The sequence below is a fragment of the Mustelus asterias genome, chromosome 5 (genome assembly GCF_964213995.1).
Source record: "Mustelus asterias chromosome 5, sMusAst1.hap1.1, whole genome shotgun sequence".
Lineage (NCBI taxonomy): Eukaryota > Metazoa > Chordata > Chondrichthyes > Carcharhiniformes > Triakidae > Mustelus > Mustelus asterias.
The window spans coordinates 77920052-78157180 of NC_135805.1; the positions used below are offsets into that span (position 1 = coordinate 77920052).

Genomic DNA, 237129 nt, shown 5'->3' on the forward strand with positions numbered 1-237129 from the left:
ACTCACTATCTGTCCTCACTTGGAACTGTATCACCATTCCTTCACCGGTACTGGGTCAAAATTCTGGAACTCTCCCCCCTGCACCACATTGACTCCAGAGGCTCAAGGCAGCTCACCACCATCTGCTCAGGGACATTTAGGAATGGTTAATAAATGCTGACCTTGCCTGCGATGCTCACATCTCATGAACAAATATATTTTAAAAAGCCTTCAATGTCAAGATTGAAATTATTAGTGCAGATTATTGCTTGTCTTGTTTTATTTTTGTCATAATTAATCTAGCTAAAATTGATATTGTCGTTTGGGGTGCCCACATGGTGTAGTTTCAAATACAAACGTTAATGCGGCACGGTGGTTCGCACTGCTGCCTCACAGCGCCACGGACCTGGGTTCGATTCCTGGCTTGGGTCAGTGTGTGTGGAGTTTGCATGTTCTCCCTGTGTCTGGGTTTACTCCCGGTGCTCCAGTTTCCTCCCACACTCCAAAGATGTGCGGTTAGGTTGATTGGCTATACTAAATTGGCCCTGGTGTCAGGGGATTAGCAGGGTAAACATGTGGGGTTATGGGAATAGAGTCTGGTGGAATTGTGGTCAGTGCAGACTTGATGGGCCCAATGGCCTCCTTCTGCACTGCAGGGATTCTATGGTTCTAATGCCTTATGGGGAATTAGAGGAGTCCCACCACCTACATGCTGGAAATGGTAGAGATACAGTTATGCAAATGTTACAAACAAGCCCTTTAATCAAAGTAATTGAACTGTTTATTAATGATCATGTTAAAAGTGAGCCAAAATAGGTTTTTTACGTGGAACCATCATCACTCTGTGCCAGCAGCATTTGGACCAGGGAAGTACTGCCTAGACTCATGAATGAAGTCATTTTTCAATTACTCAAGTTTAGGATTAAGTAAACAAGTCTGATGTTCATGAAGTGGTTTCTTTCAGGTGAGAAGTTAAACTGAGGCTTTGCTTGCTTGTCAGGCAGGTGTAAAAGATCCCTTGCATTACAAAGAGCAAAGAAGTTCTCTGCTGTGGTCAACAATTATCTCTCAACCAACATCAGTGAAATAGATCATCTGACTATTGATTTCACTATTGTTTGTGGGAGCTTACATTGCATAAATTGGTCATATTTCCTACATTAGAAGTGACTGCCTGTCAAAAGTACTTCATTAATTGTGAAGCACTTTGGGATGTCAAGATAATTACTACACAAATACAAGTTCTTTATTCCTTAAGAAATTCCCAACAATCCTCATAATTCCTGTGCATGCACAGGCCAGGTATGGGACGAATATATGCAATTTGACATTTTTCAGGTCAAGACATGCTGTGCCTGGAGGATAAAGGGTGGTGTGAAAACCCGATTCAGTGTAATAATCAAGTTTGTGTCGAAGGGAGAAGTCCCAAACGAGGGAGGGGGACAGGGAGAAGGTCCCAATCAAGTGAACCAGAGGCAGGGAGAATGAATCGCTGCCAATCGAGAAAAAGAGGAAGTCTCAAATTAAAGAACGAACTGTGGGGTGCAGACTTTAAATGAAGTGGGTTCAGAAATCCTGATAATCTAAAAGGGCTCAAAAGAAACCCTGATGATCCAAGACGGCAGCCGAAGATTGGTGACTCCATGCTGCGGTAAGTATTCCTGTAGAATAGTGGTGTACTGTTTGGCATGGCCGAGGATCTGAAATTTCGATTATAAATTGATGCTTGAGTGCACTCGTATGGCAAGACTGAAATCTGAGAGGTGGGCCATCGCTGAAGCAATCCAAGTTGGGGTGACTTTTGAAGAGAATACCAAGGTGAGACCTTTGAAGATGAAGGTCACAAACTCTCATGAGAAAGACAGTTTCAGTGAGATTAGTTGGCTCGCAATGTGACACACATCTGGGAGGCTGCTGAGAAATCCATAGAATTGAGTTTGTTCGTATTTGGCCATAATTCTGTGCTGTGGTGTATTCCATCAGTTTGCCTGTTAATTCATGTACCTCATTATCAGATAAATATTGTGAATAGTTTAATCTTTCTGAACTCGTAAAGTTTATTTTTGTTTGTTCAAAACATTTGGAATCTTGTGGCTTTTTCCACTTGGTAAATGTCTGAATCTTAAGATATTGTCTACTTTTGTCTACCTTAACCTGATCTCTTCCACAATCTGGAATCTGGTCAAAGACCATAACATCCCTTAATAAAGCAGTCTGATACATTGGATTACAACATGGTACATTTTTTTTTATTGATAAAAGCACATAAGGTAGTTATGGGCCATTCCATCTTCAGTGCTTCAGGTTTCCAACAAATACCTGCAGAATTTACCAAGTTCCCCAGACTACATACAAAAGTTGACCAATTAATACAAATTGGCCAAGGTTTAACTAGGCAAAGCAAATCGGTAAAACCGTAACAACCTAATATTAATAAAATATCTATTGAATATTAAAACTTAAATAGTTTGTTAGTCAAATTACTTCAATTGTATTTCATTTTTGCAGTCATTTTACAGGAACTGGATAAAATGATAAGATTTCATTGCTTACAGAATAGTAAATATCAATATAAATACAGGTTTAAAAATTAAAGATTGCTAGACAGTACTGATCAATGTTCATAAAGCATACATTTATTTTGCTCATATTAGAATGAAACAATTGCAATAAATGTTATAAATATTTGGAAGCCAATTCACAAATATTTCAGCTCATCCCATAATTACAGGAGGAGAAGCAAAAACTAAAATACACTAAGAAATCGGAGTGGTTTATGTTAGAGCTGCTATTTCACTCAAACATGTATTTAAAAAGTGGCCAGCATGCTCGCTGTTTAAAGACCAGCATTAGCACAATTTGGGACATAGTTCATCAATTACAATTTCAAGAACAGGATTGCTCTTTGAGAAAACAGGTGATAACTAAAGATTCAAACTCTGAAAAGTAGCTCACACAATTAAGATTGATCGTATTAAATATTAAATAGTATTAAAATAATACTTGGTTGTTGAAAAGGTTTAATTCACAAATTAAATCTTGTGTCATTTCAAAAGGATACACATTATTTTAGCTGAGTTCTTTTGACATTGAGGTTATTTCTTATACGATTCTAGTCAAAAGCACTAGACATTACAGTTTGAGAGCAAAATTATACAAATTAATTGCAATAAAACTTGCAGAATGAAACAGTAAAAGCTGTCTTCAGCTTAAACAAAACATTTATTTGTGTGGTGTTGAGAAAAGCAAAAGGCATCACTAACAGAAAGTTATATAATTTTGTATTTACTATTAGGATTAATTCATTGTGTGAATTACAATGTTCTAAATCAATAGGACAAAGTGGGTGATTCATTGCACATTACTGTAACAGTTCATTTTTCACTGAAGTAGCACTCAGAACCATTCTGACCATCAGTAAAGAACAGGAGAGCAACTGCAGCAAATAGTTGGCAGTTAACAACCTTTCTTCACTAGCATTACTTATATTATTCAATGGAAAGTTCATACAAGATTAAAAAGCAACCTTTAGTTAGGAATCAATACGCCATTTTTTTTCACATCACAGCATTAGAACTCTTGACATAAAATGCTTTCCAAACTGTGTTATTGTGTTACTGGTAGGGCAACACCAGTGGACACCTGGCTGGAGGGGTTGGCTGGAGAGGCACTGCTTGATGGTTGCACTTGAGGTGCTGGTTCCACTTTGCTTATGTGAGTCACAAATCGTAGTCGAAGTTTTAATGCAGGCCTCAGCGTACAGATTATTTTTTCCACCTAGAAATACAGAGCAAACATCTCAGAATAAGCTATTTGTGGTGATGTACGAGCTATTTGATTTCAAAATTAAAACAGTCACGTTAATCAGTTACCCAATTTTTTCATTAACGTATCACCTAATAACCACCACTACTTCTTGATGGTTGCTTCTCAAGACTCTTATGTGCAGTGCCACAAACACCACTCCTGCCCTTCCACCCCATGACCATTAACTAATGGTGGTTTTCAGACAAGTTGCTGCTGAGATGGTGAAGCACTCAGCTTATTGGTCTGTGTGCAACTCAAACAAGCAATGTAGGACAGACCTACATTGTTGGGAGTTAACATTTTCTTGAAATACGAGGCATCTCGGATTCCCTGAATTCTAGTGTGACTTCTATACATAGGACTACTACCAATTGCAGGAGAAAATAAATGAACACATGATCCATATTATCCATCTCACTGCCAAATTTCATAACCCTACACTGTTCTGTATAATAGTGGCATTTTCCCATCCAAAATCTGAGACGGCCCAAAGCTATTGGATTTGTGCACATTGATATATAACGTTGATAAATGCGAGGTTATACACTTGAGGAAATAATAACAAATGGGATTACTATCTCAATGGAAACAAATTAAAACATGCTACCGTGCAAAGGGACCTGGGGGTCCTTGTGCATGAGATGCAAAAGCCCAGTCTGCAGGTACAACAGGTGATCAAGAAGGCAAATGGGATGTTGGCCTATATCGCGAGGGGGATAGAATATAAAAGCAGTGATGTCTTGATGCACCTGTACAGGGCATTAGTGAGGCCGCAGCTGGAATACTGTGTGCAGTATTGGTCCCCTTATATGAGGAAGGATATATTGGCATTGGAGGGAGTGCAGAGAAGGTTCACCAGGTTGATACCGGAGATGAGGGGTTTGGATTATGAGGAGAGGCTGAGGAGATTGGGTTTGTACTCGTTGGAGTTTAGAAGGATGAGGGGGGATCTTATGGAGACTTATAAGATAATGCGGGGGCTGGATAGGGTGGAGGCGGAGAGATTCTTTCCACTTAGTCAGGAAGTTAAAACTAGAGGACACAGCCTCAAAATAAAGGGGGGTCGGTTTAAGACAGAGTTGAGGAGGAACTTCTTCTCCCAGAGGGTGGTGAATCTCTGGAATTCTCTGCCCACTGAGGTGGTGGAGGCTACCTCGCTGAATATGTTTAAAGCGCGGATGGATGGATTCCTGATCGGTAAGGGAATTAAGGGTTATGGGGATCAGGCGGGTAAGTGGTACTGATCCACGTCAGATCAGCCATGATCTTATTGAATGGCGGGGCAGGCTCGAGGGGCTAGATGGCCTACTCCTGCTCCTATTTCTTTCTTATGTTCTTATGATATCCATTATTCGTTGCTGCTTCCAAATTGGTGTCATCTGCAAATCATTTCTTCCTTCAAATCATTTATAAAGAATATGAACAGCAGTTCCAAAGCTTGTAGCAGCCCACTGGTAAATGGCTACCAACCTGCTAGTTGCTCACACACTATTTGTTGTATATCAATTCTGGAATTTAAAAGCATCAGTGACCAGGTAACCACTGGATTGTTGTAAAAACCCGCAAGGTCATTTTGGGATATAAATCAGCTGCCCTTATTCCCTTTGGTCTACAATTGCAGACTCTGACCAATATGAGACTTCACTACCCCTGAAAAGGCTCAGCAAGTGACCAGAACGATGGGAAGGTATCATCAACAGTGCTATCAAGCAGTACTTACCCGATAACATGCTCACTGATATTCAGTTTGGGTTGCACCAGGATCACACTGGTCCAGACCTCATTACAGTCTTGGACTAGACATGGACAAAAGAGCTGAATTCCAGAAGTGATACAAGTATGACTGTCTTTGACATCAAGGCAGCATTTGCCCAAGTGTGGCAACAAGGCGCCCCAGCAAAAATTAAGTCAAAGGGAATGGGGGGGGCGGGGGGTTGGAGGTAAAATTATCATAGAATCATAGAATCATAGAAACCCTACAGTGCAGAAGGAGGCCATTCGGCCCATCGAGTCTACACCGACCACAATCCCACCCAGGACCTACCCCCACATATTTTACCCACTAATCCCTCTAACCTACACATCCCAGGACTCTAAGGGGCAATTTTTAACCTGGCCAATCAACCTAACCCGCACATCTTTGGACTGTGGGAGGAAACCGGAGCACCCGGAGGAAACCCACGCAGACACGAGGAGAATGTGCAAACTCCACACAGACAGTGACCCGAGCCGGGAATCGAACCCAGGACCCTGGAGCTGTGAAGCAGCAGTGCTAACCACTGTGCTACCGTGCCGCATTATCTACTGGTTGGTGTCATACCAAGCACAAAGAAACATGGGCAGTATGATGGCTCAGTGGTTAGTACTGCTGCCTCAGCGCCAGGGACCCGGGTTCGATTCCCGGCTTGGGTCACTGTCTCTGCATTCTCCCCGTGTCTGCGTGGGTTTCCTCCAGGTACTCTGGTTTCCTCCTACAGACTGAAAGATATGCTGGTTAGATGCATTGGCCATGCATCTGAACAGGCACCGAAGTGTGGCAACTAGGGGGTTTTCACAATAATTTAAGCCTACTTATGACACTAATAAATAAACTTTAACTGGTTATAATTATTGGAAACCAATCATCTTAAACCCAGACATTACTGAACGGTACCTGAGGGCAGAGTTCTTGGTCCAACCATTTTCAACTATTTCAATGACTTTCCCTCTGTCTTAAGGTCAAAAATAGGAATGCTTATCGATGATTGCAGTGTTCAGTTCTATTTGCAACTCAATGAAGCAGTCCGTGATTAGGGTCCAGACAACATTAATGCTTGTGCTGGTAGGTGGCAAGTAACATTTGTGGCACACAATGCCAAGCAATGACCATTTCCAATAAGAGAGAATCTAGCCATCTCCCCATGACATTGTTGAATTCCCACCAACATCCTTGGTATCGCACTGATCAGACATATAAATATGGTGGCTACAAGAGCAGGTCAGAGGCTGGGAATCCTGTGGTAAATAACAACTCCTGACTCCTTAAAACCTGTCCATCATCAACAAGATGTGGAGATGCCGGCGTTGGACTGGGGTAAACACAGTAAGAAGTTTAACAACACCAGGTTAAAGTCCAACAGATTTATTTGGTAGCAAAAGCAAAAGTCCAACAGGTTTATTTGGTAGCAAAAGCAAAAGGTGTGGCTTTTGCTACCAAATAAACCTGTTGGACTTTAACCTGGTGTTGTTAAACTTCTTACATCATCAACAAGACAGGAGTGTGATGGAACACACTTCACTTGCCTGTATGAGTGTGGCTCCAACACACTCATGAAGTTTGACACATTCCCAGACGAAGCGGCCTGCTTGATCCACACCCCACTCACCACATTGAATATTCATTCCCTCCACCACTCAGGCACAGTGGTAGCAATGCGCATAATATACTAGAAACACTGCAGCAATCCCAATGGCTCCTTCAACAGTACTTTCCAAATCGCGACCACCTGGAAGGACAAAGGCTGGAACACTAGCACCTCGGGGAGGCAGTGGCATAGTGACATTGTCACTGCAGTAATAACCTAGAGGCCCAGGCTAATGCTCTGGGACATGGGCTCAAACCCTACCCTGACAGCCAGTGGAATTTAATTTTAATTTAAAGCTAGTCTCCGGAATGGTGACCATGAAATCACTGTTTATTGTAAAAACCCATGTGGTTCACTAATGTCTTTTGAGGAAGGAAATCTGTTGTCCTAAGCTGGTCTAGTGACCACAGACCCACAACAACATAGTGGACTCAAACACTCCAGCAAGCCATGTAGTATCAGCCACCACAGATAAGAAATAAATCGGACAGGCCACACAGCATTGACCTGGGTATTGGAAACAACAGCAGCAAACTTAGCCCTGTTGACGGGATGAAATCCTCCCTAACATCTCAGGACTTCTGCCAAAATTGGGAAATATATCCCTCAGACAACTCAAGCAAATGCCTGACAGCCTGTAGGATATGATTCCGTGAGTACATCTATGTCCCAGACACCACCAACACTGGGTATGTCCTGTCCCACTGGCAGCACAGTGGTGTTCAATCAGGTGGGATCTACCCTCCAAGTCCTCTACATTGACTCTGGACCCAATGAAGTCTTGTGGCATTAGGTCACAATATGGGCAAGGGAATCTCCTTCTGATTACCATCTAGCACGTGCCCTCTCCCCCTCATCTGATTATTCCATCGTCCTCCATGTTGAACACCACTTGGAAGAAGCACTGAGGATGTCAAGAACACAGAATATACCCTGAATGTGGTATTTCAATGTCCATCACTAAATGTAGCTCAGTAGCACCACTATTGACCAAGTCCTAAACGACATAAATGCTGCACTGGGTCTGTGGCAGGTGGTGAGAGAACCAAGAGGGAAAAACTTACTTGATCTCATTCACACCAATCTACCCGTTACAAATGACCACCATACAGTCCTTGCAGAGATGAGGTCCAATCTTCACACCGACAGTGCCCTGTAACATGCTGGGTAGTATAACACCATGCTAAGTGGAATAGCTTTTGAACAAATCTAGCATCTCACAACTGGGTATCCATGAGGGCAGCACAGTGGTTAGCACTACTGCCTCACAGAGCCAGGGACACGGGTTTAATTCCCGACTTGGGTCACTGCCTGTACAGAGCCTGCACATTCTCCCTGTGTATGCGTGGGTTTCTTCCAGGTACTCTGGTTTCCTCCACAATCTAAAAGACGTGCTGGTTAGGTGCATTGGCCATGCTAAATTCTCCCTCAGTGTACCCAAACAGGTGCTCGAGTGTGGTGACTAAGGGATTTTCACAATAACATTATTGCACTGTTAATGTAAGCCTACTTGTGACAATAATAAATAAACATTAAAATAAGGCGCTTGGGCCATCAGCAGCAGAATGGATTCAACCACAATCTGTAGCCTCATGGTTGGCATTTCTTTCACTTTGCCATTACCATCAAGCCAGGCGATCAACCTTGATTGAGAGAGGACTGCAGAAGGGTATGATAGGAGCAACACCAGGTACCTAAAACTGAGCTGCCAACCTGAGGAAACTACAACACAGAAATATTTGCATGCCAAAAAGCATAAGCAGCATGCAACAGATAGAGTTAAACAACTTTACAATCAATGGATCATATATAAGCTTTGCAGTTCTCCTGCCACATCCAGCCATGAATGATGGTGGACAATTAATCAATTCACTGGAGAAGGAGGCTCCTCAATTATCCCCATCCTCAATGATGGGGGAGCCCAGCACATCAGTGCAAAAGACAAGGCTGAAACATTTGCAACCATCTTCAGCCAAAAATGCCCGACTGGATGATCTATCTCCGCGTCCTCCTGAAGCCCCCAGCATCACAGATGTCAGTCTTCAGCCAATTTGATTCAATCCATGTAATAATTTGAAATGTCTGAAGACACCGGATACTGCAAAGGCTATGGGCCCTGACAGCACCCTGGTACTAAAGACGTGCTCTAGAACTTGCCGCGCCCCTAGCCAAGCTGCTCCAGCACTGGCATCTGCTCAGCAATTAGGAAAATTGCCCAGGTATGTCCTGTACACAAGCAGTAGGACAAATCAACCTGGCCAATTACCACTCTATCCGTCTATTCTTGATCATCAGCAAGTGATGGAGGCTGTTGACAGTGCTATCAAGTGGTACTGACTCAGCAATAATCTGCTCACTGATGCTCAACATGAGTTCTACCAGGGCCACTCAGCTCCTGACCTCATTACAACCTTGGTACAAACATGGAAAAACAGAGTTGACCTCGAGAGCTAAGGAGAAAGTTACTGGCCTTGACATTACGGCAGCATTTGACCACGTGCGGAATCAAGAAGCCCTAGCAAAACTGGAATCAGGGAGGAAAATTCTCCACTAGTTGGAGTCATTTCTAGCACAAAGGAAGATGGTTGTAGTGGTTAAAGGTCGATCACCACAGTCCTGGGTGGGACATTATTGCAGGAGCTCCTCAGGGTGGAGGCCTAGATCAATGGTTCCCAACCTTTTCAGTAACAAAGCACACTTCAAGAAACAAACAATTCCATGACACACCCACTTTTTTCAGTGGAATCAATTGCTCATAACCATCACATTTACTATGGTTATGGTCTTACTAGAGAGGATTGCAACATAGTGCATACAACAAGCTAAATAAGAATCAAATTCTCCTTAATAGAGTCCCCATCAACACACCTAACTTTGGCTCAATCTGTGAAACCCGCGAATGAATGAGAAAAAAAGTGCAAGTTTTCCTACATGCCACACACCATCCTGACTTGGAAATATATCTCCATTCCATCATTGCTACTGTTGATCCTGGAACTCACCATCTGCCAGCACTGTGGTTCTAATGTCACTACATTAATTGCAGTGGTTCAAGAAAGCAGCTCACTACCACCTTCTCAGTGGAAGTTAAGGCAAGACATCAGATTCCAGCCACGTAAACAACATCCAATGAATTAATTTAAAAAAAAATTAGCTCATGTTTTCAAGACCATTCCTTGTATTCACCTTTATGAATATATTAGCGTGGATAGAAGATTGTTGGCAGAAAACAGAGTTGGTGTAAATAAGTACTTTTCTGATTGGCAGGATGTGACAAGTAGAGTCCTGCAGGAGTCTATGCTGGAGCCTCAGCATTTTACAATTTATATTAATGACTTAGATGAAGGGAGCAAAGGCATGGTAGCTAAATCTTCAGATAGGTAGGAAAGTATATTATGAGGACATAAGGAGCTTGCAGAGGGATATGGATAGTTGAGTGAGTGGGCAAAAATCTGGCAGATGGAGTATAATGTGGGAAAGTTTTGGCAGGAAGAATAAAAAAGTATCTCTTAAATGGAGAACGGCTGCAGAGGAATCTAGGTGTTCTGGTGCACGAGTCACAAATAAGTCAGTATACAGGTACAGCAAGTAATCAAGGCGACTAATGGAAAAGATCAGCCATGATCTTATTGAATGGCGTAGTAGGCTCGAGGGGCCAGATGGCCTAGCCCTGCTCCTAGTTCTTATGTTCTTATGAATGCTATCCTTTATTATGAGGGAATTGAACATAAAAGGAAGGATGTCATGCTTCAGTTATACAGGGCATTGGTGAGACCACATCTTGAATACTGTGCACAGTTTTGGTCTCCTTATTAAAGGAAGAATGTAAATACATTGGAGGAGGTTTACTGGATTGATACCTGGAATGAGCAGGTTGACCACTCAGGAAATAGGGCTTGTTTCCACTGGAGTTTCGAAGAGTACGGGATAACTTGATCGAAGTATACAAGATTCTGAATGGTATTGACAAGGTGGATGTAGAAAGGATGTTTCCCTTTGTGGGTGAGCCCAGAACTAGGGGCACCATTTTTAGACAGGAGGAAAAATATTTGCTCAGAAGGTTGAGAGACTTTGGAACCCTGCCTCATAAGGTAGTGGAAGCAAGATCATTGAATCTTTTTAAGGCAGAGGTCGACAGAACCTTGTTAGGCAAGTAAATCAAAGGTTATCAGGATAGATGGGAATGTGCAATTCAAACCCCAGTACTTGGAGAAATAATAGTTAAACCCTTTGGCAATTATTCTACTGTCATGCAACACAATTATGCTTTAAAAGGTGCCTCTAACTCAAGGTAAACTGATAGTTCGGAACTGATGGAGGTGGTGATAAACGCCTGATAAATACCTAATTTTGGAGAAATGTCCCTGTGACTTCAGGTTGCCATAGAGATAAGAGTGGAGAAGGGAGAGAAAGTGAAATAGAAATGCATTGAGTTGTTGAATTGCACTTCACCCAGAAAAAGGAAATGCTGAGAAGCAGCCAGATAATTAGAAACTGGTCTCCATTCTGTAGGAAATGATGGGGAGCAGAGGTGTAACTTAATAGGGAAAACATCTTTACCAGAGCCAACTAAACTGCTCAAAGGAATCTCTGGAATTCTGGGCTGTTAAGATTGTCGTGACCCAAGGAATTCATTGAGGTGTGCCTTGCTTGTGACAATGGAATGGAACAGTTGGTAACGGACGCTGGGAAATTTTTGGCATGGTGAGGAATGATCGAGTATGGCTGGGAGGAGAGCATAAAATTAAAGAAATTCACCTTTTAAAAAAAAATCGATACACCATTTGCCTGACATCGGAATTAAGTTGATTTCAGGTTGTTACAGAGCTTTAAAATGTGAAATCTTGTCCTTAGCTTATTTCCATTGGTTCTCTAAGAAGTTATCTGTCGCTACAGGAATAGTCACTGCCTTTGGCTACTATTTCAACACTTTAAGTGGGTCTTTTCTTATTTCTGAAGAACACCTCATTGTTCTACTTTATGTTTCCAAAAATGTTTTCCTCACGACCCCTCTTTGCAGCCCTCAGCAATCCTTGACGTTCCTTAGAATACTTTAATGGATAGAATATCCTAATGGATAGAATATCCTAATGGATAGAATATCCTAATGGATAGAATATCCTAATGGATAGAATATCCTAATGGATAGAATATCCTAATGGATGGATCTCCCTATTCAATTATCAAGGATTGCATTGAACAGCATTTGGAAAGCAGTGGAATAATCAGACAAAGTCAGCATGGATTTATGAAATGGAAATTATGCTTGACAAATCTACTGGTATTTTTCAAGTTTGCAACGAGTAGAATTGACCAGGCAGAACCAGTGGATGTGGTTTATTTAGACTTTCAGAAGTTCTCACATAGCAGATTACTATGTAAAGTTAAAGCGCATGGGATTGCAGGTAATATCTTGAGATGGGTAAAAAGCTGATTAGCAGCCAGGAAGCAAAGAGTTGGAAGAAATGGGTCTTTCTGATTGGCAGGCAGTAGGCTGGTGTGGTACCACAGGGATCTGTTTACATTATATATTAATGATTTGGACGAGGGAACTAAATGTATTATCTCCAAATTTGTAGATGATACAAAGTTGGGTAGGTGAATGGTGAGGAGGATGCAGAGATGCTTCAACATGATTTGGACATGCTCAGTTAACGCAAATGGTATGTTGGTCTTCATAGCGAGAGGATTTGAGTTAGGAATAGGGATGTTTTACTGCAATTGTATAGGGCGTTGGTGAGGCCACACTGAGTATTGTGTGCGGTTTAGGTGTCCTAAGTGCAGCAAAGGTTTACCAGGCTGATTCCTGGCGTGGCAGGACCATCATATGATAAGCGAAGTCAGTTAGGATTATATTCAGTGGAATTTAGAAGAACGAGTGGGGCTTTTACAGAAAATTATAAAATTCTAACAGAATTAGGTAGGGTAGATTCAAAGAGAATGTTCCCAATGGCGGAGGAGTCCAGATCTAGGGGTCATCGTTTGAGGATAAGGGGTAAACCTTTGAAGACTGAGGTGAGGAGAAATTTCTTCACCCAGAGAGTGGTGAATGTATGGAACTCACTACCACAAAGTAGTTGATTTCAAGAAGGAATTACATATAGTTCTTGGAGCTAAAGGGATCAAGGGACATGGAGGGGAGGTGGAGATCAGGATATTGAATTTGATCATCAGCCTTGATCATAATGAATGGCAGAGCAGGTTCGAAGGGCCAAATGATCTACTCTGCTTCTAATTTCTATGTAAGTTTCTATGTATTCTTTTCTTGAAAATTTATTACACTGTACAGGTAGAGTGCCTTAGGAGCAAATGTGACAATTTTCAGACCTTATTGGTTTTTGGAGACAAGGTGATAATTGGCTTCAACTCATGTATATTGCAACACGCCTACTCCTTTATGCTTATCAGTTTCCCTTTGCCCTACTGTCTATTTTGCTACTTTTCGCTCTTAAGGTCATGTAAAACATAGTTGACATGGGTGGTCATAGGTGCTGTTTACCTGTCAACAACAGAGCAAACTGCCATAGAAACATAGAAGAAAGGAATAGGATGCGGCCATTTGGCCGTTCGAGCCCGCTACGCCATTTATTACGATCATGGCTGATCATTCAACTCATTAGCCTAATCCTGCTTTCTCCCCATAACCTTTGATCCCATTCGCCCCAAGTCCTATATCCAGTTGCCCCTTGAGTACATTCAATGTTTTGGCATCAACTACTTCCTGTGGTAATGAATTCCACAGGCTCACCACTCTTTGGGTGAAGAAATGTCTCCTCACCTCTGTCCTAAATGGTCTACCCTGAATCCTCAGACTGTGATCCCTGGTTCTGGACTCCCCCACCATCGGGAATATCCTCCCTGCATCTACCCTATCTAGTCCTGTTAGAATTTTATAAGTCTCTATGAGATCCCCCCTCATTTGTCTGAACTCCAGCCAAAACAATCCTAACCTAGTCAATCTCTCCTCATACATCAGTCCCGCCATCCCCGGAATCAGCTTGGTTAAACCTTCGATGCACCCCTTCGAGAGCAAGAACAACCTTCCTCAGAAAAGGAGACCAAAACTGCGCACAATACTCTAGGTGTGGCCTCACCAAGGCCCTGTATAATTGCAACAACACATCCCTGCTCCTGTACTCGAAACCTCTCGCAATGAAGGCCAACATGCCATTTGCCTTCTTTACTGCCTGCTGCACCTGCATGCTAACCTTCAGAGACTGGTACACAAGGACACCCAGGTCCCGCTGCACAATCCCCTCTCCCAATTTACAGCCATTATAGTATTTTCATTCACCAGTAATGTCTGCATGGGGCCACTAATGGTGATACCAATACCATGTTACGACTTGGGTATGGGTTGAGCCAAGTTGGTTAGGTCAAATAACATGAAGCCACGGGAAACGACAGGCGTGTAATACAGTATGGAAGAATTTGCTTTGTTCTGCATTCTATTACTGGCAGAATAGAAATCTTTTGGAGAGTGAATGCTTAAAAACTAAACTTGTAATTATGCACTTGTTTCCACAGGGTATTGTTGCATGGCTCGCTTAAAAATATGTCCAGTTTTCTGATATCACCAGGTTTTGGATGGCTGCATTTGAGGTATTGTACCTGTATGCCTTTTGTCTCTTGCCAGTGTGGTTTTCCTTTTATTCTGTTTATTTGATTGCTGACTTAGTTCAGGGATAAATAAATATGCATCTCAAAATTACCCTTTTGAATCTGTTTCATTTCTCATCTACACTTTTTCCTGCAATATCTATTTCCAGGCCTTTTTTCATATCCCTAAAAATCAGGTTTAAGCTTTTTAACTGGCTTTTGTTTTCTATCCTCATGTCTATCTTGAAAGTGAAGAGGAGAAACTATTAGCAGAGTTTTTTTTCTGTGGTGTTGTTCACATATGAAATGTGCCACCAGAAAAACTGCTGGAAGCAAAATACGTTATGACTCTAGAAGTATTTGAAAAACAACATTTAACCGGCTAATGGAAATGACATGTTAATGGGACTAACTAAATAGCACTGGGTAAACCAGAACAAGGGATTAAAGTCTTAAACTTAGGAGTGAAATCAGAAAGAATTTATTCACCAAAGGGTAGTAGAAATCTGGAACATTCTTCCAGAAGGTTGAGGATATTCCACAAATAGTTTTCAAGGCTGACGTCAATAGATTTTTATTAAGCAAGGGTATTATAGCTATGGAGAAATAGGAGCTTAAGTACAGATCAGTTGTGATCTAATTGAACAGTGGAACAGTGATGTTCTCCTGATCTTATTATTCTTTTGAAGTGTGGCAGAGGCACGATGAACTAAATTGGCTCTTTCTGTACTATAAAATTCAATGGTCAAATTACACTTAAATATCTGTTCTCTGTTGTTATCACAGCTTCTTAGCAATTTTATTTGGTTTCTTCTGAATGTTAAAAATTATCTACAGTTGTACTTTTTCAAGTCTTATTAAATTTGGGAACTTTGCCAAAACAACTTTTTTGTAAACATGGCTTTGACAAGCATCTATTTAGATAACTGCAACAAATCTCTAGAATTGAAGAGAATGTGACAAAACATTCCTTCTGTCTCCAATAAAAAAAATTAAAATTCCATGATCATATTCTAGAATGTACTGGAATTATAAAATCAATATTCAGTCAATTTTGTTTCTGTGGTACAATGGTAACAAAAAGTGAACAGAATGACACACCAATAAAATTGATGGTGACCTTTTTTAGACACAAATATCATTGCTGTTTAAGGTCTTCATAGTCCACTCACCTGATCCTTCACACTGTCTCCTGTAAACATGTACTTTACATGGTAAAGAAAATCACAAATAGGATCCATATAGCTCAGGTGCTTGCTGTTTTGGTCTATATTCTGTAACATCTCATAAAATGCAATGCCAATCTGCAAGAGATAGATATCAAAATTGATTAAATTTGATTAATCTCAGGGTCAATAAGTCATTGAAGGTTAACTTATAGATGCTGCAAGATAGCCTTCATCATAAGAACCTTTGAATACAGGAACAGCAAAGTCTTGTTTCAATTGTATAGAAGCTTGGTTAGCCCACACCTGGAGTACTGTGTACAGTTTCGATCCCCTTACCCAAGAAAGGATATTCTTGTCATAGAGGGAGCCCAACAAAGGTTTATCAGTCCTGTTCCTGGGATGTTGGGGCTGCCCTATAAACAGAAAACTGGGCCTGATTCTCTAGATTTTAAGGAATGAGAGATGATCTCACTGAAACTTTTAAAATACTTTAAGGGATGGATAGGGTAGATGCAGGTAAGATTTTCCCTGTTTGGGAAGTCTAGAACTAGGGGACACAATTTTCAAATAAGGTGGAAGCCACTTAGGACTGAGTTGAGAATTATTTTACTCAGAGCTGTGGATCTTTGGAATTCCCTACCCTAGAGGGCTGTGGAAACTCAGTCATACAGTATGTTTAAAATAGAGCTGGACAGATTTCTATATGCCAATGACAAAGGATGTGTGTGGGGAAAAGGCATTCAAGTGGATGATCAGCCATGATTGTTACATTGAATGATGGAACAGGTTCAATGGGCTGAATGGCCTACTCCTACCTGATGTTCCTATTCACATTCACTTTAATTAGTCAATACAGCAGTCAACCCTCTTTAAAAATCTGCTAACACTGGAACTATTCAACAGTTCTGATTACATCTATAAAGAGTGAACAGTCAGGGAAAATAGCGATGACATGAAAATATCAGGGAAAACCAATAAATTGGAATGTGTGCTGCTGGTTATATATTTTTTTTAACTACTGGAAAATAGAAGCTGCTTAAAGTTTAGCTGTGTTAGAATAAAGTTGGTATTCTTGCAAAATGTCCTGATGAGTGAAAGACAAAAAGTTTTGATGTCTCTTTTTTTCAGCAATACGAGCTTTGCTTAATTTAAGCAATCCCTGCAAAGACACTGTGCATCCAGCATGATTTGAGTTGTGTTTAATTAAGGTCCAAAAGGAGGAGATAAGGTGTGAGCATTGCCTTTACACTCTGAAAGGTAGAAAGGTAATTAAATTTGACTTCTGAAGAAGATAGTTCAGATAAGGGAAGATTAAAAGATTTAAAAACGTATATCAGAAGCATTCAACCTGTGCAAAGGTAGCTGTTTGAGACCTCAGCCAACACCATTAATAGCAGGCCGTGTCTATGAAGAAAGCCCCCTTTAAAAAAAACAGTTGGTTTGTTTTACTTCAAAAGCAACCCCAAAGAGATAGCTGTCTGGTGTTGTAACTGGATTATTTTAATGTTTTTACAAACCTTTAAGTTGTTGTGGAAGTTTGGGGTAGTGAAATAAAGGTGTTTGGAACTGAGTAAAATTAATGATACTATGTATACCCACTGTTTTAATTAAGTGTACCTCTAGCTGACTGGTGCTTATCCTGTTTAATAAACATTTATTTAATTTAAAATCATCTTAAAGCCTTTGGGACATCATTCACTGGATTTAAAATCTTTCCTCACATTATATCAAATTGCAAAATACAGTTGAGGGAAGTTGTTTCAAGTTTCCCTTCCTGGATTTGGAATAATACAGCATTTACCACTAGCCATGCTGCTAACAGAACAGGTTTTCATTTTGATGGCAAATTTCATATTCCTTTACTACCACTTTTGAGAAAAATGGTTATTAGAAACTAATTCATTTATGAATTAAAAACATCTGGGACTTTGGCTGTAAGGTTTGATCCTGAGAGTTTCACCATGTCAGGCAGTTACTTGAATAATCTGTGAGTTAACTCTTCCAAGTCTGACACAATCCCCGTAGGGCCAGGCGTGCTGTTACTGTTTCTAATGTCGATTCCACGTTTTCTGACTTTCCTGTAGCTGTTTAGTCCAACTGACTGGCTTGCTAGTCAGAGGATAGTTAAGAATCAAGCACATTGATTGGGAATTCTGAGATGAGTAACTCACCACCTGACTCCCCAAAGTCTGGAGTCCCATGTAGGCCAAACCAGGTAAGGGAGCTTTCCTTCCCCAAATGATGCAAGTGACCCAGGTGGGTTTTTGCAATAGTCGATAATAGTTTCATGGCACGGTTATTGAGACTAGCTTTCAATTTCAGATTTTTATTCATTCATTGAATTAATTAATTAATGATCCTCATGGTGGGATTAGAACTCATACCCCCAGGCCTGGGACTCTGAATTACTAGTCCAGTGACATTATCACCGTCTCCTAGTAACATATCTCATTTTCAAATCCAATACATGATGATATTTAATTCTGTAAGAGTTCCAACTGAGAAATAACAAACTAATTTTCTATAATTATGCTCAGTGGTTGGTTGCCGCAAACTGCAAATTAACATTTGAAATTCATACTAAAATTACATTTCAGTAAACAAAGCACTGACCTCAAGCATACATCGGGTCCTTTCTTGCTGGAACCGTTGCAGGAAAGGGCCAACAAGATGATATATGTACAACAATTGGAATTCGGTCTTCACCAAAGGCTTTAGCACTTCTGTGAGAAATCTGAGGAAGACAAAGCATTCATTTATTTTCACAATATGTTCCTATTTCTACCGTCTCACTCTTCTTTGAGCTCAAGCTATAAATTGTAAACAGTTGTGAACAGACTAAGGAAACAAATAAAACACTTCTTTCCATGATGTTAAATAACAATTCTTTGCTCAAATTACACACAAATTACACAGGGCAGCACGGTGGCACAGTGGTTAGCACTGCTGCCTCACAGGGACCCAGGTTCAATTCCAGCCTTGAGTCACTGTCTGTGTAGAGTTTGCACAATCTCCTTGTGTCTGCATGGGTTTCCTCCAGGTACTCCAGTTTCCTCCCATAGTCCAAAGATGTGCGGGTTAAGTCGATTGGCCATGCTAAATTGACCGTGTCAGGGGGATTAGCAGGCTAAATATGTGGGGTTACAGGAATAGGACCTGGATGGGATCAGTGGTCAGGGCAGACTTGATGGGCCGAATGGCCTCTTTCTGCACTGTAAGGATTCAATCAACTATACATAAATTTAAATACCACTGTATCGCCTTCAATGACCACTTTTGTGAAAAGGACTGAGGTTTCAGATCAATGCTGACATTCTATGGATTCTATGATTATTCATTTTAACACAATAATAATTTAGACAAGCCAACCCTGACCATCTCAAACCATGAGACAAGTTCTTAAAAATAAGAACTCAGTTCTGAAGAATCATATTCAAAAGTCTACTTCTCCCTCCACAGAAGCTGCCACAGACCTGAAACTTTTTCCAGCAAATTGTTTTATTTCAGATTTCCAGCATCCTCAATAATTTGCTTTTATTTTAGAGAATAGATCAATTTGCTTTATACATACATTTTCTGCAGCAAATAGATGCAGGTTTATATATTTTCAATTCATTTAATCACTCAAGAGCTCAGACAAACATTCCAACAAACATGCCCCCCCTGTGAAGAACTGCTGGAATTTTGTTGAAAATAATTAATGGAAGGCTTATTTCATTGAAACTATAAAACAAATTTGATCCTCCCATGATAGACATAAGAACATAAGAACTAGGAGTAGGCCATCTGGCCCTCGAGCCTGCTCCGCCATTCAATAAGATCATGGCTGATCTTTTCGTGGACTCAGCTCCACTTACCCGCCCGCTCACCATAACCCTTAATTCCTTTACTGTTCAAAAATTTATCTATCCTTGCCTTAAAAATATTCAATGAGGTAGCCTCAACTGCTTCACTGGGCAGGAATTTCCACAGATTCACAACCCTTTGTGCGAAGAAGTTCCTCCTCAATTCAGTCCTAAATTTTGAGGCCATGCCCCCTAGCTCTAGTTTCACCTGCCAGTGGAAACAACTTCCCTGCTTCTATCTAATCTATTCCCTTCATAATCTTATATGTTTCTATAAGATCTCCCCTCATTCTTCTGAATTCCAATGAGTATAGTCCCAGTCTACTCCATCTCTCCTCATAAGCCAACCCTCTGAACTCCGGAATCAACCTAGTGAATTTCCTCTGCACCCCTGCCAGTGCCAGTATATCCTTTCTCAAGTAAGGAGACCAAAACTGTGCACAGTACTCCAGGTGTGGCCTCACCAGCACCTTATCCAGCTGCAACATAACCTCGCTGTTTTTAAACTCCATCCCTCGAGCAATGAAGGACAAAATTCCATTTGCGTTCATAATTACCTGCTGTACCTGCAAACCAACTCCTTGTGATTCCTGCACAAGGACACCCAGGTCCCTCTGCACAGCAGCATGCTGCAATTTTTTACCACTTAAATAATAGTCCATTTTGCTGTTATTCCTACCAAAATGGGTGACCTCACATTTATCAACATTGTATTCCATCTGCCAGGCCCTCGCCCACTCATATCCCTTTGCAGACTTTCAGAATCCTCTGCACACTTTGCTCTGCCATTCATCTTAGTGTCATCTGCGAATTTTGACACACACTTAGTCCCCAATTCCAAATCATCTATGTAAATTGTAAATAATTGCAGTCCCAACACCGATTCCTGAGGCACACCACTAGTCACTGATCGCCAACCAGAAAAACACTCATTTACCCCCACTCTTTGCTTTCTGTTAGTTAACCAATCCTCTATCCATGCTAATACATTACCCGTAACACCGTGCACCTTTATCTTATGTAGCAGTCTTTGGTGCGGCACCTTGTCAAATGCCTTCTGGAAATCCAGATACACCACATCCACAGGTTCCCTATTGTCCACTGCACATGTAACGTTCTCAAAGAATTTCACTAAATTAGTCAAACATGATCTTCCCTTCATGAACCCATGCCTGTGTCTGACCAATGGGACAATTTACATCCAGATGTCTCGCTATTCCTTCCTTGATGATAGATTCAAGCATTTTCCCTACTACAGAAGTTAAGCTAACCGGCCTATAGTTTCCCACCTTTTGTCTACCTCCTTTGTTAAACAGTGGCGTCACATTTGCTGTTTTCCAATCTGCAGGAACCACCCCAGAGTCCAGCAAATTTTGGTAAATTACCACTAGTGCATTTGCTATTTCTCCCGCCACCTCTTTTAGTACCCTGGGAAGCATTCCATCAGGGTCAGGAGACTTGTCTACCTTTAGCCCCATTAACTTGCCCAACACTACCTCTTTAGTGATAATGATAGTTTCTAGGTCTTCACCTGTCATAGCCTTCCTGTCATCAATTTTTGGCATGTTATTTGTGTCTTCCACTATGAAGACCGACACAAAATACCTGTTCAATGCCTCAGCTGTTTTCTCATTTCCAGTTTTACATCCCCCTTCTCATCCTCTAAAGGACCAATGTTTACTTTAGCCACTCTTTTTCATTTTATATATTTGTAGAAACTTTTGCTATCTGTTTTTATATTCTGAGCTAGTTTACTCTTATAATCCATCTTACTTTTCTTTATAGCTTTCTTTGTGGCTTTCTGCTGACCTTTAAAGATTTCCCAATCCTCGAGGTTCGCACTAATCTTTGCCACTTTGTCTGCATTTTCTTTCAATTTGATCCCTCCTTTATTTCCTTAGATATCCATGGCTGATTATCTCTTTTTCTACAGTCCTTCCTTATCACTGGTGTATAAGTTTGCTGAGCACTGTGAAAGATCGCTTTGAAAGTCCTCCACTGTTCCTCAATTGTCCCACCATAAAGGTTTTGCTCCCAGTCTACCTTAGCCAATGCCTCCCTCATCCCTTTGTAGTCTCCTTTGTTTAAGCGCAAGACACTGGTATTGGATTTCACCTTCTCACGCTCCATCTGTATTTTAAATTCAACCATATTGTGATCGCTTCTTCCGAGAGGATCCCTAACTGCAAGATCATTAATTATTCCTGTCTCATTACACAGGATCAGATCTAGGATAGCTTGCTCCCCCGTAGGTTCCATTACACACTGTTCAAGGAAGCTATCGCGGATACATTCTATGAACTCCTCCTCAAGGCTGCCTTGACTGACCTGGCTTGACCAATTGATATGTAGATTAAAATCTCCCCATGATAATTGTTGTGTGTTTATTCAAACACGTGACCATTTCCTGCCTTTGTGTAAAAGAAATCATCTATATTATTGACAATGTTAAAATGAGCTTAGTTAGAAAATACTCAAACGTTCAATATTCAAAAATGATCTACATATATTAAAACTCTTAAAACCATACAAGATTTTACAACACTCAACTTGGAAAGAAAAAAAAAATGCTCTGCCCCATTCAGTTCAAATTCAATTGAATTCTCAGCAGAAATTATGTTCTAATCATGAAAATCACTGCGTCGGTTTTCGGTAGGAGATTCATGTGGGGATAATAGATGAATACTCCAGTTTATTCCAGGAGGTTGACGTGCTACTCTACAGTGAATTAAGCAAGTGCTACAGAGATTTCCTTGTCCCTGTCTCTCATTCTGAAGAACTGAGTGCTGCAATATCCTCTTTATATGTCAAACATCACTGTCACAATTTCTATTAGTAAACATCATTCTTCCTCATCGAATTCCCATCAATGCTGGTGCTTTAAAATCTCACTTCCAACACCATTCATTTTGTAGATGACCTCAAATTAAGCAACACTTTTATTTCTCATGAAAAATATCGTACCTCATCCACCATTTGATATTCAAACACTGATCCTCAACTTTCAATTAGCAACATGCCTGATGAAAAACAATTATCTTAACTTTACTCGGTGAAACAACAATAGTTTTGTCTCGGACAACATAACTCAATAACTAAATCAAAGCAAGTTCGTGATTCAGCAGCAACTTGTTCATATTCATCATGGATTGTTCATGTCCAAAAGTACTCTAATTTCCTCAGCCTTGTTTTCTGGGCTGGAGGTGTTAACCTATGTGACAGCCATGTTGTTATCCACCTTTAAGAATTACAACCACTTATTTGAAGACAGTAGCACTGTACTGCCAGCTTTGGTGATCATTGCCATTACATTTGTAATTGGATTCTTTTTAACCCTCACTATCCAACAGATTGCAATTATTTCACATTAAAAACTTTCTCCTGAAGCTTGTGACAAATTTCCCGACAGTTTACACTGATGCACTATGATTTATTACAAGAATAAAACAACTTCTACCCACTTTGCTGCACATATTTATATGACAATCTTCAAATATAGCATCATGTACCTAAACTGTTAATATCATATTAATAGACTACTGGCTGCTATTTAAGATCCAAATTTCATTCCCCATTGACACCTTTGTCAATACCTCTCCTTACACCTCTCAACCCCATGAAGTATTGCACCATGTCATTATTGAGCTCCAATCTAAACTCGCCTAACTCAATGCTTGATCATCCTAACACCATCCCAAGGTGACATCTCCATCTACTTCTCGAAGGTCACTTTCTCCAATGTCCTCATAACCCTCCTTTTCCCCACACCTTCTTTGATTCCACTGACAAGTTCCCTAATGCCAACTACATCACTCAAACAAGTCGGTCTGCAGTTGTCCAGTCTATTACATCATTCCTTAAAACTTAAGTCTCACTCCCTATCCTCAACCTCATCCAGGACAAACATGAAGTTAAATACAATCTGGCACCTCAATTGGAACATTTCACTGCTCAACAATGAACTCCTTCTCCCACACTGCATGTTCTACCAGTCCCTCCTTCAAACCACCACAAAAGTGGTCTGTCACTTATCTGATACTATCCTCCTACTTCACTTGTATTTTCTCTATACTTGAACATTTTACTATCTAGCAACCATCCCCTAATCTTGTAACCACTGTGGGTCACACTATATCCTGTCTACATTGCTCAATCATAAGCCTCAGTGCTTTGCACACAGTTTTCTATTCAGGCTGAATTCAGTCTAGATCCACAACACCTATACAACTTTGAAACCTTTATACCTAACCAGTGCCCTTGTGCAGTTGCCAATATGGTCCTCTTGCTGACTGATAGATATGTGGTCATAGGGGGACAAAATATGTCATACATATACCTTTTAAATTGTTGTGTCTTACTCCCAACAGAGACTTCCTCTCTGCTCCATTCAAACATGAAGCTTATAATGTCTGACCTTGCTTGTGACTGGCTTTGTCTACTGTTTTCTTAATGATCTGATTTATCTGTCACGTGGCAAAGATCAAATAAATTCAATGAGAGAGAGTGAATTCATTCACTTTAATTAGGTACAGAAACAGACTTTATATATTTAGAAGGAATTTTAAAGAAAGTTTCGACTAAAGATTGAACCTCACTTAGTCAACAATAGCCAGATGAATGGGTCAACAAAAAGATGGTTTGAAGTTTTAGCCGAAATTCTCTCTCTGAACAATAAGTTGGATCAACAAGAAAGGAAATAGCAAGGAATGCAGTGACTTAATCGGACTTCAGTTGTCGCACAGTGTTCTAGTTTTCATCATGTAAACTGGCCCGTTTAATTTCACAGTTGAATGCAGGAGATTGAATCACTTCCATCAGAGAATAGGATTAAGTGGTCAGGGATACATTATGAATACATTAAACTTTAGTCAGATTTGTTCTGTATTTTCCTTCAGCTCTCTTATCAAATGTGGCGAGTGAGGGATGACGCAGAATCATTGATGTATGAGCAAAAAACACAACACAGGACAACATTAGTCTACCCAGCATACAAATAACACTTTCTAGGAGGGAGGCACAAAATAAGAGTCTTCAAAGGGCAATGCCTTGTGTCCAAAAGCACGTGGTATAAAATTGCCTCAGTTACTCAGGCAGAGTGGTAAGCCTGTGGAATTCAGCACCACAGAAAGTAGTTGAGGCCAAAATATTGCCTGCTTTCAAGGAGTTAGGACAAAAGAGGTCAAAGGATATGGGGAGGAAGGTGGGAACAGGCTATTGAGTTGGATGATCAGACATGATCATAATGAATGGCGGAAAAGGCTTGAAGGGCCAAATGGCTTACTCTTGCTCCTATTTTCTATGTTGATTGCACAGCCCTCTCACCCCCCAGTAGATTTTTACATCGAGAATAAAGAATAATTCATCTGGTGAAAAATACTGAAATAAATGGCTTAATTTGCTCCTACAGAAAAACATCAGCATTGAAACGATTGAAAAGGCACAGAGGGAGGAGGATTTGCACTAATCAAAAGCTTTTAGTTTGACAGAAAAGCAGGAGTAAAAAGCAAACAGTACCATTCTGAACGGTATTTCTGCTAACTGAACTTGCAACTTGCTCCTTGTGGTTGGGAAGGATACAAGCCTTTGAAAGCTTAAATTATCATTTCCATTTTGAGATGAACCAATTTAGCGAAAATTACCACTTTAGAAAATAGCATGAGAAAGTTTCTGCTATGGCTTCAACAACAGTAATCAACCAGTTTTACATAGCTATGTGCACTTTGAGGGGAAACAAAGCATCACTTATAACAACTTTGGCACATACTCACTAAGTTTTGATGTACAATTAGTGTCTGACGCACACTCTGGATACCAACAAGAAACTCATTTTATTTAGACTATTATGACTTGTTAGAATGTTTCTGATCAATTTATGGTAACACTGCTGAGAGCTTGACACAAGAGAAAGATATAACCACATTATTCAACAAAACTAGTAGAACTCAAAAGTGCACAATGAATTATAGAGCTACAAGATATTCCCAATGCATGAATCAAGTCGAGAACATTGCATAAAGATAAATTAAGCAAATCAGTTTTACGATCAAGGCACTGGTGAAAAGAGTGTAAAAATTGAGACTTTATCATTCAAAACATTTAACTTAATTGGGAAAGTGCCAAGTACCACATAATTTGTCTGTATGTATTAAAGTATGTCAAGATTACTGATTTGCTAGTCATTGCTAAAGAACTCTTGAAACTTCTCTAGGACCAAGCTGATAATGGAGAAAGGATTCAGAAATATTTAGGGAACCATTCTGTTTCATGTTAACTCCCTTCACTGATTATCCTTTATTTTTGATGCCTTTATAATTTGCATCCTTGTCAGTCTTTGTTGTGGCACATGCAAAATTGTATGAATCTGCATAACTTGTCTCTTGAGCACACTGAAGAGTAATGCACTTTTGAATGACCCATTTCTGCATTTGTAAAAATAACTGCAATCAGTGATGTGCATTGTATAAAATAGCCGACTTCAAGCTGAATTAGCAAAAATATCTCTCCCAACCAACTTGTGACAAGTAAATAGGCCAATGAACCAAATAACGCATTAGGAGATAAAGACAAAATACTGTGGATGAACATAGAACATAGAACAGTACAGCACAGAACAGGCCCTTCGGCCCACGATGTTGTGCCGAGCTTTATCTGAAACCAAGATCAAGCTATCCCACTCCCTATCATCCTGGTGTGCTCCATGTGCCTATCCAATAACCGCTTAAATGTTCCTAAAGTGTCTGACTCCACTATCACTGCAGGCAGTCCATTCCACACCCCAACCACTCTCTGCGTAAAGAACCTACCTCTGATATCCTTCCTGTATCTCCCACCACGAACCCTATAGTTATGCCCCCTTGTAATAGCTGGAAAACAAAAACAGAAAATGCTGGAGGAACGCAGCAGGTCTGACAGCTTCTGTGGAGAGAGAATAGAGCCAACATTTCGAGTCTGGATGACCCTTCCTCTCTATTAGGGGACTTAAAATCATAGAAACCCTACAGTGCAGAAAGAGGCCATTTGGCCCATCGAGTCTGCACCGACCACAATCCCACCCAGGCCCTACCCCCATATCCCTACATATTTACCCACTAATCCCTCTAACCTATGCATCTCAGGACACTAAGGAGCAATTTTAGCATGGCCAATCAACCTAACCCGCACATCTTTGGACTGTGGGAGGAAACCGGAGCACCCGGAGGAAACCCACACAGACACGAGGAGAATGTGCAAACGCCACACAGACAGTGACCCAAGCCGGGAATTGAACCCAGGTCCCTGGAGCTGTGAAGCAGCAGTGCTGACCACTGCGCTACCGTGCCGATTTGTTTAACATCTTATCTGAAAGACAGCACCTCCAATCCCACAGTACTCTCCACTGGACTGTCAAGCTAGATTTTGTGCTCAGATGTTTAGAGAATTTTAACCCTCAACCTTCTGAATTGGACAAGAGTGTTACCAGCTGAGTCACAGCTGACACTGGTGTTGGAATGTTTCAACTCCGGTATCATTTGGTCAGCATACAGCCATCAGAAATGCTACAAGCCCACGATATTATCATAGCAAGGCAAGTCATATTTTACTAAAATAAACAGAATGATTTCTATTACATACTTGGGGATAAGGGAAAGTTGTCCAATGCTTGAATGGTGCCACACTGCATGCGCCAAGGCCAAAACATAGCTGCAGTACATCTCACAATATGACTGGTGGCAAGCTGTGAAATCAAATAGTTGGAATGGATATCCTACCCATTCGGTATCTGAGGTCAGCGTAGCACTGTTGATAACACTCACGATACGATCATTCAATACTATCCAGTAGGGTTCCTTTAAATAAACAATAAAAGAAAAATATATATATTTTTAGGAATTAAAGCATTATTATAAGCCATTTTTGAATTCAAATTTGGGTACAAAGCACACTTTCAATTAAACTGTGAACCAGTCTGCAATCTTGGTGTCATATTTGACCCCAAAGTGAGTTGCTGACCATGAGTCATCACTAAGCCCGCCTATTTCCACTTCACTGGCATCACTTGACTCCAGCCCATCCTGACTCAACTGCTGTGGAAATCCTCTTATACGTCATATGTTACTTCTAGACCTCTCTACTCGACTGCATCCTGGCCAGTTTTCTATGTTCTATTTTCCATACACTTGAAGTAATCTAAAACTCTGTCCTTACTCACACCAAGTCTTGTTCAACCTTCACCCCATGTCTGAAGAAGTGCGCTGGCTCCCAGTTAAAAGTAACACCTTGATTTTTAAATGTTCATCCTTCTTTTGAAATCCCTCCATGGCCTTGCCCTTCCTGATGCACAAAATCTCCTTCAACTCCACAACCCTCTAGTTTTGGTCTCAATTAACCCCAATCTTAAATTCTCAATTGCCAGCAGCCATGCCTACAGTTGCCTAGGAACCAAGTTTTCCTCTTTCCTCCTTTAAGACATTCCTTATAATCTAACTCTTTGACCGAGATTTTGGTCATCTGCTTAATTTGGCCTTATGGGGATCAGTGTTAATACTTGTTTTGTAACGTTCCTTATTTTATAACAGTAAAGGCACTGGATAATTACAAGTTATTTACTGCACCGTAAGGCATTCGCCTGCATGTTGGACAACTAATTTCAAAGTCAATTGCTACACTGTAGGACATTAATGATTTCACTAAGCTGAGCGATTGTGAGTGAATTTGTCCTACAATTCTTATTGCCATTCCATAATGAGTTTTTCAGCTGACTGGTGGAAGCAGTCAAGTAAAGCCACTGCTACGTTGACCTCATCTAGCACAAATGGGTATTGCAGACCAACAGTCTGTGCCTTCTTACACCTTGTCCTCTGATATTAGAATTGCAGTGATCTGCTGTACCAATATATCAGCCTAGCTTTTCCAATAGGTTACCTGCTTTACTCGTGTAAAATGGACAGCGAGGGAGCAAAGAGAGAAAATAACCAGAGTATTTTTCCAGATATCTGCCCACTTTATCCCCAACCCAGTTTCCAGTTATACCTGTGGTTAGGGAAGCATACATGCTACCTTTGGATAAGCAGATGTAAATGAGGTTGCAATAACATACTGTCATCAGACCCTCCACTGTCAAAGTCTCCAGGGGGTAGGAAGGAAAATGGAGTGGTTCCACAATCAGATCAGCCAGGATCTTACAAAGACACAGCATATGTATATTTTCTTGCCTATATTAGTTAGGCATCAAATGTTTCTGGATGCTTTACAAAAGCATCCGGGTTGCACGATGGCACAATAGTTAGCACTGCTGCCTCACAGCATCAGGGACTCGGGTTGGATTCCCGGCTTGGGTCACTGTCTGTGTGGAGTTTGCACTTTCTCCCCGTGTCTGTGTGGGTTTCCTCCGGGTGCTCCGGTTTCCTCCCACAGTCCAAAGATGTGGAGGTTAGGTGGATGGCCATGCTAAAATGCCCCTAAATTGACTACCCCCCACCCCTCAGGAGGACTAGTTAGGGTAAATGCATGGAGTTAGGGGGATAGGGCCTGGGTGGGATTGTAGTTGGTGCAGACTCGACGGGCCGAATGGCCTCCTTCTGCAATGTAGGGATTCTATGATTCTAAAAGGAGAAAAATGAATTAAAAACAGACCGGCAATTATAGTTGTGGGACAAACATTGAAAACACATGTTCCTTTACTCAATATCACAATGGCAACAGGAACGTACCCCACTCACTCAATATAAAGCATTTTGCAACTAGTAGAACCATATCATGAAACCCCTTTCACAGATGATGATAAAAGCACAATAATATGCAACTTATTATTTTGTATATGTTGTCAAAGGCTGTGACTCCCTGAAGTTTTTTTTAAATGCAAGAATTATTTTCAAGGAAACTCCACAGCATTTCATTGTTCTAGTAGTTTCTTCCCCCACCTCTGTTAAGGGTGTTTACATGAGGTTTAGAGAGGTTGGTGATTATACCTAATTTGCAGGATTTTTAAAAATCTTTCATGGCGTGTTGCTGGCTTAGAATCATAGAATCCTAAGGAGGCCGCCATTCGGCCCGTCGAGTCTGCACCAACCACAATCCCACCCAGGTCCTATCCCCATAACCTCATGCATTTACCCTAGCTAATCCCCCTGACATTAAGAGGCAATTTAGCACGGCCAATCCACCTAGCCGGCACATCTTTGGGACTGTGGTAAGAAACCGGAGCACCTGGAGGAAATCCACGCAGACACAGGGAGAATGTGCAAACTCTACACAGTCAGTGACCCGAGCCGGGAATTGAACCTGGGTCCCTGGCGCTGAGGAAGCAGTGCTAGCCACTGTGCTTGATCAATACTTTTCTTGCCCTCGAGAAGGTGGTGGTGAGCTGCCTCCTTGAACCACTGCAGCCCATGCGGCATAGGTACACCACAGTGCTGTTAGGGAGGAAGTTTCAGGATATTGACCCAGTGACAGAAGGAACGACAAGGGGAATCACAAGAATTATTCCAGGGATAAACAGTTGTAGCTATGAGGAGAGACTGAAGGGGTTCGGTATGTTTCCCTGTGTGAAAAGGCAGCTGACAGAAGACTTGATAGAGGTATTCAAGATCCTGAATGGTATGGACAGGGTAGTGAAAAACTGTTTCCCCCTCAAAAATACAAAAAAACTAGAGGGAATACATTCAAAATAATGGGCATAAGGAGTAGAAGTGACGTGAGGAAACATTTTTTCCACCCTGCACTGGAGTCTGCAACAAACTTGCTGAGAGAGTGGAAGCAGATTCGATTGAGCTATTCAAAAGGGAATTGGATTGCTATCTAAAATAAAATAATGTGCAAGGTTACGATGATAAGGCAGTGGATTGAGATTCGGCAGAATGCTCCGAGAGCCAGTGCAGACTTGATGGGCCAAATGACCTCCTTCTGCACTGCAAAGATACTGTAAAAAAATATTTAAATTGATTTTGTATTTCTTTGATTTACTATGTGGGGAAACTAGTTGAGAAAGGAACTATTCTGTATTCTCAAATATTAAAAATCTCTGTTAAGATTTGTTGTTTTTCACTACTTTTGACTTCTCCTGTTGCTGCTTTTTATTGAACACTTTCTCATCATTGCACTCCAACTAGGGCCATTAAGGCTTGTAGACTTTCATGTGTCCAGTGCACTCAACTGTTTAATCTCATGTGAAGCAAACCACATTGGCTAAAGATTGGCGAGAGACTTCAGGAGGAGGCCAAGATGATTCAATCACTTGGCATTTTTAGCTGAGGGCAACAACAAGCCAATGTCCGCACTATCATGTCACTTGAAAGCCAATGGCAAAGTTCTAACCCAGATAGACTGTGGAGCTTTGATAGAAACCTTTTTCTCTCCAAAGGATTTGACGAATCCTAAAGGGATTACAAATTAATCCTGAATTGAGACTCCACAATACAAATGCTCATTGGCTGTAGCAATTATTAGTATGTACTCAGAATTTCTTATAAAACTTACAGGTAATGCAGTTATTACAAGTCCAATTGCATTCATCCAGGCAGTAATGTTCTCTCTCGGTACTAATGGCTGACTGGAAGAAAAAAATATTCATACTGAAGCAAATGACAAAAACACCAGCAAAGAAACAAAATACTGTGGATGCCGAAAATCTGAAATATAAATATAAAATGCTGGAAATATTCAGCAGGTCCGGCAGCAAATGTGAAAGGAGAAACAGTTAATGCTTTGGGAAGTTGGCAAACATTACACTGTTTTTCAAGACTGGAGGGAGAGAGAAAACAGGCCAGTTGGCTGAAAATTAGCTGTTGGGAAAATGCTGGAATTTATCATGACGGAATTTATCATTGCGCTCAGAAAAGCATAGTTTGATTAGAACAAGTCAACATGGTTTTACAAAGCAAAATCCTGATTGACAAATTTATTAAAAGTTTTTATGGAGAATGTAACTGATAGGGTAGATAAAGGCTTACCAGTGGATGCAGTATACTTGGGAGTTCCAAAAGGTATTCAATAAGGTGCCACACAAAATAGACAAGATAGGGGATCATGGAGTGGGAGTAATTTTTTGCATGGATAAGAGAATTGGGTTCATGGATAGAAAGCAGAGTGGGCACAAACAGTGCTTTTCCAAGTTGGCAGGCAGTAAATATTGGAATCTGCCAAGATCAGTTCTGAGGCCACAGCTATTTACAATTTATATTGATGACCTGGATGAAGAGATAGAGAGTGACATATCGAAGTTTGCTGATTATACCAAGCTATGTGGAAAAGTAAGCTGTGGGAAGGACACCGAGGCTACAAAGAGATATAAACAGATTAAGTGAGTGGGAAACAAAATGGTAGATGGCATATAATGTAGTGTGAAGTTATTAACTTCGGTCATAAGAATAGAAAAGCAGAATTTTTTTTAAAGTGTGAAATTTATCAGTGTTAATGTTCAGAGAGACTCGAGTGCGCTCATACAAGGAACACAGTTAATATGTAGGTGCAGCAAGCAACTAGGAAGGCAAATTACATTCTGGTCTTTATTCCAAAAGGACTGGATTATAAGTATAAAGAAGTCCTGCTACAGTTGTACAGGGTTTTGGTGAGAACACATCTGGAATACTGTCTGCAGTTTTGGTCTCGACATTTAAGAAATGATATACTTGCATTGAAGGCACTACAATGAAAGCTCATTAAATATGCCCCTGGGATGAGGGGGTTGTCCTCTGATGAGAGGTCAAGCAAATTGGGAATATATCCTCTGGAGTTTAGAAGAATGAGGGGCAACTGATTAAAACCTGCAAGATTCTGAAGGGGCTTGATAGGTTGCACGCTGAGAGTTTGTTTCCCCTCGCTGGGGAATCTAAAACATGGGCACTGTCTCAGGGTAAAGGGCTTATCATTTAGGATTGAGATGAGTAGAAACTACTTCACTCAAAGGTCGTGAAACTTTGGAACTCTCCACCACTGTGGATGTTCCATTGTTGAGACTGGAATGGGCAGATTATTGGTGTCTCAAGTAATTAAGGATTATGGGGGGCAGACAGGAAAATGAATTTGAAGCCCAAGATCAGTCATGATCATACTGAATGGCAGAGTAGGCTCAAAGGGCCAAATGGTCTATACCGGATACTATTTCTTGTGTTCTTGTCAATAATCTTTCATCTGAACATTAGACCATGCAAGGTCATCTACCTGAAACATCAACACTTTCTCTTTCCACAGATGTTGGCAGACCTGCTGACAAAAACATCAGCCTGGTTTTAGAGATAATCTTCAAGATTTTCTTGTACACTAACAATGAGCAGCCCCCAAAGAATCATGAATACTAAAGTGTCTAGGTTAAGAACCCAAATAAATTTCACAGGAAATTAAGATTTTAAGCAAAGGTGTGTTTTGAAACGATCAACATAGCTCTACAGAAAGACAGAGTTTATCATCCTCTCACAAGGCTCGACAGGAACAATTTGATAGATGCAAAACTATGCAGCTTCTTTTGTATTGGAAGGTGTGGATGAAAGAAAGAGACGAAGGGGATTAATATAAAACCTGCTATAAAAGGTTACACTGGCATGAAGGCGTGTTCGTGATCTTTATAGTTAATAGTGCATAAGCAGTAAAGAAAATTACACTCCTAAATTTTCACACTTTATGGAATGGGCTTTTAGTTCTAATTGTCTGTATCACTAATCTAACAAGTTAACCCAGGAAGCCTGAAATTGATGTGATCATAGAAGTCAATCAAATCACATTTCAGCAAACTATAATTAATTTACATATTAAAACTAAACCTTTCTTTCCAAGACATTGTTGTCCAAGGTAAATAAAGTTAATTTCTAAATGAAGTTACCTCTTTAGTACGACATTAAGAAGTGCATTTCCTACTTCCTTTCCTGGAACAGACAAGGCCATAAGTTCCACACAGGTTACATGAAGGGCATGTGCTGCTGGGTTGGGAAATTCATTGAATCTCCAGTCACAGTTTGGAAATGGACCAGGTGATTTTCCTGCCATTGGTGGTGAACTGATTAAGGTAAATAGTAAGGTGAATGTGTAACAGTGAATAGAGTTTCTCACAGGTATAAACCAACATAAAAATGCAGACTATGCTCAACCATATCTTAACCATATGATTGAAAAAGTTCTGATGTACCAAATAATTAGATATTTAAAATAATTCTAATGACTAATATTTCTAAATCAAAAAAATAAATAAAACAAATGCTTCCTTGATCCATGCTCAACTGGAATTATTGCCTACAGAAAACCTCTTCCACAGCAAAATAAACTAAGTAACTGTCTTCATTCCTATTAATTAAATTGTCTTAATCTGCAGGTATAGTTGAAGCTGAACAAGGTGAAGAGAATGGTAATTGGAACAATTTAGATACTATACAACTGCATAAAGTACGAATAAAACACTAATCAGCTGGAACTACTAATGTCTATTTTAAACTTTTTGGATGCTTTTACTACACTTGGACACTTTCATTAAAAGCCTTTGCATGTAGCAAATGAATTACTTCACATCGGTATTTTAATGAAAACACAAGAATCATAAAAATCCTTTTAAGCTCTGGAAGAAATCTCAAGATTACATTTTAACAAGATTTCAATCTGATTTGTTTTTTGTAAAGGCAATATTCTGGTTGGGATTCATATATCCTCTGAAGATTTTTTTGTGGTATTCACTTATTACACAAGACAATCTAGCTGGCACAGAAGGATATTCTCCACTAATCGACCAATTAACTTGCAGTAGTATGTGTCATCAGGAACCCATGGATTGTCTTCTCGTGCATTCATGGCAGATTTCAGATAGGTTTCACTTAAACACCAGCCTTGTGGTCGGTTATCTTTTAGAGAGCCAATGACTGCATGAACAAGCTTGCGTTTAAGATTAGTGCGGTCTCGCAGATGTCTCTCATAGTAATGAAGCGTGTTGTACAGGTAGGTCACCGGCCGGTCTACAGTGGAGGCAAAAACGCATATTCCTCAGTCAACTGTGAAAAATATATCTGAGACGTTACACATTTTAGTTCATTTAGTGAAGACAAAGCCAGCAATTCTTTTCCCTCATATAAAAAAGAAATTCTCCCCACAATCAGATATGTGATAATATTTGTAGATATCATCAGTGCCATTCCGTAGCTGATTGTTCACCAAGTGTGTTCAGCAACTTGTTACATGGAGAGACTGAGAAATTGGGATTATTTGTCTCATAAGGGGAAATTTAATAAAGGTGTTCAAAATCAACAAGGAACTTTGAGAGAGTAAATAAAGAGAAACTGCTGTGAAAGAAGAGTGGGTAACTAGAGGACACAGATTTAAAGTGATTAGAAAAAGAACCAGAGACAAAAATCAGGAAAAAGATTTCACACAGCGAGTTGTGATCTGGAATGCACTATATTTACTGAGGAAACGGGTATGAAGTCTATGGAAATAGGGCAAACAGGTAGGGAGGTCATGGAACCTTTACAGATTAAAGGGGAGGAGGTGCTTGCTGTCTTGAGGCAAATCAGAGTGGATAAATCCTCAGGACCGGACAGGGTATTCCCACGGACCTTGAGGGAAGCTAGTGTTGAACTTGCAGGGACCCTGGCAGACATATTTAAAATGTCAGTATTCACGGGGGAGGTGCCGGATGATTGGAGGGTGGCTCATGTTGTTCAAAAAAGGTTCCAAAAGAAATCCGGGAAATTATGGGCCAGTAAGTTTGATGTCAGTGGTGGGCAAGTTATTGGAAGGTGTGAGAAGGGATAGGATCTACAAATATTTGGATAGACAGGGACTTATTAGGGAGAGTCAACATGGCTTTTTTGAGGAGGTTACCAGGAAAGTGGATGAAGGGAAGGCAGTGGATGTTGTCTACCTGGATTTCAGCAAGGCCTTTGACAAGGTCCCTCATGGGAGGTTAGTTAGGAAGGTTCAGTCGCTAGGTATACATGGGGAGGTAGACACTGGCTCAATGGAAGAAGCCAGAGTGTGGTTGTGGAGGATTGCTTCTCTGAGTGGAGGCCTGTGACTAGTGGTGTGCCGCAGGGATCGGTGTTGGGTCCATTGTTGTTTGTCATCTATATCAATGATCTGGATGACAATGTGTTAAATTGGATCAGCAAGTTTGCTGATGATACAAAGATTGGAGGTGTAGTGGACAGTGAGGAAGGTTTTCAAAGCTTGCAGAGGGATTTGGACCAACTAGAAAAATGGGCTGAAAAATGGCAAATGGAATTTAACGCAGACAAGTGTGAGATATTGCACTTTGGAAGGACAAACCAAAGTAGAACGTGCAGGGTAAATGGCAGGACTCTGAAGAGTGCAGTTGAACAGAGAGATCTGGGAATACAGGTACAGAATTCCCTAAAAGTGACGTCACAGGTGGATAGGGTCTTAAAGAGTGCCTTTGGTACATTGGCCTTTATAAATCAGAGTATCGAGTATAAAAGTTGGAGTGTTATGGTAAGGTTATATAAGGCATTGGTGAGGCCGAATTTAGAGTATAGTGTACAGTTTTGGTCACCTAGTTACAGGAAGGATGTAAATAAGGTTGAAAGAGTGCAGAGAAGGTTCACAAGTATGTTGCCGGGACTTGAGAAGCTGAGTTACAGAGAGAGATTGAATAGGTTGGGACTTTATTCCCTGGAGTGTAGAAGAATGAGGGGAGATTTGATAGAGGTGTATAAGATTTTGATGGGTATAGATAGAGTGAATGCAAACAGGTTTTTTCCACTGAGGCTAGGGGAGAAAAAAACCCAGAGGGCATGGGTTAAGGGTGAAAGGAGAAAAGTTTAAAGGGAATAATTAGGGGGGGCTTCTTCACGCAGAGAGTGGTGGGAATATGGAATGAGCTGCCGGATAAAGTGGTAAATGCTTTTAACATTTAAGCAAAACTTGGACAGGTTCATGGATGAGAGGGGTGTGGAGGGATATGGTCCAAGTGCAGGTCAGTGGGACTAGGCAAAAAATGGTTCGGCACAGACAAGAAGGGCCAAAAGGCCTGTTTGTGAGCTGTAATTTTCTATGGTTCTATAAACAGATTTAACAAAATCAAAAGGGAATTAGATATATGAGGATAAATTACAGGGCTATGGGGAAAGAGAAAGGGTGTTGGACTAAATGGATAGTTGTAAGAAAGAGCAAACACACACAACAATCAAAGGGTCTCCATTTGCAATGTATAATTCTTTGATTCTTTGATATAAAGAATCAGGGGGTCAATTTTCTTCACTGAGAAAACTTGAACATCAGAAGCCAGAACAGTACTTAAAATACTGCACTTCTTTAATTTCACTTTCTTTTAAATATCATAAAAGATAAAGTCTCTCACATATCCTGTTCATTTTGAGCACTGCTCCGAGTTGGAGATTGAAACAATTCACTCTGTGTTGGCAATTAAGCATATTCACCACTTCAGATAAATTTCTCAAATGTCCTTTTCACCTTTGCGGTTTCTATCTTTCTAAATCTCTATACTTGATGTAGGAATCTAAGGTCACTGCCCTCCCTCCCATAAAGCCTTAACATATCCACCAGCCGATCCTTCCCAAACTTGACTGTACTCCACTGAGTTGACGTGAAGCAGTTTGTTGCTTAGCAATCTTCTCTGGCTGCAGGTTCCAGCATGCATCCTTCAGTCTTCCAGTTTACCCAATTTCTTTTTGAAAGGTATTCTTGAATCTGCTTCCCCCACCCTTCCAAGCAGTGCATTCCAAATCATCAGTGAAGGTTTTTCCTCACGTTATCTCTGGGGGACAAATTTAACTCCTAAAACATGTAGGTTTGGACCATGTGGATAGTTAAAATCATATAAATCTCAAACTCAATCCAAATCCACCTACTTCTAGCTTTAATGGTGACAGTACAAGCAACCAACCAGGGGGTGACTCAGCTGGTAAAACCTTTTAAACAGAATACATGCTTTCATTTTAGAGAGATTGTTATTTTTCATCCATGAACATCAGTTTTCCCTGGCCTTGGGAAATCTGTAAGAGTTTTAACAACACCAGGTTAAAGTCCAACAGGTTTATTTGGTAGCAAATACCATGCGGTGTCGATGGCAGTCATGATGTGGAGATGCCGGCGTTGGACTGGGATGAACACAGTAAGAGTTTTAAAACTCTTACTGTGTTCACCCCAGCCCAACGCCGGCATCTCCACATCTTGGGAAATCTGACAGATAAAAGGAAGTGAGTTTGCGTGGATTCAAAAGGCAAGTGCCTTTACTGCATGGTTTGTAGGCCAGGGGAACAGCAATGCTTCCTCTCAGCTTAACAAGCTACCCAGTAAACCCACTTTATGATCTGTATGACCCCACATTCACAAACTGAGAGTTTCCTGTTCCAGCATGATCTCCACTTTCTTGCCCCTGCTTATTTATTTCTTTATTGGAAATTATTATTGTATCTACTTCTACTACTATTTTAGGCAGTGCATTCCAGATCACAACCACACTAACTATATCCCCCCCATTCCATGTTAAACAATCAACTTCTAACTTGGAGGTGCCATAAAAATATTGCTCCTGCAGTGTATTATTTCTCCATTCTGGACAAAACTTTGGGCGAAAAAGATTCTGCACCACTGGCCGTGTCTCATGCATATCAAGTGGCTCAACAAAGAAACACTGGCACCAGACTTGCAATTTTATTAGGTTGCCCTGTTGGTACTGAGAGGCTGGAAAATTCCATCGTACATTCATTGATAATAGGCTTAAAATACAAGTAATCTTGATGCAAAGAATAACATCAGTTCACCATCCACACACAAATCAAAACTGAAACTGAACTAGACAATTTTTTTCAAAAACTTAGTTATAGAAATAATATAAACCTGGTTAAATATTCTGAAATACTTGAAACCTACCATGAAACTTATATAGGCCTCCTAGGTGATCAAGAAGTGTTTCCAAAGACTTTGAAACTGGAAGCAATTCTAAAAATCTGTGGATCACAATATCAAATACTGGCAAAAATCGAAGACAGACATTTCCAAAATAAATGGGGAGATACTGAGGCTGAATCTGCACGGGGGGATTAACTTGTTCAGCCAGGCCCTCAAAATACAGCTTTTCAGGATATTTCTGAAAGAAAAAAAAACAGCAAATGGAGAGCCTTCAGGCAATAGATATTAAAATGGATTCCATTTCTACACAAGTTACTTGTAAATATTTTACACTTCTAATTCTCTTCTTTAATAGCAATTAGCAGCACAATTTTATTTTCAAGAGCACCAATTTATATTAAAAGGTTAAGGACATAAACTTTCAAACTAAGTTTTTTAGTGATTCGTTAAGCAGCTGCTATACAGAACACAATGCATTTGCAGACCACTTTTCCAGTCAAAAAGAGACAAATGAGGTCCTGTCCCTACAAAAACTCAGAATGACCCTCCCTTTCCCTAGTGGAGGTCTTCCACATCAGCCTTGTATGCCAAAGGTTTTTTCTCATGCTTTTCCAAATAGAGCTATATCTTCAATGTATAAGAAATACTGCATCTGCCCGATGGGTATACAGCTCGTTCTTCTGATTGCCATTTAGGACAATAAGCCTCACCAATAACTTTAAGAGAATTGCAATCTTAGTTTTGCGCAGTTATCTTAAAAATATTTTTACAATCACAGTCAGTGGCTACTTTATGTCTGGTTATGGCAACATTTCCATTGGTTAATTATATTTTCCCCTGTAAAATAAAGCAAAATCAGTAAAGGATCTTTAGTTGAATTAATGGATCTGAATGCTGATTGATATTAAAAATGAATTTGATCTAAACTGCTACAATTTGAAGTGCATAAATTCAAACCCAGGTTTTTCTGAGAGCTTTCGCATTTTGATACTTATACCATGCAGCATTTTGAATATGTTGTAAACACAAAATGTAGTTTGCTGTGTAATGAAGTTCTCAAATTTCAATGAATATAGTAGGACCCTACTATCTTGGAAATAGTATTCCAATGAACCTTTGAACACAACATTTAATGTAAAAAATTCAGCATTGTCTACATTTGCAAACTCTACAAACATGATTTTCTTACTATTATCAGAGATGGGATAGGAAAAGGAAGAGTAAAAGTAAGTGTTCGGTCAAAAAAATTGTTGAAAATAACTCAAGTTATTAAACCTTTGGAGCTCACTTCATATTGGTTGTAAGTGAGAATACAACTTGAAAACCAAGTCCAATATCTAGTATCACTGAACTGAAAACACAGTGGATGATTATTATACAAGCTGAAAACCTGATCTTCGGTCATGTCATAAAATAACATTAATTTTCCTCTTATTTAAACTCTGCTCAAATTATTTCAGAACAAGACAATTTAAATGAGGTTTTAGATCAAATTATGTGAAGTGTCAGTTATGACAGACCATTCCAAACTGGGAACCATCATTAGCTGAGCAACTGTACCTTCAATTGGTATGGTGCTAACAATAAACGTTTCTTGTAAGTGCTAAAATATTAATATAGTTCATGATATCTGCTCTGAAGTTTGCTCCACAGGCTATGTAGCGATCACTTTCAGTGAACATCAAACAGCTCGAAGATCAGCAGGAAATGTAAAAGCCGACTTAAAATATACATCCAATTAAATTGAAATTGATTTCAAAAAGTAATAGATGCAGGAAACCCAATATCTTATTTTAGTATCTAATTTAATTAGAATGAAGAAAATTACATTACTCGTGCTTGACTTGTATTACAATTAAACTGATACAGGGTTAAATGTTAAATTCATTAGGATCAGAACATAATTTGCCATTGACAGTGCTATCGAGTGACACATTCATCAATAATGTGCTCACCAATGTTCAACTTGGGTTCTGCCAGGACCACTCTGCTTCAGACCTCATCACAATCTTGGTCCCAACATGAGCAAAAGATTGGAATTCAAGAGATGAGGTGAAGAGTAACTGCCTTGGACATCAATGCAACATCAAGGGATGCCAGCAAAGTTAAAGTCAATGGGAATGGGAGCTGTGGAGACTCCATTCATAGGAATCATACCTAGTGCAAAAGGAAGATAGTTGTTGGGAGGCCGATCATCTCAGCCCAAAGACACCGATGCAGGAGATCCTTGGGGCATTGTCCTAGAAATATCCTCAGTTGCTTCATCAACTATCTTCCATTCATAATAAGATCAGAAGTGAAGGTGTTTGTTGATGATTGCTGTGTTTAGCTTCAGTTGTAACTATGCAGATAATGAAGCAATCTGATCCGCATGCAGCAAGACCTAGACAACATTTAGGCAACAATAGGAAGCAACATTCAGGATATGCAAGTGTCAGGCCATGACCATTTCCAACAAGTGAGACTCCAACCCACACCCCATGATATTCAAAGCATTACCATTGTTGAATCTTGCAACAACATCCTGGGGGGGGTCACAACTGACCAGAAAGTTAACTGGACCAGCCATATAAATACTGTGGCTACAAGAGCAGGTCAGAGGCTGCGAATTCTGCAGCGAGTAACTCACTTCTAGGGGGCGATTCTCCCAGCCCGCTCTGCTGCTGGGCTACTCAAGTGGAAGCTGGAGTGAAGCAAGGCCATGGATGCCTGGGCATCACCAGCTTGGCACTGCCAAAGGGGCAAAGTGACTGCCCACCAGGCATAAGGCAGTGCCAAGCGGGTGGGGCCAGAGGGGGGGGGGCGCGGTCCCGCTGCCACTCTGCAATCAGCAGTGACTGAGGGAGGGAGACCAGCGATCAGGGCTGGCCATTGGGGTTAGAGGGGCGACAACGGGACAACAGAGATTGGGACTGCCGGATCGAGGCTGGCCTGGAAACGTCTGGGAGGCCAGCGATCGGGCCGTGGGGGAATCGGAGGGGCAGCATTGCGGGATTGCAGGGCTGGCAGTGCAGGGCTACTGTGTATGCGCCGATCTCTGCTCTGACAGATCGGCACATGCACAGTGGCCTGCTCAGTGCTATGCTGTCGGCCTCTCCAGCGGGATTAGATCCCACTCCCAGCTTTTTAATGACATTCACGCTAGTGCACTGAGTGTGGGAGATTCATTTTGAAAATCCTGCTGAAAAAACCAGTGGGATTTACTCCAGTTTTTACACGAACTCGACACTTTGATTTTTTTGGGGAGAATACCCAAATAAAGGGGAGGAGGTGCTCGCCGTCTTGAGGCAAATCAGAGTGGATAAATCCCCAGGACCGGACAGGGTATTCCCACGGACCTTGAGGGAAGCTAGTGTTGAACTTGCAGGGGCCCTGGCAGACATATTTAAAATGTCAGTATTCACGGGGGAGGTGCCGGATGATTGGAGGGTGGCTCATGTTGTTCCGTTGTTTAAAAAAGGTTCCAAAAGAAATCCGGGAAATTATCGACCAGTAAGTTTGACGTCGGTGGTGGCCAAGTTATTGGAAGGTGTGATAAGGGATAGGATCTACAAATATTTGGATAGACAGGGACTTATTAGGGAGAGTCAACATGGCTTTGTGCGTGGTAGGTCATGTTTGACCAATCTATTGGAGTTTTTCGAGGAGGTTACCAGGAAAGTGGATGAAGGGAAGGCGGTGGATGTTGTCTACCTGGATTTCAGCAAGGCCTTTGACAATGCCCCTCATGGGAGGTTAGTTAGGAAGGTTCAGTCGCTAGGTATACATGGGGAGGTAGTAAATTGGATAAGACACTGGCTCAATGGAAGAAGCCAGAGAGTGGTTGTGGAGGATTGCTTCTCTGAGTGGAGGCCTGTGACTAGTGGTGTGCCGCAGGGATCGGTGTTGGGTCCATTATTGTTTGTCATCTATATCAATGATCTGGATGATAATGTGGTAAATTGGATCAGCAAGTTTGCTGATGATACAAAGATTGGAGGTGTAGTGGGCAGTGAGGAAGGTTTTCAAAGCTTGCAGAGGGATTTGGACCAACTAGAAAAATGGGCTGAAAAATGGCAAATGGAATTTAACGCAGACAAGTGTGAGATATTGCACTTTGGAAGGACAAACCAAAGAAGAACGTACAGGGTAAATGGTAGGACTCTGAAGAGTGCAGTTGAACAGAGGGATCTGGGAATACAGGTACAGAATTCCCTAAAAGTGACGTCACAGGTGGATAGGGTCGTAAAGAGTGCCTTTGGTACATTGGCCTTTATAAATCGGAGTATCGAGTATAAAAGTTGGAGTGTTATGGTAAGGTTATATAAGGCATTGGTGAGGCCGAATTTGGAGTATTGCGTACAGTTTTGGTCACCTAGTTACAGGAAGGATGTAAATAAGATTGAAAGAGTGCAGAGAAGGTTCACAAGGATGCTGCCGGGACTTGAGAAGCTGAGTTACAGAGAGAGATTGAATAGGTTGGGACTTTATTCCCTGGAGCGTAGAAGATTGAGGGGAGATTTGATAGAGGTGTATAAGATTTTGATGGGTATAGATAGAGTGAATGCAAGCAGGCTTTTTCCGCTGAGGCTAGGGGAGAAAAAAAACCAGAGGGCATGGGTTAAGGGTGAAAGGAGAAAAGTTTAAAGGGAATATTAGGGGGGGCTTCTTCACGCAGAGAGTGGTGGGAGTGTGGAATGAGCTGCCGGATAAAGTGGTAAATGGTCACTTTTAACATTTAAGAAAAACTTGGACGGGTTCATGGATGAGAGGGGTGTGGAGGGATATGGTCCAAGTGCAGGTCAGTGGGACTAGGCATAAAATGGTTCGGCACAGACAAGAAGGGCCAAAAGGCCTGTTTCTGAGCTGTAATTTTCTATGGTTCTATGATTCTAATACCACTTCTAATTCTCCAAAGTCTGTCAGCTTTCTACAGATTAGAAGTCGGGGTATGACGGAATGCTCCCTACTTACCTGGATGAGTGCAGCTCCAACAGCACAAATACATGGAAGAGTCATTTTGCTCCTCCTGACCCCATAAAAGTTACATTTGACACTTACCAGTTGGCTCTTCAGAGCAGCATTCATTGTGCATATTTATGGTTAGATGGCTATCAGGATACTATTAACTTAAAACATGAATTCACATAGAGGCAAGAGGCTACTGCTCGATTTATGTGGTTACTTTATCGGCACTATACACAGCGGCATTATAACGCCCACAAGGCTAGAGCAGCGCACAGAATTAATCGACTCATTTTTAACCTCTCGCCTGGTTGTGCTCAGAAATGATCCCTCTAATTTCCCATCGCTATGTGTGCAGCCATTTCTCGCATTGCACAGTCCCTTTGCATACATCTGGAAACCTCAGCTTGTACATAGTCTGCTTGATCCCTTCGCAGTGAATTTTGAACTGCTGTGTGGTCGCACATCCACGCAACCTAGAAGAAATATTGCTCAGCAAAGGAAATGAAAATCCACCCTGCCTCCAGATCATTGTAGTGGCTGCTCTTTATCTTTCAGTGCTATCCATTAAAAAACACTTCTCTTTCTTAGTTTACTTTTCTTTTTAATAAATAACTCTAATAATCAAGATTACAAAATACAAACGACTACAAAAAACTTAGCCAGGATAAACTGTGAAAAAAGATGGCTGAACACAAGTGTTCATTTTAAGGATTTCCATTTATTGCTCTAACTGGAGACCTAAACCAATGTTTAAAAAGAAATCAAGCTCCAAAGATTAGGTAACCTTGCCATCAAATACTTTTGATCACTAACTCATTTATACATGTTTTCCTCCAATTTGAAATTGTGTTATATATACCCCTGAAAAGTAAGATTTGGAAAATAGCACAAGACTGTTCAGATAGAGCTGCGCGGTTACAAGCTTTGAAAAACAGTTTGGTATTTTTAGAATCACATTGAATCCAACATGCAACCTGAGGCACTATCAGAATTTCATGATTATCAAGTTTGCTTTGAAACAATCTGGTTAGCTATAGCTACCTCACTGCACAATTCATCATCTGGCAAGCCTTTGCAAAGTAAAAGGTTAAATTTATGAAGAACGGTAAAAGTTAAGTTTTGTATAAAAATTATACATTTTATGCATCAGATATGGATGGAAAATGAGTACAGTCTTTAGAAAGAGGAACACAGGTCTGCTACTGATGTTTAAACTACATCAAATACATTTAATTTTATATCTGAAATAAAACACTGGAGACGACCATCGGCAGTCACTCACCTTGTGGTAGTTCATGTGTTTTGTATGCCAGTCATTCTGTAGCCAGTGCTCCGGGGAGTTTTCCTTCACAAAGTCACTCACTCGGTTCCTAAAATCATTTGGTTTTAACAGCAGTAGCTGAATAATGAAGTAACAGACTTGGGCCTCGTTTCCCTCATGACTTCGCAAGGCCTATATTTAAAAATAACATTCAAGCTTCTATTACAATAGAGCTTTTTGAAGGTCACTGCTAACAAGACAATCTATTTTTTTTCTGTACAATAGATAGAACTGATGATGGAAGGTAGGATAAACTTTGGGGAAATTTAATGGCTGATTACTTCTTGCCATCATTCTTCACCGTGCCCCACAGATTTAACAACTGCTGCCCAGCTTGTGGTAGCACTAATGATAAAACTGTCAGTATTTGCTGTCATTACTCACCGAGTCATAGAATCATGCAGGAGGTGACCATTCAACCCATCTCTCCAATGAGGGTATCCCACCCTCGCCCTATTCCCGTAACCCCATATATTTACCCCACTAATCCCCCAATCTACATATCTTAGGACACTGAGGGGCAATTTAGCATTGGCAATCAACCTAATCTGTACATCTTTGAACAGTGGGAGGAAACCGTAGCACCCAGAGGAAACCCATGCAGACATGGGGAAAATGTGCAAACTCCACACGGTCATCCAAGGCCGAAATTGAAAGCGATAGAAACTTTAGGAGTCCACAGATAGGTAGAATGACATGGAAATCTAGAAGTTGCTATAAGTGATTCTATCACAGAGGCTGTGCTGTTGAGATACCACCTCACCACAGTGCAATCCTTAAATAATCAGTGAATTGATGAAAACTTCCAATTTTATGCCGTTAGTCTTACTGCAGAAACCTGTGAAAACTTTTGCGAATGATACACAATTAGGTTTTTACACTGCATACTAACCTCAATTACTGCTTAAACACCTTTACTGATCCTGAAAAACTAATTTTACATTACGAGAAGTTCCAGATTTTTGAAATGTTTTAAAATTTGTTTATATTGCAGCTTTGATCTTAACTGATATTTATTTTATCTTAAAATTAAAAGTGAAGGGATTAGGTGATATTAACTTGCAGTTTGTGAGGATACTTGAATGTAATTGGCTGCTTACGCCGCTTGCTGGCATCCTGCAACTATAGATCCTCTTATCTTGGTATGTTAAACTGTTTTGGAAAAGGAGAAGCCCATACCACAATGACCTCAAGATCTTTGTGTTCAGCTTTTTTCGTGGTATTGAGGTTGCTTATCTGCTGACTGCAAAATCTAGGCTAACTATATTTTACTGCGAAGAGGAGGAGAGAATCAAGTAGAGCAGAACTCCACATACAATGTTAGAGAAATCCTCTCCATCAGTTACAATATCAGCACTGCAACCAAGTCCCTCGAAATCGGTCAAAACATATTTGTTAAAAGTTAGCTGTGCTGGTGGACAGGAAAACAATTCAGAACCACGAATTCCAACCCAGCTTAGCACAGATGTATTAATCCTTGTTGGACCTTATCTGGGAGGACTCAAAATGGGTATCAAAAATAGAAAGAAAATTCAGTGCTTACTTTGAGGGTCATTCAAGTCATAAAAACTGTTGAAATATTAAGGTATTACATACTAAATTCAAAAATACTCATTCATCCAGGTTACATTATTCTAGTGCCTCAGAAGCATTTGGGTCTGAAATATCAACTATGCTACATGACATATTTCCATAAATAAATTAAACAGAGAACAATAGTGAACTTCAATTACCAGGCATAATATCAATCTGTCCAAGGTGACGATGTTATATTTCCACACCATGTCATTAAGGATCTCTATGCATTTATTCAGCTGTTGTCCTCCAGCAGAGGTTGAAAACTCGTAGACCAGGAAGTCAGCAAATGTTCGAACGTGAGCTACCAAAGCTCTTGCTCCTATTCTTTCCAGTACTCTGCAGTCAAGAGAATAATAGATTTCTTTTCAAATGATAATTTTCAGAAAAATAATGAAACAGGATAATAGTTATATACAAATAACAAAACACACATTTGTGACTAGATACAAATTGACATTTTATAATGAGAATTTACTTTTTTGTTATAACAAATAAAAGTAAACAAATTTCCACAAATTTGGCACCATCTTAATGGCAAATTTACAACACAATACAGATTTAACTTTACATAGATTATAAAATGTAACAGAAATACCATCGAAATTTATTTTGAATCAGTTAAAAACTGACAATTGCCATAAACAAAATTGTATTACCATATTTTTTTAATACATTCATGGGACATGGGCATCGCTGGCTGGCCAGCATTTATTGCCCCTCCCTAGTTGCCCTTGAGAAGGTGGTGGTGAGCTGCCTTCTTGAATCGCTGCAGTCCATGTGCTGTGGGTTGACCCACAATGCCATTAGGGAGGGAATTCCAGGATTTTGACCCAGTGACTGCAAAGGAATGGTGATATATTTCCAAGTCAGGATGGTGGGTGGCTTGGAGGGGAACTTGCAAGTGGTGGTGTTCCCATGTATCTGCTGCCCTTGTCCTTCAAGATGGAAATGGTCGTGGGTTTGGAAGATGCTGTCTAAGGATCTTTGGTGAAATACTGCAGTGCATCTTGTAGATAGTACACACTGCTGCTACTGAGCATCAGTGATGGAGAGTGTGGATGTTTGTAGATGTGATGCGGGCTGCTTTGTCCTGAACGGTGTCAAGCTTAAGTGTTGTTGGAGCGGCACCCATCCAGGCAAGTGGGGAGTAATCCATCACACTGCTGACTTGTAGATGGTGGATAGGCTATGGGGAGTCAGGAGGTGAGTTACTCGTCGCAGTATTCCTAGCCTCTGATCTGCTTTTGTAACCAGTGTTAATGTGGTGAGTCCAGTTGAGTTTTTGGTCGATGGTAACCCCAAAAGTATGTTGACAGTGGGGATTCAGTGATGGTTACATCATTGAATGTCATGGGGCAGTGGTTAGAGTATCTCTTATTTGTGATGGTCATTGCCTGGCATTTGCATGGCACAAATGTTACTTGCCACTTGTCAGCCCAAGCCTGGATATTGTCCAGATCTTGTTGCATTTGAACATGGACTGCTTCCGTATCGGAGTCGTCGCAAATGTGCTGAACATTGTGCAATCATCGGCGAACATCCCCACTTCTGACCTCATGATGGAGGGAAGGTCGTTGATGAAGCAGCTGAAGATTGTTGAGCCTAGGACACTACCCTGACTCCTGCAGAGATGTCCTGGAGCCGAGATGATTGACCCTCCACAACCATCTTCCTATCTACCAGGTCTGACTCCATCCAGTGGCGGGCTTGCCCATTGATTCCAGTTTTGCTAGGGCTCCTTGATGCCACACTCGGTCGAATGCTGCCTTAATGTCAAGGGCTGTCACTCTCAACTCATCTCTGGAATTCAGCTCTTTCGTCCATATTTGAACCAAGGCTGTAATTAGGTCAGGAGCTGAGTGACCCTGGCAAAACCCAAACTGGGCGTCACTGAGCGGGTTATTGCTGAGCAGGTATTGTTTGATAGCACTGTTGATGACCCCTTCCATCACTTTACTGATGATCGAGAGTAGACTGATTGAGCGGTAATTGGGCGGGTTGGATTTGTCCTTTGTGTACAGGACATATCTGGGCAATTTTCCACATTATTGGGTAGATGCCAGTGTTGTAATTGTACTGGAAGAGCTTGGCTAGGGGAATGGCAAGTTCTGGAGCACAAGTCTTCAGTACTATTGGAATGTTATCAGGGCCCATTGCCTTTGCAGTATCCAGTGCCTCCAACCATTTCTTGGTATCACGTGGAATAAATGAATTTTAGTCTTCAAGTGGAGTGCGATTACAGAGTAGAGGAGAATAGGACATAATTCAGTCCTTAATTTTATCTTACCATGATCAATTTTTACACCCACATTTACATAAAGTTGCTTAGGTAAACTTGTCACACACACACCTTCTCCTTAGATTAGCTGCAGCATTTTTACTAACAGGAAGGTGCAATTCTGACTTGACGCGAGAATCATAGAATCCCTACAGTACAGGAGGCGGCCATTCGGCTCATCAAGCCTACACCAACAACAATCCCAACCAGGCCCTATCCCTGTAACCCCATGTATTTATCCTGCTAATCCCCTTGACACTAAGGGGCAATTCAGCATGTCCAATCAACCTAAGCTGCATATCTTTGGACCGTGGGAGGAAACCTGAACACCCGGAGGAAACCCACGCAGACATGGGGAGAAAAGGCCAGAATTGAACCTGGGTCCCTGGCGCTGTGACGTAACAGTGCTAACCATTGTGCCATTGTGCTGCCCATATGCAAGTCTTGTGTCCTTACTTGTTATGCTGGCTACATCCCCCCCCCCCCCGCCCCCCATGAACCTCATAAGCAGTTCCCACTTTTACTGCAACATGTTTTTTGCTCCTACCAACACTCAGTCACCTTACTTCACACAAAAGAAAATAGGTGACTGCCTGCCAAACTTTTAAACAACCGTTAGCAATCTCTCTGATTTAGGAAGTACCAGGCTTTAGCTTCTAAATGCAACAGTTGTCAGCAATAATGGAAGTAGTATGTACCCATTTAATAGTCGTGTGTTGATAGTAGAGTATGGTATTCACAACGTAAGTCAGTGACATCACATTACTGATCATATTAAAGTATAAAAAACATTTTCCACCCTCCTTCCTCTCACTTTGGATACGTCCCCTGAACTCAGTTTTTATACTTCCTTCCTTTTATCCTCCTCAACGCATTAATAGCAGAATGAACTGCTATTAATTCCCTGATCAATTCAATTCTATAATTGATAATTAAGACATCTGATATAGAACATAACAACACAAGAGCTAGGAGCAGGAGTAGGCCATCTGGCCCCTCAAGCTTGCTCCACCATTCAATAAGATCATGGCTGATCTTTTTGTGGCCTCAGCTCCACTTACCCGCCCGCTCACCATAACCCTTAATTCCTTTACTGTTCAGAAAAATCATCTATCCTTGCCTTAAAAACATTCAATGAGGTAGCCTCAACTGCTACACTGGGCAGGGAATTCCACAGATAAAGCATTCCTTGGTGCCTGACAGGCCAACGTCCATTCAATACTTCTCGACACTTCCAAATTCACATTAGAAAAAGCGTTATATGGAGAGCTCCAGAAATGATCCTATGCCTTACTCTACTGGAACTCCAATCTGCTGCAATACTGTACTAGATTTGCTTGTCACAGCACCAATTTCACCACTAATTATTTTAGATATCAATTTGCATTTTTTTAAAGTACAATAAAGTCCTTGTGCACAAAGAATTGTAAGGACCATATTCAAAGAGGAAACATTGTTGCATGAACACTTATAATTGGAGGTTTGTACGTGACCACCTTTCAAAATGGGAGGTGCAAGAATTCTTCACAAAAGGAAGCCCAAGAAACAATAGCCAGCATGACAATTACAATCTTAAATTCTGCACATCAAGATAGCTCAAAGTGTAACACTGGTAAAAGTCTTATGACCAAATCTGTTATTTCAATTAAGAGAACTGAACATGGCATAGAGGAAAAGGGAACTAAAGGAAAATGTTTTATCTAATTAAATAAATGAGATGGCAGCTAATCACACCCATGCTGTTATTTGGCAGATCTTAATCAGGACTGCTTTGCAGGATATAGTTCAAACATGCACACTGCCTCTAAATTTTTAATACACCTCCACTAATGTCACAGTAAGAAATCACTTAAGATGCTCACCTATAGCCAATCTGATTAATGTGATCTGTTTCTAGTAACATTTTCCACAGCAGACAGAGGAAGAGAGGAGGTGATCCCTGCATGGAGAAGTGAGTGATAATATCGTTCTCATTGGTCATGGACTTCCACTTTCTGTATTCTTCTTCGACATTTTTCTTTAAATTAAACCGACTTTCCTGAGGCACGTTGTTCTGTTTGAAAAAGGCCTAAGGTAGATAAAATATTTCAATTAATACAAGTGCAAAAAGGAATTAGGTTTTTATCTATTAAAACAATGAAAATAAAATTGCTTATCTAATTGCTTCAAAACTTTATCAAAGTACTCAATTCAGACCATGATATTTAGTTGAATTGTGTTAGATTTCAACTCACTCAGATTAAAAATCTCCTGCTAATGTTTCTCCTTATAATTTTTTTTTAATGGTTTTCCATCTTTCATTTTGTTTACTACTTAGAAAATACCCAGACTATTATCTCGAGTAGATTTGGAAATACTTAAAATGACTTGTTCTGTGGTAGTACACATTTTCTGGAGAACACTGATAATCTACATCCTGGCATACTTGCAGTAATATGTTGAAGAATTCTAAAGAATCACTGGTTTTAACCACCTATTTTACAACAGGATCAACTTAATATGGATTATAGAAATTAGGTCAGAGCATATTTCTTCATAAAAGAATCAAATGTAGCCAGGAATAAATTGCAGTAACAAACATGAAATAGATTACAAGTATTTACATACTGTCTTTAATGCAATAGAACATCCCACGGTGCTTAACTGTAGAGTCATAAAAAAAGGCAATATGAGGGCAGATGGTCAAAAGTTTGGTTACAGAGGTAGATCTTAAGGAGTGCCTTGAAGGAGGAAAGCAAAGTTGAGAATTGGAAAGATGTAGGGGTGGAATTCCAGAATCAAAATTGCAAACAACATTCACTGTGACAGCCTAATGTTGACAGGTTTTTGACTGCTTGACCCATAAGGAATTTTAGGTAAATTACATCAAGATGTTTGTCCAATTTGAATTCATTTACAAAGAGCTAAATCTGCAGAACACACAGACCTTTAGGAATGTTGATTAAATCCAGATGAACAAGCTGGAGAAGTAGTTTCCCACATAACACTGGAAAATCTCAGCACGTCTGGCAGCATCTGATTGACAAAGGGTCATTTGGACTCGAAACGTCAGCTCTTCTCTCTCCTTACTTCTCTCTCCTTACAAATGCTGCCAGACCTGCTGAGATTTTCCAACATTTTCTTTTTTGGTTTCAGATTCCTGTTTCCGCAGCAATTTGCTTTTATCCCATATAACACTACTTGAGACAATGCAGATTCATCTCGACATTCTAGCAAACATTCACTCAAAACATTTTAGAAAGTGCCCTATTCAGGCCTTTTCCAGAATATTCTGCTTTAAACTCAGATTTCAAACAATTTTTGCTTTTCTTCATTCACTGTATACAGAATTAACTTCATGCAGTTTGATTGACAATTCAATGGCCAATTCCCATATGTGGTGAGTTGGGGGAGGTTGAGAATTTTCTTTCCAGCTGCAGAAAACATCTGCAGAATCTGGAATGGAAGTCGGAATTAGAACTCCTGCCTTAAATTTAGTGCTGAATAGCATCAGAGAATTGTTACTCAGTAAAGTGAAATTAGTCTAAAGGCATAGTTTGGAATTTGTTACTTTTTTTGTTAAAAATAGATTCCATGCCAGTTCCACTGATATATCTTTTCTCTTTAGTCTACCCTTTCCCCAGCCCTGTCCCAGCCAGATTATCTTCCCCTACTTTAAACTTGTGCCACCTAAATATAAAGTTCTTGACTATCTGCATGCAATGCTGAGGGAAATCAACAATTAGTAAAACAATTCTTTTGTTGCCTCACAATTTCTCTTATCTCATTAATACTGTGCACGAATGTCTTCCTGAAAATAGATGAAACGTACATGGAGATTTGTACAAGACTGCAGTAGCTAGTTCACAAAAATTGAAAATTTGTTACACAAAAGCAAAATACTGTGGATGCTGGATACCCGAAATAAAAATCAAAAATGCTGTTTATACTCAGCAGATCAGGCAGTTTCTCAGTACACAGAAACAAAGTTAATGCTTAGGTCAATATCCTGATGGAAAGGTCACAGCCCTAAAAAGTTAACTCCATATCTCCTCCAACAGGTGCAGCCCGATCTGCTTAGTATTCCCAGCATTGATTTTATATCAGATCTCAATAAGTATGATTCAATATAACAAAGCTAAACTTCTGATCATAGATGTGAAGTCTGCTTATGGGAGAGAAACCCTTAAATGTTCATCTCAAGACAGTATCAAACTCAGACTTAAAACCTGCAGATTCTGACCATCAGCACGCCATTGTCCTTCAATGCCTTATCTCCTCTACCCAATTCCACAAGGCTGCCTTCTTTTGCTTTCAAACTTACTTATCCCATTTTTGTCAAAACATCCCAACCACGGCTTCTCTACGATCCCAGTGGCATCCACTATGGAATTTTCCCAAGGAATCTTCCTGGGCAACCACCCGTTCCTCATTTTCATGTTACCTCTTGATGATATCATCTGAAGATGTTTTGGTATTTACTGTAGTTGACAGTTAAATCTACCTGTTCTCTCTCAACTTCATTCACCATCTCTAAATTGTCACAGGCTGCTTATCCAAAATCCAGTCTTGGCTGAGTCTTAACTTCTTCCAGGTAAACACTGGTAAGGTCATAGCCATTATCTAGAGTCATTGCTAGAAACTTCATACCTTTCCCCCAATTTCATCACTTTTCCTGAGGCACCCTCAGGTTGAATCAGACAGGTTATAACCTTTGCATCCTACTCGGGTACAAAATTAGTTTCCAATTGTATATCCTCGCCATCACAACCAATTTGAATTCAGCCTTTGCACTTTTCTTAATCCATGCTTTACACTTGATTTACACTTTTGGCACCTCCAGACTTCAGTCCTTTTCTGACCTGCCCCATACCCTCCATAAACTGCAGTTGATCCAAAACTCTGCTGTTCATATCACCTTCTTGATCAAGTTCTATTTAATTAGTGCTTCTTTCCTGCCTTTATCCATCTCTGTTAATTCCCAGACCCCCCAAGCATTACAATTTTAAATTGCAATCTTCAAATAAATCTGCAATCTATCAAACTCTGCTCCGACTTTGACTTCCCTTTCTCTTTTCCGCATTGCTGGCTTTCAACTATATGGGTTTCACTCACTGAAATTTTCCCATTTAGTCTCACTTAGCCATAGTTAGAATCATTATGGTACAGGAGGCGGCCATTTGGACCATAGAGTCCATTGCTCTGTAGATCAAACTTGTAGGTCCCATTTTCTTGCTCTGTCCCTACAGTCCTATGGTTCTTTCCCTTAAATGTTCATTCAATATCCTTTTGAAATTAATAATCGTTTCGAAAACCCTCCATCTATTTCCTCCTCCAACCCCAATTCTTTTGACTAAGGCAGGGTCACTGTCACAGTTTGGGATTTTACCATAAAATACATGCATGCAACAGCATTTGATCGTAATATACATTTTCAATATTGACTAATTGTCTGAGGCAGTTTCAAGCTTGAGCTATCACGCCAGTAACAGCTGCAAATATGAACGGGCTGTTGTTAAAACAAGTTTATAAACAACAGTCCTTTAAATTAAAAATGCCTAGTTATTCAAGGGACATTTGGTATCGTATTATTGACAACTTTCTTTGATTCCTGCCAGGTTTTAGGGGGAGACACTTAAAAAGACATAAACTCGGAAAAGCACCGGGGAGGGTCCAAAGAGAACACAGGTATCGAAGACTGAGGGAGAGAAAAACTTCCATAATTTCAGCAGAACAGAGAACAGGGCAAATCTATCTTTCCACATTTTGCAACAAACCCCTCTAAGTGGGCTAGCCTAATGTATTGTCACTGGATTGCATTTGCTGGTGATGCAATGGTTGTTGACTTCCTGCATGCCTTCAAGGGGGAGTAGACTGGTTTAATGGAATGGCTGGTATTTTTCTCAGTAAGAAGTTTAACAACACCAGGTTAAAGTCCAACAGGTTTATTTGGTAGCAAAAGCCACACAAGCTTTCGAAGCTATGACTATGACTCTAAGCCCCTTCTTCAGGTGAGTGGGAATTCTGTTCACAAACAGAGCTTATAAAGACACAGACTCAATTTACATGAATAATGGTTGGAATGCGAATACTTACAACTAATCAAGTCTTTAAGAAACAAAACAATGGGAGTGGAGAGAGCATCAAGACAGGCTAAAAAGATGTGTATTGTCTCCAGATGAGACAGCCAGTGAAACTCTGCAGGTCCACGCAACTGTGGGAGTTACAAATAGTGTGACATGAACCCAATATCCCGGTTGAGGCCGTCCTCGTGTGTGCGGAACTTGGCTATCAGTTTCTGCTCAGCGACTCTGCGCTGTCGTGTGTCGCGAAGGCCGACATTGACCCTCCCCGGTGCTTTTCCGAGTTTATGTCTTTTTAAGTGTCTCCCCCTAAAACCTGGCAGGAATCAAAGAAAGTTGCCGACATGGTATTTTTCTGCCCACCCTTTTCATGTGTTCAATTCCTTATTTTCATAATGGTACACAACAAGATAAGCTGTTTGAGAATGGTCATAGACTCAGCGTTTTCCCGTGACTATCAAATAAAGCAGTTCATGAACCAAATTTCTCTAGTGTTAACTCAATTTGCCTTAAAGGAGTACATTAAAATCACTGCACGTTTTATTGTCACCCTTCTGAGTTCTGTTGCCATACCAGTGGATACAGGGCAGATGGTGTCATGTTCGTTAAAACACAGGCAACCAGGCTGCTTAAAAAACTGATTTCACTGAATCTTAGTAAATATGTATTGCATACCCAAAACTGTAACAGTTACCCCTCTCAAATTTTCCTTCCTTTGTTTGGTGCCACTTACCTCACACCTCAATGAGGCGCCTTAATACATTAAAACTTCATGATTATTGAAAGCTGTTATTCTTGTTAAAGTTGTACAGATGATTCAGAATAGCTCTGTTTCAGCAGAAAATTAATGAGGCTATAATTTAAAAGGACAAGAAAACTATGCAGCCAGAATATGCCATACAAATCAAGATGAACTTGTCAGATAAGAGGTCAGATATTTACTCATGTTTGACAACACAAAAACAAATAGTGCAACATTGAGGTCGTGCTTAAAAAAAGTATACAGAAAGTTCCAGGGCACGTCTTTGTTCGAGTCTGCCATATTTATTACTTTTTCCAATTCTTGGTATAATGTGAACTTCTTTGACAATACTGAACACACCTGATGATCAGACAGAATTGTGCAACTCATGAACAGATGACAAGAAGAACAAAACAATCCCATATTTGAATTGGTCTTGAAAGGAATGACATGATAGATCTTCGGACCTGACCAGTTTGAATTCATATGAAAATTCTCTGCTTTTACATGAATTTGTAGCTTGGCGCAGTAACGTGACAACTTAAAATGGTTTATCTGACTGTTTGTTGAAAGGATTTAAGTTTACTTTTTTTTGCAGCTGATAAGTTGTGGATTGGGCAAATACATATGTTGTTGGGTTTGAGATTCAAGTTTAAAGATTAGTTTTTCTCTAATGACTTTAGAGGAAAAATGCACACACATTAGCCTGGAGTCAAAATGCAGTCCAAGCAAATTGTTTTGATTTAGGTGGTTGGAGTTGACTGCTGAAGCTTTGGACTCTTCTGGAATCTCTATGTCCCTCCTCTGTCACTGCATGATTTAATTCAAAATAGGCTACCAACGATTAATTGGGAAAAGCAAATCTTTCTTTATATTAAAAGCCAAAAATAAAATAAATCTTGGCATTAACGAAAACGAGACAACTGACCAAGTTGATGCTCATTTTTTTTGCTTTTGATTTCCCTATGAGGAGGACTTTTGCTCAAAACTTACTGATAAAAATGCTAACATTTCAAAACCTTTGTACTGGAATAGGTGTCAATAATTTACTGACGATTAAAATAGATTTTTGTAATTTACTATTTTATTCTTGTTCCTGTATTAATTTCACATCTTATAAATGCAAATAATCATTTTTTAATCCGAGTCCTATGGTCTGACGATATAGTGTTCTATGCCAGTTTGGGGAGATCTGAACCAAACAGTGGCTTGGTCATATTATTTCTGGTACCCATGCCACCAGTAAAATGAAACATTACTCATTTTGCAGTAATACCTTAAATATCTAACACAAGTAATACAGGCTTGCATTCAGCAGTCGCTTTTGATAGGGAGCATGAGTGAGGACTGAGAAATTGCCAAATTGGAATCTACCCTGAAGGAATGTCACCAGAATTCAGTGAATTATATAGTCAGTGCACAACATAAGGTTGGTGAAATGACAGGTTGCAGAATAGGGCAATACAAAGTGGAAAGATACATGAATATTGGCCTAATATGGCTAGAGAGAGAGAAAAGAGTGTATTTAGATTAAGATTTAAGTTGCTGAAGGCCGTCACCTCATGTGCCTTTTATGTACAAGTGCTTTAATGTTCAACACCAGGTTAACTGAGAACTTAAACAAAACTTTTCTTACCTGTAATGGAGCTGGGAAACAGCTGAGTGTGTGAGAAGCCCAGTTGTGAGGGGTGAAAACCATGATAGTCTGTAGAATGTCTTTACACCAGGTACCTTGTATAGATTCTGAGCCTGTGAAAAAGTCTACATATTTTTTTAAAAGACAAGATAAACAATAGAGGATATTGCAAGTATAGCATCACAGGGTGCAGTAGTGCAGTGGCTATATCACGTAAGAAATTGGAAGAGTAGACCATATTGCCCCTTGAACCCATTTCGTCATTGAAAATGATCATAGTTGATCTCCTGCCTCAATTCTACTACTCATATCTCATGTTTTTCTGACAGATCAAAAATCTGTCTCTCAGTCTTAAATATACTCTACAATGAAACACTAACAACCTTTTGAGATATGCAATTCCAAAGATTCACAACCATCTCAGTTTGAATTGATCAACCCCTTATCCTGAGACTGTGCCCCTTGTTCTAGATTTCCCAGCCTGGGGAGGCAACTTTTCAGTGTCTATCCTGTCAAGTCCTTTCAGAATATTGCATGTTTCAATGGGCTCACCTCTCATTCTTTTAAATTCCAGAGAATATAAACTCTTATCATAGGCCAACCCTCTCACCACAGGAACTAATCTACTGAATCTTCGCTGCTCTGCCTCTAAATGAATATCCTTCCTTAAATATGAAAATTGCATAGCGTACTCCAGGTGTGGTCTTACCAAAACCCTATACAAATGTAGTAAAACTTTGTGTATTCCAATCCCCTTGCAATGAAAGTCAACATATCATTTACCTTCCTAATTGCTTGCTGTACCTTTAAACTGACTTGATGTTCCAAGTGCATACAAGTCTCTCTGGAAGTCAATAATTAGAAGTTAGTTGGTACTGAATTAGCAATCCAGAAGTCATGACTACTGTGTCACTGCAGTAGTTATGGGCACAAGTTCAAATTTGAATATTGTGAAATTGAATTCAATACATCTCACTTTGTGCATTTACACCAGCAAAAACAAACAACATAAAAGCTTCTGCCATGAAGATTGCCATAAAGCCTAACTAGTTCACTAATTATCCTGAGTGAACATTATCTGGCATCCCTATCCAATCTATACATTAGTCCATGCTCACACCAGGTGTCCAACTATTGATTCTCTCTGAAATGGTCCAATGAATTAGTATTTAATAAAACACTACCACTACAAACCAGTGTCAAGAAGGCCCACCATAATCTGAGGGCATCTAGCAATGAGCAAAAAAAGTACAATCTTGCCAATATTGCTCACGTCTCAAGAAAAAATGCAAAAATAATTCCTGAACCAAGGCGATACGCAAGTTGTTAATTGATATGAATACAGGATTCAAAATAAACACATTCTCAATACAATGCAGTTGTAACACAATTGAGTTTCAAATTAATACTTACCAGTTACATGTGTTGCTCTAGCTAGAGTTAGAATTAGAGCTCTGTTCAGTTCCTCAGACTCAGCAGAAAGAACTGTTTTGGGGTCATTGAGAAACCGTGTGAATTGGGGCTGGACCTCTGAACTGCCCAATGCTGTGATCAGTCGGAGAGCTGTGCTTTCAACACTAAATGGTCAAAGACAATCAAATTAGTAAAGTTTATGTTCAAGATTTTTCCAAAATTTAGTGATAGAATTATTGAAAAATCTAGTAGCAAAAATCATACCAGGGCAAAGGCCACATCAGAGATCTTAAATCTGTGTTGAGGTTTATGAACTATACTCACTGATCATCACAACCATCACTGTCTGTTGCACAAAACTAAGCCTGATGACCTTTGCTTCTAATTACACTGATAATTATAGCTAACACTATACCCATTTCACATGTATGGCTCTAATTCAATGAGATTTCTGAAGAACTGAGTTAATACAGGATTAATGGATGATTGACTGCTGCAGACAAGCAATTGCTGCATTAAGTTCATCCTGATGTACCAATCTAGCCATTTGTTTGCTCAACCTTGCCTCTGCAAATGCCTCCAATCCTGAATTAGTCAGCCTGGGTCAATGGAGGCCCCAGTTCATGTCAGGGGGTTCAAGCCAGACTTCAGTATTCAGGCATCAAATCTGATATTTCTTTGCAGTACTGCAGTTCTTTCCTGTGCATTGTCAGAAGTGCTGGTTTTCCAGATGAGGTGTTAAACAGAGTCCCTATCGACTGTTCAAGTAGATGTAAACAGCTTCCTGAAGCTATTTAAACAGTAAGGGCACTCTCCAGCTTTCTATCCAACATCTAACCATCTATCTAAATGTCTAAAAAAAAAATTAATAGGGCATTTGATGTTTGTGGAAACTTTCTTGAAATAAATTGGCTGCCATATTAACCACTTAACAACAAACATTACTGCCCAGAACATCTTGGTATATCTTTTATTATTTTATACTCCTCCCGATACCCCTTGTTTTTCCTTCTCTCTGTTCCATTATTGACGGTACAGCCTTTGGATGTTTTCATAATTTAAAAAACATTAAACACAAGTGCATATTGTTGTTGTAGAATAATGATCTGTGCAAGAGTAAGTAGTCAATGTGGAACAGACAGATTGCCAGCCTAGTCCACTTTAAGATACAAGACAACGCTATGAATAAATTTTCCCAATTATATTCAAGCATTCCCATTCAATATGGGACCCAGGAGACAAGCGAGCAAGTAAGATTTTATCCTGAGAAACTGGCACTTTGTTCAGAATATTTATAAACATTTTAAGAATTCGATAGCAGTGATCCCCATTTCTGGATTTTGCCTGTAAGGGTTAAAGGGGTTTTCAAAATTATGATATAATGATGAAAAGCTGTTTCCACTGATTGGTGAATCAGTTACAAGGGACCATAGACTCAGAACAATCGTAGAAGAAAGAAAGGCAAAGCTTCAAACAGTTACTTGAATTTAGAATATTTATCACAAATTTTTACTGAGGCATTTGGATGGCAATGGAATAAGTATTTGAAAGACAATGTTAAGAAATCTGGGAAAAGTCAATGATGTGGATTTCAGATAGCTCTAGAGAAGGAGGCAGCACTGTTAAGGTTTAATATCGGTGCTGTAACTTCCATTGCTCAAAGATAACTCCAGTCCAGTGAAGTCACGTTTCAGAACATTTCAAGATTGTCACCTGTTATCACACCACTGTTCCCATTTAAAGTCAAATGCATTGGAGTATGAGGCCAGTTTTATACGCCTACCACAGGTGAAGTTGGTTTTGATTGGTCTGTGGTACAGCTGCCAGCGAATGAAGATGACTTAACAGCTGTACTCGGTAGTGAGGCTGGATGTGATGCATGCGATAACTGAACATCTCCAGCAGAGTGTGTAGGATCCCCCAAGCATGCGACTTGAAAACATTTGGTAAAAGCTGGCCTAAAAAGAAATGAAACACTTAGTCTGTCTTGTGTACAAACATGAAATTTATGTTAGCTTTTTTCAGGATTGTATTTCAAAGGAGCTAAACCCTGCCCATAGTATCTAAGAAGCATTTTTCAAGGGTAGGGATGCTACTTTGGAAATTTCATCCTTTTCAATTACAAAAAGAACACTTAGCTAAAAGATGAGATCTAAAAATCTACTCCTAAGAACTGCACTATTTTACAATAGAGAAATGTAGTAAAACATAATTGCCAGCAAATATCAATTCTGGGACATAGAACAATATTTTGGGAATTTTATCAGTGTGAAGCATTTTCAGCGCATCTACAAGTGATCTTGGAAGGATAATCCCTATTCCACAAATCCAATTTTTTACATTTCTGTAAATCAATCGAACTTGAACTCCCCTATGAGTCAATTCTGCCAAACTAAATGAGAATTAAACACAATTTCCAGAAGTTCACTGTGTCATAGACAATATTTCAAATTGGGTTAAATCTTTCATCATTTTCCTTAGTCAGCAGTAAGCATTTAAACACAAGATCACATATAGATTTAATGTTGCCTTTCATCTGCCTTGAACAAAATAGTTCAACTTGACATCTGATGAGAAGCTAATAGCAGTGTGACATTTCCAGACTCCACACAATTGTGGTTCTGAAAAAAGGTTACCAACCTAAAACATTAACTCCATTTCTCTAGCCACAGATGTAGGCAAGACTTACTGGGAACTCATGGAAAGCTGTTCAGCTTTGCTCACCTGAACAAAACAGTATTTTCTGTTTTTATTTAAGAGTTTCCAGTGTCATGTTCCAATAGGTAATGACTAGGTAATTACAGGCTTGTCTTGAAAAAGACTGAGACATTGTAATCGTTTTTTTGCTTCATCTGCATCCAGTCTTTGTGCAAGTGACAATTGGGTGAATTGAGTGAGTGAGATGTTGCATTTTTTTTTTAAAACCTCCAACACACTATAGAATATTCTTCTCTTTGTCCGTCACATGCCTTCAGGTTATCTACAGGTGATGTCTACTTACATACCGTGATGTGGAGATGCTGACGTTGGACTGCGGTGGGCACACTAGGAAGTCTCACAATACCAGGTTAAAGTCTAACAGGTTTATTTGGAATCAACTGATGAAGGAGCAGCGCTCCTAAAGTGCATGATTCCAAATAAACCTTTTGGACTTTAATCTGGTGCTGTGAGACTTCTTACTGGACTTACATACCAGAACTGATAAGAGTTGTTCAGCTTTGCTCACCTGAGATCCAAGACAAAAGTGTACCAAGTCCTCATTAGAGTGCTCTATGTTAACAATGCTGTACTAACATGTCATACCAAAGAACCCTGCAGCTGCAAGTGGACAGACACTCTCTTGCCTGTAAAGAGTTTGGTTTGACCATCATGATGACAAGTGTCATGGCCCAACTCATTCCCAAGCTGATAGATGCCACTATAGTAATGTGACACTGGAGGCTGTTGACAGCTTTACATAACTAGGTTACACAATCACCAAACTGTCACTGAATGCTGATATTAACACATGCATAACAAAAGCTGCAGCTGCTATGAACAGACTGGTAGTGTGAAACAACAGCAACCCAGCTGAGAATACCAAATAGAGTCGACCAAGTCTGTGTCTTCAGCACACTCCTCTGTGGCAGTGAAACCTGAACAGTGAATGCTAGGCCGAATAGGTTCCACATTCGCTGGCTCAGATGCATCCTCAACCTTAGCTGGACAAGGTCACCAACTCAGAGGTCCTGAAATTAGCTAATTCGATCAGAATACACTCATTGCTCAGTCAACTACATCTGTGCTGGTTTGGTCACATTCATCAGAGGGATGATGACCATTTACCCAAAGACCTTGTCTACTGTGAATTGGTCACTGGGTCACAACCTCATGCATGTCTACTGCAAGGATACCTGCAGGGGATATATGAAGATGACGGTAATGACAAAGGCAACTGTGAGACAGTCGTTGACGGTTGCGACTTCTAGAGGCTGACTGTTTGGAAGGGCAATGGAAGAGGTGAGCAGAAATGAAAGGCCAGCTGACCGAGAGAAGGGCCCAGTGAAAAGAGAAGGTAGTGAATCGTGCATTTTCTCAGACCACTATCTTCCTCTGCAGCAAATGCAGCAGACACTGCCATGCCAGAGTCAGACTCCAGAGCCACACCAGGCTCAACACAGTTGACCAAGGCACAAATTGTATTTTGATACAGTAAACCGTCACCTGATGAGAAAGAAGGTTGCCAGTAGGCACAGAGAGAAGCAGAAAGGAGAACCAAATTTATTTCCACTGATTTGATATAGGAAACCACAGCAACAAAGTTACTGTGTGCCACCGATTCCCAGAATTTACTATTCACAAGGTCCAATTTAAATAAGCAAGGTTAATCAGTAATGTTCAGAAATTTGACAAGCACCCTACAAGTCTGGAGTATTCTTTCAGTTCTACTGTATCAAAATACAATTTTTAATTTTTCAACTCAATAACAATCTTTAGAAATATATCCTTCATAAATTAAACCTGACACAATGTTAAGTGGCATGGTGGAAAGTGCAGATGTTAGCATAAAATTACAAAGGGTTACAGTTAGACTAGGTGAATGGGTGAAATTGTGGGAGGTGGATTTCAATCTAAGCAAGTGTGAGGTTATTCATTTTGGAACGAAAAAGGATGGATCAGAGTACATTCTAGATGGTATGGTAGATAGTATGGTTAAATACAGTAATGTCCAAAGTGACTTAGGGATTCAGGTGCATAGATCTTTAAAATGCCACGAATAGAAAATAATCAAAAAGGCTGATGGAATAGAAGACTGGATTATAAGGATGCAGAGGTTATGCTGAAGTTATACAAAATCCTCGTTAGATCCCACTTAAGAGTACTGAGAACAGATCTGGGCATCCTGGAGAGAGTGCAGCGCAGGTTTACAAGAATGATATCCAGACTTCAGGGTTTAATTATGAGGAGGGATTATACAAATTAGACCCATTTTCTCTGGAATTTAGAAGGTTATGGGTGATCTGATCGAAGTCTTCAAGATACAAACAGGAAAAGACAGGGTAGATAAACCTTCACTGGTTGGAGATTCTAGAACTATGGAACAGAACCTAAAAAATAAGGCCAGACTGTTCAGGAGAGATGTTCGGAAGCACTTCTACACACAAAAGGTGGTAGAAGTTTGGAACACTCTTCCACAAGTGGCAGTTGATGCTAGATCAGTTGTTATCTTTAAATCCGAGATAGATTTTTTTGTTAAGCAAAGATATTAAGGGATACAGGCCAAAGGTATATTGAGTTGGGCTACAGATCAGCCATGATCTCATTGAACGGCAGAACAGGCTCGATGGGTTGAATGGCCAACTCCTGTTCCTGTAAAGGGAAAAGGAATAACATTGTGTGCTGATTTTTCACAGATCAATCCCAGTATCATACACTTACTGATAAAACCTTTAATTCCAAGGGATTCAATCTCCATATAAACTAAGAGACGACTGTAAGTTTCTACCAGAGCAGGAGCCAATGCTAGGCTTGATTTTGCATGGGCTAGTTTGATAACCCTTGTAGCTATACTGTGAATGAGGCTGAAACACAGAATATTTAAATCAGTAAGCGTTCAAGCAGTACAATATAAATACAATCTTAATATGCTTCAGTTATTGGCTATAGTCATATTGTTGCAATTTCAGAAAGTTTCAGCTTGTAAACTAAAAGCTAATTCTATTTATGTGGATGATATGGAAATAATGTGATTGTGACATTATTGCCAAAATATACAAGTAGTCTTATGAAAATCTAAAAGCTAAACCAATGACTTTTGAGCCAAAGGAACATATTTATTTATAGCATTCAGGGAACTAAACTGTGACTTCTGCACAAACTAAATTAATTCTTGATGGGACAAACATGGTACCCTACATAGTCCCTAAGCAGAACATTACTACAATGTATGCCAAGTAGTTATTTGTGTCTACCACTAATATTTATTTGGACCAAACATAATGCTATAAATCAGTAATCAAAAGATGCAAGTCTACTTTGAAAACTTTCTTCCTTTCATTTGAAGGTATTTTGTTATCTACTTGGCAAATAAGTAATGATAACGTTAGTAATAGTACAGATTCACAAAAACATTATTCTACCACAATAATTCAACATGATTAAATTCCAGTGCTACCTCATTTTGGCATGAACCGTTAGTGAATCTAACAAGTTCATTGGTAGTGGGGTAATAGATCCTGAAGCCGTGCAGTTTGTTCCAGGAAGAGATATCCTCAAGCTTCCATTCCCATAAATTGTTTCAACCAATACTCCCATAGGTAATGTAAAACATTCAGAATTAGTAGAATATGCATTACACAGCAAGGCAATCTTGTAATCGTTCATCTGTAGACTTTTATTTCTCAAACTTTGCTGTAAAAATCTGTATTGAAAATGATTAGAGAGCAAAGTTAATAATTCTGCTTCACTTATGAATAATGACGTCAATGTTTGTCTTTTACTTATATTGTGAGCTGTTTTTCAGAAGAAATTAGTCTTTTTGTCTTTCAGGAAATTACTTCCGCTATATGTATTTACTTTCACTACTCAAGTCTTACATTATGCAATGCACTTACTAGATATTTCTCTCCAGGAATAGTGATGAGAGAAGGGTTTTACTTTTTCAGAGCATATTGATATTTTATCTTTATTCACCTTTGCCTTTCAAAAAATTGATCTTTTAGGTTATGAAGGCTTAAGCATGGATGAATTGTATTGCTATACATGCAGCAATGTAAGTGCAAAAAACCCACTAATTTTAATTCTATTTTCTACTGATCATCACAAGCAGCAAAGCCAGAGAACCTCATCTGCCTGCAAAGTTAATTGCAGAAAGGCACATTTCCTGCCATTTTCTACCACACTAGTTTGAAAATCAGGGACATTATCCTGAGCTATTCACAAACATGTTGACTCTTAAACTTTACATTTATTTAACAGCTTACTCATGATGGAGTTTGAGAGAGTGAGGGATGGGTATCTGCAGTTTGGAGTTATCATTTTGTGCCTTCCTGTTGAGATGGATCCATATACAAGTCATAGCAAAAGCATGAGTAGACTGTGGTTTGCTAATGTCAGGTACAGGAATGCACTAAAAACAAAGAAAAATAAGCATATCAAAATCTGGAACACTCTTCCTTCAGCAATAAAATAATTGCAGCATAATGATTTGATGTATAAATCCTACTTCTTTCTCTGGGTACAGTAGGTCAAACAGCTTCATCACAGGGAGGAAATCAGCTAGTGCATTCTTTTGGATACTGCCAGAGATGAACTGCAATAAAACCCACATCAGATGGTCTCGCCCTTTTATTAGGCCTCGGCCTGCCAGCTACAAGACAAAGATAACAAAGTTACAAAAGATATGCTTAGCATTGCAGACAACAAATGAGTGGTGGAAAGGGGGATTTCAATGGCAATACTTCAAAAAAAAAGGAATAATGAGAGACACCACAGATTTCGTTATCCCAAGTGCCTGAAATGAGGATGGACAGAGCGAGGAAGTGAGCCAATTTTAGGTAGTTTTGTGGAAAAGAGGGTTTATAGGTTGCCATTAAGTGGCAGAACAAGAGCAATGATCATGCTGGAGGCAGCTGAACGACACAGAAATTACAGGTCACCCATCACAAATATGGCAGTGAATTTTTGCAGTATTTCTTCCATGTTTAAACATCCTTCCAACAATGGGATGCCCCAGAAATGCACTCAATACTTGAACTGTAGTCGATCCAATAAAATGCCACTTTTTAAAAAAATTCAGCACCCTGAGTATGAAACCGAGGAGCAATTTGTTTTTTTTCTTCCTTTCTCAACCTAACTACAAATCGTAAATATCTAGTTGTAGCCCCAGATCTCTGGTCTCCCCAGTGTTAATTAGTTTACCTTTTAGGGCAAGGGAACATATTCCCTCAATTATCATTTTCGTAATGTGTGTTTTTAAGTGATGTCCAATGTTGTCAAAAATTCCTTGCTCCTCATTATGGTGTGATTTCTTCAAAAGAAAAGTCAGATTACTCAAGCATACCTTGTTTTTTTACAAACCTAAGATCAACATCACCAATCAACCCATACTTTTCAATTTGTCGTGTAGCTTATAATCTCCATGGTTTTTTTCAACAGATATTAATTTTGCTAAATCCCAATCTTTTGCCACAATCAGTTTTCAAAGATTTTCAATAAAACTATAATGAGTATAACTAACTCTTTTCCAATCTCAATCAGTATTTTTATAAATAAGTGAAGACAGTAACTTTTGCAATTTAGGCAACTAATATTTTAATACATCCATTTTCATATTTATCTTAAATTGTGTCCTTCTACATACTACTTTGATACTCCTATTTTCATATTCCTTTATAAAGCTGGGGCAAATTACTTAAGAATCTTTGCCAGTCCATCACTCTCAAATATGAAGTGGTTTAAGTGTCTAAATAGCCACCTCGCTGTTTGATTATTTTTTCACTTATGTGCTCATAAAACAACCACACTGCTTTCATATTCTTTTATCTTTCAATATTTCCCATAGTTTCCCTTTGACAACTTTCATACTTCTCATTTGTTTCTTCTGCATGACCTCACTATATCTATTAACTCTACATTAAATAAACATTAACTATGTTTAAGCTTCATTTTTGTTGCAAATGTCATTTGAAATCTCATGGCCTTAATGTTGGAGTTAGAATATTTTAATCTTGTAAATGAAACATCCTGCAATTTGGATAGTAAATTGGTTGTTCTCCAGTCTAACACTTTTATATTAGGCTTCTGGTCCCTATTTTCCTACCATACACCAATCAAAAAGTCACTTAAATGCCATACTTTTATACTCAGAACTAGAGTAAACATTATCTTCCTGCTTGTTGGACGTGCAAAATATTGGTGCGATTTTAACTCATTCAAAATTAGTTTTCTTGCACAAGGTTAAAATCGGGCCCACCGATTAAAGGAGGGTGGATTTTAAGAAACCCTCTCCATTTTGATTACAAATGCTGGTCTTATCCTGGCCGAGAATTAGGCCCACAATTACAATAGTTATTTTCAAACCAGACTCTTAAGTTCTTTCTATTTTTTAGTGATTCATATCATACACTCAATACAATAATGGATTCCTTCGGTATCCAGCAGTGTATATGTTATAGAACCCCTGGAATTTCCTGCACCGTCTCTTCCAGGGACCTCTTTCTTTTTATAAACCAACTTTCATTAAAATACTCTTACTATATTATTAGTTCTTCTATTATTGTAGTTCCAGATACCATATTTAAATGCTATTTTCGGTTAATAGCTTCCATGCATCTCTTCTAGACTTGCAAATGACAAACTTCTAAACCAATTCCAAACTGTGCAGTTGAGTTTTGCTGCATTTATTAACCAGGTTCAGAATCTGTCTAGGTTATGTATTTTGGTATAATTTCCCACATGGATTTGAAATCCACTCATTTACAAATTGCAAGATACAAAATGTGTCAATTCAACTTATGCTGTCACTAGATATTCATGGCAGCAAAATCTGAGCACCAGTGCAGATCTGAAATTATATACATTTTTAACTTGGCATTTCCATATCCCAAACATACCTTCTGATGAAGTGATAACACCATGTGTGGGAAACTAGCAAATTGAAATAAGACAAAGAAAATGAGTTGACTCGAGAGGTGCTGCCACAATAACTGACTGGTGCCTCCATCATCAAACTTTTCTTCTGTCTCAGAGCGTTCCATAGCATAAACCACTAAATCCACAAGCTGGTCTTCCAAAACTGGACAGCGCTGTTTGTGCTGTAAAGTAGACACTTATTACAGAAATGAACATTCAATACAGAAGACTGATTACTTATGCAAAAGAAACTTGACAAAGCATGAAATGCTAACCTAAACACACTGCAATGAGATATTTCAGAAAGCACCTAATTTGCATGTAGCGTAAAAAAAAAGATGCCAAGCGCTGCAATGATTTCCCCTCTTCCCCAAATCTACAGATCCAGAAACTCTAAGTTTGTTTGTATTTTTTTTTAAGTCTCAACTTTGGTCAACAAGGAACATAACCACAAGTGTTCTGGTAAACAAATTAATGAAAGAAGATTTTTTCAAGTTTCTTAGAACCTACATTCTATTACTACCTACATATAAAATTAGCATGCTTTCCATTTGTGATCATGAAACTTAAAAAAATACACTGTATTTTCTTTGAAAGCATGCCTTATGAGCCCTAACAAAAGTACAGCTACTTTGAACACATCTGTTGAATCTACTTTAATATGCAGTGTAACTACTTTTCACAGGTCAACAACAGAACATTTGCTAAACAACTTCTCCATGACGGCAGTAAAACTCTTAGGTGCAAGAATTGCAACAATCACACATTCTGTAGCAGACAGCGACAGACACCACTGCATTCTCTACGTAAACCAGCATGCAGATCTACTTTATTCTCTAAATGGCATCAGTTGCTACCAAGCAGTCAGCATCTCGTTAGTCACAATACAACAGTAAGATTGTAAACATACCTGAGCAATGTTCAAGGTCTAGAGCATTGTAGGATGGGCAGGACAAGACAGGACAGAACAAAAATAAAGGAAGAAAAAAAGAAAGACATAACAGTGACTATGAGGCCAGCCTCAGGTTGCCCCGACAGGTCAAGCCCCACAAAAACCAAAAATGTACAAGTTCTAAAATTTGAGGCTGGCCTAATAGCTAAAGCAATGTAAATAAAACTCAAATCATGTATTTCTTTACATTAATTCTACAGTTTTTTTTCCCACAAGATGCTGCATTTACAATATTTTACCATTCCCATCCACAAGGCAATACAAACTAGATTTCAAAACTTTTTTCCAATTTCAAGTAGCTCAAAAATAAAATCCGTTATAAGTTAAACTAATGCTAACTTACAATCTGGCTATTTTTGCTGAACACTTGTTTGCTTATTTAGCCATAGCAACAGAAAAGAGAAAAAGAACAGTGCAAGCTATATTTAGGAGTCAAGTCCATAGTAAAATACAGTGAGATACAGTACCTGCTTGTTCAGACCTAGCATATTGCAGACCATATCCCTGGAGTACGGTTGTTCTAAAACATATCTCAACAGAGCAGTCTGTGGGTCAAAAAGATCCTAAGAGAAATAAAACAGATTTGATGTTCGCTTAATCTATTTTAAGAGGGAATTTAAAAACAAATGCTTATAACACCCCACACTAAAGAAATAATATTGCGATATTTAACTTGTTTGGAAAAACCCAGTCTTGTTAAGCAGTCTGTTGAAACAGTTGTACCCAAGTGAAAACACTGCTTTATTGGCAGCTTTTCTCTTAGAACTGCTTCCCAATTGGTCAATGTTTATTCACACAACATGCAGAGGTGTTTCTGTTAATATTTTAAAGGTCTGACTGATTGACATTTTTATAGGGCTGTAATAAAATCAGGCTTTTTTTAAGCTATGAATGAATGACTGGTTTTGTAAAGCTTTTTACACATGCCATTGTTACTATGATTCTGTACAAGTGTACACTGAATGAACAGGCATCGAAGTACCATAGGTTGGCATGGAGGATATATGGGGCCATTGAGAGCGGGTGGAGGGATATAGGTTAACATGCAAGATATATGTGCACAGCGCAGGGGAGGGCGGCTGGACGGATGGAGGGGACGGGGCTGGATGGAGGGGACGGGGACCAGACCAACTCGGCAGGCCTTTTAACTACCCGATGACAATCGGCAGTCCAAGGCTACCTTTGCACTACTTCCGGGGGTGGTAGGCCTGACTCCAGTTAGCATCCGCCTCCAGTAACAAAAATTACACCTTTGCAGGCAATTTCTCCTGAGGCAAGTGCACAAAGCTGGGAAATTTCCCCAATTCCCACCACCTGCCTCAAGGATGAAAATTCACTGTTGAAGTTTGCTAATAATGGTTTGCACTGAATTTACACAAACCTTTCCCTATCAATAACTTCCTTGGAGGGCCTATTAACAGAATACGATCTCATTGGTTTGAAATTGTACATAGCATTTAATTGTTAAATATTGCTCTCCTCACCAAACCACTACTAATTTTGGGAATTCTGTAATATCCTCACCTGATTTTTTAAGAACTGCAAAATCAACCAAATGCATTATATTAGACAGTAACTAGGCTGCAATCTATCCAGGAATTTAATGAATGTTCCGATTATAATCCTGTTAATGCATGTTTTAAAATTTGATGCAAAATTTACTAACTTTTTAAAAAAATGAACTGCTCATTTATGGATCACCCCAACATTCATCATTTCCAAAACACTAGCCTGCACACTTTCCATGTTGCGGTTTGGAGCACACAAACCAGACCAGAAAGCAGGATCCTTGCACCGTTTCAGATGAATATCTATGCTGAAACCATTTCAACTACAAATATCCATAATATACCCCTAAAGTCTCTTTATAAAGTACTTCCTAATTCTTCAAACCAATTTTCTAAGCAGGCTACTTGACAAAAGGCATGTACAAATCAATTTTCCACAATGCCGCCTGTGGTCAAACAACACTTACCAGGAGGAGCGAGATTGCAGGACAGATAATAATTCACCAAAGATCCTTAAGCAGCACCTTCCAAACCCACAACCACTTCCATCCAGAAGGACAATGACAACAGATACATAGGGACACCACCATCTGCAAGGTTCCCTCCAAGCCACTCACCATCCTGACTTGGAAATATATCGCTGTTCCTTTGCAGCGGTTGGGTCAAAATCCTGGAATTCCCTACTTAACGTCATTGTGGGTCAACCCACAACACGTGGACTGCAGTGTTTCAAGAAGGCTGCTCGCTATCACCTTTTCAAGGAAAGCTGGACAGGCAATAAATGCTGGCCAGCCAGCAACGCCCATGTCCCATGACTGAATTTTTAAAAAATTGGACAATGGCACCGGTTGCCATTTTAAAGTTATACAGTCTGCATATATTTTCATATAATTACTAGAGTTAAGTAACAAAATAGACTTTGATTTGGGAAATGGATAAGTGCAATTGGATGGTGCATGTAGGTTTCTCTCAATACAATCTGGATAGCTGAGAAATACAAAAATGATATGCAAATGCCAACACGACAATCAAAAGGGTGAAGTTTGCACATTCTTCCCCTGTTTGCATGGGTTTCCTCCAGGTGCTCCAATTTCCTTCCACAGTCCAAAGATGTGCAAGTTAGGTGGATTGACCATGCTAAATTGTCCCTTAGTGTAGATTAGCCTCAGGAAGATTAGCAGGGTAAATACATGGGGTTACAGGGATAGGATCTGGGTGGGATTGTTGTCAGTGCAGACTCGGTGGGTCCAATGGCTTCTTTCTGCACTGTCGGGATTCTAGGATTCTAAGCGACAGTGTAATTATTTACAGACATTTTCCACAATCAATGGGAGTGCATGTGTACACAAGAATTTTAATAAACTATAGATTTTTCTGATGTATTGATCCTAAATTATTTGTACATACATGTTGTGAAGATACAGTTAAGGTTTATTTAAATTTCTATTTCACATGAATACTACTTTGTTGCATCAGACAGGAAAAAATATATACTTTTTACACAAACTATGAGTAGCTCAGCCAAGACTCAGCCAACGCCTGAGACATTTCCAAAAAAATCACATTTGTAAAGTTGAGGTTAATATAAATATTGAAGTGCCACAACTTAGTAATAACTAAATGAGCTATTATACTACTTGGCCCAGTATTTACATAGATGAAAATACACGATCTTCATTACAGATTAATATACAATATACACTATACTTTTTTTGATAATAGTCATGAAAACGCTCGAAAAATTCAGTGTGTACATTCTATATTAAAGTAAGAAAATAAAACCAGTAAATCTCAGGGTATAAAAATCAGACTGCAGTGTTTCCTTGCATTAGCAAATAGGATATATATGCAGTCCTTCATTTGCATTTGTTTTAAATGGCATTAGTGGGTCTGGGACTGAATTCTCTGGGCCTGCTAGCCTTCCTTCCTTCCCCCCCCGCCCCCCCAGTAATCGGGGCTCCCACCCAGATGGTCAGGTTGCGGGGATGCGCATTGGCACCTTGGCAGTGCCAGCCTGGGCACCCTGATACTGTCCAACAGGTAAAGTGCCAATGCCCAGGGGGACACCCTCCAGGCAGAGCCTAATGGGGGGGCCCCATTGCCACTCTGCAGTTGGGATCAGTGGGGGAGGGAGGGAAGCGATCGAGCTGGCCAGCAATTGGGAGGCTAGCAGATAGGGGCCACTACGCATGTACCCATCTTGGCGCTCACAGGTCAGCGCATGCGCAGTGACCCACTCAGCGCTGTGCTGTTGGCCTCTTCAGTGGGAATAGGCTCTGCCCATTGAATTGTCAGCATGATTCACGTGAGTGCAGTCTGCAGTGCACTGAGCAAGAGATTCTTCTCTAAACTCCCACTGAAAAAACGAGCGTGATTTACTCCAGTTTTCAGACGAAGTCGAAGCTTAGAATTTCTGTTTTGGAGAATTGCCCCCTCTAACTTTAAAAATAAATCAATTTGTGATTTAGCCTTTAGAATCATTTTGCCATTGCCAATTTCTGATACGCAGTCATACTTGAAAAGCATTTTTGTTTTACCTTTTCTATGCCCAAAACAATTTCTATTCATCACTGCTTGTTAAAAATTACGTAGCATTAAGAGTTGAGTTCACAAATGATGGAAGCACAACATAAACTAATTCAGATGATTACTCTTTACTTGTGCAATACTCAATAACTTTTGTTTGTAGATGGCAGAACATTCCCCCACCTTCTTCAAAACAGGTGAAGAATTGTGTGAAGAATTCAGATTTATAATTAATGGAGATGTCCTAATGAAATTCAGAGAGAAGCATCTAGAAATCAGCAAGAATTTTTATTTAATTTAAAAATAAATTCAATTGAATACCTTTTCAAACCTTCTTCAATAAATTGTCACTTAAGTTAATGAATATCAAACTCATCATGCCTGAAACAAAACATGGTTCATTTAAATCAATGAAGGAAAATGCCCACTTCTATTTTCAAGACATGATACAAAGGGACAAGCCACTGCAAAATAGTCTATTTCATGGCTCCTTGAATCTTCAAATATGTTAGCAGGGATGTGAACTTGCAGGATGTTTGATAACAAACTGTCAGAGCTTGCCATTAATACCCCTCTGCATCTGACTGCAGCTACAGGATTTAGCTCAGCACAGATTAAAGTGGAAATCCTGAAATTGCAATCTGTTTCTCATTGCTTTATTGCAGGCTGCATTCTGCAGCTGCATATTCCTCCCACCTGCTACAGCTGGGAACCATCGAAATCAATTGATCTGGTGAGAATTTCCCCTCTCAGCTCTCTTATCATTTATTCCAGCTTCTACCTTGCCCCATGTGTTATGTCTCAATAATTATATATTTTTTAAACTTTTTTTTAAAAAAGTGATTTGACCATTAGTGCTTTTCATTTCTTCGCTTCCTAACTGAGAATTCTTCATTGTTTGGACAGCTTGGCGACATTACTGCAGCAAGATGCTGGGAATCACCATTAAGCTAGATTATAATCAGTTGCATGTCAAGTGGGGCAAACATTGCTTTGTCGCTCAGCTCAGCTGTCTCCAAGGCCAGCAGCAATTACCCTTATTTCATCAGTGACTGCAAAATCCAGGCCAAGGTTTTGAAGAAAACGAGTTAACTTTCTACCTGCCGAATCTTTAAAGATAGGAACGGGGAACTTGAATGCAGTCAGCCGCACAAATTTACCTTGTCATAAGGCAAGAGTCCTCTCAAAGGAAAACGAAGTGTTGTTGGATCCAGCTTCCAAGAATTACAGATTGCACCGGAATTATTCACCACTGGCAAAAGACTGCAGCGTCCTAGTCATCGAGTGTGCGGAAAAAGAAAAGCAAGCAAAAGTACGCAAGATCATCATTTATTCTCATGTTATCCTTAACCAAATAACGGATTTCTTAGTTTCTGAACAATAAAGGGACATATGGTCAAAATATGTGCATGTCCAAATCTCAAATTTAGCTACCAGTAACTTGCAATCTTAAACAAGACACCTGATCAATATTTTGTTGAAAAATGCTAATGGAATTCAACGTAAACCTAAAAAAGTCTATGTAGGTAATCAGTAAAAAGCAAAATGGTTATCTGATTTAGTAACAATACTCAACTACAATTCAGTAACATTGCACTTTTAACATAGAAAAAATATGCCACAGCATAGGTATTACAACAAAAGGATTCCATTTAGAAGCTTAGTGGAAAAGGTGTGCTTCAAGAGGAATGGGACGCAGCAAAGTCTTAAAGGAGGAAGGGGAGACCTTGGTAGGATGTTCCAGGGTGCAGGGTCTAGGCAGTGAAAGAACTGCCATGAAAGATAAGGTAATATGCAAGTGGGCAGCGTAATAGGAATGGAATGTTCAAAGCGTGGGGCTGAGAGGGGATGCTGGTGGGGGAGCAGGTTAGTTACAGAGATAGGGACTTGTAAATCCATCAAGGGATTTGAACAACAGTTAGAATTTTAAATTTGAGGCATTAGGAGATTGGAAGCATACATACAACAGTGATTAGGCTTAAAATGTACATCGCTGGCTGTAAAACATCTTGGGATGCCCTGAAGTTGTGAAAACCACAACATAAATGCATGTCTTTCTTTTATTTTTTAAAATAGGTCAGGCAGCACAAGTCATAGGTAAATGTGACTTACAAGAGGATAGGGAATAAGCTGTTGTTTTGGATAAATTGGAAGTTCTTGGGAGAACGGAGAATGGGAGGCTGACCAAAAGAGCTGTGAGACAGTCAAATCCAGGATGTGGATGTGTGTTTGAGTAGCAGATAAACTGAGGCAGAGGGCAGCAACAATGTTCCAGACCTGCCCACTAGACATATTTTGTGATGGACAGCTCTTAACTAAACAACTCTCTTAGTTCAGAGTTGATTAGAATACCAGGCCATCAAAATGGCGAGTGAATTTCTCCTATCAATTGTGGTTCAATATTTTCTCATCCACCTTGTTTCAACAGAAAACAAAGATTTTGGCCGAAGATCTCAATAGTGTTGTAGAAATTAGTGTCTAACTCTCTTAATTCAACCTTCTTCAATTCAAATACTGTAACTATGTCTTAAAAACCTCAAATTCCCATTTTGAAACATTATCTACAATGCTCAATTCAGATTATTTGGTTTTATTCATTATAACCAAGCCCATAATTCTCAGGTTGTCATTAACTTCATCTTCTCTGGTGGGGGTCTACACTCCTGACATCGTTATAGAATCCCTACAGTGCAGGTGGCCACTCAGCCTGCACCGGCTCTCTGAAAGAGCATCTTACTTAGGCCCCCCTCATCCCTGTAACCCCATGTATTTACTATGGCTAATCCACCTAACCAACACATCTTTGGACACTAAGGGGCAATTTAGCATGGCAAATTCACCAAACCTGCACATCTTTGGACTGTGGGAGGAAACTGGAGCACCTGGAGGAAACCCACACACACAGGAAGAGCATGCAACCTCTCAAGGCCTGAATCGAACCCAGGTCCCTGGCACTGAGAGGCATGACTTGCTCTTTTCTTTCTTCCCTGTTACTTCACCAGTTTGCCAGATTTTTGATGCTTCCCTTCCTTGCTGCTATTCTGCTGTGAAGTGCTTATCTATTCCTTGGGTCTCAGATAAATCTTTTAATCCTCTACTTTCTCTCAGCATTGCCTCATCTTCTGCCATTAACACTTCCGTAAATCACCACCTGTATTCCACCTAATCACATGCATTTCATTTTCCTTTCTCCTTATCCCTGGCTCCAATTCCCCTGATAAGCCAATCATTTGTAATAGCTCCCAGTTCTGACAAAACAACATCAACCGGAAATGGTAACTCTACCTTCTTTGCCACGGATGTTGCCTTTTTTCCTGAATTTTTCCTGCATTTTCTGTTTTAATTTTAAGATCGGTTGATGGATTAAAACCATAATATTTACTGTTAAGTGTCGACTAAGCTGCAGCATAGTTGCAATCATTTCAGATTTCCAGCATTTACTTTTTTAAGTGAATAGTTTTAGAAGGGTTTGTGAGGGCAGTTAACGGAAAATACCAGTATTTAAGACAGAACTGAATAAACATAGTAAAATTATTGAAGTATAGAGGGAGGCTGTTTAAAGTAAATATCTCTCACAGAGTCTGCACTGAAGAAATGGGCCATCTGTTCCCCTTTTGTGCTAAAGCTATGATTCATTCATTCCTATTCATCACTATTACTCAAATGATAACCGTCTCTATAAAAAGCTTTCTTGAGTCTCTATAACTGGAGCTAAAATTTACTGTGACTTTTTGTCAACGCTCAAATGCTTACCTTAAGTTATCTACAGAACACTTAAAAATACAATGCAGAAAGTGGACTATCACAAATATTTTAAATATACAGTAAAAATTCTGATGTAACCTGAAACATTGGCCCAGATTGTTGGGAGAGTGGATGTTTGATCCAAGATGTGCATCAGAAACCTGGGAAAGTTCCGATGTGCTGACCTCTGTGGAATTCCTCAGGAAGTTTGAACTTTCAGTGGGCATTTCCCTTGCTCCCTGGGATCCTCCACAGAAGTCTCTGAATCTAAAGTTAGAGCCAGAGACTTTGGACACTTCCGATTTACTTGTTTGGTAGTTGTCCAGGAACTATTCGACAGAACCCACCAGCTGACTTGACTAACCACCAACCTGACAACCCGACGACCACCCCCATCCCCTAATCTGACTAGCCCCTGACCAGATTTCCTGCCGCCCTGACCCAGATACTCTCCAGCCACCCTACTCATTTGCTAGCTCTCACACTGGATAGTTAAATTTACCATATAGCAGCTAGTGCCATAAAAATGGGAGCTCTCATCTTCCCCCAAGCCCGAGACTACTGGGCTGTGAAGGATCACTTTGAAGGACAAGGAACTCCGCATTTCTGGAGAAGTAAAAATGCAGAGCAACACAGAGTCATGGAAAAGTTTGAGCAGAGCGGCAGTCTGACAACGACTGCTGCTCCACAAGGATCCAGGCCATTAACTCAGTTTCCCTCTCAACAGATACTGAATGACCTAAGTATTTCTAGCATTATCTGTCTTAATTTCATATTTCCAGCACCTGCAGTATTTTGCTTTTATACAGGAAAGACTGTCAGTTTCAAAGTGACTAATTTAAATAATGAAGAATTCCAAACCCTCAATTCTGAGAACTAATCAAGCCCATCAGGCAGGAAGTGACATTCAGCCTTCATTGGTTTGAAACAGATGCCACAAACATTGTAAATAGCCATTTAAACTGCCAGTTGTTAGCCTAAGATCTAATTATTTCTTAGTTCAGAGAGAAAGGTTGCACGCTTACCACAGATAGAGTTTATTCGTGCAGTAGGTCTAAAGCTGTCCACAAAATCGGATGCCAGGTTGCCTAGTAACTGAAAGAAAAAAATCCCATAACAAGACAATTTTAAGTGAAATAGATAAATATATTTCATCCATTGAAATTTTCAAGAATTATGGTCAGTCCGTAAAAACAGACAAGCAGCCAGACAATTAGAAACAAAGCTTGTACAGAACATCTATACTTAGACAAAAGTAGAACAATGGAACTTGGTTTACAGATCTCATCTAGGTAATATGTCATTAACAACACCTGTAATATAGTGCACTAATTCAGGTTATTAAATTGGACCTTTAGAAAGAAGGTTCCAGCATATCAATGTCAATTTTTCATGGAACCTTGCATCATTCACTCCTCTCTTAGCAAGTACCACTGCAGGTATATCCCATTTCTGTGATCTAGATAGCCAGTTTAAGGACAGTTCACTGGGTGACATAGACAAAGCATGAATGAAGAGGAGATAGTGGTGACAGAGAGAAGGAACCTTACATTTTCAGAAAACAGGAATTCAGATTTCATAGGGCGAGCATTTTAAAGGATATTTTTCGAAAGAGATAAATTTAGATGGTACATTTTGGTGGAAGAATAGGGAAGTCAACTGTTTCTTGGAATAGTCAAATCTTGGTGGGATAGAGGTAGAAAGGGATCCTTGAGCACAAATATACCAATCATTAAAGTTGAGCCACAGGTTAGCAAGACCACAAAAAAGCAAACCAAGGACTTAATTTCATTTCCAGAAGGATAGAATTAGTCTTATTGCTAGAGAGATGGAATTGAAAAGCAAGGAAGTTATGCTAACCTGTATTGAACCTTGGTTAAACCATATTTGAATACTGTGCGCGGTTCGGGTCACCACATTCTAAAAAGGTATACTTAGAGGGTACAGAAAAGATTTAAAGGATGATGTCAGACATGCAAGGGTACACATATCAGGAAATGGTTGACATACTGGGTGTCTTCTCCCTTGTAAAAAGGTTGAAGGTGACCCAAAGTTATGAAAGGTTTTGGTAAAATAGACAGGGAGAATGTTTCCTCTTGTGGGGAAGAGCACAATGCATAATTAGAGGCCATTAATAAAATATAGTCACCAAGGAATCCAATTGGGAATTCAAAAGAAGCTTCTTTACTCAAAGACTGGTGAGAACATGGAACTCACGGAGTGGTTGAAGCAAATAGATACATATAAGGGGAGGTTAGACAAGCATACAAGAGAGAAGAGAATAGATGGTACAATTATATATTTAAATGAGGAACAATGGGTGGAGATTCAAGTGGAGCTTAAATAGGGCACAGACTAGTTATGCTGAAAGCTTTGTTTTTGTGTTACAACATCTCTCATTGACAAGGTTCATAAGTGTAGAACATAAAAGTTATCCTCAAGTTCCTTTTCAGGTGAAGAATAGTAACAATTTCTTACCCAATGAGACAATTTCCCTTCAGGATAAAGTTTTCTGATCTCTGTAACTGCAAAATATGCTGGCAACAAACAAGCATTCCTGTCCAAGATGTATGCCACAACCTGGAAAGTGTAAAGCAGGAAACGTTTATTTAGATTAAATTAATGTAACGCAAACAAAATCTTTCCTCAGCGTAACAGACAAATTACTGCTTAAAAGAAAATTAGTACATTGCATTAATTCTACACATTGGGAAAATTTGTTAGTCTTGCACTCCAAGCAAGAAACTCAATTCAAAGAAAACATAGATTGGATCATGGTGCTACAGCATTGTAGCCCTATTTCAGACCCATGCCTTCTTTAAGTCCAGCTCCCAATGAGCAGTGCGGTACTAATTTATATAGTGTTTTCCGGACGAATGGAAGTGAATATCATTTTGTACATAAAATTAATGATTACTACGTAAAACATCAAAGACACAATTTTCCTTCTTAAAAGGAAATAAAGTACCTGTGCAGGCTCAAGTAATTTTTAATATTTACTTCAAAGACTAGAAACACTTTACCAGGAACTTACATCTTTGGCTGTTTGCAATTGCTGTACAACAGCAGAACTGACTGTGTTAGGAATAGTTTGAATCTTCTCTAGAATTGCTTTCAGCAGGTCTCTTACACCCTAGAAGAAAGATTAAGTTATACTTTAAGGAACATTTGATTAATCTGTAGAGTGCACTAACCCATTGCTCCGATAAGCTCCACAATGACATCATTTAAAGTTCTAATACAACAGTTTTAAAACATTATAATTTATGTTGCTATCCAAGAAACTTAGGGGTGCTATGTCACCCATTCAAGAAAATACAATTAATCAACATATATTGGAATGGAAATTACCGTCAACAGCGAAGCAACAGCACTCGCCACTGATCTCTAAGAAAGCTGCCCACAAAGATTTAATCACTTCTCCAGTGTGCTTTTCCCCTTTCTCAATGGCAGCTTAAATCTAGTGCCAGTCAAGAAGATCGGCAACAGCTTTGACGTTTGGCCGCTTACCAGCTTACTATCACATTGAAATATCAACAAACAGAAAACCAGGAAGTTAAAAGCACTTAATATCCTTCAATTTTAAATTAAGTTGCAGATAGCAAAGTGATTACAATAGGATTAAGATAGAAGCTAAATAAGGAAAGGCTCAAGAAAAAACAAAGTGTAATTTTATTATGAAGAAACTTGACGTTCCACAAAAACGAAACGAGCTTTACAAGTGAAGCTTTTTAGCAGTAATGATGAAAATCAGAAAAATCCAGTTCACCTCATACAACTTTTTCTGGGGTTTTACAGCAAGATGAATAGAATATGGGTGAGGATTGTTGTTAAAATCATAGATTTCCTGTCGCTTTCAGTCTGCGGGCTCATCAAAAGTGCACCCTCTAGAGAAGTGTAGAATCACTGACAGCAACTTCTGAAGTTCCTTATTACTCCACATGTTTTAGTGCCGCAAGTGAGTAATGATGTTGAGTGCTGCTGGTTTGGTCGTCATGATCACCGTAAAAAATCTAGGCTACTACTACGCAATTAGACAAATTTGACAGTTACAAATTCTCCTGTTAATAGCACCAAGAGAAGTCAATCAATTCTTTGTACAATACCTTGTAGTCAACACCACCTATTATTTTTCGAACGAGTTTAAATGTTAGAGCCCAAAGCTGCATTCTCTCCCATTCCAGATTTTCAGAGTTAATTAAAGTTTCGCAGACCAGTCTAGTAAACAAACAGAAAAGTATTTTGGAATTTTATATTCAAAATGCCTCGAACTATAACTTTCACTTGGCAAGTTATATAACACAAATTTGAACTAATTAATAGGTCATAGGACTTGGAGATTTTGCTTGGGACAATGTTTGCTAAACGTTGAGCAGTGGAACCCACAGTGACTTCCCAAGAGTATTGGGGAACCCCAAGCATTCTCAACACCCTTTTTTTAAACCGCGAAATAGGTGCAAACACAAATAAAATGTGAACACGTCTTTTCTAGCTTTATCGATGCAAACATTAATCTAGCAATAGTTTATAAGTTCTCTGGTAAATTTAAATCTCACCCTTGGTCATTTTTAATACGAAGAATGATGGGAAGCGGATTCTTATACCGAACACACGCATCTTTCTTACACACACTCACCCCCCAGTCACACACACACATGTCCCACTCTCTCAAATTCACAAACAAATGCACGCACATCCTCACGCACGCACACAAAAGCATGTGTGCTGCCCATTGTCCACGTGTTGCCCTCTCACATGCCAACACCTCCATCGCCCCATGCCCTCATGTCTGCCATTGCACGTGTGCCCCCACACACGTTCCTCCTCACGCTCATGCCATCCCCAGCACCCATCCTTCCCCTCCCCACTGCATGTGTCCCAGTGTCCCTGCCCACACGTCCCCACCCTCGCGTGTTCAACTCACCCACCTGCGCGTGTCCCCCATCCGCCCAACCACCCGTCCCCCCCCCCCCACCCCACCCCGTACACCCTCCCTCATGCAGCCCCATTCCCCCTCACGCACACATGTCCTCTCCCCCCATTCCCCCGATGCCAATGGCCCATTTATTTTCTCCAATTGTTTTTAAATTTGGCACTTGGAACCAACATTTACTGGTCACGTGGCGGCCGCCAGCTTCAGGGAACCCCTGAAGATCCTTGAAAGGAGTGAAGAAAATGAAAGTGGAGATTGAAGACAGGGGAGCGTGTAATATATTCACATTGTGCAACACAGCAATGGAATTATGTAATTTCCTCTGTGGAAGTATATATTTTTCTATAATATTACAAAATTTGGTTCTTTCCTACACTGTAATCAATTATATTACAAAAACTTAACACTTGCTTTCTTCTTTCACTTATACCTGGGGGGCAGCAACCCGCTTTCAACTGCCATAGCCAAGCAGTCATACAAAAAGGAAATCCTCTTGGGGTTGTGCTGTCCATGGATGAAGCGAACAATCCACTGCACACACTGTTCATGGGATTCCTAATGTTCAAAAACATACATCAATAGGGCATTTGCAGAAACTTCTGAAATTTGAAACTGTAATTGGAAATATTCTTTAGGCAATCACTGATAAATAGATTCTAACCGGAGGAAGATTGGTCCAGAGCTGTCTGAAAGCTCCAAGGCAGCTAATCAGCTTGGTTTTCTCATCTTCAGCTGTGTCCATAAACATGCTGTGAAAGATATGTTTAAACAAAATAGTAATTAACTTCAAATGCTAGTAAAGTTAAAGGAACACAGAATCACAAAGTGGAGAAGATGCTATTGGTTCCTTTGTTCCATAGAACTTCCTGGTGTCATGCCGCTCATTGAATACTTCCTTGTCTGATTACGCCTTCCAAAGGTATCACCTCACACTTTTCAGGGTTAGGTTCCATCTGCCACTTACCTGCTGACATGACCATTGCGGCTATATCTTCCTGCAGCCCAAGACACTGAATCTCACTGTTGCACGCGCGCACGCACGTACACAGTCATCTATGTCATTTATATAAATAACAAATGATAGGGGACCCAGCACAAATCCCTGGACATTGGCTTCCAGTCACTAAGGCAGCCTTGTGTCATCACTCTCTGTCTCATAAAACTAACCCAATTTTGAATCCATCTCCTCAAATTACCTTGTATCCCATGTGCCTTTGCTTTCTTTACAAGTCTCCCGTGTGGGGCCTTGTCAAAGGCTTTGCTGAAATCCACATAGACTACATCACTGCACTACCCTCATCTACACACCTGGTCACCTTCTCAAAAAATTCAATCAAATTTGTCAGGCATGACTTCCCTCTGACAAAGCCATGCTGACTATCGCTGATTAAACCTTGCCTCTGCAAGTGGAGATAATTTAAATGTATTTATTACTGTCACAAGTAGGCTTACATTAACACTGCAATGAAGTTACTGTGAAAATCCCCTAGGCGCCACACTCCGACGCCTGTTCGAGTACACTGAAGGAGAATTTAGCATGGCCAATGCACCTAACCAGCATATCTTTAGGACTGTGGGAGGAATCCAGAGCACCCGGATGAAACCCACGTAGACACGGGGAGACATAGGCAAACTCCATACAGTGAATCAAGCCGGGAATCAAACCTGGGTCCCTGGTGCTGTGAGGCAGCAGTGCTAACCACTGTGCTGCCCCTAACTTTGTCAAAGTTAGTTACTGTAGACGCGTGAAAAGATTCTCGTCAAAATTTACTCCAAAGCTTTTCTATGCACATCAATATGCATGTGTTCCTAATCAGTATGTGTGTGTGATACAATCACTTTTTGCTACACATTGAATACCTCTTGAATCAATCAGCTTTTATCCTTCCACATTCCAAGACAGTGTCCAGTTCAGTCACTTCACAAGAGCAATGTTTTGATTTGAGCATGCTGTACTCATTTCTGTTGGGTATCAGTTGTGTCCCTTCCTGGTTCAGTCGAAATTCATTGAAAACAGATTGTAAAATGTGATGCAAGATGGTCTCTCTTCCAAATGACCTCAAGGACTCTAGTACAAGATTCAAAACTTTTCATACTGGGCCAATAGTTCAGTTGATTAAATACATCCATAAATAGAAGATTATCTATAATAACATCAACGCCTATTGGGTGACATCTCCATCAATTAAGTCATTCAAAGTAATATTGATTGAATTGCCAGTGGTTATCTCTGTAGTGGCACTTCTGTAGTGGCTGCTACTCCCTTTTATAGAGCTATTGAGATATTGCTCAAATGTAAATGCCAATGTTCGGGATAGGGATAGTGGAGAACTGAAACCTTTGTTCACTTACTGCATCTAATCAGTGTGGTTTTACTTGGAAATGAAGACGTGCACCTCTCTTAACCCCTGAGTGTAGTCAGTTTGCATCAACAGCATCATGCTTTTCGTGGGTTTAAGTAAAGATTTAAGGAAAAATAAAGAAGGGCAGCACGGTGGCACAATGATTAGCACTGCTGCCTCACAGTGCCAGGTACCCGAGTTCAATTCCAGCCTTGAGTGACTGTTTGGAGGTTTGTCCACTTTTAAGCCTGCTAACACATCCAATACCTCATCACTCCCTATGTCAATTTGCTCAAGAACCTCTCAGTCTCTTGCCCCAAGTTCCATACGTTCATCCTCATTCTCTTGGGTGAAGACAGATATGACATATTTATTCAACGCTCTACCGATGTCCTCTACTTCCACCCATAGATTGCCCCTTTGGTCCCTAATGGGTCTGGGTTATCCTCTTTCCATTGATAAACTTCTAGAATATCTTGGGATATTCTCTACTTTTACCAGCCAGAACTTTCTCATATCCCCCCTCTGCTCTCCAAATTACCTTAAGCTACATCCTGCACTTTCTATACTCTGCTAATTTGCTCCCCTTGTACCTGCTAACAGTCTCTTTTTTCCTTCTCATCATATCCTGAATATCTCTGGCTATCCATGGTTGTCTGACCTTGTTATTACTTCCCATCACCCTAGAGGAATCACACAAGGGTTGGCATCCAAAAATCTAAGCCAGTAAGAAAGTAGAGTAGCACAAGTCTTCACATCTAACAGCCCAAGTGCTAAACGTTGCAAAGAAGCAACTGCATTTTGCAATGCAAAAACAAACCTTTTGAACTCTGGGTTGTGGTTCTCCTCCCTAAACAAACATTTCAAACATTTCAACAACAAAAGCAGAGAAAAAAAAATTTAGGCAGTAACCAATATGCATGTGGCATGAAGAATGATTTTCCATTACATAGCATTTTTCATGATTACTGGGAGTCAAAGAACTTGACATCCAATGAAGTACAATGTGTCCAAGTTATTCATACTCCAAATATTAAGATTCCACCATTGGAATTCTGCATTTAAACTGCTTTATCGGATGTTTGAACACAAATAATAGTGCTACAGCTTAACATTGAAAACTTCCAGTCAGTGACCCAAGTATGAAACTCAATTGCAAGACTAACTACACACTGCAAATTAAATGATCACAAAAATAATCCAACATTTGATTGAGAGTTTCAGAGAGATGTTGATGAGGTAGAGCTGGATGGCATCATCGTACATCAGAAAGTTAACCTTATATCCCGTGGACAATATCGAAAAGGGACGTAACATGATGTGAGCAAAGTTTCACTCAGCGTCAGGATATTAATATGTTCACAAACAATAAAAGGCAGAGACCAAAACTGTGCACAATACTCCAGGTGTGGTCTCACCAAGGATCCATATAATTGCAGCAAGACTGCCTTATTCCTATACTCAAATCCTCTTGTGCCTTATTCCCATACTTAATAAAGGCTAACATACCATTTGGGGGAGGCCATAATGTAGTGTCACTGGAATAGTAATCCAGAGACCAAGGATAATGCTGTCCGGCCCTGGGTTTGAATCCCAACATGGCAGATGGTGAAATTTGAATTCAATTTTTAAAAATCTGGAATTAAAAGTCTCATGATGTCCATGAAACCATTGTCAATTGTTGTAAAAATCTATTTGGTTTACTAATGTCCTTTAGGGAAGGAAATCTACCATCGTTACCTGTTCTGGCTCACATGTGACTCCAGATCACAGCAGTGTTGCTAATTCTTAAATGGCTTCTGAAATGGTCTAACAAGCCACTAAATTCCAGGGCAATTAGGGATGGGCAATGAATGTTGGCTCAACCAGTGACACGCACAATTCCTGAATTTGTTTTAAGAATGCCTTCCTAACTGCTGGTTGTACTCACATTAATAAGGATATCCTTTGGATAGCAACACATCCCAATCTTTCCCCATTTAAAAAATACTCGGCATTTCTGTTTTTCATACCAAAGTGGATAACTTCACATTTTCCACATTACATTTAATCCGCCATCCTCTTGTCCACTCACTTATTCTGCCTAAATATCCTTGAAGCAGCTTTGCATCCTCCTTACACTCACATTCCCACCAAGCTTTCTGTCATCAGCAAATTTTGAAATATTCCATTTATAGATGGGGCCCCAAGCACTGATTCTTGACATACCCCACTAGCCACAGCCTGCCAACCTAAGAATAATCAGTTTATTGCTACTCTGTTTTACATCCGTTAACGAATCTTGAATCTATGCCAGTATATTGTTCCCAATTTCATGAGCGGCAATTTTGCTTATTAACCTTTGTGGGACCATATCAAAAGCCTTCTGAAAATCCAAATACACCACATTCACTGATTCTTTCTTACCTATTCTTTTAGTAACACACTCAAAAAACATGATTTCCCTTTCATAAATCCATGTTGATTCTGCCCAACATTTTTCTAAATGCCCGGTTATCACATCCTTCAGAATATATTTTTGCATTTTCTCTACTAATGGTATCAGGATAACAGATCTGTAGCTCCCCTTTTCTTTCTCCCTACTTCCTTAAAAAATGGGCTTACATTTGCTACCCCCAATCATTATTTTTTATTCAGTAAAGAATGTGGGCTTTGCTGACAATGCCAACATTTAGTGCCCACTACAAATTTTCCTTGGGAAGATGGTGAACTGCCTTCTGGAACCCACTGCAATCCATGTAGCGTAGGTACCCACACTGCTATTGGGAGGGAGTTCCAGGATTTTGACCTAGCGACAGTGAAGCAACAGCAATATATTTTCAAGTCATGGTGAAGAGTGGCACCGTCCCAGAATCTTAAAATTGTGAAAAATTTCCACGATTTCTACAGCCACCTCTTTCAACACCCTGGGATGTAAATCATCAGGTCCACAGGATTTATGAACTTTCAGTCCAATTCATTTCATAGCGGCACGATGGCACAGTGGTTAGCACTGCTGCCTCACAGCGCCAGGGACTGGGTTCGATTCCCAGCTTGGATCTGCGCAGAGTCTGCACATTGTCCCCGTGCCTGTGCGGGTTTCCTCTGGGTGCTCCGCTTTCCTCCCACAGTCAGAAAGACGTGCTGGTTAGGTGCACTAGCCATGCTAAATTTTTTTAAATCTTCCTCTTTGAAGAGGAAAGTATTTTAGTTTCTCTGCCAATCCTCCTTATTATCCATTATAAATTCTCCATTCTCTGCCAATAATAGGCCCACATTTGTCTTTAGATATATACAAAGGAAAAAGTTAGTAATGTTCCTCACTAGGTTAACTTTAATATTTTATTTTCTTTATCAATTTCTTGGTTCTCCTTTGCTGAATTTTAAAATGAAGGAAAAGGTTGAATCCATTTGTGTGGAAATTACAAATAGTGAGAAAAAGTCACCGATAGGCGTAATCTATAGGCCACCAAATAGTAATGCCATGGTGGGCGAGCAATGAACAAAGAAATAACTCATGCATGTAAAACCGGTGAGGCAATTATCATGGGGAATTTTAATCTACATGTCCATTGGTCAAACCAGGTTGGTCAAGGCAGCCCTGCGGAGGAGTTCATAGAATGTATTTGCGATAGGTTCCATTACATACTGTTCGATGAAACTACGAGGGGGCAAGTTATCCTAGATCTGGTTCTGTGTAATGAGACAGGAATAATTAATGATCTCATAGTTAGGAATCCTCTCGGAAGGAGCGATGTATAGTTGAATTTAAAATACAGAGAGTGTGAGAAGGTAAAACCCAATACCATTGTCTTGTGCTTAAACAAAGGAGACTACAATGGGATGAGGGAGGAGTTGGCTAAGGTAGACTAGGAGCAAAAACTTTATGGCGGGACAATTGAGGAACAGTAGAGGACCATCAAAGCGATTTTTCGCAGTGCTCAAAGTATATACCAGTGATAAGGAAGGACTGTAGAAAAAGGGATAATCAGCCATGGATATCTAAGGAAAGAAAATGCATATAAAGTAGTAAAGATTAGTGTGAAACTAGAGGATTGGGAAATCTTTAAAGGTCACCACAAAGCCACGAGAAAAGCTATAAAGAAAAGATAGGTGATGAGAGTAAATTAGTGCAGAATATAAAAACAGGTAGCAAAATCTTCTACAAATACATAAAACGAAAATGAGTGGCTAAGGTAAACATTGGTCCTTTAGAGGATGAGAAGGGGGATTTAATAACGGAAAATGAGGAAATGGTCAAGGCACTGAACAGGTATTTTGTGTTGGTCTTCACAGCGGAAGACACAAATAACATGCCAAAAATTGATGACAAGGCGGCTATGGCAGGTGAAGACCTAGAAACAATTATCACTAAAGTAGTAGTGTTGGCCAAGCTAATGGGACTAACGGTAGACAAGTCTCCTGGTCCTGATGTAATGCATCCCAAGGTACTAAAAGAGATGGCGGGGGGAAAACAGCAAATGCACTGGTGGTAACTTATCAAAATTCACTGGACTCTGAGACAGTTCTGGCAGATTGGAAAACAGCAAATGTGATGCCACTGTTTAAAGGAGGTAGACAAAGGCGGGTAACTATAGGCCGGTTAGCTTAACTTCTGTAGTGGGGAAGATGCTTGAATCTATCAAGGAAGAAATAGCGAGACATCTGGAAAGAAATTGTTCAGGGAAGACGCAGCATGGGTTCGTGAAAGGCAGGTCATGGTTAACTAATTTACTGGAATTGTTTGAGGACATTACAAGTGCAGTGGACAATGGGGAACCGGTGGATGTGGTGTATCTGGATTTCCACAAGGTATTTGACAAGGTGCCATACCAAAGACTGCATAAGATAAAGGTGCAGTGTTATGGGTAATATATTAGCATGGATAGAGGATTGGTTAACTAACAGAAAGCAAAGAGTGGAGGCAAACGGGTGATTTGATTTATTATCGTCACGTGTATTAACATAGTGAAAAGGATTGTTTCTTGCACACTATACAGACAAAACATACCATTCATAGAGAAGGAAACAAGAGAGTGCAGAATGTAGTGTTACAGTCATAGCTCGGGTCAACTGAAAGATCAACTTAATGCAAGGGAAGTCCATTCAAAAGTCTGATGGCAGTAGGGAAGAAGCTGTTCTTGAGTCGGTTGGTACGTGACCTCAGACTTTTGTATCTTTTTACCGAAGGAAGAAGGTGGAAGAGAGAATGTCCGAGATGCGTGGGGTCCTTAATTATGCTGGCTGCTTTGCCGAGGCAGCGGGAAGTATAGACAGAATCAATGGATGGGAGGCTGGTTTGCGTGACGGATTGGGCTACATTCACAGCCTTTTCTCGTTCCTTGCGGCCTTGGGCAGAGCAGGAGCCATACCAAGCTGTGATACAACCAGAAACAATACTTTCTATGGTGCATCTGTAAAAGTTGGTGAGAGTCGTAGCTGACATGCCAAATTTCCTTCGTCTTCTGAGGAAGTAGAGGCATTGGAGGACTTTCTTAACTATAGTGTCGGCATGGGGGGGGACCAGGACAGGTTGTTGGTGATCTGGACACCTAAAAACTTGAAACTCTCGACCCTTTCTATTTCGCCCCCGTTGATGTAGACAGGGGCATGTTATCCTTTACGCTTCCTGAAGTCAATGACAATCTCCTTTGTTTTGTTGACATTGAGGGAGAGATTATTGTTGCCGCACCAGTTTCTCTATCTCATTCCCGTACTCTGTCTTGTCATTGTTTGAGATCCGACCCACTACGGTGGTGTCGCCAGCAAATTTGAAAATCGAGTTGGAGGGGAATTTGGCCGCAGTCATAGGTGTACAAGGAGTATAGTAAGGGGCTGAGAATACAGCCTCGTGGGGCACTGGTGTTGAGGATGATTGTGGAGGAGGTGTTGTTACCTATCCTTACTGATTGTGGTCTGAGAGTTAGGAAGTTCAGGATCCAGTCGCAGAGGGAGGTGCCGAGGCCCAGGCCACGGAGTTTGGAGATGAGTTTCGTGGGAATAATAGTGTTGAAGGCTGAGCTGTAGTCAATAAATAGGAGTCTGACATAGGTGTCCTTGTTATCTAGGTGTTCCAGGATTGAGTGCAGGGCCAGGGAAATGCTGTGGACCTGTTGCGGCGGTAGGCAAACTATAGTGGATCCAGGTAGTCCGGAAGGCTGGAATTGATTCGTGCCATGACTAACCTTTCGAAGCACTTCATAATGATGGATGTCAGAGCCACCAGCCAATAGTCATTAAGGCACTCTACTTGGTTTTTCTTAGGTACCAAGATGATGGTCATCTTCTTGAAGCAGATAGGGACCTCAGATTGTTGTAAAGAGAGGTTGAAGATGTCTATGAATATCCCTGCCAGCTGACCCGTGCAGGATCTGAGTGCACGTCCAGGTACCCCATCCGGGCCAGTCGCTTTCCGTGGGTTGACCTTCAAGAAAGCTGCTCTGACATCTGCAATGGTGACCCCAGATCCAGGTTCATTCAGGGCTTCCAGGGTGGAGGGCATGCTCTTGCTGATCTCTTGCTCAAAACAGGCGTAGAATGCATTGAGTTCATCAGGGAGGGGTGCTTTGGAGCTGGCAATTTTAGATGCCTTCATCTTGTAGCCTGTTATGTCTTGCAGACGTTGCCATAGTCGACGGGGGTCGGTGTGGCTAGCCTGGGACTCTAGCTTGGTCTGGTACTGTCTTTTGACATCTTTGATGGATCTCCTTGGATCGTATCTGGCTTTCTTGTATAGGTCAGTGTCGCCTGACTTGAACGCCTCAGACCTGGACTTCAGCAAGCAGTGGATATCCCTGTTCATCCATGGTTTCCAGTTGGGAAACACGCGGATTTGCTTCTTTGGCACACAGTCTTCTACACGCTTACTAATAAAGTCAGTTACTGTAGTGGCGTACTCGTTCAGGCTGATCGCAGAGTTTTTAAATACTGACCAGTCCACTGACTCCAAGCAGCCCCGTAGGAGATCATCCGATTCCTCAGACCAACATTGCACGACTTTGCAGATGACACTAAGATGAGTGGTAGAGCAAAGTGTGCAGAGGACATTGAAAGTCTGCAAAGGGATATAGATAGTTTAAGTGAGTGGGCAAGGGTCTGGCAGATGGAGTACAAATGTTGGTAAATGTGAGGTCATCCATTTTGGTAGGAATAATAGCAAAATGGACTATTATTTAAATGGCAAAAAATTGCAGCATGCTGCTGTGCAGAGGGACCTGGGTGTCCTTGTGCATGAATCACAGAATGTTGGTTTGCAGGTGCAGCAGGTAATTAAGAAAGCAAATGGAATTTTGTTCTTCATTGCTGGAGAGATGGGGTTTAAAAACAGGGAGATTATGTTGCATCTGTATATGGTGCTGGTGAGACCACACCTGGAGTACTGTGTACAGTTCTGGTCTCCTTACTTGAGAAAGGATGTACTGGCACTGGAGGGAGTGCAGAGGAGATTCACTAGGTTGATTCCAGAGGAGCAGATTAAGGACCGAGTTGAGAATGAACTTCTTTATCCAAAGGGTTGTGAATGCTGTTGTTTATTGTGAGGGAAATTGATTACAAAAATAGAGAGGTTATGCTTCAGTTGTATAGGGTACTGGTGAGACCACACCTAGAGTATTGTGTACAGTATAAGTCTCCTTATTTAAGGAAAGATGTAAATGCTTTAGCAATTTGGGGAATTGGGCGGCACAGTAGCACAGTGGTTAGCACTGCTGCTTTACAGTGCCAGGGACCTGGGTTCGATTCCCAGGTTGGGATGATTCCATGACCAAGTACCCAAGAGAAAGCAGGGCCCAACAGAGGCTAAAAGAAGAAACAAGGAGATAGGAGCAATGGACTAAACTCCAAAGTAGCTGCCAAAGTGCTCACATGAATAAACAGAAAGGAAATTCAGGTTACATAAGGATGGCAGAAGTCAGTCAGCATTGCGTATCCAGAAATCAATATCCAGGTTCAGAGCTGATTACAGGTAGGGAATGGTTTGAAAAGGGCAAAGTATGGACACTCGTGAATGTTGTCTAAAGGAATCAAAGCCAAGGAAGAGTAGAGAGCCCACTAGATGCCAACAGAGGTTGATCCTGGAGTAAAATGAAGATCAACTGTGCTAAACACACCATTGTAGACATTACACAATTAAAACATGGAAGTATGCACTCACCCAGCAAAGGCTTCCTCGATTACTTCTGTTTTCTGCAAAATAAAATAGTGTAATAGCCAGGTGAAATCTGGATGAAAACAAGGAATGCTCAGGGAACAATAGGAGGACAGGAAAGATTGTTAAAGGGGAGTGATGGGGCAAGGGAAAGAAATAAAGCTTAAACAAAGGCTATTAATCTGTCAGTAAAATGTCATGAAAGGCGCATTCAGCCTCAAAGTATTTCTTTGTTAGTTGCAGAAGTACAAAAATATTTTCATACTATAATCCAAGGAAAAGATTGGTACTGAATCCTTGACAAATATTGAGTTGCTTTAACCTATTAACCTCCAAATTTTTCTAAGACAAAAAAACACCCAGTTGGAGGATAGCATAAATATTGTAGGCAAAGCATTGCTTTGCATCCATTGCACTGCATGCTTTCTGACATTTCTGTAGTTGTACTTCTGTTTGCTGCAGCCGTTTTGCACTCCTGAATATTCTTGGGTTGATAACTGGTCAAAATCAGTCTTCTCACAGTAAAATAGTATGAGACTGGTGTGGAACGACGGCCAGACCTGGTAAGAATGGCAAATTCCTTGCGTGAATGACTTTAGTGACCACAGTGAACTTGTTCAATATTTGGATATTTTTAAGGTATCAGCCAAGAAATTACCAGATCTCTTGAACTCAATTTCACAATTTGCGGGAGCAACACTCATGGTGCGTGGGAAGTCCAGAACTAGGGTCACAGTCTAAGAATAAGGGGTAAGCCATTCAGGACTGAGATGAGGAAGAACTTGTTTACTCAAGGTTGTGAGCCAGTGGAATTATCTACCAACACAGCCCCATGGTGCAGTTTACTTCCCCTCCCTCCACATTCACTATCCCTCCCCGGTGGCTCTCCTGCTTCCTCCTGCCTTGCTCCCCCCAGCCCATTGTCCCCTGCACCTTGCTCCCTCCGGCCCATTGTCCCCTGCACCTTGTTCCCCCCAGCACCTTGCTCCCCCCCACTGTCCCCTGCCCCTTGCTGCCCCCAGCCCATTGTCCCCTGCCCCTTGCTGCCCCCAGCCCATTGTCCCCTGCACCTTGCTCCCCCCGCCCATTGTCCCCTGCACCTTGCTCCCCCCGCCCATTGTCCCCTGCACCTTGCTCCCCCCGCCCATTGTCCCCTGCACCTTGCTCCCCCCCCATTGTCCCCTGCACCTTGCTTCCCCCCCCCATTGTCCCCTGCACCTTACTCCCCCCCCCCCCCATTGTCCCCTGCACCTTACTCCCCCCCCCCCATTGTCTCCTGCACCTTACTCCCCCCCCATTGTCTCCTGCACCTTACTCCCCCCCCATTGTCCCCTGCACCTTACTCCCCCCCCCATTGTCCCCTGCACCTTACTCCCCCCATTGTCCCCTGCACCTTACTCTCCCCCCCATTGTCCCCTGCACCTTACTCTCCCCCCCATTGTCCCCTGCACCTTACTCTCCCCCCCATTGTCCCCTGCACCTTACTCTCCCCCCCATTGTCCCCTGCACCTTACTCTCCCCCCCCATTGTCCCCTGCACCTTACTCCCCCCCCCCATTGTCCCCTGCACCTTACTCTCCCCCCCATTGTCCCCTGCACCTTACTCTCCCCCCACATTGTCCCCTGCACCTTACTCCCCCCCCCCCATTGTCCCCTGCACCTTACTCTCCCCCCCATTGTCCCCTGCACCTTACTCTCCCCCCCATTGTCCCCTGCACCTTACTCTCCCCCCCATTGTCCCCTGCACCTTACTCTCCCCCCCATTGTCCCCTGCACCTTACTCCCCCCCCCCCATTGTCCCCTGCACCTTACTCCCCCCCCCCATTGTCCCCTGCACCTTACTCCCCCCCATTGTCCCCTGCACCTTACTCTCCCCCCCATTGTCCCCTGCACCTTACTCTCCCCCCATTGTCCCCTGCACCTTGCTCCCCCCGCCCATTGTCCCCTGCACCTTACTCCCCCCCATTGTCCCCTGCACCTTACTCTCCCCCCATTGTCCCCTGCACCTTGCTCCCCCCGCCCATTGTCCCCTGCACCTTACTCCCCCCCATTGTCCCCTACACCTTACTCCCCCCCATTGTCCCCTGCACCTTACTCTCCCCCCATTGTCCCCTGCACCTTACTCTCCCCCCATTGTCCCCTGCACCTTGCTCCCCCCATTGTCCCCTGCACCTTGCTCCCCCCCATTGTCCCCTGCACCTTGCTCCCCCCCATTGTCCCCTGCACCTTGCCCTGCCCCCATTGTCCCCTGCACCTTGCTCCCCCCAATTGTCCCCTGCACCTTGCCCTGCCCCCATTGTCCCCTGCACCTTGCTCCCCCCCATTGTCCCCTGCACCTTGCCCTGCCCCCATGCTCCTGGCCCCTTCCTTTCTCCCCAACTTACCACCACCTCCTCGAAGATGCTCTGGAGTTGCGTCTCCATGGAAACCGCCATCTCGCGGCTCCGAGCTGCCCTCTCCCCTTCAATCCATGGGAGTCGCGAGCAGCTTCCGCTTCCGGTATGATTCGCTCCGTCTTCTCTCATCTTCCGCCGCGCCACCGTCCTCAGCACATTGGTTCCGGCCTGCTGGGACCCGCCATTGTCAAAGCCGCCGGCTCAAAGTTTACTCCCCACTCGGCGCTAAGTTTGAACCTGAATCGAAAAACCAACGCTCCAGAGGGAAACTGCGTCTTCAACGCTTGCGACGCACTCTGAACACTGCGCGAGGTTTTTACAGTCAGGCAGCAGCCAGTTAGGAGCAGTGAGCAGAGGGCTGCAGTTTGCTGATCGAATGGCGGAAAGCTGCTTCGTGGGAGCGGGAGTGAACTCCGAGTGCCGGCGCCCTCCAGCGGCACCTGGGACCCCGGAAAATCCAGACAAACCTGGAGTCAAACTGGAACTCACACCCTGGGCACAATCCATCCCAACTGGGTATCAGATCAGTATCAGGAGCCAAGGAGAACATTGAATCCACGTTCCTAAAGTTTATTTTTATTAGTGTCACAAGCTAACATTAACACTGCAATGAAGTTACTGTGAAATTCCCCTGTTCAGGTCAATGCACCTTACCAGCATGTCTTTCAGACTGTGGGAGGAAATCGGAGCACCCGGAGGAAACCTAGAGACACAGGGAGAATGTGCAAACTCCACACAGATAGTAACCCAAGCCGGGAATCGAACCTGGGTCTCTAACGCTGTGAAGCAGCAGTGCTAACCACTGTGCCACCATGCCGCCCATAGCCTTATTTAAGTATGCAAATTCATGTTTCATCTCATTTCGGTATTGTTCATGGATGGTATTTTTTATCATTATCATTCTTTCATGGGATATGGGCGTCACTGTGGTGCCAGCACTTATTACCACATCCCTAATTGCCCTTGAGAAGATGGTGGCGAGCTGCCTTCTTGAGCCGATGCGCTCCATGTGTAGACACATCCACAGTGCAAGGCTCCCCCATCATTGAGAATGGGGCTACCTGTGGATTCTCCTCAGTTATTTAATTGTCCACCACGATTCAAGACTGGATGTGGCAAGATTGCAGAGCTTGGATCTGATCCATTGGTCATGGATCACTTAGGCCGGTCTCTTCTGTTTTGCATGCAAGTGGTCCTGTGTCATAGCTTTACCAAGTTAACATTCCATTTTAGGAATGCCTGCTGCTGCTCCTACCATGCCCTCCTGCACTCTTCATTGAACCAGTGTTAATCCCTTGGTTTGATGGTAATTGTAGAGTGAAGGATTAGCTGTCCATGATGTTTAAGAACCTGCCATATAAACTCATTGAAAGAAATCAAGTCACAAAGGATACATTTTTTAAAACTCAAGAATTTGCAAAATGCCAGAAAAATGACTGCTACATGCTGAACCTAGAAAGCTGGTTGTAATTTGAAGTGAGGCTCTGAGCAAGCAGAAATGCAGGAAAGTTTGTAACTTGGGAGGTCAGAGATGAATGGAGAAATCGAAAGATGATTGTGTAAGATCAAGGTGATCTGTGCATTTCCAACTTATGGAATCCTTTCGGCCTTGTCTTTGTTTGGTAACCTGATTGCACATGCACCTGCTTGGGGTAAGGAGATTGGCAATCAATGGAGTTGACGTTGGTCGCGGGTGGGGTGGGGTGGGCATGGTTAAAGGCTTCCTTGAGTGGTTAGTGGGGGGATTCTCTAGGCATGTCTTGCTCCTGACCCACAAGGAGTGCTGAAACAGCCACTTTATCTTGGGAAGGCAAGAGCCTTCTCCACAAGGTATCCCAAGTCCTGAGGAATCTGTGCAACGACAGTAATTTTCAAATCAGGCTCCCAATTGCTGGCAATATGATAATTAGCATCCTGCCTCTCTACAACAGGATGCTTAGATATACTGAAAATCACTAGCATGTAAAAGGCAGCAGATTAATATGCAGTGGGTTGAAATTGTGTTCTGCACATTTCACTTTTAATTCCTCAGCAACAACCCTTTCCCACTTGTGGGTGGGGGGAGGGGGGGGGGGGGTGTTTAATATCAAGGCCAGTGTGTCTGAGAGAAAATGGCACACATGACAGAGCAAAGAGAATGATAGAAGCATCGTGAGACATTAGTCTACGTTTAAGAAATGTTTTTTTAAAAAATCATGTTCTCTGCAGCTATAAGCAGCTTTGGGTTTTTTCATTGTTGCTCGGCTGTTTGCTAGAAGTCCTTTTATGCTGCTCCGATGGTTTAAATGGGATTTTGTTTATTTTTACTCTGGGCCTCAGATACTTTCTGGGATCTTTTATGACCCTGCATTGTGCGGGGGAAGATTGATTGACAAATCAAAGTCAGGTGGCTCCTTCCTAGAAGGATCTAAGGACTCACTTTCAGTTTTAGTTTTAGAGTTGAAGCTGCCTGGTTGTCAAGTGGCAAGCAGTTTTTCTCCCTCTCTCTCCCTGGTATTATAGATTCTGCTGGCTAGCTGGGAGAAGGTCTCCTGGCCTTCCTGGAGTGCAAATTCTGCTGTTAGTGGTTGGCTTGCCTAAACTTGGGAGGCTGGTCTGTGTGTATATCAAGAGGGCTGCTGGAAGTTACAAGGCTGGGAAGTCAGGGTTTCAATTCTCCACCCAAAGGATCCGTGAGCATTCATATCTTTGGTGCTAAACCTGTGGCAAGGATTTTGTATCGAGAAGTTTGTTTGATTGGAACGTTTTGTATACTTGAATACAATATCTTTTTTTTGTAATTGATAAAAGTTATTGCTAATTTTCTTTCTATACATGTTTACTGTATTCTTAAATAAACTTTGTTTGATAAAAGCTCTCCAGCTGAATCATACCTGAAGTGAAGCATCTCATGCTCTCCCTAGTCAAATTCAAATTGCAAAATTTATGATCCAGGCGGACCTCAAATACTTGGGAGTTTCTGACCTGAATTATAACAATAGCTAGAGAACATGAGGGACTGACACAGAATGGTATAAGCAGGGATAATTTGGACACTAAACCACACATACACAGCACATAACCAATCCAGTTAAATTAGGTAGGGAACAGTCTTGCTTGAAAAAAAAAACAATCAATCTTTTCTGACATTGACTCTCTGTAAAATCCAGGTACAAGTGGGGGTTTTGGCCCAAGTGAGGGATTGGGGTGGTGCTGGGTCTATGCAGCCAATGAGAATAATCCGTCATGCTATGCTCTTTCCAAACCCCACTGTGCAGATGGATCTCAGTTTGCTCAATCTGGAGCTGGCCATTATGGTGGCAGCAGGGGCAGAGGAGGAGGACGAGGCGGCGGCTCAGGAGTGGCGGGCGTGGAGAGATCACCGCAAGAGCAGCCACCACCAGACCCTCAGGAAGGAGGGCAGGGGGCTGCCGTTGAGGATCAGGAGGTGGGTTAGCAGGCTCCTGAGAGGGTGCACAGAAGGCAGAGGGTGCCAAGGCCAAGCAAGAGGCCCCGCAATTCGTTCGAGGCCCTCTCGGAGGAGATGTGCCGTTGCCGGCTGCGCCTGTCCAAGACCACGGTGCGACACATTTGTGAGGTGCTCTCACACCTGGCACCTCGGGGGAGCGGCGGCCACCCACTCCCTGTGGACGTGAAGGTGACGGCTGCCCTCAATTTCTATGCCTCTGGGTCATTCCAGACTCCCAGTGGCGACCTGGTTGGGATCTCCCAGGCCTCCGTGCACAGATATGCGCGGCAGGTCACAGATGCCCTGTATGCCCGGGCAGGGCCGTTCATTAATTTCGATGTGGGCCGTGCACAGCAGGAGGCCGGGGCTCTCAGCTTCGCCTCCATCGCCGGGATTCCAAATGTGCAGGGCGCAGTGGATGGCGCACACATCGCCTTGCGGGCTCCACTTACAGGGCTGCGGCAATTTTTGAACCGGAAGAGATTCCGCTCCCCGAATGTCCAGATTGTCTGCGACCAACAACTGAAGATCATGCAAGTCGATGCACGCCACCCAGGGAGTGTCCATGACAGCTTTGGGGTCCAGCAGTCGGACATCCCTGGGCTCTTTGAAGACCAGCTACTGGGTTACAAGGGTTACCCGCTAAGGTCATGCCTGATGACGCATGTGCGGAGGCCCGAGACCGAGGCGGAGACCCGCTACAACGAGGCCCATGCAGCCACCCGGTCCGTCGTTGAGCGGTGCACCGGCCTGCTGAAGATGCGATTCTGCTGCTTGAACCGCTCTGGGGGGCCCTGCAGTATGACCCTGTCCGTGCTTCATGCATCATTATCATTTGCTGCGCTCTTCACAACATCGCCCAGCAGCGGGGAGACCAGCTGGAGCAGGAGGAGGATGAGGAGGAGGAGCAGTGAGGGGCGAGGTGGGCGTCCCACCATGTGAAGAGCCGGAGGAAAGACGGCGGGCGGCGATGGCAGGTGTCTGACAGGGAAGGGCAGCGAGGGACGCCTTGATTGCAGCCCGCTTCACCTTGCTGGTGCTGTGCAGTGAGAGGGGTGCGACCACCACACACCCACCATACCCCAGGAGCAAGTGCAGCCACTATTCCCCCTCCAAACCAACCTGGGCCTTCAAACCACCACATCACCCTTCCCCAGCCTCTCTCATCCCACCACCCTTTCTCCCAGAAACATCCGGCCCTTTTAATGTGCCTGGGCTGGCAATGGTTGCGAGTCTTGGTTGAAGGCTGGAGGATGATGGTGACTTGTTATTGTGCACACTGGGATCCTGCCCCTGGTGCAACTCAAGTCTGACTCCTACCTGTACTCAGAGTGCACGCTGCCAGCCTGGCCCACGTAGCTGTCAGGGTTGGGGACACATGTTTTTTGGCCAAGAGGGTTGGGGGGGGGGGTGCGGCGGTGGGGGGCATTTGCACCATGGGTCTGGTGGATGTTGGGGAAGGTAGGGCAGGCACTCTGAAACATGTGGCTGAGTCTGCAAGGCTCAACAGACAGCACCTCTATGTTTGGGAGTCGGGAACACTGAGCTGTGTGTGTGTGTGGGTGGGTGGGGTAGAGAAGCAGGGACACATTAGTCACAGCGTGACGTGCAATTAACAGTTTATTATGCTCTTAACATAAATGATTACCAAACACTGACTAATGCTGACGTTCACCCGTGCCCTCTAGTGAACTACAACTTTCTAACATTGTGCTGTCTACTGCTTCTTCTCGGTGCTACCCCAGGATGCACATCGGAGGTGGAGGTGTCCAGCTGTGATGCACGCCCCGTTGCCTGTGATGCCCTTGGCAGACGTCCCCTGGGTGGTCGAGACCTGGAGGGCCCCGGCTGACTTGCGGATGGCACCGTTTCCGTGCCACCCTATTCATCTCGCTGGCACTGAGATGTCCCAGTGTGAGGAAGTGGGGAATAGGAAGGTCTTGGGACATCCGGGATCTCCTGGGTGTAAGGCCCCGGCATAGGCTCAAACTCTTCCTCTTCCCTCGGGGTACCCAGAAGCCCCGGGGGCACTCCATGGGATGCCAGGGTAGCTGGACTGAGCTCCAGAAGCTCCAGCGTCACCATGCTCTGCCAGTCCTGGAGGCCGGGATGCATCTGCCCCATGATGTGTGAACCCTCAGCCCTGGCCCTCTGAAACTGGGCCAAGCTTCGGAGCCCCTCCGCTACAGCATTCTGTAAACAAGCCAGGCTCTGGAGCCCCTCAGCAGTAGCCCTCTGATACACCATCAATCAAGCAAAGACTAGTTTGTATGCAAGAACAAATAGGCTTTTATTAGCAAAAGACTTGGAGCACACCCATGCCGATGAACTGGCCCAGAGACTGAGGCAGGGGGTGGGGAGCGGAGAGACTGAGGCAGGGGGTGGGGAGCAGTCACCTTTATACCTGGACCGGGGGAGAGGAGTCCCGGGCAGGGCTGGCAGGGATGTGTCCAGGCATGTCACACACACACAGGCAATAAGCTAACAGTGGTCTACCACATCCTCTGAGCCTGAGCTAAGTTGTCGAGGCTCACAGCCACGGCCTGCTGTGTCTCCAGAATGCCAGCGAGATTCCCAGCCATGGCCAGCAGTGTCTCCCACATGCCCCCGACACTCATGGCCATTGAACACTGTGCCGCTGGATGCCGGAAACACACTCGCCCGTGGCCCGTAGTGTCTCCAGGATGGCTTGGACCCTGTCACCCATGAGGACAGACCCTTGAGCCAGACTTTCCACTGCGGTCACCATCCTTGCAGTGTTGGCCTGGGTCTCACGCTGTGTCAGCACCACCTCCTGCAACAGCACTGTTTGACTCCCCTAAACAGCCTTGCAGTCGCAGCATGGTTGCTGACAGCCCTTCCACAACTCCCCGCGTTTCCTGATGCATCTCCACCAGCCTTGGGTGGAACAAGCCCAGAGGCCCAGCAGCTGGTTTGGGGACAGCTGAATCCTGGCCTCCGGCAGACCTCCGCGTGCCCGAGCCCTCGGATGTGCCCGCCTCCACCCAATGTGCGTCAGCGCTGTGATGTGCTCACCACTTTGTGACCCAGAAGCCTCAACACTAAAGGTACCCACAGTGGTAATCGTCTCTGTGTTGGTGGGTTGTGTGGTACATGATGGTGACGTTTTAGTGGTGCTGCCGTCGGAGGATTCCTCAGTGCCTCCCTCCAAGGTGTCATCCAGGGGGTCGTGGGCAGTTTGCTCCAGAGCAGCAGGGGTGGCAGCAACACCCGAAGGGCCAGGTTCCTCTGGGTCCAATGCTGTAAAAAAGAACACACATTAGGGGGAAGGAGGCAAAACATTCCATGCAGCATCGCACTTCCTTCGAGGAGGACCTAAGTTGGGGGTGCGCTTCTGCTCACTTGCATGCTGGCGCCGACCTGGCTGTCGGTGACCATTCGGGATGGCCCATCATCCCCTGCCAGCCCCATGGCACGCTCCTCCATGCTGGTCAGCTGCCGCAGGTCAGGCACACCACCACCAGTCTGTGTCGTTTCCCGTGCATTCTGGATGTTCTTTCCCTGTGGGAACATAAGGTGGATAGCAAGCATTAACATATTGCAGTGCATGGTGCGCTATGCGTGCCTGTGTCTCGGGCGTTGAGGTGACAGTTTCGGGGAAAGCGGTCACCACTGAAGGGTGCTCGTTGAGGGGTGAGGGGAAGGGGTTAGATTCTGTTCATGGGGGAAGGGTCACTTGTTGCATACCCTTCAGGTGTCTAAGCAGGGTTGGAGATCCGTGCCAAGCATGTGCGGGGTTCCAAGTGGGATGCTCACTCACCCTTGCTGCTCGCAGAAGGATCGTACATTTTTTTGGGACACTGCCGGTCAGAGCGCAGTGTCAGGGTCCTGGCATTCACCGCTTCTGCCACCTCCTCCCACAATGCCGTGGCAGATGCACCCCTTGGGTTAGGGCCCTGGCCGGGGAATAGACGATCACATCTCTCCTCCACGGCATCGAGCAGGTGCTCCTGGTCGGCCTCTGAAAATCTGGGAGCAGGTTTCTGCGAGCCATCTTTGTGGCGTGACTGGCTGTGTGTCCATTCCTGCAGCTTATACACAGCTCTGGCTTATTAGGGGAGTGCAGGTGCAGTGAGTGTGGCCAGTCAGGGGCCCGTTGGCAACAAATCCTTTTGAGAGATTTTGAAGGCAGCATTCAGTTGAGTGTCATTCATCCCTCGGGGTGCTGATTGGCTGCCATTCAATAGGCTGCTGTGTCCCGGGGGAGTGGGTGGGCGGGGGGAGTGGGTGGGGGGGAGGTGCAATACTCAGGGCTCCTAATCGATTAGCTGCTGTGTCCACGGGGGGTGCAATACTCAAGGCTCCCATTCAAGAGAGGGAATGATCACAAGTTGGGGTTGTGCATGTCAGCACAATGCTGGTTCTCTGCAGGGCAGCAGTGAGGACAGTATGTTCAAGGGATGGAGGGATTGCATTCCCGCATTATCCAGATCCATGGGGGCATGAGGTGAACGGGCAGCCATCTCTGTGTATGATGGGGAGACGGGGGTGGGCAGCAATGAGGCCAGCGATGTTTGTGGGGGGGGGGGGGGGGGGGAGCGGTTGTGGGGGCCAGCGATAAGGCCAGCGATGTCTGTGTGAGGGGGTTGTGTGGGCCAACGATAAGGCCAGCGATGTCTGTGTGGGGAGGGGTAGCGAGCGGGTTGTGCAGGCTAGCAATGAGGCCAGCGATGTCTGTGTTGAGGGGGGGGGGGGGTTGTGCGGGCTAGCAATGAGGCTCGCAATGTGTATGGGGGGTTGTGGGGGTCAGCAATGTGTGTAGGGGGGATTGTGCGGGCCAGCGATAAGGCCAGCGATGTCTGTGTGGGCGGGGGAGGGGTGGGGGGGGGGGGGGGTGGGAGGTAGTGGGGGGGTTGTGAGGGCTAGCAATGAGGCCAAGGATGTGTGTAGGGGGGGTTGTGCGAGCTTGCGATGAGGCCAGCGATGTCTGTGGAGGTTGGATGGCAGTGATCTGGATGCTTTTCAGCAGTCTCCCAGCGATGTGCGCACTTGCACAAGTTCCCGCTCATCCCGCCGATTTCAGGCTGTTTGGTGCAAATAGTTTTTAATGAGATTTTCGATTGTGACCTCTGCAGTGCACAGAGTGAGGAGATTCGAGTGAGAAGCTGAACTGAGAAAACAGTCACATGTGGTTAGAATAAAGGGGAACTGGTGGATGTGTTGTATTCAATTTTCAGAAGGCATTCGATACATCAAAGTTCATTGCCGAAATAAAAGCTCATGGCATTGGGGTTAAAAATATTGGCATGGATAGAAGATTAGCTGGCTAACAGGGAGCAGAGGGTAGGCATAAATGATTTTTTTTTTACATTGGAAAGATGTAAGAAGTAGGGTGCCATAGGTATCAGTTCCTCAACTGTTTACAATTTATAGAAATGACTTGGATAACGGGCTGGTTGCCAAATTTGCTATGACATAAAGATAGGTGGGACGATAAGTTGTAAAGAGGACATAAGGAGGGTACAAAGGGATATAGATATTTTACGTAAGTGGGCCATGATCATGCTAATAGATTATAATGTGACAAAATGTGGAATTATCCATATTGGCAAGAAGAAATAAAGAGAAGCATATTATCTAAAAGGTGAGAGATTGCAGAGCTCTGAGATACAGAAGGTTAGTGTCTTGGTGCATGAATCACAAAAGGCTAGAATGCAGGATCAGCAAGTAATTTGGAAAGCTAAAATAATGTTACCATTTATTGTGGGAGGAGTTGAATACAAAAGTGGGGAGGTTCTGTTTAATTTCTACAGAACACTAGTGAAACCACATCTGGTTACTGTGTACAGTATCAGTCACCTTATTTAAGGAAGGATGTAAATGCATTGGAAGCAGTTCAGAGCAGGTTTACTAGGAATGGGTGGGTTGCCTTATGAAGGAAGGATGGACAGGTTAGGTTTCTATCCGCTGGAGTTTAAAAATGTAAGAGATGAATTAATTGAAACATAAGATCCTGAGGGGTCTTGGCAGGATGGATGCAGAGAGGCTGTTTCCTCGTGTGGACAAATCTAGAACTGAAGGGTCAATGTTCAAAAATAAGGGGTCATCCTTCTGCACTGTAGAGGTGGCACAGTGGCACAGTGGTTAGCACTGCTACCTCACAGTGCCAGGGATCCGGGTTCAATTCCGGCCTCAGGTCACTGTCTGTGTGGAGTTTGCACATTCTCCCCGTGTCTGCGTGTGTTTCCTCCGGGTGCTCCGGTTTCCTCCCACAATCTAAAGATGTGTAGGTTGATTGGCCATGCTAAATTGACCCTAGTGTCAGAGGATAGCAGGGGGTAAATATGTAGGGTTATGGGAATAGGGCCTGGGTGGGATTGTGGTTGGTGCAGACTTGATGGGCCAAGTTACCTCCTTCTGCACTGTAGCGATTCTATTTAAAACGGAGACGAGGTGAATTTTTTTTCTCTTTCATGAGTCTTTGGAACTCTCTTCCTGAAAAAGCAGTGGAAGCTGAGTCTGAATATTTTTAAGGTAGAGTTGGATAGATTCTTGGTCAGTAAGGGAATGATAAGTTATTGGGTGGAGGCGGGATACAGATTTGGGGTTACTATTGGATCAGCCAAGATCTTATTAAATGGCACAGAAGGCTCATAGGGCTGAATGGCCTATTCCTCCTCCTTGCTCCTATGTTTAATGACATGACATACTTGAGATACACTGGGGGTAATTTTGACTTCAGATGATGGTGCAAATAGGCAAAAGTGAATCAGCAGCTTGTCTTACAGTTCTCTCTACTTTTATTTCCATTTAAGCATTATGCAGTGAGAATGTTCAGTGACCTCATAAACTACAAGAATGTGCACACATATAAAATATGTGTGTGATTCTACATTGATTTCATAAAAAATAATGCTCCTCTAATTGTACACTCACTTCATTAAATATTTTTGCATGTGCACCTATTGATATATGGAACTCCCTTGCTAACAGCACAATGGGTGTACCTACACCAGGTGGAGTGCAGGTTCTAGAAGGCAGATCACCTTCTCAAGGGCAATTGGGGACGAGCAATAAATGCTGGCCAAACCAGCAACACCCACATTCTATGAAAGAGTAAAAGAAAATATATAATGATTTCAGAAATGCAAAATAGCCATTTTTTAAAAAAAGAAATAAATAATCCTCCTATTTGGCTAGATCTGGATCAACTCCAACGTTGCTAATTTTCAATTCCTTTGAAATGCCCTTCGAGTATTCTCTGGGAGCAAGGAGCCAACCTCATCAACTGAAACAATCTTTGTAACCATTGGTATGCCATGAAGTGATAATGTGGGTTGCTGACATGCACATATTTAATCATTGTATCAACTTGCAATAATGGAGCACCTCCCAAACTGATGTCACTGGACACAAAGAAAGATTTGAAAATGGGAGGTACCCCTGCAATTGAAAATGAATCATGAAGTCAGACAGATATTCTGCCCAGGTGATAGTTACTGATATTTTTAATACAGCTGCCATCTTAAATAGTAAATACCCAATTACATTGTGTAATTCTTCAAAAATTATGCCTCAGCAGTTTATTTGCCTTTGCTTTCAAAAAAAACTTAGAGTTTATTGCTATATGTATTAATTTATTACTATGTGTAATAATTTATCGCTAAATGAGATTACCTTAGAGATAATAATCTCAACCTCCGGACTATATAAAGTCATTTGAGAACTACATGGTATGCGTGTGTAAGGAATTAGTATGAGAGAGAGAACGCGCGTGTGAAGACTGTACATCCAGCTATCTTTCAGCAAGTTTTGAGAATTTGAGCGTCTGGCTCAGGATTCTCAAAAATGAGTTCATCACAGGATCGAATGATGAATTTTGAAGAGGAGACTTCAACAAAGGAAAGGAAAGAACTAAAAACATACAAAATACTATGTGTGGTAAGTGTAATGATTATCTAAAGGAACAAGTTGATGATTTCCCTTTCTCGGGTTTAAATGATTTTAATAGGTACAGAACAATCCAGACTACGAAGAGATTAGCCGATTCTGAAAAGAGTTTTCACTCCGATGTATTCATTTCTCTGAACAAACATTACCATTTCAAAAGAACAAGCTGCAAAAAACTATCTTGAAAAGATTGTACTTGCTTTTTCTCGTGATTAAACGTGAACAAATTTTTCTGAGCTATTTTAAATTGCTAATAACATTTTAATTAACACAGTAGCATCTGCGGTAACTTGATTAAAATTATAATTGACTTGATTTACAAACTTTGCTGAATGTCTATTGATGTGACAGTAGAACAGCTTCATACCAGTATTGACTGTAACCCGCCACAATCACAAGTAAATTTCTAGCATCTCATTCAGATAATTCCTTCAATTAGAATTAACAAGATTTGTGGGGTGAGAAATTAGGATTATCAACTATTTACAGGTTAATTCTGGCTGGTTCCATCGGGCTATTGCTACAATTCGACACGTATTTGGAATCTATCATTGTGGCAAGCTACATAGATTTACAGGGGGTGCTGTCTGATTACAGGGCTTCTGCAAAAATCAATTGCTCCCAAATATGGGTGCACTGAGTCATAGAGTCATAGAGGTTTACAGCATGGAAACAGGCCCTTTGGCCCAACTTGTCCATGCCGCCCTTCTTTTTTTTAAACCCCTAAGCTAGTCCCAATTGCCTGCATTTGGTCTATATCTCTCTATACCCATCTTACTCATGTAACCGTCTAAAAGCTTTTTAAAAGACAAAATTGTACCCACCTCTACTACTACCTCTGGCAGTTTGTTCCAGACACTCACCACCCTCTGTGTGAAAAAATTGCCCCTCTGGATCCTTTTGTATCTCTCCCCTCTCACCTTAAACTATGCTCTCTAGTTTTAGACTCCCCTACCTTTGGAAAAAGATATTGACTATCCAGCTGATCTATGCCCCTCATTATTTTATAGACCTCTATAAGTTCACCCCTCAGCCTTCTACGCTCCAGAGAAAAAAGTCCCAGTCTATCCAGCCTCTCCTTATAACTCAAACCATCAAGTCCCGGTAGCATCCTCGTAAATCTTTTCTGCACTCTTTCTAGTTTAATAATATCCTTTCTATAATAGGGTGACCAGAACTGTACACAGTATTCCAAGTGTGGCCTTACCAATGTCTTGTACAAAAAGAGGTCCCAACTCCTGTATTCAATGTTCTGACCAATGAAATCAAGCATGCCAAATGCCTTCTTCACCACTCTGTCCACCTGTGACTCCACTTTTAAGGAGCTATGAACCTGTACCCGTAAATCTCTTTGTTCTATAACACTCCCCAACGTCCTACCATTAACTGAATACGTCCTGCCCTGGTTCAATCTACCAAAATGCATCACCTCGCATTTATCCAAATTAAACTCCATCTGCCATTCATCAGCCCACTGGCCCAATTGATCAAGATCCCGTTGCAATCCAAGATAACCTTCTTCACTGTCCACTATGCCACCAATCTTGGTGGCATCTGCGAATTCACTGACCATGCCTCCTATATTCTCATCCAAATCATTAATATAAATGACAAATAACAGTGGACCCAGCACTGATCCCTGAGGCACACCGCTGGTCACAGGCCTCCAGTTTGAAAAACAACCCTCTACAACCACTCTCTGGCTTCTGTCATCAAGATGTGGAGATGCTGGCGTTGGACTGGGGTAAACACAGTAAGGAGTCTAACAACACCAGGTTAAAGTCCAACAGGTTTATTTGGTAGCAAACGCCACTAGCTTTCGGAGCGCTGCTCCTTCGTCAGGTGAGTGGGAGATCTCCCACTCACCTGACAAAGGAGCAGTGCTCCGAAAGCTAGTGGCGTTTGCTACCAAATAAACCTGTTGGACTTTAACCTGGTGTTGTTTGACTCCTTATTCTGTCATCAAGCCAATTTTGTATTCATTTAGCTACCTCTCCTTTGATCCTGTGAGATTTAACCTTATGCAACAACCTATCATGTGGTACCTTGTCAAAGGCCTTGCTAAAGTCCATCAATGGCACTGCCCTCATCTACCTTCTTGGTTACCCCTTCAAAAAACTCAATCAAATTTGTGAGACATGATTTTCCACTCACAAAGCCGTGCTGACTGTCCCTAATCAGTCTTTGCGGCTCTAAATGCCTGTAGATTCCGTCTCTCAAAATACCTTCCAACAACTTACCCACCACAAATGTGAGGCTCACTGGCCTGCAGTTCCCAGGCTTTTCCCGGCAGCCCTTTCTAAACAAAGGCACAACATTTGCCACTCTCCAATCTTCAGGCACCTCACCTGTGACTATCGATGATTCAAATATCTCTGCTAGGGGATCCGCAATTTCCTCCCTAGCTTCCCATAATGTCCTGGGATACACTTCATCAGATCCCGGGGATTTATCCACCTTGGTGCGCTTTAAGACTTCCAGCACCTCCTTTTCTGTAATATGTACACTCCTCAAGACATCACTATTTATTTCCCCAAGTTCCCTAACATCCATGCTTTTCTCAACAGTAAATACTGATGAGAAATATTCATTTAGGATCTCACCCATCTCTTGTGGATCCACACATAGATGACCTTGTTGATCCTTAAGAGGCCCTACTCTCTCCCTAGTTACTCTTTTGCCCTTTATGTATTTGTAGAAGCTCTTTGGATTCTCCCTTGCACACAGAGCAGGACAAGTTTTAAATGAGGGAAGGAGAATTTGTCACAAGAATGATTTCTGCCTAAGGTGTGCTGAGAGCAATTATCTTATCTGAAATTTAGTGAGGAGTAAGGTGTGAGACATCCGTGCTTAAGAAAAACATCCTCACTCATCTGGAATATTTTTGAGTTGCAACCTTCATTGGCAAGATCAGCATCTATTGACCTCAAGCAGGTAGTGGTATACTGGTTAAAACCAAGTGGTTTGCTAGTGTTTCAGGAGGCAATTAACAATAAACCACATTGGTGAGAGTCTCAAGTTACATATAGGCCAGACTAGGTGAGAGCAAGAGTTCCTCCTCTGATGGACAGTCCTTTAGAATAATATGATATTTTCACGATTGCTAATTTTGTAGACTAATACTGCAAATGTATTATTTGTATTTTTATTCCTGTAGCTGCCATGATAGGATTTGAACTGCTACCTCTAGGCCCTTACCTTCCCTCAATCACTGATAATTGTATCACTTGACCACAATACGAAAATAAAGGCTATTGCAAAATAAACATTTCAAACCAATTTATAAATTAAATCATGCTATATTGCACAAAAAGACAAACTAGATCACTCTTTTGCATTCCCTCTGTGTCGTCACTTATTTTATGACCCTATGATGTAGGCCATCAGGTCCAGGGGACTTGTCAGCTCTTAGTCCCATTAGTTTTCTCAATACTTCTTCTCCAGTGATAGTGATTGTTTTAAATTCCTCCCTATAAAATTGTCTTTTTTTTGGTTGGTTCCCAATGTATTGCTTAAAACCTGTCTTGAATACACTCTTTGAACTCATACTCCAGAAGACCTTTGCCAATTGTTTTGCCCTATTTGTATGAAGATTAAAATCACCCACATTTATTGCAGTACCTTTCTTACAAACCCCCATTATTTCTTTCCTTAGACTCTGTCCTACGGTGGAACTACTGTAAGAGGCCCTATAAATTTTCCCTTCCTATGGGAAAGTGGGGGGAAATTCAATGGGAGGCTCAAAATTCAGTTTCAGACTGGCATGAAATTACGGTGCAATCTTCCGATGCTTCCAATTCTCTGAGATGCAAGTGGAAAAACATGATGGTCTGGAACATGCCTGGACCCATGTTGTGTGCAAAAGCTGGTGCCTAGAGTGGCCTCTGGAGTTTGGGATGGTGTGTCAGTGATATTGGGCACTTCTTAAATATTACACCTGGATATGAGTGGGACGTCTGCCATCAAGCCTGCACCACCATGGAAGACATTGCAAATCCCCCAGATGCATAATTAATTACACCGGGGCTGGAAGATATGGCATGTTTTCCTGTCTTCCTTCACAGCAGGAAACACACACCTCCACCCCCGCCTCACCATGAGACTTAGTCCCGGATGGGTGAATTCTGCCCATTAACTCTGTTTCTCTCTCCATAGAAGGGCGGCATGACGGCACTGCTGCCTAACAGCACCAGGACCCGTGTTCAATTCCCGGCTTGGGTCACTGTCTGTGTGGATTTTGCACATTCTCCCTGTGTCTGCGTGGGTTTCCTCCGGGTGCTACAGTTTCCTCCCACAGTCCAAAGATGTGCAGGTTAGGTGGATTGGCCATGCTAAATTGTCTCTTAGTGTCAGGGGGACTAGCCCGGGTAAGGTAAATATGTGGGGTTACGGGGATAGGGCCTGGGTGGGATTGTGGTCAGTGCAGACCCGATGGGCCGAATGGCCTCCTCCTGCACTGTAGGATTCTAGGAGATGCTGCCAGACTTGAGTTTTCCCAACATTTCCTGTTGTTATTTCATCTTCTAACAAAGGCTGGCTATCATTACTAATATTTCTACCTTGATCTATGCTTTGTTATTCTCCCTTTAACCTTTTAAATCTTCCCTCAAAGGAAGCTTCTCTCCCACCAAACCCCTCTTCCCCTTGCCCCACGACTTAGTTTTTAAGCCCGAGAGCACATATTATGATCTTTCAATTATGCTATCTCTCTGTCAGGAATGCAAGACCATATTAGAGTTATTTATGATTATTTATTTGACCAAGTGTTTGAATCCAGTTTCCAAGTGTGAAGCTTGTTATCATATACTATACAGTAAGAAGTTTAACAACACCAGGTTAAAGTCCAACAGGTTTATTTGGTAGCAAAAGCCACACAAGCTTTCGAGGCTCTAAGCCCCTTCTTCAGGTGAGTGGGAATTCTGTTCACAAACAGAACTTATAAAGACACAGACTCAATTTACATGAATAATGGTTGGAATGCGAATACTTACAACTAATCCAGTCTTTAAGAAGCAAAACAATGGGAGTGGAGAGAGCATCAAGACAGGCTAAAAAGATGTGTATTGTCTCCAGACAAGACAGCCAGTGAAACTCTGCAGGTCCACGCAACTGTGGAAGTTACAAATAGTGTGACATGAACCCAATATCCCGGTTGAGGCCGTCCTTGTGTGTGCGGAACTTGGCTATCAGTTTCTGCTCAGCGACTCTGCGCTGTCGTGTGTCGCGAAGGCCGCCTTGGAGAACGCTTACCCGAATATCAGAGGCCGAATATACTATGACAGAACATATAAAACTTTTCCATGGAATAAATTATCTTAACATTTTCAGATGTGAGCTGTTCACCAAGCCGTTAAGCAAATTAAATCTTAATACCTGGTTTATGCCGTCATATCTCTTTTTAGGGTTTTAGTGTATGTTTGCACTGTATCTACAAACAGGGAAGGCAGTGGCACAGTAGTAATGCTCTGGAGACCCAGGTTCGCATCCCACCACAGCAGATGGTGAAATTTAAATTCAATAAATATCTGGAATCAAAAGTTTAATGATAACCGTGAAACCATTGTCGGTTGGTGTAAAAACCCATCTGGTTCATTAATGTCCTTTAGGGAAGGAAATCGGCTGTCCTTAGCTGGTCTGGCCAACATGTGACTCTTACCCACAGAAATATGGCTGATTCTCAAATGCCTTCTGAAATGGAGAGCAGTAAGGGATGGGCAATAAATATTGGTCCAACCAGGGATGCCCACATACTGTTTAAAATGAAAATGATCTGTTCAGTAATTTCAGCAGGTGGTAAGTACTAATAAAACTGGAACAATAGTTTAAATAAATTGATAGGAAAAAATGTAGATTTTCTTCACCTGTTAAACATCTTAGTCACAAGGAGAAAGAGTTCAACAAAGAAAACAGAATTGCATATTGTGACACCTGGGGATTGGGGAGTTGGTGTGAATTTCCATGGGGATTTTCAAGCCCATCCATCATAATGATAGCAGAAATCCAGGAAAAATGGTGTTGTCATTAATTTGTGGTTCCTGTGGCTCTTCTATTAAAGTTACAATAGGTAGGGGATCCACCATGGCAGTTTACTCCCCAATTCAAAGAGTTGTGTTACTAACTGCTATTAAAATATCTAATGTTGTTCACTCTGACAGTTATCCAACACTGCTGCAGCCAGAAAATTAATTCAGATGGCAGCACGTTGGCACAGTGGTTAGCACTGCTGCCTCACAGCGCCAGGGACCCATGTTCAATTCCGGCCTTGAGTCACTGTCTGTGTAGAGTTTGCACATTCTCCCCGTGTCTGTGTTGATTTCCTCCAGGTATCCCGATTTCCTTCCACACTCCAAAGATGTGCGGGTTAAGTTGATGGGCGATGCTAAATTGCTACTTAGCATCAAGGGGACCAGCAGGGTAAAGACATCGGGTTACAGGGATAGGGCCTAGGTGGAATTATTGTCGGTGCAGGATCGATGGGCCAAATGGCCTCCTTCCAGACTGTACGGATTCTATGATTTATCAGTGTCATGCCCAGTGAAGGCACGTTTTATTCATAACTTTAAGTACGGACTGCGTTCAGGATATAATTTTCTGAAATAGTCTTTTATTTAAAAAATGGACCTTGACCACATGGCTATGATGGCTACTGGAGATTAGATGACATAAACAATTTATGCTCAAGCTTCTGGAAAGTTCCTGATGGAATAATCATGGGTGGAGGCTTTGCCTATGGATGGACACACCCAGACAAAACAATCTGTGGAATTTGCATCTGCTATTTTTCACGGTTTACTCAATACTCAAAGGTCAATTGACTTCTAGACTTCATGAGGGCGACTCTCCCTTCCAAGATATTTCAGCAGAGCCGGATTAGCATGATCTGTGCTGGACATCCGGCCAAACGGGTCTCCCAGTGCCGGATTTCCGGCCGGGGGCAGGGGCGGAGTGGGGAGAGGGGGGGGTCAGGTTTGGGCCTGGGCATGCTTGGAGGGCCAGCGATCGGGTTGTCAGGGGGGAAGAGGACCGGCATTGTGGGGTCGCGGGGCTGACCAACAATCGAGCTGGCCAGCAATCGGGAGGCTGACAGGGGCCACTACGCATGTGCCAATCTCGGCACTGACAAATTGGCGCACACACAGTGGCTCAGCGCTATGCTGCCAGCCTCTCTAGCGGGGATAAGCTCTGCCCACAGATTTCTGACGTGATTTATGCTGGTGCACTCTGCAGTGCGCAAAGTGTGGGAGATTCTTCTCTGAACTCCCACTGAAAAAACAGCGTGATTTACTCCCGTTTTTACGCAAATTCAATACTTAGACTCCATGTCTCCAAGTTTGAAATTTTAAAAATAAGAGTGCAGAATACCAATTAACCACCAAGATAAAAGCAAAATAAAAGCTGGAATCTGAAAGAAAAACAGAAAATGCTGGAAAATCTCGGCAGATCTGACAGTTTCTTTGGAGAGAGAATAGAGCCAACGTTTGGAGTCCGGATGACCCTTCATGATGAAGGGTCATCCAGACTTGAAACATTGGCTTTATTCTCTCTCCACAGATGTTGTCAGACTTGCTGAGATTTTCCAGCATTTTCTGTTTTTGTACCAGTTAACCACTAGTAGATGTGAATGGTCATCATCTATCTCCCATTGTGTAGTAATGCTATTGGGCTTCCAAACCATTCTGGTTTGGAAATAACAGTTATGATCATGTGATCAAAGTTGTATTCAGAAATCAAATTTTATTATCCCCCGAACCAGAGAGAAACTAATCAGTCTGCAAAGAACACCCATTGCAATATAAGCCGAGGGCCCAGGCATTAACACCCATGCCTTTTTAAAACCTGGAGACTGCTACATCTTCCCAGCCTGTATCCTGTATATAGATTTGACCTGGTAAGAAAACCACAACTAACCAATTTTGTGATTTGCTGAAAAAGCAATTTCTTCGAGGGAATCCAGCAACAACTCTAACAAATGACCCCAGCTATTGAAACCACGGAGACTCATGAGGAGAAAACCGTCTTCTTCAACAGGCCCGCAATGACTGCTTTCTGTGTGTACGTGAGAGATCAAGGATTTAAACATCTGGGGTGAATGCATGAATAAGTAATTATCGAAGAATAGAATCCCTACAGTACAGAAGGAGATTTTTCAGCCCAAGGAGTCTGCACCAACTTTCTGACAGAGCATTCCACACAGGCCCTATCACTGTAGCCCCATGTATTCACCCGGCTAATCCCCCTAACCTAGACACCTTGGGACACAAAGGGACAATTTAGCCTAACCAACTAATCTGCACATCTTTAGACTGAGGGGGGAAACTAGAGCACCCAGAGGAAACCCATGCAAACACGGAAAACGTGCAAATTCCACACAAACAGTCACCCAAGGCTGGAATTGAACTCGGGGTCCCTGGCACTGTGAGGCAGCAGTGCTAACCATTGTGCCACTGTTCTGCCCTTCTTTATTTTTCCTTAAATTTTTATTTAAACCCACAAAAAGCATAATGCTGTTGACTCAAACTAACTGTACACTCAGGGGTTAAGAGAGGTGCACGTTTTCATTTCCAAATAAAACCACACTGATTAGATACAGTAAGTGAACAAAGGTTTCAGTTCTCCACTATCCCTATCCCGAACATTGGCATTTACATTTGAGCAATATCTCAATAGCTCTATAAAAGGGAGTAGCAGCCACTACAGAAGTGCCACTACAGAGATAACCACTGGCAATTCAATCAATATTACTTTGAATGACTTAATTGATGGAGATGTCACCCAACAGGCATTGATGTTATTATAGATAATCTTCTATTTATGGATGTATTTAATCAACTGAACTATTGGCCCAGTTTGAAAAGTTGTGAATCATGTACTAGAGTTCTTGAGGTCATTTGGAAGAGAGGCCATCTTGCATCACATTTTAAAATCTGTTTTCAATGAATTTCGACCAACTGAACCAGGAAGGGACACAACTGATACCCAACAGAAATGAGTACAGCATGCTCAAATCAAAACATGGCTCTTGTGAAGTGACTGAACTGGACACTGGGAATGTGGAAGGATAAAAGCTGATTGATTCAAGAGGTATTCAATGTGTAGCAAAAAGTGATTGTATCACATACACATACTGATTAGGAAAACATGCATATTAATGTGCACAGAAAATCTTTGGAGTAAACTTTGACGAGAATCTTTTCACGTGTCTACAGTAACTAACTTTGGCAAAGTTAGGGGAAGCACGCTGGCACAGTGGTTAGCACTGCTGCCTCACAGCACCAATTCCCGGTTTGGGTCACTGTCTGTGTGGAGTTTGCACATTCTCCCCGTGTCTGCGTGGGTTTCCTCCGGGTGCTCTGGATTCCTCCCACAGTCCAAAGATATGTGGGTTAGGTGGATTGGCCATTCTAAATTTTCCCTCAGTGTCCCCAAACAGGCGCGCTGGACTGTGGTGACCAGGGGATTTTCACAGTAACTTCATTGCAATGTTAATATAAGCCTATTTGTGACACTAATAAATAAACTTTAGAACAAAACAGCCATGGAAATCCGAGAAAATCTTGAAACTATTTCTCTTGGCTCTTTGACCAAAAATGAGTACAAGAATCCTAGAAGGAATTTAATCATCCTAATATCACAAGAGTGAAAACGAAAAGAAAAGGATTATTAGTGCTTTGAATCAATATGAAATCGCTGAACTTAAATCAACTTTTTTTGGCAACCGTGTGCTTTGTTTTATTTGAGATCTAAATAGGCTGTTCTCTGTAATTCTATTCTCCCAGTTGAGCTGTAGGATCCTCTTGATATGTTTGGCAAAACTGAGAAGTAAGGAGAAGTCATTCTTTCATAGACAGCATTTTAACCTGGCATTCACCTTGCATTGGGCAGCACAGTGGTTAGCACTGCTGCCTCACAGCTCCAGGGACCCATTTTCGATTCCCAGCTTGGGTCACTGTCGGTGTGGAGTTTGCACATTCTCCCAGTGTCTGGTAGGTTTTCTCCGGGTGCTCCGGTTTCCTCCCACAGTCCAAAGATATGTAGGTTAGGTGGATTGGCCATGCTAAACTTTCCCCTTAGTGTCAGGAGAACTAGCTAGGGTAAATGCATGGGGTTATAGGGTTAGGGCCTGGGTGGGTTGTGGTCGGTGTGGACTCGATGGGCCGAATGACCTCCTTCATTGTGGGATTCTATGATTCTATGAACTTGCTGGAAGTCCCGAGGAAATTAACAGTGGACCGGGACGGGGATTAAATTATAAATGATTTAAATTTAGCCTTGCATTCACCCAGAGTGAATCATTTATGGTAGATCACAGCTATCTTGTGTTGTAGTTTCCACTCCAGATCTTACATTGATCAAATGTTTCTCTTTGTACATAGATTTTGATCTAATTGCACAATTAGATTGTGAGCTGTACCACATTTTTCTCCAGATGCTACTTTTTCCTGATTAAAATGATATCCTGGAGCAATCTTTTTCAATTTAAGGCTAATGTTAATTCACAACCAATTAATTTAAAGAGTAATTGAGAACACAAGCCGCTTTACAATGAAGAAGTTGCCAAGTATTATGCAAGGTAATTGAAAGTGGCTGTGTTCCTGCTTAAGCATATGTTCCAGTTTAAAAATTGAGCTTTGTAACGCTTGTTTGAAGCTCAAACAAGCGTTACAAACGAGCTCAAAGCCTACAGTCTTTCGAGTGTGAACATTTGGCCTACTCCTGATTCTTGTTTCTATAGCTCTTGGGATTAAAGGGATCAAGGGATATGGGGGGAAGGGGGGATCAAGATATTGAATATGATGATACCCCCATGATCAAAATGAATGGCGGAGCAGGCTCAATGGGCCAAATGGGCTACTCCTGCTTCTCGCTACTATGAACGTAAAATGGCTGCATGCAGAGAGCTCCTCATGGCAGGTTACATGATTACAGCAAGCCAGATAGGACATGAGTGCATTTCAAAACACAAATAAAGTGCAAAATAGTTAACTATGGGCAGTAAGACTAAGACGTTTGACCTAATATTGGGTTCGGCCATTTTTCAAGCATTCCTGATAGTCACAGATTTTAGTTCTCTTTTATATGTAAATTAGAGTCCTAATTTAGGCCTGCCTTATTTGGATTCTGATGAGTAGAGTAGCATCTTTAGTAGTCACTGTGGCAGTCGTGTTCTCCTAGATCCTGCAGTACACACGCTAGCACTCGTCTGACAGCATCCCTGGGCAGTAAAACAGGGTTAATCTTTCACGCCAACCTCTCATCAGAACTGGTAGAATTTAACTCTCAAACTCTGGATGTAATTTTCTGGTTCCCACCAGCAGCAAGAAGCTTGGCGAGTGGGGGAGCTTGATTTGGAGCGAGACCAAAAGTTAATTTCCTGACTGCAGGATGAACTTTCGGACTTAAGTACTTGGGACTTTAAAGGCGGTTTAAAAACTGGGTCAAAGTTCCCGTCAAAGAATGTCAGAAAGCCCTTTTGAATGTATTAGCGTGTCAGGCATTCTCATTAGAATTAATTTCCCCCTCCAAATTGAGTTCCCTGCCAGTCAGAAATTACAATGTTCACATTTCTGACTTCTCCCACAACTTTGAAGAGGGTAGTTGCTCCTTAGCCTTCTCCAGGAGCTTTCACAAATGTCTTAATTTGGATTGGGTGCTGGTAAACCAAGCTGCATGAAGGTTGGACACGGGAGGCAAGACCACTGGGGAAAGGTGGTAGAGTGGAGTGGAGATAGGACACTAGAGGCAGCCCAAGAATGGGAGGCTAACCAGGGAATGAAGACATAGACTATCTGGGCAGATAGAGAGGCTATGAAGGTGCAGAGACATGGGATGGAGGGTGCAGAGACGTGGGACAGATGGAAAGGCCTTGTTTGTTGGATCTGGGGGTTGTCTGGTTGGGTGGAGGAGGGGTCGCCGAGCAAGGATGATGAGAGAGAAATGATCCTAAAGGGTGAGGTCCATGCTGTCTATGGGGGTCCTGGAGGTTGTTACTGAGGATACAGGGCAGTGGCAGGAACAGTCAGAGTGAGAGGGGGAAGTGGGATTTGGTAGGGTGTCAGTCCTAGGGTAATATTTGGACAGCTGAAGGTTTCATAGGGCAGGTCATGGAAACAAATGAAACAGGTGGCTCAGATAATGGCAGGATTTAGCTGGGCATGGGGTTGATAATGGGTATAAGGTCAAGGGGTGAGAAGGGAATTGGATGGTGATGGTTATAGGTGAACCTGACAACTGCAGACTGGAATCCTGGAGGAGTCTGTCTTACATTCAGCACAGACACACTCCTGCTTCTCCCTGGCTAGTTCAGTGGCCTCCTCCTTGAAAGGGGTGAGAACTTGACTGCTACCTCTGGTTTGGCCCATTCCCTCCTGTTGTCATGTTCTTGTCCTGGAGTAATCCAGGAGTTTTTATTGTCATCTCAATAAATGCATGAGGAGTTTAGGAACTTGTATACCTTTAACATCTCCTGAGCCTGCCCCAGTAAATGTTTAACAAGCAGGATGCCCTGTAACTGATAGAACATTGGGAACCAAATGAAGTGGCCGGCATGCATTCAATGCGCATATCTCATCCGCCTCTGAGTCCTGCAGTCCAAACACCAGTCCGACATGCCTGAGCGCTCACACACTTGCACAGTGGGAGGACGATAAGGACATGGGAACAGGAGTAAGTTATTCAGATGTCTTTATGCGTGTCATTTTGCCGTGAACAGACTGTGTCATTTACCCTGGCAGAGTGCAGCAGATTGTTCATCCTTTTTGTTCTGTGGACCCCAGGGATGCTAATGCTCACTGCAACCTCCATCCAGGCTGCTATGGGGCCAGGCAGTAGGGCCTCGTGCTGCAATCCCTCAGCAACAGCACTTCCTGCCTTTCCTGAACGGTCTGGAGGAGAACCTGGAGGGAGGTCATGCATTCTGTGACATTCTGGTCTCGACAGGCTCCTGGCCTGCAGCGAGTGAATTAGCTCTCCCGGTGCCCTCTAAATATGGTGCTCTTCAATCCCATGAATTAACTATGGGGATGACGACTTCCTGCCCACCACGAGATCCGGTGAGCTCCTTGCAGGTGAATATGTAATGAGTTGAACAGCATAAGTTTGAATGTGCTCAGCCATCCTGCAGCCACCTTCCCCTCCCCCCACCGCCACCGCGTCCCCTCCACCCCCAATGGAAATCACTCCCCCATCCAGACCCACCACTAAATATAGTATCCAGAACAGAAGATTCCAACCTCTGTATCAAAAAGAAGGATTCCTTAGATATTTATTGTTCAAAAGTTGGATAATGCCAATTGCAACAAGGTTAGAAATTATGAACAGATTTCAGATATTGCACATCACCCAACTGAGAGCTGCAGATAGATGTCAGTGCATCATGACTGAACAAATCTTTTAAACATAGAAATTGGACATTTTGAAAATTCTCCAGGATTGTAATCATTATTCCCAAGTATCCTTAGCTCAGGTACTATTAGTTGTAGTTGAGAATTTCCTGTACTTATCATGTGCTTTAGGCTTGCAGACACTATGTCGAAAGACATGAATTTACATCAGGTGTTGATTTCAGAAGAGGACTATAAGTGTACCACACCTATTTCATAAATATTCATTTTGCAAGATTTCTGGCATGGGTATCTTCGATGAGATAAGACGCTTTCATCTTTGAACCTAAGGTTGCAGCGTGCTGAATTCAGAAGTGTTATGGCTTAATTTGATACTTCATCATTATTACCTGTGTTATCTTGTTGAACTAATGTGGTGACAACGCTTTCTTGGCAGGTGCTGGCTGTTTGTTTTGTTGTTGTATCCCTTGGACTTGGACTTGGACTGGGCCTGAAACCTCAGCCGGCTCCTGTTGAAAGAACACGTGAGTTCTGATTCTTTACACAATTCACTAAAAAACTTTTGGCGGGCCGCTGCTTCGGCAACTGCAATTATTCAAAATTCCTCAATGAAGCAGTTCTGGCAACCGCTCCATTCAATTGCTGCAAAGGGAGCCAAACGGGCATTAGACCCTTCATTTACAAGGGAGTTAATGCTGCAGTCCCCTGTATATGGAGTACGATTATTTATGTCCTTCGGTACCTTGCATGTATGGCCATAATTCATTTATTAGCCTCGACAATGATTTCTTAGCCTAGACTGGCCCTCTAGTCCACCCGGTGCTGAGGGGGGCGGGGAAGGTGGAGGACTTTCTCGTGAACCTGTTCCTGGGCCTGGCCAAACTTGTTATAAACAGGTCCAGGCAGTGGGCGACCAAGGGAGTCGTCCCTCCTGACCTGACTGTCTGCCCCTTTACCATAGCTAAATTTGCAGCTGGGTGTACCTGGAGAGGGAGCATGCAGTGTCCGAGGGTACCATCAAGGCTTTCCATGCTTGTTGGGCATCGCAGGGACTGGGATGTATTATTGAGCCCTTCGATGTTTTAAGTTTCCTTTCGTTTTGTTTTCTGTTTCGGCTGGCTCCCTTCTTTTTGGGGGCTGCCCTTTTTAATTTGTCCCTCAGTTAATTTGATTTAGTTTATTTGTTTAGTCAAAAAGATTAACTAGCCCTCTAGTCAACTGCAGTGGTATCACAGGCCAAGCATCCTGTCCAACACCCACACTTCCAGCAGCAATAACTGGACAGCGGTCAGAAGCAAGAATCTCGATCATTGTTCTGATATATAACCTGTTGTGACATGAGGTGTATGTACCTTTAAGGAGTTGTATCTTAAATTTGTGTCACTCACTGCCACCTCAATAGGATCTAATGTATTTGTCTCATGACTTGAACTCAGTCTATAGTAGCAGATGGTAGGACTCAGACATATACATTTAGCCTTTTGTTAACATTATTTGCATGTAGTTTTATCTTCAAATAAAGAGGAACTCGTTATTGTTTCACTAATGTTTGTTGTGTGATTGGTACATTTACATCAAAGAGGAGAAGATAACAGATATGTAACCCTGGTTAATTAAGCCCACCCTTTGTGTCACACTGTCTGAGATTGGGAATTAAAGCTGGGAATTCCTGACCTGCATTGCTTATCACATCATTCATTGACTGGTGAATTGAACTTGTTTGTTTTTAGTATCATTTTATTCCATTTTTGATTATTATCTTTTATCTGTAGCTCTTTCCCAAGTCAGACAATTGGTGCAGGTCAAATGTTTCACTTTTGAAGATCATGATTAAGAATTTCACAATTGAAACTGGTTGTTAGTTTGCTCAGCTATGGCTGGTTGTTTATTTTAATATATGTGTACAAAATTAATTTAACTCATTGTTGCTCTGCTTGTTGTTCACTGATGATCAAGTTTCGCTGGTGGGGCTGAAAATGGGAGCCAACCTTGCTCTGGCAAGTGGTGACATTTTACCAACAGCAGCATACACCCACCCCCGCCTTCCCCAAAGCTGCCAGCCCAATCAGAGGGCTAGAGGCTCAGCAGCCTGGCTAATGGTGGCCAATGCTGAGGCCATAGCACAAAGGAGAGGGAGCTTCAATATGAAGGTACCTGCTTAGGCAGCTAAGGAAACTGGGGCTAGGCAACCAGGCCCTGCTGGTAAGGATTCCTAGCCCCTGACTTGCTTTTGTAGCCACAGTATTTATATAATGAATCTAGTTCACTTTCTGGTCAATAATGTGGGATTCAGCAATGGTAATGTCAAGGGATGATGGCTGGTGTGCTAACCTCCACAAAGTCCACTGATTGATCTCCCTGTGGGGCTCGTTGAGTATGAGTTCCCCTGATAACAGGCAGTGGCCTGCCCAGTTGGAACTTATTACCTGAGCCTTTTATAAGGCAGTCCCAGGAGTGGGCCTGCTGAACTGCAGTCCCAGGCAGGGACTAGTGTGTGTACAACATGGCAGTGGTTTTACTTTGCATTCTGTAATAAACCATGTTCCTGAGACATTACAGCTAGATTCTCTCTTGTTGGAGATTGTCATTGCCTGGCACTTGTCTGGCATGAGTATCACTTTTACTTGCCAACCCAAACCTTGATATTGTCCAGGCCATGTTGCATTAGAAAGGAATAATTTGATTAGGGATAGTCAGCACGGTTTTGTGAAGGGTAGGTCGTGCCTCACAAACCTTATTGAGTTCTTTGAGAAGGTGACCAAAGAGTTGGATAAGGGTAAAGCAGTTGATGTGGTGTATATGGATTTCAGTAAAGTGTTTGATAAGGTTCCCCACGTTAAGCTGTTGCAGAAGATATGGAGACATGGGATTGAGGGTGATTTAGCGATTTGGATCAGAAATTGGCTAGCTATAAGAAGACAGAGGATGGTGGTTGATGGGAAATGTTCATCCTGGAGTTTAGTTACTAGTGGTGTACCGCAAGGATCTGTTTTGGGGCCACTGCTGTTTGTCATTTTTATAAATGACCTGGATGAGGGCGTAGAAGGATGGGTTAGTAAATTTGCGGATGACACTAAAGTCGGTGGAGTTGTGGACAGTGCGGAAGGATGTTGCAGGTTACAGAGGGACATAGATAAGCTGCTGAGCTGGGCTGGGAGGTGGCAAATGGAGTTTAATGCGGGAAAGTCTGAGGTGATTCACTTTGGAAGGAGTAACAGGAATACAGAGTACTGGGCTAATGGTAAGATACTTGGTCGTGTGGATGAGCAGAGAGATCTCGGTGTCCATGTGCATAGATCCCTGAAAGTTGGCACCCAGGTTGATAGGGTTGTTAAGAAGGCATACGGTGTGTTAGCTTTTATTGGTAGAGGGATTGAGTTTCGGAGCCATGAGGTCATGTTGCAGCTGTACAAAACTCTGGTGCGGCCGCAGTTGGAGTATTGCATACAGTTCTGGTCGCCGCATTATAGGAAGGATGTGGAAGCATTGGAAAGGGTGCAGAGGAGATTTACCAGGATGTTGCCTGGTATGGTGGGAAGATCTTATGAGGAAAGGCTGAGGGACTTGAGGCTGTTTTCGTTAGAGAGAAGAAGGTTAAGAAGTGACTTAATAGGGGCATACAAGATGATCAGAGGATTAGATAAGGTGGACAGTGAAAGCCTTTTCCCTTGGATGGTGATGGCTAGCACAAGGGGACATAGCTTTAAATTGAGGGGTGATAGATATAGGACAGATGTCAGAGGTAGGTTCTTTACTCAGAGAGTAGTAAGGGCGTGGAATGCCCTGCCTGCAACAGTAGTGGACTCGCCAACATTAAGGGCATTTAAATGGTCATTGGATAAACATATGGATGATATTGGAATAGTATAGGTTAGATGGGCTTTAGATTGGTTTCACAGGTTGGCGCAACATCGAGGGCCGAAGGGCCTGTACTGCGCTGTTATGTTCTATGTTCATTTGGACATAGTCTGCTTCAGTACCTGAGGAGTCACAAATCATGCTGAACATTATTCAATGATTGGTGAACATCCCCACTTCTGACCTTATGATGGAGGAAGGTCATTGATGAAGCAGCTGAAGATAGTTGCTCCTAGGACACTACCCTGAGGAACTCCTGCAGTGATGTCTTGGAACTGGGCTCCAAAACCACAACCATCTTCCTTTGTGCTAGGTATGAACCCAAGCAGTGGAGTTTCTTTCCCCCCTGATTCCCTTTGACTCCAGTTTTGCTCGGGCTCCTTGATGCCACATTCAGTCAAATGCTGCCTTAATGTCAAGGGAAGCCAGTCTTACCTCACTTCTGGGCTGAACATGTAAACATCAGAACTCTAGCTGTAACCTTGTCCAAAACATTTTTACATTCCAAAAAGGATCATTGAAGCAAACAGCAGTGGGAACCTTGGCTTGTGGGAACCAACATACTGACTTCAGTTACATCAGTGGGGGGACCAACACCAGATGAACTGTACACTTACCAACTGAAAAATTAGTGGTTCCCTTTTTTTCAGCCTTTATGTAACTTTAGATCTGACAAGCTCAAATTCAGTTGAAAATTAACTCACTTCTTGACAAATAGAGTTAATCTAACACATCATAGTGCCCTCTATTATTATCTCAGATAGTGACCAATTAATGTTTCCAGTTAGCTGCAGAAACCAATGCTTTCTACCCTTCGATAAAGAAGTCAGGAACTGTCGTTGTGATGTTCTCTGTAATGAAACTGACAACTGTTGCTGGGATTTTACAGAAACCTGTCTTCAGCCAGGTACGTATCAGAAAGATTAATTTCACAAACATTTCAAATATCGTTTTTCCAAAACTGCTTCATCTTTCCCTCTTCTTCCACTGTCGTTATTCTTATTGAAAAAATATTATTTTGGGAGGTAAGAAACATGTTTAGAAGTTTCTGCTCTTTCGTGTAACTATTTCTGAACAATGGCTTGGGATATATTTTGATTTGTTAAAGGAAAATTATTTGAGGAAAAACTCATTATAAACCAGTGATAATTTAGAATCATAGGGCTGAATTTTAACTCCCAAAAATGGGTAAGCTGGTGTTGGGTCAGAGTTAAAATTAAAAACAAATTGAAACAGAAATCAACCCATCTCAAATCCACCCACTCCTCATTTTAACAGAGAGAGACAAGGGACAGGTAAGCAATCATTCATAGAAAGTGGGTTAGTCATTTGAATGGTGCCACTTGCCTTCATTTTAACATTAATTAACTCATGTTGGCTGGATTTCCCTGACCTTGAAAAACCTAGCAGCTAAGAGAATGTGAGATGCTCTGAATCCGTGGTAAGTACCTTTACAGAGCTGCATGTGGAACAGGAACAGCAGGAATGCTTCCCGCCAGACCAATCAAGCTACTCTGTAACACCATCCTCCGCTCACCATGATCTTTCTGTTCCTCACTCCCAACTACCATCGGTTTCCCCTAATATGGACATTTCAACCCCACCATGGCCAACAGCCCCCTGACCAACACCTGCACATCCAATAATCATTACCAAACCCCGCCCTGTGATCGGAAACCAGAACCTCAGTTATTGGGACTCCACCACGAGAGCTACCCGCCCTCCTTGACTGAGGCCTGTTGAAGCAGTCTTCCTGCCCAAAAGATTCCCGGTCCGTCAATCAGGCTGCCTGAGGGCAGGATACCAGTAGAAATTTTTAAAAGGAGATCTGAAGATTAAAACCACAGGGCATTTGGGATCTGAGTTTCCTGACCTCACATCAGATTTCCTGAACAGAACTTGCTCTGGACTAAAATCCAGACTATGCAATTAAAAATTAAACTATCGAGGAGACAATTCAAGTGCTAACTCTTCAAATAGATTTTTTGAGCTGGTTCAATTTTCCTACCATCCTTAGACATTAAAAAAAAACAACATCCCTTTTAAATGATTTTATAGGCTCTCCCTCAAAAGATCCTTGTGATAAAATATTATAGGTTTTGAAAGCAATGATTCTCAATGTATTCCCCCGGCACCAATTCACCAGTCGATGGGAGTAGTCTTTGACTGTTTGCTCTTCAAATATTTCACAACTTTGAAAACTTTTCATAAATGCCATTTAAACAGAACAAAGAACAGTACAGCACAGGGTCAGGCCCTTCGACCCTCCAAGCCTACGCCGATCATGTCGTCCTATCAAGACCAACCACTTATATCCCTCTATTCCCATTTGTTCATATGCCTATTGAGATAAGGCTTAAATGTGGCTAACGTAACTGCCTCAACCACCTCACTTGGCAGTGCATTCCAGGCCCCCACCACCTTCTGTGTAAAAAATCTTCCCCTGCACATCTCCACTGAACCTTTCCCCCCTTATCCTGAACTTTGCCCCCTTATAATTGTCATTTCTGCCCTGGGAAAAAGCTTCCAACTGTTCCGCCTATCTATACCTCTCATAATTTTATAAACTTCTTGTGGTGAACCATCGTTGGTTCCCACTGTGGGATTGTTCTAATGTTGTTGTTGGGCTAGGGTGGGATTGATACACCTGTGGTTGTAACTGTTGTGGCACATCCCAGTCGGGCTCCGCCTCCTGGGAGAGGTATAAGACCCCCTGCTCGGGCGGGACCTCTTCAGTCTGGGATAGTGTGTTAAAGTTCTGATAGTTCCATTGTTAGTTAATAAAAGCCTTCTTTTACCGAAGCTTTGTGCCTCGTGTCAAATTGATGCGCATCACTTCTATGAGGTCACCCCTCAGCCTTCGTCTTTCCAGGAGAACAATCCCAGTTTATTCAATCTCTCCTCATAGCTAATACCCTCCAAACCAGGCAAAATCCTGGTAAACCTTTTCTGTATACTCTCCAAAGCCTGCACATCCTTTTGGTATTCCAAATATGGCCTAATCAACGTTTTATACAACTGTAACATAATTTGCCAACTTTTATACTTGATGCTCCATCCAATGAAAGCTTTCTTTTCCATCTGTGGACCAGTACTCCCAGATCTCTCTGTGTGTCTATGCTCCTGATGGTTCTGCCATTTATTTTATAGCTCCCACCTAAATTGGATCTACCAAAATGCATCACCTCGCACTTGTCCGGATTAAATTCTATCTGCCATTTTCCGCCTAATTTTCCAGCTTACCTATATCCTGCTGTATTCTCTGGCAATCTTCATCACTACCTGCAACTCCGCCAATCGTAGTATCATCCGCAAACTTGCTAATCAGACCAGCTACGTTTTCTTCCAAGTCATTTATATATATTACAAACAGCAGAAGTCCTAGCTCTGATCCCTGTGGACCACCACTCGTTACAGACATCCATTCAGAAAAACACCCTCCCACTGCTACCCTCTGCCTTCTGTCGCCAAGCCAGTTGTGAATCCATCTAGCTAGTTCATTCCTGATCCCATGAGATTTAATCTTTTGCACCAGCCTGCCATGAGGGACCTTGTGAAATGCCTTACTGACGTCCATGTAGACAATATCCACAACCCTTCCCTCGTCAATCATTTTTGACACCTCCTCAAAAAACTCAATTAAATTAGTGAGACATGACCTCCCTCATACGAAACCATGCTGTCTGTCACTAACAAGACCATTCAGTTCCAAATGTGTATAGATCCTATTCCTAAGAATCTTCTCCAACAGTTTCACTATCACTTAACTAAATTGATTCACTTGATTAAATGTTTATGGTTTAAACTATGGTTTGCTAGAATCTTTGTTCTCCCATCTAGCAAAGTCAAGAAAATCATATGGTATATCCAGTAAAGCAGAATGCAAAGACTTGCCTCCTTTAGGATCCCTAAACTAACCACAATTATCCAGATTGTACATCCAGATTGTAAAAAGGAGTGAGTGTTTGTTTTACAGGTGTATTTGTCTTAAAGGAAGATAGGAAATTAAGCTTCTATTGCCTGATCCAGTGTCTTGGACAAAAGTTAAAGGGTGGGATTTTTGGGTCCTTCCCGCCGGAGCAATTTTACAGTCCCGCCAAAGTTGACCCTCGCTGCAGATTTCCTAGTGGCAGCATGGGCAGTCCATGCAAACTGCCATCAACTTCGGCAGGACAGAAAGATCCTGGCCAATAAGCGAGCCCCCTTTGCCACAGGAAAACCCACTGCTGGGGTGGAGAGGGGTGGGGATGGGTGGGGGAGTGGGGTGCTGAAAAATTCCAGCCACAGTCTCGGTTCCACTACTGTTGTCTGTCGGCTCCTGACCGATAACCCTTCCTCAAATGAAAACAGATTAACTAGTTGTTCATATTATTGTTGCCAATATGACCTCCCTATATGAAAAGTGTTTGACTATGAACCAAGTCACTGTATACACAATGATTTATTGTATGTTAAACACCTTAACATATTTCTCAGGTGTGGTACAATTTTAATTCAGAATGACAGGTACATGATACTCAATGTTTGCCATTCTAACTGTTTGCATTTTCTTCTGAGGAAGCGAGATTAACTGGATATTTTTGTAATTAAGCTAAGCTCTGGACATGCACGAAGTTCCGCTGTGGTGAGACGCGTTTAACCACGAGCCATTGTTCATGTTCTGATGATTGTTTGAAACGTGGTGATTGCTGCACTGATTACAAGACCGTTTGTAAAGGTAAAGAGTTTCAACTGCTCATGTTTTATCATCAGCCCAACCCTACGTGCTTAACTCGACAGTTACCTACATTAAGGGCCCTATTTTACCATTGCCTCGCATTTGCATGCATTTAAATTGAATTAATGAACTGCCTGCTCAACTTTATCAGCATTTCCCCCTTTATCACTGCGTTTGCCAATCCGGAACCGCGCCGTACTGGACCTGCTAAATAAAAGTCTGAAAACAACGCTCCAGCTTCTGAAGGGCGCGTTCAGTGTTTCCTACGGCCCTCTGACTCAGATCAGTGGTGGGGGGAGAAGGGAGGCGGGTCAGATCATTCTCTGGTTGGGGGGGGGGGGAGGAGGAGAGTGAGGCGGGTCAGATGTATCTTTGGGGGGGGGGGGGGGCGAGAGGGCCGACCGTGGTCTGGTGGCGGGGGGGGGGGGGCTGTTCATTGTCTGGTAGTGGGGGGGAGGGCAGATCGTTGTCTGGTGGTGGGGGGGACGGCTGATCATTGTCTGGTGGGGAGGGAGTAGGAGGCGGGTCAGATGTTCCACTGGAGGGGAGGGGGAGTAAGGCCAGACCATTCTTTGGCGGGGGGGGGGGGGTGAAGCCAGTTTGTTGTCGGGCGGGGGGGGGAGTGAGGCCAGATCGTTGTATGATGGGGGGAGGGGGGGGGTGAGGCCAGACCATTCTCGGGGGGGTGGGGGAGGGGAGTGAGGCCAGATTATTGTCTGGGGGCGGGAGGGAGGAGAGAGGCGGGTAAGATGTATCTCGGGGGGGGGGGGGGGGCGGAGAGGCCCAATCGTTCACTGGTGGGGGAGGGAACAGATGGATCTCTGTTGGGGGAGGGGGGGTTAGATGGATTTCTGGTGGGGGGCAGGGGGGACCGCTGCCACTCTGCGGGCGATCGGTGGGGAGGGGAGGTGGCAGGAGTGGCGATCGGTCTGGGTAGTGGGGGGGTGGATAAGGGGAACAGTGATGTGTGTGGGTAGTCGGGATGGTGGATAAGGGGGACAGTGATGTGTGTGGGTAGTGGGGGGGTTGATAAGGGGGACAGTAATGTGTGTGGGTAGTTGGGGGTGGATAAGGGGAACAGTGATGTGTGTGGGTAGTCGGGATGGTGGATAAGGGGGACAGCGATGTGTGTGGGTAGTGGGGGGGTGGATAAGGGGGACAGCGATGTGTGTGTGCACCCTCGCTCCCGATATTTGCTCCCGGGCCGCTTTCTCTGCTTTCTGCGGCCCGGGAGCGATCTGACACGGGTGCACTTTTTCAAATTTTTTTCACAGTTCAGAGCTCCAATCGTTTCGGCCGCGCTAAGCGCTAAGCCCCACCCACAGTGCGAATGGGACTGGAGATGGCTGAGAGCGTATGGGGGCGCCTGAAAGCAGATTTCTCAGTCGGATCTGCATTACGCCCAGATTCAGCACTTAGAATGAAAATGGTAAAATCAGGCCCTAAATATTTTCTGTGAGATGTGGCCTTATTTCCTCATCATATCTAGATTCAAATGTAACATTTCCTTTTTCCAGAGTTGTGGTACCAGCAAATACCACTGTGCTATCTGTAGACTCAACGGGGGCGATTTAACCATTTTTTTCCTAAGTGCTGGGCGGTCTTTAAACTGGGAGAGCTTCAGATCCGACTTTTGGGCATGTTTTTAGCGCTCCTCCCGCCATTCGCACTCTGCCTGCAAAAATATCGGCAAGTCTGTTGCCCACTGCAGAAGTCTGTGGGCGGGGCTTAACATGCCCAAAACCCTGCAGAGGGAGGTAGTGCGAATGTGCAGGCCTCTGATGATGCACATGCGCATTAGCAGTAGCAGGGGTCTGACAGAAAAGAGAGAGCTGTCAGGCCCCTGCTAGTGCAGGCTGCCTGAAGCAGCTCCTCCCCTGCAATCGCAGGGTCCCGCGGCCCGAGATATAGCCCCCGCAGACCTCCCCACCACCCAGATTGATTGCAGACCCGTTGCCCTCCCCCAACCAATTGCGGATCCACCGCCTTCCCCTGCCGAGTGGCAGCGAGCCCCCTCTCCCTCCTCCCCCACTGATCCCTGCAGAGTGACAGCAGGCCCTTCCCCCACACTGGCCCCACCCCTACTGGCCCCACTGCGACACTGCCTGGTGGGCATTGTCCAGGTGCCAGACTGGCATTGTCCAGGTGCCAGGGTGGCACTTCCAAAGGGACACCCCCCCCTTGCCCTTGGCCTCCCCGGGGAGCCTCAATGGCCTCCGGTTCCACCAGCAAGGCCAAGTCGACTGCTCTCCATTTATGGTATCGGTATTTTTGCCAACTGCCCTGATGAGAAGTTACGGCAGCATGTCTCTTTTTTTCAGCAATATATCTCATTAATTGAATGACAGAAGTTAGCTGGTTTTGTGGTGTAATTTGAGTTCAAACACAAATTGATGATTTATTTCTTCGTGTCAAGTATTTTTTTTTATTCATTCATGAGACTTGGGCGTCACTGGCTGGCCAGCATTTATTACCCATCCCTAGTTGCCCTTGGAGGGCAGTTGAGAGTCAACCACATTGCTGTGGCTCTGGAGTCACATGTAGGCCAGACCAGGCAAGGACGGCAGATTTCTTTCTCTAAAGGACATTAGTGAACCAGATGTTTTTTTTCTGACAATCGACAATAGTTTCATGGTCATGAGTAGATTCTTAATTCCAGATATATATTTTTTATTGAATTCAAATTCCGCCATCTGCCGTGGCGGGATTTGAACTCAGGTTCTCCCAGAACATTAGTTTCTGGATTAATAGTCTAGCAATCATACCACTAGGCTATCGCCTCCCCATAAGTATTTATGACAATAGGATTCCTGCCAGTCGTAGATTTGGTTCTAGGTGATGAATACAACAATAAGTGTACCCAATTTATTGAAAATACTCTGTGTGGGAGCCACTTGCAAATTTCAAAAGCTAATTTCTGTGATTTTATTTCTTGTGTAGCGGAAACGCCCTGGGTGGAAGATCAATGTGAAGAAATCCGTGCTCCTCAATGTCCAGCAGGGTAAGAGATGCTAGAATTTGAAGAACCTGTCAGCTCAATGGTTTGTGTTGCAGAGGGAAAAGGAAACTTAGAATGATAAAAATGGACAGGTTACATCCAAGGGAATCATTATTTGATTTGTCAGCACAGTGTACATTTTGGTTTGTGCGTATAATCAATTTTCTAACAGTCATTACACAGTAACCCAGTTAAGCAAATGCTTAAGTGTCCTGGAATTCACTATGGTGGCACACTTACCTCGGAGTTAGAAGTTTGACTGAGGGAGTGCTACACTGTCAGAGGGTGCCATGAGATGAGAGATTAAATGAAGATACTGTGATAGTTATTTTTTAGAAGAGCAGGTGAGTTCTGCCTAATTTCCTGACGAATCAACATTGCGAAAGAGATTATCTCTTCATTTTCACATGGCTGCCACATTTCCCATATACAACAGCGACTGCATCTCAAAAGAATTGTATTGGCTATCAAGCACTTTGGAACACTGGATGTCATTGAAAGTGCGATATAAAAGCAAGTCTTTCTTTGTGCACCAAGCATTGTGGAAAAGGCAAGTGTTTAGGGACCCAACAGCAAGGCAAGCAGAATTCTGCAGGGTTCCAGGACATGAATCAAGCATCAGCTCCCAGTTGAGCTGCACCAAGAATTGATTGGAGACAAACACATTTCATTTCTCCAGGCATACCTGCAGATCAGGCTTTAAATTAATAAGGGGGAGGGAAGGTTAATGTAAGAAAAAAATACTACAGCCAGAATCTCATCACTGTTCACGCTGGTGCGAATTTCCCATCCCGCTGCAGTGAACGGAGATTTGGCTGGCCTCCAAATTCTCCGACCTCACTGCAGCAGGTGCGTGGCGTGAACGGAAGGTAAGATCGCGCCCTACAAGTCTTAGGAGAGATGAACAGAGTAGCCATTTTGGTAAAATCAACAGACTGTGTTAAACTCTGTTCTTTCCCCTTCCTGACAATGTTAATGAAGAATATTGACCAAGGTCACATCAGAGAAAAATAATAAGGATCAAAATTAAAGGTACTATATCTGAATACACAAATAATTTGTAACAAGACGGACGAATAAGTGGGTTAAGCACACAGACTTCACAAAAGTTATAAAAGAAGATTTGTTCATTCCACTAGCAGCAAAGCAATATCAACCCGCAAGAAAAAGCATGATTCCAAGAAACAAGCTACTTACAGAATACTCACTGCTAATGCTTCAGATTTCTTGGAGTCTTGGCTCTCCAACATACCCCTCATCAGGCTTGTTTTGCTGTACAGCTCCTGGGCTGCAGTCCTGTTCTCTCACTCTCTCTCTCTCATGAGGCTTCTCAGATTAAGAGTGCTGTCAGTTGGTTTGACTAGGTTTCCAATTCCCTTCCTGACTTATTAGCCACATTAAGGGCTTTAAGCTACCCTAGGCTCCTGCTACTCTGAAGCCCTGGACTCATCCTTGCTGTTTTCTCCCTCGCCTCATGGCATCTGTCTCTGCCCCTCAGATTGTCAAAGACGTTGCTCCTGAAAGGAAGAGGCCCACCTGGGCCAAACAATTCGTCTGCTCAGTGCTCTCCCACAACATTGTCACCTGCTGTCAGAGGCCCTGTCACTTGAATTAATAGCAAAAAAAGGGAGACAAATGCATTTGACCTCGTAACCATCACTGAGATGTGGTTGCAGGGTAACCAAGGTTAGGAACTGTCGCTGTACTTGTTTTTTTAGAAAAGAAAGACAAAATGGCAAAGCACATCTGTTAAACCTGATTATAAGTCATGAGATAAAATCGGGAGAGAGAAAGCATCTTAGGTGTGTTGGACTGGAGGAGGAGGAGGGGATCAATGTCAGACTGTGAGGAGGAGGGGAGTCAAATTGGACCCAGACCTGGGGGATTGGAGTCAGGCCAGGAGGGGGAGGGGGTGTCTGGTGTCGTGTCGAAGTTTGCTTGGCTGTGGTGTAGGCGTTCCCCTAGGAGTCAGGGGTGGGAGTGCTGGTGGGAGTAGGGTGCTGGGTCGCTTAGGGAGTCATGGGTGTGCGGGGTGTCCCATGTTGGGCTCAGTCTGTGTGTTTAAAGTACTCTGGAGTTAGAAGTGCTTTTATCCTTCTAATTCTTTCAGAGTAACTTTCAGAGTAAAACTGGCAGAACTATCCGAAGTTAGCAATTTAAACCACTTTGTTGGATGGTTCCCAGCATAGCGCAATTGTCCAGGGGAAGTTGGCTCTTAAAAACCCTTAAATGGGAACTTCGCAGAGGGATTCTCCAGCACATTATTGTGGTATCCAGAAAATGCGGCGCTGGAGAACCAGGAAGTTATGGGCCAATGTTGGACAGAGCATAAATATAGAACAGTACTTGGGAAATGAATTGGCCTAAAAACCAATAAATCCACTGGACCTGATAGTCTACATCAGAGGGTTTTAAAAGAGATGCCTGTTGAGATAGAAGATGCATTGGTTTTAATCTTCCAGAATCCTCTTGATTCTAGAATGGGCCCTTTGGATTTCAAGGAAGCAAATATAACCCCACTGATCAAAAGGGAGATTGAAAATAGAGAACTGTATGCCAATTAACCTGACATCAGTACCAGGTAAAATGTTAGAATCTATTATTTAGTACTGTGGGTGTACCTCCACCTCAGGGACTGCAGTGGTTCAAGAAGGCAATTCACCACCACTTTCTCAAGGGCAACTAGGGATGGGCAATAAATACTGGTCTAGCCAGCGACACCCATATCCTGAAAATTAATTTTTGAAAATTAAGGATATGGTAACAGGGCATTTAGGAAATCCTAATTCGATTAGGCAGTTGATTGAAACTTATGAAAGGGAAGTTGTCTTGTCAAATGAACAAGGGAACTTTGACGGTATAATTAACAGGAAAGATAAGGCAAAACCAGTAGATGTAGTATATTTGAATTTCAGAAAGCTTTTGATAAGGTGCCGCGCAAGAGGTTGTTACACATACATTACCTATCTGAGGTTGGGGGATAACACATTAGCATGGACTGAGGATTAGTTATTGAATAGAAAACAGAGCGGGGATAAATGGGACATTTGCAGGATGATAGGTGTAACTAGTAGATTGCTGAAAGGGTCAGTATCAGGCCCTTTGAATTTATAATCTCTATCAATGAAATGGATGAGGGGACTGGGTGATCTAAGTTTGCTGATGATACAAAATTAAGTGGGGAAATAAGTGGTGAGTAGGATGCAAAGAGGTTGTAAGGGATATAGACAAGTTGAGTGGTTGGGCAAGAGGATACCAGATCGGATATAATATTGAAAAGTGTGAGAATTTGGTTTGAAAAATGGAAAAGCAGAATAATTTTAAATGGTGAGAGATTAGTAAATATTGGTATGTATAAAGGTTTGACTATCCTTGTACATGCATCACAGGTAACATGCAAGTACAGTAAGCAACTGGCAAATGGTATATTTGCCTTTATTGCAGAAGGTTGGAGTATAAGAGTAAGGGATTAATGCTCCATGGAGCGTTAAATAGCTGCAGGGCTGCTGGCATTGATGGGGATATATTACCTGACAATGGGCCCAATTTTACCATTTTGATTCTAAGTGCTGTATCTGGGCGCAATTCAGATCCGACTTGGAAAACTGCTCTCAGGTGAACCCCATATGCACTTAGCCTGAAAAAAAATCGTGAGTCTGAATCGCGCTGTGGGTGTGGCTTATCACGCCCGAAACACTGCAGCTCCAATCGGAGCTTTGAACTGCGCATGCGCAATGAAAAAAAATTTTGAAAAATGCGCCCCTGTCACATCACTCCCAGCCGCAAAAAGCGGATAAAGCGGCCCGGGAGTGAAAAGTGGGAGCGATGGCCCCCACAGACATCGCCCCACCCCCACACACATCGCCCCACCCCCACAACATAACTGTCCATCCTTATCCACCCCCCCGCTACCCAGACCGATCATGACCCCCTGTGCCCTCCCCCCCCCCCACCGATTGCCCACAGAGTGGCAGCAGTCCCCCTGCCCCTGTCCCTCCATTCCTCCCCACCAGAGATCCATCTGGCCTCCCTCATTTCCTCCCCCCAACCAGAGATCCATCTGGCCTCCCTCCCCCAGCCCCACCAGTGAGCGATTGGGCCTCCCTTTCCCCTCCACTCCCCACCAGAGATATATCTGACCCGCCTCCCTCCTCCCTCCCCCCCCACCAGAGAACGATCAGGCCTCCCGCCCGACCTCCCCCCACCAGAGAATGATCGGGCCTCCCCCCGTGCCCCGCCTCCCCCGCCAGAGAATGATCTGGCCTGCCTGCCCCCCCCATCTCATTAATTCAATTTCAATGCATACAAATACATTTAAATTGCCGTTGCGCCCGTTTTGGGAGCGGTTTGGATTGCGGCCATTTTCGGGCCTTGGTAAAGTAGGCATCTGCGCAGATTGCATTAATCGCCTCACGCCCGACTTTACCAAGTTTTCGTGCCCAAAAATGGGCCCGACCAATGGTAAAATCGGGCCCAATATTTTTGGTGGCAAGGTGGGTTCTGAAAATCCTGTCTCTGGAGAACTAGATAGAATTTTGATTTCTTTACCAAAGGAAACATGTACTTGCCTTGGAGGGGTGCAACAGAAGTTTGATTCCTGGGATGATGGTGCTATTCCTACGAGAAGAGATTGAGTAAATTGAGTAAATTCTCTGAAGTTTAGAAGAATAGAGATGATCTCATTCAAATACCTAAAATACTTAGAGGGCTTAACAAGTTAGATGCTGACAGGCTGTTTCCCAGGAATAGTCTTAGGATAGGGAATCAGTCATTTAAATCTAAGATGTGGAGAAATGTCTTCACTCAGAGAATTGTGAATCATTGGAATGCTCTAACTCAAAGAGATCTATGGTTAGTCAGTTGTTGAGCATATACAAGCCTGTGTTCGATATACTTTTAGGCACCCAAGGTTATGGAAATAGGCTGGAACATGGTGTTGACCTAGAGATTCAGCTGTGTTCGTATTGGACGCTGGAGCAGGTTTGAAAGCCCATATATTCTACTCCTGCTCCTATTTCATTTGTTCTTGGATTCCTATCAGACGATATTCTGACGGGGGCCAAAGAAGTTGCCAACCAAGGAATTCCTTTCTCCGACCTCACCTCTTATGTTGCCAGAGACCAGGGTTGATATTTAATGGAGGTGATGGGGGCGGGGGGGGGGGGGGGGGGGGGGGTGTCTCATCTGCACCACATTACCTCTTTTCTGAAAAGTCTGCCATGTTAATTGTCTCTCAGGCACTTAAATTGGCAGTGGTGAGCCTACACTGGGATAAAGGACACAGGGGTATGAGTCCCAGTTGCAGAGAGCTGTCGACCAATTAGAAACTAGCAGATGTCATTGCAGAAAGTGCAACCAGGAAGGTGGCAGCTGTTGCTGGCAATGCACCATGCCAAAGCTCAGGATCAGTGAGGGGCCACAGGTGGCTGATGGTAGAAGGGGTATTGCAGGTGGGGTCATGGAGGAGGGGGGGGGGGGTCAGCAGCAAAGGCAAGAGATAGCTTTCAGTGGTGCCCCCCACCTCGCTTTCCTTCCCGATGCCAGGTTCCTCAATCAGACGTTGAATGCCTTTGAATGAGCGGCTTTCCCTCTATCTTGAAAGTTGATGCTGAATGGTGAGTCCCCTCTGGGTAAATACCAGCAGACATGGGATGAGGACATTACATGGGCATTGATTGCCCAGTTGTGGGCCTCAATAGTTGGCAGCACAGGAAGGCTGTCCTCCAGCCTTCCGGCTGTGGATTTAATAGGGACAGAAGTGAGAAGGTGGCAGCAATCCCATTTGCCACTCTCTCACTGAATTTAATGCCCCATGCCACCAAATTCACCACGGGGAGGGCATTAAATTCCACCCCATATCTTGTGCAAAGTGAAGTTCTGCCTTAAACAAGCAACCTTGGAAATGCAGAGGGTAGGCTGGGATGTCTTGTATCAGGTCCTGGATGAACTTTACTGCATGACCAGTGATTTGAGGCTGGGAATATGCAAGCTAATACATTTTGTGGCTTTTATTCTGTAAGGTTGCAGATGCAGCAAACCATATGCCGATGCGCAATTGTTAGTGTTTGTACTCTTTTTACAAGCTGACCTTGAACAGTTTGCCCAGCTTATTAGGTTCCCTGTTGAACTTAGTGTGAGAAAAAGGGTCTGATGTATCCTTTATTACACCATTGTAAATTATACAGAAATAATATAACTTGTGATCCTTGATTTCAGGTTTTCTCGCCCACCTTTGATCTTGGTTTCATTGGATGGTTTCAGAGCCGAGTATTTAAAGACCTGGTACAGCTTGCTACCAGTTATTGAGAAACTCAGTAAGTAACTAAAAACAGAAGCAAACTGAAAGCCTCCAACCAGTTGGAATACATGCTCACTCTCAAAATCCTACTCTGTTAGAATAAACACTGTTCAACTGTTAGAGTTGATATTGTGCTGTATGATAGTTATACCCCAAATACTAACCCATCTATAGGAACCTCTCCTGCCAGCTATCTTAACAAAGCAATAATAAATGGATTAATGTCTTCATAAAAAAAGGATTTCTGTACAATGTGTTACATTACCAATAACATACAGCACAGTTTCAATCCGCTTGTTCTTTTCCCCAATTTAAACTTTCTAAATCTGTTATAATTATCTGGAAAATGCATTCAAATGTAATTTTTCAAAATGCTAAAAACATCCTTGAGATATGCTTTGTTTTTAAATAATAGTGACGAAATCCTAATTTGAAAAATGCAAACTGAAATTCTAACCACTTCTCTGATAAAATTGTAAGACAAAAAATGATACTATTTTGAGACATTATGGAATTGAGTTTTAAGCCAGACACAAGGGATTAAACATTCACTCGGTGATTCGCGACCTGCCCATCCCCATTCTGTTGGTACTAAACTTGGTGCTCCCACCTCAGTGCTCTGATTGTGACATGAGGCTAAATGGGTTCTTTACTGCTTGCAGCCTCTGTGCTGAGTAAGGAGCCAGAGACTTTTGTAATTAGATTATGTAAAGCGAGAAGATGTCTAAAGATGGGAGGTCATTCTTAAAGGGAAGCTGCAATGAAGAAGCTTGCCGGATATTTAAAAATGGAAAATGGATCAACGTGCGAAAAGGAAGTTCGAGAGTGATAGGTGCGGTGGTAGCGAAAATAGTGTTGGAGGTGGGCAGGAGGAGAGACACCATGGATCACTGGAGTGGGGATGGGAGATGGGACTAGAAGCCCCGAAGGACTGCTGTCATTAGTAAATGGGGGCAGGTGACTTGGAGGGTCAGCCTTTGGAGTCTGGAACCAAGGACCTGACAGCTGTGCTACAAACAGTCTAATGATCTCACCTGGGTGGTCAAGGTGAGTGAATGTCTCTTTGTAAAATATCTCCTACTCCCCCCACATAAAACCAGCCTTTCATGCTGCTCAATGCAGCAAACCCCAACACTTACCCGGCAATACTCACTGGAGCTCAGGATTCATGCTAACATTCAGAGACTCCACCTCACCCTCACACACCTTCTGATGATGCCAGCCTCGCACCCAACTCTCGCTGCGTCCACATGCCTCCAGTTACGAGTCCTGGCAAGCACATCACATACACACAGTGTTGCCTAATCACTGACAACCTGCCCTCTTTCTTGCATACAAGGTGAAACACAACAGCAGGGAAAGAGCAAGCAAGGGACAAGGGCATCCACATCTCCGGTGCCTCATGAACAAAATGGTTCCCAGTGTTATGGGGCCAGCTGCGATGGGACGTATGGCACCCAACATCACCGAGAGCACTGACAATTATGGCATTTTCCTTTCTTGTGCCCTTCTCAAATAACAGTTCATCCTTATCCTGCTATCCGGAATAATGAGCCAGCTGCAGATGATGTGACCATGGATCTCCTGCTTCCCACCTCAATCTTCCTCCCCCATTCCCACTTTCCTCTTCTGAGTCCCTGTTTTCAGACACCCAAGAACTTCCACCTGGCCAGCCACAAGAGTCCCAGAGGGCGGGAAGAGAGCAGCACTGACAAAGAGGCACTGTCACTTGATCTGACACACGGCCTGCAACTCAAATACCTCATATACTTCAGGGGCAGGTATAAGACTGAGATCAGCACATGATGAGTCAACCGGTCATGAGTGGGCTACAGGCTGGCCGGGGATAAAGGATGGTCCATTTAACAGCTCACCAGAGGATGAGTTCTGCAGATGAGAACCATTTGGGAGAATGCTAATGGACATGCACACTGAGGTACTGGATGTACTGACTGGCCTGCCAGACAGCCTCCTGTCACTAATAAGAGGCAAGAAAGTGTCCAGTTCCAAGTTGGCAGGGGGCAATACACAGAGTATACCCTCTCTGCAGCCTCTGCTCCATCTCCCTGTTGTGCTGCAGAGCCACAGGCATCATGACTGCTGCCTCCAAACTTGTTGGAGCCTTTCTATGGACAGGTCACCAAATGTTCTGCCTTTCCCATGCACAGCAATTCTCCCTGTCAGAACCCAGAGTGCACCATAACACCTCCAAAATTACTTCAGAGTACTTTCATGCACTTGGCACTTGTCATAGCAGAAGCTCTTAAATATTGCTTTATATGCAATGAGTGCCTGACCTTTGAAGTAGCACCTGTACAGGGCCCATCTTGCAGGTTTGCCATTGTTGGTTGCAGATGACAAGCGACTACGCTGTCTTGATCTTCATGGATGCATATTCTGGTTAGGCTGTGTGACATCAGGATAGTGCTCCTTCATTAGCTTCCAGCACGAGGGGACCATCCATGAGACCTTCCCAAGAGGCATGACATGTGAGCCATGTTGGAGCTGACAGGTGGTGATACAGTGTGCCACAGTGAAACAATGTGTGGCCTCCACAGTGCTAAAGTAATTCATTGTACTAGTATTCTCACTAATGCTTTGTACAGTAGCAGCCACAGTTCATACTTTTATATTCTATTCCTTTAGCAATAAATGCCAAGATTTAATTTGTCTTTCTTATTACTTGCTGTACCTGCATATTAGTTTTCTGCGGGTCATGAATGAAAACACCCAAATCCCTCTGCACTGAAGCAGTCTGAAGTTTCTTTCCATTCAGATAATAATTTGCCTTTGTATTTTTCCTGCCAAAATGCATAACATCACAATTATCCATGTTAAACTCCATCTATTTTACCCCATTCAGTTAACTTATCCATTTGTAAATTTCTTACTTCAATATCACAACTCACTATCCCACCTATTTTAGTTTCACCTGCAAATTTGACTATGGTACCTACTATCCCCGTTTCCAAGTCATTAATATAGATTATAAATAGTTGGGGTCAGAGGACTGAACCCTGCAGCATCCATCTTGCCAGCCAGAAAAAGACCTATTTATCCCAACTCTCTAATTTCTGTTGGTTAGCCAATCCTCTATTCAAGCTAATACATTACCCCTAAACCTATGTGAACTAACCAATGTTGCATGACCCTCTGAGAGAAAAACATTCTCCTCATCTCTGTCCTATAAAAGCAGCTCCTAGTTGTGAATTAGTGACCCCTTGTTCTGGATCCGTCCACAAGGGGAAACATCCTTTCACTGTCAGCCTTGTCAATACCATTCAGGGTCTTATATACATTAATCAATTTACCCTCACTTTTCTAAACTCCAGTGGAAACAAGCCTAGCCTGTCCAATCTATCCTCACAAGACAACCTGCTCATACCAGGTACCAATCTAATGTACCTCCTCTGAACATCCTCCAACACATTTACATCTTCCCTTAAATAAGGAGACCAAAACTGCACACTGTATTTGAGAAGCAGTCTCACCAATGCCCTATTTAACTGAAGCATAACATACCTTTATGTTCAATTCCTCTTGCAATAAAGGATAGTATTTCATTAGCCTTCTTGATTACATGTTGCTTCTGCTTAATTTTTTAAAACTCATACACTAGAGCATCTAAATCCCTCTGCACTGTAGCATTCTGTAGTCGTTCTCCATTTAAATAATAATCTGCTTTTTTATTCTTCTTGCCAAAACGAACCACTTCACATTTTCCCACATTATACCCCATCAGCCAAATTTTTGCCCACTCACTCAATCTATCAATGTCCACCTGCAAACTCTGTACGTCTTCTTCACAGCATGCTTTCCTACCTAACTTTGTGTCATCTGCAAATTTAACTAACATGTCTTTGCTTCCCTCATCTAAGTCATTGATATAATGTGTAAAAAGTTGAGGCCTCAGCACAGACCCAGCGGGACTCCACTGATCACATCCTGCCAATCAGAAAAAGACCCATTTATGCATGCTCTCTGTTTTCTGCCAGCCAGCCAATTTTCAATTCAGGTTAAAATGTTACAACATGAATGTTTATTTTTTGCAATAATCTTTGATATGGCACCTTGTCAAATGCTTTCTGGAAATCCAAATACAGAATGCCTACTAAGATCTGAGCTGCTCAACCACTAAAAATGCAGCTGACTCCTATAAAAATACAACACAGTTGTCAAGAAGTGAAGCCATCAACAGGAAAAACAAATCATCCTCTCAGACCATAGCCTCCGAGAGCTCACTGAGTACTGCAAGGGTTCTTCCTCATCACTCTGCGCAGAGCCAATTCAGATCCAGCAGATCTTTATTGGGATGGTCATCATTTGCTGCATTGCCATCTCTATCTGCCACCACTGATCTTACTTTGTGAAGAACTGAGAGATTCCTAACTTCCTTGTCTGCCCTGGGTCTAGTGGATGGGTCTCCATGAAAGAAAGGAATTTATTGCTGAGTGTATAAACTTCCTCAGCTTCTCAGAATTCCCACTGCTTCAAAATAAAATGGTGAAGGTTGTTGCATGAAAGTCAGTGCGTTATTCAAATGGTGGGCATCAATCTGTTTTTTCTAGGATTTCTAGAATTATGTCAACAGGACCTGTTCTCCTGCCTGGAGAGTTTGGTTCTCATTGTGCTTGTCTGCCTGTTTTTTGATGACTTTCTGGGAGGCATATAAATGTACTTCGGATACAGCAAAAGCGTTAAAGAGTCTTTCTCGGTGTTAAGATATATACTCCAATAATGAGGTTGTCCTCCCTGGTGTAAGACTCCACTTTTGGGTCTAAAAGCTCTGTACCTACTCTTGATATTGATAGCATACAACAGCTTGGATACCATGTCACTAAATGTGAAAGACCTTTATTAAATCTCTAAACAATAGCACATACTCGCAGCGACTTTGCTTAGGAATCCCGCAAGCTTGGGTCCATCTCAGGTGGTCAGCCCTTTAACAGATCTCACAGTGTAACTTTGGAAAAACTGACCAGGCCATTCCATACCTCCCTTTCTAAGAGGAGACTGAATGTAGTAACAATATCCTTCAGGGCTGTGTCTTTTTACACTTCCCTGAACCTGATCATTGGGATAAATGACAGTACCTTAAATCAGATCATCTGATTCGATTATTAACCCCACCCTGGCCATCCAGGACCACCTCTACATGGTCATATCCTTCCCTCACAAGGGGGGACATCTCCAGGTGCATGCCAACAATGGATATGATCACAGTATCTTGGGGCAGGAAGAAAGTCATTAACGCATTCCCGAGTGGGACTTCATTCCATGGCGCTTCCATTGATGGAGCAGGATCCTGGAATTTCAATCCCCAGGTACATTCCTGCGAATAGTAAATTTCAGGCAGCGTGACTGACCAGAATCATATTTAAAGAAAAATGCAACATTGTTTAATTTTCAAATAACTTGTAAATTTTGATGCAATTAAAAAAAAAAATCAGCTTTACTAAAGTTAAGGTTGGAATTCTCCGACTGTTCGTTAGCAACAGATTCTCTGGTCCTGTTGGCTGCATACACTTGCCGTGGGTTTCCCGCGGCGTGGGTGGCTACAATGGGAAATCCCACTGGCAACAGCGGGACTAGAAGATCCTGTCGCTGGGGAATGACACGCTGCCTCTCTCCTCCAAGAAACCTGCTGATGGGAGGCCAGGGATTTCTGGCCTAAGAATGCACAAGGAATGAAAGATAGATTTTGCTCTGGAGTACTTGCGTATAAAGGGTCACCAGGTCGAATTGCATGCTTGTAATGGGGGAACCTGATTTTCCATCTATTTGAATGAATGGACAGAAAAGCACACAGGTCCTGCCTTGGGCTGCAAAGCTCCTTGTCCAATTTTCCACTCTGCACTCTGGACAGGCGATTCAATATACCAAACAATAAATGGTCAAATCGGCCCTAACCTCCTAATATTTGAGACATTTGAAAATGAGTTTTGCCACAAAATGCAGGAGTAACTTTATTTTTCACACATATTCCCTCAGAATTAATCTATAATTAGGATTGAGGATTAATTTGGTCGCAACAAATCTGAGCAATAGGTCCCAAGATTTCACCATAAGGTTTAGGGGAATTCCAACATTTTCAATTGGATTTCACAGCTGGTTGAGATCGACTTAATGAAATTGTGTTCCACATGTACCGTGTCGGCAAACTGCAGTGTTTCTACATCATTTTGTGCATTCACACTCTTAGTTACGTGTCAGCCCAAAATGATTTTTCATCTCAAAGAGTCTTAATTTGCTTTGCCCTGTTGTGTCGGATCATTCCCAGACTTGGGTTGCATTTGTAGTTGTACCAAGATTGCAGTGCCCACAGATTATCTTGTTTCTACACTTTTTAACTCAAGGAAATTAATTTTGTACCATGGTAAACAAAATAAACTGAGAGTACATTGTCAGACTACAACTGAAATAAAATGACATTTTATTTAACCCTTTAGAAATAGAATTAAACATGATGTGATTATTCCAGAGACCTGTGGAACACATTCCCAGTACCTGAGAGCCATGTACCCGACTAAAACATTTCCTAATCACTACACCATCGTCACGGTAAGTTTTGTTTTTAATTCCAGGTGACTTTCTGACAATGTTCTGTGGATTGTGCTGCCCCAGAATTAAAAGCAAGCAAAATCATAAAGACAGGGCGGCACGGTGGCGCAGTGGTCAGCACTGCTGCCTCACAGCACAAGGAACGCGGGTTCGAATCCCGGCTTGGGTCACTGTCTGTGTGGAGTTTGCACATTCTCCCCGTGTCTGCGTGGGTTTCCTCTGGGTGCTCCGGTTTCCTCCCACAGTCCAAAGATTTGCGGGTTAGGTTGATTGGCCATGCTAAATTGACCATAGTGTCGGGGGGATTAGCAGTGTAAATATGTGGGATAGGGTGGGATTGTTGTCGGTGCAGGTTCGATGGGCCAAATGTCCTCCTTCTGTACTGTAGGGATTCTATGATTCTATGACAGATTATTGGACGAGTTGGCCTGTTTACTCTATAATCTGCTGCCATCAAAGACTGAAATCAGTGAACAATAAGAAGGCAAATGCTGTCACCTGTGTTTAGACCAGAAGATATAGCAGCAGAATTAGGCCATTTGGCCCATTGAGTCCACTCCACCATTCAATCATGGCTGAAAAGTTTCTTAACCTTATTCTCCCGCCTTTTCTTCGTAACCTTTGATTACCTTACATTTAAATACGTCCCTCTTTAGTAAAACCTTTCCCTTGGATTTATCACTTTCCAGCTTATGTACTTTGGAGTTTCTCCAGAAATGTTCTGTTGGGTTTCACAGTTGGCTCAGATTGGCTTGAATGATAAAAATTACAAACAGATATTGCATTGTGCAAGGACATGGGGACAACTGAGCAGTGCTTCCCAGAAGGGAAAAGACAATTCAAATTGTCACATTCCAGTCAAAATCAGTAACCTTGACACCAGTAATACTGGAGTTTCATTTTAAAGTATTTAAGGTCAGCTCTGAGACATTTTACTGGTATCCTTCATTTCCAAGTATTCCTGCCTTTTCCATTCCCACGGTGATGCAAGAGTATAAACGCGACAGGAAATTGCTCATTTGCTTTTTTATATACATTTTAGAGATTGTTCTGCTTCAAATAAGAAAGTTTGCCGTTTGAAGTAATGCTGGAAGTGAACCTCTGTTGCATGCAAATACATCCATAATGACACATTATTGAAAACACTCTTTGCAATGTACAAAGTGGCTGTTTATTTTCCTTAGCATTTAACAAAAGACTCATCAGATTTGAAAAGATTAGGGAACTACTTTTACTCTTTATGATTAATTTCATGATTTTCACTTTGATGTTGCTCCTTCCACATCAGGATTTTATTTGGTAAGTGATGAATTAAGTTAATCTGACGTTAAATGCGATATGCTTTTATTTATACAGGGATTGTATTCAGAAACACACGGCATAGTTGACAACAACATGTATGATGTTAAACTGAACATGTCTTTCTCTCTGCATGGTGACGCGAAAAACAATCCAGTTTGGTGGGGAGGACAACCAGTGAGTATAGTATCTCGTATTTCTGTTTTGTATAATTAGAACGTAGAGGTAATCACAACAGTTCTGGATATCTGAAAATTGAAGCATGAGGAATGGTATGAGAATAATTCGGTCTGAACCAATGCTCCTTCTGACCTGTGCGGCTGTGGGGTCATGCAACAACTGTGAGTGTGCTGCCCAGGGGACAAAAGGGCTGTGCACTACCAGTATTTAAGATGCATGCACGCTACATGGCAATCTTACTGCGCGGTGAAATAAATGGGCTGCACAGAGTGACAGGAAATCATTGATCTGAACTTGGATTGTAGTTTCTATGTGCATTCTTTGTGTATTATATACACAAATGGACACAGTACAAAATACATCAATGAAAATAGACAATGCTGTAAATACATAGGCCACTCAGCATCTAGAAACATATGGAATTTTGTACATAAATCCTTCGTCTGAACCTCGCTACAGATATTGACTGACTTGCTTTGTCTTTCCAGTTTTCATTTTGGTATTTATTTTAGATTTTCTGCTTTTGCAGTTTCCCTTTGTTTTTTTTTACCCTTCAATATAAGCTTTGTTTGTGGATGAAGGTTGCTTTCAGTGGAATTGCTGAGGGCAGGTGGTTTAAATTGTTACTTTCAGAAAGTCATTCTGCTGGCAATGAGAATGATACAAGGCTGTAACATAAAATAATTCAGCTGCTGAGGCACTGGGCTAGGTGACAGGCTGATACTGTGTCTGTTTAGCTCTGGCACCTTGGTTATAATTTATCTTGAATAATGGGAGGAAAATTCTTTTTTCTGTAGGTGTTCTGCATGAGGTACATTCGGGCGGTCTCAGTCTTTCATAGTTGACCTAAGAACTCAGTGAGCCATGCTACACCTAATCTGGGTTGTTTGGTCTGATACTTGTCAGAATTGAACTTGATACCAATTGGCTACAGTAAACCTTGTATTAGCATACAGTGGAAATCAACACATTGCTGTGTCCACGAAGCAGTAATTTAGAGGTACAAACATATCATCTATCACTTGTTAGGTAACTGGACAGACGAGCATGCATTGTCAATTTCTTCTTGTTCAGCTTCTTTAACTAAATAAATGTTAGGTTCCTGCCAGCACTATGTCCACTCATACAAGCTATGGGCTGGGATTCTCCCAAAAAAATTCTAAGTCCCCACCGTGCAGGAAAATGGGAATAAATCCCACTTTTTTTTTCAGCGTGATTTCCAGAATGAATCTCCAACACCCAAAGTCCCCTTGTGTGATTCACTCTAGAAATTAGGGGGCAGGGCCTATTTCCGCCCGAGAGGCCGGCAGCATAGAGCTGAGCAGGCCACTATGCATACCCCGATCTGTCAGTGCAGAGATTGGCGCATGCGCACTGGTCCCACACTGCTGGCCTCTGATTGCTAGTCAGCCTCGCTAATGAAATGCAAATGTTAATTTCCATATTGGGGCTGATTACACTGGAAATCTTAGTCTTGGAGAGCCGTGACGCCCAGCGGGAAGCCCATAAAACGGCCCGCGAGCAGCGCAGCGGGCCGGGAGAATCGCTCCCATGGTGTCTTCTCCTTGTCTATTTTGCAGTTCTGTTAAAATCCTCTTTCCTCTCTAACACAAGTATCATCTTGGAGAGGTATCCTGTTCTCCTGCCCCTATTTGGTTTGGACAAATAGTCAAACATTGATATGTTTATCGGCTTTGGTTCATCGAGCATTCACATAGGTCCCTCTGCTCTTGCACCCACTCCCCTGCCCCCCTTTAATTTATATTGTCTGTCTCTCTGTTTTCAGCAAAGAGCTAGGGCAGAATTGTTGTTGTATCAGTGCTGCTAACATAGACCAGAGGGCAAGTGTGGCCTGTGATACTGCTGCCAGTCAGCTGCAACCTCAAACCTCTCTCTGCCTCCAGCTAGGCATGTTTCAATGTGGACTTGTAGAGACGGTGCTTAGATTGTTCCAGTGCAAAACCAGCTCACGCTGCATGACTTCCAATACAGCTGCCATCAAACAGGGGGTGTCAGATACTGGACTGCTCCATCATTTGCTTGCAAATTGACTTTCTTTGCCTTCATTTTTACCTGTCATTTTTAAACACTTATCTCACCACCCTTGACAATGGGTTCAGATGCCTTGTTAGCCTTTCTAAAGCTTTGTTAAAGTTTTTTGCCACCTCGTTGTCTTTTTAATTTCATTTATTTGAATTTGTTTTAATTGTTGTTTAATTTCTTTGTTGCCTTTTTAATTTCATTTGAATGCAATTTCTTGCTTCCACCCCTCGTGCAACTCTGATATTCACCCTACTAAATCTTTAAATAATCATACAAAAGTCCTGGTCCAAAAAAAACTTAGTTATCAACACAATGCAGTTTGGCAAGCTGAGCATCAGTTCTTCAGCATTTAGAGCTGGTTTATATCAATAGACAATAATTGAGCCATTGTTGGGACAGATTAAAGAGAGCTTTACTTCACTTTTTTGCTGTGCTGTGTCTGACTAGGGGGATGGTTGAAGCCGGCATTGCTGGACACAGGCAGCAAAACATGCAAGGGTGACCGGGCATTATATTCCAATGAGCTGCATCACTGAGTTTTCCTGTCCTAGTTCATGTGAATCACTGATCACCGAAACATGTTTTAAATATGCTTTTGTTCTTTGAATAGTTGTGGCTGACAGCTATGTATCAAGGTCTGAAAGCCGGTACCTTTTTCTGGCCTGGATCTGAAGTGAAAATAAATGGAACATATCCAGACAAATATGTGAAATTTGACAAGTAAGTACATTATACAGTATATGCAAATAAGGTGGACAATCATGAAGTAGTTCTCTTGGAAAATTATGAAATGAGGATGGTTGTGTAATGATACCAGGAATGAATATTCAGAACTCAGAAATCTACCTTCTATGCAAAGGCAATGGAGAGAGGTTTAGGCCCGGATTTTCACTGAGTCAGTCTGACTCAGGAGCCCCTTATAAATAGCAGATGGGACTCAGTTCCAGGATTCCCATTCCATTCTAGTTTCCAGCAGTTTTTGCTGGTACGGGAAGCCTGCCCACATGCAACATTCTTGTCCTTGCTAGCTCCATTATGGGAACCAAGGAACATAGGAACTAGGAGCAGAAGTAGGCAAATTCAGTCCTTCAAGCCTGCTCCACCATTCAATCAGACCATGGCTGATCTCTCGCTGGTCTCAAATTGACCTCCCCACCTGTTCCCTATATCCCTTTCTTAAATTAGAAATATATCTGTCTCCTTCTTGAAACCAATCAACGATTTAGACTCCACAATGCTATGGGGCAGTGAGCTGCACAAATTCACCACCCTCTATGAGAAGTAGTTCTTCCTCATCTCAGTTTTAAATCTACTGCCTCTCAACCTATATCTGTAATCTCTTGTTCAAGATTGCCCCATAAGTGGAAATATTTGGTTTACATTTACTTTATCAATCCCTTTTAAAATTTGATATATCTCAATCAGATCCCCTCTCATCTTTCTAAATGTCAGCGAGTATAAGCCCAAAATGTTTAATTTCTCCTCATACATCAACCCTCTCATCCCCAGAATCAATCTGGTGAACCTCCTCTGAACTGCCTCCAATGTGGCATCCTTTCTCAAATAAGGAGGCCAAAACTGGACATAATACTCCAGATGTGGTCTCACCCCAATACCCTATACAATTGCAACGACACTTCTCTACTTTTATGCTCCAATCCCTTTGAAATAAATGCCTACATCCCATTTGCCTTTATTATTACATGCTGCATCTGCATACCGACTTTCTGTGATTCATGAACATAGACACCCAGATCCCTCCACCCGGATGCATTTTGAATCCACTTTCCATTTAGGTAATAATTTGCCTTTCTATTTTTTCTGCCAAAATGGGCAACCTCACACTTATCAACATTAAACTCCATCTGCCACATTTTGGCTCATTCTCCTAGCTTATCTATATCTATCTGTAAAATCTTTATATCCTCTTCACTGCCTGCATTCCCACCTATTTAAGTATCATCCGCAAATTTTGCTATGTTACACTCTGTCCCTGTTTGCAGATCATTTATATAGATTGTAAACAGGTCCAAGGACTGACCCTGCGGCACCCCAATAGTTACAATTCACCAGCCAGAGAAGGACCCATTTATCTCGACCCTCTGCTTTCTGTCAGTCAGCCAATCCTCAATCCAATCTAGTACTCTACCCCCAATCCCCTGCAATCTCACCTTCTGGATCAGCCTTTCATGCGACACCTTGTCAAATGCCTTCTGGAACTCTAGATATACCACATCCACAGGCTCCCCACTATCCACCTTGCTAGTTATGTCCACAAAGAACTCAAGCAAGTTTGTCAAGCATGACTTGCCCTTCATAGAACCATGCTGACAATGACGAATTGAGCTTTGTCTTTCCAAATGCTCATTCATCTCCTCCTTAATGATTGATTCCAGCAACTTTCCCACCTCAGAGATCAAGATAACTGGCCTATAGTTTCCTACTTTTTGCCTCTCTGCCTTTTTGAATAAGGGCATCACATTAGCGTATTTCCAATCCGCCAGGACCTTACCAGAACTGAAGGAACTTTGAAATATCACAACCATTGCATCCACTATCTGGGGTAGGTGGGGAAAGGTAGTTTGACCAAAGGGCCATATCTAAATTTCACACTGCTAAGAATTTTTCAAGATCTCTAATAAACCTTAAACTTCTATTTAAATATATATGGATACTAATCGGTGGATCAATTCTGTGGCTAATTTCTCTACAGTTTTAGCTTAGGTAGATTGGCCATGCTAAATTGTCCCTAGTGTCTCAAGGTGTGTTGGTTAGGGAGATTAGCGGGATAAATGTGTGGGGTTATGGGAATAGGGCAGGGGGTTGGCCTGAGTGCAATGGTCTGTCGGAGAGCCGGTGCAGACTCGATGGGCCAAATGGCCTCCTTCTGCACCATAGGGGTTCTATGATTCTATGAAAATGAAATGCTCTTTAAAAATGATAACATTTTTGAAACTTAAACAGTTTTTAATGCAATTGACTTCCTGATTTTCTTCAATATGTTTTACTTATTTAGGGCAAATTAATTTTGAGGTTTGTTGAGTTAAAAATAGCACTGAATGTTGTTGGACTAGAAGAGAGTTGAGGAGGACATCTTTTTCACCCGGGGATAGTAGGAACTCACTGTTTGAACAGAATGGTAGAGACAGAAACCTTCATCATATTTAAAATATACTTGGATATCCACAGTAGGTGATATAACTTATAGACCAACATCTGGAACGTGGATTATGCTGTACAGCTCTTTTGTTCCCTACAATGGGCTAAATGGCCTCTCCCTGTGCCAGAGATTTTCTATATTTCCACACTTGTAATCAGAAAACTCCAAAGTCAAGAAAACATTGTGATCTCCGGTCAACATTGTGTCAGGAATTGATACAGTGAGCATGTATCTGTGAGTAGAGCTTTATGGTCCCTTGCCGGCAGGATTGAGGGAACAGGGGAGGCCTGAAAAATTCCCTGGGTGGCATTCCCGCTGCCCTCATTTTGAGTTCATGGGTAAGGATGACACCTGGCAAGTCACTCTTCTCGGGCCTTGGGTAGGAAGAGGATTGGGGCACCTCCCTCGAGGACCCTCTTTTCATATCAGCCATTGATCCCCCTCCCCCCACTAGATTTGCCCCCCTCAAATACTTCCTCTCCCCTGCCCACCCGTCCTCTGCAACAAATCCCAAAAGGGTTTGTTCTGGCGCAAATCACGTAATGGCCCCTCCAGCCATAAAGCGAGTTGCACCTGGGCCAGAGAACCACCCCCTCTATTCATAAAACCCAATTACTACATTTACATTAATTCAACAAAATAACTCCTTATAAGAACAAACATTTATTTCAAGTTTCCAATTGCTTATAATAACAATCATTGGCATTCACAATCCCATCTCAAAGAATCCATAATCACGTGTAACTGTCAGTCAAACTGTAAAGTGGCAGGTAAACATAGAAACATAGAAAATAGGTGTAGGAGTAGGCCATTCAGCCCTTCGAGTCTGCACCACCATTCAATATGATCATGGCTGATCATGCACTTTCAGTATCCCCATTGTGATATCCTATTGTGATAATAGATGGTTCTGAAATCAGACCTGTAGCACTAATCCAGTAATGGAAATCATTAGGCTTATGTCAACAAACAAAGTGGAATAGCAAGCAATCATTTCTTTAACACTCCAGACATTTCTTCCAAGGATTTAAAGGGCTGGACTTTTACAAGTCACTTTGACAGGTTCTTCCAATAGTTTTGACAGGTCTGTTGATAGTTCCAATGAGCTTGACATTAATGGGGTTCATGCATTTGTTACACATATTTATGTCTACTTTTAACAATTCCAAAGGCACCTGATCTATCCCAAAGGCCGCCTTATCTCTGATTTTTTTGAGATGGTTAGAAGACTTCTAGTGGCTCTGGTAAACTGAGTGTCCAAAGCAAATTCCGGTCAATTCAACAATAAGCCACAAAATGATATTTCAGTGAAAATTGTGCAGTGATATGTCAGTAACAGACACATGAAATTATTTTGCCTGTTATTTTAACAAAGATTTGATTACTTTAAGCAACTTGAAGCCTTGATTGAAATAATGGACCTTGGAATTTACTTTAAAAATTAACTAATATCATAGTTATCTAATTGTTTTTGATCAAAATAGATAGAATGATTGTAACTTAATCTTGACAAAATAACAGGACATGCGAACAACAAAATAGTTTCATGATGCAATAATCAATGTGTTTTGATTTGAATTACATTGCCAAACCAGGATTGCAAATATAAAGATGTTTGTCTATCACTTTTTTCATACAGCCTGAAAGAAACTAGTTGACAATAGTACTCATTGCATCAAAACATTCTTCTTTCGCCTCTTTACCATCTCTCACTTTAGCTTGCAACTATTCATATATTTCAGGTCTATTCCATTTGAAGAAAGAGTATTCACTGTCCTGAAATGGCTCAGCTTACCTGATTCAGAGAGGTAATCATTTTTGGTTATTGGTCACTCTTCTAATTGCTCATTAGTAATCAGGTTATTTGCATATTTTTTTAAAATGTGTCTGTCCATCTCATGTCTGTCAGTTATGAACAGTTTCATATCTCCCATTCTTTCTAGGTTTCTCTCACACATGTCTGTCTTTTCACAGTTCTTTCTGTACTCCTTTGATATTTTTCCTCACTTTTTCTCTATGTTTCTCCCCTTCACTCTTTATGTCTCTCCTTTTCTCCTATGGAGATGCTAAGCCAAATGTGGGGCACAAAATGTCGGATGGTTACAGAAATTAATTGGTTTCTAGATAACACAGATGTAAATAAAGGGGTTAGGACCTGAAGTTCGATTTTGGAAAAGGGTGGGAAGCCTGGAACCTTAGACCAGGCTCTTCATAGTTGTGCTCTTTGCACCATTTCCTGGATTCTATGCTCTATTGCTTGGCATCGATACCCATATTCACCAATCAATAAGTTTCATTGTTTGCCTTCCAAAAGTGCTCCTCAGCTTCTGTGCCTTGCTGTTGGTCTTTGTGTCCTGCCTCACGGTCTCCACATCCTTTCCTAACCTTGTACCTGCCACTGTGACTATCAGTTCAGCTTTTCCTCCCAGCCTTGCTACATTCCAGCCTTTCTGCTGCCACCTGAACCCAGACACTAGCTTTTCCAATCCTCTTGGTCTAAGGTCCCAGGCTTCCCACCCTTTTCCAAAATCGAACTTCAGGTCCTAACCCCTTATTTACGTCTGTGTTACCCACGAACCAATTAATTTCTGTAGCCATTTGACATTTTGTGCCCCACATTTGGCTTAGCATCTCCATAGGAGAAAAGGAGAGACATAAAGAGTGAAGGGGAAAAACATAGAGAAAAAGTGAGGAAAAATATCAAAGGAGTACAGAAAGAACTATGAAAAGACAGACATATGTGAGAGAAACCTAGGAAGAATGGGAGATGTGAAGAAGAGAAAGAAGACGGAGAGAGGAAGGAGTAACAGAAATAATCTGAGATAAAAAAAGATACAGATGACAATAATAGGGAACCATTACACAGAGAATGAGAAAGGCCACACACCAACAGAGATAGAGAGGCAGGAAGAATTAGAAAACAGGAGACAAGCTTCAGCACAGTTGTGGGAATAAATAAACACAATTTTTGTTCTTGTGCTCAATGCCACCAGTAATCAATTAGTTTTACCAACGTGGCCATTTAAATTCACAAGGTATGTTTTCTAAAATTCATTCTGTCGCTATACTAAATGTTTGATTTTGTCTAATCAGGCCAAACTTTTACACCTTGTATTTTGAAGAACCAGACAGTGCTGGACATTCATCTGGACCTGTTAGTGGTGGAGTAAGTTAAAGATTTTTATCTTTATTTAACTCTTTGAAATAGTAATAATCAACTATCTTGGAAAATGTTTATAAAAACTTATTTTTCCGAGATGAAGCTTGTACACACATTACTGTTTTAAAACCTTCAATTTCCCTCAATTATTATCTTTCATTTAACATTACCCGTTAATGTTGTTTAATTATGCCTTTGATATTTGCTATTTTAAAATCAGATATTTTGATTTCATCCTTACTGGGTCTAAGTCTCAGATAACCCTAATAGATTGTGTTCTTTCTGCTAACACTTCACCTACATTGCTGTTGTTTTTCCATATGCTACTTCTCATCAAATATTATATTTATGATTTTGTCCTATGCATCTTGTCTGCCTCATATTAATCTCATCCTCTAACTCATGCTAGCTGAAGGTGATCTATTTTAATTCACTCTTTCTCCTGAGATATCAATTCACCTTCTTTGATTGCTAAGCTCTGTTTTTTCTCTCTTCCATCATCCCCTAATTATTCTATTTTTCTATGTTGTATACCTGTATAAACAGATTCCCATTTCCTGGGGTGCCATATGTCTCTGTAATCCCTCTAACGTTGTTCATTGCTTCTAAAAGACATCTTATTTCAATTATTTTGGAATTCAGTTATATTACCTAATATCAATTTTGACTTCTTCCTTAGGCAGCTCAGTTTCTTTATACTTTGTAACTTTTCTACTTTATGTAAATCTCAGCCTATATCTGCCCACCTTGTGGTGATATTGCTTTACTGACTTCTAAACAGTTGGAGGAAGAACCCTCAACATATGTAGTACTCCTGTCAATCTGCACAATTAGTATTAGTGCTGTCAAATGTTTTTGCATCACACTTTCTAAACAATAGGATAAATTTCCAGTTTTGTATCAGTAGTGAGAGCATCTGAAAATAGAGATCTTTAATTTTTAGGGCAGTCATATTTTAAAAGTACAAATTTAGAAGAGCATGTAATTTTCTATACTGTTCTGAATTTCTAAGGGTATTACGTCCTCACTAACATTCGAAATTATACAACTGTGGACTGCCCATGAGCAAATCTCTAGATATGTGTTTTAGTAAACACATGCTTCCTTCAGCCCAAGAATGAAGCAAGTGAACAGCTTTCTCCATATACTGTACCACTTGTTTCTGGATAACTCTGATGTAGGATGGTGTTCTACAATTTGATGAGTTGAATTTAAAGCAAAAACTGTTGCTTGAATAATTAAGTGTGCATCTCTTGATATCTCTTCTTATTTTGCAGGTGATTGAAGCATTACAGTCAGTTGATAAGATTATAGGAATGTTGATGGATGGCCTCAAACAAAAAAACTTGCACAATTGTGTTAACCTCATCATCGTAGCTGATCATGGTATAACCTTTTAATGTTGCTTGTCATCAAAGCAAAAGATACACTCAGAGCATGGGGTTTTAATGAAAACACAAGTTTGAAAATTAATTAATATACTGGTGATACCCTAAATTGTCTACATTTCATGCAGGACAGCTTACACTTCTGAGAAGCACATGACTACTGCAAATAGCATGAGCCAATCCATGCTTCTTTTACTGTACTTTCAAGGACAGCACAGCAAAACAAATACAATAAAGCTCACACTTGGCACTGCCAGAGTGCTGGTGGTAATGTCTGATGGGCACTGCCCAGCCATGTCCCCAACCATCCTAGGGCCTCCGAGCCTCCAGGTTTGGCCATCCTGCCTATTCTTCATTTGTGAAGACCAGTAGTGATACGCACCGGGTTCCCACAGCACCCAAGGGTCGGAGAGTCCCGGGAGCAAGGAGAATCCGGCTTGAAATTGACTAAGCGTATTTAAAGGCAATCTGTGCCCAAGCGAGTGGGGTCAGAAAATATCCCCCATTATCTCATTAATGTATTTATCAGGTAATTAAACATGATCTATGCATAGACCTGTAGTTGTTTCAGTGTTAATTATACAAAGGATACACCAATATTAACAAGAATGGTGTCAAAGAAAATATTAAAATTAAAGAAGATTCAGTTTTTTACTTTCTATGCTCGATGCAAATGCCATTGAACTTGAAGTGACTAATGCGTTTTCAAAATTATATTTCATTGCCTTACCATCGTTTATCTGGATTTCTTTGTCTTCCAGGAATGGATAAAACTTACTGTGATCAAATTGAATACATGACTCGATATTTTGAAACAGTGGATAATATATATGTGTATAGTGGCCCAGCTGCTCGCATTCGAGCTAAAAATGTTCCAAAGGACTATTTGACATGCAAGTGCCTTTAATGTATAATATAAAATGATCTGTTAAAAATTATAGCTTGATGTACAATGTAAATGGTGATGCCAATTCCTCCAGATTGTGATGAATGGAGCGTTTAAAATTACAATTTCAAATACAAAGGGAAAGTTAACACCAAGTAGTCAATTTCATTATCTATATTAATTCACAAATTAATTAACATTTCTTCTTATACATTAACTACAGTATTTGTTCTATTAAGAATATTTTTAAGTATTTGGCCCCAAATTTCTATAGGGATTCTTCGAGTCTTGCCCCACATCTTTGATAAGGGGCCAAATTCTTCCAAAAAATGACTAAGTGTCATCGCTGGTGGGAAAAGTGGTGCAAATTCCACCAGGTGGATCCCTGCAATGCAAATCGCAATTCACCCACACTTAGTCATTTTATTGGAGCTTGAGGAGATTCCCACCAGCAAAGAGATGTGCAGGACCGAAAGATGCTGGCACAGCTGGCTCCTCAGAGATTGGGGTGCCCTGATCACAAAATTAGATTGAAGGTCCCTCTACCCACTCCCCACAACTCACAATCTCTCCACAGACATAGCAACCCCCAGGAGACATGAGGAACACTCCCAACTCTTGACCCTGGAGGAGTAACAGCCCCCCCCTCCCCCACCCTGCATTGCTAACTGTCTGGGTCACTCCCCCACCCCCCCTACAGAACATAGGCAAGAGCATGACCCAACCACCACCCATCCATCTTTGCTGAAATATAGGCCCTCCCCAAACACAGGCATTGGGCTCCCCAAGTGAGCAGTACCTCGCTATGGAGTCATCCAAAGCCGCAACCAATTCAGGGACCCCCCTCAGACCCTGCACCCTGTAAGCACCGCTTCTGGCCCCGCCCCTTTCAGTCATTCCCTTCGGGCCCTACTCCTCTACAGGTACCCCCCTCAGGCTACGTCCCTTGCCAGTGCCCACCTGGTACCCTGACAGTGCCAATTTGTCAGGGTGCCAGGGCAGTGCTACGTCACAGCCCAGCCATGTCCCTGACCGCCTGGGGCATCAATGGCTGCCAAGCCTCCTGGCATGTCCATCATGCCTGGTCTCCATTTGGTGAGACCAGTGGTGATTTGTGCTGGGTTCTTGTTGCGCCGGCGGGTCACTGAAACCTGGGAGCCAGGTGACTCCGGCTTGAAACCCTACATTTTAAAATCAGGATTTAAATATGATCATCTGGTTCACACCCTCAGTGGGCATGATCTAGTATGGGGTGGGCGGGGAGAATCCCAAAAGGGGATTTCCCAGGCACAAATCGCGTTTGGCCCCTCACGCGATATTCTCTGACCATAAAGTGATTCGGTGCCGGAGAATTGCCCTCAGGAAATCAGTAGAAACTTTACAAAAAGAGTGAAAGTTGCTGAAAATGGCCTTTTCTCTGGTGGTTCTGGGGGTCTCCTGTTATTTTATGGTGCAAGTGAAGAACATCTGCAAAATCCCAGACTGATATTTATTCTCTTTTTGTCACATTTTCTTCTCAACAATATTTTTGGGAGTTCTTGACTACATTCATTTGTTCCCACATCATTGTGTCATGTATCGCCTAGTAACCATACGGAAGGGTTACCTTTTCCAGGTTTCTTAAATATCCCTTTTACATAGTCATTATGATAGGTGTAGGGACAGTCCTAGATGATGGTTTTCAAGGTTTAAGGTTTTAAGTTTATTTATTAGTGTCACAAGTCGGCTTACATTAACACTGCAGTGAAGTTACTGTGAAAATCCCCTAGTCGCCACACTCCGGCGCCTGTTCGGGTACACTGAGGGAGAATTTAACATGGCCAATGCACCTAACCAACACGTCTTTTGGACTCTGGGAGGAAACCAGAGCACCCGGAGGAAACCCATGCAGATATGGGGAGAACGTGCAGATTCCACACAGGCTGTAACCCAAACCAGGAATCAAACCTGAGTCCGTGGCACTGTGAGGCAGCAGTGCTAACCACTGTGCCACTCCTCTTACATGAAGTATCTAGCCTCTAATTGATGTCTTTTCACAGCAGTGAAACTGACATTAAAAGAGCTGGAACTGGGAAATCAATGTGTCATTGACCATTCACCTTTCCATGGCATCAGCCGCTACTGCTGAAACCTGCTGCTAGTAGCCAAATAAACTGTAATATATAAAATAATTACTATTTGTCTGTTTGGCTATTAACAGCTTAAACAAGCTCCTCCAAAGTTTTTCTTTGGACAGCCAATACTTTGGTGGACCAATCAAACCAGGGAGCCTCTAGTGATAAGGTGAACTGATCCTGGAGGGAGCAATGTTAAAGAGACCACAATTAACCTCATTGCTCCTGGGTTATGAAAAAGCAGAATCCATCAGGGTTCCTGATCCTGATCACTTTTTCAGTAGCATTGAGGATGAGATCAGATGAACAAGGGGCGGCACGGTGCACAGTGGTTAGTACTGATGCCTCACAGCGCCAGGGACCCAGGTTCAATTCTGGCCTCGGATCACTGTCTGTGTGGAGTTTGCACATTCTCCCCATGTCTGCGTGGGTTTCCTCCGGGTGCTCCGGTTTCTTCCCACAGTCCAAAGATGTGCGGATTAGGTTGATTGGCCATGGTAAAATTGATCGCAATGTATGGGGGATTAGCAGGGTAAATAAGTGGGGTCATGGGAATAGGGCCTGGGTGGGATTGTGGTCGATGCAGACTTGATAGGCTAAATGGTCTCCTTCTGCACTGTGGGGATTTTATGGAATTCTACGAAAGGATTCGGCCACTTAATCGGGGACGGTTCTCTCACTGACAGAGACTAGCACGGGCCTTTCCTATGATTAAGTAGTCCTGGCCTGGGCTGCCATGTTTCTGCTATGACAGATTCCATTAAATCCAGTTCAACAGTTGGAGGGAAAAGGAGCAGAAGAAAGGAATATAGAATAGCTCTGATTTCACTATCAGAATTTTAGGGAATGACGACAGTTCTTTGTTTCTTTTTCAGTTGATTCAGAAGGAGTGGTTAAAAACCTTTCCGTAAGTAATAGAAAATAATTTCTATTTGCTGGAAAAATTTTGATTTTATTTTATTATTTTCACATCTATTGGTATACAGTGAAAAGTATTGTTTCTTGCGTGCTGTATGGACAAAGCATACCGTTCATAGAGAAGGAAAGGAGAGGGTGCAGAATTTAGTGTTACAACATTTGGTGGCTTCCAAATGTATTGCACTTTAATGCAGTCCTTCACTGTAATGTTCCTTTGATATTCCAGAATTAGGGATTTTTTTCACTGGAATTGAGAATGTTGAAAGGATTAAAAGTGATTAAATCTTTTGAGAAGATGCAAAATATTGGCCTCAATATTAGCTTCTTCACAATGGGCAGGAAAGTGTTTGGGTGTGAATTAAAATTCGTTAAATGGCAAAACAACCATTGCCTTTTTTGTGACTATGGATATTACTTGCGACTGACCCATTCTCGAGAGGCTGTGCACTTCATAAAGAAATTTAAATCTGGCTTCCTCAGTGCAAGTGGGAGTCTAATTTAAACGTTAGCATTGCAGGACTGATTTCCCAAGGCTTGGGGAACTCGGTAGTAAAATAAAGGTGGGGGCTGTCAGCTCCAGAAGGTAAGTGCTTTTTGCAACACTCCTTTTGGGCCAGAAGGAGGAAGATTGTTATGCCTGAACCCTCAAAAGAAATTCTTAGCCTAAAACCTCAACACTACAACCTTTACTCATCACCACCACCACCACCACCAGCCCCCATGCTTATTCTTTCCCTTTCCACAATTGGTGACCTCAATCTAGCTTTTATCTGCAACCCCCATCCTGCTGATTGTCACTCTGTTTCTCTCTGACCACAAAGCTTTTAATTGTAGTTCCCATTTTCCCACTTGCCACTTTCTGCTTTGTTCCCTCCAACCCGTCCCCACCGTTCCAGAGACCACCTCCAAGCATCCTCAGCCGTGACTTCCTGCCAATAGTTTTCCCACTTTGTAGCCGACCAGCCTGTCATTTCCGCCCTGATGCCATGTTTCCCTGCACCCTCCCACCTCAACATAATTTCCAACTCATTGGCAAAGGGAAATTATTGTCAGAAGCACAAAGTTTGAAGAAATGTTTTCATGTAATTTTGTTAGAACATTGAGGGTGGAATTTTCCCAACCCGCCTGCCCGCCATCGGAATCGTAGCAGGCGGGGGCGGACCAGGCAAAGGTCCATTGATCCCGGGCGGGAATTTTCAGCCTTGAGGCGAGCGCGGCCAGAAAATCCCACCTGAGTGGTTTTAACAAATGATTATGCAAGCTGAGATGATAAAATCACTTAGCAGAGAATTAGACATGAATTTTCAAGAGCAGAATATAAAAGGAAATGGGATAGGTTTCTGGCAGTGAGATTAATCGTAAATTCCTCTAATTAAGGAGATAGCACCAACATAAGCTTAATAGGACGAATGACCTATTTCTGTGCTGTAATTTTTATGGCATCAAGTACAGGAGTACCAGGGCTATTTTGAAAATGTCAAAAAACATTCCTTTCTTAACCACTATGTGAAAGATTAGATCATCAAATATTTTTGCTAATGGTACAAAATTTCCTCACTTTTTAAAAAAAGTTTTATTGGTAGGAAATGTTTTGCAGCCATTTTATAAATTTATCAATTTAAACACTTTTGGGGAACATCTCTTATCAAATTTGGACATTTGATATTACAATATGGCTGGGGTAAGACTCAACTGATTACATTGGGCTGGATATTTTGCAGGAGAGGGTATCAAGAGTCAGAAAAGCAGACTCCTCAAACTTCACTCCATTAAACAGGCCCCCTGTCCCACATATTTTCATTCTGGGGAAGGTGAGGAAGGGATGGAATCAGGTCATCTGCCTTTGGAGGCAGGCCTAAGGCAGCAATGGAGGTTGGAGGATGGCAAGGCTGGTGGGCTACAATGCCTACCTCGTTTACTGGGACATCAGCCCAATTGTAATGATGAACGTCGGGGCCTCATGCCCTCAAACCTCACAACATCACCCTCACACCCAACCCACATGACCCTCATTCCCCTCTTAACACTAAGGTTGGTGGCATAGTGGACTGTGAAGGAAGTTATCTCCAATTGCAATGGGATCTTGATCAATTGGGCCAGTGGGCTGACGAATGGCAGATGGAGTTTCATTTAGACAAATGCGAGGTGATGCATTTTGGTAGATTGAACCAGGGCAGGACTTACTCAGTTAATGGTAAAACGTTGGGGAGAGTTACAGAACAAAGAGATCTAGGGGTACATGTTCATAGTTCTTTGAAAATGGAGTCACAGGTGGACAGAGTGGTGAAGAAGGCATTCGGCATGCTTGGTTTCATCGGTCAGAACATTGAATACAGGAGTTGGGACGTCTTGTTGAAGTTGTACAAGACATTTGGTAAGGCCACACTTGGAATACTGTGTGCAATTCTGATCACCCTATTATAGAAAGGATATTATTAAACTAGAAAGACTGCAGAAAAGATTTACTAGGATGCTACCGGGACTTGATGGATTGAGTTATAAGGAGAGGCTGGATAGACTGAGACTTTTTTCTCTGGAGCGTAGGAGGCTGAGGGATGATTTTATAGAGGTCTATAAAATAATGAGGGGCACAGATCAGCTAGATAGTCAATATATTTTCCCAAAGGTCGGGGAGTCTAAAACTAGAGAGCATAGGTTTAAGGTGAGAGGGGAGAGTTACAAAAGTGTCCAGAGGGGCAATTTTTTCACACAGAGGGTGGTGAGTGTCTGGAACAAGCTGCAAGAGGTAGTAGTAGAGGCGGGTACAACTTTGTCTTTTAAAAACCATTTAGATAGTTACATGGGTACGATGGGTATAGAGGGATATGGGCCAAATGAGGGCAATTGGGATTAGTTTAGGAGTTTAAAAAAAAAGGGTGGCATGGACAAGTTGGGCCGAAGGGCCTGTTTCCATGCTGTAAACCTCTATGACTCTATGAACCCTCAGATCCCATCCATGCCCCCTCATAGCCCTCAGGCAGTGAAAACTCTTCCAAAAACCATATGTTGGCTGGAATTCTCCAGCCATTCATGACTTACTGCCATTGTCAGCATGAACAGAGAATTTGGTGCTCAGCCAAATCTCTGTTCACTGCAGTGGGATTGGAGAGTCCCAGCTGCAGGTGAGGTTGAAGAATCTGACCAATTATTACAAGGTAATAGAGATGTTGATCAATCAAATCATCCCTTCCCCTCTGCAAATGTATAAACATTGCTTGCTGAGATCGGAATGGATTAGGCGTACTTGAAGATCAGCTAGGCATTCATAATGATGCTATCTGTTCAGCCTGATTTTGTTGATACAATTGTCAGATGACCTCATATGAATGCCTGGCTAAATTCCAAGAATGGCTAATCCACTTAGATTTCATCAAGTTCTTTTTAAAGTTATTTATTAGTGTCACACAGTAGGCTTACATTAACATTGCAATTTGAAGAGGGGAGGGAAAGCTTTGTTTGACATCTCAATTACCTTGTAATGACCTGATGTTTTGAAGAGATTTTCACAGCCTGTGTGCTTATTTATACATGATCAAGAAGTTTGAAGTGGCTAAAAGCTTTTGGGATTGATACTATGAGTGACTGTGGGTGACAGGTTTATGAGAAATGTAGTTCAATAGAATGTCAAATGGCTCTTTTTTGGCTAATGACTCAGGACTAGGTTACCCCCATGGTTATAATTTTTCTGAGAGGTGATGAAACACTCTTACTGACAGAAGGGGCCCAGCTCCACCAAAATTCTGGGTAGATTTGGATCCTGGAATCAAGTCCCACTCATCATGACTCGGTGAAAATCTGGACCTTTTCCGGCATTGCAAAGAAAAATTGTTTACATTTGCTATTGCAACAGGAAAAAATATCCTGGCAATGTATTAGATATCTTCACTTGGAATGCAGAATGCTAAAAATTAAAGATATGAAAAGACACAATATCAGCAACTTGCTACATAATTATAACCCGGGACTACATGTATCAGAGTAATTCTAAAAGTTGAAAGCTCTCTGAGACAATTTTTCTTTCATAGCTGCATATAAAACAGGTTTTGTTTTTACGAGTTAAACATTTTAAAAGAAAATTAATACTTGTTGTCTTTCTTATATTTTGTATTTTTTTCTATTTTAGTGCAGATTTCCTAACCAACATTTCATACCTTATATGTCCTATAATTTGCCGAAGCGCTTCCACTTTGCCAACAACATTAGAATAGACAAAGAGGTCCATCTGTACTTGGACAAACAGTGGCTGGCTGGACGGTAGGTTAATCCATTGTTTAAAAAGCATGTTTCTGACTTCTAATGTCGTCCCTTTGTTGCTTTTACATATCACTCTGAACTACCTGCAAATCTCCACCTCTATCTGATCTCCGCTGTTCAGTCAGATAGGCCGGAACTCTCTGACTTCACCTGCAGCTGAGGTTCTCCAGTCCCGCTGCAGTGAATGGACATTTGGCTGAGCGCCAATTTCTCCATTCTCACTGGCAGCAGTAGCAGGGCGTGCGAGACCAGAGAATTCTGGCCATAATATGCAAAGTTGTTTTCCAATTTCTCCTGCTGTTTCCTCAATCTATTCATATGGATTCTGTCTTAATGATTAATTAATCTTTACACTTCAGTGCTGTGATAAAATACTTCAGTAACACTGCCCCTACCTTTTGATGGACTAATTTTCTTTGTTCTAATTTCTTTCATCACTTAAACACAGACATTGACTGGAACAACCACAGGAACAAGTCCTTGTCTTTAACAAGCTCCTGCTAAACAATCCAACATTAGTGCTCAATCAAATGATGCAACACAATTCAACTTGTATATTTCTGTAATGATGAACTTTCACAGACTTTATTAGTGAACACAGAAGGTATTTATTAATAAGAATTGTACAGCAGCCTCATGGCTGTACTTTGCTCCCAAAATGTTGTTGCTATGGAGCCCCTTTCACCATGGAGTGATTCCACACTCTGAGTCCTGATTGGTCACCTAGACCAGGTGATGTGGACAATCACCACAAATTCTTTGCTATTAAGTTCACATTTCACTACAGAACTCGGGTATCCCACTTAACCATTCCAGCTTAGCGACAGCAAAAAATGGCCTGAATTCTCTGGCTGTTTGCTAGTGGCGGATTCTCTGGTTCTGTTAGCAGTGCACCCCTGCTGTGGGTTTCCCGGCAGCGTGGGGTGGCTACAATGGGAAACTCCATTAACCGCGGTGGGACTAGATAATCCAATCACGAATGATGGCACGCTGCCCCTCGCTGCCGAGCAACCTACTGATAGGAGGTCGGAGAATTTCGGCCCAAAGCTCGCTCCAAACACCGAGACCAATTCTAGCTTTTGATCTCCACATTCCATGCCTGCTAACATTAATTTATAATACATTAAACAACATAGTGCAGACTTTAGGCAAACATGGAACTGATAAGACACATTCATGTTTGTCAATTTCTCTTGATGATTCTGTTACCATGTCTATAAATCCACCAAAGCACACAGTGACCAAGGAATGCCCCAAAACCTTAAGACTAGGATGAGTGACTTTCCCACTTTTTCAGTGTTGAGGGCTTTGATGTCAGCCTTTTAATTGATCACAACTTTACCCTTTGGGTAACCAGACAAATAACATAGTTTTCTTAAACAGGTGTTTTAATGCAAGGTGTTGTGGGAAAAATCCACTAGTAGTCAGACTTCGAGATTCAGAAAATACGATTTATTAAATGGAGCTCCATAGAGACAAGGTACTTGGTCTGTAGCAAACCTTCTCTCCATTGTATATCGGGAGCGGTTCAAATTTATACCCTTTACACAATGGGTTAGACCGGTGATTCGAAGATTATCATATTTACAAGTATTTAGCATTTCATGAATGGGTACATTTCCCCATATTTACAAGAATACAAACAGGTATAGACATTTAGCATTTTATGAATGGGTCTATCAATGGCTAGTTTCGTCTTGTGCGGGTGCTAATCGGTTCCCTCGCATTCATATTTCCCGCCTTCCTTTAACATTAATCTAAGCTCTTTGTTTTGGGGTTTCCTTATCTTAAAAGATGTCTTGACCCTTGGCTTTGGCTTCCTGAGGTGTTTGTTTGCTATGAGTCACTGTCTGTGATTTGGAAATGGCTTGTCTGTTAGGTTTTTCTGAACAGCAGGAGCCTGTGTCTGCTCTTTTGGCTTTCCCAGTTAACCCTTTATGTGCCAGGCAGCCATTTTAGAGTGTGCTTTCTTGTTTTGCCATTTTAGAGTGTGCCCCCCTTGTATTTTCCCCCTTACAGTCCCTCCTTTTGGTCGGATTATAGCTTGGACAATCCTCAGACCAACAATCATACATTCACATATACAGGTCTTCGTTCTTCTCTCCTTCTTTGCTTCTTTTGATGTCTTTATTTCTTCCAGTATCTTCATTTCTTCTGACGTCTTCGGGGATCTTCATTAGGGGTTCTTCTTCGATGTACACACTGGCTCCTGGCACAATTCTTGTCAACATTATTTTAAAACAGGCTTTAAGGCATCCCACAGTCAGACAACAGACAAGTATAATGACAATGAGTATAATCAACCCATGTAACAGGTACGATTCCCAGGATTCTCCCACCAGCCATGCCAGCCAACTACTTCCTCTTTTGGGTCCCTGTCTAAAGTTATCAAGTTGCGTCCTGATGTCATTGATGACTTGTGTAATATTGTAAGACTCATCTGTGACATGGGTTATGCATTTGTCGCCTATGATGGCACATACTCCCCCTTGTTGTGCTAACTGGTAGTCCACTGCGTATCGTGTCTGTTGCGCATACAATCTTAACTCAGCCATTTCTTGGTTGATAGCCTCCAATGCTCTTGAAGTGCTGTTTCCCAGGATTGTTAGCCCACAAACAATATGGTTTCTATTCTTAGCTCCAATTACCCCAGCTGACCCTCCTAGAGATAAAGTTCCGAGGAACCCATACCCCAGTGAGGATCCCAATGTATTCGGGGTTTCCCAGTTAGCGCAGAATTCCCTGCTAAAAGCCCGGGTCACTATTCTCCTCCTAATGTACCCCTTCTGAGGGCATGGAACAGTCAGTGGCCCGATTGTTAGTTTGCTCATACTGCCAATTGTTCAGTTTATTTGGCTTCCCGTTTGATCCCACCACCTGGTAAGTATCAAAGGGGTATGTCCATTTGGCTGAGCTTACGTGAGTTCCATTACATTGCCCGCAAATAAGCTGTCTTCCCGCGGTTATATTTAAACATTTTCGTTCGTCACAAATACAAATAATCTGTCCCTTGTTGATCCGACAATGTTGACGGACACACTGTGTCTGTACACAAGAATCATTCTTAGGGACTAAGGCATAGGCACATCCCCATCCCTGCCCCGTGAAACAAAGCGGATAGCTTGCAGTGTCTAGGCAAGCTTTTCCTCCCTCCTTTTGGGACCCCTCGCATGTAGGATTTGTGGGGTTTACAAGTCCCACACATCTCCCCTGTAAACCTCTTTTATATTTGCCAATTTGTCCCTTACAGGGTGTCTCTGATGTATCTACAGTATATAAGTCATGAGGGGTCCACCCAGGGGTGGCTACAAATAGGGCTTCTACAGATTGTGTTAATGGGTAACATACAGTTCGATTCCCATGTAAATGTATGTGGGCTTTGTAAAACAAGTTGTCTTCTAGCCCAGTCAGATTTACGGTTACCACAACACAAAATAATACAATTACATACGCGATTACATACATATTCGCAACAGTTATAAAACTTAACACTACAATTCAATTTTTTACAGTTATTTCATTTATTAACCCGCGCACGCCGGCTCTTGCTTGCAGTCTTTGCCTGTGTCGAGGAAAGCAGTTCTGTTAGTTCATCAATTTAGCTACTTATCTCCTTTGTATAATTTCGGCTGTGTCCAGTGCTTCCAGACACCTTTCCCTCTTATGTCTATACAGGCACAGGTGTCCCCACTAATTATAATTTCATGTGGCCCATTCCACTTTGGTGCAAACCCTGGTTTGTTGGGTAGTGTTTTCACTAGGACGCGACTTCCCACTGTTGGGACGTCAGGGAGCATTTCCAGCTCTCTCTGTGCGTCTTTTATCTCCTGATTATCTCTTACCAATTTGCGCATCCCTTTTAGCTAGGTGCTCAGGTCCAGAACGTATCTTTTGATTTTATCTTTTAGTGGACCGACATCGGTCCCACCTGTTATGATGCTTTCTGGTAATTGCATCGCCCGTCCTGTCATTAGTTCATAAGGGGTTAATCCGGTTGTCCGGTTTGTGGTAGCTCTTAATTTCTTTAGAATAGTGGGCAATACCTCTGTCCACCTTCTCCCTGATGTTCATATGTCTTTAGCTAGTGCATTATACATTTTAACTATATATCCCCCTTCCATAGAAAGCTTAGTGTGAATTAAATAACACTTTGTACTGGCCTTTTTTGGCTGCAGTTGGACATCCATTCATTTGTATGTAATCTTATCAAAAGACATCGCTTTCCCCATTAAAATCACATGCCATACAGTTCCGATCTTTATATGATGTACTCTTACATTATCTCTAATTTGATCATTTGTTTGCGTGCAAGCGCTACACCACAGTACTTCACAAAATAATTATGTCTTTATCAATACACAATATAGTATATGAATATATCATACAAAGTTGGTTAAGGCTTTTCAGGATTTGATGTTATTCTTGTGTCTATATGGCAGTGCTATACTGTATAATAAAAATAATCAAGCGGCAGTTGTATCATACCACTTTACACATCGTAACCGTGATATCCAAACCCTTTTAATTCAAGCCGTTTCTATTTTTAAACTGAGCTCCAGATCGAAACCCCCGCACTCTAGGAAAAGTAACAGGCGCCGAATCAAAATCAAAGCAGGTACAATACATACCAGTTATTTGATTAGGAACATTTTGGTTTCTTAACTGGCTAGATTTTAAGCTTTGCAGTGCTTTTATATTTGGCAAACCTTGAACCTTGATGGCTCATGAAATTCCGACGGCAGTACATAATTTTAACTAGTTCAGAATACTAAACTATCTGACGTTCGCAAATCGCGATATTCTGCGATTAATACTGTATTTCACTGACTTGATATACTTTAAACTAATTCATAGACCTCAGTCTTTTGTTCCTGCTTTTCTACCTTTCCACAAAATAACTTATTTTCTTCTCTTAACTCCTCAACTAACTCTTATAATTTCTACTTCAAGACAAAGGAAAGAGCACATGCTTCCTTCCAAGGTTTAAATCCTTTCTTAACATTAAAACAAACAACAACAAAGCATCCACGCAACCACTTTGTTTAAACACACACACACACATGGAAGCTTCCAAAAGTCATTCCACAGTACATCCTTTTTCATTCAAACTTATCATTTCAGACTGGGATGAGTGTAAAACATTCAAAGAGAATACAGAACATTGATTAAGACAATCGCTTTTATTCTTCTTTCTTCCAAACTGTAATTGACTCAAAACAGAAGTAAATTCAAGAAATCCTATCACTTTAATCTTTAACAGTTTTAACACTCTCCCAGCCCCCTGAGGCTAAACCAAGGTGCAATACACTGCACCCACTGCCTGTAGCAAACATTCCACAGGAACAAAGAGCTCCCTGCTCTCAATCTAATTACAACAACAACCACCTACATTCGACAAGCTACCAGATCTCACAAACACACTGAAATACAAAAGCTAAGATCTCTCCTATCCATCTGCAGGTATGCCACTAGCCCATTCTACCAATTCATCGTAATCTTGGGACATAATCACTCCCATTTTTAGGATGACCTGGTGAGAACTAGAGAGTCCATCCTTAAAAGCCTGGATGAACGCTCGATCTCCTCGCCCTGGATTCCCATGTCCTGAGCACTCTTGGTATATTCGGAACAATCGTTCCCCATACTCAGAGGCTCCTTCTCCTTTTAGCTGCTTTGTGGTGGTAATTCTGCTCCAGTTAGTGGGAGCATTCCCTAAGACCCTCTGAATTTCTTCTTTAAACTGTAAGAAGGGTGCCTGTTGGGCATCTATTTCTGCTGTTAGGGGGATTACATGTGTCCACCGTCCCCCACTATAATCCTGTGCTATAGGGGCAACGGGTCCCCCTGCTACCTGCCTCCACTTATCCGCTGGACAGGCTGCCCTTACCAGCCGGTGTATGTCTCTTAGGTGTAATTGATGTCCTCCCCAGATTGTGTCTAATTCTTCCCAGAATGTAGTGTTCGCGCTTCTGGTTTGTAATTTGCCCAGGGAAGCCATTATCTGCTGTTTTTCCCCTGGGGTAAAGGGTTTATAATTTGCCTTGGGTCGCGCTGCTGTCCCCCCTCTAGTTATGGGCGCTAAGTTGTGTTCCAGCTGTTCCCACTCTCCTGAGGGTGCCATTGGCCCTTGCTGGGTAGACTCATAAGAAGGTAGAGGATCAGTTTCTCCTCCCCCTTGCCTTTCTAAAACCTGATTTCGTTTTTCCAATTCCCTCACTTGGGATTCTAGTTCTCTAATTCTTTCTTTGTCCTCCCTCCATTTCCTTGTAGAGGCAATTGTTTGTTCAATTAGACCTGCTAACTGATGTGTTAATATTATTCCTATTTTCTTCGTTCTGTTTCTTTTTACTTTATCTATCCACTTTCTCTGTTGCTCTAAGGTTTGAGAAGTATCCCAGCCATCCTTTTGCATTCTCTTTATTAACTCCTTCCTGTCTGTCATGTAGATTTCAATCAGGGAACCTGCAGATCCCCTTTTAACTTCACTATCTGCCATTTCGCAGATTTCACTAACCCCGGCCACGATTATTCTTTAGTAAAGTGTGCTAACTACCGTAGGGACTTCACTACCCCCGGCCACTATTACTACTCTTAGCAAAGTGTGTTAACTACCGTAGGGACTTCACTACCCCCGGCCACTATTGCTATTCTCACACCGTGTTTTACTGCCGTTACAGGGTTTTAAGTTATACTCACGGCTTCCACGATTACCACTTCGGCAATGTGCTTCTCCACCGGATTTCGGTTTAGGTCAGAGTTGATCAAACTCCTGTTCCGCCCCGCTTTTCACCACATTGACAGTACAGTTTCCAACTTTTCAAACTTTCATGCAATCAGCTGGCACCTCTGCGTCTGTTCGCCACGTGGAGATGCCGGCGTTGGACTGGGGTAAACAGAGTAAGAAGTTTCACAACACCAGGTTAAAGTCCAACAGGTTTATTTGGTAGCAAAAGCCACACAAGCTTTCGAGGCTCTGAGCCCCTTCTTCAGGTGAGTGGGAATTCTGTTCACAAACAGAACTTATAAAGACACAGACTCAATTTACATGAATAATGGTTGGAATGCGAATACTTACAACTAATCCAGTCTTTAAGAAACAAAACAATGGGAGTGGAGAGAGCATCAAGACAGGCTAAAAAGATGTGTATTGTCTCCAGACAAGACAGCCAGTGAAACTCTGCAGGTCCACGCAACTGTGGGAGTTACAAATAGTGTGACATAAACCCAATATCCCGGTTGAGGCCGTCCTTGTGTGTGCGGAACTTGGCTATCAGCCAAGTTCCGCACACACAAGGACGGCCTCAACCGGGATATTGGGTTTATGTCACACTATTTGTAACTCCCACAGTTGCGTGGACCTGCAGAGTTTCACTGGCTGTCTTGTCTGGAGACAATACACATCTTTTTAGCCTGTCTTGATGCTCTCTCCACTCCCATTGTTTTGTTTCTTAAAGACTGGATTAGTTGTAAGTATTCGCATTCCAACCATTATTCATGTAAATTGAGTCTGTGTCTTTATAAGTTCTGTTTGTGAACAGAATTCCCACTCACCTGAAGAAGGGGCTCAGAGCCTCGAAAGCTTGTGTGGCTTTTGCTACCAAATAAACCTGTTGGACTTTAACCTGGTGTTGTTAAACTTCTTACTCTGTTCGCCACTACAGAGGGTGATGTTAAACCGACTTCTGCCCTTTTGTGCTTCACAATCCTTTAGTGCCCTTGGTGTCTCTCACTCACTTCAATTCCTGACCTTCACGTGGCAGATTTCTGCTCTTAATAGCCAGTCTAAGGCAGAGCTTTTGAGACAGGCACTACCTTGTCCTTTTGTCGATCAGCACAAATCACAGTTATTTATTCCTATCAGCAGTTAGTACTTATCACTATAACAAATACTATCACAAATACACAGTACAAATATTTCCCCCTTATAAACCGTATTTTCTGATCCAGTCCGACTGTCACAGATTCCGTGATCTCTACCCCGGTTGCGACCGTGGCCAATCGGTCTCACCAGTAATAGGATCCTAGCCGACTACGCCATTTTGTTGTGGGAAAAATCCACTAGTAGTCAGACTTCGAGATTCAGAAAATACGATTTATTAAATGGAGCTCCATAGAGACAAGGTACTTGGTCTGTAGCAAACCTTCTCTCCATTGTATATCGGGAGCGGTTCAAATTTATACCCTTTACACAATGGGTTAGACCGGTGATTCGAAGATTATCATATTTACAAGTATTTAGCATTTCATGAATGGGTACATTTCCCCATATTTACAAGAATACAAACAGGTATAGACATTTAGCATTTTATGAATGGGTCTATCAATGGCTAGTTTCGTCTTGTGCGGGTGCTAATCGGTTCCCTCGCATTCATATTTCCCGCCTTCCTTTAACATTAATCTAAGCTCTTTGTTTTGGGGTTTCCTTATCTTAAAAGATGTCTTGACCCTTGGCTTTGGCTTCCTGAGGTGTTTGTTTGCTATGAGTCACTGTCTGTGATTTGGAAATGGCTTGTCTGTTAGGTTTTTCTGAACAGCAGGAGCCTGTGTCTGCTCTTTTGGCTTTCCCAGTTAACCCTTTATGTGCCAGGCAGCCATTTTAGAGTGTGCTTTCTTGTTTTGCCATTTTAGAGTGTGCCCCCCTTGTATTTTCCCCCTTACACAAGGGATAGCAAGGATGCTGGAAAGCTACAGTTCACATTCCTGTAGCTAGCCAGAGTGGCGTATTCCAAGATACAAAGGCAATTATAGTTTTCAAAGTCGATTACCAATAATTAGTATAAACCAATCACAATTATTTTACGCCTGCTTCATTATAATATCCAATCAATGTGAAAACTTCATAGTACAGCTTGTTTCTCTATCTGTGGATTACTCCCATTTTCCAGTCACGGATGTTTGATTTATGAGTATTGCCAGACTAATGGCCGTGGTGTCTGTCTCTGAAGGCTCTGATAAGAAGACCTTTGTTTTTCAGCCTGTGAAATTTTTAAACTTGTGTGATAATTAACTCTTTCAATTAATTATTCTTAAAAATAAATCATAATTGCCTCAAAATTAACCAAATAAGCACAAGTATACACACAAACAGACAAAGTGAAGGAGATTGTCATCGAATTCAGGAAGCGTAAAGGAGAACATGCCCCTGTCTACATCAACGGGGCCGAAGTAGAAAGGGTTGAGAGCTTCAAGTTTTTCGTGTCCAGATCACCAACAACCTGTCCTGGTCCCCCCATGCCGACACTATAGTTAAGAACGCCCACCAACGCCTCTACTTTCTCAGAAGACTAAGGAAATTTGGCATGTCAGCCAAGCCTCTCACCAACTTTTACAGATGCACCATAGAAAGCATTCTTTCTGGTTGTATCACAGCTTGGTATGGCTCCTGCTCTGCCCAAGATCGCAAGGAACTACAAAAGGCTGTGAATGTAGCCCAATCCATCACACAAACCAGCCTCCCATCCATTGACTCTGTCCACACTTCCCGCTGCCTCGGCAAAGCAGCCAACATAATTAAGGACCCTACACACCCCGGACATTCTCTCTTCCACCTTCTTCCTTTGGGAAAAAGATACAAAAGTCTGAGGTCACGTACCAACCGACTCAAGAATAGCTTCTTCCCTGCTGCTGTCAGACTTTTGAATGGACTTACCTTGCATTAAGTTGATCTTTCTCTACATCCTAGCTATACTGTAGCACTACATTCTGCATTCTCTTGTTTCCTTCTCTATGAACGGTATGTTTTGTCTGCATAGCGCACAAGAAACAATCCTTTTCACTGTATGTTAATACACGTGACAATAATAAATCAAATCAAACATGCATAGGCAGCTGGGATCAAGTGCATCCCTTGGAGAGTACAGGTGGTGTAGGAGTAGAGTTAAGAGAGAAATCAGGAGAGCAAGAAGGGCACATTTTGGCAGATAAAACAAAGGAGAATCCACAGAGCTTCTACAAATACATAAAGGGCAAAAGAGTAACTAGGGAGAGAGTAGGGCCTCTTAAGGATCAACAAGGTCATCTATGTGCTGATTCACAAGAGATGAGTGAGATCCTAAATGAATATTTGTCATCAGTATTTACTGTTGAGAGAGGCAGGGAACTTGGGGAAATAAATAGTAATGTCTTGAGGAGCGTACATATTACAGAGAAGGAGGTGTTGGAAGTCTTAAAGCGCATCAAGGTAGATAAAAGCCCCAGGACCTAATAAAGAATATCCCAGGATGTTGTGGGAGGCTAGGAAGGTAATTGCAATCCCCGAGCAGAGATATTTGAATCATCCACAGCCACAGGTGAGGTGCCTGAAGATTGGAGGGTGGCAAATATTATGCCTTTGTTTAAGAAGGGCTGTAGGGAAAAGCCTGGGAACTACAGGCTGGTGAGCCTAATGTCTGTAGTGGATAAGTTGTCAGAAAATATTCTGAGAGATAGGATCTACAGGCATTTAGTGAGGGAAGGACTGATTAGGGACAGTCAGCACAGATTTGTGAGTGGAAAATCATGTATCACGAATTTGATTGAGTTTTTTGAAGGGGTAACTAAGGAGGTAAATGAGGGCAGTGCAGTTGACGATGTCTGCATGGACTTTAGCAAGGCCTTTGACAAGGTGCCGCATGGTAGGTTGTTGCATAAGGTTAAATCTCATGGTATCCAGGGTGAGGTAGCCAATTGGATACAAAATTGGCTTGATGACAGAAGACAGAGGATCGTTCCAGAGGGATTTTTTTCCAAACTGGAGGCCTGTGACCAGTAGTGTACCTCACGGATCGGTGTTGGGTCCACTGTTACTTGTCATTTATATTAATGATTTGGATGAGAATTTAGCAGGCGTGGTTAGTAAGTTTGCAGATGACACCAAGATTGGTGGTATCATGGATAGTGAAGAAGGTTAGTGAAGACTTCAGTAGAGATAGGCGAGATGATGAATGAATACTTTTCTTCAGTGTTCACCAAGGAGAGGGGCCATGTTTTTGAGGAAGAGAAGGTGTTACAGGCTAATAGGCTGGAGGAAATAGATGTTCGGAGGGAGGATGTCCTGGCAGTTTTGAATAAACTGAAGGTCGATAAGTCCCCTGGGCCTGATGAAATGTATCCTAGGATTCTTTGGGAGGCAAGGGATGAGATTGCAGAGCCTTTGGCTTTGATCTTTGGGTCCTCGCTGTCCACGGGGATGGTGCCAGAGGACTGGAGAATGGCGAATGTTGTTCCTCTGTTTAAGAAAGGGAATAGAAATGACCCTGGTAATTATAGACTGGTTAGTCTTACTTCGGTGGTTGGTAAATTGATGGAAAAGGTCCTTAGAGATGGGATTTACGACCATTTAGAAAGATGCGGATTAATCCGGGATAGTCAGCACGGTTTCGTGAAGGGCAAGTAGTGCCTCACAAATTTGATTGAATTTTTTGAGGAGGTAACTAAGTGTGTTGATGAAGGTAGGGCAGTTGATGTCATATACATGGATTTTAGTAAGGCGTTTGATAAGGTCCCCCATGGTCGGCTTATGATGAAAGTGAGGAGGTGTGGGACAGAGGGAAAGTTGGCCGATTGGATAGGTAACTGGCTGTCTGATCGAAGACAGAGGGTGGTGGTGGATGGAAAATTTTCAGATTGGAGGCAGGTTGCTAGCGGAGTGCCACAGGGATCAGTGCTTGGTCCTCTGCTCTTTGTGATTTTTATTAATGACTTAGAGGGGGCTGAAGGGTGGATCAGTAAATTTGCTGATGACACCAAGATTGGTGGAGTAGTGGATGAGGTGGAGGGCTGTTGTAGGCTGCAAAGAGACATAGATAGGATGCAAAGCTGGGCTGAAAAATGGCAAATGGAGTTTAACCCTGATAAATGTGAGGTGATTCATTTTGGTAGGACTATTTAAATGTGGATTACAGGGTCAAAGGTAGGGTTCTGAAGACTGTGGAGGAACAGAGAGATCTTGGGGTTCATATCCACAGATCTCTAAAGGTTGCCACTCAAGTGGATAGAGCTGTGAAGAAGGCCTATAGTGTGTTAGCTTTTATAAACAGGGGGTTGGAGTTTAAGAGCCGTGGGGTTATGCTGCAACTTGGTGAGACTACATTTGGAATATTGTGTGCAGTTCTGGTCACCTCACTATAAGAAGGATGTGGAAGCGCTGGAAAGAGTGCAGAGGAGATTTACCAGGATGCTGCCTGATTTGGAGGGTAGGTCTTATGAGGAAAGGTTGAGGGAGCTAGGGTTGTTCTCTCTGGAGCGGAGGAGGCTGAGGGGAGACTTAATAGAGGTTTATAAAATGATGAAGGGGATAGATAGAGTGAACGTTGAAAGACTATTTCCTCAGGTGGATGGAGCTATTACAAGGGGGCATAACTATAGGGTTCATGGTGGGAGATATAGGAAGAATATCAGAGGTAGGTTCTATACGCAGAGAGTGGTTGGGGTGTGGAATGGACTGCCTGCAGTGATAGTGGAGTCAGACACTTTAGGAACATTTAAGCGGTTATTGGATAGGCACATGGAGCACACCAGGATGATAGGGAGTGGGATAGCTTGATCTTGGTTTCAGATAAAGCTCGGCACAACATCATGGGCCGAAGGGCCTGTTCTGTGCTGTACTGTTCTATGTTCTATGTTATCTGGGATTGCAACGGGATCTTGATCAATTGGGCCAGTAGTCTAATGAATGGCAGATGGAATTTAATTTAGATACATGCAAGATGATGCATGTTGGTAGATCGAACAAGGGCAGGACTTACTCAGTTAATGGTAGGGCATTGGGGAGAGTTATAGAACAAAGAGATCTAGATGTACAGGTTCATAGCTCCTTGAAAGTGGAGTCACAGGAGGACAGGGTGGTGAAGAAGGCATTTGGCATGCTTGTTTTCATTGGTCAGTACTTTGAATACAGGAGTTAGGATATCTTGTTGAAGTTGTATAAGAAATTAATAAGACCACACTTGGAATACTGTGTACAGTTCTGGTCACGCCATTATAGTTAGGATATTATTAAACTAGGAAGAGTGGAGAAAAACCTTACTGGGATGCTACTGGGACTTGATGGTTTGAGTTGTAAGGAGAGACTGGATGGATTGGAACTTAGGAGGCTTAGGGGTGATCTTATAGAGGTCTATAAGATAATGAGGGGCATAGATAAGGTCCAAAGTCAACATATTTTCCCAAAGGTAGGGGAGTCTAAAACTAGAGGGCACTAAGGTGAGAGGGGACAAATACAAAAGGGTCCAGGGGCAATTTTTTCTCACAGAGGGTGATGAGTTTCTGGAACGAGTTGCCAGAGGTAGTAGTAGTGGCGGGTACAATTTTGGTCTTTTGAAAAGCATTTAGAGAGTTACATGGGTAAGATGGGTATAAAGGGATATGGGCCAAACACGGGCAATTGGGACAAGCTTATTGGTAAAAACAGGGTGGCCTGGACAAGTTGGGCCAAGGACCTGTTTCCATGCTGTAAATCTCTATGACTCTTAACTAGAAAGCTTCATAAAATGTTGCATTTTGCCTTAAAGCATCGTGTTTTGAAATTTTTGTGATTTTTGTGTGGCATATAACAGGCATTGTCAGCATAGTGTGTGATCAGCATTAAAAACAGGTAATCTGGGACAGATGATCTTTGCTTGGCAAGTTACAAGATCAAAATGAATGAAATACATTGTTTCATTAAATATTGGTACTTATTATTTATGGCAATAAAAACAGCTGAAGAGATATATTTTCCAGTTAACTAATATTAGGTGTTTTTCATGTTAGAGCATTTTGGGGTCCCAAATCTTTTGTGAGTTACACAATTTTAAATTATCAGAGACTACAGAAGATTGCACTTTGGGCTGGACTGCTATACAACAAGTTGCTGAAACTACTGCCTGAGTACTTCATCTGCATGTCAGGTCCCAACACATATGTAATCATGTATTCATTGAGTATTGACAAATAAAGCTGACATTGAAAAGAAGATTGAAATAAATATTGGGCTGTTACATTGCCACTGAGATAGAACATTCATTTCCATGATCAGTACTTAGGAGCTGAAGTTCCTCAGCTTTTCTGATGGAATTCCATCATAACTCTGGGGGTTATGAAATATGCTATGACCTATTTACTCCAAATTCCAACTTAAACTGGGATTTCTCATTTATTATCATAGAATCCCTACAGTGCATTCGGCCCATCGAGTCAGCAATGACTCTACAACAGAGCATCTTACCCAGAGTCAACTTCCGCCCTATCTCCATAACCCCACACATTTACCCCGCTAATCCCCCTAACCTACATACGTTGGGACATTAAGGGGCAATTTGGCATGGCAAATCCAACTAACCTGCACATTGTTGGACCGTGGGAGAAAACTGGAGCACCTGGAGGAAACCCACACAGAGACAGGGAGAATGTGCAAACTCCACACAGACAGTGACACAAGGCCAGAATCGAATCCGGGTTTCTGGCAGTGCGAATCACTGTGCCACCGTGCTGCCTTGTAAGAGGCGGAGCCTCTGGCCATCTGTCACAAGGCCAGTGACTTGTGAGCATTTGGGATGGAACTTCCTACACTGGAAATTCCTGCTTTCCCAAACCATATGCTACATGACATTTCAAATGCTATGCTCTGTGTCATATCACAGAGCGGTACATATGGACCCATGGGAGGCACATACACCAAGAAGTTGACTGAAGATAGGTGGTAGAGCTCTGACAGCATATGTTGGCTCTGTGCAAACCAGGCATCCTTCTGTTGACCATGCATTCTCCTGTGGGACCACTCCTGGAGGCTATCAATATTTTCAGGCAATTTAATCTTCCTGTCTTGTATCTTTTCCATTCTGTACCAATCATATTGCTGTTCTCTTCTAAAGTTTCTGTTCTAAAAATTATTTTCAGAGATCCACTGACATTCAACTTCTGTGGTGGTGGCAATCATGGCTATGATAATGAATACAAAAGCATGCAAGTAAGTAATTGGATATGTATAATCATGTACAGCTTACAATTCCATATTGAGGGATAATTTCCTTTATCCTGTGTGACGTTTGAATGCATTCTTTATAGACACGGTATGACTTTGATTTCCAGCTGACATGCCTGGGGTAAATTTCCTATTTTTGTATTCCTGGCATGAAATGTCAGCCATCATGAGCCCATATTGGAAAATTGCACAGGCTCAGGGCATGAATGTCCATCACTGAAAGTGTTGAAGCACAGAAATTTGTTGCTACCTTTCAGACTCACTTAGACATATCAGAAAGATGGCTCATATGGGATTTGGAAAAACTCACAATGGTGATGTTTGGAAGTGAGCCTCAGAGCATTCTTCAGGCAGAGCAGTAGGGTGAAAACTCTGCATCACACAGTAGTTCACTTGGCCTCAGAGTGGCAGATGTTGAAACTGAGAGGAGGTCATTTTATAAGTAAATTTTCCAGTTGGAAACTTCAATCTCTCTGTATGCTTATTATAAAGTTTAGATTGCAAGACCCACAAGACTCTAACCATCATGAGACAATTGTGTACAATGTGCATCTGAATTTGCAGTATGCACTTCCAACAAGTGAGGGATGCATAGGAGTGTTGACTTGTGACATGTCCAAAATTGACAAACTACCTATCACTTTGATGAATAGAAAAATATAATTATGTTGCCATCAGGGGGTTCTGCCATAGGTACCAAAAATCTTGTCAGTGATTAGGTACTAATTTGGAATTTTGAAATTTGTGGTCATTCAAGCCCATTATAACTTCCAGTTGCAAATGTTACCACAGAATCAGGCCTTATATACATGGGACATTTTCTTTTGCAGGATCTAGGAGATTTTCACAGTAACTTCATTGCAATGTTAATGTAAGCCTACTTATGACACTAATAAATAAACTTTAAACTTTATCTAAGGAGAATAATTCCCTTTTAATATATGCTTTCCCTGTTTACTCAACAAAAGTTTAATAAAATAATTTTTTTCCTCCTTTGTATTTACTATGTTATCCCTTGCTGGTTAATTCCAGGCTATCTTCATAGGTAATGGGCCAGGCTTCAGATATGAGACCGAGGTTGATCCATTTGATAATATTGAACTCTACAACCTGATGTGTGGTGAGTGCTGCCATAACTACATTTATGTAAATGAATGGATTTATTTCAGTTTCAAATTACAGCTGATTACCACTGCTTTTCCGGCAAATAAAATATATAATTGTATCTGCTTTTATATGCTAAGGCATTGGGATAAAGGCATAAAGCATTTGTTTTAATGTTGTTGCTATGTAACTAATTCAGAATGTCTACAGCACAGATGATTGAAGTGAATGGCTCAAAGTATCATGAAACAATCCAACTTCAGCAGTGAGGACTGAAAAAGGTAGTGAAATCGTATTGAGGTTGGAAGTTCCTGTGTAATGATGCCAACACTCCTTGGTACAATGTGAAAAAAAATACATATATAATTGGCTTCTGACTGAATGCGATGGCACTGGCAACTCTCGCAATTTGGTTCAAATCCCACTGGGTTCAAATCCCACTGCAGCAGCTGGTGGAATTTAAAGCTAATCTCACTAATAATAACCGTGACAACCATCATTGACTGTTGCAAAAATCCATCTGGGTCACCATCTGAATGCCCTTTAAGGAGGGAAATCTGCTATCCTTTCATGGTCTGACCAAATTGTGACTCCCCACCCACAGCAATGTGGTTGACTCTTACCTGCCCTCTGAAATAGCTCAGCAAGCACTCAGTTCAAGGACAACTAGGGACGGGCAATAAATGCTGGCCTTGCTAGCAATGCCCACACCCCTTGAAAGAATAAACCAGCTCATTCTGCTAGCATTAGACAAACAAGAAGGTGAAATATAATTATCAGTAATGAGGATCAGTTGGCTAGATTATGATGCAAAATGGTGCCAATGGGTAGGATTCCAGTGGCATTACCATGGCACTGAGGGGGTGCACCCCATGGAACTACCTACCTGATGTCTGCCCAAACTAACAATAAACTCCTGAAACATAACTGGTCTTTTTGACCAACATTATATCAACAATTATGCTTCAAAAGTACATTGGCTGTACTTTGGAAATTCCTGACATTTTGTCATTAAAGGTGCTATTAAAGTGCAAGATTTTCATCTATTAAATCCACTTCTTTCTCAGACAACATATGATTTACTCCATCATGGACTCTACATTTATTTAATGGTCCCGAGAAAAATGTTGCTTTCCATCAATCTTTCCATTTGATCCAAGCAATGTAGGAATTGTTTTCTATAGTATAAGGGTCTGACACATGTAATGTTAATGTAGGACTGAGTACAGTACGACAGTAGTGATATACAAGACGTATAACCCACTCCTTGACAGAACCATGTGTAACAGCAAGCATTGGAGGCAATTCATAGCTTGTATCCTTTACTGTCTATTTGTAAATAATTCTAAGAGTCAATAAAGACTAGTTGATCTGCACATGACTTCAAAGACTTCTTCTGAATTATTGAACTGTAACCAACATCCTACAACAGGGTCTCCCAAACATTTAGAGCCATGGAATCCCTAATGATCGCCCAAGAGCATTGGAGAATGCCAAATATTCTTATCATATCGATGACATGTTCTAGCCTCCACACATAGAAATCATAATCATAGAAATCATAAAAATCCTACAGTGCAGAAAGAGGCCATTCGGCCCATCGAGTCTGCACCGACCACAATCCCACCCAGGCCCTACCCCCTTATCCCTACATATTTACCCGCTAATCCCTCTAACCTACGCATCTCAGGACACTAAGGGGCAATTTTAGCATGGCCAATCAACCTAACCTGCACATCTTTGGACTGGGAGGAAACCGGAGCACCCGGAGGAAACCCACGCAGACACGAGGAGAATGCGCAAACTCCACACAGACGGTGACCCAAGCTGGGAATCGAACCCAAGTCTCTGGAGCTGTGAAGCAGCAGTGCTAACCACTGTGCTACCGTGCCACCCCTCCCTCCGTGACCCCCCTCACATGAATCCCCTGCCAAAGCCCAATCTCCTCCCAAACCACCACTCCCATGGGCCCCTCACATAGCATCTGGATTATTTGCGAGGATTTACTTTTTTAAATGCATCATCAGAATGTGGTTGATGGCGCCAAGATAATAATTTCTCTTACTGAGTTAGAGTACTTACCTCTGCCGCTCCTCCACTCGCCCAGCAGCAAATGGCTGGGATTCTCCGGCCTCCCAGCCATGTGTTTCCCACCAGCGAGAGGTGGCGTATTGTTTGTGAGCAGAGGGATTCTCTGGTCCCGCCCCTGTCAATGGGCGTTCCCATTGACGTCACGCCACGTTGGTGAGAAACCCACAGGAGGGGGTGCATCGCCGGCGGGACCGAAGAATTCCGCCAGCGTGACGAGCCGGAGAATTCTGACCATTATGTCCAGCAACAGAGAAAAAACAAAAATCTAATTGGCCAATCAGCATCCAACCTCTCTGAGCAGTGCTTGACGAGTGAGCCTATCAGAAACCAATGCTCAGCGAGGGCATGATCTGATTTGTCAACTTGATTTTTTTTGTTTTTCTTTGATTTGGGGCCCTTGCTTTTTCTCAAATCTTTGCTGCTTCAACTGACTTACATTTTAGTTTGCTTGCTTTTTTTGTTTTTCAAAAAATATTGCCTTTTTGTCACATGGCAGCCGGAAATACAACAGAACCCCAAGAGACCCTAATTTGAGAACTCCTGCCCGACAACTGTTCCACAAAGCATTTCTGTCCAAAATTAATTCTATAATATTTAAATAACATTCATTTATAAGTTTTTCAAAGCCATTGTACATTGTAATTAAACAATACTTGCAGGAGGAATGCATGCTTACATCCAGGTTTGCGGATGACACGAAGATGGCTGGACTTGCGGATAGCGATGAGAATTGTCGGGCAATACAGCAAGATATAGATAGGCTGGAAAATTGGGCGGAGAGGTGGCAGATGGAATTTAATCCAGATAAATGTGAAGTGATGTATTTTGGAAGAAATAATGTAGGGAGGAGTTATACAATAAATGGCAGAGTCATCAGGAGTATAGAAACACAGTGGGACCTAGGTGTGCAAGTCCACAAATCCTTGAAGGTGGCAGCACTGGTGGTGAAGAAGGCATATGGTATGCTTGCCTTTATAGGACGGGGTATAGAGTATAAAAGCTGGAGTCTGATGATGCAGCTGTATAGAACGCTGGTTAGGCCACATTTGGAGTACTGCATCCAGTTCTGGTCGCCGCACTACCAGAAGGATGTGGTGGCGTTAGAAAGAGTGCAGAGAAGGTTTACCAGGATGTTGCCTGGTATGGAGGGTCTTAGCTATGAGGAGAGATTGGGTAAACTGGGGTTGTTCTCCCTGGAAAGACGGAGAATGAGGGGAGATCTAATAGAGGTGTACAAGATTATGAAGGGGATAGATAGGGTGAACGGTGGGAAGCTTTTTCCCAGATCAGAAGTGACGATCACGAGGGGTCACGGGCTCAAAGTGAGAGGGGCAAAGTATAACTCAGATATTAGAGGATGTTTTTTTACACAGAGGGTGGTGGGGGCCTGGAATGCGCTGCCAAGTAGGGTGGTGGAGGCAGACGCGCTGACATCGTTTAAGACTTAACTGGATAGTCACATGAGCAGCCTGGGAATGGAGGGATACAAACGATTGGTCTAGCTGGACCAAGGAGCGGCACAGGCTTGGAGGGCCGAAGGGCCTGTTTCCTGTGCTGTACTGTTCTGTGCTCTTAAATCTGGATAGAACTGTACTGTTCTATCCAGATTTCTCAGTATGACTATGCTTGCACTGGGAGATAGAACATAGAACAGTACAGCACAGAACAGGCCCTTCGGCCCATGATGTTGTGCCGAGCTTTATCTGAAACCAAGATCAAGCTATCCCACTCCCTATCATCCTGGTGTGCTCCATGTGCCTATCCAATAACCGCTTAAATGTTCCTAAAGTGTCTGACTCCACTATCACTGCAGGCAGTCCATTCCACACCCCAACCACTCTCTGCGTAAAGAACCTACCTCTGATATTCGTCCTATATCTCTCACCACGAACCCTATAGTTATGCCCCCTTGTAATAGCTCCATCCACCCGAGGAAATAGTCTTTGAACGTTCACTCTATCTATCCCTTTCATCATTTTATAAACCTCTATTAAGTCTCCCCTCAGCCTCCTCCGCTCCAGAGAGAACAGCCCTAGCTCCCTCAACCTTTCCTCATAAGACCTACCCTCCAAACCAGGCAGCATCCTGGTAAATCTCCTCTGCACTCTTTCCAGCGCTTCCACATCCTTCTTATAGTGAGGTGACCAGAACTGCACACAATATTCCAAATGTGGCCTCACCAAGTTGCAGCATAACCCCACGGCTCTTAAACTCCAGCCCCCTGTTAATAAAAGCTAACACACTATAGGCCTTCTTCACAGCTCTATCCACTTGAGTGGCAACCTTTAGAGATCTGTGGATATGGACCCAAGATCTCTCTGTTCCTCCACAGTCTTCAGAACCCTACCTTTGACCCTGTAATCCACATTTAAATTTGTCCTACCAAAATGAATCACCTCACATTTATCAGGGTTAAACTCCATTTGCCATTTTTCAGCCCAGCTTTGCATCCTATCTATGTCTCTTTGCAGCCTACAACAGCCCTCCACCTCATCCACTACTCCACCAATCTTGGTGTCATCAGCAAATTTACTGATCCACCCTTCAGCCCCCTCCTCTAAGTCATTAATAAAAATCACAAAGAGCAGAGGACCAAGCACTGATCCCTGCGGCACTCCGCTAGCAACCTGCCTCCAATCCAAAAATTTTCCATCCACCACCACCCTCTGTCTTCGATCAGACAGCCAGTTACCTATCCAATCGGCCAACTTTCCCTCTATCCCACAACTCCTCACTTTCATCATAAGCCGACCATGGAGGACCTTATCAAACGCCTTACTAAAATCCATGTATATGACATCAACTGCCCTACCTTCATCAACACACTTAGTTACCTCCTCAAAAAATTCAATCAAATTTGTGAGGCACGACTTGCCCTTCACGAATCCGTGCTGACTATCCCGGATTAATCCGCATCTTTCTAAATGGTCGTAAATCCCATCCCTAAGGACCTTTTCCATCAATTTACCAACCACCGAAGTAAGACTAACCGGTCTATAATTTCCAGGGTCATTTCTATTTCCTTTCTTAAACAGAGGAACAACATTCACCATTCTCCAGTCTTCTGGCACCATCCCCGTGGACAGCGAGGACCCAAAGATCAAAGCCAAAGGCTCTGCAATCTCATCCCTTGCCTCTCAAAGAATCCTAGGATATATTTCATCAGGCCCAGGGGACTTATCGACCTTCAGTTTATTCAAAACTGCCAGGACATCCTCCCTCCGAACATCTATTTCCTCCAGCCTATTAGCCCTGTAACACCTTCTCTTCCTCAAAAACATGGCCCCTCTCATTGGTGAACACTGAAGAAAAGTATTCATTCATCACCTCGCCTATCTCTACTGACTTCATACACAAGTTCCCACTACTGTCCTAGACCGGCCCTAACCTCACCCTGGTCATTCTTTTATTTCTCATATAAGAGTAAAAAGCCTTGGGGTTTTCCTTGATCCGACCCGCCAAGGACTTCTCATGTCCCCTCCTAGCTCTCCTAAGCCCCTTTTTCAGCTCATTCCTTGCTAACTTGTAACCCTCAATCGAGCCATCTGAACCTTGTTTCCTCATCCCTACATAAGCTTCCCTCTTCCTTTTCACAAGACATTCCACCTCTTTTGTGAACCATGGTTCCCTCACTCGGCCATTTCCTCCCTGCCTGACAGGGACATACCTATCAAGGACACCCAGTATTTGTTCCTTTCATTAGTGCCTTTCCCTGACAGTTTCTGTTCCCAACTTATGCCCCCTAATTCTTGCCTAATCACATCATAATTACCTCTCCCCCAATTGTAAACCTTGCCCTGCCGTACGGCCCTATCCCTCGCCATTGCAGTAACAAAAGACACCGAATTGTGGTCACTATCTCCAAAGTGCTGTCCCACAACCAAATCTGCACTTGGCCCGGTTCATTTCCCAGTACCAAATCCAATGTGGCCTCACCTCTTGTCGGCCTATCCACATACTGTGTCAGGAAACCCTCCTGCACACACTGCACAAAAACTGCCCTATCCGAACTATTTGACCTACAAAGGTTCCAATCAATATTTGGAAAGTTAAAGTCCCCCATGACAACTACCCTGTGACCCCCACACATTTCCATAATCTGCTTAGCAATTTCTTCCTCCACATCTCTATTACTATTTGAAGGCCTATAGTAAACTCCTAACAACGTGACCGCTCCTTTCCTATTTCTAACCTCAGCCCATATTCCCTCAGTGTGCAGATCCCCCTCGAAGTGCCTTTCCGCAGCCGTTAAACTATCCTTGATTAACAATGCTACTCCTCCACCTCTTTTACCAGCTTCCCTACACTTACTGAAACATCTATACCCTGGAACGTCCAACAACCATTCCTGTCCTTGTTCTACCCACGTCTCCGTAATGGCCACAACATCGTATTTAGGTCAAGAGAATGAGGCAACTTTCCTGAATTCCTGAAGGGAATTTGTTAGAGTTGGGAATCGTGAAGGAGGGGAATGGTCTGCTGATTAGTATTCAAACCCAGTAATATGAATACAACTTGCTAATTTAATACTATGCAGGTTTCTTTAAAGAAGTAAATAATTGTTAAAGTAAAACTGTTCTTGTTAATGGCAATCTGCTAATTGATGATAAAAATGCTGTCCCAATACCTAATGATGCAAGATCGCCTCAGTGCATGTTGAGAGCCAAATAACACTTCTCAGCATTAATAATGGTACATGTTGGCAGATTCATAATGAACAGTGCATATCAGAAATTGTGGGAATAAATTATTATGGATCTTTGCCACTGGGTTTGAATGCTGGGGTGGTTGGGGCGCGGGCGGGGCGGGGGGGTGGTGGGGGGAAGAGGTTGGTGGTGGCCCATAACATTTTGGGTGATCTCCTTCCAGCCGTCTACTGAGCCACTCCACCTGTCAGCGATTTTATGCGAGGGTGCCTGGTCACTCTCCAATTAAGGCCATTAAGTGAAACCCTGCCACCTGAAAGATTCTGCCGAAAGGGCTGAAATAAAATATCACTGACACTAACGAAGGATGTATTAAGCATTCCAGTGACTGTATAGCCCAGAAATGACCGCAAATGTAATCACAAATTTACAGCACGTGGCATTTTCAATGCATTAACGAAAACAGTTTGTGGTGAGGAAGTGGTAAGCAGTAAGTTGTGAATAGCCACAGATTCCAGGATGGACAAGGAATTCGGATGAATTAGAATCAAATTAGATTCGCAAAGAGAAATAAACAGGAAAGTTTGGATTAAAAGAGAGAGGGAAAGAAATTAAATAAGCATTTATTCAATCAAATATTTTAATTTAAATAATCTCCAAAATATTTTACCACCTCGACCATTGCCCTCACAAGCTGAGGGAAAAGAGTGTCAGGAAACTGCCGGATTTGTTCACCAAATACGAATGAATCTCACCGCAGACATTTAGAGCTGGTATTCCAGCGAAATGACACATGAAACTCAACCTAGGAGGCCCAGATAGGAAGAGTTGAAAATGTAAAGACTTATAGCCGCAGGTGGTAAAATATTTTGGAGATTATTTAAATTAAAATATTTGATTGAATAAATGCTTATTTAATTTCTTTCCCTCTCTCTTTTAATCCAAACTTTCCTGTTTATTTCTCTTTGCGAATCTAATTTGATTCTAATTCATCCGAATTCCTTGTCCATCATACGTTCTGTTTCCCACTCTATCCTTAAGTTTCAGGAGATGGCCTATTGGTCTCTATGTTCAGGTGGTCCCAGGTGCCTCACTAACATCACTGCTCTCTTGCCAATTGACATTTGCATGAATTTGCAGCACCAAAATAATATGACCTGAGGGGGTGAGAAAAAAAAATGGCAAGCTGCCCCATTCCAGCAATTTCTGGGCCACCAAACTTCATGTATAAAAATTTATATTGGTCTGCTATTTCGAAAGTATGGCTGAAGACAGTAAATCAGAAAGACATTTTCCGTAAATGTCCTGAACGTATTACTTAAGAAGTATCATGAGAACATATTTTATAATTTCTAGTCCCATTCCACAGTCGATTTGCGTATAAAATAACCAATGGGCTAAACCTAAAGTAAACAAGTTCCAGGTCCAATAACAGTTATGTTTGTAAGAGGATTACACCTTCCTTCTTGGCACAAAATTTACACATGTTGAACAGTTTCTTCCAAGTTGATGAAAGAATAGAGACGTTTGTCTCAATGTGGGGATGTGTGACTATGATCTCATTTCCTCGTGTGAATGAATAGTATACTTTCAAGTGACTCATTGAATTGCATCACCAATACTCAGACCTGGTGAGATTGCACAGCTGAATTTTACCAGCCTTTTGGAAATGGGTTGGGAAGCGGGAAGGCCGGCAAATTGGCACAGGAAGGCAACGGGTGGTGTGCTCGACACCTTCCCATGTGATTTCGCCAATGAGAAAGATGATAGCAGGCCTGCCTGTCTAGAACCTAATTGAGGAAGAGAAGATGTTACAGGCTAATAGGCTGGAGGAAATAGATGTTCGGAGGGAGGATGTCCTGGCAGTTTTGAATAAACTGAAGGTCGATAAGTCCCCTGGGCCTGATGAAATATATTCTAGGATTCTTTGGAAGGCAAGGGATGAGATTGCAGAGCCTTTGGCTTTGATCTTTGGGTCCTCGCTGTCCACGGGGATGGTGCCAGAAGACTGGAGAGTGGCGAATGTTGTTCCTCTGTTTAAGAAAGGGAATAGAAATGACCCTGGTAATTATAGACCGGTTAGTCTTACTTCAGTGGTTGGTAAATTGATGGAAAAGGTCCTTAGGGATGGGATTTATGACCATTTAGAAAGATGCGGATTAATCCGGGATAGTCAGCACGGATTCATGAAGGGCAAGTCGTGCCTCACAAATTTGATAGAATTTTTTGAGGAGGTAACTAAGTGTTGTTGATGAAGGTAGGGCAGTTGATGTCATATACATAGATTTTAGTAAGGCGTTTGATAAGGTCCCCCATGGTCGGCTTATGATGAAAGTGAGGAGTTGTGGGATAGAGGGAAAGTTGGCCGATTGGATAGGTAACTGGCTGTCTGATCGAAGACAGAGGGTGGTGGTGGATGGAAAATTTTGGATTGGAGGCAGGTTGCTAGCGGAGTGCCACAGGGATCAGTGCTTGGTCCTCTGCTCTTTGTGATTTTTATTAATGACTTAGAGGAGGGGGCTGAAGGGTGGATCAGTAGATTTGCTGATGACACCAAGATTGGTGGAGTAGTGGATGAGGTGGAGGGTTGTTGTAGGCTGCAAAGAGACATAGATAGGATGCAAAGCTGGGCTGAAAAATGGCAAATGGAGTTTAACCCTGATAAATGTGAGGTGATTCATTTTGGTAGGACAAATTTAAATGTGGATTACAGGGTCAAAGGTAGGGTTCTGAAGACTGTGGAGGAACAGAGAGATCTTGGGTCCATATCCACAGATCTCTAAAGGTTGCCACTCAAGTGGATAGAGCTGTGAAGAAGGCCTATAGTGTGTTAGCTTTTATTAACAGGGTGTTGGAGTTTAAGAACCATGGGGTTATGCTGCAACTGTACAGGACCTTGGTGAGACCACATTTGGAATATTGTGTGCAGTTCTGGTCGCCTCACTATAAGAAGGATGTGGAAGCGCTGGAAAGAGTGCAGGGGAGATTTACCAGGATGCTGCCTGATTTGGAGGGTAGGTCTTATGAGGAAAGGTTGAGGGAGCTAGGGCTGTTCTCTCTGGAGCGGAGGAGGCTGAGGGGAGACGTAATAGAGGTTTATAAAATGATGAAGGGGATAGATAGAGTGAATGTTCAAAGACTATTTCCTCGGGTGGATGGAGCTATTACAAGGGGGCATAACTATAGGGTTCATGGTGGGAGATATAGGAAGGATATCAGAGGTAGGTTCTTTACGCAGAGAGTGGTTGGGGTGTGGAACAGACTGCCTGCAGTGATAGTGGAGTCAGACACTTTAGGAACATTTAAGCGGTTATTGGATGGGCACCTGGAGCACACCAGGATGAAAGGGAGTGGGATAGCTTGATCTTGGTTTCAGATAAAGCTCGGCACAACGTCATGGGCCGAAGGGCCTGTTCTGTGCTGTAATGTTCTATGAACCACTTGAATGGGAAATTAAGGACATTTTCCCGCCGTGTGTGGTATTTTGCCAACTTCTGGGTGGGTCACTGCTGAGTGGGGAGACTGCCAGGTAAACCCAGCAGACTTTGCGGAGGGACCGCTTTTCCAGGTATATTTTGGCCCACTGAGTGATCCCCTGTGGCAATGGCTGCCACTGTGCTCAGCAACATTCTTCTTGTCAGTGTCTGCCTGACTGAACCCTGTGGCACTGCTGAGGTTGCTGAGCTGTCAGCCCTCTGGTTGGGCTGGCAATTCCTGGATACAGTAAGAAGTCTCACAACACCAGGTTAAAGTCCAACAGGTTTATTGTATTTGCTACCAAATAAACCTGTCGGACTTTAACCTGGTGTTGTGAAACTTCTTTTCTGTGTTCACCCCAGTCCAACGCCAGCATCTCCACATCAATTCCTGGATGGACAGGCAAGGATGAATTTAACAAGGATGGCGGCCACTTAATTGACTCCTGCTGGCAAAATGTGGACTCAAGCCCCCTCTACCCCATGATGCAGGGTCACTCACCACTTCTAGCCCCAGTGGTAGGACCCCTGTTACCTATTTAAAATTCAGGATGTCTGTCAAAGCATTGGCGACAATGGCATTTTCCTTCTGCAGTAGCAGTGATGTTGAGGATCTGATGCTGGCGCCATAGGTGGGAATGGTTTATGTTGCTGTAGGTGTAAGAGGGATAGGTCTGAAATTGACCTTTAAAGTGGCAAAATTAATCTATTGTAAATTGACTGTTGATGCTAATATGACATGATTGTAAATCTGTAACTTTGGAAAAAAAACCAAGATGAACACATACCTACCTTGAGGACAGCCCAAGTGAAACTTGCTTCATTGATTTGTAAATTTAACACATGCTGATCGTCTGTTCCGTATCTAATGTCTACTTTTCCACTGGTCCCAACTCAGAGTTTGCTATTAGTCAAGAGTTAACATCGCTTTCTTTAAACCTGCCATTTCAATATCTAGGAAAGGCGATACCAAAGAATAACAGGCACAGCTGTGTATTTGTAACAGGATTGCTCTTTTCTCCCTTGTTAGATTTGTTGCAGATTACACCTTCACCTAACAACGGATCCCATGGCAGTCTGAACCATCTGCTGAAAACCTCTTTTTATCAGCCTGTGTTACCTCATGAGGTGTCTGCTTTATCTGCTTGTCCACTCACCAAATTGACTCCAAATGACAACCTGGGATGCTCATGTAATGGCTCGGTAAGTACAGTGGAACTGGCTGCATAAATCAAGTATATTGGATTGCACAAGTTACTTTAAGAGGCACCAACTAAACTTTGATATTAACAAAATGTATATGTCTTTTAGACCCTAACTGCAGAAGAAATGAATAAACAAATCAATCTTACTGTTGCACAAGGTAAGATAATATATTGCTTTTATACATTTTTTGCCATGTCAAATATCAATTCTGCAAGTGTGAGTGATGGAACGTAAGTATACTGTGACTAAATTCTAACAGTTCAGAGTTATTGATTGGAAAACATTTTTGACAGAATAAATTCCTAACTAATTCCACATGATTTATTTTGGACTTTCTTGAGAATACTTTCTCCACAATGAAGCTCTGTTTTTGAATATCTAACATAGGTATAAAGGATAGACAATTCAACATGAGTGAAATCAGTGTTGTAGGAAGAGCTAATTTTACAGGAAAATGTTCTTATAAATTGAATATTCCGGTAATAGATGTAAATGTTTTCACTCCTGTGTATGCAGTAGGATGTTAGATTAATACACTCTACAGTACTATAAGGAATGCGAAATATTGACAGTAGCCCCATTCCCCCCAAGCATATATGTGTGCATAGTAATTTGGTTTAATGTAATGCATGAATACTGAAGAAGTCAATAATGGCTTCATCCAAATTGCAAGATTTAAGTAAGTAAGTTTATTTATTAGTCACAAGTAAGGCTTACATTAACACTGCAATGAAGTTACTGTGAAATTCCCCTAGTTGCCACACTCCGGCACCCGTTTAGGTCAATGCACCTAACCCGGTGCATTTGCAGTTGTAATTTGTAGTTGTAATCATATTAAAGATTTGAATGATAAGCTGTTTAAATGATGAAGCTTCTGTTTGCGTGGTTCTGAAAAGACATCTTGTAGTTTTCTTTTGAAAGAGGTCTTGTGGTGTGGTGGCAGTGTCCCTGCTTCTGAACCAGAAGCTCCAGGTTCAAATCCCACTTCAAAACTTGATGGCCAAGGAAGGTGTGTTCTTAACACGGCCGAAAGCTTGAGGATTAACTTGTAAATCCTTCCCGCATAAGCCAGTGGCAGGCAGTAAGAATGGGAGAGATTTCTGGTCTGGTGATGGGAAGAAATTGAAGGCTAGATCATCGCTACCCTAGGTCAAGGCTAAAAATGCACATAAAAGTACCTATTGCCATAGCAACCTGGACTCTTTGGGGTGCTGGTGGGCTCAGTTGGCTGGACGGTGAGTGTTGATCAGATTTGAAACAACAGCATGGTGTTTGATCCCCATTCTGACTGGGGTGGATTTGGGATCTGCCTTCTTGCCCGTGGTGGAGATCATAGTGCCATGGGTCACACCTGCCTTTGGGCAGAGAACTCAAGAAAAGGCAGTTTTTGTTCCTATTATTCTTCCATTTTTTTGATTTGCTCTTTCAAAGATTCTTCTACCCTGTAGCTTTGATTAATAGAGAGAAGCCTAGAGTCATCTAAATTAATATGGAGTAATAAAGTAGACCATTCAGGTCAAAGTCCTGTAGCTCTATCTATAGGCTACTAGGTTGACATTGAGTGGGATACTTCCATCTTAAGATAGTGGATTGATGTCACCCCCCCCCCCAATTGCAGTTAGCCAGGCCTTCAGTAGGGAATTGTAATTAAGTCAGGCTAATGACCTCTCCATGTAAAAAAAGAGTCTTAATTATGGCAATGACCCAAAGCACTTTCTGCTGGGTGTAGAGACAGTGGAATAAATTAGTTGCTACATGTATCAGTAGACATGGAAGAGCGAAAATTAATTGGTTGAAACATCATTAATTTAACCTTTGGAGATTCACATCCAACAGTTCAAACGTGAGAGTTCTCACCTTACAAACCAATGCTCACCAGCTCAAATTATGTAGCTATCTCCACAGTTTTGATGGCTGCTAATGGACACAAATATACCTTTGTAACAAAGCAATGTATATATTTTTTTCTTATTTGGAAATATTGCTTAGCGAAATTGCAGACTGTGATGCAGTGTTTTACAGTAATATTTGTACATTTCTTGCTTTCTTTGTAACAAGTTTGTTATTCAATTATGATGACTACAGGTTTTTTTTTTCTGTTACCCTTGAATTACTTTATCAACAGTTCTATACAGTTGAATATAATTTGTTTTGTCATCTTGTGCTATTTATATCCAGAAACAAATCAGACAAAACTCTTGGATACTTTCCAAATGTCAAAGGGCCAAGTTTTTAAAAAAATGTTGATCTTCCAAAAGGTAAACAAATTAATGTATCTTTGATTGGCATTAATCCTACTTTATCCTTGACCTGACCAGGAGAAATCTGCATTAAAAATAGAAAATGCTGGAAATACTCGCAGGTCTGGGAGTATCTGTGGAGAGATGTTTCAGGTCGATGACCTTTCTTCAGAACCTGCTGAGCATTTCAGCATTTTCTACTTTTATTATATTTGTTTGGGTTAGCATCAAACTGGCTCCAGTGATGACGGTTATCAAACGTTCTGTCCTTTCACCATCAAAACTGTGATTTTATTTTAACAAATATAAGGTCAAAAGTGGGAAAAGACCCATCCATTTTTGGGAATGGTAACCCTACATACCTGCTTTCTCAACTTATTCCTCAATCCTTATTTTTGCCTGAAAAATACATTCTCGTTAGACACACGAGATTTGGGAGGAAGTTCAGATGCAGTATTATTCAGCTTGGTGTCACCAGGTCCTTTCTGCATTCACATGGTCATGTTATGCTAATATCATTAGTGGCTAGAGATAAAACAATTGCTTATTGTAGTACGAAGACTAGAACACTCTACAGTTCAAACAGGAAATCATTAGCAACATATAATCCCAACAATCATCACATCATAAGATTTAGGTTAGCCATGGAAAAGGACATGGAGAAATCTAAAGTGAAAATACTAAATTAGAGGAGCATCAATTTCAGTGGGTGAGAATGGATGAGGCCCAGGTAATTGAGAATCAAAGGTTGGCTGGCAGGTGTGCCGTGGAACAATGTGCTGTCCTTAAAGAGGAGATGTTGTGGGTATGGTTGAGATACATTCCCACCTGAAAGATAGAGCAACCGAAACCAGAGCTGGTTAATGAGAGAGAGTAAAATGAAGCAGAAAAAGTGGGGGTTTGACTGATACCAGGTTGGTAATACAACTGACAACAGGATTGAATATAGCAGGTTCAGAGGGGGAAGTAATAAAGGGAATTAGAGCAGCAAAAAGGGAGAATGAGATGAAACTGGCAGTTCAAAGAAAAGGGAATCCAAAAGTTTTTTATGAGCACATAGATAGTAAAAAGGATGATAGAATGAGTTGTGGGACTGATAAGGGATCAGAAAAAGAGGATTTATGCTTGGAAACATGGCTGAGCTACTAAATGAATATTTTGCATTTAACTTGTCCAGGGAAGATGTTACCAAGGCCATAATGAAAGCGGGGAGGGGGGGGGGGGGGGGGGGAGGGGGTGGGATTGAAACATTAGATGGGCTTAAAATTCATAAAAAGCAGGTGGTAGAAAGGCTAGATACACTTAAAGTTGATTAGGCAGACGAGGCAGAATGTATCCAAGGATGCTGAGGGAAGTAAGGATGAAAATTGCAGTCAATGGCAGAAGTGCAAATAAAAATTGTTCAAATTAGATTGTAAGGATTAGCCCAGCATCTATCAATTTAACGATGGTAGTTGGAAAATTTTTAGAGATGATAATCCAGGAGAAAATTAACAATCCCTTGGATAAATGAAGATTAATCCGGGAATGTCAGTAGAGAATGTGAAAGACAGATTGTGTTTTCTACCTTCAATGAGCTTTTCGATGAGTTAACAGAGAGGGTTGATGAGAGCAATACAGTTGATATGACATATGTCTAGTTCCAAAAGATGTTTGATAAAGTGTCAGATAAAGTGTCACACAATAGATTTGCCAGCAAACTAAAATCCATGGAATGAAAGGAAAAGTGGAAGAATGGTTATGAATTCATTTGGCCAAATGACAGGAAACAGTAGGTGAATGTTGTTTTTTGAACCAAAGGACAGATAACACTGGGATTCCTCAGTACCAGGATCATTCCTTTGATGACTTTGGGAATTATTTTTTGAATGGCAGCTCTTTCCCCTACTATTTGAAGAGTCAATGGGGAATGCAACCCCACCAGCACCTGCCCCTCAGTTATTTTACACTCTGAAGTTTCCACCATTCGTCCATAAAATGGAAGACAGCTTGGGATGGGCAGGTAAGCTGTGGGCACACACAATGCATTTTATGAGCCACCCCAGCTTTCAAATCTGCTGGTGGGGGACTGTAACACTCCTTGACACGGGCCTGTTGGGCAGAATTTCAAAATTTGCAGAATACAAAAACTTGGAAATATTGAGAACTGGGATAGGATAGTGCGAGACTGTGAGAGATGTAGACAGGTTGGTGGAATGGGTGGAAATGTGGCAAATGAAAGGTAATGTCGAAATGTGTAAAGCGTTACATTTTGCTAGGAAGAATGAAGTGAGACAATATGAAATGAAGGGTACAATTCTTAAGTGGATGCAGGAACAGAGAGACCTGGGGATATAAGTGCATAATTCATTGAAGATCACAGGATAAGTTGACAAATTGGTTAAAAATAACATACAGTATCTTGGGCTTTATAAATAGAGATATAAACAAGAAAGTTATGATGTACATTGATAAAATATTGGTTTAGCCTCTGCTGGAGTATTGTGTCCCATTGTGCACATCACACTTTAGGAAGGATGTGAAAGCAGTAGAAATGTTGCAGAAAAGATTTACAAGAATGTTTCCAGGGATGAGGGACCTCTATCACATGGATAAATTGGAGAAACTAGGGTTATTCTCCTCAAAGAAGAGAAGGTTGAGAGGAGATTTAATATATGTTCAAACTTTTGAGGGGTCGTGATAGAGTAGGTAGAGAGAAACTATTCTCCTTTGGTGGAACGCAAATCAAAAGATGCCATTTGAAGGTGATTAGCAAAAGAAGCAATAGTGCTATGGGAAATTCATTTTTGGTAGCATGCAATTCGGATCTGCAATGCACTGTTCAGGAGTGTGGTTGAAGCAGAAATTTAATATTTTAAAAGAAGATTGGATAAGCACCTGAAAAGAAAACATTGACAGATCTATGAGGAAAGGTTTGAGGAGTGATATTATGAGTTGCTGTTGCAGAGAGCCAACATGGATATGAAGGGATGAATGGCCTCCTTCTATGCTGCAATCATTCCATTCTATGTAAAAGAATGTTGATGGTTCAAGTGTCAGTAGGTGAATCAATACTATTATTCTTCGTTTTTGTGATGCTGCTTTGGCATCTGAACGCAACACGACAAGAAATATAAGCAGGAGTAGGCCACTAGGCCCTGCAAGCCTGCCCTGCCATTCAATATGATCATTGCTGATTTATGCCAATGAAAACCTTTCTTTGCCATATCCCCATTCCCTCAATTCCTCTATCTATCAAATATTTATTCAGCTCCACTTTAAATACTTCTAATGATCCAGTCTCCACTACCCTTTGGGGCTGAGAATTCCAGAGATTCATCACCCTCTGCGAGAAGAAATTTCTACGCAACTCAGTTTTAAATGACCGGCCCTTTATCTTGTAGTTATGTCCCCTTGAAGCTTATTGTTACAAGAGATAATGGGGCACATTGATTCAGTTTCCAAGCTGCTGCATAAGTCATCATCTTTTCAGCGAATTCTCATTTACAGAATCATATTGGGGCAATCTCCCAAGGGGCCGACATCCTTTTAGTCTTTTATTTTCTCCAAGACTTCACATCTAACCAACTATTGCTTCCTAAGCAACAATTACTCCAGTTGTTTTTGTGCTCTGAGCTGGTTTGCATTACTACTCAATCTTTTATAAGTCAGAATCCACATTAAATTTAACACAAGGAGGACAAAGCTTCAAAGACCAGTTATTGAATTGCAGCAAAAGAGCTTTCTGTAACATGATGTCAGATGTTCTTTTTTCAATAGAAGTAACAGACCTCATTGGCTGTGTGCCAGCTTCGTGAAAGTTATGTGATGTTTACTTTGTAAGACCGAGGGCCATGAAAGCACATTGGAAAGTCATTGACTTGGCATATGTGCAGTAATGCTGTAAAAATCAAAGCACAATTGCAACGTATAAAGTCTAATAACCTAATGTATAAGTTAATCGGGTGGCACTGTGGTTAGCACTGCTGCCTCACAGCGCCAGATATCCAGGTTCAGTTGCTGGTTTGGGTCACTGTCTGTGCGGAGTCTGCACGTTCTCCCTGTGGATTTCTTCCGGGTGCTTTGGTTTCCTCCTACAGACTGAAAGGCATGCTGGTTAGGTGCATTGGCCATGCTAAATTCTCCCCCAGTGTACCCGAACAGATGCCAGAGTGTGGCAACTAGGGGATTTTCACAGTAACTTTATTGCAGTGTTAATGTAAGCCTTACTTGTGACAATACTAAATAAACTTTGATCTTTAACTAAGTATGTGGTATTATAGTTTAAATTTTTTTTCTTTATTCTTTGATTTGATGCTGATAACAAGGCCAAAATATACTTTATTCATGAAATTTCCAGAAGAACATGACGAAACATTTCAAAATGGTCTTTAAGGGAAGTGCTTTGATATTCGATTTTTCTGTATAGATCATATTGCACTCTGAGGTGTCTCAATGCAGTTATGATACATGTCATATTTATATATGTTCAATGTTAGTCACCCAGCCCAAGGGGTTTGATAGCATGTCCAGCCCCTCGATGTACTATGATTGAAAGGCCTTAGACGGTGACCTTTCCCCATGGCACCTCTGTGACAGCTGCCCTAACAAGGCCAGCATTTGTTGCCCATCGTTAATGAACTGTGAACCCTGGAATTGAGTGGTTTGCTAGGCCATTTCAGAGGGCAGTTAAAAGTCAACCACATTGCAATGAGTCTAGAGCCACATATGTAGGACCAGGTAAGGATGGCAAATTTCCTTCCCTAAAGGACATTAACCTGAATTAGATGGATATTTACAACAGTCAAAGATAGTTTCATGGTTACCATTACTCAGACTAACTTTCAATTCCAGATTTTTTAAAAAATTGAATTTGAATTTCACTTACTGCTGTGATTTGAATCAGTGTGTCCTGAGCAAAAGACTGGACCTTTGAGTTTTAAGGGGCGTCTGGACAAATACATGAATAAGATGGGAATAGAGGGATCTGGTCCCCGGAAGGGTAGGGGGTTTTAGTTCAGTTGGGCAGCATGGTCGGTGCAGGCTTGGAGGGCTGAAGGGCCTGCTCCTATGCTGTAATTTTCTTTTGTTCTTTGTTCTCTGGATTGCTAGTCCAATAATGTTACCACAATGCTGCCGTTTCCCCAAACAGAAATAAATAATGAAATTATCCTCACATGTTCCACATGTTATCTCACTGGAACATCTTCAAGTAGCTCTACCACCTCCCCAGAGATTCAATGAACAAAGTGCTCAATTTTGAGGTACTTGTGTCAATTTTAGTGGAACATCAAAGAAAGCACACTAAAACTTAAAGACCTGTCATGACAGGATCCTATGTTAGGGTAACCAGACATCCTGGCTTTACCGGGACAATTCTGGTTTTTCATTAAATGTTTCAGTGTCCCAGCAATTTCCTAAAAATAGTTCAAATATCCTGGTTTTCTCTTTTTCCCTTTTTGTAAAATATGAACAGGGTCTGGGTGGGGGTGGGGGCAGAAAATCCATGTGACATTTTGTCCTTTTTTTCTGTAAACACCCATCACATCACATTGCTTTGCATGCGCAGACCTATATTCCTTGATGTCTCAAGGGAGTTATCACTACCTTTGATGCCAACAATTGTGTTGCTGATGGCACCTTAAAAAGACCTACGGAATAGAGTTGCCAACTCTGACTGGAAATACTCCAGGAGATGTCATCACATGATCTCACACCTTCAACTACCCCTCCCCATGGTACCTGCCATTTGTTGCGCAGCCTGTCAATTATCACAGTGCCTGACATAAAAAGGATTGTGGTTTTGGAATCTCAAAGGCCCTGGATGATTGACACTTATTAGCTTGCATTCCAGATTTGTTCTTCAAGCAGAGGAGAAAGTTATCAATTGATTAAATTTTTTTACAAATGCCACTATGTACTATGGTTAGAAAGTGTACAGTGGGTCAACGAGCATTGAGGTTCCAGAGCTTTGGGTGTGGCTGGAAGGCTGAGCTTGACGTAGGAAGCATGAGGGGCCTAAGGGGGTGGGTGAAAGGACAGAGTTTGGCATTGAGGCAAAAGGGGACATGGGTGGCATGGATGGGGAGCATTTAGAGAATGGGGGAGGGGGGGGGTGAGTGCCTTATTTTGTACATTGAGATAAAGTCCCACAACATTGAGATGGACCTTTGACACAGCTTGTCTCCACATGCAGCAGCTATAGTGGCTGCCTCTGCACTTCTTGCCTGGACAACTGACCTGACTCCAGCCTGCACCCAGCCCTCAGCAATGAAGATCCCGCCCTTTGTTGGCACGTTCTCCAAAGATGGACGGGTTGAGCCAGGAATTTTCCTGATTTCCCCTGCCCCCCCCAAGGATGGAAACCCAGGCCAAGGTTCTATCGACCTCTTCAAAACCAGCTCAGAAGAATGGTGTTTCTATGTGAATAACAATGAATCTTAATGAATGTGCTAGAAGTTTGGCAAGAAACAACTTAAGTTAGGCTTTCTATTCATTGGAAGTTAAAAGAAATAAACAATAATTCAAAGTGATGTTCTCATGTTAAGACCAAAGCTTTTGCTTGACTTCACACATTATAATCACCTGATCACCTGAGGGCAATTTTTCTTTCCTGTTGCGATTCCCTCATGTACATTGTCAGTTGGGATAGTTGCCAATCCTGTTTCCAATCTTTGCTAATGATAGTCTATGGTTAGTCATGAGGAAATTAACAAGGATAGTTCAGGACAACATTCGATTCTTGTATGGAAATGCACAGTCCTCATACCAGCAATCTTCATAATGTCACACCTATGAATGGAACCTCATCTTGTGGTGAATGACATGCAATTGCATCATACCACACTTTGCTAAAGCAGACAAATTGCGAAACAATTAACAAACGAGCAGGGATTGACAAATTAATTTTTATGGACGAATATGGCCTCAATTACGTTTGGAATAGAGACATGATGATAACCTTGTGTTTTTGCAGTTGAAGAATCAGAAGCTTTCAATATGCCTTACGGAAGGCCCAGAGTTTTACAGAAGAACAGCACATATTGTCTCTTGCCCCATACATTTTATATGACTGGATATAGTGCTGATATTTTAATGCCATTATGGAGTGCATACACAGTTCCCAAATCGGTAAGTTTGGTGCACTACACATCTAATGAGTAACTTTTGAAGTATAATCACTGTTGTTATACATGCAAATGTGATAGCAATTTTATGAAAGATTCCATAAACAACAAGAAGAATGAATAACCAGATAATCTTCTTTTGGTTGAGATATGATTTTTGGTTAATAATACTGTGAGATCTCTTATGTCCAGCAGAAAGGCAAAGCTGTCTCATATAAAATTTGGCACTTCTGACAATATGGCACTCCTTCAGTACCACATTAATGTGCCATCCTAAGGTAATGTTCAAGCCCTGGAGTAGGACTTAAATCCGTAACCAAATAAATGCTGGTTCCATTTTATTCATTTTAATTCATTAGCATATGAATGGGTTAATCGGGTTGTTTATCCAGTATTTTAGAGAAAAGAAATCATTTGGATTGTAATGTTGCACAATGCAATTTAACTCCAAATTGGTTGTCTTTTGTTCTAAAAGCTTGTCATTTAAATTCAAGTAGCTTAAAGATATTAAGTATTTCAAAAAATGGATCAAGAACATACTCAAAGTACTTAGCAGGTCTGGTAGCATCTGTGGAGTGAGAAACATGTTTCAGATCAATGCTCTTTCATTGAACTAGAAGAAGTTAGAGATATAAAAGGTTAAGAAATTCAAAACTGACGGGATGAAATAGAAATAGATGCATCATGTGAAAGAGGAAAGTACAAAGAGACCAAATAAGAGTGAGCAATTAAAGACAAATGAGGAACAGACAAAAAACAGAGCGGAATGGAGACCAAGAATGTTGGGAGACAAAGAGACTGAGAGACCAATTCAAAAATGAGTTTAAAAGGCAGTATTAGGAGTTTGAGTTCTGACAGTGAGGGAAAGAGACAGAAGTTGAGAACATTTGATGACTAAAATGAGAAGCCTGTGTGAAACTCAGTTGGAATGCTGATATATGGGTGAGATGTGGAAGTGGTTGTGGTTTGGAGACTGAGAGAGTTTTTATTTGTGCTATACCAGAGGGAGTGTTGCACCAGTAAAGTAATCCTGATAAAGATGAGAACCGCTGGAAAACAAATTCATTTTCCCACATTCACAATGAGAGTCTAAAAATTAATACCAGTGCAAGCAAAATGAAAGACAGTGTTGCGCTGTGGTTTTTGGTGCTGGGCAATTGCTGCGGCAATTGAAATATTTATTGTTTCAACTTGTGCCTTTAAGAAGTCCCATCATCATAGAGCTTCTATAGGAAGGTAGGCTGGAGATCTGCTCCTTTCTGCTAAGATATCTCGAGTGTGTCATGGATTAAGAAGAAATGCATGTAAGTGGTTTAGGCTGACTGTTTGTGTTTCAATCCTCCTGGGAAATTGTTGTTTCTTGACTCATGGGGCTGAATTTTACCAGCCCTTTGGGAGATAGAAGTGCTCATAAAATAGCAGTTGGAGGAATCAGGAGTGAAGCCTGATGTCTTCCGGCCACCACAGGATATGCCCAGAAGCAGGAATGTTAGCAGCTCAGCTGCCCACCATCTAGGGAGGGGAATTAATTTGATTAACTGTCCATTTAATGGTAATTTTACTGCAACGCCAGGACTGTACCAGTGCCAGAATGCCACCTTCCCCCACCCACCCCCTGCCATATGGGGAGAGTTCCAGATACATCAATGCAGTCTCTTAGCAGCTTTCTATAGATGGCCTTCCTTTCACACAATGACCCACAGGGGGCCCCTGGAAGCAATGGTTGCCCCATAGGTCTGATGCCACTGCTGGATGGTTCCACCTCCAATCGCTGGGGCCTTTCTGCCTGGCCCTGACACATTGAAACATTTCTTACCCACCCTCTCCTTTTCCCTGTAGCCTCAGCAGTGTCCACCTCTGTCAGTGGCTGCAGAGCTGCTGCTCCTCTGATCTGACAAACAGCTCTGAGAGGCAGGTCACCATCCTCACTGGGCAGCAGTCCCAGCAGCCCCCTCTTAATTGGCCACCACAAATAAGATTGCCCCACAATCCTGTCAGCCACCCGTGCAATCTAGTCAACTGCTTTCGGTCCTGTTGGCAGAACCTCTTTCCTTGAGGTAAAATTCAGCCCATCACCTTTCCATGTCGTAATGACACAAATTCCAAACATAAGAGACAGGAGCAGGAGTAGACCATATAGCTCCTCGAGCCTGCTCCACCATTTCAATATAATCATAATCATGGCTGATCTTCTGCCTCAGTTATATTTTCTCACTCACTTCCCAAATTCCTCAGTTCCCTGAGCGACCAAGATATGTCTAGCTTAAGCTTGAATTTACTCAGCAATGGAGCATCCAAACCTCCCTCGGGTAGAGAAAGTTCACAACCCTTTGAGTAAAGAATTTTTCCTAATCTTAGTCGAAAATGACAGCCTCCTCGCCCTACCCATTCTAAAAAGAAATCACGGCACTTAGCCATGACTCAGTGATTAATTACCAAGGACTTGCCTTCGGGCAAAGAGCTCAAGAAGAATGATGATGAAAGCCAACAGGCACTGGCAGTTTGTGCCAAAAACTTTAATGAGGCCTAATTTTGGACCAATTGGGATGAGTAATTTTGACTGGAATGTGACCTCAGATGACTTTCCAACCCTTTTTTCAGAGTGTTTCAGACCATTGAACTGCAATGGAATATTCCTGTGGGCTCGCTGAGATTCCGGAGACCTGTTAATTACTAGGTGTTCTAAGAGCTGAGTGGAGTAGGAAAAATGCCTCTTTTCATCCATTTTTAAACAACTTTTTCATGTATTTCACCATTAGGCAAAGTTTGCTTCACGATCACTAGACTGCCTGCGGGCTGATCCTCGAATTTCAGCAAACGTCAGCCAGAAGTGTTTAAACTATGAAGCAGAGTTAAACCTCACCTATGGTTTTCTTTATCCTCCAAGTAAGTACATTAAGTGCAACTTGCATTTGGTTAATAGGGGCAACACGGTGGCACAATGGTTAGCAGTGTTGCCTCATAGCGCCAGGGACTCTGGTTCGATTCCTGGCTTGGGTCACTGTCTACGCGGAGTCTGCACATTCTCCACGTGTCTGTGTGGATTTCCTCCCACAGTCCAAAAGACGTGCTGGTTAGGTGCATTGGCTATGCTAAATTCTCCCTCTGTGTACCTGAACAGGCGCTGGAGTGTGGCTACTAGGAGATTTTCACAGTAACTTCATTGCAGTGTTAATGTAAGCCTACTTGTGACAATAATAAAATAAAATAAATTGAAGGAAGCTTACATTGGTATGTAAAAGAATCTCAGTTAAATCACATTGGTTACTGATGTTGGTATCACCACGCTATGTTCAAAGTTGGTCAACTTGTTGATCACATTTTCTAGTTGTAACTAACTGGAAAACCCACTCATTTACAGCAGTCCGATTAAAAATGTCAGCTGGAATTGGGAATTGAAATCCAATCGCCTGCTTGAGCCATAGATGTGCTTTGGAACTGAGATTGAGTATTGTGATCAGCTTTCAGAACTGATGCCAAACTTCAGTTTGCTCAGAGTTTGCTGGCCAAAGATGAATCCTTCAGTTGCATTGTCCAAGTCTTGAAAAACTATTTTTTTAATGCCATATGCTTTGATTGTTACGTACAAGGGGATGGAAAGGATTCACTTTTATAGTTGTTCATGTCACATTATTCTTTCTCTTTAATAACTCATAATGATCTTTTCCAGGTCTTAATAATACAAGAACTCATCAATATGACGCATTAATTACCAGCAACATCGTGCCTATGTATCAGGATTTCAAAAGTAAGTGAGATTAATATGTAATTATTTCCTGTATAATTTGTCTCTTAACAAAATGAATAAATGCTCCAAGTATTAAAAAGTCTGCTCTTTGACATTCATGAAAATTGAATTTGCAATAATTTTAACTAAGCAGTGTAGGTAATTGAGCAAAATAGAAATTTAATGCTAAAATGTATTGTCGGATAGATTGAATTAAGCAACTGATTTAAGAGTGTATTAACACTATAATGTATCAGTACATGTATATTAAGCATACATATGTAATGGCCAAGTTATCGATTTAGTTGCAATCTGGCTAAAAATTGTTCAGTTTTTCTGAAGTTGAATTATAGTCATGGTTTCCACTCAATTATTTGCATAATCACAAATGTAATATCTTCTGTGAATTAGCATAATCATGCAGCGCAATAAAATGTAATTGTTTATATATTTTTATGCTGCATTAAATTTATTGCTTGATGTATTTAAGAATGGTAGCCTGGTGCATTCATAATACAGTTAAATATGGCTTTATCAGAAAAATAAGGATATGTCAATATACTTATTTAAAACACTGAATAACATCTGGGCTGCAGAGGAACTTGGAGTGGGAGGGTAAAGATCCAGTTGTCGTGGTCCACGTAGGTACCAATGACATAGGTAGAACAGGAACAAAGGTTCTGCTAAGGGAGTATGAACAGCTAGGAGCAAAATTAAAAAGCAGAACCAAAAAGGTAATAATCTCTGGATTACTACCTGAGCCACGAGCTAATTGGCACAGGGTCAATAAGATTAAGGAGGTAAATGCGTGGCTCAAAGATTGGTGTGGGAGGAATGGTCTGGAATTCATGGGACAATGCACCAGTATTGGGGAAGAGGGGACCTGTTCCGATGGGACAGTCTTCATCTGAATCATGCTGGGACCAGAGCCCTGGTGAATCGTATAACTAGGACTGTACATAGGGCTTTAAACTAAATAGTGGGGGGGAGGGTTCAGTTGTATGGAGAATTAGAAAATCAAAGTTAAAGGAGAGGGTAGAAGTGCAGGTTAACAGAGCTGAGGGCTCAGGAGAGGTTAGTAAAGTTTCCAGACCACGTAATAGAACAGAGAGTATAGAAGGTGGCAGGAATCTAACCTCAGGCAGAGCAAAAAAGGTGACAAGTATGAGAAGGGAGGTAGTCAATGCAGGACTGAGGCTGTTGTATCTAAATGTGTGCAGTATACGGAACAAGGTAAATGAGCTTGTTGCGCTCATTGTAATTGGCCGCTACGATGTTGTGGACATCATAGAGATGTGGCTGCAAGGGGATCAGGGCTGGGATCTAAATATCCAAGGATATGTGTCCTATCGAAAGCGCAGGCAGATGGGCAAAGGGGGCGTGGTTGCATTGGTAGTAAAGAATGAAGTTAAATTGAAAGCAAGAAGTGATATAGGATCAGAAGGCATAGAATCTCTGTGGGCAGAGTTGAGGAATTGCAAAGGTAAAAAGATCCCAATGGGAGGTATGTACAGGCCCCCTAGCAGTCGTCAGGATGTGGGGCAGAAAATAAATCAGGAGATAGAAAAGGACTTCAATATGCAGGTAGACTGGGAAAATCAGGTAGGTGTGGCTCCCAAGAAAAGGAATTCGTGGAATGTTTAAGAGATGTTTTTTTGGAGCAGCTTGTGACAGCGCCTACTAGGAAACAGGCAACTGTGGATTTGGTGATGTGTAATGAGGCAGACTTGTTTAGGGAACTGAAGGTAAAGGAACCCTTAGGGGAAAGTGACCACAATATGATAGAATTTATCCTGCAGTTTGAGAGGGAGAAGCTGGAATCAGATGTAACGGTATTACAATTAAATAAAGGTAACTACAAAGACATGAGGGAGGAGCTGGCTAGAGTTGATTGGAAAGGGAGCCTAGCAGGGAAGACAGTGGAACAGCAATGGCAGGAGTCTTTGGCGGTAATACGCGAGGCACAACAGAAATTCATCCCAAGGAGGAGGAAACATGCTAAGGGGAGGACAAGGCATCCATGGCTGACGAGGGAAGACAAGGACAGCATAAAAGCAAAAGAAAAAGCATACAAAGTGGCGAGGATTAGTGGGAAGCCAGATATTTGGGAAGCCTTTAAGAGCAAGCAGAGGACAACTAAAAAAGCAATAACGGGGGGGAGAAGATGAAATATGAATGTAAGCTAGCTAGTAATATAAAAGAAGATAGGAAAAGTGTTTTTAATATATAAAAGGTAAGAGAGAGGCAAAAATAGCCATTGGACCACTGGAAAATGAGGCTGGAGAAGTAATAATAGGAAACAAAGCAATGGCAGAGGAACTTGTAAGGGAAGGTTTCTTGCTTCCTACCAGCATAAAAGACAAGCAGACATGAGTACAGTACAAAAAGGCAACACAAACTTTATTCCCTGTCCAAAATATAAAAACCATAGGCCCGGGGGAAGACAGCTGCTCGCCAACTGCTTCCCCTGGCCAGTGTGCGCTTTACAATTTATAGGGTTTTGAACTTTGCGCCAAACGTATGGTAATGGGCTCATTCAAGCAGTTGCTGAAAGCATGAATGGGACCCATGTGGGTTATTGTCATTTACTACAAGTGACTCGATCGGCACCTACTAAAAACAATTAGCAATAAGCAGTGACACAATAGCGAAGTATTGAAAAGCCATTATAGACAGGTGGAATTGATCTGTGGCTAATGATGAAGTGATCCTATTTCCCCTGGGCTGATCTCTTTCTGGAGGGTTCCCTTTGGGATTTGAACTTCTTGCATAATCTAATCAGTTGAGCTATTGTCTATGTTTTCCCTGCCTGGAGTCTAAAGTGATTAAGACTGTCTGAAGTGATTAGGGGGTGCAAGGAGCCTCTCCATGAGTCATCGCATTGCTGTGAGCTGCTGACAACATTTCCCATCATTCATTACCGGGCAACATAAATTTGATATAAATGCGTAAAATGTCCGTGATATTAAGCATAAAAGTCGTCTTAAGCATAAAAGTCGTCCCCTTCAACCCCTCCTCTTGCTCCTGGGCGCCGTCCTTGCGCCCCAGTGAGCACACCATCTTGATTGAAGAGTTCGATGATTTCTTAGTGGAGATTCCGGAGTGTTTAAAAGCTGTTCAGTGGTTCGTCAAAGAGTCTTTGTTTTCCTTCAGTTGACAGACCTGGCGTGATCCGTGCTCCTCCGAGCTCCAATGATGGGTGTCAGCTGGGGGTGTCTCCATGGCGGTCTTTAAATAAATGTTGTCGCTGCCTGGGCAGTGTGGTCGCGGAGCTGTGGTGGAGAAGGGGTCTCGGTGCGATACGCGGCGACAGCAGTTAGCCTGGGCACAAAACCTTTACAACTTATACAGACTGTCAGCACACAGCAAGCAATGACTATGCCAATTAGAACCATGGCTCCCTGCATTAAAAATGTCCCCCATGAGCCCCCAACAGCCAATCCATCCAGCTGCTGTTGGGGATCTCATGTAGTTTTGTCACTTCATTGTGAATGTGTTCCACCAGATTCGTGAGGTTCTCTGAGGCGTCAGGGATGGATGTACAGCATTCTGTTTCTATTAAGGCGCAGGTACTTCCCTTACTCGCAAGGAGATAATCTAAGACTAGGCGGTTCTGTAGGGCTACTGTCCTAAGGGCTATCAGCTCGCTGTTTACCTCTGCCACAGCCTCCGCAGTAGCATTGGCAACTTCCTCCAGAATGCGAGCTTCTTTTTGCACGCGTGCTGTGAGTTCGCCCATCTGTAATCCTAGCCCTCCCAGGGGAGGAAGAAAGATTCCCAGGTACGGAAAGACCCCCTCCTCTGCCTACCCCCCCCCCCCCCCCCCCCCTCCATCGAGGATGGTCCTTTAGGGTGCGGATGTGGTGTATGTAGGGAATAGCATAGCCTAGATAGCATGTCCCTGTCCAATCATCGGGTAACCAAGGGTATGCCCTGTGACCACAGACAAAGTAAGTTCCATTATAAGCTGCAGGGCTGTTTAAAATTCCTGGCTGCAGAAGGATCTGCACTGTGCTGTTTGGTGCACACTAGACTCTAAGGGAACTATCAGGTGCTGCTGGCGTAATGTCGAAGGCCTGGTTACAGTCGCTCTTCCCTACTCTGAGGGCCCTGTCTGTCCCTGTTTTGGATATACAGACTGGCCCGATTAGGCGGCCTATCCCAGTGGTGTTTGTCAGGGTCAGGGAGGGTGGCTGGTGTGTGCGGTCGTAACCCGGCAGTCGCCATTTACTGAGTGTCCCTGCCTTGCACCCAGCAGACTGTAGTTTCTCCTGTATAGATTTAAGGTGGTGCGTGAGGCTCCTGCCTCTTCCTGTATAACCCACTCTACGGTCTCTTGGGCTGTCAAAGGGATTGACCTGAGGGGGATTCCACCTTTGGAATGTATTGGAATGTGGGTACATATCCAGCATTTAGATGCATTCCATTTCTCAGCATATACACGCGACATATACAAGTATGTATTTACATTCAACTCGTGTCGGTAACGGTTTGAGAGCCAGTCTCCCCTGCTAAGCAGTAAAGCATAAAAACAAACAGCGATATACATCTTCTTGTCCGATGCAGTGACTTGCCTGAAAAACAGGTACAATGAGCTTGGAGGTACAATTATTATTATTAGACTCGCGTTACTGGATCATTGCCATTCTCACATCTTTTTAGTTGTGTCCAATGCTTCCATTGCCCCTTCCCCCTGATTTCAATGCAGGCGCAGGTATCCCCACTAATGAGGACTCGGTGTGGCCCTGAGCACCGGGGTGCTAGACCAGGCCTTTCAGGTAGCAATTTAACCATTATTTGGGATTCTGCTTGTGGCAGAGTACTGCCTTTTTTTAATCTTTAAGTTCCTGCTGTTCTCTCGCCTGCTGTCTCATTTCTTTCAGCTGCTCACTCAGTTCTAAGACATATCTGCTGATTTTGTCTTTTAAGGGTCCCAAATCTTCCCCTCTGGCAATTATGCCTTGGGGCAATTGCATGGCCCGCCCGGTCATCAGTTCGTAAGGGGTTAATCCCATAACGCGATTTGGGGATGCCCTGAGTTTCATAAGCACAGTGGGTAGGACCTCTGTCCACCTGCTGTGTTTTCCATGTAAAGCCTTTGCGAGTGCGGACTTCAGGGTCCGATTCATCCTCTCTACCATACCTGAACTCTGTGGATGGTAGGGGATGTGGAACTTCTGCTTTATTCCCATCCACTCGCACGTCTTTTTCATAACTGTCCCCGTGAAGTGGGTGCCCTGATCGGAGTCGATCTGCAAAGGGACTCCCCCATCTGGGAATTACTTCACTCGCTGGGATTTGTGCCACAGTGGAAGCAGTGCAATCCCGGGTGGGGAATGCTTCCACCCAGCGGGTGAATTGGTCAATTATGACTAAACAATATCTCTTGCCCCGTGAAGCGGGAAGTGGTCCTGTGAAATCTACCTGGAGATTTTCCCACGGCCCCTGGGGCCATTCGGATCTTTAAGGGTCGCCCGAGGTTGTGCTGTGCGCATGTGAGACATCGCTGACAGTATTTACCTATGTCTCTTTCCATCCCCGGCCACCACCAATCCCTACTCAGGAGATGATTCATGGTGTTTCTGCCGGTGTGATCACGGCCATGGTTTAACTGCAGCAGGGTGCGCCTGATGCAGTCTGGGGCTATTACCTTTCTTTCCTTCCTCCAGACGCCCTGAGCATTTGGTTTCCCGCCCCTTTCTTCCCAGACCTGCTTCTCTGCCTCGGGGGGTGTCCCGGTGTAACTGGACTATGTCCACACTGTCTGTGGTGATACTAGCTGTTGGGAGAGCGTGACTTAAAACCTGCCTCGCTGCCTTATCAGCTGCAGCGTTCCCTGCTTGTTCTGGAGTTTCTATGTTCCTTTGCGCTTTGACTTTAATTACTGCTGCTTCTTTGGGCAGCTTTGAGGCGCGGCATAGAGCTTCAATCCTTTCCTGGTGCTTTATCCTGTCCCCTCCTGATGTGACAAACCCCTGCGATCCCAGGCAGTCATATAGTCATGTATGACTCCGAATGTGTATTGGCTGTCGGTATATACATTCACGGTTTTGCCCTCTGCCAGGGTCAGGGCCTGTGTTAAAGCCTCTAATTCTGCGACTTGAGCTGACAGGGTGCTGTCTAATCGTCCTGAGGCTACCACTTCTAACTTGTCGTTAACTACTGCCCACCCTGTTTTGGGGGCACCGTCAATATATTTTCTGGACCCATCTACACAGAATGTTAAATCTGCCTGTTCTAAGGGGAGCTCTTCTACTGGGGCTGCGTCTACCTCTAGGTCGATTTCAGCGCACACATTTGATTCACCAGTGGCTAAAATCCCTGCAGCGGGGTTTACTCCTGTGTCCCTTATTATGGTGACTGATCGAACTTTGGGAAGCAGAACTGATTCCCACTTAGCTCTCCTTACATTAGAGACTGCTCTGAGCTGACTATTGTTAAGCATTTCAACGATGGTATGCCTGGTGTGGAGGATGATTTCCCCCGTCATGACCGTGGGCTCACTAATACTAACGGCCCATGTAGCAGAGTCAAATGCTGCAACGCAGCGGGACAAGCCGGCTGCCACTGGTGACTGCTGTGCGGAGGGTGTCCCCATGTGTTTGGGCTATTACTGCGGCATAGAATCCCTCCTCATTCTCACAAAAGATATGGAAGGGCTTCCTCGGGTCAGGTAAAGCGAGACTCGGAGCCGATATAAGGGCTTGTTTTAACCTTGCATAAGCTTCCTCCTGTTCGGGTCCCCATTCTATCAGTTTGCCCCCCGGGCCTCCCCCCTTTACTAGCCGCTGTATGGGCTCGGCTAAGGTTGCGAAATTGGGGATAAAGGTTCAGCTGCAGTTGAACAGTCCCAAAACCTTGCGGACTCCCCTCAGGGAGACTGGCTTGGGCATGACCTGGATGGCAACCCTCCTCTCGTGAGGCATGGTCTGAGTACCCTGGGATATCTCCTGTCCTAAGTACAGGACAGTGTCTCTTCCTATCTGGGCCTTTTTGGGGTTCACCTTCAACCCGCCCCGTTCTAAGGCTCGCAGCACCTCAATCAGGGCTGCAGCATGTCCTTGCCTGTCTTCTGAGGCAATTAGGATGTTGTCCACATACTGAAGGACAGTGCAGCGGTAGGGGGTGAGATCTATTCCCTCTAATATCTTATTCATAACCTGCTGGAAGATGGCGGGGCTGTTATGGAACCCCTGGGGGAGTCTCGTCCAGGTATATTGCTTTTCGCCCACAGTGAATGCAAATTTGTCCTGAGACTCCGTGTCTAACGGCACCGACCAGAAGCCGTTTGCTATGTCTAACACCGTGAAAATACTATACTTAGGGTCCAATCCATTCAGGATTGTGGAGGGGCTTGCCACTATGGGATGTACTCTTGGGGTGACTTTGTTTAGCTCTGTATAATCGATTGTTAAACGGAAGGTTTTATTGGGCTTTGCTACTGGCTATACTGGGGAGTTCGTGGTACTAGTAGTGGAGCTTCTAGGTCCTGTACAATAGCCCGCACGGCTTGGTATGCCTCCGGCCTTATGGGATACTGTCTGTGGGGTTTGTGGTCTGGGCCGGGGACGTGGACCGGATCCATAGGGACCTTTCCTGTGTCCTGCTGATCCCTGGCCCATACTCCTGTCAGTACTTTACAAATTATTCCAAAAGGCTGGGGCTCTATGTCCCAGTCCCTCTGAAACGTTTTAACACTCCCGATCGTTGCGATGTTTTGGCAGGGTTGGTGGAGCTTACATTTGTTCCCATTACTGTGGGGCCAATGAATCTTATGATTCCTTGGGTCTATGAGTATGCTTAATTCCTCTAAAATATCCATTCTAGCACGGTTCCTTCGTTATTCTGGCATACAAAGAACTGGACTGGCACCAGTCACCCTGCTACCTCTAAGACTACCGTCTTGCTCTTGTAAGCCTTTATACGAGTTCCCCCCACCCCTACTATGTGGGTGTAATCCTTGGTCAGGGGAAGGGGTAGGTCGGTCAGGGATACAGAGGCTCCTGTGCCTACCAACATTTCGCAAGGCAGGCTCCCCAGGAGGGCAGGCACGTAGACACGGTTGTCTCCCTCCGCGTCTATGGGAGCCTCCTGTGCTCATGCCTTCCGCTGGTCCCTCAGCCAGTTCAGGAAGGCTTCCTGCATGTCTGAGTGGGTTTCAGGCTTGGGCTTGGGCTTTAGCCTGCACTGCTCAGCTGAGTGACCTGTTCTGCCACAGGTCCCACAAGTTTGTCCAGGTTCTGATCGGCAGTGCCTAGCTATGTGCCCGGGTCTTCCACAGCAGAAGCACTTAGCTGTTGGTTTAAAGTTAGGGGCATGTATTTTTGCAGAGGCTGTCCGGGACCTTGGTGCTGTTCGGTTGCTCCCTGCCCCGGCTCTCGCGTCTACCCGGCTTGCCCACTGTACTGCGGTATCGTAGGTGTCCGCAGTGACGATTCGTAATTATAAAACTTCCTGATGTGTCGGGGAAAGCCCGTCTAAAAACATTTGGATGTACGGGGCATCGTTAGGGTCGGGGTTTTCCTCCCCGGATGACTCACAATAAGTCTCATACAGGCGAGCAGCATAGTTGCTGCTGGAGTCTCCCTTTTCCTGCCTACAGGATTGGATTTTTCCCCAGTTCATAGAATCATAGAAACCCTACAGTGTAGAAACAGGCCATTCGGCCCATCGAGTCTGCACCGACCACAATCCCACCCAAGCCCTACCCACATATCCCTACACATTTACTCGCTAATCCCTCTAACCTACACATCTCAGGACACTAAGGGGCAATTTTTTAGCATGGCCAATCAACCTAACCCGCACATCTTTGGACTGTGGGAGGAAACCGGAGCACCCGGAGGAAACCCACGCAGACACGAGGAGAATGTGCAAACTCCACACAGACAGTGACCCAAGCCGGGAATCGAACCCAGGTCCCTGGAGCTGTGAAGCAGCTGTGCTAACCACTGTGCTACCGTGCCGTCCTACCGTGGTGGTAGGGTTTCCCAGAGCTGTACAGACTGCGCGTTTAAAGGCATTACATGCTTCCCTTTGGATCGCCCTGGAGGCATTGTTAGGGACTCCGTTCGCCCATGCCCCATCCTGGATCGTGGAGGTGGCAGGGTTCTCCGGGTCAGTGCTGGTTAGAGTCCTCCATTTATCTGAGGGGCACTTCACTCTGACTATCTGGTAGATATCACGGGGGTGGAGATTGTGGACACCCCACATCTCCTCAAGAGTCTTCCAGGACTCTGTATTTTTACTTTGGGTGTGCAGAGTACCTAACTCCTTTAGGATAGTCTGCTTTTCTAAGGGAGTGAATGCTTTATAGCGATGCTGGCCATTAGCTGTCCTCTGTACCGGGGCACATTTCTGGACGCTGCCAGGTTCATACTCGGGTGGTGCACTGGGAAGTGCGGGGAACACCGAAGACATGGTGGTCTCCGGGGCACTAATTTTACGGGGTTCAGCTCGTAGATCTGAGATCTGAGCCTCTAAACTTGCAATACTCTTGTTCTTTTCCTCTATCTTTTCCTGGTAAACCTGGTTCATACGTACCGCTATCACTAACTGTTTAACTAAAATTACTGCAGCCTTTTTAGAAGCGTCCCACTGGTGGCTATTCCACCATTCCCCTTGTAGGGGGAAGGACGCACAGGGGTCCCATCACTCCTTGCACATTTTCCTGATTAGTGTCTGCTGTTGCATCCCAAATGCTCGGCTAAGAGATCCTTCTGGCCCCCATTCTAGGGAGAGGCTATCCTCTTGCTCCCTTCCTCCCCCTACTTCCGAATCTCTGTCCTGGGGTAATCTTTCCTCTGGCTCTCCTTCATGGGGCATTCTGTCTGTCTCTCTCTTGTCTTTCTGTACCTTTCGTGTTCCCCCTAGCCCGTACCCCGCTCCTATTGTGAGTGCTTCTGGAATCTGTCACCCCTTTTGGTTCTCTAAGTTCCTGGCTCGCAGAGGTGTGCCTAACCTACCCGCTCATCCAATAAGGCCTTTTTAAAAAATCCCCCTTATTGGCGCCCCGGGTGGTTCGCAGGGACATGAAGACCTGCCATGACAATGGTCCAGCTCTTGCGGACGCTTACAGGTCCCTCTCACAATAGGTAGCTGGCCAATAGGTAGTCGACAGCAGTGCACCGAACCGTGTTACAAATTTAAACTTCTCAGACAGTGAAATTTGTGCAGTAGCCAATCAGTGTAAGTGCACTTTTTGTACCCACTCAGTCTACAAGCTGGTATCCAGGTTGGAGGAGGTCCCCTCATGGTCCCGCCGGCACTCGGATCCTTCTGGACTCTGGCGGTCTGAAACTGACTTCTCACCCACTTGATCCTTGTCACCGTGGGTCCAGCGAGTGTTCTCTTCCTCCTGGGTTTCGGCACCAAACTGTAAGGGAAAGTTTCTTGCTTCCTACCAGCATAAAAGACAAGCAGACATGAGTACAGTACAAAAAGGCAACACAAACTTTATTCCCTGTCCAAAATATAAAAACCACAGGCCTGGGGGAAGACAGCTGCGAGCCAACTGCTTCCCCTGGCCAGTGTGCGCTTTACAATTTATAGGGTTTTGAACTTTGCGCCAAACGTATGGTAATGGGCTCATTCAAGCAGTTGCTGACAGCATGAATGGGACCCATGTGGGTTATTGTCATTTACTACAAGTGACTCGATCGGCACCTACTAAAAACAATTAGCAATAAGCAGTGACACAATAGCGAAGTATTGAAAAGCCATTATAGATAGGTGGAATTGATCTGTGGCTAATGATGAAGTGATCCTATTTCCCCTGGGCTGATCTCTTTCTGGAGGGTTCCCTTTGAGATTTGAACTTCTTGCATAATCTAATCAGTTGAGCTATTGTCTATGTTTTCCCTGCCTGGAGTCTAAAGTGATTAAGACTGTCTGAAGTGATTAGGGGGTGTAAGGAGCCTCTCCATGAGACATCGCATTGCTGTGAGCTGCTGACAACATTTCCCATCATTCATTACCGGGCAACATAAATTTGATATAAACGTGTAAAATGTCCGTGATATTAAGCATAAAAGTCGTCTTAAGCATAAAAGTCGTCCCCTTCAACCTGAATAGTTACTTTGCATCAGTCTTCACAGTGGAAGACACCAGTGGGATGCCAAAGCTCCAGGAGACTCAGGGGGCACAGGTGAGTGTAGTGGACATCACGAAGGAGAAGGTTCTGGGGAAACTGAAAGGTCGGAAGGTGGATAAATCACCTGGACCGGATGGACTACACCCCAGAAGATTTCCAGAAGGCCTTTGACAAGATGCCGCATAGGAGACTATTAAATAAGTTAAGAGCTCATGGTGTTAAGGGCAAGATCCTGGCATAGAGGATTGGCTGACTGGCAGAAGGCAGAAAGTGGGGATAAAGGGTTTTTTTCAGGATGGCAGCCGGTGACTAGTGGTGTGCCTCAGGGGTCGGTGCTGGGATCACAACTTTTCACAATATACATTAACGATTTGGAAGAAGGAACTGAAGGCACTGTTGCTAAGTTTGCAGATGATACAAAGATATGTAGAGGGATAGGTAGTATTGAGGAAGCAGGGGGGCTGCAGAAAGACTTGGACAGGTTAGGAGAGTGGGCAAAGAAGTGGCAGATGGAATACAATGTGGAAAAGTGTGAGGTTATGCACTTTGGAAGGAGGAATGGAGGCATGGACTATTTTCTGAATGGGAAAATGCTTCAGGACATCAGAAACACAAAGGGACTTGGGAGTCCTTGTTCAAGATTCTCTTAAGGCTAACTTGCAGGTTCAGTTAGGAAGGCAAATGCAATATTAACATTCATGTCGAGAGGGCTAGAATACAAGAGCAGGGATGTACTTCTGAGGCTGTATAAGACTCTGGTCAGACCCCATTTGGAGTATTGTGAACAGTTTTGGGCCCCATATCTAAGGAAGGATGTGCTGGCCTTGGAAAGGGTCCAGAGGAGGTTCACAAGAATGATCCCTGGAAAGAAAAGCTTGTCGTATGAGGAACGGTTGAGGACTCTGGGTCTGTACTCGTTGGAGTTTAGAAGGATGAGGGGGGATCTTATTGAAACTTATAGGATACTGCGGGACCTGGATAGAGTGGACGTGGAGAGGATGTTTCCACTTGTAGGAAAAACTAGAACCAGAGGGCACAATCTCAGGCTAAAGGGATGATCCTTTAAAATAGAGATGAGGAGGAATTTCTTCAGCCAGAGAGTGGCGAATCTGTGGAACTCTTTGCCGCAGAAGGCTGTGGAGGCCAGGTCATTGAGTGTCTTTAAGACAGAGGTATATAGGTTCTTGATTAATAAGGGGATCAGGGTTATGAGGAAAAGGCAGGAGAATGGGGATGAGAAAAACAAAAATCAGTCATGATTGGATGGCGGAGCAGACTCGGCGGGCCGAATGGCCTAATTCTGCTCCTATGGGGGGAATTTTATCATTTTGAGTCTAAGTGCCGGATCTGGGCATCAAATAGATCCGCGCCTGGAATCCTCTTTGCAGTGCGCCCATACGCATTTTGCCAGATCCGGCCCGATCCGCGCTGTGGGCGGGGCTTAGCGCTGGCGGACCGATCGGAGCTCTGAACTGCGCATGTGCAGTTCGAAAAAAATCTGACAGCGCGCCTGGATGCGAATAAAAAGGCAGAGAGTGGAGTGAGCAGCTCTCTGACGTTCATCCTCTGGTCGGGGGGGGGGGGGGGGGGGGGGGAGCGGGTGGGAGGGGAGGAGGTGTGACCAATCATCCCCTGGGGGGGGGGGGGCGGGGGGGGGGGTGGGGGGAGGTGAAGAGGGGGTGTGACCGATCATCCCCGGGGAGGGAGGGGGGGGGGGGGTGGTGGAGAGGGGGTGTGACGTCTCATCCTCTGGTCGGGGGGGTTACGCTGCATGTCTGCGGCCGATCCCTCCTGGCACCATCACTGATACACTACCAGCCACAGCCATCTCTCCCGCTCTCTCGTACCTGCAGGGAAGAGTAATCTGTGGCTGGTTGTGTACCAGTGATGGTGCCAGGAGGGATCGGCCGCAGACAGGCCGGAACCACACCCGACCAGAGGATGAGACGTCACACCCCCTCCCCTCTCACCCCACCGCCTCCCCCCAGGGGATGAGACATCACACCCCCTCCCCTCCCACCCCCTCCACCCCCCACGGGATGAGGCATCACACCCCCCCCCCCTCCCAGGGGATGAGACGTCGCACCCCCTCCCCTCCCACCCCATCCCCCAGGGGATGAGACGTCACAGCCCCTCTCCTCGTCCCACCCCGACCAGAGGATGACCTGGGTCAGAGAGCCGTTGCAGTCTCTGACCCCGCTCTTCGGAAGCTGCAACGGCGACTTCAGACTTTTATTTTGCAGGTCGGTAACAGCGCGGACGCGGATCAGGCCTGAAGACGGTAAAGTGGGATTTGGCGGTAGAGTTGGGCGCGCGGTTCATTAAGTCGATTTAAATGCATGCAAATGCATTTAAATCGTCGGGCCGTCTGATTCGGGTGTCGGTAAATCCGCGTCAGGCCCTCTGTCTTATGGTCCAACAATTAAAAAGTCAAATGGAACCATTTACTAGTTTAATTGGTGAACACTAATCAACTTCTTGGTGAATTAAATACATTTTAACATTGAAGATCTTTTTAAAAAAGTTATCCACTGGTGCTTTTACACTGACAAAATAGAACTCAATGCAAGAACAGTAGAATCAGTAGAAACTTGCCATGTTGATGAATGTGCTCCAGGGCACAGTCAGTTCCATAGGCTGGGCAGATTAAAAATCACTTTGTATTTAACATAGCTTACCTTTAAAATTCCTTGAACTTTATGGTGGCTTGGCCAACTTCAGGTGAATTTTGATGGTAAAATAAGCTAACAGCAGCTCTAGGCCATATATGTGCACAGACACATAAGTATGTTAATCATCTGTGGCTTGACATGCTGGAAGTCAAAGAATATCTGCCTCTAATGCTATTAAAAAATATCCAGCTCTCTAGAGACAGACTGGGAGGGGGGAGGTCTTGTAAAATGGCGGTGGGAGGTGTTAGGATGGGAGCCTGATGTCTTCCCACTGCCACAGGACATTCTCAACAGTGGGAACATCAGGCAGCATTGCCGTCCACTGACCAGAGTCAGGTGGCCAATTAAACCAATTAATTGGCCAATTAGTGGTCACTTCCACCCCTGCTGACATTTTAGCGGCGTCATCACGGACCCCCACTGGGTGGGGATACTACAAGGCAAACCAGGAGGCAATCCAGCAGATTCTTGAGATAAGCCTTCCTTAAAGGCTGATCCATGGCCCACAGAGGGGTCCCCCTGGTGGCAACGGTTGCCCCTGTGGTGCTATTGCTACCGTTGCTGGGTGCAATCGCCAAAACCAGCCTCTTTTTAACCGGCAGGGTGAGAAAAAACCTTTGGGGGTGCTTCCACATGGGGAGCTACCAAGCAGGAAAATGGGGAGTTTAATCAAATATTTAAGAGGCAGTGACGGTGAGGGGATATATGCAAATTAAGAGGGAGAAATTTGCTCTTTAGGATTTCCTGATACACTCCACTTGAACAGAAAATCTTGATCAATATTTTTATTCTAATGATTTTAATTGTAACGGGTGATATGCTGATGGATTGGGTAGTGAATATGCTAAGATCTCTCTAATTGGGCTAACCTTTCGTCAGCTTTGACAAAGGGTCATCCGGACTTGAAACGTTGACTCTATTCTCTCTCCACAAATCCTGTCAGATCTGCTGAGATTTTCCAGCATTTCTTGTTTTTATTTCAGATTCCAGCATCCGCTGTATTTTGCTTTTAAGAGATTATCCAGTTGTTGGACTTGATTCATAGATCTCGCTTAAAGAGGAAATGAACCTGTTGTTATTTTGCTGAATGTCAAACTTGCAAATGACCAATAAAGGGTGTATTAAGATAGGAATCCCCATCAAGATTTGAGAGAGAATAATCTGACTTCCTTACACTTCAGCACCTTAATATTGTGGGACTAAAACCACTTGGACAGTATTTTCCTGGCACTTCGAATATGATCTTGCTAGTCTCTGAAACATATGCAGAGACTCTTCTCAGAGACTCAGGTGGCACGTATTCCTGCAGTTATTGAAAGGACTGTGATACCTACACAAAGCCTTTCGCAGAGAGATTTGATTATTTGTTTTTGAAGCTGTAATGTTCATTACACTATTTCTTCTTTAAATCTTTTCAGTGTGTGCATGCTATGAGCGTGCCCTGTGTTTGATGTCATATGAGTTAAGTACTGGCCATTTGGGGGTCTGACTGTCTTTTATAAATCCTCCCGTTCAACAGATTTTCTTGATGATGATAGAATTACAGTGCGCCAAATGGCAGTGGAAAACACAACGAACCAGATAATCTCATTCCCAGCCTGTTAGCTGTGAAGATTGCAAAGAGTTTGGCTAGATCATGCAAAGCCTACGCAGCAAACTATGGGAAGTGGGATGCCACATGGCCCTACTCCCCATTAACCACTGGCTTTGACGAATATGACACATCGCACCATCCACCCATCTCGGGGTGGGTGCTACATGTACTTGCTTAAAACCTTTAACATTTCTAATTTTTTCCAGTTCTGGTGCTAGGTCACTGACCTGAAACGTTAATTCACTTTCTATTTTTTTCCCCTCTACAGATGCTGCTGGCCTGCTGAGTATTTCCCAGCACTCTGTTTTTATTTCAAATTTCCAGCATCTGCAGTATTTTGCTTTTGGAATAGCTAATGGAGCTGGACTGAAATAGATGGTTAGCGAGACAAAGCTTGGAGGAGAAATTGTGTATTTTTAAAAATACAGTGCAACAATTGCAAAGTTAACCTATACCACAGGGTGAGAAACTTAAGAAAATAAGAGTGGCCTACATTAGCACAAGAAAGGAATAAGGGCAAAAAGGCGTATGCACGAAAAATACTCACACCTTGTCCCTGGAGCTGGTGCAGGACAGCTATAGACCAGTGAAGCTGATGTCCGAATCCAAAATTCTATGCAGCAAACAGATGTGACCAAGCTACCAATTTCCTATGAAACTAATGGAGGCAACACAAAAGCTGATAAATCACACTTCTGTGTGAATGCCAGGAAAACAGAGAAGTCCAGTTTACGGACAGAAAGCAGCCGGTATAACTTCTTCAGATCATCTTTCATCACCAGAAGCCGAAGGAAAAACTGTACAATTTTTCTAATTTGCTCTTGGGAAATGATCATCATGATGAATTATCCTTCTATTGCCCCTGCTAACTGCCCTGAGGGTGGTAAGTGTTACGGGGCAGGGGATACATGTTTCCTTCCCTTTAAAAAACAAAGCACCACTAAGCTAACTGGATTTTTACAACAATCTGCTAGATTTTGTGGTTAGGTTGGTGTTTGCCTATCGTATTTACTGTAATTTATTTCACAACTTCCCTTGGGAGGATTGGTTTTCAGCACTGCTAGTCTATTACCATTAACATCTTGTTACTTTAGCCATAACTATTCACCCATTGGAAGCAATGCTGAAGAAAATTCAAACTTATCAAAACAAATAATCAAAGAATGATGACAACATTGGGCTGAATTTTTCAGCCTCACTCAGACAGGAATGGAGATGGATGGGGCCAGGTGACTGGATTTTTCCATTTAGCTTCCACTTTTCCATACCGCTGGGGTCAGTTTCCATGTTTGGCAGCCTCTCCCTTTTTTGCCTAGTGCTTAGAACATAAGAACTAGGAGCAGGAGTAGGCCATCTGGCTCCTCGAGCCTGCTCCGCCATTCAATAAGATCATGGCTGATCTTTTTGTGGACTCAGCTCCACTTACCCGCCCACTCACCATAACCCTTAATTCCTTTACTGTTCAAAAAATTATCTATCCCTTCTCACCCCTCTCCCCACAGCTCCTCACCCCTCTCCCCACAGCTCCTCACCCCTCCCCCCACAGCTCCTCACCCCTCCCCCCACACAGTGGTGACCTGACTGCAAGAACCATCAACAAATATTTTTTAATTACAAGAAAATTGGTGAAGGGTGCTTCCACATTGAAGTAGCCTCTCTGCTACTTTCCCTCAATCACAACCAATTGTTCCTCTCAAGCAGGAAGGCCTCTGATTGGCCCCCCTGTTTCAGGAGCCTACCGCTGTCCTTAATTGGACAGAAACCAGTCTTCCTGAAAATCCCAATGAGTGACAGATTCCTCTGACGGGGGTTGGTGGGTGGGTAGCAGGACCCAGAAACAATTTCTGTTCCCTGCCCCTATCCGGATCATCCTGCCCATTATGTTTGATGTCTAAGACTCTTCCAAGACTGCACAAGATGGAGAAAATTTGGAATGTGTTTGAGCAGCACTGTGGCAAAGTGGTTTCCACTGCTGCCTTACGGAATTAGGGACCTGGGTTTGATTCCGGCCTTGAATGACTGTGTGTGTGGAATTTTCACATTCTCCCCATATCTGTGTGGGTTTCCTCCGGGTGCTCCGGTTTCCTCCCACAGTCCAAAGATGTGTGGGTTAGGTCGATTGGCTATGCCAAGTTGCCCCTTAGTGTCAGGGCGTCTAGCAGGGTAAATATGTGGGGTCATGGGGATAGGGCCTGGGTGGGATTGTTGTCAGTGCAGGCTTGATGGGCTCAATGGCCTCCTTTTCTATTCTCGTTCATTAACCAGCTGAGAATGAGGAGGAGGATGTTAGGTTTTTTTGAATAATTGGAGGTCATAGGTTTTGCATTGACTTCTGTATACAACCTCAAATTGCATCACAGCACAAGATGTCAATCCAGAAATTATAAACAATAATACTTTTAAATGTACAGCTGGCAAAAAAATTGCATTATCTACAGACACAAAATTTCGATTTACACAAGATCAAAATACATGTTCCTAAAAGCCAATGGAGACATATCTGGTTGATTATTTCTGGGATTAGAATAAACAGACAACTAGAAATAAATAGAACATTAGGATTTAGAAAACAATTAGCGGAATAAAAGCTTTTTTGTCATGAGATGCAAGAGAAATGTTATGGACATTGATAGAAAGGAAATATTTAACAGCTCATGTTCTTTAATACATTTCAAAATGACCAAGTTACATGTGGCTGATTGCTTCACAGAGATATGGGATTATTTGTACGACATTATGCTGCCGAGTGATGCTGTACAGAGAAATGGCATCAATGTAATGAGTGGACCAGTGTTCGACTACAATTATGATGGACATTTTGACACTCTTGAACAAATTAAGAAGTAAGTAAAATAACTTATTTTGCATTCGTTTGATGGAAAACAAAGTTCTGCTTTGATTTATCATTGGCTAAGAGCAAAATTAAAATATGATGGAGAAAGACAATTTATAGGGATGTTGAACATTGAATCATACATTGCAGAAGAGGCCCTTCTGCCCATTGAGTCTGCACCAGCACGCGAAAAGCACCTGAACTCCCACCTAATCCCATTTACCAGCACTTGGCCCAGAGCCTTGAATGTTATGAAGTACGAAGTGCTCATTCAGGTCCTTTTTAAAGGTTGTGAGGCAACTTGCCTCTACTACTCTCTCAGGCAGTGCATTCCAGACCGTCACCACCCTCTGGGTTAAAAGGCTTTTCCTCACCACCGCCGCGCCCCCCCCCCACAAGCCACCGGCCCCTCACCTTGAACCTATGTCCCCTCATGACTGACCCTTCAACTAAGGGGAACAACTGCTCCTTATCCATTTTGTCCGTGCCCTCATAATCTTGTACACCTCAATCAGGTCGCCCCTCAGTCTTCTCTGCTCCAACAAAATCAACCCAAGCCTATCCAACCTCTCTTCATAACTTAAATGTTCCATCCCAGGCAGCATCTGGTGAATCTCCTCTGCACCTCCTCCAATGCAATCATATCCTTCCTATAATGTGGCGACCAGAACTGCACACAATACTCCTGCTGTGGCCTCACCAAAGTTCTAAACAACTCCAACATGACCTCCCTGCTTTTGTAATATATGCCTCGATTGATAAAAGCAAGTGTCCCATATGCCTTTTTTACCACCGTACTAACATGCCCTTCTGCCTTCAGAGACCTTTGGACAAACACGCCAAGGTCCCTTTATTCCACAGGACATCTTAGTGTCATGCTGCAGGAATTCCTTTGGGTAGTGTCCTAGGCACAACCATTTTCATTTATTTTATCAGTGAACTTCCTTCCATCATAATGTCAGAGGTAGGGATGTTCAGCACCATTTGTGTCTTCTCAGATACTGAAGCAGTCCGTGCCCATAGACAGCAAGACTTGGACGATATTCAGGCTTGGGCTGATAAGCCCTGGTGCAAATGAACATCTCCAACAAGAGAGAATCTAATCCTCGCCCTTTGACATTCATTGGCATTATCATTGCTGAATTCCTCATTATCAACATCTTGGGGGTTACCAATGACCAAAAACTGAACTGGACCAACCCGTAAAAATATTATGGCTACAAGAGCAGGTCAGAGGCTGGGAATTCTGAGGTGAGTAACTCACCTCCTGACTCATAAAACAGGCCCTTCGGCCCAACTTGTCCATGCCGCCCATTTTTTTTAAAACCCCGAAGCTAACCCCAATTGCCCGCATATCCCTCTATACCCATCAAACCCATGTAACTATCTAAATGCTTTTTAAAAGACAAAATTGAACCCGCCTCTACTACTACCTCTGGCAGCTTGTTCCAGATACTCACCACTCTCTGTGTGAAAAAATTGCCCCTCTGGAAACTTTTGTATCTCTCCCCTCTCACCCTAAACCTATGCCCTCTAGTTTTAGACTCCCTCACCTTTGGGAAAAGATATTGACTATCTAGCTGATCTGTGTCCCTCATTATTTTATAGACCTCTTTAAGATCACTCCTCCTCCTACGCTCCAGAGAAAAAAGTCCCAGACTATCCAGCCTCTCCTTATAACTCAATCCATCAAGTCCCGGTCGGATCCTAGTAAATCTTTTCTACACTCTTTCTAGTTTAATAATATCCTTTCTATAATAGGTGACCAGAATTGCACACAGTATTCCAAGTGTGGCCTTACCAATGTCTTGTACAACTTCAACAAGACATTCCAACTCCTGTATTCAATGTTCTGACCGATGAAACCAAGCATGCCGAATGCCTTCTTCATCACTCTGTCCACCTGTGACTCCACTTTCAAGGAGCTATGAACTTGTACCCCTAGATCTCTTTGTTCTGCAACTCTCCCCAATGCCCTACCATTAACTGAGTAAGTCCTGTCCTGGTTCAATCTACCAAAATGCATCACCTCCCCAAAGACTATCCACCATCTACAAGGCACAAGTCACGAGTGTGATGGAATACTCTCCACTTGCCTGGAGAGGGCAGCTCCAGCAACAGTCAAGAACATTGGAAAAGGAGTAGGCCATTTGGCCTATCGAGTCTGCTCCACCATTTAATACGATCATGGCTGATCAGACACTTCAATGCCTTTTACACCCACTATCTCCATAACCCTTTATGTTATTGTTAATAGAAATCTATCAATCTCTGCTTTAAACATACGTAATGACTGAACTTCCACAGCCCTCTGGGGTAGAAAATTCTGAAGATTCACAAACCTCTGTGTAAAGAAACTTCTCCTCATCTCAGTCCTAAGTGGTATCCTCCTTATCCAATATTATTCAGGACAAAGCAGCCCACTCAATTGACAGTCCATTTGTTGCCTTAAATATTCAGTCCCTCTACCATTGATGCACAATGGCAGCAGTGCGTACCATTTACGAGAGGCACAGCAGCACCTCACTAAGACTCCTTTGACAGCACCTTCCAAACCCACAACCTCTACCATTTAGAAAGGCAAGGGCACCACTACCTGCTCGTTCCCCTCTAAGTCGCAGACCACTCGACTTGAAACTATATTGCCATTCTTCAGTGTCCCTGGCTGGAACTCCCTTTTTATCAGCACTGTGGGTGTACTCATATCAGATGGACTGCAGTGGTTCAAGGAGGAGGCTCACCACCACCTTCTCAAGGGCAATTGTGAGAAACAACTTTTTCACACATGTGGTTCAGGTCTGGAAGGCACTGCCTGGAAGTATGGTAGATGCAGATTCAAATGAGATATTCAAGAGCACGAGGTGATCACTTGAATAGAAACAATATGCAGGATTAGGGGAAAGGGGCAGGGGAATGCACTAAGCCTCAATGCTCATTTGGAGAGCTGGTGCAGATACGATGAACCAAATGGCCTCCTTCGGCGCTGTAACAATTCTGTGATTGTGGATAGGCAATAAATGCTGGCTAAGCCAGTGATGTCCATATCTCATGAAAGAATAAAAATTAACATTATATCCCATCTACTTAACATAGTGCAGGAATAATTTTAAAGTTAGCTGTTATGTTGTATTTTTAAATGTTTACTTTGCCTCTGTAAGTGAATCTCAGTCCGGAATAACTACTAGTCACCTCAATGACCACAAGGCTTACATAGTGGAACATGGAAAGTATGACAGCCTTAGCTCATCTCACCTCTGAGTCAGAAGCTGTGGTTTCCAGAGACTGGAATATTTAAGCTAACACTCCAGTGCTCAGAAACAAGCTCTTCAATGGAAGCTCCATCTGTTCTCTCAGGTGGAGGTAAATGATTGTATGGCACTGTTTGTAAGATGTGGAGATACCGGCGTTGGACTGGGGTAAACACAGTAAGAAGTCTAACAACACCAGGTTAAAGTCCAACAGGTTTATTTGGTAGCAAAAGCCACGAGCTTTCGGAACAGGCTGTTCCTTCGTCAGGTGGGTGGGAGTTCTGATCATAAACAGGGCACAAGACACAAACTCGATTTACATGAATAATGGTTGGAATGTGAGTCTTTACAACTAATCAAGTCTTAAAGGTACAGACAATGTGAGTGGAGGGAGCATTAAGCACAGGTTAAAGAGATGTGTATTGTCTCCAGACAGGACAGCTAGTGAGATTTTGCACATCCAGGCAAGTTGTGGGGGTTACAGATAGTGTGACATGAACCCAATATACCAGTTGAGGCCGTCCTCATGTGTGCGGAACCTGGCTATCAGTCTCTGTAAGAAGTTTAACAACACCAGGTTAAAGTCCAACAGGTTTATTTGGTAGCAAAAGCCACACAAGCTTTTGAAGCTCTAGAGCTTCGAAAGCTTGTGTGGCTTTTGCTACCAAATAAACCTGTTGGACTTTAACCTGGTGTTGTTAAACTTCTTACTGTGTTTATCCCAGTCCAACACCGGCATCTCCACATCATATCAGTCTCTGCTCAGCGACTCTGCGCTGTTGTGTGTCGTGAAGGCCGCCTTGGAGAACGCTTACCAGGAGATCAGAGGCTGAATACCCGTGACCGCTGAAGTGCTCCCCAACAGGACGAGAACAGTCTTATTGCCAGTTTTTGGAATTTTGGAATATTTTGAATGTTTTGGAATATTTTGGAATATTTTCCCAAATTTTTGACTGTCAGGTTTTTAGTTCCTGCGATTATAATTTTGACATTATCTTCCAAAGGGAATTCCTCTAATTCTGTGCAATGTTCAGATGAAAACAAGATGAAAGAAAGGATCCAAGGCTGCTCCAGAGGCAGATTAGCTGCACCCAACGTTGCCCATGCCAATCACATTCATAAGTAGGGGCACATCTGCCATGGAATGTGAGAGAAGAGTTGCCAATACAAGCTTCTTTTCACTATGGTTGATTTCTCAGATTTAGTAATCTCCTTGAATCTTATTTCCAACCAAGTTCCACCACGGGGACAATTCTTCCAAGTTCACCACATGATTCTGAACATTTGAGCACCTGGCTCATGGCTACAGGAACATCAACAATCCAGTTACAGATCACAAATGTATTATACAGGTCACTAATTGCTCACTAGGACATTGTAGTTTAATTACCTTTCCCATAGATAATTAGGCAGCACAAAGAAGATGCTACATTATTTTCAGTTTGCAAGATTTTCCCAAGTCCATCCTCCCCACCCCCCCCATCTCTGCTCTCTCTGCTGTTTTTTTTCTTTCGCGCCCGGGCGCGCTGCTTCAAACTGCGCATGCGCAGTTCAGAGCTCCGATCGTTCCGGCAGTGCTAAGCCCCGCCCACAGTGCGGATCGGACTGGAGCCGGCAAAATGCGTATGGGCGCGCTGCAAAGAGGATTCCGGGCTCGGATCTGTATTACGCCCGGATCCGGCCCTTCGACTCCAAATGGTAAAATCGGGCCCTTTATTTCTTCTGTTTAAAAGATTTTACAGTGATTTCTGTGTTTTTACCAACAAGTTTATCGTGCTCTGGCATTATATAGTTGTCTAAGCAATTAGTGATGACCTAATTCTTCTTTTGATACATAGTTATTTTTTAAAGAAAATGTTATTTGTTTCATAGGGAACCATAAACTGTTCTAATGGATAGAAACCACACTGACAGCAGGTTCAATATGTGATTCATTATCAGAAAATAAGGTTCAGATATACAATTTCATAGAATCATTGAATTCCTACAGTGCAGAAGGAGGCAATTCAGCTTATCGAGTTTGCACTAACTCTCCAAAGAGCATTTTACCTAAGCCTATGCCCCGCCCTATCCCCGTAATCCACCTAACCTACACCTCTTGGACACTGAGGGGCAATTTCGCATGGCCAATCCACCTAACCTGCACATCTTTGGGCTGTGGGAAGAAACAGGAGCACCCAGAGGAAATCCACACAGACACAGGGAGAATGTGTAAACTCCACATAGAGTCACTCAAGGCTGGAATTGAACCGGGTTCCCTGGCACTGTGAGGCAGCAATGCTAACCATTGTGCCACAATGCCACCCCCAATTTATACCTTGCAATCCTCCTTTCTAATTAACCCATCAAACAGAATCAAAAGACAAATCGCAAAGGTGGAGGAAAAAGTTAAAATGGATACAAATTTTAAATACTGGCTGCTCAGCTTCATCTTAGTGCCCACTGGCATAGATCTCTTTTATGTTCCCTGGCCCAAGAAAAGAAGTTGAATCTTGAGAAGCATATGGAATGATGATCAAAAAAAAGACTAGCTGATCCATTGAGATTGTCCCATCTAGTCATGGTGCCACTGAGCATCATGCTCACCAATGTCCCATTCATCTGTAGCTATATCACCTCCAGAAAAGCAAGAAAGGATCAAAATCCAGAAAAAACACTCTGAGCCTCAAATGCAATAACAGGGACCGCGTAGTGAGAATAACACAAGTCACCCAATATCACATTGACCTTTTTACACTGATTTCAGCCACAACCTGGCTCCTATCCAGCACCTTTCCGAATATTGGCAGCAAATCCACATTCCTTTCTTGATCTGGTAACTTGCTTCAAAGTTCATTTAGCCCTCATGCTTTCATCATTTTAAGCTTTTAGAGATTGTAAAATTGCTTTTGGGAGCAACTTGAATTGCTGAAATATCTGATGGATGTAATTTGAGGAACCCTCTTTAATGCGCAGTCTTCACACAGATGATTTGTTTTTACCCAGTTACGGAATATTATTGGCCATCAATCATGTTAAAATACATCTTCCTCCATAAAAGGCTTGTAACAAAAGTCAGTTTTAAACCAGCAATCAGAGATAAAGTAAGTAGGTATTACTAAGAATAGCACATTATTTCATTTCAAGACTTGAAGCCTCTAGCAGCAGCAAAAATGATTTCTTAGATGATGTCACGGTGACTGAAAACAGGGTCTCATTTCAAATCAGAAGAAATTTATTTATATGAGCCTGAAAATTCACAGTCCATCCACTCTGATAAATATGGCTGCTGGCGGCATCTAACTTTGTCACTGGGATATACAGGGTCAGGAAAAATCCTTTGCCTTCCTGTGTGGGACTTGCTCATTAGCGGTCTGGTGGACTGTTAACTAATGCTATAAATCGAGCCAAACTTAAATTATCACAAAATACTGAATTACTGCACATTTTGGAGAAAGATTGTAATTCTATTCTAGGGGTGGCATGGTGGCACAGTAGTTAGCACTGCTGCCTCACAGCACCAGGGTCCCGGGTTCAATTCCAGCTTCAGGTGGCTGTCTGTGTGGAGTTTGCACATTCTTCCCGTGTCTGTGTGGGTTTCCTCCGGGTGCTTCGGTTTCATCCCACACTCCAAAGGTGTGCAGGTTAGCTTGATTTGGCCATGCTAAATTGCCCCGTAGTGTCAGGGGGATTAGCAGGATAAATATTTGGGGTTACGGGGATTGTGCCTGAGTGGGATTGTTGCTGGTGCAGGCTGGATGGGCTGAATGGCCTCCTGCACTGCAGGGATTCTATGATTCTATCCCTTATTGACCTATAATTTTTTTGATGATTAATGTTGACATTTTTTGAGTTACTTTGCATGTCTTTTCTTGAGGTATGTCGCCAACACAAAGATTCCCATCCCAACTCACTACTATATAGTCCTCACCAGCTGTAAGAATGACACCCAGACTCCTCGGGACTGTGAAGGCTCACTGCAAGCAAGCTCCTTCATTATACCACACAGGAAAGATAACAGCGAGAGCTGCCCAGTAAGTAAAGCAGAATTCTGGCAAGAGCACAGGTTTTGACTTTGTCTCTAATGTATGAAATTATTATTGTGTATTAATTTATCTCTAGAATACTTTCATTGGCAGATGTATTGCTACATGAGGACATACTTTTACATGCAGTGAGTGGAATGCAGTCAGGGTCACCAACTCTGTGGGGGGAGAAAATGGACGCTTTGATAGGGGTGGGTGAGGGCTGGCTAGGTCAGCATTCATTTGAATTAATTTTAAAAAGGGGAGAAACAGCATGCACAACATTGTCATGGTTGGGGAGACCCAAAAGAATTGCCCAGTTGGCAAATGTGTGGGCTTACAGGGATAGGGTGGAAGGAAGGGTGGGATGCTCTTTTGGTGAGTCAGTGCAACATCAATGGCCGAATGGCCTCTTTCTGCACTTTAGGGTTTCTTTGGGCAACAGAGTTTTGGAAGGCTTCAGGAGGGTAGAAAGTGCATGGTATTTGAGGAGTTTGTTGAAATAGTTAGGAGTTAACAAAGAGGATTTCAGCAGCAGCTGAGCTGAGGCAGTGGAATGTTGGAGGATGTTAGAGTTGGAAATAGGCAGTATTAATGATGGCACAAATGTGCGATTGGAAGGTCATCTTGGGGTCAAATATGACACTAAGAATGCGAAGAATCTGGTTAAGCCTCAGACAGTTGCCAGGGAGAGGGAATGACGTTGATGGCTATAGGATGAAGTTTGTGCTGGCAATTGAAGACAATGTTCCCACTGTTTAGTTGGAGACAACTTCTGCTCATTCAGTACTGAATATATGACAAGGAGTGTGACAATTTAGAGACAGTGGATGGAATTTAAGTATGTCTGTATGCGTGATCTGCCCAGGCCACCCATCCATCTACCGAGGCCATCCATTGCCGACGGTCTTCTGGTTGGGGAATGAGTTGTGTCCATTCAAAAGCACTCTGTGCCAATTGATGGACCTGACCTCCCTTAGAACTCCATTCTGTCCCACTGTCTCCAGAGGATTCATTGCTAATCCTCTACGTGGGCCCAGTGCAATATCAGCAGTGACCATGAAAGGCGATGGTGCTCGTCAATCATTCTGACGGAATTAACTTTGGAGCCTCCACTATCACTATCCCCATGGCTCCAGACTACAACATACACAATGACTCAATCTTCCTGAGAGAACTATAATACACTACCACTTGTTAAAAATCAGTATGTATTAAAACAATTTGAACGGGAAAAGGAAGTCTCTTAATTTTGTCTAACACAGAAGGTTTATGGGTAGAATATTAATAATCTTAAAAAGGACAAAGTCTAACATATTACTCAGTAGATAATGAATCTCTTGTTCTTTGGCAGGATGGTAAAAACGTATCCCAGTGGGTCAAAGAGCGAATCTGGGCTCACACAGCACGAGTGAAGGATGTGGAGCTGATCACGGGACTTGACTTCTATCAGGACAGAAAGCAGCCAGTTACTGAGATTTTACAGCTGAAAACATTTTTACCTGAATTTGTCCCTAGAGTTTAATTATTAATCTTAGGAAAGATTTTATTCATTTGGAGCCATTGATGTATGCTTGTATCTTTTGCAAACCTTCAAAACTGATCTTGAGCAAGGTGATATATTTATAACGATGAACTGATCTCTTGCTCTCTGTGGATTTAGAATTGCAGCATGGAGAAAATTCTGTAAAAAAATAATAATATTCTGCTTTGTGTAGGGTATCTCCCTCACCTGTTTGAGAACTACTTAAGTCATGCCATCATAGGCCGCCCCTAGGTCTTTGCCAATGTCACTCAATAACCGACTCTTCAAGATATGTTTGTCAGTGCAAGGTGGCTACCCTTAGATTCAGGGCAGGATTTTCCTGCCCTCACACCAGCAGAATCTTCCTGGTGGTCGGGTGGGAGGGCCACGCAAAAGCCCATGGACTTTGGTGGGACCAGCCCCTTCCTCCAATCCCAATGGCTTACTGCAGGAAAACCCGCTATGGGGGGTCCAGAAAATCCAGGCCTTAGTATCCTGATCCTCCCAACTGTGTTTCCCGATGGCTAAATCACTCTGAGGAGACAGATATAGATGTCGTCCAGTTTCCCCCACCCTCTGCGTTTGAACATTACATGCATGTTGTGTGGGTTAACCAACCCATAAAAGCCTTATTTCTGGCTGTTGGTATCAGAGTTTGTGGGGTGAAATTGGATCCTGTCACACCAATTTTAGGACCAATTCCATAAGGCCATGTCCTGTGCCTGAATAACACCTGACCTAAGTGTGACACCACACGGTTCAGACAACATACAGGCACCCCAGATGACAGCCTGATCCATTACTTTGAATTATTCTGAATGAAGTAATTATTGGCGGCTACCAATGAAAACATAAGTTTCTGAATTTTAACTTACTTTAATGTGGAAGCAGGAGAAACAAGTGTGCTACAGACTCCATGTTATTACTGTGCGCCTCTGCTAGCCCATGTTCATCGGGCCACTTAACATTCTCCTCCACCCCAGGACCTATTTGAGGACCACCATTAATATGGCTGCATCCTCAAATCCCAATGGCTGCATTGAAATCCCAAGGACATTCAACATCATTCAGGACAAAGGAGTCCACTTGATCAGCACTCCATCTACAATCTTAAGTATATATCCACTTCCTCCATTGACATAAAGTGCCTTGGTGTCCACTGGCTGGAGGCAAGTACTGCAGCAACTCATCAAAGATTCTTTAGCAATCTCTTTCAAATCCATGACCTCCACCACCTAAAAAGACAAGGGCAACAAGAGCATAGGATCATTACCTCAAAGTCTCATACATTCTGAGTTGGAGATTTATTTCTGTTCCTTTACTGTCACCAAGGCTAATTCCTGCTAGATTTACCTAACAATATTGTGGAAGCACCTTCACCTCACAGACTGCTAAGGTTCAATATTGTTACAAGCACATGTACACATCTTAAAGGGAATGTGACTTGTTCCCCTGCAGCTAAGAGTGTTTCTGCATACACAATAACAGTGACTCTGAACAAAATAATATGAACATAGGAACGCAGAGAAAGCTAACAACATGAACATTGTTGTGACTTGGGAGACTGCCAACGTGCTGGATTGATCACAGAAGTTGACAAAAGAACAACACACAATTCTCTCCACATTTCACAATAAAGAAAGAGAAATCAGATTTATAATAAAGGGTTCTTTTTGTTCTGATATTCAAGGTCTGCTGGTGGCAAGGGAAGACACAAGGGATGGCATTTGGTACCAAATAAACCTGTTGGACTTTAACCTGGTGTTGTTAAAACTCTTACTGTGTTCACCCCAGTCCAACGCCGGCAACTACACATCATGGCAAGGGAAGAGCCATGAGACTGATCTTGTCAGGACTGCAATGGAATATCCCCCATTTGTGTGCAGTTTTGGTCTCCTTCTCTGAGGAAGGATGTGGGAACGTGGGATGTGGGAGTGCAGAGAACGTTTACCAGATTGATTCCTGGGATGGCAGGACTGACGTATGAGGAGAGATTGAGTTGGTTAGGATTGTATTCGCTGGTGTTTAGACGAATGAGGGAGGATCTCATAGCATATCTCGACAAACTTCTAACAGGACTAGACAAGGTAGGTGCAAGAAGGATGTTCCTGATGGTGTGGGTGTCCAGAATCAGGAGTCACAGTCTGAGGATACAGGATAGACTGTTTAGGAGAGAGATGAAGAGACATTTCTTCACAGAGTGGTCAGCCTATGGAATTTGTTAACACAGGAAGTACTTGAGGCCAAAACATTGTATGTTTCCAAAAAGCAGTTAGATATAGCACTTGAGGGGCAGGGGATCAAAGGATAGGGGGGGGAAAGGCAAGATCAGGCTATTGAGTTGGATGATCAGCCATGATCATAATGAATGGTGGTGGCCTCCTCTTGCTTCTATTTTCTATGTTTGCCTGGTGGATGCAACTTCAGCAAAATGCAAGAAGCTGAAAAGGAAAAAACAGTCCACTTACTTGATGTACCATTCACCAACTCAAATATCCACCCCTTCACCAGCGATGTATTTGTGGTTATAGTGTGTACTATTTCCAAGGTGCGCTGTGGCATTTTCAAGGCATCTTTGGAAGCAGGTCCTGAACTCGCCACCACCACCACTTAGAAGAGAACACCATCACCACCATGTTACTCTCCAAAGTTGCACACCATCCTGACTTGTTCCTTCATTGTCACTGAGTCAAGATCCTGGAACTCTCAGCATTGTAGGACTCCCTTCAGCATTTCAAGATGGCAGCCCATCACCACCTGCTGAAACATAACGAGGGATAGCCATAAATGTTGGTCTTGCCAGAGACATCCATATCTGAAGAATCTGCTATCCTCCATAAATGTATTTCAAAAATAAAATGTTGGAAATTGAACTGGAAAATAAATACCATCAATAAAAATTACTGACCATATTTGTAACATCGAGCTTTTACCTGTATTGTTATTTTTGGATTTAATTGAGAAACTGGATTGTGCAGTGAATTGGGCACTGTTGTTTATCAAGGAGCAAATTCAAAGGCAGCACAGACAGATGGAAGGAAAGTTGTTGTGTATCCTGGCTGGATGGCTCCCATCTGAAATAAAAATTGGTGGTCTCAATCAGTGTATGGGTATCAGCCCATCGTATAAAACTGTCCCTAATCGAACATTCAGCAATAATCTCACTCACATTTAAACTCTGATTTTAACTCTGGCTGAGTGCATAGCAAAGTGGCCTTAAAACTCATCCGCTGCCCTTCTCGGAGCAGCCTCCTTACCTGCTGTCTTCTCGCAGGCCCATCTGCTGAACTTCCTGCCTCATAAGTTTGCTGTTGCTCTTCTTCCTCCAATCAGGTGAAACAAAATGACAGCCCTGATAAACAGTGGGTGATTAATGAGGGTAGATAAGGGGAAACAAATCAGACTGGAGGGAAAGATTTAGTTTCACTATTCACAATAGCACACAGATCCCAATGACCTAGATAGTGGCAGCTCAATGCTCCTTTAAACTCATCTTCCAATCATGTTAATTAGCTTGTGAAGTTAATGTGGCCATATTTTTATTCAGTGGATTTGCCATTGGGCAGGACTTGTGATGCCCATCACCCCCTCCCCCCAATTAAAATCGCTTTGATGTTCAAATATGTAATTGGACTGGTATTTGAACCTTTTCATGAAGCTCTATTGTTGCTGCTAACGTGCGCATTCTTGTTTATAAAGTTTATAAAAGTCTATTTATTTATTAGTCACAAGTAAGGCTTACATTAACATTGCAATGAAGTTACTGTGAAATTCCCCCAGCCGCCACAGTCTGGCGCCTGTTCGGATCAATGCACCTAAACCTGCACGTTTTTCGGAATGTGGGAGGAAGCCGGATCACCGGAAGGAAATCCACGCAGGCACGGGGAGAACGGCAAATTCTACACAGACAGTGACCCAAGCCGGGAATCGAACCCAGGTCCCTGGCACTGTGAAGCAGCAGCGCCAACCACTGTGCCACCGTGCTGCCACCAGTCGGCTCCAAGGGTTAAAATTACAGTTGTCGGGTTGCTGGTGGCAACAGGACATTAAGTTAATTTTCCTGATTCTAACTGTTCACTTGTTCTCACCAGGTGGGTCAAAATTGGCGTCTCCATGTTTACACAGGGATTGTTGGTGTGGCACATGAATGGAAATGACACACTTCACAGTGGACAGTAACTGGGGGCTGAGGCTTGTTGTTGGGGCAAGGTAAAGAGACCCTTACTTTACAACTTGCTGCACTATACTTCTGCTGCGGGTGTTGATTTCTTGAAGTGTGAAGAGTTCGATTCCTTAACTCCTCACTTGGTGAGAACAGAATCTAAACAGGAAAATAATCCAAATAATATAAATGCACTTAAAAACAGAATTATCTTGTTTCTCACTCCAGGTATTATAAATTATAATATGTCATGTTTTGCAGAAAGGAAGATTCAAATAGCCATTTCGATGAAGTTTATTCTTTAACTTAGGTTTGCATTTAGATGATTTTATTCTTTAGATTTTGTGCTCACAAAGTGAGGAGCTGAAGAATAGTGCTCTTCTTTTCGGAAACTAAACACTTCTAGCAGAACCTCTCTTCAGGTGTTGTTCCTCTCTCCTTTATACCTGTCATTATCACCACTCCAAACCATATGATCCCAGCACACATGCAAACTACCCTATTCCCCAATGTGAAGTTCCTCTCCAAAGTTCTTGAATAAATTCTTGCTTCCCAAGTCCATATGCATTTTTCCTGGAACTCTATACTTGATTCCTTTGAAGCAGGATTATCTACCTTTGCCACTGCACCCAAACAGCTCCCATCAAAATGACAAATGATATCTTATGTGACTGTGACAAAACTGAACTATCCGTCATGACCTTCTGCAGCTGCTCATATGGTTGACCCAACCACCTCCATTGTCATCCAGCTCGGTGGGTCTGCTCCAACCTGGTTGCATTCTTATTTATTGGTGTAAGGGACTGAGGAAAATTTGTGGGGAAGACATTTACCAGTGTTCTTTGTCCCTTGTGGGTTTCAGTGTCCTGTTTGCCGGGTGGGTGCTGTGAACAGGATGCTGTTGGTTGAGTGATGTGGGCTGGGCCAAAGGGATTGCTCTGGGGGCGGGAGGAAAAAAAAGGCGCCAGGAAGTGAAGCAGAGGCAGAGAGCTGGAGAGGCAGAGAGCTGGAGAGAGAGAGAGCTTTTTCCAGGCAGTGAGAATTCGGTTTGGAGGGAGAGGCAGCCAGGCGTTCCCCTGCCTGTTCTTTTCATTACCGACGAGGAGGACAGCCTTCAGCGCACTCGACCTACGTTGCTGCACGGATAGCTCGCGGCACCTCTGCCTCCTGTGGCATCATCTTCCACACGTGTGTCTCTCCTGGACTGTGAGTGGGTGTCGTGAGTAACTGGTGGGGACTATACAGTCCAACTGGAACAGTATCTACAAATGTGTTACTGAGGATGAGTTTCCCCATATGTGCACCAACGGAGGGCCCCCAACGGTTATAGATCAGAGCTCACTGTTTTATGTCTGTTAATGATATGTGTTATTAAATTTATTTTTGATATTCCGATTACAGTACTGACATTTATGGGTAAACAGGGAATTAGCCAAATCAACATCAACCGCTAGGAATTCGGGATCCTGTTGATTGAATATTTAAATAGTAGCCCCATATAGTGGTCAGCAGGGGGTTAAATTGGGAAATGGCTTCTCTTCCCAATCCAACACTGTCATCACTGGTGTTCCCCAAGGATCTATCCTTGATCGGCTATGATTTTGTATCTACATCCTGCCCCTTTGCTGACATTGTCTGAATAGTCATGATGTGGAGATGCTGGCGTTGGACTGGGGTGGACACAGTAAGAGTTTTAACAACATCAGGTTAAAGTCTAACAGGTTTATTTGGTAGCAAATGCCATTAGCTTTCGGAGCGCTGCTCCTTCGTCAGATGGAATGGAAATCTGCTCTCAAACAGGGCACAGAGACACAAAATCAAGTCACAGAATACTGATTAGAATGCGAATCTCTACAGCCAAACAGGTCTTAAAGATACAGACAATGTGAGTGGAGGGAGCATTAAGCACAGGTTAAAGAGATGTGTATTGGCTCCAGACAGGACAGCCAGTGAGATTCTGCAAGTCCAGGAGGCAAGCTATGGGGGTTACTGATAGTGTGACATAAACCCAACATCCCAGTTGAGGCCGTCCTCATGTGTGCGGAACTTGGCTATCAGTTTCTGCTCCGCGACTCTGCGCTGTTGTGTGTCGTGAAGGCCGCCTTGGAGAACGCTTACCCGAAGATCAGAGGCTGAATGCCCGTGACCGCTGAAGTGCTCTCCCACAGGAAGAGAACAGTCTTGCCTGGTGATTGTTGAGCGGTGTTCATTCATCCGTTGTCGTAGCGTCTGCATGGTTTCCCCAATGTACCATGCCTCGGGACATCCTTTCCTGCAGCGTATCAGGTA

General features: G+C 42.7%; 2 protein-coding genes and 1 long non-coding RNA gene across 6 annotated transcripts; 1 reads left to right on the forward strand and 2 right to left on the reverse strand.

The window, feature by feature from the left end:
- Positions 1-2207: 2207 nt before the first annotated feature.
- med23 (mediator complex subunit 23) lies at positions 2208-95019 on the reverse strand. 4 transcript variants are annotated; one of them, XM_078212864.1, is made up of 30 exons: positions 94629-94900; positions 92252-92283; positions 82440-82527; positions 82209-82333; positions 80952-81063; positions 79880-79978; positions 79324-79425; positions 77871-77940; positions 74262-74374; positions 69535-69630; positions 69026-69043; positions 68097-68297; positions 65708-65851; positions 65466-65611; positions 64658-64903; positions 63922-64064; positions 60287-60461; positions 58504-58667; positions 57091-57203; positions 50513-50718; positions 46528-46708; positions 44756-44926; positions 38548-38764; positions 34416-34652; positions 33536-33701; positions 31198-31270; positions 27355-27569; positions 18512-18632; positions 15902-16033; positions 2209-3756 (listed from the first exon to the last, which is right to left on the reverse strand). In XM_078212864.1, exons 1-30 carry the CDS (start codon positions 94767-94769, stop codon positions 3586-3588), a joined length of 4218 nt encoding a protein of 1405 aa, XP_078068990.1. In that variant the 5' UTR covers positions 94770-94900; the 3' UTR covers positions 2209-3585. The 4 variants fall into 4 exon arrangements, with proteins under 4 accessions (XP_078068992.1, XP_078068990.1, XP_078068989.1 ...); XM_078212863.1 differs by having other exon boundaries at positions 57091-57215; XM_078212866.1 differs by lacking the exon at positions 69026-69043 and having other exon boundaries at positions 2208-3756; positions 94629-95019.
- Positions 95020-105897: 10878 nt separating this feature from the next.
- LOC144494129 (ectonucleotide pyrophosphatase/phosphodiesterase family member 3) lies at positions 105898-231240 on the forward strand. The gene is made up of 25 exons (XM_078213724.1): positions 105898-105990; positions 119776-119863; positions 123982-124104; positions 127789-127914; positions 130855-130915; positions 137129-137226; positions 143692-143771; positions 145128-145247; positions 147904-148013; positions 152196-152261; positions 153547-153619; positions 154891-154999; positions 155763-155894; positions 158877-158908; positions 163043-163173; positions 178030-178099; positions 179147-179234; positions 190462-190638; positions 190756-190794; positions 199833-199996; positions 202743-202869; positions 203654-203731; positions 221779-221911; positions 229006-229162; positions 230508-231240. Exons 1-25 carry the CDS (start codon positions 105898-105900, stop codon positions 230676-230678), a joined length of 2646 nt encoding a protein of 881 aa, XP_078069850.1. The 3' UTR covers positions 230679-231240.
- A 297-nt stretch (positions 231241-231537) lies between these two features.
- On the reverse strand, positions 231538-234723 carry LOC144493625 (uncharacterized). Its single transcript, XR_013497768.1, has 4 exons — positions 233936-234723; positions 233612-233752; positions 233147-233435; positions 231538-231913 (listed from the first exon to the last, which is right to left on the reverse strand). It is a non-coding gene; the product is annotated as an uncharacterized LOC144493625 (long non-coding RNA).
- Positions 234724-237129: the final 2406 nt, after the last annotated feature.

Coding starts and splice junctions, on each gene's coding strand:
- LOC144494129 (XM_078213724.1), top strand. CDS start 105,898: ATGAGTTCATCACAGGATCGAATGATGAATTTTGAAGAGGAGACTTCA. Junction 190,795..199,832: donor CAATCTTACTGTTGCACAAG/GTAAGATAATAT, acceptor GTGTTTTTGCAG/TTGAAGAATCAGAAGCTTTC. Junction 203,732..221,778: donor TATGTATCAGGATTTCAAAA/GTAAGTGAGATT, acceptor ATTGCTTCACAG/AGATATGGGATTATTTGTAC.
- med23 (XM_078212863.1), bottom strand. CDS start 94,769: ATGAGAGAAGACGGAGCGAATCATACCGGAAGCGGAAGCTGCTCGCGA. Junction 74,375..77,870: donor ACGAATAAACTCTATCTGTG/GTAAGCGTGCAA, acceptor CTCGATGACTAG/GACGCTGCAGTCTTTTGCCA. Junction 3,757..15,901: donor GAGACAGTGTGAAGGATCAG/GTGAGTGGACTA, acceptor CTGTATTTCTAG/GTGGAAAAAATAATCTGTAC.